This window comes from Filicampus tigris, chromosome 1 (genome assembly GCF_054856515.1).
Source record: "Filicampus tigris isolate MCC_2025a chromosome 1, RoL_Ftig_1.0, whole genome shotgun sequence".
NCBI classification, from domain to species: domain Eukaryota; kingdom Metazoa; phylum Chordata; class Actinopteri; order Syngnathiformes; family Syngnathidae; genus Filicampus; species Filicampus tigris.
In genome coordinates, this window is record NC_141217.1 from 24929989 (window position 1) to 25218346 (window position 288358).

The following is a 288358-nucleotide window of genomic DNA, read 5'->3' on the forward strand; positions in this document are numbered from 1 at the left end:
TTTTATCCAGTGGAACATAAAGTCAAAAACAGTCGATTCCAGGAGGCCGGTGGATTTCGCAATATGTTCCTGGGACACCATCATTGTCTCAAGTATCATTTTAACATTCTTAACTGCCATTCACTGTTAAGGCCTAGATAGACAAATCCGACATTGGTCAACTGTGACCGACGCTCACCCCCTGTGGCGTCCGGCCGGCTGTCGGCACGTCACGCTGGAAAAATACACCGCAATGACAGACAGTGACGCTGGCCACTAAAAGTACTTTCTGTGCATGCCTAAGATGTAATACCCTTCTATACCATCGGCGGCGGTAATCACTATTCCTAATGGTTGGAAAAAGCCAACCGGAAAGCTATTGTCCGGGGGCGGATTATAAAAACGTAAACAATGCATTCAGCTATATTTTTCACTCACAATGAACTCCCACGCAAAGTAAACCCTCACGTTCTTGACACAGTATCGTGAAATACTTACATTGTCAACCCTCGCTCTTGTACTTGTAAGAAGATCAAGGCACCAAAGGCGTGCTAACTGTTTATCCGCATTTGTCACTTCCCGTTCGTACACCTTGCGCTGACTCGCTAGCTAACAGCTAATCAGAGCGAACGAATGTCACGACTCACAACGCCGATTCGACATGCTGAAACGCCCACCAGACGCTTCCTGACAAGGTTGGATGTTACGACGGTGTTCGCTACATCAATCAGATGTAATCAGACAATCAGACGCCCTGACGCTTCCAACATCTGACGTCTTTTTTATTTGTATTTTTTTATTTGGCCCTCCGTCCATTTGACTTTGACACCCCTGCTGTAAAATGTCTGTGAAATTCTATTTATGTGTTTTATGATATCATGGTTTGAGGGCATAGTTTGATATCATAGTTTGAGACCGTGGATGCACCTTTGAGACATTCAGCTCACAAACATGACAGGTATTTGCGGAAGACAACAGGGGGCAGCCTTGCACTCAATTTCACCTCTGAAATGGACACACTGATGAGCAAATTTGCATTCAAGGCAGCAGTATTCCAGATTTCATGTAACAGTCCAACGTAAATACTAGAAAGAAAAAAAAAAAAACAGTGGAGTGGACCCTGAGCCCTTTAACCAGTTAACCACTAATGGCCCTTTGATTGGCAGGAAAGCCATTGCTATGACTCAACCTGTGTGTTTGTGTGTGTTGGGGGAGGGGTGTGTGCGTGTGTGTGTAGGTGTGCGTCCACGTACGGGTTGAATATGTGTGTGTGTCTGTGTATCCACAAAACCACTACCTGTCAGTCTGTGGCAACAGGTGGAGAGGGAACAGAATAAGAACTGGCAGACAAACTGGATAAATGGGGTTGTGCGTTATACTAACACTACGGTGTGGTACACTTCTGTGATAATTACATGTGCTGTACTTATTCAAAAGAAGCTGCAATGAAAAACAACGGCTCTATTTATAGCCATTTGATGGCAGGAAAATAGCGACTAATTTGTCAAAGCATACACCCTACATACATAGATTGATTGATAGATACTGTATATTACACTATATGAAGCTCAAAACTGTGTGGCAGTGCTAATCACTCGCTCACCATGCTGTCCAGTTTATATTCAATAAAGAGTTGCAATTTATTGCGTCGGTGATTTATTCTGTGCATTTTATATGTATATAATTATTTTCTGCCCCTGCATATACATATCATTATGTTATATTGTATTCTGTATTGCTTCCACTCCCTAGTGTTGGCCAATCAGCTCCTTATCAAGACCTTGTGTCTTGTCCAGGTGTTTCTCGTTGTCTCGTCAGTGTGCTTGTATTTAAGTTGCTAGTTTTTGTTCAGTCCTTGTCGGGTCATTGTCGTGTTCTCCTAGTTGTTGGTTTAGTTCTTGCTGTCGCTGTCATGTTGTTTTGTTTCTGAGTATTTCTTTGTTACTTTGAGTTTTGGATTTTTCAAGATTTGTGTTGTTTTTGTTTTCGTTAAAAAATAATCTCTATAGTACGCCCTGCTTCTCCTGCCTCCCTGCATTTGGGTCCTCCTTCCACGTCAAACCCTGACACGGTTAAAATGGTTATTACTTTATTGACAGTGGAGGGGGATTCACCGAACACTAAGCTAACGCCGCCGTGCTAACTTTCAGCTTTCTAACATACTTGATCCTCACCTCGCATGGTTAAAACTGTGTGGACAAACAAAAAACTCACAGTGTAAGTTTTGTGGTGTTTTGGCTGCCGTTGTATGGCGCAGCGCGTGGGTGAGGATGTGTGTGTCATGGCAGTTGTAAGAGTTGACTACGATTTACGTGTCTTCGAAGTTTGAGTTTACAACGAACGATTCGGTGAACAAATCTTTTGAATGGTTCTTTTTGATGAACTGATTCTAATGATTCAGTTTACTGAAAAGAACTGTCATTCGCATCACTACATTGGATTATTGTTTTTCGGTCTTTATAAGAAGTTGAGTGATTAACCGATTTCTCTGCCAGACATTATCAGACCCTCTTTTACCCTAACGTTTGAAAAAAGTTGAAAGAAATATAAAAAAAGTTCCTTGGATTGAATGGCTGGACTGTGAAAAGATTTGTCAATGGCAGTGAATGAGTTAAAAAGTGCAGTCCACGTTTACATCATGTTTCATGAAAGAAAATTATATGTAGGAAGGGGCAAAGCTACTGATTTGTTTTCATTATTGTTGTAATCTGGACTTGAGTTTGTGCCTTTACTGTATAGTCTAAACTTATGTTGTTAACACCTGTGTTGCACACTTATGTTGTTATGTTACCAAACATCAAAATATTTAGTAAGTTTATACCTGTAATTGTGGTAGATAAACTGTCTTTTATATGAATTATTGCTTCATTTTGCCTTTAGATCAATATTCTATAATGCATAACAGATCTGATACTGTTTGTTGTAATAAAGATTAATTGTTGGAAAATACATTCGAATAGGACCATAAAAAAAAATCGCAATCCCAATTTTTAGGGAAAAAAAATGCAATTAGATTATTTTCCATAATCGTTCAACCCTAGTACAGACAGGTTCTATAATCTTTTGTTGAACATTTTCAGACTGAGCCAAATGACTGTTTTAACAGAAAACACTAGGTAAAATGTGCAGGTCTTCATACATACATGGACTGACAGAAATTATTCTGAAGTTGGATAGTTTTATGTGTATTTACTTTTAATTTGATTGTAAATATATATTTTAGTACTGTAGTTGGTACTTTCCAGAGTTTATTCTATACTGTATAGATGTGTTACTAACAATTATACAGATTCCTTCCTTCCATCTTTTCCCCCGTTTCTCATTTCCTCTAATTTATTCATTTTTAATCGGTGATCCACATACACGTTTTAATGAAGGGGGCAACAAAGTCTGCACCAAATCCTCACATTGTGATGTCACCGCCCCTGCCGAGTAAACACACGCCCACTTTTTCCAGAAGCCAGCAGTTACTGTTTGGTGGGTGGTTCGCGCTGCCGACATTGGGAGGACGTCATGAAAGAGGCGTGGCAGCCACAACGGGGAGAGGCGGGGTTTTGGTGAAACAGGTGTCTTAACTACTGTTAGAAAAATAACCACCAAAATTCCCAACTCCCATTTCATAAGAAATTTGATCACCATTATGGTAAGCTAATACATCATCATGTATTTGCCTATTGTTAACTGTAGAAATCTTAAAATAGCATGACACATATAAAGGTCACTTTGAAGCTCCCGCTCCCGATGACGTCACAACAGGTGAAAGGAGGGAAAAAGTTGTTTTAGCCACAGGAAACAGACTGGCTGCCTTTTGGATCACTGCTGATTCACCAGGTGACATTTAAACCGAAGTTGACTGGAAGGAAAACAAGGAGATTCGTCATGCATTGAACCCTAGAAAGGTCAGCAAAAAGAAGCGGCATGTTGCTCATAAGAGAGGGATTGCAGATGCTATCTTGTAATTGTTCACAACATTTCTTTTCACTGACGACAATGATAAACTCCACTGGGGGAACTGACATGTTCTGCTTAAAGTAAGTTACAGGGCAGGATGGTGGTTTTCATTCAGCTTGTTTTTTTTCTGTTCAGTTTGGTGGACTGCTAAAGTTGAGTACACGTTCATCCTGTTTTGCTTTTACTGGCATACTTCTGTGACATTACAAGGAAAAAACAATTCCCCCCCCCCAAAAAAAAATGCCACAGACAAAGCAAAGCACAAGGTGTCATGAGATTTGCTAAAGTCTCATGTGCTTTCTTTGGCTGGCTTATTTTTATTTATTTTTTGGTCCTCCCCTGCTCCTGGTTTCCTGCACAAGGTGGAGCATCACTCTGTTCCAAAATGAAGGCATTGTTCCAGAAAGAGAAAGCTGGCTTTGCGAAGAGGATTACATCTTAGTGTTGAGCTGTGGGATTCTGTTCCTTCTGGCTTATGGGCTGGTCACCGAGATGCATCACTACGCTTTTATGATTGAACTTCACAGTGGGAAAGTAAGTTAAATAGAAGGAAGTAGGAATATAAAAGGAAGAGTTTGACACAAGCAGAAATGAAATATAACTTCAAGTAACAAACTCAGTAGGAAATGATGACGTGATGCGATGGTAAAAACAATTCAACCTTGATTGCCAGTACGTAAAATAAGAATCAATGAATTAATTAACGATGGTTGTTGTTTTTTTAATGCTATTTAAATGGATGTGAGAGTCTTTCTGTACAAACCTATTTCCAGTGTTTGACAATAATTATGATTCTTGGAGGAGTTGTGGCATACGAGAGGTTTGAATGGATGTAGGCTCAAACTGACGTTATCGTCTTCTTTCGAGAATATGTACAAAAATATGCACAAATGCTTGTGTCAAGCAATAGCTTGACTCAATGTGAACAGTAGAGTGGGCTGTTTACCTCAAATACTTGATGAAATATTGCAAAATCACGCTGCCAAATGATACTGAAGCAAATGACGGGCATTTGACTCGCTCACCGGTCGGCCACAGTGCTGCTTTATTCATCCTCTTCCCTCTCTAACCTGTCAACGGTTTGACTGGGGCTGCTTCAGGTACTGTACTCTGCTGACACTGATGGCCACTCAGCCTGAAAACACAACCTGGCATTTTCCTGGAGCTGGATGGGAGACAGGGGAGACGGAGCTCTTCCCCTTTTCGACAGGACGCCTCACTGCCTTACTTTGCACACAAGCAGTGGCCGTAAAGATTGTGAGGGACTAACAGTGCTTGGAAATCGTTCGAGAAAAATGTCCAGACTAGTGTTGCCTTCAATGTCCTTTGCGTAAGAGGGCGGCTTGGTTTTGAGTCCCATTTGGCATTTCGCTAACACCTGCTCGCCTTAGTTACTGTTTTTTAAATCCGACAAGCTTTTGGAACCAACACTTTAACTGTCCATAACTGGAGAAATAACGACACATTTCACAATTTCCGAACGGAATCAGGCAAAAGGGGATTTCAGTATGCCCTTCAAGACTCTTTAGTTATTATTACAATCATTCAAAGTAATAGACTTGGACTACTTGTGAAAATGTGGCAGCCCAGAATGTAAAGAAAAAAAAAGAGTATTTTCGGCCAATCTATTCCTGCTGCAATACACCTGATTCAAATGATCATTTAATCAGCAAGGTCTGCAGAAGCTGGATAATGATCCTGATCCTTTGAATCAGGTGGGTTGCACCAGGGTGACATATAAAACATGCAGCATACCGGCCCTAAAGGGCCAGAATTGCCAATTGCAAATATATTATCAAACCTATGAGCTTGAATTATCCACAAGAGGACCTCAGAAAAATACAATACAATATTGCATCTTATAGCATGCTACTTAACGCCCAATGTGCCAAGTGTGCAAATAAAAAGAAAAATTGTGCTCAATGTGGGCATTAAAGATATTTCATTTCATTGGAATACTTACCCGATTCTGACTGCAGTGCGGTCTGTACCACTGTGGTACCACTTGGATGAGGGTCGGACTTGAAACTGATGACCCCACCTCACTATCGCCATCGTGAGCATGCGTACGCATGCAAGCACATTCAGCATTGGTAAGAGTCCTTAGAACATTTCGACGGGGAGGAAGGAATTTCAGAACACCAGTAGGTTGACGCAGAGAGTCAAAGACCGAACACTCTAACAATTCTACCCGGTACCCCGGTGCCCAACCCTAATTGTTGCCGAAGATGATTTGATATTGGCCTTCAAATCGTCTGCATTTCGGGGTTTCTGTTCACTCATCTTCCTCTTGGCAATACCCCATACATTTTCAATGATTCAAATCAGGAACATTTGCTGGCCAATCAAGTACTCTTGTTCCATGGCTATTTAAACAGGTATTGGTATTTTTGGCTTTGTGGGCAGGTTCCAAATCCTACTGGATCGGCAGCGGTGCTCTAAAATTTCCTGGTAGACAGCTGGGTTGACTGTAGACTTGATAAAAGACAATGGACCCACACCAGCAAATGACATGGCTCCCCAAACCATTACTGACTGTGGAAATTTCACACTGGTCTTTAAGCAGCTTGACTTTGGTGATTCTCTAAATTTCTGCCATAATCTCAGACCTTGATTTACCAATGGTTGACTTTCACCTTCTAAACAGAGGACTTGGGACAACAGACCTCAGTCCACTCCTTATGAAGCTACCCCAGATTTTGAAATTGTCATTGATCGACAATCCTCTCTGATTGACGATCCCGCTGCGATCATAACTGTTACTTGTGCACCTTTTCCGTTGTGCCACGTTTCCCCTTTCCTCTTAACACTCTATTCGTGTACTTTAAAACAGCGCTCTGTGAGCATCCAGCTTCTTTTGCAACGTTCTCTTTGAGACCTTTTCCCCGTATGGAGAGTGTCAATGATGGTTTTCTGCACAACCATCAAGTCTTCCCCGTGATTCTGAAGCCTACTAAACCAGACTGATATGATTGGAAGGCTGAGGAAAGGCTGTGAAGGTGTTTTGCGTTAATTAGCTGACTAGATTGGCAAACGGGGAGCCCAATGGTGAACTTTGTCATGATATTATAATTTTGTGAAATACTGTTCTTTTTTTCTTTTGTGTGTCTTTCTGTCATAATCATCAAAATTGAAACAAAAGGACCAAAGACTTGAGATATTTCATTTTGTGTGTGGTGAACTAATAAAACAAATGTTTCTTTTTGAAACAATTATTGAAATAAATGGACTTTCCATGGACATCCTAATCTCCATTGGTGAAGCTAATGCAAATGCTTTTGCTTGTGAAAATCTCAAATGCAAAGAATGGAGCAAGTGGCCACTGGTTGTTGGTCGATCACATTCGCTCTGAACTGGAAAATGTTGATGCCAAACTCATTGAGTCATTTCCTTTGTGGATCCAAATTTCAGGATTGTGATACTTGATGCAGCGGCACGGCGGTCGATTGGTTAGCACGTCTGCCTCACAGTTCAGAGGTTGTGGGTTCGATTCTGGCCCCGGCCTTCCTGTATGGAGTTTGCATGTTCTCCCCGTGCCTGCGTGGGTTTTCTCCAGGTATTCCGGTTTCCTCCCACATTCCAAAAACATGCATGGTAGGTTGATTGATCACTCTAAATTGACCCCAGGTGTGATTGTGAGTGCGGTTGTTTGTTTGTCTCTGTGTGCCCTGCGATTGGTTGGCAACCGGTTCAGGGTGTACCCCGCCTACTGCCCGAAGACAGCTGGGATAAGCTCCAGCATGTCCCCGACCCTTGTGAGGATAAGCGGTATAGAAAATGGATGGATGGATGGATACTTGATGCCATTTTAAGTAAAGTTCAACAGTGACTTTCCAGGATCAAAGCAACAGAGAAAAAGGGCACATACCTCCCGCAAGGAAATCACCACCCACATCGAACAAGGCGTGAGATAAAGCTTTGAGCGCTTTGCTATATGTGAACAGGAAAAACCTTAATCCCTGATACCGAGTCTGATTCTTTGTCATTGAAAGACTTCTATGAAAAAATGATCAATGTCAGCATGCTTGTATTGTATCCTCTGGACTCACTCAATCTTCAAACAAGTTATTTAGCTCACCACCAAACTCTCTTTTCTGCCACCTTAATGTTCATCTCCTCTCCAGCCAAATGTCCTCACTTCACCCCCGAGTTTTCTCAATCTTTCCACTTCCTGTCGTCTCTCCTACATTTCTGCTCTGGGAGCGCACTCTCTCTCGTGTTAATCGCGGATTCTCCTTCGTGCCATGGGGGAAATCTCCATCATAACTCCTCTCTTCATCTGGAATTAATGCGGAGTGTCGCTGAAGGATTGGAAGAGTGGAAGAATGGTGGGTGTAATACTGAGTGGCCACAGAGAGGACAAATGCTACCTGTGTATTGCATTGTTGAAAAGTGAGGGATTTGGTTTGAGAACGCATTACTAGGGTTGTCTCTTGTAAGACAGGTGCCAAAGTATTAGATTAAAATCTTCCACAACAGACTGAAGAGGTGAATAATACTATGCAATATTTTTAGAAGTGAAAAGTGTGGTTAAGGTACATGAAAGCAGAATATCACAATTTCAGCGTCTCAGCAACAGCCTTTGCTTTAATTTCTCAATTGTACTTGTTGTACGGGACCCGATTTCTAGAGCTGGGCGATAAACGATAGACATAAAACTTGAAAAAATAGACGGACTAAGCATAGTCGGAAGCGCATTGTGTCCGTCTATGTAATCGTCGATCATCTATTTTCGCGGTGAGGCTTCAATGGCCATTTCCCGTTGGCCGTGGCTGAGGTTTTCTGACAGCTTCTGGGTCCTAAGAGGTTAGTCCGGCCGCGGTGAGGCTTCCATGTCACGGTGAGTCTTTCGTTTCAAACTTCCAACAGCGGAAGGATTGGGAGGTCGAGGATGAAGTTGATCGCTGGAAACACTTAACGGAAGCCCGTTTAAAATGATAGTCTAGACATGTCCAGCTCTGGTCCTCAAGGGCCCCTTTCTTGCCTGTTTTACAGCTCTCCTTGCGGCAACACACCTGATTTAAATGATCAGCTCATCAGCAAGCTCTGAAGAAGCTTTTGATCTTCTGATCTTTTGAATCTAGTGCGTTACAGCAGGGATAGATGGAAAACAGGCAGGAGTCCGGCCCTTGAGGACCCAGTTTCAGATATTACTATTTCGTCCAGCCTGACAAAAAGGTGGACAGACGGACAGCGGAAGGGTACCCAGGCTGTAGATGGAAGGCAATAAATGGACTGGGAAATTTTAGTAAAATGCCCAGCTCTGCCAATTTCGTTGTTGACTGTGACAATTAAGATTCTAACGCTAAGATGAGGAGTTGCATTCTCTGAAAGAGCCTATGAAGCAAAAATAAATGTATTTTAAATTTGACACAGCACAGAGATGAGCTGCCATTTTTTAAAATATAATTTTGATAAATTTTAAATCAGGTTTAAGTCTAAATAATTTGAAATGAGCAGGATGCCCTTTTTGCAAGCTATTTTCGTTGGTCAGAAATAACAGGGAATTATTAACTGCGCATTTTCTCATTAATATCCTACATCACGATGGCGCCAAATTAAAATCCGTTCGTTTGTACATGCTTTTGATTTTCAAAGGCTATTGCGTGCCAATGACAAACCACATAGATGTAACCTTAAACCATGTTACAGACTCATTTTGACAAATTTTATACAATAAACTGGAAACAATTGGATTATGATGGAAGGGCCCTTATAAAAAAAATCACCAAGTAGGCTATAGTGTAAAGCAGAATAAGTATATAGGAGGCTTCAAAAGAAAGTGTCTGGTCACCGAGTCCGAGGAGACACACATGAAGTCAGTGCTACAGCTGAAGCTGGTCCACAAAGGAGCCAGCGCTGGACGTGGACATCAACTACGACAGATGACTGGGAGGAAGTGAAAGGGATCAACCACCGGATGGCCGAGCAATATGTCAGCGCGTCCACCACATTGAATAAGGCATATAATAAGGCATAAGATACTGTATATTTGCCATAAAATCAGCAAATGGTATTCATAAAATTGAGGTAGAATCCCAACACAATCGAAAGCAATGGTTCAGTACTGACAGGTGGGCAATTTACCAAATTGTGTCGGTCCATGCAATTTGATTAAAATGGTAAATGGAGTGCACTATATATAAGTGTATCTACTGTATATCATACGGTGCCTCCCCAAAGATCTTTGCACATACATACACTCACGTATATTTCACATACACTTATTTGCCAATCTATTGACCTGTTCATTACAGTGGTAGCACGCTAGTGGCTGCCTGCATCTTTTTTAACTGCTGAAACGCCAAGTTTTAAAGTTTTTAACTAAACTAGAATCCTGCTCTGCATTATGGCCAAGGGTAAAATCCAATCCGAGTAGCTCACACTCCTACTCCTGTCTATAAACGCTCGTCATTGTCATCGTTGTCTTTTTCTTCTCACTCTTCTTCCTCTTGGTTTACTTTCGGATTACAGCTCTTTGGTGCATACCGCCACCGACAGAAGTGGGTATTCCGTCAAGCTGACGGACCGGTCCGTCAGTCCGTCACTGATGTATGCCTGTAGACGAGACACTTAAAAAAAAAAAATATACGGACTAAGCACTGACGGCAGTGGGTTTTTGTAATCGTCCCTAACAGTGCCCATCCGTGATGTTCTTTCAGTCCGTCACTGACAGACGCCCATTTTGCTGACGTTTTTTAGGGGTGGGGGTGGGAGGACCGACTGACGGATCGACTGACAGACTGACGGACTTTTGACGGACTTAACTGACGAACTGACCAAAAGACGAATACAATTCGGTTGAATACCGAATGACGGATGAGTACCCAGGACGCTGATCAATGACGAATGATGGACCAGCAAAATTTAGTAAAATGCCCACCTCTGGAACAGGAAACACAAAGTGTTTCCAAAAATATGCAATGAAAGAAACCCTTCTTGTATTCAGCCTCGCTTGAACACACACAAACAGACGAACGTGTTTCTGTCAGTCGTTAGTAAATCCGGCGTCCACTTCGATGGAGAGGAAGTTTGAAGAGATGGAGGAGAAGGGGGGAGAGGATCCTTCGTTTGTGGTGAAAGCCTAAAAGCCCAAAAAGGAACCAATAGCAGCAGCAGAGGAAGAAGGCGAAACGTCCACAGCTGCCACTGAAGAGTCCCCCAAGAAAAAGAAGAAAGATAGTGCAGAGGAGCCAAAAGTGGAGGAAGAGGGCAGAGCCAACAGAAAAAAAAGAAAAAAGATCAAAGAGGGTAAAGACTGAAAAGAACAATGTATATTTTAATTTCTACACTGACGGACGAAAACCCATCAATGCTAGTCCATCATTTTTTTTTTTTTTTTAGTTTTCCCATCATTTCCCATTCATTAGAAAAAACAGGTGTGATGGACTGAGGGAACTTTTGTCAGTACTGATGGATGCCCACTTCTCAGTATTAAACCAATGAGCAAGTAAACAGGGCATCTTCACAAATTGCTCCTCTTTGCCACATCCAATGTGGCTGCGGCGTCAATGTACTCAAGGTGGTGTCTATGTGCATGCACTGTAAATGTAAAGGTGTCATTTAAGACTATTGACTGGAAGAGGCAGTTCTGCATGAATAGGATACAGTAGCATCAAAAATATGGAGCAAAGTAAGTACCGCCTTACAGCTGAGGTCTGGGGGTGGTTCTGCACATTACACTGGGATATTCTTTTACTTAGTCTTCCACTTACACTGCTAGTTGAGGCTGATCTTCCTTGTTTGAGTGGCAGTAGGACTAGTGGTGGTTTCAACTTGCAATAATACAGGTATGTTTTTCCTGCAGATTTAGAATTGTACAACTTCAGACGTTCCACTGTACTACTTGGTTCATTTCCTCAGGTCCCAATCTTCATTTGCGTCCGTCATGGTCCCTCCCCAGTCACCACCAGTCATGCACCCACCGAGCATACTTCCATCCTCCCCTCATCTTCCTCATGTGTAAAAAGGGCAAGCCTGTCACTGTGCTTTAGCCACAATGCATTTTTTCTCTGAGGCACAGACTAGGTCAGCTGACCCTGACGGTGCACTCACTGTCAGGAGGAAAAGTCCTTCAATAAAAGTCTAACAGTGGACGACAGGACAGTGTTGGAAAGTTCGGAATGTTTGTGTTAATATTTTCATACGCAAAGTCAGTCAGGAAAAGGTATAGAGACACATAGTTCAATGAGTGCTGAATAGTTTATGTAAACATATTTGATAACTGGGCGTTCAAAATCCTCACCTAACCGTCACAAAGTTCCCGTCTGCATATTTAACCGACCCACGTGGTCCCAGTCAGTCCGAGTCAGCCAAACGGTGTTTTGAACGGACTTAACCGGTACCACATCTTTTTTTTAAACTGCGTTGTATACCTTTCGGTTCCGCAGACGCGATGAGCGGCCCCATATTGTTTTTATTACACCAATCACCACGCTGTGCGTGTGTCTGTTGTTTTTATTTGATATTTTTCTTTATTTGGCAGCGTGTCTGCTTGTCCGGCACTGCGAGTGACGTGTACATTAAGGTCTTCACGCCGATTGGCTGTCGCCGACGCTCGACGGACTGGGACCACGTGGGTCGGCTAAATATACAGACGGGAACTTTGTGACGATTAGGCGATGCCCAGCTCTGGTCATTATGATGCTAGCAAGAGGGCTAAGAGACAACAGAAAGTGTTGTCAAGAAAAGTTTGAGAAACTAAATATAACGAGATATATTTTACTAAACCTGTAAGAGAAATTAAGGCAATACTGTATAATTATTTTATTTCATTTTCTTTTTAGAAATATTTTTTCCCAGCGGCGGAAAAAAAAAAAGAATCATTAGCCACATTGTGTTCAACTACATTTTCACAAAAACCTTTTATTTGTGTTTGAACTATAGATATTTCACACATTTACATCAAATCTGTGAAATGTAGCATGACAACAACAACGTGGATGTGATTTGTTAAATGGTTGTGTGCATTGTGGATTTTGGGCTTTCGGGTGAAATTTCAGGATGACCCTGAAATGAACTATAAGCTTCATAGATAAACTTAACTTTCACTTTCTCCAAATTTCTGAATGCACGTGAAACTGTTCAATGTTTTGGTAGCCTACTTTCGGCACAATTGCTGTTCTCTAACATTGATTTGAATGGCGAAATTCACAACAGATGTTTGATCCAAGAATCGGCTTTCCAAGGACGTCAACTACAATGCCTTCCTGAGACTCTTCCAGGCCACTCTATTTCTGTTGAAAACTCAGATGATCAATGATGATCAATCTTTGGCACTCGAAGCTCAGTCGCCACATCCCTCTGACAACATCATATTTGAAGCCTTGCAATGTGAGGTACTCTTGATCAATTGTTAGGTGTAAATATCATTTCTAATTGAACCATGACATTTACCGGTTTATGCAACAAACAACTGTTGTGAATTTTGCCCTTAGATCCATGTTTTGAGAAGAGCAGTTGTGCAAGAAGCACAAAAAGACGTGCATTCAAAAGTTCAGAGAGGGACAAGTTTACCTTTCAAGGTTACAGTGCATTTCAGGTGCATCCTAAAATTCCACCCAAAAGCCGAATATCCATAACTTTTTGTGAGTAGTGCACATCGTAACTTTGTGACATAATGAAGAATACATCTGTGATGAGAAAGAAGACCGCAAGTGTAACTGTAAAGTTTGCAGCTGATTCAGTGCAGCGGGCCACACTGTGGCGCGAGCCAGAGCTCAAATCAAGCTTGTCCTTGTTAAATTGCATAAGAAGCTGAACTGCCTTTTGGCTAAATTAAGTCCCTCTGTCGCTCTGCAGCTGACTGACCCAATCCTTTCCCGCCTTGTTCACACTCAATCCTCTGACTCTCTTTCTGCGCCCTCCTTAAGGCACTTTCTAGTCCAAATGCCGTCTTTTCCTCCCTTCTGGAACAATATGCACTCGCAACGAGCCAAGCAGGGGCTGTCTTGGCCCGCCTGCTTGCTGTGATAGTAAGGGCTTTAATGAAAACACAGTTTGAGGAATGAGAATTGAATTTCATACTTGGACGCGTCGACACTACATGTGGTTCCCTTTAATAAAGGCAAGAGAGAGAGCGAGAGAGCGGAGCCACTCGGGCAGTGGAAGATATGCTGAGGCTTTTCTCATTGCTGCTTCCATTCTTGCTTCCTTAAGCTCGGCTGTGTGCTTGTTGTTCCATGGACGTAGGCGGGGCTTGTCAATGATGGGCAATTCCACACCTTTACAAGATAACACTGACTGTTCATCCGATTCCAAACATGCCTCTCTCATTTATTTCCTCTGTCACTGTCTGATATCCTTGCAGTCATCTTACAATGACTACAGCTTTTACAATCACACTTTGCAAAGTTTGCTCCATTTTAGAGTGATACAAAGCTTTAGTACAGTTTAAGAGCTCTACAACGTAGGCAAAATTGACTAAGCCCATTTTATTTGTGGCTCATTTGCGCGTTGCCATATGTTTATTGTAATGAAGGATACAGAATAAATTGTACCAATACATGTAAACCAAAATGAATTTACCTCCTTGTCAGCTGCATTTTTGTTATCTATTGAAAGAAATACATACTTTTCATTCAGTCGAATAAGCAGACTCACTGTATTCTTACCTAGTTAATTGTACTAACTTACAAATATAAACCTTTGACAGGGTACTGTATATTGATAGATAGATAGATAGATGGTAAATTTGGTAAACAAAAAAGTTAATCAAAACACAGAATGTTTTATGATTTAGATTCTAAAAAGTAGGCACCCTTTCCATATACAGTGGCACCTCTACTTACGAAATTAATTGGTTCTGCAAGAAATTTCTTAAGTAGAACATTTTGTAAGGAGAGACGCATTTTCCATGTAAATGCCCTAATCCGTTCCAAGCCCCCCAATATTCAGACGTAAATGTTTTATAAAGCATAAAAATGCATCAAAACATGTAACAAATACAAACATGTTACAATTAGATTATTGCACAATAAATGAGAGTTGTGCATAATGTAAAAAAAACAAGAATAGAGTAAAGAATAAAAATGATGGTCGTTTACCTTTTAATTGCTGTCCTCATCGCTTTTTGCCCTCTTTGGTTCATGTTCTCTCTCAGAAGTGTTTTTTGCCTGGCGTTTTGTAAACGAACTGATTTAATAACGTGGCGAATGTCGATACATTACGGTCATATTTTTGGGCGAGATCAACCAAACGCATCCCTTTTTCATACTTTCCTATTATATCTTGCTTTGTTTGTATGGACAAAAAACCCGATTTTCTTCTTTTTTCCTTTTCCTCGTTTCTAATTCACGTAAAACTATCGGAACACCTCATGGGGGCACCTGTCTATCTACACACATAGACACATACGTTAGACGTCCCTCTTAGCCAATGGGATGCCAGGAAGATGCTCGGTAGCCAATGGTAGAGCAGCTATGAGTATGTTGCGATCAGGAAACTCTGGAGCTGCGACTAGCAGCCCATACTGTATTTTCACCTTTCGTATCTTGAAATTTCTTTCGTAACAAGAGGCGATATTTTCCTGTTATGGCGTTTCGTAACTTGAACATTTCGTATGAAGAGACGTTCGTAAGTAGAGGTACCGCTGTACGGTATTGTGCAGCCCTAGACAGAAGGCCACATTTTTATTTGATAATGCCCATGTTAAAAAAAAGCACATCGAGATGATTGCTGTATTGAAAATGGATAGGTTTTAATTACATCAATCATTAATTGAATATTTTTTCTTTTATTTTGCAGTTATCGCTGATGATCATGCAGTAAAAAAAGGAAAATTGTGAAATTTGCTGTGAACAAAATACGAAAACTCATCTGATCTTTGAAAATGATGATGTTATTGTGATCTAGTTCATTAATCAGCACTTGTCCTTCTACACAGCAAGCAATTCATTTAGTTTGACTGCTTATAAAATAGGGAGTGAATGTTGTCAAATGAACTTGAGCATTTTCCCTTCCTCACGCCGGAGAGAGACTAAAAGAAATTTTGAAAAAGACAGCTAGCAGCAAAAGAGGTAGGTGTCGACAAATTGCAAATGCTCCCTCGCAGCTTTGACTGACAGAGCAATCATCTTGCAGGCGCATCTTGAGGCGACGCCTGGCTGACTGTTGTTAATTGAAATGTAATTGGAGGAGAGTGTGTTGGTGGGATGGCCGTGATCCGCACATCTTATCCACGTCAGAGCAATTAATAACACACTCACTCCTCTACTTGTCTCTCCAGTTCCATCTACATTGATATTTCCAATGGGCATGAGGAGTTAGAATGAAGGAAGAACAAATGGAAAAGGGATTATTCCAAAAAAGGAAGCCTTGGGCAAAGTGTGGAAATGGACGAAAAATGATTAATTCCTGTGGGGTGATTTTGTTTAATTGTATTGGTAGAAATCGAACGGGGGTGGTTTGTTTTTCATTTAGTGCACAAGGAAGAGATAAGCTTTAATATTCCATTTTAAATATAGGAATAGAAAAATACCTGTTAGCTCATAAGAAAGCAGTAGGATGTCTCACAAAAGTTAATATCCTATTGACAAGGATGCCAGTAAGGCATCAGAAAGTAAGACTTTACCCTAATATATTCATCTTTTACAGTAACGACTAATCTAATGTGCTGATTACAGTTGTTTTGTAAAGTCACAATTTATTACTATATAGCAATTAACAATGATGACAATTAGATCACAGAAGGCTAATTACCATTCACCATTCATTATCAAGTAGTAGTGCAATTAACTGCCAATTAGTGCAGCAGTGAGTGACATTTGATAATACTTGAATAGGAATCACTTGTTTTTCGATGACATTCCATTAAAACCAAAAAGGACATGGAATAGAGCACATTCATGCTTAAGACCCACATGGCTGTGTGACTGTATGAGGTCTCCAAATTTAATGTACATTATACATTTTAAGTTTGCCATGACAATATTAACAGTTAAATATGTCAGTCCAAAACAGACTGCCTTAAAATATTTATGTTAAGTGAAGTCTTTTTTTTAATAGAAATTATTACGGTAGGTGTTTGTTTTAAGTGAAACCTATAAAGGCCTTTTTTTCCCCCAGATAAAATAATTACTACTCAATTACTACTATTTTATGTTTGGTTAAGCAAAAAACTTTATTCGTTAATGTCACACTTATTTAATCGATCTACAACCGTTTTGGTGAGTTTAAAGTTATCTTACAGTAACTTTCTTGTATGGTACGTGTGAATGTGAGCTAAATGTTACCATCGTAGCTCGGTGGAAATGATATGTACTAAGCGCTTAATTTCCTCCCAAAATGCGACTTATACTCCAGTGCGACTTATATATATATATTTTTTCCCCTTTATTATGCATTTTATGGTTGGTGCGACTTGTAGTCCGGAAAATACGGTATGTATTATGTATGTACGTATGTATAAACGTGTGTACTATTTTGTGTTTATGTTTGTGAGATTCTTTCCTTTGTGACCGTAAAACAAAACTACAGTTTGTTTGGGGTTTTCTTGAGTGGTGGGGGGTGACCATTCGCCTGCTCATTCTGATAGTAAGATAGATATCTGGAAATTCTGCTGCTATGTAATGAAAGGTATATATTGCTTATTTCAAACCACCACTGTCAAGTGTCAAGCTAATTATCAGACATTATTAAGCGTCAATGTCTCATAGTGGAACATTGCTGCAGGCGTAAACTTGCAATTACAAATTCACAGCAGGGTGAATGACTGAGATTAATCATTGTGAATGACTGAAGCAAATCAATGACTTTGAGTCTTGGCACAGACAAACACGCACACATGCATGCGGACACAAAACACACAATATGATAAATCCTAGCATTCCTCAAAACAGAGGAAGACGTTCTTTGTATTGTTTTTATTTGCAAAAAAATATATTTCTGGCCACAGACTTTGTGGCTTGAATATTGTCACTCCCCAATGACAGCATCTTACATGTTTTAAGATCCAATAAAACAGGATACAATAAGCTTTGTTAGCCCCACAATTGGGAGATTTGCCACATTTGTTTTTCCAATGTATATCCCACTATTGTTAATGTGAAGTAAGGAAACTAGCTTGTGAGTGATGGCAAGCCAGCCCAACTCATTAAGTGTGTATGCATGTGGCAGGCTCCAGATTATCTTATTTTGTGAAACCACCTGACGAAATATAATTGAGTAAATTCAACCATCAATTTTTTTCAGTGTACCCCCATGAGATAATGCAGAGGTCTTAACTGTTTGAACAATGTTTTAATATTTCATCAGCTGATAAGTGTGCTTCTCCCCTGTGAGATTGCACCTAAATGAAATAAATGAATAGGCAGAAGCAAGCAGTTTTTTTGCCGGTCCGTCCTTCGTCCGCAACCTGCCTGCTATTCCGTCCTCGTCCCTCTGTCCTTATTCATAAAAAAATATCGTCTTTCGACCCCGCCCATCCTCGTTCTTTTAAAGTGGTTCTGTCCTTACATCCTCACATACATAATGTAACAAGAGGCAATATTTTCCTGTTGAGGCGTTTCGTAATTTCGAAAATTTCGTATGAAGAGACGTTCGTAAGCAGAGGTACCACTGTACCCACTTCTGGGTTAACGGTTTGACAAACCGCTTCCCACCACGCATTTACAGTATGTGTGTAAGGAGACGAAGTGAGCGAGTCGAGAGTTATAATGTAGCAGCTTTATTTAACAGTGGACGTAAGAAAGGTTAGTCTCTGAACGGATGGGCCGAGACGCCCGGTCCAGGGAGCGCTTCCATTGGTCGGCCCAGAAGTGGAGAAACAAATCGCGCAGAAGCAGTTTCGGTGCTTCTACATGAGAATGTTCAATTGAATCTGGCGGCGCGATTCAATTGAAGTCAATGTAGTTAGCGCGGGCGGGCGCGGTTGTGTGCGGGGCAGCACCGATGATGCATTTGGAGTGATGGCTAAAACAAATAAACCTTTTTCCCTCTTCGCCTCGCGGCAGTCAATCGGCATCCTGGAGTACTACGTCACACACAGCGTCCTGTACACTTGGCGGGTCTTGTGCGGAGAGTGCAAAATGAGGGAAAAGATTATCGTTATGGTTTTTGGACATCCTGAACTATATGACCTGGCCAGCTACCACTATCGTGACAAGAAAAAAATAGACCAGGCTTGGAGAATCGTGAGGAGCTTGTTATAGCTGGTATGATTTTACTTTTTTTCTTTCTTTTTTTTTTACATCTGTTGACCAAGACGGCAATCTTACCAAGCAAAGCCCCTCCCCTCTACAAAGAGCGCGAATGAAGCGGCTGTGGCTTTCAGGTTTCAAATTTCTCACAGCCAAACGCTAGCGCTCCTTTTTTGTCTGTCTCGTTCTTCTTCTCCTTCTTCCTTTTCTTCTCCCCTCCGTGCAGACCGAACGTGTGCACAGGGCTCCCGCCGAGGCGTTCCCAACTAATAACTAGTAACTAGTAGCGCATTTGAAGCGTTCAGAGGCAATTTTTGTCGTTTGCCCATTTCGCAGAGTAGGTTGAGATGAACTTCGGCCACCTCGCGACCACATCACACGCATGAGGGACGATTAGTGGGATGGATTAAAATCCACCTCCGCCCCTTGCTTAGTCCATCCCTTTTTTAAAACTTGTCGTCCCCCATCCTCCGCCTCCAAAATGGGCGTTCGTCCAGGACAGAGGGACGGACCTTTCCGCTCCCAGGATGGAATGCCCAGCTCTGCAAATCAGCCATTCTGGAATCGGAAACTGAAGAGTTTCCTATCTCATAGTAGATCAACTCAAACTTCAGGATTAGACTCAGAGTTTGATGAACCTGCTTTGAGAAAGGGACCCCTGGTCTGAATCAACCAACACAGTCCATCATTGCTGGACGACCGTTTTTCTGACGAGACAGAATCAAGACCAAGACTGCATTGACTATATATGTACAGCAGGTGGAACCTGCACCAAAGAAAGGATCATTAGACATATCACCCAACCCGACTAAGCACATTATGTTTAAAACAGAGTTTATTTAATCTTTATACTGACCAGTTTATTTGACTCTTTCATAGTTTACGTTGACCTCTTATTAAAGATTAAGTATTACGGTATGTTAAAATAGAATAACCTCAATTCAATTTTCTCCGGGTCATTATTTTCAATAGTTAAAAAAGAACAAAAATAAGTATATATATCAATATCAACCAATATGAAACACTTATATTGCGATGTACTATTCTGTCATATCGGCCAGCCCTAGTCGATATTATAAGATGTACTTGTAATTTTTATGAAAAATGTATAATACAGACAAAACGTCTGTCGGAATACCCACTGTAGTTCATTTAAGAGTTTAACAGGGAGAATGTGAGGCTTTGAGTTTCTGTTCATGTACCTGCCTGACCGTGTCGTAGTGTCCTTGAGCAAGATACTGAACCCCCTTGTTGCTCCTGTTGCTGTGTCATCATTGGATGAATGAGGGCATTGTTAAATTGCGTTCAGTACCTTGAAAATACAAAAGTGCGATCCAAGTGAAAACCCATTTTAAATTTCTAAAGAGGAATGGCACATTTCTAAGGCGAATTAGTAACGTGTGTTAAAAGCACAACATAATGAGACTTATCGTCATTTGTTGTTTAGCTAGATACTTTTTACAGGGCATGCCGGGAACACATCATTATATGTCAGTGGCTATGCGAGATTGTCATCAGACAGCAATGGTTGGTTTGTTAGCACTAAAAAAAAAACACTAAACTAATCTCCATAACTCCTCTGGTAGCCTGTGTAGTCACAGGCTGGTCACTTGAATATGTTGATTTGAGAGAGTTTGAAAACAATAGACCAGAATGATGTACCTGGACCATCATGTTATCAATGGTTTTAACTGCACATTTGTTTGAATTCACTTTCCATGATTTCCCTAGCGAACCAGTTAATTTCTTATGCTGTATGCTTTCCTCCGTTCCTCTGCCACTCTTGAAGTCTTTGCCCCCACCTCCATCACATCTCCTGTCTTTCACCCTCCTTCCTCTTTGATACTGTTTACCTGCCATTTTGCCTTCATTCCTTTCCACCCCTCCCTCTTTCTTTCTTTCTTTCTTTCTTTCTTTCTTTCTTTCTTTCTTTCTTTCTTTCTTTCTTTCTTTCTTTCTTTCTTTCGATCATCTCTGCATTTCATAAAAGCCCAATCTTCCCTTTCTCTGTGTGTACATGTATTCTATCTCCGTCACCAGAGACCCCTCGCAACTCCAAATCACCCTCCATCCTTCCCTCCATCTCTGGGTCTTGCCAGGCATTTATACCTCCTCAGTGCATGCTATTACAGCATCCCTATTACAGCATCACTTTGCATTTAGATAACCATCGCCTTTGCCACCCCAAATTGGTCCAGAGCAAGAGAGGGGGGAATGAGGGGGAGGTTAGGTAAAAAAAGAAAGATGGAGGGAGATGAGGAGAAGGAGGAGGCGGATGTGATATCAAAGTTCATTCGAATCCTTTCCAGAGAAATAATTGCAGATGCTGAGCCTTGACATGCAAGGAAATTTCAGTTGAAATACACACCAACAAATGTCACTACAGGCAATTATGATCAACAGCAGTGGTGTTGTATTCCACAGGGGTTTTGAGGTCAAAGGGGTCCAGCCGGCATTGCACTCGCAAACAGAAGACAGAAAAAAGCCCAAAAAGTAAGGACTAAGTAAGCCAGAAATAGACCATGACAGTGATTAGAGTTGCAATAGCTGCCTTGTTTTATTAAGAGAGATGCTGTTTTTGCAGCCACACTTTCATTGAACTCCTCCATAGCCCCACCACCCCCAATTGCCCAGCTCTTGTATATAGTTCACGGGTTCTGTTGTTTCCTTTCGTCTGGTGGGAGGGTGAAGGCAACAGGAGGGCGGATGTCAGAGGGTGGCAGAAAAGGGAGGTAGAGGAAGGCAGACTGTTGAGCACCGGTTAGCGTTGTATTGTTGCCTTGGCGTGGTTACGGCCAACAGTAACCTTTCTGTTATTCATTAAAACTAGTTGTTGCTAGCTCATCACTTGGCCTGATAAATTCTGCAACGCTACAGTATGTTAATTGCACTGCAGTTACGCTAATGATAGCCTCTCGTAGGTGATTGTGTAGTGCTGCTGCCTTTCTATTGTAACTCGCATTTCCTAATGCACGGCTAAAGTTGTATTTGCCTGCTTATAAGGCTTCTCATTTATGTTTTTTTTCGTGCTGTAGCTCTAACGGTGTGTCCACAATGGAAACAAAGCATCTGTAAGGAATAAAAACCTTTGTGGAAGTATGCTTTACCATTGTCTGGCTGGGTTAGCTACAACAATGCATACCTTTTAGAGAGAGATAGAGAGTGACCCCACACACTTGCTTTTCGGCACTCGTGCGTTCAACTAATCGCAGATTTTTTTTCAATAACCTTTCATTTTAGTTTTATTGGGGGGCAGGGTTAGGAGCAAACTCCTCGTGTTTGTGTACCCTTTGTCAGAGTTTATTTTCTAGCTTTCTTAATGTAAGTCTTAATGCACCGCTGTTTTTGTCAGTATAAAAACATCACACCGACAAACATACACACATACGCTGAAACACACAGGCACATTCATTGGCCGAAAGCCCACAGCTTGCTGTAGAATTAGGAGCTTCTCCCTGTGGATGATTAGGGTCCGAGCTGTAATTACGGATGCATCCCGAGACCCGAGCGGAGATCTTGAAAGAAGCCATGTCTTTCATCCGTGTGTGTGCATTTGTGTGCGTGTGTGTGCGCACGTGCGCACATGCGCTTTTGTTAGATGTGTGACAGAGATCAAGCAGGGACAAAACAAGAGCTCAGACAACTGGTTGTCCTTTAAGCTGCGGCATGAAAAAAATACATAGTTGGCTGTCTTGGTTCACTTCCAATCGTCTGCTCCTGCTTTTTCTCTCTTGCCATCATCGCTGCTTGTATCAGTAATCGTGGGCGGGTGCAGTTTCTGTCATAGTAGGCTTCAATGCCACAAAGATCCCTCTGATTTTGTCACTGAGTCCCTAAAAAGCTAGTTGGAACTTTCCGTTTCATGATAAAGGCATAATAATGGCTTAACACAAGAATTAATTGGGTTTCTGAAATAATTTTAGGAGTAAATAAATTACCTTTTAAAAAAAAAAAAAAAGTCCCTTTGGCATCTTGGAGATTTTTAATTACGATTTGGCATCATCAGGCATTTGTGGGATAGAATGAATGCAGATTCTGCCACAGGTTGGTCGTTAGGTACTGTACATGTGACTAGAAATTAAACCATGTGAAGCTTTTAAATAACGACCAAAATAATTATTTCTATATCACGATAGGTTACCAAAAGAAAAAAAGAAAAAAAAAATACATAAACAAAAAAAAAACAATAATCAAAGATACATACTCCAAAAACATAGCAATTTATTTTGATTCTCAAAAATATTAAATCACCAGCCCCAGACTATATTTTGTTTTTAAATAAAATTGGGTTTGCATAACTTGTTCTGTCTCTTTCAGACTGGTTTGGTCAACATTTCAGTATTTCACCTGCTGTGTCTGTAATTGATCCTCTGCTGGTCGACTTTTCATAATACGTTCGAGGGCAGCTCAGAAAAACATGTTGTGGCATTTTAAAAAGAAATTGAATAATTTAAATTGCTTTTAGTGTGTGGGGAAAGATTTCGAAAGTGGAGGGCCTATACTACCGTATATATGCCCCACTAGCTACATCCCTGCAATCCTTACTTTAGCAGCCCTCAGACTCTCTCTTTCTTACTCACTTACACTTTTTGTCGCTCAATTACATGGAGTTGATGATTATGAAAAATGTAAATAGCAATACAATTCACTATTAACCTTTGAAATTTTATCACAGGTTTATGATATTCCAATAAAATGTATAAACCAATAAACTCAGCTTGTGAAAATCACATGACCAAGCTTTGAAACAGGTAAGCCGTGATGGTTGTTACCTGAGCCCTCAAAAACTGTAATGTCACTTTCAGTCGACAGCAAAATGGCTGCCCCCTAAGATGGATAAATATGGGTGGATTTTTCTGCTCATTTCAAATTACACAAACACAATATTAATCAGAATGCTGTGTTAAGACTAGTGAGGCTGCACAGAACATATTCTTGTAAAGAACATTTTTGAGTTGACTTTATTTAATTAAGTTTTTCAACCCCCATATTAAAAGATCATAAATAGCTTACATATGTGATGCTAGCAGGCCTGATTTTGCATCAAGCCACAAATAAAGTCATAAAATACCAAACAAAAGCATTTATTGTTTAACTCAAAATTGTAACAATACAATATATAATAAGATAACATCATGCAATAATTATTTGAAGTATGGATGCTTTTGTCTCTTCATTAAATAGATTTGGCTCATAATCAAAGAGAAAATAAATTATTTATATTGAAAATCTTGTCTTGTGATGCCCGCAGTTAATATTACAACACAATGTTGTACCGTATTGCCTGTAGAACATACAGTATTAACAAGCCGTTATTGTACTGGGACTTCCCTTAAGGAATGTGCATGATAGAGAGTGAGCAGCAGGGCCCTAAGACTCTGACTTACTGGAACAAGCTCGTCTCTGTGTATTTTATTCTTTATTATTTTTAGAGGGAGGCAAGGTTGGCAGATATGAGATTTCCTGCAGTGTCAAGTGACTGTCACAAGAAAAATCCTTGTCTTCCCTTCTGTTAATAATGAAGATGACGCAACCGCAAATGGCCCATTACTCACGATAAAGATTTTAAATGAATTATTAGTAGTATTGTCGTTTCAAGATGCAGCGTGTAATTAATAAAACAGAGCACATCTCCTGGAGATGTTTTCAAAGGGTCGGGTCACATGCTCAGTAATGTGAGAAGCAGGGTATCATCCCACTTACCACATCCTCTGTCTCCCTCCCAAAGTGGAGGAAAAGTGCACAGTCATCACTAAGTCGGGCTTGGATATCAACATGATAGCCACTTGAGGCCTCAAAGGTCATTGCAGCATCACAGGATGGGTGAATCTTTCATAAAATCAACACAAATACAACATGAAATTATTGTCGCCATTTGAATAACGTGCTGTGATGATTTGATTGATGGGTTTAATTGTTTCCGTAAACACCCTCGTAACGCAAAACACTAGAGTCTCAAATCATCTTTCCACACTGAAATAAATTGAGATGCCATTAATCTGTCCTATCCCTTGTACTTCTTCCGGTGTGCGCACCTTGGCGATCGGGGGGCAGCGGATACAGAAGCACCGACACAAAATCTCGTGTCTTGACAAAGTTGGATCGCTATTTCTTAAATCATAATTCAAATAGAAATAATCTGCTCAAACAGTTGCCGCCGTAAAACCTCAATTGAAGGAGTATTTTTCAAGGAATTTTATTGTCATACCAACACAGGCCCAAGGTTAGCCCAGTAAATCCCAAGACATTTGAAAATAGAAATAGAACAACAAAGGAAGATCAAATACATTGCAATAAAATGATAAGGGAGATGGCTATTCACGCTATGAACGTGTGCTTGTGGGAAGGCTGTTCCCCACAATCTTCTGAGCAGCCTCTACAGTCCTTTGAAGATCCTTCCTTTCTACAGCTGAGCAGCCGCTGTGCCATACCGTTGGTGCAAAGGGAGCTCTTCACTACACGTGCACTGGTTGCTCCTCAAGACACAGCAGCTGAGTCCAGCACATTGAAGCTCCCAGAGGACGTACAGATGTTGGTGACCCTTCTTCAGCAGACAGGAAGCCTTTTGAGTCCAGGAGAGCTCCTCGGAAAGCTGGACCACATTGCACTTGTAACTGGAGACCATTTCCAATGTTGATCCTCCAATGTGTTTGGTGGCAAATTGGCATCGTTTCTCTTGAAGTCCACCACCATCTCCTCGATCTTCATATTTTTGCAGGAGTCAACCAGATGTTCTACTGCCTTTCTGTACTCGGACTCATCTTTGTTCGTGATGCAAAAACTGCAAAAACAACCCAAAAAATCGGTAGTTTTATATAAAACAATCAGAAAAATTGGACTGTTTTGTACAAAACAACACAAAAATATGGGTCAAATTGACCCAATTAGTGGGTCGGTCTATTTTTTACACAAAATTGTGGTATTTTTAACCCAACTGTTATTAGAGTCTGGCAAGGGTCCATTGTGAAGTTGATGGAGTTTTTCATCTGTATCATGATCAACTTCTCAAAGGACTCCATATCTATCGGTGTGAGGGCTACTGGCCAATAGTCATTCAGGCAGCTCACAGTGGAGTTCTTGGAGGTAATGGAGGGACTAATGGATCTGCAACTTTGCGTGATTAGTCCTTTGCAGGGTTCTCCTCACGTCTACTGCGTGTCATCGGGTGGTGGTGTGACTCTGACGAAGTTTGTGATACACTTAATGCCTTTCCACATGCTCCCGGGGTTAATGGAGGTGAAGTGGCCCTGGACTTTATGAACATAATTTAAGTGTATTTAGCCCTTCTGGTGCCTGCAGCAAGGTCTCTTCTTGCTGGCTTGAGTGCTGATGCTTCATATGCCTCGCAGGCTTCTGATTCAGGTAGATGGTGATGGTCTTGAGGGTGGAGACATCTGCACATTTTGAATTGAAGGCCAGGACAGATGAAGCGTATTCCTCCATGTCCATTTCTCCTTCCTGAGTAGCTGCTTCCCTGAACATTTACCAGTTTGTGCACTGATGACGGTCTTAAAGCACAGGTGACGCATTGTTGGGCCACACCAAGACAGTGCTGACTATGAACTCGGGCCATTTCCTCATTGGTTTCTACTCTGGGGGCAGTAGTATTGAGATGTGGTCGGAGAAGCCGAGGTGGGGGTGGGGGAGGTCTCCGGATCCACCGCATATGTCCGTGTGCAAACCGTCTAGCGTGTTTTCCCCCAGCGTTGGTATGGCGACATGCTGGTGAAAACTTGGCGAGTGTTTGTCAATTTTACGTGGTTAAAATCATCAATCAACAATTTCTGCCCTCGATAACAATCATCAATTTTGGGACTGATACATTTTAGGATACAGTTAGTAGTTGATGCACTGCACCGTGCTGAAAGGGGTTACCACAACCCTGCTTCTTATTGTGCTACGTAAGCTTGGCCAAACTGTGAGAATAATATTAGAAACAACTGCAGTACAGTTGTACACCACTGCAAACTACAACTACAAAAATGAACATAATGTTTCATTAATATTTTACTTCTGTTGTTTCCATATAACCTAAGGCACAGTCTTTTGTTTAAGATCTCATGAGAACATAGAATGATGTGAAGGAAAGCAGTTTTATTTTAAGTCTATGGTATGAGGCAATCCGTCCATTTTCTATAGGGCTTGTCCACATTCAGGTTGCAGGTGAGCTGGAGGCTGCCCCTGCTTTGAGGCAGGGCACTCTCTGGACTGGTTGACAGTCAATCCCTGAGCACACATACAGTATGACAAAAACAATTCACACTCAGATCCATGCCTATACTGAAAATGTAGTCTTCAATGAACCTAACATGCATGTTTTTGATATGTGGGAAGAAAGTATGCTTTCCATGCAAACCATGCTTTGCACATCAATGGTTGTATGGTAATAAATGCTGTATTCTAAAGCAGGGGTGTCAATCTCATTTTCGTTGTGCACCACCTCATAGTTTTGGTTTCCCTCAAAGGACTGTACTGACTGTGAAAAACAAATACATGTATTCCATTATCATATTATTACATATACACAATTTCCCAAGAAGTTGATGGTTATATTGTAATTGAATATAATTGGATTTGAAATCAGAATTCAAAGAAAATAGAGGCAACCAAATTTATATGAAGAAAGGATTTGGTAAAAAAAAAGAAGTGTTTTATTATTGTAATATCTGCTAAAAGTTCAAATTTTGTCTGGCAACCAATCTGAAGTGGACCTTGCTTCTCGTCCAAAAGATCAACTGCTGCCCATCTGCAACCCTAATGAGGACAAAGACAATATATTGATGGGTGAATTACACTAAAATCACACATTGATTTTAATGTGAAATATAAGTCTAAACCAGATCAGTGTTATTGCAATGGATTCCGTGGATCCAATGCTGCCACTCTCAGGCAACATGGAGAGGTGCTCCTAACCATGCGCTGTAACACAATTATGCCGCTAAGGGGCGCCCTTCTCTCTGTCTCGCTCTTTCTCTGTTCTCTCTTGTCTTTCTCTCTCTCTGGATTCTTGAATGTCTGAGCCTAACAGCCGCCCTCTCATTCATGTTGGCTGCTGCTCTCCTGTGCGCAGGAAGCCGCCGAGCTGAGCTTTCGGACTGGTGCTGTTTCTGCTGCCGCCTGCCATCTCGGCCGGGAATTTAAAGGACTGCACTTCTGTTGCCCCCCGTGACACCTTTTAAAAGAGTTTTTGCTAAGGCCGAAATTACAGTTAAGGACTGTTTGAACCAGTAAGTACTAAACTTTTTTTCCCCCACGCTTGTTCCATCCATGCGCCCATCCATGCATCTTAAGTGTACACGATGGTCATTCAGAATTCTCCGAACCTTTTCTCACTGTTGTGTTTCAGTAATGTTGTCCGTTTTACACAAATGGACCGTGTCTGTATGAGCCGTCCCTTCTTTTTTCATTGCCCACATCAAAATGTGTTCATTTGCGCGCACATGAGGACGCAAACGCTTGTGCAAATGGACCGACAGACACTCCTTTTCCTTACCCGAGGGTTCTGCTCAAGTTCTCCTCGGGCGGGAGTTGTCTTCTACACCAGTGCAAAGACTGCGTGGTTCCGTCTCTTGTCCGCGTCTTATGTGAACCATTTCCCAACCTTGCACTATTGTGAATTTAAGAATGGGGCTATAATTCAAGTGTCACTCCCACAACGATTTCCACAAAGGTTTCAGTCCGCACTGCAAAGTCTCATCTCTGCACGCATCCACCCACCGGCCACAGCATTAGGTACACCTGCACTGTCTCGTCATCCAATACAAACGCTGCATTTAAAAAATGCGTATACTTAAATAATAATGCTCACTTTTGATTGACACTGTGAGGAGGTACAGTAAATGATGTAACAACCTAGAAGATGTGTTTAATATCTCACAAGGTGGTCAAAATATTACACCTGTGACTCTCTGAGTGTGATGCAGTGCCGCAACTTTAACTGGCAAATATTGTTAATAGGGTACTTTAGCTCACAGGTGTCAAACTCAAGGCCTGCGGACCAGATCTGCCCTGACACGTCATTTGGCATGGCCCAACAACACGCTTGCCACAATTTTACCTTGACGTTAAAACTTTTACTCACCATGAAAAATATAATGATAAAATGCAGGAGCAATTATGTCATATGATTGGGCGATTATTAGGGCCATTGGTTCTGGGTTCATGTCAGCAAACAAACACACCACAGCTGAGCTTCTGACTAGCGGCCATCACAGATGTTTCATCCATTCAATTTGAAATATAATTAATTCTGTCTTTGGTCACATAAAAGATGAGCCCGTTTTTGTTCCATTACTGCACCAAATGTGAAGTGAACCTTACAACCAAGGTACATATTTAACTGTAATTGTTGGTGTGCTTTTATGTTGAACCCAGAGGGAAATTGTAACGAAGAGGTGGCTCATGATGAAAACAAGTTTAACACAGATAGTGCCGGGGTACGTAATGCATTGGCCTCTGCGCAGATGCAACGGTTGTGCACATGTGAAGGAACTAAATAGAAGTGTTTTTTTTTTTTTTAACTTGGAAAGTGAAGGTGAGTCAAGTTATTTGATCACTTTTCATGTGCCAAGCCTGCCTGAAGGTATGCGGGTGTGTGTAGGTGTGTGTGTGTGTGCTTCGGAAGCTCATTGCATTCGCTGTCATCTTGTTTCTCTCCGGAGTGAACTTGTGAGAATGTGTGATATCGGACCGTGGCTTCAGTGTATGAGGACAAGTGTTTGCAAATGTACACTGAACATCACTTTGACATGCGATGTTAAGTGTTGCATAGTGACATCGTGATGCTGCTGATACTCCGCTATTACACTTGCAGTAGTGAGCTCAAAGTGAGTCAGGATCTGACTCTGACGTTGCGTCTGCTTCTGGCAGCCTGTAACCTAATTACCTAATTTAGTCCCGCAGTCTTTATTATTAATTTGATCCCACTCCTTTCTAGTTGTCTCTGTGGTTGGTGTCTTCTTTAGTTCAAAAAAGGGGGATTTGAGAACGCAATCTGTGGTCCCTAAATCGCACAATTTAAGTTCTATCCTTTGGGGAAGCCTAATTAATGTGTTTTTGCAGCCATTTCTCATGAGAATTTTGTAAGATTTTGTACAAGAGCACAGCATGGTCTTTAGTAAAAAAAAAAATTGTAGTTTTTGTACCTTTTATTTTTGTCTTACTCCAAAAAAACTTTATTCTGTATTGCCTATACGGAGCGGGCAGTGTTTTCAGTGGTGTAAGTTTGTTATCAGTACTCACCAAAAAAGAACTGAATTTTACACAAAGGTTTATAGCTCTTCCGCTCCTTTACGAGAATGTAAAATTCACTCCCCTTTCTTGCTAATTACTTTTACAATCGGAATTCTCTGCTTTCTTTAATTCTATATTTTTAGTAATCATTGCACATGTAAAAAAAATATATATATATATATTTATTCGCAATAAGTAATGTGCCTGACTGCCTCCTACAGGACTGCAAAGGAAGTGTATGTACCCTAACCTTCATTAGTCAGAGATGACCGTTCGTTAATACAGAATGTGACAAAGGTTTAAGCTTTGGTGCTCTTATAAAAGAAGGCTGGTTGAAAGTTATTATCTCTAAGAATATCCAAACATATCTTTGTAATCATGGGAAAATTTGGGCATATTTGTGGCCAAATTGAACTGTTGCAGTGTGGCGTGTTTGTTGAATGTTGCAGTAGGTAAATAAATTCCATACTTATCCCACTGCAAGACTGAATCACTTTTTTTAAGGGGCTAGGCTTCATACTTGAAGGGCTTTCAGTGTGTTGGGCAGCAATGTCGCACCCCGATAAAGCCGTGCTGGCGGGTGCTCCTTGCAACATGTCGCACAAAGTCATATTTCCGTTTTCAGATTTGACAGTTTACTCACCACGCACTTCTGCTTGTGAGCTGAGGTGTAAACCTTCATGGAATTGCAAAGCAACAGTTAAGTTACAAATTAGAACACAATGTCAGGAAGACATTGTTTAAATCCAAACTTTAATCAGCCTGTCTGAGTTGGAAGTTTGATGCCACGGGTTGGCCTTTGATTGAGATGTCAATGATGGAGTTAAAATGTGGTAACCGTTGCAGACCTATCATTTTCGGGCACAATTTCACAACATGGTTTTCAAGTAAAATAGTAAATGAATTATTGTGAAATTTTTGGTGTGCTGTGAAAAATGATAATTTTGAATCAATTTAGCTTTGCTAAGGGACAAAGGCTTTTGTTAAATAGATTTCATTACATTCAAGAAAAGCAGACATGTTTACATGAAAATGGAAAATTTGAATGACAAGAAGCAGAAAGAAGAATTAATATGATGCTTTCTGACCCATTTAACAGGAAATATTTACATTATCACATTTAATACTGTAACCCAAACACAAATACCCACACTATGATTGTTACACCCACCATTGCTGAAAAGATTCAATTAATACCATGATATGAATTTGAGGACATGTTGCAGATCCCTCAGTCGCTGTTAAGTCTCTAGCAAAAATATGGGAAAATGTGGATACATAATCTTACCTTTATGTACAAAGAACATGTACATAGTACAAAATGTAAAACAATTTTGGGTGAAAAAACATTTATATACACGATTACACATAAATGCATATTTTTATTTGGCGGCAAGTAGTCCAGTTGGTTTTGCCTTACTTGAACCATTTTTAAAAACGGGAAAAAGGACTGCCTCACTCACAAAACTCTTTATTGTCCTTGCATTATTAGAGTACTACCTTTTAATGTTTTTAATGATATAATGGCATTTTCTGTCATGTTTGAAAATGTTACTGTACATTGTGAATATTGCACTGAAGCTTTATTTCAAGAAAATCGTAAATCAAATTGAAATTGCAATATCTGTCAGAAAAATCGCAATACAATTTTTTCCTAAAATCGTTCAGCCCTACTCTACACACAGACATGTCAGAAGATATTTAAAAAAAACTGTCATCACTGCCAATCTTATTAGGCCTAAAAATACTGCACATGGTGGAAGAGAACTACGACAGGATAAAATTGTCATTTCCACCCTACGGCGGAGGGTACTAAAGTCACATGGTTGCCCCCATGGACCACATAAGTAGCTCGCGGGACTGTTCTAGAAGCAGTTCACCAGTGATGTGACATTGTGATTTTCTAGGAATGTTGTAGAAGCGATAGCAGAGATGTGTAAAGATAGTGTTGGCTATTGATAATTATCTTTCCTAATTATTGTGAGAAATCATTAACACGATCAGTGCCTTCTCATAAATTTTCAATAATAACATATAATAGTATAGTATAATAATATAGTATAAGTTGAGCAAATTTGTTATTTCAGAATTGTGTATCAAACTGGTAGCACTTCACATTAATCAGTGCCCTAGAAGTGCTGTTGCTCTCACTTTCAAAAACGTTGGGTAACCTCTGTCCTATGGTATTGCAGGCACTTTTACTCCCGCTTCCTTGGTCATATATTTTTATTATTTTTTTTATGTTTCCCTGGTGACAGTAACTACAAATCTCTACTATAATGTGAAATAAACAGGAAGCAAGGATGAGGGTAAAATGAAGTAGAAAGAGAGTCTGAAGGAGCTTTTTAAAGTTCTTGCTATCATTTTGCTGAAAGGTCGAGCACATCAAACAGAGCGGCCGGATTGAAATAGTTCCTCTTGTAAGAGTCGATGTGTGCTCTGATGTGACGGCTAAGTGCAAGACCCTTTTACTCACTTCCAAAACACAAACACTTCCCAAGATGAAACCATCAAATTGTAGGGGAGCTTTTTGAGATGAACACCTGCTCTGTAGTCAGATGAATGGTGCGTAAACGGGTTGGTGCATGACCTGTCCTTGTGTGTGAGTGTGTTTGGATAATTTCTCTGTTGTTTAGTCAGCGGTTAAAATAATTTTAGAATGTTTTTTTTTTTCATCTGCAGAGCATACAGTTTGTGCTGTGTAGTCCCAAAGGAGCCATTTAGGCCTTATGCTCTGTGCAGTCAGAACAGTTGAGGCAGCAGAATAATCAGTGCAGTGCCTGTGTCGATGCATGTGTGTGTAATTGCTTGCGTAGACAACAGTACAGTAGAGCGGTGGTCCCCAGACTTTTTTCCGCCAGGGAGCAATTTATGGTAATACAGATTTTTTTGCGCAGAATGACAACCATTTGTCGGCAACGAGATTGGGGGACATGAGGCTCTGATGTATATATATGTAGCAGACATTAATTAGTCGGCAGTGATGATGACGTACTTTCCCAATTGAATTTCTTTTTGTCGTGTGTACCCCCAAACTATTTTGTCATACCATGAGTTAGGGCTGCTCGATTATGAAACAAATATGAATAATAATTGTTGTATAATTGTTAATAATTTAAATCACGATTGTTCAATCATTTATTTTTTTGGTACAAAACAAGAAAATGTTTAATATAAGTGACAGCCCATTTACCATTTACCATTTGGACCCAAAAAAATTTATGAAATTAGTTATTTTAAAATAAAAAAAAAAATGTAAATATAAATATAAATTTGTGTATGATTTCCTTGTATAAACAAGTATTGTGCTTTGGATATAAATGCATATTAAGAATCATTTTTTATGATTATACCAGTTTTCTAATCGTGGAGTGTAATGATCCTAATTGTAATTGAATTTCGGTTATTTGCACAACCCTACCATGAGTACCCCCTCATTATGTACAAATATGTATTGATAAGTATTATAAAATAAATAAGTATTGTAAATAAAAAAACACAAATCAAAATAAAGAATACACCTGCCTTTGTTATACATGTATATAAATATTTACAACAACAAAACTGAGCTCCTTTGAATGAATCCCTTTTAAACAGGCATCTAAACTTGAAATATCAGACCCACTAGCAGTTTTACTTTCTGTTCGTCACTCATTTGAGCTTTACTAAGACAATTTAGTTGTTGTTGTGATTTTTGGCAGGCTGTGCCAGGTTATTAATCTGGGAAATAAATCATAACATGTTTCCACGTACCCCCTGCCATGTACTCACGTACCCCCTTAGGGGCACACATAACTCTGGTTGGGAAACACTGCTTCACAGTACAAAGATAATAATGTTAATTTTAAGCGACGCTGATGTATTAACAGTATGTTCCGCTTTATGGTTATATAGTATTTTATAGAACCGTACTGCAGTCTACTGAGAGCTGGTTCTCTTTCCATAATGTTGTGGCTGTTTCAATTTCCATTTTACTTTTCTCTATCTAGGCAGCATTCCTACTGATATTAACTTGAGGTTAGGTTGAGATTTTATTGATCCCGAAGGAAATTCTGTAATGTTTAATGACGTCCGATCCAAGATAATGTCACTAGGGCTTATTTATCCGTGTCAGAGCAAGAACCCTACTTATTTTAAAGGATAGCTGATCCAGGATATTTGCAGTAGCTGAGGTCATACAGTAAAAAAAAATTGTTGGGGCTTGAAAGGTGTCCACTTTCAACGCATACTTCGTCTTAATTTCACAGCTATTTTTTTCCCGATAAAAACAGAACTCAAAGTAATAATCTTTTAAGATGTATTAATGCTTGTATTGCAATACATTACCTGTAAACAAAAATATTGGGACATCATTGCGTTTCACTTAGTATTACATACTTTTATACTGTATTGTAAACTAATATTAGGTGGAATGTTTTTAAAAAAAAGCGTCCACATTTCCAACTCGAGAATTTTTGGTAACATGTTCAGCAGTAACATTAACGCATCTAATTTCACGAACGCATAACTTCTGGAAATTGTGCATGTCATGTATTGCATGCTTCTCCCCTCTCTTCTTTTTCTTCAAGCACAGGCGTCTAAAGAAGTGACTGCAGAAAGCATCAGTTTGTCAAAGGAGCAACGTCCTTGAGGGAAACAAATGAGGCGAGAGATGAGGAAAAATGTGAGAAAGTGAAAGAAATGAGATGGGGGGGGGGCATCCATAAGCAGTGAGGCAAAGATGAGTGCGCTAAGAGGAGAGGATGGGAGCTCAGCGACAGTGAGTTTTGTTGAGTTAATACTGCATAAACCCGTACTTGTTCCTGTTCTTGTTGTGATCGGGAGCTCTCATAAATGAGGACAACAAGATGAGGTGCAATGGAAAAGTTGGCATTGGACGTGCATGTGTGATGACATCAAGTCAGCCAACACTGACAGGAACTTTTATGATTGTAATCAATCAAGCAATCAAATTTTATTTATATAGCACTTTTCACACCTAAAATGCAACTCAAAGTGCTGAACATTAAAAATGTCAAAAAAAGCTTAAAAAGAGAACTCGCTCCCGCCTTCCCTCCGTCCCTCGCAGAATACACAAAGACGGACATCCACAAGCACACCTGCACTCACTCACACACACATACACACACACACACACACACACACCCATACAGTATAATCTTAAAAAAGAGACGTGGCAAGGCACAGAGAAACCATATGAGGAAAGAGTACCCAAGGGGAGCTCGTCCACGCTGCCCAGCGCGGAGGCCACCCTTGAGGAAACACTGGAGGTAAAACCTGGATAAAGCTAAATGAAAATGACAACGAAGCTAAAAAGACAAAGCAATAAAAGAAGCTAAGAACTATAAAACAACAAGATTGAATAAAAATAGTAAGAGAGTACCGGAGATGGCCACCAGGTTTTTAAGTCTGTTTAATAAAATGCAGTGTGCAATAATGCAGGTGTCTTATGTGGTGTGCATTAAACATTTGCAATATTAAGATACTAAGATTTGTTTAGCATTAGCCTAGCAGTTTCATTAATGTTAACTTTGTTTCCAGAGCACCAAAATGATCACACAGGCAGTTGTTGGCATACAAATTACATACTTTTTTACTTTATATTTTATATTGCACTGTTGTGATTAAAAAAATCCAGGTAAACTAATTTTTGCTTCATTTTTTAATCGGATATGCAAGTAAAATCGTCCAGAATTTTCTTCAATTCCACCTGTTGTTAAATGTTCTAAAATGTTCTTAAATATCACAGCGATTAATTAGAACACCTAGAGTAAGTAAGGAGAAGTAAGTAAAGAAGTAAGTATATTTTTCAAATTAGCATCAAAAATACAATTAGGGACAAATAAAGACATCTCTGATTAAACGTTGCTGTTGACTAGTGTTAACTTTCACTATACAGTTGTGATTATTACCCCCAACAAGACTGTTGTGTTTTCATCACTTTATTATGTACTGCGTCTGTTAGCAAGCAGGAGCAAACAATAGTGACTCAACTGAAATGAGCCTTTGGGGTAGCACTAATTAGATGAGTTTTCGTTCAGTGTTATGCCATAATCAGTTTAAATCTCCCTGTGAATCATTCATGGCTCCTAAAGAAAAATATTTTATTCCTAGTAGGGCACGTAGACAAACAGGGACCGATAGTCACATTTGTACCATCACTGAGTGCGAGTCGAACCCATGCTAGCCGCAAAGAATCATTATAACATTAACGGCTGGGCAATACTCATTTTCACTCAATTTCAACCCAAAACAGCCTTGATCAGCACGAACAGAGCAAACAGGAGTTCTGTTCCTTATGTTGCCAGCCGACAGAAGCTCACTTTTCAGTCCGTGTTGTGCTTTAAACATCTGTGAAAAGCTTCCTGGCACGCGCCCACTTGGCTCAGTGTTGAGGATGAAATAAATGAAGGTATCATAACTGCTGAGTCAGAGAGAACAGCGACCCTCCCTCTGATCATCTCACACACAAATTGAGGCTCACCTCATTTTGTTGAGTGCTCAAACGTGTGTGTGTGAGAGCGAGAGAAAGAGAGAGAGAGAGAGAGAGGGAGAGAGAGAGAGGTGACTGTAAGGTTGTCTCTGACTTTGAGGAACAGGATTAGCGAACCGTGGGTTGCATCCTCTCATCGCTCATGAAAAGTGGAGCGTGTGGGTTCAGTGTATTGCACAAGGACACACAAGAAGGTATGCTCCCTGAAGCAGCTGACTTCAGCAAACAGGTTAGGTTCTTTTTGCATGTTTTGGACTTTTGTTCTGTGGTCAGAAATGGCGATGGCTCAGGAACTGATTTATTTCTCTTGAGAAAACAAGTCGTTTCACACAGGTAACCCTTCTTCAGCACATCTCTGACTTGTACATGTACAAAAGTTGCTCAAAACTGTACACCACTACACTAGTTGTAGGACACACCATGATAAAATGAGGACTAGCAAGCCTCATTATAAAATTAACTGATTGACTTCATAATGAGCAGGATGCACGCATGCGCGCATATACAGCACATATGTATGCATATGTTATATGTTTATGATATACTATATATTTGTCAATATCTTATCCTATAGGTTCCTGCCTCTGTTCCTCTTTCGGTATTGCGTGCAATTCTGTCACAAGTCAGAACAGTAAGCAAGGATAAAGTGAAGGATATGGATGATGGAGCACATAAGCGCTGTGCTGTTTATAGTAAAAGCTTCCATTTCCCCCCCGAAGCAAAGTGGAACAGTGCGGGGTCAGAAAAATGATGAAACATATCCGATGCACCTTGAGGTTTTCGGCTTGAAAGTATTGTGACTTGGACGTTGAAATTGTCCCATGTATCACTAACTTTACAAGATGGTGACGCATGGGGACCCTTGTGAGGCGACACGGACATGGCGCTTGCAAATGGATCAGAAATTGGACTGAATGTGTCGAGTTTTGTGGAAGTGGCAACAAAAGCTTTTTTTTCTAAGTGCGACAAATACATTCAATAAAGTCTGCCTAATGGGGCTTTCTGTGATTTCCTTTTCTGTTCTGTCCCTTTTTTGTCTTTATTCCTCCATTCTTCACACTTATGGAATTGAGTGCTATTATTTGGTGTGGGTTTTCCTCTTTTGTCTGTTTGTTCTCTGTCTTTGCATTTGTCCTTTACTCTCTATAACCACAAGAATAAAGGGTTTCAATTTTTACTTTAATTTTATTGTTCCCACTCGTGCGTCTTTCTTGAGCCCCTAAGGCAGGGGTGTCCAACCCCAGTCCTCGCGGGCCTCTATCCAGCATGTTTTAGATATTTCATGGTAACCCATGTTAAGTGATGGGCCTCAATATTGTTCCAGGTCAAAGCAAGCCACCTTTATTACACGTACAGACACGTTTAAAATAATGTTTTAGTGCCTTTACAAGTCAATCCGACCATCGATTTTCTATAGCGCTTATCTGGTTCAGAGTTGTGGGGAGCTGGAGCCTGTCCCAAAGACAGATTACACCCTGGCCTGGTCGCCAGTCAGTCACAAAGCACATAAAGAAGCAGACGAAGAATCACACTCACATTCTCACTCTCACTGAATAGGAACTGAAACTACGCTGCCTAAACCAAAGCCAGACGAGTGAACTTATGACACCAAAGTTAACCACTGTTAACAGTAAATCATAAACACAAACCCTTTTGAAGTAAGTCATAACAGTGGAAGTGAACCCAAACATATTTTTTCAAGAATATGTTCAATGCAGGCCCACTAGATGAAACAAGGCATTCTGATAAATATTGCGTTTGTGGAATAAGACTTAATCCACACATTTTTAGCCATTTCTGGGGGCGGCCATTTTGCGACTTGTCAACTGAAAATTACATCACAGTTGCTCAGGGCTCAGGTATCGACGAATCACAGCTCACCTTTTTTCTGAAGCTGAGCCATGATTGGTCGTTATCTGAGCCTAGAGCAGTTGTGATGTCATTTTCAGTCGACAGAAGTCACAAAATGGCCGCCCCCAGAGATGCAGAAAAACGGTTGGATTTTGCTGCTCAACTCATATTCCACAAATGCAATATTAATCAGAATGCCGTGTTTCAACTATTGGGCCTGCATACGACATTCTTGAAAACAAAATTGCTAGGGTTGACTTCCGATTCAAGGCGTAATGAAACTGCAGTCAAATTTATCAAACAATGCTTCACTGTCAAAGTGTGAAAATAAGTTTACCACCCAATAATAAAAACAACTTAATGTAAATTCTGGTGTATATTCATTACTCTCGTTTCTTTTGGGGTAAGTGTCACAAAAATACAAGAAAAGGCAAAAGTCAAATCAGCAGACATTTGACTCCGGTATCCTCGGTTACTTTTTTCAATTGAATTTCATAGGTTGTTGTTCCTTTGCCCTGTGATCATTCTTAAATGAAATCTGACACAGTATGGATAAGGTAACAACACTGTCAATCTTTCAATACTTATTTCCTAATGTCAGATCAAGCATCTTCTGATTTGGAATATTCAATACAATACAATACAATGCAACTTTACTTTTTCACAACAGCTGCAGCTGAAACAAAGCGCTTTACATTACAATAACAAAATAGCAGTAATATAACAAGTGAAAGCAATAAATTACAAAAAAAACTATACACAATAGACACTGCAAAACAACAGAAAACTGTCAGTCTCATATCGGATCAAATGCCAACGAATAGAAATGTGTCTTCAAACGGGTTTTAAAAATATGTGACTGACCCATCTCAGACCACTTTAGCATCCTGTGTTTATTTGTATATGTGCGATGCTTGTATGTGTGCAGAGCAGTATGCCGATGTGTGTATGTAACCTCGTGAAATTGTTGATGTGACTATAACGTTTTTGAGTCTGTGTTTTCATGTGTGGAGCCGGGACGGACCACTTGTTTGCTTTTAAACACATTCTTTCTTCTGATGAAATGGTGGAAAGGGAATTGTTTCAATGCATTTTATTTTTCCTAGTGGACTTGAGCGGCTCCTGCAGAAGTTCAAGCCATGCTTTTCCTCAGTAGTGCAGATATACTGTGGAATATCTAAAATTCCATTCATTTCTGTATTTCAAAGGGTCACTTTACGTGCCATGTGAGCAGTCTGGGTTCGGTTCCGGTGTGAATGTAAGTCGGAATGGTGAATCACAATGAAAAAAACATCTGTATTTGGCCATGGCGCCAACAGTGAAAATAAGATATTTCCTTAGTGCTAACCTACAAAAACAACTAACTGCTCTAAGATTCATAGAAGGCCAGTAGTTGGCCATTTCCTCCCGAGTTGGACACATTAGCAAAGTGGTAACTGAGTTAAAAGTCGTTTATTCATGCTAGCAACTGCTGCCTTGAGGTCCACAGGTGTTGTTTTGGTTGCGACCTACAAAAAATGTTGACATTGAGAAGAGAAAAAGTACAATCATGAGAAAAAGGGTTTCATGTTTTGAGAGTAGACTTGAAATATTTTGATCAAGAATAGGCGTATTTTGTTAAGAAAAAAAAGTCATAATCTTAATGTCTATATTCCCTGTCAAAGCCAAACCAGCCCCCCGTCACTCCAGAGACCTGCCATGTAGTAATCTAGTAATATGATTAATTATTTAGAAAACACTTCTGGTTACATGATTAAAGAACAAGAGAGATTTCAGTCTCTATAAGTGTAGTTCTTTTTCAGCAATAGACACAGATTTGGACACCCAATGTAATGATGTTGAGGGTGTCGATTATTTCATTGTTTGTCAGACCTACGGTGAAGTCTAACTTGAGTGTAGCATACTCATCAGTCCTCATTTTAAAACAGGTTTACATTTATCCTCGTAATATTGCGACTTCAGCTATGCAATCTTTTGCTGTCGTGCCAATTGTAGTAACATTTAGACTCCAATACTGCAACCGCATGAAACTATGGCACATGATGTATATCTTACCATGACCTATACATCAAACACATTGTCATGCGTGTCGACATGTGTACCTTTAAACCCAGGGATGCATACTCTGCATGTAATTGTGTATGAATGAGTGACCTATAACTACCACGGGGCAGGTGAGCAAGCAGTTCTGGGGGGATTTCTGATGTGATTCTGTCCGCATGCTGATGCTCAGAAGTGTGACAGAAAACGTTGTATTGGAGAAAGACGCAGAGTTTTGGAGAAAGACGCAGAGTTTAGGGAACGGCTGTGTAGATGGGATGGCAATGCAAGCATGTAAACGTGATGAGGTGCCGCTCATTTTGCGATTTAAGAGTGACTTATTGGCTGGTGTGGCTGTAACTTTGTGCACGAAGCATCATCTCTGATGTTGTGACATTGATATTTTATGCTCTGCGTAGAAAGAAAAATAAACCAAATGTACTGCTTGTTTTTATCAAGCTTTGGGTATAACTTTTATAGTGAACATTTGTACATTTGTATTCCCGTCTTCCTGACAGAAACACTGTCAGTAGTGTGTTTATCTTTTCAACTCAACATCTTATGAATCAAAGAAGTTGCAATTTTTCTTTTTTTTTTTACACAGGCTTGTGTCTAAGTGTCTAAATCGGTGTTTCTCAACTGTTGTCACCCAGGGACCCGCATCTTCTGATTGTTGCAAAGTCATGATCGTGACCCATTTTACTGAAGTTAAGAACGATAATGCTTTTTTTTGGTTTAAAAATAACTTTGGGATTTCAAACAGGTTCAATTGAGTTTGAAATACAGCATATTTCTCGCTATGACATCCGTTAGCCAAAGGCTTAGCTTCACTGTATTTGTTTACGGAGGAGCTAGTGACTAGACCACAAGTGAGTAACATTTCCTGACACTATCCCAATATTGTATGTTCAAGATGGGAACTTGGTACTGTTCTGGAAAAAAGAAAATCGAAATACAAATACTTTTTTCTAGCTTTTTGCTACCTACCCAAAATGGATCTGCAACCCACTTTTGGGTCTAGACCCACCAGTGTAACTAATCACTCGTCTAATTAACAAAAAATATTGAAAATTATCTGTTCATTTATCAATCCATCCATCCATCCATCCATCCATCCATCCATCCATCCATCCAATCCATTACAATTAGTAACACCCTTCTTTTATGCATGTATTTTGTTTGTTCAAAAATAGGAGGACTCTCCTGTTACATTTCTGTTTGACTTTGTCCAGCCAACTAGCCGGGCCTGAATTCATTTAGCAAGCATCAACATCCATGTTGATTGTCTGAGCTGGACTTTCAAGACAGACAGACTGTCGAACATCCAAACAGTCTTGTTTTTTGCACTCCGTTTGTACCCCGCATTCATTCTCAGTGACCCCGTTTGGGTTCTGGAAATGATTACTGTACCAGACGGACCAATCACATAAGGCAGCAGCGACTGCAATGGGTCATGGGCAAGGGTTAGGGGTCGAATTCCTTGCTCCCTGATTAAAACCACCCTTTGCAGTGTTACATGGTAAACTGTCACAGCTGTGTGGGATCGCACAAAACTGAAGTGTTGCATTTAAAGGATGACATCACAATGACTCATTTTCTGTGTTGTGTCCTTCACAATTGTTCAACAGAAACATTAAGAAGGGATGTTTTGGGGCGATCCTTTTTCTATCCCTCCGCCATTTACTGAATCACATAAAATTGGATGCGAGTTTTACAGATTTTCATCGTTGAGTGAATCTTAAAATACTACACGTGTTATTAAAAGAAAAAAGTGTGTAGAAGATATTTAGGCTGTAATTGCTTGCCAAAGCAACAGGTGGTGCTAAAACCCACAAACCAAAAGGCTATTTGAGCCAATCAGGTGACTGAAGACATTCATTTCTGTGAATAAGCGTACTGGCCACAATTATAATCAGAGGAAAGTCGGACTCATGCAGATCGTGAAGTATTCCTCATTCTGTCACTTGAATATCAAGTTCAGAAAAACAATAAACACGTACAAACAAAGGTTAGAAAAAAAGATGACAAAGGAAGCATGCTCTTCAAAACTGTTGTTTTTTTAATGCATTCAAAAGTCTGATATTTAGTTTTTACACCTGAATTTTTGTGTGGACATGCTCCCTTTGCCTAATATGCAGCTGCTGTGCTCTCATTGTCAAAAGTGACGTAGCTCAATTGTAGGCTAAGCCTGAACATTGTTGATGCCTATTTATGTAATTTCCTGTTTCAATGTTTCTTGCACTTTTCTTCGCACCGGGATCCATTGCTCATTTTTTCCACATTTTGTGGCCAGGAAGGAGCAGTTCTACATAGCCAGAACAAAGCTGGAGCACATGCCTCATTCATGTCTGGGCCTCCGGTTGACTTGTTACACCGTGTTACCATATACTGTATCAACTTCAGTGCTTATTATTCCTGCAGAAACATTTGTATGTTGATGATGTGTGGACTTTTAAACTCTGTTTAAAAGAAACGTGTCCATGGTGAAAAGGGCTACAGTGACACATTGAAGGGGATTACTTCTCAAACGCAATGAGTCTATCAACTCCACTTAAACATCTGGTTGTGTATGTGTGTGTAATTCCGAAAGATTGCCGCTACCCCACTCCAGAAGTCCTTTAGGGAAATGAATTGGGCTGATGCTGAGAGGGGCCAGATTAACTGATTTTATCACCACAAATGGGACTTGTTTTCAGAATCTTAGATTTCCCTCTCATTTCACTCACTCGCTCTCTCTTTTGCTCTCAAACACACACGGACGCACCATTAGCATGCATGAGTGTAATTCTTCCTGTTTACACTCTGCACCATTTAAGGAAGCATGCTTTCAGACAGATGTTGCTAAATCGGCGTCTAACATCTGTCATAGGCAGTGGAAGTCTCTTGGCTATTTTCCCGTCAGGCATGAGTCTGTTTCAGGTGGCAGGCGATCCATGAGTAGTGACATTGAGTATCCTTCTTAGGTCCCTAAAAGAAAGGATAGTCAGTGAGGCGATAGACAACATTGCCACGGTGACCTGAATTGCCTGACTGAACTTCAAATTGAAAGCATTGCCTATCATTCAAAATGAGATTGTTTAGGTTTGTGAGAATGCAGGTATGCAATCTCGCAGATCCATTTTGCACAATTGGGACTGCCACCCTTTATAGGGATTGTATTACTTATATATATATATATATATATATATATATATATATATATATATATATATATATATATATATATATATATATATCACACACATACGCGCACACACACAAATGCTTGAAACCAAAAATAACTGGTCTAGATGAACTTCTTGAGTGCTGTCAATCTTCCCATGTGAAGTGACGATCTCAGCATCCCGTGGGTTTTGTCTCCCGGGTTGAAGTTGACTACATGTTTACAGAGTTAGATTGCTGCCTCTGAGCAGACATGCTGAGAGACATTCTCAGTCTTTCTCTTGGCGTGAGGCCTTTGGATGATCTCACGGCCCCTCTGACCTTCAGGCCCAGGGGTGCTCCCTCCATATGCCTGACGGAAAACCGTTTAATGGCAGAACTTTTCCTCACACTGAAACCTTGTGTGGCTAAATATTTCTTCAGCAACAGCAGGTTTTCAACTGTAGATGGATGATATGACATATAATGATGGTTCACCACGGGGGGGTATTTATTTGTTTTCTCACTTGCCCTTGGCATGAACCACAGACGCCAGGAAACATCAGCAGCACCTTGGGTGTGTTGCTTTTCCCCATCTGTTCAGCATCAGTACTTTCCAAAATACAGATTTATGCTCAATTCCTACTGCTCACCTCATTGGTCTTGTTATTGTTTTTCTGGACTAGGATAGGATGACACAGAAGGGGCCAAAGGATTGAGACATGCCTTGCGATCCTTCATCTTCACAATTGTATGCTTACAGTTTTGTGGGAGCAGTTTTACGAAGGCACTGTTCTATTCCAGTATGACTATGTTCTCATGCAAAAAAGCAAAGTCCATCAAGGTGTGTTTGGATGAGTTTGGTGTGCAAGCACTTGAGAGCCCCAATCTAAACCCTACCAAGAAATATTCTGCCATTTACATTGACAACATTTGAACAGACACACTCTAAAATGTTGGCTAAAGTCTTGTGAAAGCTGTAAAGGTGAGGTTTTACTTTTTTTTTTCACTTCCCAAAGCTGTAATGACCAGATGTTCGAATGCTTTTGTGTCCAAAATGATTAACATTTCTGGGAGATCTCCTATATTTACTAGGACAGCTAAATCTCTGAGGTAGGGCTGGGCCGATAATTCCAGATTAATATATATCGCGATTGACACGTGATCGATACCAATAGAAAATGCCTTCGATAAAACGTTCGATAGGAAAAAAAAAAAAAGAATAACAAACCCGATCTCAGCATGGTGCGTCATGTAGGCAGCGCGCTTCCGCCTCCAAACATGTAGAAGAAGCGTTTAAACCAAAGAAGAAGCAGCTTTTAAACCAACAAGAAGAAGCTGGTAACTCAACGTAGCATGCTCGCGGGCTCGGCGGCCGTGCTTTATGCTTGCGGGCCCGGCGGCCGTGCGCCATAACTTTGCTCAAATAAAGAACCACTCGACTCAGTGCAACTCTTAAAATTAAATTATATTATGCATGAAAACCTTATTAAAAACCCGTGGATGTAGCCATGGTATTCAAGTAGAGGAGTTCTTGTCTTTGACATGCTAGCAGTAGTTAGCCTTATCCGACACGGGCATCGCACTAAAATCAAGTAAGTAATATATGAATGGACTATGGCAATAATGAGTCCGCTAAAAAGATAAATTAGTCCTAAGGCGGTTGGTCAACGATGATGTATGCACTGCAAGAGAGTATTTGTTCACTTACATTGGATGAACATTGAATGAAGGCTTATACATGTGTGTCAACAACTGCTTTGGGGTAGACCTAATGCAAATACGCATTTTCAATGCACTGATGGAAGACAAACTACACATTACACTACATAACGATGTACAAAAAACACTCAACTGTTTTTCAAAGAAAAGTTTTAAAACAAAATCAATAATTATCAATATTGACTGATATGAAATGCTTAGATTGTGACAGTTTTTCAAACATTTCTCAGTCCTTCTAAGAACATTATCTTTAAAATGGAGTTTATTTAATCGTTATATCGACCAGTTTATTTCACTCTTTCATAGTTACATTGACCTCTTATTAAAGGTTAAGTATTATGTTAAAATAAAATAAATTAAATGATTTTTTCTTCGGGTCATTATTTTCAATAGTTAAAAAAAAAAAATTCAATATATACCGATATCGACAAATATGAAACACTTATATCGTGATATACTTTTAAGTCATATCGCCCAGCCCTACTCTGAGGTCATAATTTCTGAAATCCTTATAGCCTGCCAAATTCTGGTCCGCGTTCCTACCCCCACCTATCTGAATTATTGCTTTTAAGGATTTGTTGGCTAACAGCAGTTTATGAATATATGTGACAAAAAAAGATGAGATGAATAACTTTACAAATTAACATAACTGAAATCGGCTTATAATGATATAATAATTCTGTCCTGTTCTTATTAATTTACTTTGATTGGCTTTGGAAATTAAATACATCGTAATTTACCTATATCTTTGTTCATTTATCAGTTTCGGTGTTTGGAGGAGTGACACCAACTAGGAAAGGTGCCAAAAGCAACGACGGGATAAGAATGTGCTGCGTTTGTTAACTGCAGTGGACCAAAGTTGAACTCTTGACGATTTATTGCCTCAACCCCTCCCTGATATCTTCTTTAACTCTAACCTCACCTTGGCATTTAGAGTCTTGAATATCCATTTTTTCAAAGTATTTCATCACACAAAATACACCACATTACAGTGGTGGATTTATCTTTGTTGTCAAAAATATTTAATAGTAAAAAAAAAATCAAAATTATGCAAATCTGAATCTGAATATATTTCGAGTAGGTTTCGAATCTGGCCCCGACCTTCCTGTGTGTAGTTTAGTTTGCATGTTTGTGCCTGCGTGGGTTTTCTCGGGTACACTGGTTTCCTCACACTCTCCAAAAACATACATGGTAGGTTAATTGATCACTCTGTATTGCCCCTAAGTGTGATTGTGAGCGTGTACGTGTGTGTGTGTGTGTGTGTGTGTTTGTGTCTGTGTGCCCTGCGATTGGCTGGGATCCAGTTCAGGGTGTACCCCGCCTACTGCCCAAAGACAGCTGGGATAGGCGATAGGCTCCAGCATGCCCGTGACGCTCGTGAGGATAAGTGGATCGGATAGTGGATGGGTGGATGGATGAAAAATGAATACTGAACAGTTTCTCTCTTGATCTTTTCCTAAATGTGCATATCGTCGCTTTTTTTCGTCGCGTTTTAATGTTTATGTTAATGGGGTTTCCACATTACAGACATGCCATTAACGTGAAAATTGAAAAATTGACAACATTGGACATACTTGTTTTCACAGGACGGCGACAATAGGCAAGTGGAGTACGTTCAAATAAAGTGAATCAAATGTTAGCAATTAACAAAAGGAATAATTCAAGCTCAGGGTTACATAATTGTGATTTTTCTCATTATTTGCTGATTGCACTGCGGTGACACTGTCGTCATAGTTTTTCATTCCTCATAGGGAAATTATCTTTGCGTTTTTACTGGTCCATAAAGAGGTCAGAGGTCAGGTTCAACTGCGGGACGCCTGCACACACAAGACCTTCTCTCCCCCCAAGGCAATGGCCTTGTACGCTGTCAGTGATAACAAATAACAACACTTGTTAATCAGAACCAGAGTCAGCAAGCCCCATCATCCCTTCCACTTGCAAATGTTAGGGCCATAACACTCCGCCCTCTTCCTCGATGACTCCAGCTTGTTTTCACATTCCAAGTATGTGGGTCCAGCTTTTATTAGCAGTGGAATTATAGCATAGGACCGAGGCATGTTGTTCATTGAGTGTTATGTGGCATTTCTATTGTATGTTTGTAGTGAAGATGAGAGGTTGTTTGTGGTACGACACATGGTGAGAAACAACCGCATCAGAAACATTGCAACCAACTTGAATTATGAAGAATGACATGCTTTTTAACTGAACTGCCAAGTCAACCAAATGTCATTTATTTTGCACCACAAAAAAATAGGAGCCTACATATGATGGTAATATTTATTAAATTAATGCCATATTACATGATTGTGATTTACATGCAGAGCAAAACAGTCAATGGTGGTTAAGCATATCACATTTTTTCACAGGAATTTTGTGGAACTATGTATGTATAAAAAGTGATATTCAGTGGGCATAGCCGATACCATGATTTGTATTGAGTTGCATCTGGATGATTGTATGCAGACTATTTGAGATCAAAATAATCATTTAGAGGACTTCCTCAATGGAGCATCATTAGATTGGGACAATATCGTTAAGATTTAGTTGGCATCCTCATGCACAGATCCAGGAAAAGCAAATACGGTTGGATTTAAGAGCTGCGAGGAAGAGGAGGAGGTGTGATAGGTTAAACACTTTGGATTTAGTCAATCTGATCTTAACATCAGCATGAACTTTAATAAGCGCTTTCATTTATATTAAAGATGCAAATGTAGCCTTTGCAAGGAGATTGATATGCATGAAGGAAAATCTGTGTGTGCACGTATGTGTGCGTGCGCGCGTGTGTGTCAGGGTCCTCTGTTCATTAGCCCAGTGTAATTGTGTTAGCAGTGTTGCTTGCAGGCCGGGAAGAAAATATCTGTGTTTAAAGGTCACATCAGAGTAGCTATGACATACGAATAGATGACACATGCATTCAAACCCGGAGACGTTGTGGCACATGCTCGTGCGCACACTGTCCCTCCCCGTGATGCACACGAAGACGGATTTGACCGAATTTGTGAGGGTGACTGTGTTGCCTCATCTTGCCTTAAGGTATGCATATTTATTTGTGTGCATGTGTAGGTGTGCGAGGGCCCGATTGTAGCGACACTGTTTAATCAAGTGTAATATGGTTTGGCATCTGTGTTAAGGCAGCTGAAAGAGCAGCTACATTATCTCCTGTGTGTGTGTGTCGACGTCATTGCCGTGCATGTGCTCAGCAGCATTTCGTTTTATAATCAGATGAATGCAGGATATGCTGAAGAAAGCTCTCTGTTGACATACAGGCTTTGAAGGGAGATTAGAAATAAATAGCAACATAAAGCACTGCAAAGGTACATAAATACCTAACCTTCAGTTAAAACTTCTGCCGCACTGGAGGCGTGCGAGCACCGAGCCACTTGTTTCTCATTGACAACGTAATTAAATAACATTCTGGTTTGTAAAACTGTTGACTTGATGCGGTAATAATCTGTGTCAACCTGTGCCTGTTGTTTTGGGTTAATGTAGGGTACTCATGATGAGGGCTGCTGACAATAGCTCCTATTATTTTATTGTTACAAATGATTGTGTCAATACTGCGATCCGTTATTCATCGTTTCCTCACAGGGAAATTAACTTTTCCGGTCAGAGTTTATGGTCAGCTACAGAGTAGGTGCTGGAGGAAGTTCAATTTCCTGCTTCAATAGAGTTCTTTGTGGCTGATAATTCATGATCTAAACAATATATGGGGATAGGAAACATCAGTCCATCCATTTTCTGTAGTGCTTGTCTTCATTTTGGTTGCATTTGAGCTGGAGCCTCTCCCGGACGGATTTGGGTGAGAGGCGCATCTAAACAAATAACTACTCACATTCAAATTTACATTTATGGGGAATTTACGAGTCATTAGTGAACCTTACATGCATGTTTTTGGAATGTGTGAAGCCAGAGTGCCTGCAGAAAGTGCACACATGCACGAAGAGAACAAGCAAACTCCTCGCAGGAATGTCGGAGCTGAGATCTGAAGCCCAAACGGCAGAACTGTGAGGGAGACATGCTGACCACTTGTCACATGAGTGTAACGTGGTACCGGCTAAGTCCGTTCTCGACGATGTTTGGCTGACTCGGAGGGACTGCCACCACGTGGGTCGTTTATATATGCAGACGGGAACTCTGTGACGGTTAGGCGATGACCAGCTCTGCAGATGGTTATTTCTGTTCATTCCATATTCCACAAACACAGTATTAATCAGAATACCGTGTTTAGACTGTAGTAGGTGCGCATTACACATAATTGTGGAGAACATTTTTTACTTTGATTACCCTTTAATCTTTTGGTGATATTGGGTTCTTTTAATGACTGTTTTTCAATGCCATCCAAGCAAGACTTCTGAGGGAGCTGAGGTCAAAGTGAGGTCAAGAATGTGTTTTTCAGTTTTTTTTAATAGCTTTATAACAATAGCGACAATAAGTCTCCTGGAGAGCTGATCACTAAATAGCTGTGCTACTTGTCTCTTCTTATGTAGTACATATCAGTACATCATCCATTTCATATCTGCGAGATTTTTATTGCTATTTATATCACAATATAACTTGTCCTCATCCTGCTCACGTGATTTAATCTGATGTCGTAAAATGAGAAAGCTATTGGTCGTTAAAAGCGGCTCGGCTCCAATGTCTTGCAGACCAGCCGTTGCCAAATTAGTGTGTTTACGTCTTCGCCCTCCTAATGGTGGCTGAACATTTGTACTGACAGCTCACTTTACAGCCAGCGCCGCCGCCACAATAAAACAGGCTTCTAACACAACTCCACTATAAAGATGGATGGGATACATCTCTAATGCCTTCACATAGCAGGCACTTGATTTTTGCACCATTTGGGAATTTTATTCAGCACTTGTGTCATTGTGTGGTCTTTTTTCTTTTGTTTTGTTTGCATTTACAAACATACAAACCCAAAGCAGAGGTTTTCTTCATGCTGACCTGAAATAATGGAGTGTGCCATTCCTTTCCCACCCCACATGATCATCCCCCTACCACCAATGCCCTCGCCATCTCCCCACTACCCCAGCCTTCATTATTCACTCCCTCTCGTTTTCTTAAACTGCGAAATTGCTGTTCTGTGGTTGGGAGCCAGCTTCGATTATCCACGCTAAATTCCCTGATAAAGAAGTGTGGTTTTGGCCTATTCAAGCACTTAAAGCCCCGCTAAATGGCTTTAGCTCCAGGGACCCTGCTTTGGAGACTCTACACACACACACGCACGCACGCACGCACACTCTTATGAGTATGGTTATGCACACATAGACGCACACAAACTCTTTCCCATACTCCTCGTGGGAGCTATTCCTGTTTTTATGTTTTTTCAGCACGTATTTAATATACAGAACTGTTCGTTTTACATGTGCAATGTGTCTAAAAAAGCAGCAGCAACAACAAAATTATTTCATTTTGTCTCAGGACTCCCTACAGCGGTGATGTGTTATTTACCTTTAAACCACTATCAAAGGTGCACATGGACAGCAGTAAGTGTTCAGGATTTTAAGCCCACTTGAAAGAAGAGCACAGGCCCAAATATCAAGCCCGTCCCTTGTTATTTGGAAAACGCATTTTTTTAAGAAACAAGTGGATGGGAAGCACTCTGTAGTACCAGTCGGTGGTTATAAACGTTTGTTTCAACAAAGGGGCAGAAGTACTACCATGGACAAAGTTGCTATTGACATTTAGATTAAGGACGCAAACAACACCATCAGCCACTCAACATCATGCACAACTCGGGAATTTAAAGTCATTAGATTGTTTGCTTTAGTGCTGCTATAATGACTGTATGCAGTTTATTGAAGAATGATTTATACCCTGGCCATATTTTTCGATAAAAGAGCTGGAAATCATCAAGAAAGTAGCAAAGGACCTGACAAAGAAGGCTGTGTCAAAATTATTTCTACTTTTTCTCAAGCCAGTCATAATATCCTGTTTTGTAAATGTGTAACTAGTTTTACCGATGTCAAGATCTCACGCATGGCCATATTGAAGGTTGATGCATCGTTTTGTTCCAGTGCTTACGTGTTTGGGATGAATACCTTTATTGCAAAACAAGAAACATAATCAACCCTTTATCTTCCATCAAACAACTCCAAACTTCTACAATATAATATCAGTTGGAGCAGTTCTTAAACGACTTTCATTGTATAACATGACAAAAACCTGAAAACTTAAAAAAATATACATCGTACTCACCAGAGCTGCTGATTATTTATAGATAAAATCCACCTTATTTCTTTGCTCCTGCCTTGAAGCAAGCTGTCTTCTATGGAAGTACCAAATAAATCCTTTTCTGGGTTGAAACAATTAGCCAATGCTAATAATGTGTCTGTGTCATGAGGCAGCACTCTTGGGTCTGCAGATTTCATTGACATGGCAACAAGCTGAAACCTGATTGGACAAATAAAGATCTACATGAATAGAAGCTGGGCAGACAAGAAAATAACTAGGAAATGAGGATAATAGACTGCTGAAAATATATTCAATTTCATTGAAATTGTTAATGTAGATATCACTGTGCTTGTGATAGTGTTTAGACTAGCAGAGAAGGCCTTTTACAGGCACCACTACATTTCACCATTTACTTGCATCAATTTTGATTTCGAAAAAGCCTTTTTGCAACATACTTTACAAACATAGTAAGTATAGTCGAACACAAACTTGCATTAAATTTGGTTTGGGCTATGGAGAGATAGGGTTATCGTAATTCTAAAAACAATAATTTTTCAAGTAAGCACAAAAAAATGGTGGGCTCTTTGAAAATGACTGTGATGTTTTTTTTTGTTTTTTTTACTGGTCAACATTCAAGTATTGTAATATTTCTTCATGTCCACGCATCAAGTGGCAAATGTCCCGCCTTTCATTAAGTGATGATGATAGTAGCATAGCTACGTAAGTAGTGTAGGTCGGTAGATAGCTTAGAAAGCTTAGTGTTCTTAAAGTGAAACCTTGGACATTGAAAGACTCCAAAATACTAAAAACTGCCGAAAGTAGACTATGCTAAAACTCTACTTCACTTGTCGACAGCTCTTGCACGTATAATTGCTGTTCGTGTGAGCTAGTCTTCACGGTGCGTGAACATAAGCATAATATCTGTCAGGAATCAACTGTATCTGTAAACTCCTTAAATCCCTGTGCTGATGGAGGTCTTGGCGATGGAATGAGCATATTGTTGAGGAGACTCGCTCAGATTACAAATGATTAGGGATCAACTACACAGCTCTCTGTGAATTAACGATGAGTGCACCTGTCGTCATGGGTGTAAGTGAACATTTTTATGGGTCTGGGAATGTTATGACGACTTACTCAGTGTAGGTATACAGTAACTTACAGTATACAGTATGTACTGTAAGCCTCTAAAGCACAGGTGTCAAACTCAAGGCCACGGAGGCTCGATCCGGCCCTACATTTAATTTAACATGGCCAGCAAAAGCTTTCCACAGTTTTTCCTTAACTTCTCTTCTAAACTACATATCATATACATGTCAAATGCAAGGCCAATTATGTAATATGATGGGGCGATAATTCTGGTTCTTACCAGAGCTGGGCAGTCTGTCTATTCGACAGACCGGTCCGTCTATCCGCCTATGATGGACGCCCATTTTGTATGTGATAAATGATAGACAGGAAACTTAAAAAAAATAGACGGACAAAGCATAGGCAGAAGTGCATTTTTTCCTTCTACTGTATGTAATCGTCTATCGTCCATGGCCGTGGTGAGGCTTCCATTTCCCGTTGGCCGTGGTGAGGCTCATTGACAGCTTCTGTGTTTTAAAAGGAGACGTGTTTAGTCCGGCCGCGCTGAGGCTTAGTCGACGGAAACGCTAAAGGAAGCCTGTTTAAAATGATAGTCGGATCGACCTATAGGCCATTACTATTTGGTCCGGCTTGACAAAAAGGCGAATAGACGGACGGCGGAAGGGCTGCCGACGGAAGGCAATAAATGGACTGGCAAATTTGAGTAAAATGCCCAGCTCTGGTTGTTACACAGATTATAGTCAGTAAGAGACAAAAAGTGTAAATTCCACATTCTCAAGCCTTGTCCGTAAACAAACACAGGCTAGGCCTTGGCTAGGGAAAATACCGTAATGGCTTTTTCATTTAAAATTAAATTACCTCTAATAGAAGGCATTTTTTCGTTGTTGTTTTTCACATTTTGGCCTGCTGTTACACTCCTAGCAATTATGCATTTTCACTCTTATAACAGATCCCCTGAGGACAACCATAACTAGGATGTGACCATGATGAAAACAAGTTTGACAGCCCTGTCATCACTTTTTCTCTTTTTGCCTACACACTGAGTTGCAACGAAAGTGGAGGCGTGTTTACAATAAATGTAAAAAGTTAAAAGCTGTGTGTTTGTGGGTCATAATGTTAAACCACTGGTGAATTTGCTTGCTCGTATGGTCCTGCAGCTGTCCAGAGGGTCAATGTGTCACTGGTGGAATGTTACCGTAAATGCACCGCTGTGTCGCAGCCGCATGGTCCACCGGCCCACGCCGACTCACACAGTCTATACCACATTCCCTTTATTACATAAGACAATGGCAGAGTTTGTTTTGTCCACAATTTTTTGTGGATGTAATGACAAAATTGCTTTGTAGCTTCACTATCATCGCAGGGTAAATTCCCATCAATTGGGTCTTAGTCCAGATACTTCATTCTGATTATGTTTGTGATACAGATCTTAACTTTTCCTCCATACTATGTACTGTATATTGATGAAATTTGGTGTTTCTTTGGTATGACTCAAAGATGATTGATTCACTTTTTGGACAGTTCTATTTCTCGAATCCTTACACTGATCCGAATTAGCATTTCTTTTTTTGTCCCAGGAAAAGGTCTGCATTCTCCTGAGTGCCAGTGCAATTTACTAAGCTTTCTTCCTAAGTGATGAAATTATGAGACAACGTAATTTCATCAGTTTTGAGACAACATAATTTCATCAGTCTCGGAGATTTTTGCATTAAGGAAGATCATGAAACAGCCATCATCATTTCTGCTGAAACAAGGAAAGACGTTTTGAAAGAAGATACATAACATTAAGGCAAATGTGACCCAGATCAGATTTTTTTGCCCATATGCGACCTGTATCAATTTTTTTTTTTTCATTTTGAACGACTTATTTCCGATTTTTTCAAATGCCACCTGGATCACTTTCATATGTGGTCCTAGATCAGATACTTATCTGATTTTGTGCAGTCTGAATGGCCAGGCCGCATACATCCGACAATGACGTCAGCCTCCACCCAAAATGCACTCCGTGTGGGCGGAGAGAGAGAGCTGGGAGCTGGGGGATGGAATCTTCAAAGCTGTTTTGAGTAACAGTGTCGACTTTATATTTGACGAATGACTATTGAAACATGAAGCATAAAGTGGACATTTATGGTGATTGTAGTAATTCAACCACGTAGATTGCTTAATGTTTTCGTGCGGTAGTGACCTAACATCATCCTTTTTTTTTCTTTTCTTCCTTTTTGATTTTTTTTATGATGGTGGTTCACATGGTCACACAAGAAAGTGGCAAAAATGAAGTGGAAGTGAAAAACCGAATTTTAAAAACAAGATATGGGGATACGTCACTGATGGTGTAGTGGTACACACGCCTGAGTTGTGTGCGGGCAGCGCGGGATCGGTTCCCGCTCAGTGACGGTGTCTGTGTGTGCCCTGCGACTGGCTGGCGACCAGTTCGGGGTGTAGTCTGCCTTTCGCCCATTGTCAGCTGGGATAGGCTCCAGCACCTGCCTGTGACCCTGTACAGGATAAGCGGTTGGGAAGATGACACATGATATGGGGATACGCGTCATTGAACTGCGACAATGCATCATCAAACTGCGACCACTATCCCCGCCCCCTTCTTTTCCCCTCGGTCATTCCAGGGAAGTATGCGTATTTGGCATGCACATGGAAACGCAAGTGGCATTGTTTAGAGAACTATCCACTCTGGGGACCGGTTATGAAAGTTACTGGTTTCAGGCTCCTAAACTCCCCCTACGCGTGGACGAAATGCCCAAACGGTAAATAACTTGGGCGGGCACAGTGAAACGCGTTTCAGTGTAAACGGGGCCTATACCTCTACTTAAAAAATGTATATATGGCTAAATAATTTCATTGAGTGCAACCACTTGACATAATAAAATTGGATAAATTCAACACACCATTTTTTTTTACTGTACAAAATGGTTAACCCCTTAATCATGCACTATATAGGGAATAGTGTGCACATTCGGACACAGACTATGTTTGCGTCTCCCCTGTGCTGAAATTAAAGGGAATGGCGGGAGCCACTTCCATTGGCCTGGAAGCAAGTTGACTGTGCTCACTCCCATAATGGCGCACATGTCCGTTTGTACCTGTGCGTGTCTACGAAAATACTAAAAGAAAGAAAACTCCATTCTTGCATACAGTGAGACCATGCTTTGCGCTAGACTTGTGCTGGGCATGAAAATAGGGGCCATTGTGTGTTTATAGAGTGGGGCTGGATTATCAATTTAATAACATTTCATTAGCAATATTAACTGAGTATATCAAAGATGTCATTTTTTTCTTTTTCTTTAAAGTTCTGGTTTGGGAGATCCAAGCATTCCTCCCGGCAGTCATTATTAGTGTTATCAGTCACATAGCTGATTTTGATGTCCGCTGTCAACTTTTCTAATCAATGTAGCTGGTTCAGGCTTCATTCCTGGTCAAGTCCCCAATGCTCTTGTGACTGTCTTCTGACAAGCCCGAGGTTTAGTGTGCATTTCCACTTAAGTGAGCTGGGACAAGATCCCGCTCCCTCAATGACTCTCAACAGGATAAACAGTGGAGAAAATGGATGGCTGTAGACTGAAAAAAATGTTGTGTATCATTTACTCAATTTTATTTGGTCAAGTGGTTGCACAAAATAAAATCGTCAGAATCCGGATAGATTTTTTAAGCAGACTATACTTCTGCATTAAAAATCTATCTGATTTTTTTGATAGATTTTTTAAGCATACTATACATGTACCGTACTTTAAAAATCTATCGAGATACAAATGATTTTAATTTGTGTGACCACTTGACGAAATAAAATTGGGTAAATTCAGCCATCATTTTTTCAGTGTACAGACAGGTGCATTATTTTTTAACAATACCCACATTTTCATGGGAACAGACTTGATCATCAAATGATCTTTATGTATAGACCATAAGCAGAATGACATAAAATATCAAGGTAACGTGTGCATTGGGAACTGAGGCCCCTCCTTTATGTAGCATGCATTCATAGCTGGCAATACAAGAATATTTCATCAGAAGAGGGTGTTGCATTGTTTTACAGCGGTTCGGTTGGTAAAACATATTTTTGCCTCTTCTATGACCATAAAAATAGCAGCTTGACTGTTAAGTGCAGGATAAGGTCACTGGCGATATAGTGGTTCACTCATCTGACTTCCAGTCAAGCAGCATGATCCGCTTTCCACTCAGTGATGGTGTGAATGTCATTGTTAATGGTTGTCTGTCTCTATATGTTCCTTGTGATAGACTGACCACCTGTCTAATGCGTATTCCACAATTTGCTCCACAGTCAGCTACTGTAGGTAAGACTTCTCTTCCCATGTGACCCTGAACAGTATAAGTGATACAGAAAATGGATGGATGGATCGGGAGTACATTTAACCACGTTGGACACATGTTGAAATTACGTTACTTGTTTTTGCTGGCAGCTTGTGTGACTGTGGATCTATTCAACAAATTCCCCATCCATTCCCTCTCTCATCAGAGAGCCAAAAGCGGAGGCTGTGAGTCGACTCCATCCAGCCGTATTAGCAGCTAGTCAAAACGCCTTTTCAAAAATGGATTCCAAATAAAAATCTCCTCACGTTCAAGTGTCTGTACGCATCCTGTGCCTGCTCGTGTATCCTCTTCATTATCCTCATCTGACCTGTACTGTGACTTTAACTTTGATACCATCTGTTGTAAGGTGCGTGGTGTTAAATAAGATAGATTAGACTCATATTGAGTGCATATGCCATTTTTTTACTGCATTAAAGTGAGAAGCTGTGAAAGTACTCCATGATGCATAAAATGAACAAAGACCGTTTCAAAGCAGAAGCACCAAGCAAGCATTGAGCCCCTCTTCTGTCTTTCGTGTCAACTATTTCTCATGCTGCTGATCATGTGTTGTGAGCTTAAGTGTACCTTCTTGTGATTCACATTCCGAATGACCCAAAACAGCAGTTGCTAAGAGGCAAATATAGTTCAATCCGAGTAGGAATTCCACATTTAAGCCACGACAAAATGAAAAAATACCAATCCATCGTCATTCATGCAGCTAATTTAACCACATACTTCAGTTCCAACTCTTGTTTCCATGTTTGCACTTGGTCAAGAGAAAGTCAAAAGGTTTGTAAATGTAAACAATTATGCATCGTGTGAAATTTTTACTTTAGAGTTTATGTTTAAAATGTCTTTGTGTTGATCAATGTCTATCGATGGACTGATACTAATATATGTGTGGTTGCATAGTAAACAATTGGAGTGTAACAAACCTAATTTCAACTGGAAAATTGTTTTTTATCTGACAAACCACATTGTATTCATTACCTGTTAAAATGGTTGCACCCATGAATCGTATCACAGCCCATGTATTGAGATACATATCGAATTACCTTTTTCTGAGAGATGTACACCAGATGCAAATCATGGATGATGCTGATGATTTGTTGTTTTATTTGAATTTAATCAACGAGGGTAGTTTGAGATTTGGAGAGATTTGACATGTTGGTGCATAATAATTAACATGACAAAAGCTACAGCCGTACCATATCGAGTCGAATCGTAATCCCATTGAATCGAACCGAATCAAATACATTTCAAAATCGTTACATCCTTCAATGTATCGAAAATCATATAGAATCATCCCATGTGGAGAGATGCATACCTCAAGTAAACAAGATTAGATGGAGGCAAGATGTGCACCAGCATGTTCAAAGTGATTGTTGTAGGCAAGGGATGTGAGTTTCATGCTCAAGAAGTGCTGTGTATAAATTAGTCTGTTTGGCTAAGGTCAGAGATTCGTTGTCAGCTATTAACCAACAATCAACAGACTTCAAGTGTTCCACAGCTTTATTGACTGTCAGGCTAGCTGCAACATGTCCTCACATGCACAGAAAGAATATTTCAAGGTTCAAGATCACAAAAAATTTGATTGATAATGACTTTAAGAAACTCTTCTATGATAACTTCAGCTCCAAGGAAAAATCAAAGAAGGATTTGTTTTTCTTTCCTCCATTTTGGAGCCAAACTCAGAACTCGTTATACATTACGTTAATTCTCTCACCTGGAATTTCATTCAGTTTTGCACGACAATTTTTTGTTCAAATTGTAAGATTCACACTAAAAGGGATAACCCAACATGAGGGGGTATACTAATATTGTCATTTATAAAGTAGGTGATCGGGAGTTGCCATGGCTACTATTCTATTCTCCTTGTTACAAGACAGTGGCAATCCAGTGTACCATTAAAGAGGAAAGTCAACCCAAACACATTTTTTTCCACTATATGTTCTATCCAGGCCCACTAGTTGAAACAAGGCATTCTGATTAATATTATGTTTGTGTAATATGAGAAATACACATGTTTTTAGCTAGCTCAGTAGGCTCAGCTATTTTCTGAAGATGAGCCATGCATGGTCATTATCCGACCCCTGAGCATCTGTGATGTAATTTTCAGTCGACAGAAGTGACAAAATGGCCGCCCCCTGAGATGGCTAAAAGCGGGTGGATTTTGCTGCTTAACTAATTTTCCACAAACGCAATATTAATAAGAATGTTTCAGCTAGTGGGCCTGCATAGAACATATTCTGGAAAAAACATGTTTGGGTTGACTTTCATTTAAAATGATTTTAAAGCTACTGAAATGATGCTGGACTGTTTTAAACTATTCATATTAAGAGCCAAGACAATTTTTGTAATTGCTAAATAATATATGGGATTAAATTACATAGGCACGCACACACTCTATAAAGAAATATGCCTCTTTATTATTGATATAAATGAATTCATGCAATTGTTGTCCCCTATCTGGAGCTTGTCCCATTTTCTCTGCAACAGTCTTTATATAAGTACCGGTACATCTGTAAAGTCTGTCAACTTTTCTATTTGGTCTAATTTAGTCATTAAAGAACAACTTTTAAATTAAAAACTTGTTTTGTTCCACTTCATAGACATTTCAGTGTTCTCTTCATCTTCTTGTCCCAGTTTTGTCAAACGATTCTTCACATCATCTTCTGCACGTGCGCTCCGTTTTCACTTATTTATAGAATTTGTCAAGTACAAGATGATGAAAATAGCTGTCCTTTCGAATAATTTTTGAAACTATCCATTCCCTCGTGTTCAGTTTATGTGAATGCGCAAAGCCATGTGGGCAATTGTCACGCGTGAGTGAGTGAGTGAGTGAGTGAGTGAGTGTGTGTGTGTGTGTGTGTGGGTGTGCGTATGCGTGGGGGTGCATGCACGTGTGTGTGGGCCGTATTGTAATGTCCCATGTGCATATGATTGAGTTGGTTTGTGTCAGAGGACCGTGGAGTCAGTGGGATCAGTGCGTGATAGTGAAAAGATGCTCCCAACCACATACTGTAAGTATGTGTAGTCTGCTCACATTTTGTCTGGGTGTGTGTCAGGGTCTCTAAACAAGGTCTGTATTGTCCTGATAGGCTTGGCAACAGCGTGGTGATCTGGACCGCTGTAATCATGACTGGGCCCGGGATGAAAGAAACTATTGACAGACTGAAGTGTCTGAAGGGAAGAGAGAGAGAGGAATGTGTTGAATTAGAGAATGGGAAACAGCGAGTGAGAATAGAGATGTTCGACTTGAGAAGCGCTTGCACACTTTACGAAATTAACTGTGGGTAGCAGGTTCGAGATGATTTTCAGCCACGTTTCCATCAAGCGATATACAGTACAGGTCTCTTTAGCCCAGCATGGTACAGTTTGGAATGATACAACCTGATTTGGTAGCATTAGCTTCTTAAATTGTTTGACATTACAGCAACCTGACAGTGTAATTAATGAGTTTAACAACAGGGTCATAAATCACTTGATTAGTCATCTCCCCGGTATAATTGAAATAAGATTATTTTTTGTTGTTCCCATTCCAGTTTCAGAGATTGTTTTTACATGTCTGGTGCAATCTGTATGCCTCTGCACACGCCAGGTCATTTTATATAAACACAGCCAATCACACGGTAAGAAATTTAACAACAGTGTAAACAGTTAGACACCCCGTAAATATGCAGATTTCAAGATAATTAAATTGAAGGAGGTGAGGAGTTTATTGTCCCATTGCAGTGGGGGAAAAGCTGTTGTTAAAGCAGGCTGTCCCTGTGAAGGGAGCTATGTAGGCAGCAGTTGAAAGATATGCTGATCTGGGTGGGTGGAGTCTGAAGTCATTTCTTTCGTTTTTTTGTTTTTTTTGTATAGACTTAGTTCATTGATGCAATGTTTTTTTGAGGATCGGGTGATGAGTCGGTGGTCGTTTTTGTGCATGGTGGTAAAAACTTTTATACCAAATGGTTATGGGGCTCGTGATAGTGCTTTCTATAATGTACAGAGGAGATGCAGTTTTATATAGAATAGTTTGAGTTGAGTGTCCTTTTCCAGCACAAGAAAATGAATGGATGAATTGAATATCCATTCCTTTTGAGATATAACTATTCTCTGTCAATCGATCAATAGATGCCAATGTCTCGAATGACTTCCCCACAAATAACCTCACATAACCACAACATACTTTGATTGGCACTCAAACGGAAGAAAAATGAAGAGAATTCTATGGTATGGATTGTTTTGTTGCAAAAGTGGGGTTACTTTGGGTCAAAACTAGGTTTTATAAAGCAGGGTTATTCATTATGTTGTTTTCTTTGATGCCAAAAAAATGTATCAGTTTATTTTGAGTTGTATGAGAAGTGCGTCTCATGATATTCTTTGACAAAAGTTGTGCTTATTTTTTTTCTCAGAGCTGGAGGCGGTCAAAATGGAAGAACAGGCCATGAAGTTGTAAAAACAAGAGCCACAAAAGAAGAAGAGCAGGTCAGCTCCAGTTCTAAGACGCCTGGGAGCAGATTAAACACCTGAAAGAGGCCAGACGAGACTCTAAAGCCCCGTTTCCCATTACAGTCATGCCCTCAGCTCACATCGCGCCCATTTTCTTCCTGCTCCTCCCCCTGTCCATGACCTCCTCCTCTTCGCCCTTATCCCATCTCCTGTCCTTCTCCCCACCAGAAGGGGGGCTTACACATTTGGTGGTCCATAATAAATCAGGGGAGATTTACCTGGGCGCTGTCAACTGGATCTACAAACTGTCGAGCAACCTCACCAAGCTACGAAGCCACGTGACTGGTCCTGTGACGGACAATCCTCGCTGTTACCCTCCGCCAGGTGTCCAGTCGTGCCCCCATGAGCTCGTGCAGACTCCCAATATCAATAAACTTCTGCTGCTTGATGATGCCCACAACCGCTTAATTGCCTGCGGGAGTACTTCCCAGGGAATTTGCCAGTTCCTTCGTCTGGATGATTTGTTCAAACTCGGCGAGCCCCACCACCGTAAGGAGCATTATCTATCCAGTGTTGCTGAGGCAAGCACCATGTCGGGGGTGGTGATCTCCCCGGATGCTTTTGGCGGGGGCGGGAAACTTTTTGTCGGCACTCCCATTGATGGAAAGTCGGAGTACTTTCCAACACTGTCCAGCCGCAAATTAATGTCCAACGAGGAGAATGCGGACATGTTCAGCTTTGTCTACCAGGATGAGTTTGTATCGTCGCAGCTGAAGATTCCATCAGACACGCTCTCCAAATTCCCGGCCTTTGACATCTACTACATCTACGGCTTCAACAGTGAGCAGTTTGTCTATTATCTCACTCTACAGCTTGACACCAAACTCACTTCACCTGATGCCGGCAGCGAGCAGTTTTTCACCTCGAAGATTGTACGGCTTTGCGTGGACGATCCCAAGTTCTACTCCTACATTGAGTTCCCCGTCGGCTGCACCAAGGATGGAGTGGAGTATCGCTTGATCCAGGATGCTTATTTGGCTCGACCGGGGTCCCGTTTGGCTCAGTCGCTTGGTATTCAAGAGCATGAGGAGGTTCTTTTTGCTGTATTTGCCCAGGGCCAAAAGAACAGGGCCAAGCCACCCAAGGAGACAGCTTTGTGTCTGTTCACAATGAGACAGATAAAGGAGAAGATTAAAATAAGGATTCAGTCGTGCTACAGTGGAGTGGGCATACTCTCCCTGCCCTGGTTGCTCAACAAGGAGCTGTCCTGCATCAACTCGGTAAGTGTGTGATCAGCGACTCGTTTGCAGCTGCGTCCACATGTGTCTGTTTGATCATGCCGTTTCTTAGTTCCTGTGTCAGCTCAGTAGAGGTCGTACAACACCACTGAAGTGGTCACGGTTCTAAGCATGGTGTTTGAAATACTGTTTTAATGTCTTCATGCACTTCAAGTGAAAGATAAATCATAGAAACCTTCAGGATTTGCATAAAGTAGATATAACAAGATAGAACCTGTTCGAATGACATTTCTTTTATATTTATATTACAAAAAGTTAGACCAAGATAGATCAAAACGTTTTCCACCATTTATGCGAACTATAACCTGCACAGCTCAATGAAAATACAGGTTTGAACTCTTGGCCATAATTGCAGAAGTTATCACAAATACGACACTGCTCTTCATTAAAAATGTAGTAAAGACATGATTACGCTGCCAGGCGCTAGACCGCAACGGCACACAAATTAGATAATTTCCCACGGCACCCCTGACAATATCTCGTGGCACACTGGTCGCGGGGAGTTGCTGGAGCCTATCCCAGCCGACAATGGGCGAAAGGCAAACTACACCCTGAACTGGTCGCCAGCCAGTCGCAGGGCACACACAAACACTGTTACAGTACTGAGCGGCAACCGATCCCACGCTGCCCGCACACAACTCAGGCGTGTGTACCACTATACCATCAGCGACCTAACTAGAAACACATTGTTCCTAAATTGTGTTGGATAAACACACAAACTGAAAAGAGTTTAACCAAAATCCCGACCCCAAACAACATGACTTTTTGTGTACATACAGTATAGTAGTAGTGTATAACAGACTACTTCCATTATTCGAAATCCTGACAAATGTTCAGCAGCCATCTTGAGCAGATTGTTTGAATTCCCAGCGTGGAGTGTAGGCCTACTATAGGACATCAAGTAAATAAAACAACAACAAAAAAAACTCTCCTCTGTAATCACTGCTAGAAATATTTCACACAATCTACAATTTGGCGATGGCTTGTCTTCCCCTTTCCTCATAGATGAGCATTATGAGTGCCCTGTATCCTCATGAATTATTCAACTAGTCTCACCTCCTGTTATTCAGTCGATTCTCTGTAACAGCCTGCTATAAATCTCTGAACTACTCTCCACCTCTCTGTCCCCATCCTATCTTTCCTCCTCTGCTCTTCCTGCTCTCTCATTCTCTTTAGTGTCTTCCAATCCAGTCTCATTATTTGCACCAAGATTTCTTTCATTTCAACCCTTGCCTGTTTTTGACCTCCCCAATTCATCCCTTGACCTCCTCTATCTTGAATATTGTAAACTTCAGCGTCATTCATATCGCCTTTTGCTCCTTTTGTACCCTCCTTCCTAGTGCCACTACCACTGCATCACCTCACTTTTTCACCAACTCGCTCTGACCTCGTCTTGACTTTCCACTGAGTGATGAGGTAAAGAGTGACTTAGTGTGTAAGCCAGCGCGCAAATGTGATCTGAAAACACAATGCAGAGAGAACAGCTGATGCAATGAAAGAGGGGAGTGGATTGATAGAGACTGATGGAGACTGAAAAGAAGTTGATAGAGAGGGATATCGAAGGGGAAGAGGGTACAACTGCTGAATTATTGTTGAGATGGTGCGTAGAGCACAGCGTGAGGGATTGAATGCAAAATAGGTGCATGAGCATGTAAAGACTTCACAAGAGAAACGGCAGGACTCATATTATGCCATCTTCCACAAATTTGAAGAGTTCCCAGGTGTCTTTTGAGGGGCTCTCTTGTGTCATGCAAATGAGCCACTGCTCACCCTGCCCTCCTCTACTGCGGGTGTGCCAATGTTTAGTTTTGCACTACTATATTGACTATAAGGCAGGAATCCTGGAAAAAAGACATTGAAGAGTCACATATATAAAAATAATGTTACTGAATGTTTATTTTGTTGTTGTTGGTGTGTAGGTAAAATAGTAATGCTTTTCTGGAAAGAAAAAAAATCACAGCCGCCATATTTTTATATTGTTGCACTTGCACGCTACACTTAATTCAAATCATATATCGCTGGTATCAGGCGGAATCCTTGTACCTCCAAAATAACCTTTGAGGAGAGCCCAACCATTAACAGTGCAACATCAAAGAGCGCTAGCCATTTTGAACATTTTACATTGATCAATAATTTGTAAAAAAAAAAAAATAGCACCCTTGTGTGTGAACTGACCAATCGAGCTGTGAAAAAAATATTAAATTTACCAAATTGTGACATGAGAGGTTTCGGCTCGACACCAGCAATATGGGCTGTATAGCATTTGTGATTGTTTTATAAGTTACGCATTTCTGTTGTTCTGCGCGTTTCTACTTAAATTCAAAAGCAACCTTTATTTAAAAGTGTTTTTTAAATTTGTTGAGAAAGCACATTTGCTTTATCTGTTCAGGATATTCTCGCTGATTCCATTCACATTTGAAGAGTGTCATGGCTGACATAGGGCAATACACACTTTACATCTCTGTCACAAGCCCATTGGTGATGTGTGAGCACCATGCGGCCTTGTAGTCTGAAGCCTACGTGTGTGCTTGCAATTATGCAAATGAGCTTACAGTTACATGATTGTCCTTTATGACCATCTGTCGTTTTGCCTGCAATCGATCAAGGTCATGTCAGACACACTCGCTCAGGGACACGACTCTGACAAATTTATCATCTTAAAGACATGTTCAATGTTTCCTGAAGAGTGTGCTAGCCTGACAGCTCGTTGGCTCTGTCGTTGTGTCAGGTGGAAACTTTCAAACGGGCCTTTTTCGAGAGACAAGGTCGTGCTCAGTCAGACAAAACTCCTCCCTCTTCTCTACCTGGCAGCCATCAAATGCAATGTGCTGTACTTTAAGACATTTACTACAAAGTGTCCTTTATTATATTATCTTTTTTCAGTTGGTACTACAAAGTGGTTGGACTTCCAGTTCAGGTATGAGAGACATTTAGACTGCGCGATATGTCCTAAATTTCATATGGAAGTATACTGTCAACTAAACCCCTTCACTGTAACGGTATGGGCTGAGATATACATGAGGTTAAACATTTGCATTGATTGTTTGTCAATATATTATATAATCCCCCAGCAAAGCCAAGTGATAGCAATAAAAATATATATTTATACAGTATATATAATGTAATTTTGCAAACATTTATTGTGCTGACCTCAGAAGTCAAAATTAAAATTCAGCAGTCTATGGTGCCATAGTGCAAACGCCATTGCTGATATGTTCAATAAAAACAGTTGAACAAAGGTCTATCGTGGTTTCAAAGTACTTTATTTCATGGCGGTCTTTTTCCATTCTGCATTGGGGCTGGCCATACAGATTAGGCATTTCTGTCTCATTAAATTACTTACGGTACTACATATGGATCAAGGGTTTCAATCATTGTCTTGAAAGCCACCATGTTCCTCTGGTTGGAAAGGGACCATGCCTTTGCAGAAGTGTATCATAATGGATTTTCTATGCTTACACTTCCTTCTGTGTTCGGAGATTTGAGAACTGTTTTCGTTATTTGCAGGCACTTCTACTCAGCACTATCAAGCGAGACCTCGGTCACTGGTTAGATTTACAGTATTTAACCTCTCAGCAAATCAAAACATGCACATAAGGCCGTGACACTGTCAGGATTTCTACCAACAAAGTAAACTTAGCTCTCCCCCAAAATCAGAGATCTTAGAACAATGCACGCCATACTTGCTTTATAGACACATCTTGCAAATGGCATTTTTCCACACACCATCCAACTTTTTAAATCGAAACCAAGGCCAAATCACTGACGCAGCAGCTGCTGGCAGCACGGTCAGATGTGCTTGAAGCCATTTTCACACTGAGGCAGAGACCACAACGTCATCAACCATCATTATCATAATTGGTCGGTAGAGTCCAAATCCCTCATGTAGGCCTAATTTAAACCGTGTACCGTATATAAATTAAGAATTGTTGCGTACATGCATTTGGAAGATAAATGTTCTTGATAATATAACAATGTGTTTCAGCTTTACATAAAGGTATATTTTACTTCGTTAAGGAATACTGAGAATTTTCCCCACTTTTAAAGTCACAATATGGCAAAATTAAGAATGCTCATATTTTGGGCATATTGCTCATATTATTGCTCATATTGCTCATATTTTGGGCAAATCACAAAAGATTTACTTGTTTGTGTAATTTCACACTTGATGGGTAGGCAGGCACTCCAGAGACCCAGCTATTTTCTTAAAGTACAAGCAATTAAAAAGTACATCATGGTGGTATACCAAGGGACTGTGGATGTAAATGATCACTACACAATTAAACAACAAACACAATACAAATTTCCATATAACCTTTGAACTCAATTTGAAGCAACACTTGATACGTTTTTGACCTTAATTAAACATTTTCATAACTCTTCTGATGAAGCATCGACTTACAACTGGTTGAATGGTACATTTGTCATGGCCTGAGAGGGTCTGTATCGCTTTTACTGGCACTAAGCAACTTTGACGACAGTGGTAGGACCCCTGCCACACAAAAAAAAGACAATTGTGGTGACTGCTTTACGCCATGCGTCACTTTACGTACGTCTTTCCCCATTTGTTACAAAGACAGTAGTAGATTTTCACGTCTACCTGCAATTACTGATGTCATGGCAGAAGCTGCAAAACAACCAATGAAACAAAAAGTTTTGACTGAAGAGAAAAAAAAAAGAAAAAGAAAAAGGGAGTTCACCCAGATAAAAGAACGTTCAAGGATCAACATTGGCCCCACTTTCACTCGCTGGCGTGAGTTCAAAGACGAGGAGGGATTTCTGACCGACGCTGCATTAGCTCTGTTCCTGCTGGACCAGTAAGTAGCTTTCCATGTTCATATCAAAATGATAAGGCTAATATTAGCTATCGGAAATTTGCATACCAGCAATGAATAGCCATCAGCTTGATAATTCGCCATTTCACACTGATACGACCAGCCACGCAACAAACTCAACAGTACTGTATAAAGACAAAAACAAAGCGATGATTGCAAACCGCAAATACACAGTTGAGTAAAATATACAGGGAACTCCTGTGGAAAGATCAGCCATATTGCAGTGTTTCTCCCAGAAAACTTGCTTAGCTTGGTGGTAGAGAAGCTACCCGGCGTCATAATAGACATTTCATTATGGTCAGTGTGTAGCCGCAGCGGTCCACCCATCCGACCACACTGCGTACAGGTGTAAAATATTTAATAGATATTTAGTGCTAATGGTCAATTGCATGTCAAAACATGTTCAATGACCAAATAAGGCAATGATTCAAAATGTCACTTGACACTTACAATACAGTAGCTGCACTTCAACGAGCCATGGCCGTTTGTATTCCAACAAGTATTAATTATGACAATAACTACAGCGCAGTGTCATAGTGTTTGCTATCCACCCATTCATCCATTTTCTGAACCATTTATCCTCAGCAGGGTCGCATGTGTGCAATAAAGTTGTCGCTAGTTAGCACATCTCGGCAGGCTGGCTTTTATTTATGTTGCCTCCACCGCCTGCGGTGGCTGCCAGAAGAGACAACAATGCTGGTCCTGCTATCTCGTCCGGCATGTTGAAAGTGCAGTAAAAAGACGCTCGAACTCACTTCGTACTGTCTCTCTCTCTTGCATATGTCTGTCATCAGATCCACAGCTCGGTAGTAGCGAGCCATTCCAGCGTCACGTTGTCCAAGTTTATCAGGTCGAGGTCACCATTTGGTGGCTGTTGTTGAGGGCAATTGGTCAAAACCTGGTCCACAGTCTGTCAAGGGTCTCCGTACTCACACTGGGCGCTGTCCTCAAGGCCCCACCTCGTACAATCCAGCCTGGCAGGCAGTGGAGGAAGGCCTCTCAGAGGACATGAACATCTTGTCTTCGTATCTCAAGAGCTGGTGCCTCACACTCAGCGGGCGAGGGGGTTGGCGGATACAGTACAAAAACAAAGTTAAACGTTCATTTTCAACATCGTTATATCATATTGTTTGGACACAGTTCGATTCACTACATAATCACCATTCATCCTAAACACAGCCACTGTAAACTGTAACGTAAGAGCTACGGATTTCACGACACTATGAGCTGCACCGCTGGCGCTCATGGGAAATGTCGCTAAACACTACCGCTTTTGTCCATAATCAAAAACTGAGATCATATCTAGTGGTTTAATTTTGGCTGTCAATCCAGATAATGTTGCAGACCAGTGATCCTCTACTTTAGCGGTCTAAAAATATTGATAGAACACCTACAACTTACTCTACCGTTCATAACACACAAATGATCAAACATGAGGTTAGTGACTGTGTTTTGCTCTTCAATATCGTTTGTCTTTTTCGCTCATTAAATGCATGCTCAACTCTTTCTTATTCATTTACCACACCGAACCTACAAGTGAATCACATTCCACAACTGTAGGGGGAGACAAAACAACCCACCGTTACCCTTACCCTTGGTCTCGAAGGACCTTTTTTTTAAAAATCTATTTCAAAAAGCTATAAGGCTGTATCTTTCAATTTTCAAGGACAAATAAAGCCACCCGCATCACAACGCTGTGAGAAGTAATGATGCTTGTGATGCATTCATATTACTACGCTTCTGAGATTGAAACGTCTCAGCGTCGCATTGTCTCCATTTTGAAGGGCGTCCTGCTCTTGGAACTCCTTGCAGACTGCTCACTGAACATGTATTTGAAAAGTCATTCATATAAACACCTTTCCCTTTGTTTTACCATAAGATGGCAATGATTATTTCCCCTGACATGTCCTCTAGTGAGTTGTAACACTTTGATTATACACAGGGGATCTCCATTTAATTAATTGTGTCCATTCCATGTTTGTGACCTCTCAAATTTAATTAGTTTTACCAGTTATGAATTATGTTCGTCTCTCTTAAACTAGGCCTACGCTTTTGCATTTTTATATGACGTCACTTACACCGCGTTTCCACAGAATTAGAGTTCATTGATGGACACTGTACTTATACTTTCTTAATGATTACTTTATGATCCATACTAGTAACATACGTGTAACAATGCGTCTGCAAGCTCAGTAAATAAATTATGCTCCACATAAATGATTCAACCCAAACAAATTTGTTGGGAAATTTTGAGTTTCCTTTCAAAATCATGGCATACTATACTACAAAATACTCTGTACAAACTGATTGAAAGGGGCGTTGTATTAGTACACATTAAGATATTTTTTCAAAATTAAAATATAGAAACAAATCTGAACGATTTATGACAAAAAAAAAAGTACCGGTATATATTTTTTACACAAACCAACAATAATAAATTACCCATTTTCTACAAATTAGAATGCATTGTTTTTCATCCAAAATTCAACTAAATTATAGCTTTCAATTAGGATTGCCATTGAGAGCATGTCAACAAGTATGTTTCTCAAGAAGTAGGTACACCAATAACCTGAATGTACAGTGTTAAAGCCACATCGTTCTGGCAGATTTTTCCTAAACGTTGAATTGCGGATTGTTTGACATCAGGGCATTTGACTTCAGATGTTCCGTGAAGTCGTGCCCTCATAGGTGTGGCTCAAATGGCAGGTCTGTCCCTTTTGCCTCCTCGTGTTGCCTCGTTATTGCAAAGAGGCCAGTGTTGCTCTGCTGGGAGTTAAAGTGCTGGGTGACCTTCGCCGGCTGTGGGCTGCCATCCAGCTCTACAGCTCTTTAAGCGAGCAGACACGGCTGCAGCGTTACCCACTCAGAATGTCAAATGAGACTTATTCAGAGACGGCGAAACTATCCTTTGTGTATATGTGTATTTGTTAAGGGTTCTTTTTATCTGTCCTTTGTGTGACTACAAAAAGGACCACGTGGATGTCAGAGAGAAAAGCAAGAAAACCTTTATTGGCCACTTTCTTACAACATATTTGCTCTGGCTTATGTTGTTTCTCTTCTACTCTTGCTCTTAATATTTATTATTGTTAATCACTGTTGGCCAGGATTGCAGTCTATTTTTTCGTGGCATTTTTTGTACTTCCTGGCAGCTGACAAGTGTTTATGTGTACGAAAGTGCACATCGGTGTATGTTTCCATCTGTTTGTTGCTTCATTCTTTCCCTGTAGTTCTTATTTTATCTTCAGTCTCATTAGAGTCGTCTTGTGCTGCAAAGGATGGATCACCCACGTTGCATCATGCTTTGGGCCTCCTGGGTGGGGAATATCATGACTCCAATGGCTGAGTTTACATCATGCAGACTCCTTTTACATTTGATATTACCCACAGCGATGTCTTTATGAAGGGATGTTTACCTCACAATGACAATCCAGCGAGTAAAAATGTAAATATAACAGTGGAACACCTATGGCTGAAATCCGGTCGACCTCAGACCAAGTTTGATTTTTGAGTTTGAACCAATTTTTTCCATATGAAATAATGCAGGCGTCGTGAAAACCTGTATGGACATTCTTAAAAGCAATATCTTGGATTCCTTGAAAGGCGTTACAGCAATTGAAGTCATTATTATTATTATTATTATTATTGTTATTGTTATTGTTGTTGTTGTTGTTGTTGTTATTATTACTATGACGATGAGGATTATTATTATTATTAATCATCGCAATCGTTTTGAATTTCCGAACTGCTACAAGGTAGTGTAAAATATAGTCAGCCACTGTCAATGGCAAACACAGTTTATAACTTTCCTCATGAATCGAAAGATTGTAAAGCACACATAGATCTTGTCATAGATTTGCCTTGCACATGTCATTTTTTTAAGCACTCAAAGTGTAAAAATAATTTTAGTAAAATAACCAAATGGTAAAATGCAATGCTTTGATTTCTTGGCCAACATCCGCCTGAACAAAATGTCTAAATTTTCAATGTTATTTTCCGTAGGATTTTTAGAAATATTACATGCTTGTTGGAAAGCCACACAACTAGGAGAAAGTAATACATTTGGATAGGTTTCCATCAGTATTGTTGCTTGCAGCCTTTGTTGTGTGAGATATGGTCATTATACATCGTTTAAATGACATTTACTTCCTTATGATGCTAAGAAGTGTCACTTCACACATTTGGATAAAGATGCCACCGAAGATTTCAATTAATTTACATTGGTCCAATATAATCCCGTTACATCTTTTTGTTTCATCTTGGTCAGAGCAGGGTTAAATTGGTTTTGTTGTCAAAGCATTTCTTTGGGGAAATACTTTGTAATGAGGTGTTGTTTTCGCTTCATTGTCTTTAGGGATATCACACTATGACACAGCACAATGCTACGCACCGCTAGACATTGTAATGATTTCCACGGTGACATATGTGTTTGTCTTGTGATATTTCTGGCCTCAAGCTGGATTTGCATGCCTGTGAAATCTTCCCAATTTGTAGGTAACTCTCAATAGGAGGATTTATGAATAGTGCCTGTGAAGCAATTGTATTGCACAGGGCTGTTCATTGTTAACTTGAGCACATGACAGGATGGATTAATGGCCACTATTGGCTTACAAAAGCATCAGCTTGTTAGGGATTTTGAGTATTTCAGACCTATGGGCCACAGAGACTAAAATGTTTTTCTTTGGAAACTTACCACAAATTCTAAATATCTCACTTGAAAGTTAACTTGGTAAACAAAAAGATGACATTTTTTTAATTTCTTAATTGTTTAAATGCTAATGTGTGGTGACTAATAAAGTTCCTGAGTATTTATTGAAGGTAATGCAAGGCAGCTTTATTTACATGGCGCACAAACAACATTTAGGTGAAAAATCATTTAAGACATTTAAAAAAAAACGAAGAATTAAAGGAATTTGACAGCCAAATGTAGAAATAAAAACTAGTTTACAAAAATTACTAAAGGACCATACAGCGCTCGATTTTGTTTTAAAAGATACGAGTGCATCAAATCTAACCAAATCAAATCATTCCACTTTAAAATATATTGCGGTATGTATGGAATTGGCTTTAACTGGAGCTCTATCTCTTTGAAGGAAATGACATATTTTAAGCACTGACAAATTCATTCATGTGTACTATATGTAAAATGACAAGAAACTCAATACATCATACCCTCTCAAACTGAGCCATACCAAATCGAATTGAATCATAATCCCACTGAATCAAACCAAAACAAATTGTGCCACTTTAAAATCCAACCGTCCTTGAATCGTACTACACCCCATGTATACGTATCAAATCGAAATGCACAACCCTGTGTTTCATAAAGGGGCCATATTTCCATGGTATCTTCTAATTGTGATGTTGTACTGTGTTGTATTGAAGAAAATTCATTTCTGATTAAAAAACAAGAAAAACATTTCCATTTATCATTTGAAAATGTAATAAATGTACTAATTGTTTTATTGCTTATTAAATTGTGGTCCTAATATGGGAATAAATACACTACTACGAATACAAATTGCCTCGTGGGTCGTGTGCTTATAGTTGCAAATGTCCAAAGCTGCAATGCTGCATCTGTGTGTTAAAATTTGCTGTGGAAACTCCTCTGTGATGGCAGATTTGAGACTCACACTTTTGGGTGAGCTCCCATAGTGGTCCGTTGTAATTGGATTACGGCTGTCAGGACTGGCTTTAGTTGCGATTACAGAGATTACACTCTGCTGTGCTCGGATGGGCAGCGCAACTTTAAGAGCATCATCTGGTTTGTGTTACAGTGCATAGAAAGAGCAATTTGGCTTAAGTGAAGCTGTAATGCAAGATGTTATGAACTGTCATTTCTGTTTCTACTCTTTGCATGAGAAGAGGGTTCGGCTCAATTTTTTTCTCAAAGGTGTTTGATGGGCTGGAGGTCAAGTCTTTTCCCACCACACGCATTCAAGCATGCCTTGATTAGTGCACAGGGTCAAAGTCATATGCTGGAACAGAAAAAGACCTTCCATGACCTGTTTTTCACAAAGTTGGAAGCTTACAATATATCGTCCAATGGGACCATTTTCTTGATAGAATAGTGATTGATTATGTTATTCTGTATGATTTCCGATTACCTCTGTCCATATGATTCATTTTTAAATCGTCGCAACTCCAGTGATGATTGCCGCGCCTGTTCCCAATCACGAGAATGAAGGAATTCAAACAAAAGCAAGGATTTGAAGAGAATGAAAGGGTGTGAAACAATGAAACAAGTTAAATATGTAAACACTTACAGCGTAATAGCAAGAAAACCATGGAATACAAAGCTGCAAAGTAAATTCTGAAATGCTCTCTCGCATTTTTGCCTGCAGCTTTTTATTTTCCAGCATTTCCACAAATCTCTTGCTGCCAGGCTCCCCCCTCCTTTTCCAACTAAACTCTCCCTATTTCACTCAAACCAAACCAACCAAAACAACTTGCTGAAATGTCAACGTGCTTTCCTTTTAGTCTTCAGCTAATATGAATAAATGAATAAGTTCTTTCCCAAATTGGATGGTGCCACTAAAGAACCTGCATGTTTACATATTGATGAAGCTCTAGAAAAAGGGGAAAGTACAGGAATGTATAATTACCTTTTGAGTCAGTATGAAATGAATGGACATGTTCATCCCCCATATCATAATGCCTCAGCCCATCTGTTCATCATCCTCCACGAACCAGGTTTTTGTTAACTGTTTGAATAGCACTCTACTGGGTGACATTCACATTATGCATTTTTTTAATACAGCAAATCTAGTGGTGGCCTAAGGCTTTTTCACAGTACTGTATGTTGCTTACTTAGCAAATTAACTGCTGAAAATCATGTGCTTTGCATGCCCTGTTTGCATTAAAAAGTCAAGCAATTCACCTAATTTACACAGAACAATCTTATGTTAATATTAATTGTTCGGAAAGTCACTGTGCACTTTCTGCGTGTATTTTTTTTTTTTTAACGGATACCTCTGTTTCAGTTTAGAGCATACTGTACAGTGTGTACCTCAGTGCGTATTCTACATTGGCACACATCGGTTAGCAAAGAGTGCACATGGACTTTCCGAATTTGACTTCCCCTTTTTTTCCGTAAGCTAATACGATTGGCTTCAGTATGGTATGATCTCATATTTCTTTGTTCTTTCATTTATTTGTTTGAGAAGTTTGTCAAATCAACCACTGTATAGTATATCACCTGCAGATACGAGATTATCTGCTCCTTGTATGTGCTAGCATGTATTGTGTAATGTAGCCTAGCTGTAAGTTGCAGACAACCTCTTGATATTAAGACAGACTTGGCTGCCAGATGCACATCCGGTCTCTGGTTATATGGATGTGGATGTCGAGTTGAAAGACTACACTTTAGTCTATTTGTCTCAACCCACTTATCTTGGACACACATGATGCACATACAAACATAAATACAAAAAAGCGTGCTTGCGTGTATGTGTGTGTTTAAGCAGCTCAAAGCCTCAAGTGCCCCCCATCTGTTAGACAGATGTTTAACATCCCTGCTGCACCCCTGCCACACATGTGCAAACATAGACTGCCTTTACACACACACACACGCACGCCCGCACACTCACAAGCACACGCACGCACACTGCCCTCATTAGCAACCAATTAAAGAGCCGATATTGGCTCTTTGGGGAGAACCAAAGACCAACCAGCTCTGTTCTGCGCCTGCCGTGCCAGGTCACAGCAAATAGCTGGACACAAGCCAGTGTATTGTGTGCGTATGTGTGTGTGAGTATGCATGTGTGCGCGTTTAAGGGCATGTGTGTCTGTTGTTGACTTATTTATCCAGAGTTTGGCAGGCCACTCTCTTCTCCAGTCTATATTAGAAAGGACACACAAACACATAATTGCGTTATTCAACTCGACAAGTACTGTTGCATCAGCTAGCCAGTGTCAATGCAGCTCCCTTCAAGCTCCCGTTTAACATAAGAGTAATGTGTTTTATGTCATGTTTTAGATGAGGTGAGTTGTAAGAAATTACGGTAGGATGCACACGAAAGTAATACACTATAATTAATGCACATTTGTTTAGGCTTATGCTTACTGACGCCCGGTTTTGCAAAGTACACAAGTTCCAAATGTTTTGTGTTGGATCGTGTAAATGTGATGGTGCACAATAAAGGCCATAATAGAATTGATGTGTTTTGCCCAGAAAACTACAGCAATGTCAGTGCTGCAGGCGAGTTTTAGGATTAAATCGAAACTCTCTTTCTCCATTGAATCTAATTAGCGACGACAAGCACACTGTTGACCCTTCGTCTTATTCCATGTTTCTCCTCCTTATTTGCCGTCCTCACCCGCTCTCAGTCTATATCTCAACACACATTCATCATTCAAGACTTTGGCAAAGGTTTTGAGTGTGTTTGTGGTTGTGTGCGTACATGCAGCATGTGTGTGCGACAGATGCCAGAGGCTACACCGTGACTATGTACAGCAGAGTTCTTGGGCAAGGACAACACAGGGGACTATGTCCTTGTATCAACCCCCCCACAAAGGTGTTCGTGGTTGTAATGATGCTGTGAATGGCCAGAGCTAGAAATAATAATGGCAGTGTCAGCCCATGGGGACAAGTGACATAATATTGGTGGACACTCAAGTTTTAATGTCCTTCCACTCTGGGCGAAGTTGATGGTCAAATCAGTTCGCATACAACATGAGTAAATACGAACATCGTTATTTGTAGAAATAAAGATCACCTAAAATCTGTTAAAATCTTCTTTCTGATTTACCGACAAGCTATAACATCATGACTATTTGTACAATCTAATGAGATACAATAAAATTGGTTACATCATATTTGACTCAGTTTACAGCAATGGTTCTCAACCTGTGCTCTTCTAATACTGGGCAGGCACAAAAATAGTTAATAAATAATAATTAATGATTATGTCGTATCATTTAAATAAGTGCATTATCTATGTATGGTACAGTCTGCGTCAGTACTACTACTGTCAATCTGACATCCCGACACGTGCAAAACATTTGTAGCTCGTAATGATGGATAAACATTTCATACAATTCAAATGAATTTGAATCATTTCTTTTAAACATGAATATTTAGGTTGAAATGTATAAATAAAGAATTAAAATAATTCCCATTCATTTCATTCCTCAGTCATTTTTCAAAAGCAAGACGAAAATAAACTACATTGTAAAGTAATTCGGGGGATTTTTTTAAGAAGAGGCATATTATTACATTTTTTTAGAGCAAAATGTGTTTTTTTTTTCTCTTTCGTCTTTTAAGGATATGACTTTGTATCCTGATAAAATACATATTTATTTTGGAAACAGTAAAAATGTTTTTATTGTTGAAAGAATACATTATTCACATAACATAACATGATTACATTGACTTTTTTCACCAGAAGTACATTTCTTTTTTTTTTTGTAACTTTATTTTTTTTTTTCACAAGAATAGGCAACTTTTTATGGTGTTTTGGGCCACACATGATAGTTATATTTAAGTTTTGTTACAATGATGAGTTAGGCCCGGGAAAAAGTTCTCCCCTGTAAGAGATCTCTGGATCAAAAACTTTGAGAACCGATGGCTGAGTGTGTACAGTATGAAGTGCACTTCTAGACCAGTGGAAAGTGCACCCGCAATTATGAACGTATTGTTAAATGTGTGCAGTTAATCATAACAGAAGACAATTACGGCTCTGTATTATTATTCTCTTTAGACGTGTACAAGCGGTTATGACGTTGTGGTGACCGGTGTATGCAAACCTTGGTTGTAAAATATATTTTGCCCTTTCTACGTTGGATAGATTATCAACCTATTCCCTAAGAAATATTCACTGATTTGCAATTAATGGTTAAGAAATACCCTGAAAAAGGTTTTTTGTTGAATTTACTCAATTTTATTTCTTCAAGTGGTTGCATGACATATAATCATATTATGATGACATATAATCATCTGGATCCAGATGATTATATGTCATGCAACCACTTGATGAAATTAAAGTGATTAAATTCATCACCCCATTTTTTTCGGAGTATTTAATCTTCCCTTGTCATCTCCGGATGTTTTTGTTTTTCTGATTCCAATCCAGTCTCATGACCAAGCCTGCTTGATTACCATGAAATTCTGACAATGGCCTGCTGTATTCACACATGGGCTCAGTAGGACATTACATAGATGTTGAGCTATGAAGCTGGCAGGGTAAAGTCTGTTTTATGCCTGGTCCTTCCAGTTCTCTTTACCGCTTCGAAGTACAGGCTGATTCTTATCCGTCATCTCATTTCACAACATCAGGGAGGCGTTTTACCATTGCAAATTCATTCTGGAGCATGACAATGACCCCAACAAAGCTGCCAGAGTCCTACAGTACGATAATCGGTGAGAAAAAGAACAAGGGGTCCTGCAGCAGATGGTGCGAACCCCCCCTGAGCCTTGATCTCAACATTGTCCTGCCTGCCAGATTATAAAAGGACTTTTGGCAAATGGATGTTTTTTTGTGTGTTTTTGCACTCTGTGGAACAAGCATTGATAAACTAGGTGGAAGGATTCTCACACTGCAGCCATACTTCATTCTATTGAGTCAAAAGGTTTATGCAGATGTCTTCATAATCTTTTGGTCAGGCCTTTTCCTTTTATATTTAGGTTCAAGCAAACATTTTATTTTTTATTGCTGTTAGTATTCTGAAAGCGTGTTCCAGTAGAAACTGTCAGCAAGGGTGGATCACAGGGTTGTGCATTCGTTGAATCTATAGATAGTTTCCAACTGTGTCTCTGCTGGCACCGACACAGCTCATGAGATGAAACATGAAAAACAAACAAACACACAGAAACATTTGACATTTCATGCCACTTTTTTCAACATGCTTGAACAAGCATTTTGACGTTCAAGGTTTATAGTCTCCCTTCGGACACATTTGTCTTGGAACAAGGGACAGCTCTATACATGAATACAAAAAAAAAAGCATACATCAACATAACATATAAACACCCCATCCACATTTAATTAGTAGAAGCACACCTCCCCGTGCAATCTCAGTACACACGCCACCCTATTGGTCGTTCATGTTAATCAATTTAATAATTAAAATAGTTTTTATATATTCTCACCTTTCTAAAATAATCCCACATCATTTTCATTTTTTTCAGAAAACAAGAACAACTGAACAAAATACCTGTTCTAATATATTTATCAATAATTTAATTTCAGGGGTGTTTAATTAAGGCTGTAGTCGATTTTAGCAAAGGTGCCCAGCATCCTGGAAAGGAATTTTAGGCAAAAAGAGAAAGATTTTTGTGAAAATGCATCATACCTATTTTAAGAGAGCGACAATGTTATATTTGCATGGTGGTACCTTGTATCTTCCGCCAGATTTCAACAGTTCGTACTCAGAGTTCAGTACATGCAGGGGCATTGACAAGATTTTTAGGGGGCTTCTTTCACTGTCTGTTGTTCAAATAATACTCGAGGATTGTTCAGCGGTGTGGACTCAACCATAACCTTCCTGGGTATTATTAATGATCTAAATATCAGATTTAAAAAATGTCAACATTTAGGTTTGGTGATCCCATACATCATAACAGATTATATACTTGCTTGCAAAAAATTAAATAAATCAACATGATAGTTTGGCATAATCAAAGATCAGAAAAGGAAAAAGGTTACAGTTGGGGTGGTGTCGGGTAAGAGAATCTGCTCTTAGCCGTTATCTTAATTAGTGATTCTGCACTCAGTGGTTGTCTGTATATTTTTCTTGATTAGATTTGTTTTGTGAATCAAATGATTGGGTGACAAGTATTGGAATGCAGATGTCCACTTTACTCTCAACGTTAACAACGTCCCGTTTATGTGCAATTCAAAAGCTTTTATGTTGGAGGAACGTACACAGAGAATGTATATATTTGTTTTATCAGCTTGAACTTAACATTACTCCTGAGCAAGCTGAAAGTGAATTGAAGACAGTAAAAATAAACGGTAAAAGAGAAGCAGTGTAGCAAATGAACAGATATTGCTTTAGCTCAAGTAGTGCAAGTGCCTTCCCATTTCATTTCGTTTCCACACAAATGCTTTTTTAAAGGTTGGCCAGAAGACTCACAACCCCTTTCAAAGCTGGCTTCTTTTTCACAACTTCTTCCTTGTTCGTTGGCCTGGTGTAAGGTATTGGTCCGGGTTGGGGGTTGAAGTCGACCCACAGATTTTCACGGTTGCTGTTTAGTATCTTAGTCTCGAGAAACAGCGACAGATAGTGGGAAAGTCCACTTTGTAATAAAAGCAATTGTTATATGTGCACTATCCGGACACGACACTGTCCCACTTCAGCGAGTTCAATCCGAAAGACTCGGGGACATAAATGCTTTACTGCAGCAGTTGCTACAAGGTTAGCTTGTACATTATTTGCAGTCCCGTGATACCGTGCAAAAATGACGTCAAGTGACTGAGAGCAGTCGGCTGCATTGCTTTTCGGTCGATGGTCTCACCAGTCAGAATCATAATTTAGTTTTTGAAATCATAAAATTAAAAGGCACACATTTGCTAGAACTTGAGACTAAATTTTAAGTTTGAATCTAGTACATGATGGTGCTCCAATTAAGTTCGCTAAACATGTAAATTAATAACAGAAATGTGACATTTCATTCAATACCAACTGGCAATGTGACAAAGGTGTAATAAAATGTTGTGACACATGACATGCATCACATGTAGAATCAGATTTAAAATAATGAAATTGGCCCCGGTGACTGAAAGTGATGCAGCATGCCCTCTGTGAGTTACTGAAGGGCTAATGATGGAGCGGGCTGGCTGCAGGAATCACATGTCTACACGGCCCACAACTGTGAGCAGATGTCAGGTCTGTGTGAGGCCACATTTGTCTGCAGACACGATGCCTGAATGCTCCGCTGTGCCTCAGTCTGAGCTGTTGACTCTATGGTAATGATGCAAGTCAGTCTAAACATAACAAACCATTAGCATCCTCAGCATGCCGGCCAAAGTGCCGGGAAGATGGCGATCGCACTCCTGTGTCTGTGTGCGCGGCTGTGTGAGTGAGCACGACAGACACCGGGAATGCAGATTAGTATGTCTGGCTCCCTGCATAAATAAGTGCAGGGGAAAGTGATTTTATATACTGTATGTACAGGCATAATAGTTTATCTTCGTCAGTTGTGACGTTTGGAAAAAGAAGGCCTGTGTTTAGAGCTGCGGACTCTTTTTGTGTGCATGTAGGGAAACTTTCACGACATCTAACAATGTTTATTATTGTCACTGGCAGAGTGGTGTACACTGCCACATAATGACCAATATATGGTTTAGGGCTTCACGGTGTCAGTGTCAATACTGTTTGTCTGTAGAGTGGGTTTGGCCGACTCATAAATAGCAAAAAGACGCTTTTAATTGACGGCCATGGAAATGCAGAGGAGGAATTTTTTTTTTTTTCTCCGAATCCCCAAAATTCTTCAAAAAACACAGATAAACTTTGAAAATATGTTTCCGGGAGAAATGGGGGGAAATTGAGATAAAAAAACCCTGAACCCCTACCCCAAAAATATATTAAAAAACAATATTTTAAATAAATCAATTAAAATCTGTGAATATGAAAATCCGTTTATAACTTCGGACGATGGTATGACCTCAGTACAATACCTTAAAGTTTAAGGTATACCAATTACGGTATGCCATGGAGGCTTGCCGCCCTCCAAGTTGCAGTGGCGGGCCATCCGGCAAGCACCAAGTTTTTTGAGCCTTGTCGCTGGCTTCGCTCCGCACGGACTTATGATATTCTCAAAAAGCGGTCTATTTTTCTTTTTTATTTTATTGGAGAGTTTATACACATGGCAGCCGCATTCTCTGTATTCAGGCTTTCAGCCGATACTGTAGGTGCATTAATTGTTTTCTGTCAATGATCTCTGAATTAAAAAGTCAAATATTTTGGAACCAATAAGTGGTTGGAATGCAGAAAAAAAGCAGTAGCCCTACCATGACAATTCTTTTTTGACACACAACAGCTGTAATATGAATGCACACAGTACCTGTTCTTATGTACCAGTTTAACCCTTATATTGTGTTGGGGTCAAAATTGACCCGTTTTGAACTTTAGTTACGTAAAAAGTACCCTTTGCTAATTTGTACCTGAACGAGGCTTCTTCTAATCCTCAGACACAACTAGTTTAATGCAACAAAATTAATTTCCACCATTTTAACAAATTCTAAAGGTCTAAAAAAAAAAAAAAAAAAAGTGACATTTGTGGTGTTATCGGTCAAATTTGACCCATCAGTGAATACTGGCTGTTTAAAAGCTGTGGGTTGCTCTGTGGATCAAATATGGCTCATCATGCTCCACAATAGACAGACAGACGGAGACACACACGCACACACACGCACAACTCCCCCACCCCCACACACACACTAACATGCGCACACGCATTCTCGTAAATTATTGTTACACGCGCACTCACACATACACAAAGGCCATCTTCACTCCACGTGAACTCAAGCTTTCTTGCAGCATATTGATACATTTTGAATAATAAAAAAAAAAACATTGGCATATATAAGCAGGATTTGGGTGAGATATTATCAATTGCGTTCCGTTGGAGCTGTAGTCTACATGAGCAAGAGGTGTACAGTTTATGAGGGGCTGGATCATAACTTTGGTCTTGACAGTCAGTGATACTGAAGACAGAGAGGAAAGCCAAGCTGAGGAGGATGTGGATGAGGACGGGGTTCGGTATGACCCTGAACAAGACCACACATCTGATGAGGAGGAAGCAGATTTCACAGAGACTGATAGAGAGGTCTTCCAATCAAGGAAATATGACATTTCATGGTCATCAAGCCCTCTGGACACCCAATACAGGGCACTAGAAGAGAAAAACCTCAAAATGACTACTACAGGGCCTACTAGAAACGCTGTTGCATGCCCAAGACATCAAGTCCATGTTTGCTGTTGGTTTCCACAACCTCTTCAGAAGATCCTGCTTGAGCTGACCAACATGGAATGGGGAAGAGTGTTTGGTGATAGCTGGATGGCATAGGAACTGGGCAGGGGATTCCAGGGGGAACAAGAGAAATAGGTGACAGTCCTGCCCCTCTAACAAGGACAGGAAAACCTTTGCCACTTGCCACACATGCAAGAAATGCATTTGAGTGAAATGCAAGGAGCACACGTCTATAACCATCACATAGGTACTCTGATTCATGCATGTAAGCAACCCCCCCCCCCCCCCCCCCCACACACACACACACGTTTTCAGTTTATGGTTTCATTTTCATTTGCATTTGCAATTCTGTTTGAAATGAAGTTGTTTTTATGAGAAAGAAATGACTTTTTGTCTTTATCCTACCATAAATCTATACGGGTCAGTTTTGACCCCCCAAACCACAGATGCCACTATTGTTAATTATTCAAAACATAAACATAGATAAGTAAAATATTTTTGGGAGTAGGATTACTCTAATATTAGTTTAAGATGTGGATAATATAATTACTCATTTTATCACTACAGGAAACATAATTAGTGAATTTAAACAGTTTTGCTAATTGAACAGGAGCGGTACATTCATCCATCCATTATCTGTACCGCTTCTCCTCACAAGGGTCGCGGGGCGTGCTGGAGCCTATCCCAGCTGTCTTTGGGCAGTAGGCGGGGGACACCCTGAACTGGTTGCCAGCCAATCGCAGGGGAGCGGTACATTGTAAAATACAATTTCTGTGGCGCCAAAAAATACAATTTTAAAACATTGTTTCCATTGATCTGAATACATACTAAGTTAGCTATAAGTTGAAAAACAATATTGAATGATAACTAGTGTTTTTATGAATTTTCAGGCTGAGTTAAATCATGGGTCAAATTTGACCCGCAAACACTAAATACGTGGGCAGCTTTCTAACACATTACAAAGGTTAAACTCAGCATTAAATACTATATTGAGATTCTGCTTGAGTAGTTAATTCTGTGCCAGACAACCGTAGTCCGAAATAGCATCCATCTAACCGTGATCTTTACTGCTTGTCTGTATTTGCACCGTGGGTGAGCTAAAACCTATTTCAGCTGACTGGTTGTAAGTCAATTCCAGAGCACATATTGACAAATGAAAATTCACACTCAGATTCACATGTATAGGCAATTTGGACTCTTTAATGAATCTAGCATGCTTGATTTTGGAATATGGGTAGAAGACTCAGTAGCTATTGGACCGAAACAAAACAACCACTGTGGACTACATACAAATGCCACACAAGAAGGCCGGAAATGAGCTTCATACCTGACTCCTCACAACTGGGAGACAGCTGTGCTAACCATTACCTCAATATACCACCCAGTCCAAATAGCAGCATCATATATATTTTTGTTAATTATTCACGTCTTGCTACTTTGACTTTGCAGTGGTTGATGTGGATGTGTGTGCGTAAGTGTGCGTGTCCCTATCCACTAGAAGCCCAGAGTAAATCTAATTATCATAGTATCACTGTTACGTTTGTGTCTTCATAAAAATACTGATACCGTTGATTGTCAGGTGCTCATGTCGGAGTTAAGCGAACATCAAGCTATCACCTGCCTCAAATGATATGCCTATTTTACACATGCCCACATGTCTAGGTACACACCCACACACACACACACACATGCGCACCCAGACACACACGCTTTCAAGTAAATCAACTGTGACATACCATTGCACCTCCCTGTCAATGCACATATACATGTCACACTGTGATTATAATATGCCAATTTGACCTACAATTTACTTCCTGTCATTTGCCATGTCTTGATTGTGTGCTCACAGTTGCCCTGTTGTTCCATGCGCTGCTGAATTGGCTTGTTTCTTATTAGAAACTACATTGCCAATCCAGTATACAAAGAAATCAATACAACATAAGAATGTAATTTCTTGCTAATGGGCCATTTGGTGTTTTGACATTTATACATCACTGACTGCTAACATACTCAAAGGAAAGATGGCTGGACTTTTTTCACCACACAATACTCACATATATGATTTTCTTAACATCTCTGTCAAAACTTTTTGAGTTTAATTAGGTTAATTTTACAGATGACGCCTATTAATTTCAGATCGCTCAGTTCCCCAGTTCCATAAAATGCCTACTAAGTGCCGGCGAGACTGAAAGGCTCCTGCATCTTTAACAATGAATGCCATTTTAACGAGGAAAGGGTGTTAAACGTGTTAATGGAGTCATTCATGGTTTTCTGTCTTTCTATCCCACCTAGCCATTGCAGATTGACGATAATTTCTGCGGCCATGACTTCAACCAGCCTCTAGGGGGCACCACCACCATCGAGGGAGTCCCTCTGTACGTGGATAAGGATGATGGCATGACCTCAGTGGCGGCCTACGACTACCGTGGACACACCGTGGCATTCATGGGCACTCGTGGGGGGCGTATCAAAAAGGTAGGCCCATGATACAGTACATTTAATCATCGTTTCAAAAAAAAAAAAAAAAAATACTTGGGGTCAGTACCCAAAATGTTTCTCATGTCAGTTTTTATTGGATCATCAATTGTTGTATGCTTGAAGCAGTTATAATGCTGATCAAGCAAACACACATTTTATATATGTTTGATGTATTAAATGAGCATTGGTTTGTACAGTGTACAGTATGTCAGTGTTATGGCATTTCAATACATTACTTATTGTATTTCAATCGTAACTTGTCATGCCGGACATGCACTAAATGTGTTATTACCTTTTTGACACGACTTTGAATGATGATTTAACAATAGCAGTTGGTGGAACAAGTGACAATAAGGAAGCTTTGTGTAAAGTTATGTTGTGAAATTGTGGCGCTTGGACGTGTGAGAATATAAGTACTCTTTGATAGTGTTCCGAGATTGTTACCATGAAGTGTTTTTCGAACACCACAGGTAAGTAGACCTATTTAATGTGTTTGCGCATGTGTGTGATTTGTGTCTCTTAAGCTCTCCTCAATTCCAGGCAAGCAATGACTTTCCATTATATTCGGCATGCGCACAGCGTGGTGCCTCAAAGTTTGTGTGTGTGTTGTTCAAATAGCTCTCTTGAGTTAGACGTCACATTGTGAGTGCCAATCAGCTGTTTTTTCATCTTACATCCAGCTGAGCTGCCGCTGTATTATCACATTCCTTGGCAGAACTCATCTATTTTTGCTGTCACAATACCATGGAAAATATGTTGAATCAAATAGTTGCCTGCGACTTAAAATAATTGGAGTGATTAGACACGTTTTGTTTTTCCAACATGGAGTTGCTGCTATCTGTTAACATGTGCCCTCAAAAGAATTCGGCAGCAAGTATATGAAAAGTTGAGTGCTTTGTGTATAGCTGGGATGTTTTTGAGAGTCATGCACACCCTCCTTTTGCTGCAATGCACTAGAAAAATAATAGTTAGTCATACCTCAACAAAATCTGGTTGGTTTGCGCTGTACTGAAACTACTATGCCCAAAAGAGCTTTAACGTCGACGTAGGCATGTAATGTCTACTGATTGTTCCTATCTGTCATAATGATGGTAAAGCCACTCGGTTCCCAGAATGCATTGCAATACTTGCAGTTAATTAAGTTATAAGGACGTAGGTCCTTGTCATATTTGTGTTACTAGCAGTTGAATTTGTGTCATATTTAACTGTCACATTTGTTTGCTTAATGTTGCAATATGTTTTTTTTTTTAACAAACCATGACTTTAGGTTGTGGGCAAAATCGTGACATCCAGGTCAATTCCTGCTAAACCATGATATAAACCTTCAGCATACATATACTTGGAGAAATTGTTTCCCAAGCGCAATGAGCGTCTGAGAGGATTGACAAGGAAGCAGTTCACTTAGGCTAAGTTCACACCGCAGGCAAATGCGACCCAGATCAGATTTTTTTGCCCATATGCGTCCTGCATCTGTTTTTTTAAGACAGTCTGAATGGCTCAATTCCATCCACCCATCCATTATCGATACCGCTTATCCTCAGAAGGGTCGCGGGGCGCGCTGGACCCTATCCCAGCTGACTTCGGGCAGTAGGCAGGGGACACCCTGAATTAGTTGCCAGCCAATCGCAGGGCACACAGAGACAAACATCCGCACTCACAATCACACCTAGGGGCAATTTAGAGAGTCCATTCAAAAGTCTCAAAAATTAATAAATCAAACTGTCAGTGACTCAGCAGCCTTGAACTTCACCACCACATATTAATGTACGTCCATTGTCCGAACTGCTGTCCTCACCAGGGTCGCGAGCGTGCTGTAATATATTCCAGCTGTCTCTGAGCAATAGGGGGGGTGCAGTCTGAACATATAGAACATTAAATCGACCAAAACATGCCAATTTACCACTTGTTACATTGTATTGTTTATAGTCACTATTCTGAGACGCATGATAATTTAGCCCACTGTGAGCTACACTCTAACACTTTACACAAGCTATTTATCAGCTCTGCACAACACAAACTAAATCGCTCACACACACTCCACTACAAACATGTATCCTTACAGTGTTTCCTGTCTCTCTGGGTTTTGCTAAGTCGACTGAAACCTTGCCCACTAGTCCTTGTGCTTGACCCCTTGGTATGCGTCTATGTGTCTTTGTGTATATATACTGTATGTATGTGTGTGTTTGTGTGCAGACAGACGATTTGTGTGTCTATGAAGAGTGAGAAGGCCAATAGATCTTGGATGATATCCCATTCCTTGGCTATATATCCTATTTCCTCTCATATGGTGCATTTCTCTGCTTGGCGATAGAGGAATGCAGGATATGGTTGCTGCCAATGTCTTCATGCACATCAATGCAGCTGGATGCACTGGCATGCTGTCATCTATAAGAGCACAGAGCTGGCGAGACGGGACACCAATTACAATAAATCAACGGGGATTCAACCAATACAAGCTCACTAAGCTTAACAATAAATAAGGAAAATACCCCTTAGGCAGAAGAAACGAATAGCCTTGGCTTAAGTCTCAATACATTGGAGTATCGCCATCAATAGTAGAACTAGGAAATAAAAGTAAGAGGCAATATGCTGGAGACTCGATGGGATCACAGAGAAAGCGAGATCTACTGAGTTGGAGGCAGATGGAGTGCATGGGCTGAGTAGCGTATACTTTAATTGCCATTCACGGGGGTTAACCTGTGCTGCTTGGCTAGTGTTCTGCAGAGCTGCAGTGTATCGATGTCCGTGCATACGCTCGAATTCCTCCTGTGAATTACAGTGTGTCTGAGTCCATTTATTGATCAATCTGTGAATATATAATCACTCAAGTTAATCTTAAACCAGGCAGCCCCTTGGAGGCAGTAATTGTGTGTTTCTGAGTGAACGTGTGTGAGGAATAAATGGCCAGAGGAGAATCATGCTACATTACACCATACGGCTGATCAAATGTCTATTACAAGACTGCACATACTCTATGGATATAAATTATTTGTAAAACACACAATTCTATCTGCTGTATTAGCCATTGCTGTTCCACTTGATACATGTTTCTTCTCAATTTGTAATAATTTTCCAACAGCATAGCACACCACTTAACATGGAGGCAAGATTTTGGAAGCGTTCCGATAGCTGTTTGCCAGAAACATCTTTGGGGGAGAAAAAGTCCTCAGATCTTAGTAAACCCTGAAAATCCCATCATTCGCCTCATTTCATCTACTCTTTGGTCTACCTGAGAAAGCAAGACACTCATAGCACATCAGGAAAAATGAAACGGAACACTCAACTTGAAGTATTTCCCAGATTTGAAAAAAAAACCCACACAAAGAGACAAGTAAGAAAGAGTAAAATAGACGAGCGAGTGCACTTAAGGTATGTAATGGGTGAGGCGTGAATGGTTTCACACCATTTCATCATTTGCCTGCGAGCAGTAACCGAAGTTACTTGTGTTTTTTTTTTCTTTCTATCTTGGAAGATAGTCTGAGTGACAGGACAGGCTGGATTACATTGATGGTGAGGTAACCATGGCAATCAGATGATTGACCCCATGCTGGTACTCCACCACTCAGCGGCAAGGACACTATTTAGACATTGGGGGCATCAGAGGTGGATGTTCTCCCGTTCGGACCATGACATGTATACCGTTGTTTGACTGGGGCGAGATCTAGTTCAAACTTGATCAAAGTTGCTCTCCTCCTTTTATCATCTCGTTCCTTTTTGAAAGTGCAATGCCTTATTCATGATGTCAACCCTTTTGCAATATACCTCTCAACCTCTCAAAGTGTCAGTTTCCCATTTCGAATCTCTCTCTTACTAATCTCTTCTGATAGACTCTGAGCTAGTGGGCAATCTTAGCTATAAAACTGGCTGTCAGAATGATTAAGCCTAATCAGGGAACACGGGATGGGAGGTAATTTAGCATGGGAATGCTAATTAGCACTAGCATTTAGACTGGCAGATGATGATTGAAGCAGTGTAACGGCAGCTCAGTCTGCTTAAATGGCAAAAACGCCAGCCGGGCAAAGATGATTGATCATTACGAATTGAAACTCTGCTGTTTTCCATGTTGGTGTCTTGAGTGGAAGCGACCCATAGTGTGTCTTCCCACTGCAAACTTGTAATGAGCAGATCTGCGCAACACCTGAGCACGCTAATTCTACCTTGAGTCCAAAAGTGGGATAGGTAGTGGTTAGTGGGATAATATCCTATTACTTTCTTGTTTTCAGTATCCATGTCCATTTTTCATCAGTATTCATATAATCAGTAGGTATTTTCTCAGGGAGTTTCACAATAAATGTTATTTCCATCATGCTATTTGAATACAAGAGCTAATTCAAAGGGAAATTAAGTAATAACTTTAGTCATAAATATTATTTAGCCATGATACAGTGATTCCAATTTCAAAAGCAGGAAACCTTCGCAACCTCGGGGACAAAGGCTAATTGGACGCAGCCACTGTGCCATTGCAGTTGTGGGTTTAACTCCCAAGTGGGCTATCACTTCATATGTATTACCCCCTGTGTCCTTGAACGAAGCATTATCTCGGATGTCCCAGTGGAAGAATATGGAGCAGTGTTAATGGGGGGTACTGATGTGCATGGAGAGCTGGATGGGTGTGTTGGGGAACTAATGAATCTTTGATAAGTTGGAAGACATCCTGGTGTGTTGAGAGACAAAAGGAGTTGCCAGTTTAACCTATCCAATGTGAGTTGGTGGTAATTCACGCTTCAAACATGAAGCCTCTTCACCTTCACTATTTGTTTACCATTTAATCAGTGAGTCCCGACTCAACTCAAATGGCTTACTAATTGGACTGATCCTAAAAAGCACACCATAGTCCAAAACCATGAAAAACCAAATTTGATCATAACTGTAGATGGAGTGCAGTGACACTATATCTACACCATATGTTTTCCAAAGCGCTTTACCGAGCCTCATATTCAGTTATTTGAAAGCTTATCGGAGTGTACACTGACACGCTAAAGCAAAGACATCATCTTATGGAAAGGCTATCATCTTTAGTTTAAAATAATTTACTTTAATCTCAAGGATCCCATACACTGGCCAACAACAAAACCCAGGGTGTTCTATTTGGACCTACTTTAAATCCATACACTTGCATCGTACCATTTGCTAGCTAGGGTTGCCACAAACCAGTATTTTACTGGTGGACTAGTAATCACTAACTGTAATCGCATTAGTCGACTAATTGGATCGCGGCATATTGTCCCAGCAAGCATCTGCTCTTATATGACCATCATTATCTTACAGCTTGAATTCATTAAGGCGGGTCCCAAACTACGGCCCGAGGGCCAGATAGGCCTGCCTTCACCTTTGGCCCAGCCCCCTGAAGAATACCAGAGAAGGATTCTGATTCTTTTCTTTCAGTCTGACAACGCGATCGAGACTAAAACATGCATTCGAATGTGATATTCTATTCCAATTGAAGCTTGAGAGCTGCAGCCGAGGGGGAAGCAGCTTCTGGCAGCTACCGGAGCTCTTGGACGCCGAAGTGTGAAGCCGTGCATTTTCCTTTTTAAGTGTAATATATTATCTTTGCTGCTGGATACTATAATCGTGTGGATTTAATCTTCATTGGATTACAGTACAAATGGACGAGTTTGAGCGACTTTTAAATGCACTTAGATAGTGGGACCTGTGTGGCTTGCTGTCGGCTCTGTCAGGCGTCGTAGGTGGCGGAGACAACATAAACAAAAGCGGGGCTGCCTAGATGGATTATGCGGGTAGGCTAAGGTAAATGCTAACCACTCAAACTGCCAAGGCGCCTCTTTACCTCCGACGCCAGATCTGTAACACACACGGACAGGTGATCTGGAAGAACAATGAGCGGGAACTTGCTAAAACCGGAACTGTTGCATTTGTTAATCACGGAAAAACTGGTTACACGCTCAGATTCCCCACGCTTCAGTACAACTGTACTTCAGGCTAACCACGGCACAAAGTGAAGTTTCATTGCCAGATTATGATTTCCGAATGCACAGACTACACCTAACAACAACTTTATTGCACACTTGCGGCCCTGGTAAAGATATAGGTAAGTGGTTCAGAAAATGGATGGATGGATAGCAAACGCTATGACATTGCACTGTGTAGTTTCTGTCATAATAGTAAATAGTAAATAATACTTGTTGGAATACAAACGGCCACGGCTCATTGAAGCGCAACTATATGGCAAGTGATATTTTTAATCATCTGTTTTATTTGGTCATTGAACATGTTTTCACATGAAAGTGACCATTTGCACTAAAATGATTGGGGGCCTGCATTTATTTTAAAATATATGTGTGCGCATGTATGTGTGCAATGTGCATTGTTGAACAGACACTGCTAAGTAAATAATTATGTGAGTTGTCATGGCCTGTTAGTGCTGACTTGTATTTATGATGTTTAACCAACAAGCCATGACATGAGTGATTTATTCTTTGAAGCATTGATATTTAATAGTTATATACATTAAACATGCACAGTCTTGGAATGTTCCTGACAGAATTTAAAAAATAGGAAAATTAATATCAATTGTTCAGGAAGGAAGGAAATAAAAGACATCATTTACCTCTGCCCCTCCAGATAGTACAGTATGTGGTGTATGTGTTAATATTTGTTGATTGTTGTTGTTGATGAAAAAAATAACACAGCCTGAGTCTTTTTTATTTTATTTAATTTGTATTTATTTATCCAAGATATTTTGTTGTTCTGCATTTCAATGCAAATGTTCCATATGCTTGAGAATTGAAAGATAATTACACTTTAAAGGGATGTTCACTTTACTACTACTACTAACATCAGTATATCAGTGTAAACAAATGATGCTATTTTTTATTGCGATAGTTTCTGGGTAGAGGACAGGAAGGAAGTGGAAGGCAGAAAAGGCAGTGGCGGTGGCTGACTCACGCCTACGGCAAAAGGCGTTGGTTGGTGTCGCGGCAACAAGGACAACGGGCTTGGGCTACTTCCCAAAGACCCAAGTCAGCCAGGCCCGGGGGAAAGAGAAAAAACATCTACTCCAGGAGGAGGTCCGAGCAAGCGAGGAGGAAGAGCGAGTGGGCAGGGTGGTGGGACTCCGGCAACAGCGGGCATGGACAAGATGGGAGAGCGCCTTACAGCGCAAAGTTACCTGGTCAAACATCATGCAGGGAGACTTCCACCGCGTCCGCTTCCTTGTGGCGGCAGTCTACGACGCCCTCCCTAGCCCAGCAAACCTCCACGTGTGGGGCAAGAGCGAGACACCCAAATGCTACCTTTGATCCGGAAGAGGCTCCTTGGAACATCTCCTCAGCAGTTGCTCAAAGTCCCTGGCCGACGGTCGCTATCGTTTGGCGCCATGATCAGGTACTCAAAGCAGTTGCTGACAGCATAGCCTTGGCCATCTGCACCACCAAACACCACATGCTCCAAAGAAGGCAATCTCCTTCATCACACCTGATCATGCTGGAACTTACTCTACCCTGGGAAGAGCGGATTGAGGAAGCCAACGAAAGGAAACGTGCCAAGTATCAGGAACTGGTCGAGGAGTGCGGGGGCTGGAGGACCTTCTATGAGCCACTAGAAGTTGGCTGTAGAGGCTTAGCAGGACGCTCCCTCTGCAAAGTCCTTGGCCAATTGGGAGTCACAGGGGCGGCCAAGAAGTGGGCCATTCAAACCGCAAGCAAAGCTGCAGAGGAAGCCACGAGGTGGCTGTGTCAGATCCGTGGGTTGCTACTGGGACACAAGCCGGGACTTGATCACCCTGGCTGGGTCGCCTGGGTGTATGATGTTGCGAGACCCGAAACACCCCATGAACCCAGGATACATCACTGATGATGTGTCCCAGTGCATCCAGGAGATGTATCTTTCAAGAAAGGTAAATGTGCCATCCACAAAAATGCTTTATTGTGACCGGCCTACCAATAAATAATTATGTTTCGGCAGCCCTGCGATCGTCAAACTTTTTCTGTTACAAACTGACAGTGGCTCCCCATCAGAGAAGGGAAACAAGATGTGGCTCTCACAGGAAAAAGTTTGGGGACCCCTGCTGTACAGTGAAACCCCCTCCATCACGGGTCCCAGGTTTACTGTTGCATCTCTCTTAATATATTATTCTTGTTTAAATGTGTTTGTATTGTTTATAAGTGTGTTTAAATACCTTATTTTTTCAAGTGCTGCAAATGCTCTAATAGCATGCCTGCGTGTTTCATCTCACAGATGTCACGTATTGCGGGAGTGTTCCGGAACGTAAACCCTGCCATAGAGGGGGATTTACAGTAGTTTATTATTAGTTATTTAGTTTTAATATGCAATTTGCATTTTTCAGTTGTTTTTTCCACTCCAGGGAAAACATAAATTGAGGACATGCATCTTATTGTATTATTATTACTATTATTATAAGGCATAAAATGCATTCAAACCATTTAAAGTACATAGAAATACTGGAGTCGTTTCTGAGGCACAGTCCATCCTTCCATCCATCCATCCATCCATCCATCAATTTTCTATACCGCTTATTCTCATTAGTCTTACGGGTGAGTTGGACCCTGTTGTCCCGTCCCAGCTAATGTCAGATGAGACTCAGGCCACACCCTGGACTGGTCACCAGCAAGGCACATATTTGACATACAACCATTCACGCTTACACCCACCCCTAACAAATTTGGGAGTGGGACTGAAGAGCCTTAAATACACCCTGAAAAGATGAATTGAACATGAGGAAATATGACAACAAAGGCATTTGACAAGATTAGGTTTGACAGGAATAAGAGAACGATATCACAGTGACATAACTACATCAATCAGGAAGTCCAAAGAAGAAAGTCTAAGATAACTTTGTTGCTGGGTCATATGCGGACACACAGCAGACACGCACATGGGTAGACATTCAACAACACCCAGCAGATTAGTCAGACAACTGTTGCCTTGTTGACCAGTGTCAGGTGTGATGGGCTTGATCCAAATTTGCTGGACCACCCCACATCACATTGTTTGTCTGTACATATACAGGAATTGATGGGTGGATATGAGACACATGGAGGACAAGTAGCACGTGAGATGTATGTGTGTGTTTGTTTGTATTTGTGTTGCTTAAACTGTTATGGCTCTTGGGGGTTTGACTCACATGATACAGAGTAGCATTCAGGATGAGATTACTGTCCAGACAAAGAATATCACTCTTTTGCTTTTTACTAAACTAAACTGTTTATTAGTTCTCCTGAATTGCTTTGTGGATCTACTAGCATTTTTTTTTTTTTATTGGGTTTTGTAACCCAACATTACTTTGCTTTATTAATGCAGTGTAGTTTTTTGGTAACGTCTTACTAAATCAATTCTACTGTGACCAAAATGGTAATAAATAAAATAAAGTTAAAAACTCATAATTGACCATATTCCTTTCAGGGGTTGCCATTTTTGCATATGAATTATGTATATGAGTGCCCTATTAATTTAAGGGTTTATTACTTACTGAAACTGTCCTTGGTGATAATAATACAGTTGAAAAAAGGCTGATGGAATATAGTTTAATCTGACATTTTATGAAGCGTCGTTGTACAGTAGATCCTCCCACGAATCTCCTAAATCACAGTGACCATGATAGAAAAAAAGATAAATTATATTCTGTATGTTGCCGTAAAGAAAGTCTTGCTATAATTTGAAAGCATTTGTAATTCAGGGGGTTAGAGTAGGGAACGGTTCAAATGAAGAAAATCAAGCATCCAGGAATACTGCTCATTACAGCGCATAATGTTTGTATGAAATCTCATTGAACCATTGAGAAGAGATGTGTGCGGCAATGCTGTGTGTGTTTTTAAAATCCAAACAACTGTGCTCTCCTCATGTAGAGTGGGAACTGTCCATCTGATGCTAATGCTGCACACGCGTGCATTGACAGACACACATTTACAAATAAACATGGTGCCAATGTAGGTTTTGGTGTGCCTTAATGTGATTGCTGCAGAGGAAAAAAGAAAGGGGCAGCTGCAGTGTAAAGCCTTCCTCAACTGTTCCTCTAGACTGCCCCATCTGCCTACCCATTTATTCCTGCACATACAGTACACAGGGTCCGTCTGTTAACTTTCAGACACACATGGAGTGCTTCACAGTCTATGACAAGTGCATGGTGCCATTGATTTCTCATCTGTAGAAAACTGTTTGATAATAATAATAATAACACATGAAAATTGAGGTGCTAAAGGTGGAAAAACTACTTTGTTTATATCAACCAGTTTGTCAGGCAATCAATTGATTGTATGATGACTCAGCTGTTCAGTCAGTTATAATAAAATATAAACTGAAGTTGGGAGTCAGACAGAGTCAGTGCAATGCCCTTGATTATATTGTTGTTTATATTATTGATTAGTTCCTCTCCAGAACAGCTCTACTTTGGACACTTGTGAGAACTGTTATTGCACCAGAGAACATCGAATATCTTGAGTGGCCACTGCAATCAAAGACAACAACACTCAGCGCCTTATAGAATTCCAGTTTCACACACATTTATTTGTTGGCATAAAATTATGGTCTGCAGGATCATTTTTTTTGTCTCGCTTTTAAAAGACCACCATATGAACATGACCCGTCTTAACCGGCTTTAGTTCGGGTGAGGAGAAATGTGAGGAGAAGTACAGGGTGGAGGCCGTGGGGTCCAGCGGGGCACTGGAGCATTTTGACATTCAGCTGCTCCTCAAAGGTTGAGTATCTCTTGTTTTGATTTGGATACATTTTAAATTTAAATTTAAATTAAAAAAAAAAAAAAAAAAAAAGAAATCTGTTCAAGAGTCAAAAGGTTTCTGTCGCAAAAACTTATAGTAACTTAACAAGGATTTTTCAAGTTTCAACTTCAAAGCATTTTCATATTCTTATCTATAATATGAGTGTGAAAAGAGGTTAACCATGGTAAATGGCATATCGAAAAAGCAAGACGGTCGCTCTTTAACCACTTTTACTTTAACACTTGATTTTTTCTTGTATTTTAATGTCACAAGTATAAATGTAATGTTAACCACTGTCAATAGACGAGTGTAGAGCAATAATACACTCTACGTCAGGGGTCATCAATCCTTTAGAAAATTACAGCTACTTCATGGGTCCTGAATAATGTAAAGGGCAACCATTAAGGCTGGACCGATAATTTAATGTCAATATTGACACATGATCGATATCAATAGAAAATGCCTTTGATAAAATGTTTGATAGAAAAAAAAATAGAAAACAAACCTGATCACGGCATGGTGCGTAGGCAGTGCGCATCCGCCTCCAAACACAAAGAAGTAAAACCAACGAAGAAGAAGACGCTAAACCAACGAAGAAGAAGCATTTAAACCAACGAATAAGAAGCAGCTAACCCAACGGAGCATGCATGCGGGCCGAGCGAGCGACATAACTTTGTTCAAATAAATGACCAGTTGACTCTGTACTACTCTTACAATAAAACAATATTATCAGACCTGGGCATTGTACTACAAATTGAGCTTCCGTTATTCGTCATCCATCTGCAGCGTGGGTACCCTTCCCTCGTCATTCACCTTTCTTTCCGGGGGTAAAAAAATAGTATCTACTATATGCTGGTCCGCCTCTAATTTTAAACGGGTGTCCATCTGCGATTCCGGCTAAACTTTCAGTAGCTCGCCTCCTAACTGGATCTCGGAAGACGGAGCACATAAACACCAATTCTGGCCTCCCTTCACCGGCTCCCATTGCATTTTAGGGTTCATTTTAAGATGCTTCTATGTGTTTACAAGTCTTTAAATGGCCTTGCCCCGCTCTACCTGTCCGAACTCCTCCACTCCTACGCACCTTCCTGCACCCTCAAGTCTGCGGACCAGGCGCAGATAAATATCAATAGTCAACACTTTATTTCTGTTAATTTCTGCAAGTGCTCATACAGGCGGTCTTGCACGAGTACGGTACGAACGAGTTCTGTTACTACGCTGGCGAATTATCCCGAATTTCCGCACAAGTTAGTATTAATGCATTGATACGCCCTAAATCTCTAAATAAATGCCCGATGTTCTTCGGCTCCTCGTCTTTCTCCGACCTTTTAATGATATCCAGCTTCGTTTCCATCGCAATGGCTTTTTTCTTGGCTGGACCATCATCCCAAGAAGATCCTGCTTTCTTTTTTACACACACACACTATGGGGCTGGAGACAAAACATCGGACAAAACCCGGGCGTTATGAAGTTGAAACGGGGTAGGTCGAGTACCGCGTAACCCGAGGACTGCCTGTATTTTCAAATGAGCACACTACAACTTTCTTAGGAAACCACAATGTCCCATCAATTGTGATCTATTTTTAGAGCAGACCACAGGATACTCATGGGGTGCTTAGGTGCTACCTGGTGGACCATTTTGGTGACCCCTATCCTACATTGTATGGTGCCCTCACGGTGTATGTTATTTTCTTTTTCTTCTTTTCTTCTCTTTTCCTCTTATTTGCTTGTCCTCCCCAATTCTATTCTCATCCCCTCTGTTCTTTTCCCTTCTTTTGCCTCCACTGAATTACAGTATATCGGTGTTTGACTCTTCATGATATAATTGTACGTCATCCCTGATATTAGGTCCCTTCTCTTGTGTTGTGTTTACTTACTCCTTTGACATGTTGTCTCTTTTAAACTATTCAACTCTTTCTTTCCTCCGGGTCCGCTTTCCCCCACCTTTGACTGATTGGGCAGACAAGGAAATTCCTGATTATAGTTTGAGAAATTGCTTGGCTGCATGCCCGGTGGGCAGCTATCACAGCAAGTGTGCGTTTTTGAAAGTGACTTTTTCAGTACTACCCAGACAAAACAAAAAAACACACAAAAACAATATACACATATATAAACATGCATTAAGACAAGTGGAGTCTAGAGACTGGCAAACTGCAGAGAAAATATATGCATATTGATAGTTTTAGAGTGAATGGGGCCAAGCGCTCTGCTGAAGCTGGAGGATCTGCTGTATGTGAAAGACTTAAGTTACCAAGCGTTATATCCAAGTTTCACTTAAGGACAGGCTTCATTCTCAGGCCTGCATGCACAAGAGCCGTCCGTCTGCGCGGTGTTTGATGCGTTAAGTCAAAAGACAGGCAAACATGTGTGGTGAGATCTTTACTGTAAATGAAACGTGCTCCCAATTGTCAGTCTGCCCGATGTTTAGAATCACATACGGGGACAATAGACGACATTGGAGATGAAATTGTGAAACAAAGGAAATAGTTCAATGAGTTGCAGAAGCTAATGATGATGGGACACTGCAGAGAAAAGAAAGGTGAAGGTGTGTTGGGTTTGGACGTGTTGGAGATGGAGGAGAAAGTGGATATGCTGGTGATGGACAAAAATTAGACAAGAACTAATGAAGTTAGATCTCCCCAGTGGATCATACATTTAGCACAGTTACATGTATTCATATGTCGGGATATTACATTTCCAAATTCCTCAAATATATGTTGGCTGTTTTAATTCCTGCTTTCATTGTGTCTCACTTGCATGTCTGACCACAATCCAAAAAGCATAGCCGGATGGCTAACATTTAGTTTATTATAATAATCGAATATTTGATATATCTGTAGTATATATGTATCTGTAATTTATTTGCTAAATACATCACAAACTGTCTGTCATGATCCTAAGTAGAAAAGTGACATTCAAACTTTGGAATGTAGCATAAATAGAGAGATTTATTCATCAAGGAACACTTTTTGCTAATGTAAGTGGGTGTTTCCACAGAGAAAATGAGACATGATTTATAGCCCAACCAATCAGTGAAGGGAACATACATACTACCATGCACTGTTAATGAGAAGTGTATAACGAAATACATCGATCTACAGTGAATGCCCAATAAAGGGAGCATCTTGTAGTGCATCTTGCAGGCTTTTGTTGTGCTCCCGATCAGAGCCAAGCAGGAGTTATTCAGCTCTCACAGTTATGATCATAATGGCAAGAAACTAAAGGGCTAATTGTCCTGCAGAGGGAAGGTGGGCCTGACTTCCAAGAAGGCCAGCGGGGGAGCACTAATGTCAGAGCATTGCAAATGGAACACCAATATTTAAAGACCAGAAAGATGGCTTCAAAAGTTAGGAACCAGTAAAAGATGCCTGATTTCTGAAATTATATAGTTCAAATATTGGTTAAACAATGCCTGGTATTAAAGTTTTTACATATATTTCAACATATTGTATGTGGGTTAAAATGGGCTGTTTAACGTTTGAGAATAATGGATGCGGTTAATCCACTAAATTCCAACACAAAGGGGCCTCCATCTGAGTCAGTTATTCATTTCTGTAGGTAATTCTCTGAGTCAAACATGGTGATGTGATGAGAAATTAAGGACCCAAAGCAGAAAGGCTCTTCGGGGAGGATGTCAAGCCCATCCTTCCATCCATTCGTGGCCAATTTAATGTTGACAACAAATGAGCAGTTGACCAGTTGGAACACCAGTGGGAAAGTGTGTCTACCCATTTACTCAGAGTGGATTATGAACATTAGAAACACAGTTACCATTCAGATGGGTTTTCACTATCATGATCTCCATTGTTCGTTCATATCTTCAAGTATGATATAGTTATGTTCTTTCCTATGTTTATTTCCTAACATAAGATGTTGTACCTTAATAATATTTTCCCCTTTGTTAGGAATCTAGTTTATCTGTCGTTATATTGATTTTAAGTGGTATTCAAGTCAAGCTTTTTAGTAAACTGCACAGAATGTCATATCATTACTTGTTGGTTGCAGTTTAACACGTCATCACTTTGTCTTCAAGTTTGAATGTGACATTGAATAAATAAATACAAAACTTAATGCATGTCCTTTTTGCTGAATTGTGACAGATCATGTAAGTGAATGAGTTTGAGTAGTATGAACAGACTGATTCATGTGACTGTGGGGGTGGAGGATTAGGGATGTGAGGGCTCTCCACAGCCCCCTGTATCGGCTCAAGCAGCCTGTGCATGGCCGCCAAGAGTCTCACGTTCGCTCCTTTCCATCTCCTTCCTTCTCTTTCTTTGTCCGACTCTGCCAGACAGATGACAGAATGTGGAGAGAGGGATTATGGAGGAGAGTGAGAGACAGACGGACAACAGATTCTTGGACAGCATGCATCCGTGCTTGTGCCTACGAGCTGGTGCACTTTAGAACCAGAACTCTGTGGACACCCAAACATAACCGCCCACATTCAGTATATAAAATTTAATTTTAGACCTGCAGGCATTATTATACACAAGTGAAAGAGCTGATGAAATTTGGACTGCAGTCCACATTCCAGTTTCTCTCAAAGGTTTTGCTTTGGGGTTAGGTCAGCGCTCTCTGCTGTCCAAGTACTTCAAGAACCTGATGAATCATTTGTTTTTGGGCTTTGTGCAGAGATCTCAGAGTACTTTTTCAGGATGTTGTTTGTTACTTCAACTTACAATAAGTCTTGATTGTGTTGCAATCAACAGGGATAGTTGTTAAGAAACACCCGGAAATGTGAATTGAGTGACATTATTTTCCTGTGTGCTTACGTTGGAAAAGGTGTGCAGCTATGCACTTTTTGGGCTGCGCAGAACTTCCCATCGACTTAAGTGTGTCGCTTAAGTGTAACAGAGTTACCTTGGTACTAGAGTGATTCCACTTGTCTAGGCGGAATGGCTCAACAGCGCCTCTCTCTGTTATGCGGTGGATATAAATTGCTGGGTGTGTCGCAGTTGCCGCCAGTTCATTTGTGTCACTGCTGAGGTGAGTTGGGTACCGCTGTGCCCTTGCTAGTAGACAATTAGCCACAAATGCTAATTTAACAAGTTACTCCTTAGCGTGCCTTCTGGGGCTGACCAGCGTACGTCGTGTGTTTGTACAGACGGAAGTAAACGAGTTGAGCAACCATCACGTCTCCTGTCACTAATTTCAACATAACACAACGCAGAGAGCAGAAGATTTGAGCTCCATCATCAACAAAAAGGGTTACATAAGCTCCTTCATGAAATGTACGCTCCCTGAGTAAAGCACCCCTGAAATGAGGGTGTCCCCTGTGAAATCTGTTGGAGTGTGCATTCTCCCGAAGACGTAAGCATCTATTGTCTTCCGCACTCTGAGAATGTGGTGAGTCTAGCGCCTCTTGAAGGTGAAGCATCATATTGCACATTTTGAGGGTGACAGCGCGGCTGCTGACTCATGCTGGCGGCTTAGAGTTTGACAGCTGCAGTCATTGTAATGGTGATGATGGATGATGGATTTATTTGATCTATGACATCTGTGGAATCCATAGAAGCTTCCGCGTGTGTAATGGGTAATGGTGCAACGCAAAAAAAAATAAATAAATACATGCCCCAAATGTTTGAGCTGTATAGCTGCACACAATACTCTAGATCAGGGGTGTCAAACTCATTTTTGTCGCAAGCCACATTATACTTACAGTTTCCCTCGTAGGGTGGTTTTTACTGTGAAGCCATAGAAATGTTTAATCTCCACCTCATTTTTGTTACATATACGACAGTACATATGACAGTTTGAATTTTGGTGCAGATTTTTGCAAGATCCTGGAAGTTGACATGGCTTGATTTGCTCTCGTGGCGGGCCAGATGTGGCCCCCGGACCTTAAATTTGACACCTTTGGTCTAGATTATGCCAGACAGTAACACTTTAAATTGAGGGTTTAATGTACCTTCTTACAATTATTTGATGCTTTGTAATATAATGTAAAAATTGAAAAAAAATCCTCTTATTCCCCAGCCTTTATTGTAACTTTAAGACGTATTCCATCTTGTGGTCAACATATGCTTTACTTTGCAGTGTTTGTTTTCACAAAATGTGAGTATCACTGTGTCTTTAATAATCAATTCAGGCAAAAAAAAAAAAAACTGAATATGTTAAGCAACATTCCTTATTCCTTGTAGTTACTAAGTTCATTCTTGGTGTTTGTATATCAACTTACTATGTTGTTACACTGCAGGGCCATTATAATTCCAGATTGCTTAAGGGGAACACATTTTACACCAAAGCGCAAATTGGTCGGCAAATCACGGAGTGGAGGAAATGTGACTTCGACTACTTGGCATCAAGCTCTATTAGAGCCCATGGGGGACAGCAGTGTGTTTGTATGTATAGCTTTCCCCCCCTCTGATTGTTTATTTGGATTGAACCTGCAATTTGCTGTGTCGCTCCCAGGTCGGTCATCATGAGTTGTTTGCCTCTGCAAAGAGAGAGAAAAAAAAGGGTTATATTTTTTATATTGTCAGTCAGCCTTGGGGAAAAAGATTTTACTCGGGTTTGAAAAGGGAAAACAAAATCAGCTTTGCCTCTTCTGAAGCTCCTGGAGAGCTGGGAACTGCGGGGTCATAGGGCAACAAAGAGGAAGTTTAATAAAGCAAGAAAGGGAGGGAAGAGGGGTCGAGTTTGATTGATTGTTTCCTGTCTTTGCCTCCCTTCTCGACACACTCCATTCCCTCATAACTGGTTGCGCTGCTCACTTAACTTGTCTTTTTGTCTTATTTATTACAAGCCGTACTGTCACAAAGCAAATAAGAAGCCATCATTTGTCCTTCATCACATACAAGTTCTAAGTGTGGATTTGGGGTCCATTGCCATAGAAAGTTGAAATAGAAAGGAGCTTTCTCTGTTGTTTTGTTATTCTTTCTTTAGTCAGGCTTCACTCTGCACTGCTGCGGAATGAAGTGATGACAGCTTATCGGATTAAGGATCACTGGATAATAAATAACCTTGTTCGATTTCAACACTTATAGTCCTTAAGATGATTACTGCTCACTAGTGCCGCCAAAAAGTCACATTACGGCACATTGCATCGCTCTGCAGTTATTTGCATAATGATGGCTGCCAAGGGGACAGAGACAGAGACGCATTGGCATGTCACTGTCTCCTCCAACTCACCACCGCCTTTAATTCTGTTTATGGAGATTCATGAAAATGTTTTGTAGTGATGTGCAAGCAAGTATCTGCCAATAAAAAAAAAAGATACAAATTTCATTTAATCCTGTTTCAAAAATACTTTTTCACCACATCCTATTTTTCGATGTAGCATCCATGTGTGTGTGTCTATGTGTGAAATCTGAAGTGCCTTTCCGGTTCTGAACTCTGAACCTTTTGTCGAGAGGTACAGTATGTACTGTATGTTGCACCATTCCAGCCAAAGGAGAAGTGGTGACCCACATGAATAAATGACAAAACATCATCCCCACTCAGACATCAAAACACATTCAGTGTGTTTGCTTGTCTGCGATATGTGCTATCATTGTTTCTGTGACCACAGTGACACTGAACAGATGCTCCAACTATCTGTGTCTGCGTGTGTGTGTTTGCATATGCGTGCATATGTCGAGTATATGTCAGCAAATGTACTGTATACTATCAGTGTGTGATAGTACTGCACATATCAGTGTAGAACACATGTGTGGCAGACACTTTCTGAACTCTTGACCTAGTGGTGAACTTAGGCCCATTGCCATTCAGCAAGCACCACTGCGAGCCTGCTAGCAGAGCGTTGGCTAATTACAACCGTGATGTTTGTTGCACCCAACACACACACACACACGCACACACATGCACGCACCCCCCCACCCCCACACACGTCCCACCCCAATCTCCTCAGAGCCCTTCTGCACATGCATGAGTGTGCGCCTGATGCCTTTAGCGCGACTCCAAGGCTCCAAGGAAACAAAGTCTAGACGGATGCCACCACAGATACTCTCGAATGCAAACTCTTTCTCAATGGAGAACTAAAACCTTGTCTGGCAAGCACAGGTGTCCTGCAAGTCATGCATGTACTCTCGAACCATGCCAGTTCAATTTCAAACACATATCGTGTGTGAGCAATATGCATTGTACGGACAAAATAATTTTAACCTAGAATGGAAGAAAAGTTGGATTTGATGAACAACTTCCTCTCTTCTTGCAAGACTTTATACACGATTTTGGAAATTGTCAGTCTTTTTTGTCCATTCATCCAGAAGAATTGTATTAGGACACTGACTCACAGTCTCTGTTCTACATTTGTAGATGTTTGACATAGATGGGAAAAGTACTGACATTCTGTACTTGAGTAAAACTACAATTACTTGTATAAAAATGACTTTGGTAAAAGTATTCATTTACTTAGTCAAGTAAAAGTAAAAAAGTACAGACTCTGAAATGTACTTTGTGAGTAAAAGTAGGAAGTATTTTTATCGGATGTTTCCTCCCCATGTCATATAATTTGAAGGCTATTAAATATGAAAGGTCGTCACTGAACACACCATACAGGTAGAACCAGTTCTTGAAATCACGTTTTTACTAATGAACTGCTGTTTCATTCAAACAGTATAAAACGAACATCATTAACCAGGTCATTTTACCAAGATACGTTTTCTCAGATTATCCCATGGCGGGGCGTCAGCCGCCTGCCGACTCGTTCTGAGTCGAGCCCATCTTGTTGACAGTTTCAACGTCGACACACTTGTCGTCGTCGATCATTTTACTTCTTCATCACCTTCCAATTTAATGATCCTTTTTAGTAGATAGCATAGCGTCTTCACGGGTGATGTCATAGCTCGAGATAGAGCTAGGAGTTGGGAAGTCCGAGACCGGGTGTAACCCTTCATATGATTGGCGGAGCCGCGAACATTGGTCTAATTTATTTCTTCATCAGCATGCATCATGTCAAACCAAAGTAACGACCCTGTTTTGAAAATGTATCGAGTGAAAAGTACAGATACCGGTGATAAAATGTTACGGATATGAGTAAAAAGTATTCTAAAAAATAGATACTCTGTGAATTACAAAGTACTGGAAAAAAACTACTCAAGTACAGTAACGAAGTATTTGTGCTTAATTACTTCCCATCTCTGGTGTTTGACATGGTTGAGCTCAGAGCTTTCAGGTTATTCCCTACCAGAGTGAAGCCTATCATGCTTTGTGCACTGGAACACAGTCATGTTGGAACAACATGAGCACAAAACATGAGAGAGAATAACTGATAGAAATTGGAAAAATGACAACAACACAGAGTAAATTACTAACTTCAACAATTATTTCACGATGTTTCCAGGAAGATTAAATTAAATTAAATATTTGAGAAAAAAAAAAAAAAAAAAAAGGTGACAAAAAAGGTTGACTGGTTAGCATGTCCACCTCACAGTTCAGAAGTCATGGGTTTGATTCCGGCCCCCGCCTTCCTGTGTGGAGTTTGCATGTTCTCCCCGTGCCTGTGTGGGTTTTCTCCGGGTACTCTGGTTTCCTCCCACATTCCAAAAACATGCATGGTAAGTTAATTGATAACTCTAAATTGCCCCTAGTTATGATTGTGAGTGCGGTTGTTTGTTTGTCTCTGTGTTCCCTGCGATTGGCTGGCAACCAGTTCAGGGTGTCCCCCGCCTACTGCCGGAGACAGCTGGGATAGGCTCCAGCACGCCCGTGACCCTTGTCAGGATAAGCAGTTAGGATAATGGATGGATTGATGGAATTAAAGAAAAAAATGCAATATAAAAAATGCATATAGAACAGCCCTTCTCAAATGCCAGGGGGCATGTAACTCCAGGAAACATACAATGTAATTGCACATCCATTACAGTAGGTGGCAGTGGCGCTCTCATGGTCAGAGTGTGCACAGGGAGTATAAACAATGTGAATAAAGTTATTCAGCAGACATACATTCCTTTTTTTTGTTTTTTCTTTAATGTTCTTAAGAATTTAATGTTATACAGAGGTGCACTTATAACAATTATATAGATAAACTATACTATCTATAGCTGCGGCTGCGACGGAGAGTTGGCAGGACACAAAATATTTTCTTCTTCCTAGCTAGGGGAGGAAAATAATTGAAAACCACTTATATAAAATGATTGTCAGAATTACTCGTCATTTCAGTATGATGCTGCAGGAATCTACCCAAACACGGAGCTGCTGATGTTGCCTACTAAATCCCAGAGGTAGTGTGTTGCATTTCTTAGGCTGTCACTGCAGTGAGTATTTTAAGCTTATTGTTATATTACTCATACAAATGCTACTGCATGCGCTAATGTGTATCATACTGTTCGCACTTTCAGCACTGAACAAAAAACATGTCTCTTCTTGGCATGTGATTGAGTCCAACATTATAGAATGTTGTCAAGTCTTTTTTCTTTTTCTTTGTCTTTGGCCCCTTACTGATAAATATTTTTGTGCCATTGCACTGGTGGACTGACTTCAGTTTGATGAATTTTAATTCACTACGCTGAAAGCACACTGACAGCATCGAATGCGTGGTAAACAACCTCGTTGGATTGGAGTGTAAAGCATACACAGTGAAAATGAAAGCTTCTTGTTGCAGTTGAAAAGGCCTCCATTAAAATCAGGACTAGGTTATTTGATTTACAGCATTTGTTTATCATATTCCCTTATGTTAATATTTTGCATGAGGACATGTTTTTAAAGGACCCCTCTAGCTGTGTCCTACTCCTGCTATGAAAATTGTTTATGTGTTTTTCCATTGTTTAATAATGAAGTGTACCTTCCTTTTCCACAACCTTTACTTGGAAGCAACATATACACGTATACATATATGGCGCAAATTGCTCAAAGTATTCATTACAACTCTCAGAATTGTTTGTGCATTAGTATTTGGGTGTGTTTGTTGGATTTGAACCTATCAACCCGTCTGCTAACATGATTACCCCCTAGCCATGTGGCTTAGGAGTTAACACGCATCACGCACACATGCCTGGCTCTACTGGCTGGGTGTCCCAGTTGGAAGACCCAACAGGAACAGACAACACCAGAACATCACTGCAGGGTTCCCATGTCAACACTAGCAGATGCAACATTAATTCAATCAGCCATGCAAAGTCACTAAGCGGAATGCCTGCGAGATGGCCAACATTGCAGAGCTGCAGTGACACTTTTTAGGACACTTGAGGGTCAGCTGACGTTTTTTTGGTAGGGCCGTATCCTAATAAGTGTGGTCATTTTGATAATTTGATTAAAGCAACAAAGTTACTGTGACCTCCATTTTGCTCCATGCAGGTTGTCATGGAGCACATTGTGATGGCGTTGCAACACTTTATATTTCTCCCACAGAGTGTCAAACTGATATCTTCTTGAACTTGAATAGATATATTATACTGTGATCTATGATCTTTGATCAAATTGTACAGTTGATGTGAGCAAGGGAAGAGCACTTGACAAAAGACCCCAAATGGGTCATTGCATAAATTAATATTGGTGCACAATTTTCTGTATTAACCGTTGTATTCCATCAAAAAATAATATCCCATCCGTCCTCATTGTGGATTATTTAAAATGAAACATTACACTGATAGTTCAGTGGTTAAAAATACTTTCTCCGAATGTGTGTTGTTTTTTTTTTCTACAGTACCCCAAACAGTCAACAGACTTTTGGACCTTCATTTAACTGATGAGGCGCTCCTACATTGCGCAATCAGTTTATGCCATTTGTTTCAATATCCTGAATGTTAGCCTCTGTACTGTCTTTTCTTTCAGTCATCACGTCCATTATACCAGATGTGAGATTTTAGTGGTAGTAGATTAGTGGGAAAAAGCAGTCGATCAAATTGGTGACTGAGCTGACACTGGAAACACCAAAACATGTCTCCTGTTTCTCCTCCTATTGTTACCCGTTATCTTGCCTTCTCTCAGTGAGTCAAGGGATTCTAAACCGGGTTTAATATTTGCACAGGGAGTATTTGATGACCTGTGACATGAAACAGGTTGTTCTGTGTTTGTCCCGCTAATCTGTGAAATGGATACCAACACAGTAGCAGACTAAACATGGCACAGGGTCTACTTGTCTTTCTTCTTGATGTATGAAATGCACATTGATGTTTTGTATGGCAAATTAAAAAACAAATTCGGCTATTGTAAGTTATTGATTTTATTTCTAAACAACTTTTCACAGTGAGGGCTCCAAAAGTGCTTTACATAGTTAAAATATAGAAACAAACATACAGTTAATGCAAGACAAAACACATCCAAACAATAAACTCTTACTGGATGCCTGTCTTAGCAGATGTGTTTTAAGTGCTTTTCAAAAATGCCCATAGAAGAAGTATCTCTTTGTTAAAATGGAGGTCTATCACCTTTAGTTTTTGATTTGTATGAGATTCTAAATTTCAACCCCCAAAACACCTGGCAAAGAGCATGATTCAGATTTTTCTTAAGAATACAAAACAGGATGTTGGTTGAGTGAAAGCATTCATTTTAGAAAAACGCCTCTGGACGCCTGTAACTCTTTTCAGGCATACAGTGTACTGTGCCGGTGTTCCTCTTCCTTTGTTTATCAGATCCGATTAAATAGTCTGTTTTTTGAAAACCTTTTTTAGTTTTTATATAATAGCTTTCATGCTTGGAATTCATTTGTGGCAAGACTTTATAATCAACGGACTGCAGCTATGCCTACATTTACCTTACAACCTTGGTAACACGTTTATTTCGCTACCGTCTTCCTCAATTGTCTGCACATGCGGAATAAGAAGATGGAATTGTCCATTGCATGAGAAGGGAGGGGGGAGCAGTCTAAAGACTTTTTTTTTTAAAGAAATTTGGGGTCCCCTGGATGTTTTGGGGCCCCTGGCAATTGCCTGAGTTTGCCTAATGGTAGGTCTGCCTTTGCGTTACAGAGTACTGTCTGTTTTTTAATCAATGGTTCAATGTGACCAGCAAAATTAGATTTGTAACACACCGGTATTAAATGCATTAGCCTATCTATGGAAAATGACATTAACGTACGTGTTAATAGTCCTGAAAACACAATGAAGAGCGACTGAAAGACACACACTTGCCAATTATAAACCTCCTCAAGTGAGGAATTGCGCAAGCTGAGGTGAGCTGAAGCTGTCCGTTGCTACACCTAATGTATCACCCTGTATTTGAATAGGGAATATGCAAATTCAGCAAAATCATCATCAAAGTCATTTTAAATGAAAATGTTTAAATGTAGAGAGGGGGCAAGGAACATACACTGATATGAATTTTGACGTTATTTACGTTACCTCAGTTATGCTTTGTTAAATATCACACAAAGCTAACAGAGTCCATATTTTACAACTTATCGTTGACATCATTGGTAAGGAAAATGTATTAAACCTCTGCTTTAACCGTCTTAGGTTGGATATCCCCGTCACAAATCCACAGAGCTCTTGCTTTGACATTGAGGAATAATCCTTCAAACTTTATGAAGGTGCAAACTTCATAAAATATCAGTAAAATCTATTGCACCCTGAAATATGCCTATACCTGAGTAGCTGATTTTGGTCAGTGGTTGGTTTTCATCAATGTGTGACACACTCTGCTGGCACAATTGAAACCTTGATGCTCAGTATCATGGAGCTTCACTCCACCCAGGGAGAGGCTTGTAATTCCAAGCTGCTGAGCTAAATGCTTACAACGTACAAGGTTGTGATAAGGATAAGTGTAAGAGGATGAGGTCAGAGGGATGAATGGTAAAGTGGAGTGAGAACGAGGAATTGAGTGGCAGTAAAAAGCTCGAGGGAAGATCGGGGGATAAAGGCACAGATTGAGAGATGAAGGGGGTGAAAGAAGCTGAGGGGAAAAGGGGATGAGGTTGGACCACTGAGCTGCAGTGGGATAAGGAAATGGGGGACCAAAAGGGATTCCTGGGAAAAAAAAAAAAAAAAAACTGATTATACAAATCCTCTTGGACCCCCCTTGTAGTAGATTTGCGCCAACACGAATGGACACGCACACACCTTCTGCTGTCCCAACTCATGTTGATTTGCCCTGCTCTTTGGCACCCCGTGGCCGTAACCAAATCCCTCACAGATTGGACAAAGTCACAGCCAAGACGGGAGGAGGCCGTGAATTCACAACTCTCTTCCATCCTCTTATTCACCTATACAACTTGTCAAAGACTGCTTTTCTTTTTAAAGGATCTCTGCCATCACTGCTTTTGAAATCAAGGTTCACATTGATGCCATAAAAGCACTGCTGTCAGTGAATATAGTTGCTTGTCATTTCTATTAGTCACAATATTCTCCACTGATTAAATTTGAAACCATCACAACAACAAAAAATGTGTGACCGTGAACATATTTGGATGAAATTTGGTGTGTCGCTACATTATGACCATGGTCATAGATTATGGTCTCGGCATGAGAATTTAAGATGAACGAATCTTTAACCATATGTTACATTTAAACTGGTCAATTCCCCAGTGCCATGACACAAAATGATCCAGACACAATACACTTCACTAACTGCAGACATGCTATGCACAAAATGTCATAGTTTGCCTCATAAACTCTAGATTGAGGTAGAGTTGAGTTTAAGGTGACTCAAAAGTCACCCTCAAAAAACACTTTTTGAAAAAAAAAACGTTTTACAGGTAACCATGAGATACAGGAATTGATGAGGTGTTTTCATTTAAGGAGGCATTTGTTTAGTTTGGTCTTCTTCTTTGTTCCAATCCAGCTCTATGCAGTATATCTTCTAAAATGATCCAATATATCCCACCCACTCATCCATTTATCTTACTCCCTCTGTCATCCTCCTCTTTACTTTAGACCTGGAGGCCTGACACTGTAATTCAACTCAAACCTTTTTAAACGTAATCACACAGACCGGCTGTTTTGCCCCATTTAAGTGAGGACACCTGAAAGAAGGACTCCCAACTTATAAAAAGGAAGCACAAACCATACACTCATACAAATACAGTGTTTGTAATTTGTACGCACGATGCTTACAAATCACATTAAAGGATCAGCTTACTACTGTAACTGATTTGTCAATTAATTGATTGATAATTTGGAGTGATTATGTGGAATTCCTTTTCATTAACCTTAAACAATTGAGACAAAATAGATGGAGTGCACCATTTGGCTGTAAGCAGCACAATCATTGTTGATTTAGTCCAAAATAGTTGTAGCAAAGAGGAACAACATGACTCTCAGGCCTACACCGTCCTCACTCAAACATCGGTTGGGACACAACTCTCCTGATCAGCAGTTTTCTGTCCAATTCAACACTTTCATGGAAACAAGATCTCTGACCATTCAGATGACAGAGACTTTCCCATAACCTTGATTGCAACCTGTTACACTGATGGACACGTTTTCACAAAGTCATATCTTTACATTACTAACACAAACCAATGCGGGAAAACACATTTTCCATAGTTTTTTTAATTAATATGAAATTATGTAAAGGTCACACTCACACTTGGGCAATTTGTACTGTTCAACTTTAAAAACAAGAAAGAAATAACAACCAAATAATCAATGGCATTTTTTTTTCTGTAGTCAACCAAGAAATGTAGTCTATTGCCCATTCCTGCTCACAACACAAACGGCCAAATTTGTTCTTTCTCCCTCTAGCACTAAGTGGCACAGTGCTGTCATTGTCTTCTATGCTGTAAACTTCTCCTGCTTGCACACATGAAGGGAGAAGAACAATCAGTAATAGATTCCTTGAAAATGTAGGTAATGGGAGTTTATGAAAAGGATGAAGAGGAGGAGGAATTGATAGAAGGATTGACAGCTCTTCCGGAAATAGAAACAGAATATGTTAAGAGGAAGAAAGAGCTGCTTTTGGTTTATTTTTTCCTTCTTACAATTCTCTTTGGATGTATTTTGGGAAGAAAACAGTTGAGGAGCATTTAGAGCATCATAAGAGAGACATTTAGTCGTGACACATAAAGCTAAGTTTGAATTCACAGAAGCGCAAATGGCAGAGTACATCGTTCAACTTTTCCTATGGGGTAAAAAAAGGAGTAATAGTTGTATTGTCTTGCAGTTGAGTGCCTATTATTTGTAGTCCTTGTGGTACTGGTATAAACGTATGTGAGTGCGTGTGTGTGTGTCAGTGCTGTGTGAAATTCATAGTTGAACTGAGAATGACCCCTAAATTCCAATTCAATTCTTGAACTTGAAGTTGAATTGAGGTGGCAAACAGGAAGCAGAATTGCAATTAAACTTCAAATTGCAGGAAGGACAATTGAAATTCAAAGAATATCCTGATGAAAAATTAATGTGCATTTAATAATGACACTTTACAGTAGATACAACTATTTATAGCATGAATTTCATACAAATAGTATTGTGAGGACTTTATGAATGAGTGGAATTACACAATACGTAATTCTGATTACTAAAATGTACTACTTGTTTTTATTAACATTGAAAGCCGACCGACTCAGATAAAACAGATCATTAAAATTGCAAGTACTCTATGTTGTTAGAACAGCACTTCCTCTCCCATAATACCTTGCTTTATGCAGGTCTTTAAAATGGCTGCCCAAACATTTTGGACATTTTGTTTGAGGCACACTGGTGAAATACACTGTCTCATTCTCACTGATACACTGATGCACTTCCTGTAAGTCAAATTCAATTTCAATTCTACATCCTGTGGGAGGAGTCAATTCAAATTCACCCATTAAAATGAATTGAATTGAATTTGGAATTTTACTCAGCCTTAGTGTGTGTGCGTGGATGTGTAGGTGTTAGTGTGGGGGTGTGTGCGTGTGTGTGTATACGCATATGCGTGTATGTATGTGTGTGTGTGGTTCATTGTGAGGGTCAAAGCATTGAATCATGTGTGTGTGAAGCCTTCATGTTTTTCACATGCAGATCAGCCACATAAGCCTCTTCACACAAGCATTGACGAGGACCTTCTATCTTCAGTCGCTCAACACAAGCCGTTGGCCCTGTACAGCTGGCTGACTGGCCACCAGTTCCTTTCAGTGGATGCAATGCTGGCGAGTGTGCTTGTCGACTCACCCGATAGCATTGTGTGTGCGGAGCTTCAAAGGTGTATTCAAACATTTCAAAAAGCCTGTTTTTGAAGCCAAGTGTTTTTGTAAGGACCAGTGCCTCCGAACTCCATCCGTCCGTCCATCCATCATTAGGTCAAAATAATTCCGACATTTCTTTCTTTTTTGTGAATGAGTGGTAGTCCCCACTAAATGACCACTATGCTTAATTTACAACATTTACAATATATGTACTTTTGATGCTGAGCTTATGAAGTTTTTCACCACTAATTTTCTCACTTTGATTTATACATTTATGATCAAGGTCTGTTGATACTGCATGAGGGCTTGCAAGGTTGAATGCATTGTGTCCACAATGTTTTTGAAAGCTCCTCATGTTCAGTGGCGTTGCCCAGACATTTTGGGGGGCAAGTGCTCCAGGAAAAAAAGGGGGCGCTTTTGCGCATATACGGAGGACCTCATAGAAGTGTAAATTTAAAAAAACAAAACAAAAAAAAAAACATTACACACAAATGTTGAATGCTCCTTTTCTTGTTAGCTTTTCAGCCTCTCCTTTCTAGGCATTATGCTACAATTGGTAAATAAATATACCAATTAATAACCAAACAGACCAAGGGTATGAAAATGAATAAGACTGACTGTTGTTATTACAAGAAAGCAAAAGGGTATTTTTCACAGGCAATTGACAATTCCTAACATCCGAGCATTTATGATATTTCCACAATGCATTTCTATGCAATTGCTTCCTCTACTGGGTGAAAACAAACGACTGATGACATATTGTATTGCTTTTGCCTGTGTCTAGCATACAAACCAGGCAGATTGTTATAGTAGTCAAATGAACTTTCATCACATTGTGAAGTCAAAATAATCTTCACAAATCAAATTACAAGGATGCAAAGTCCAATGCTTTTTAATGCACGGACCACTTAGAGCTTTGTTTCACCGTCATTAGATGGATGTGTTGGTCATCACGTTATCTATTATTGACTTGGGGTATAGTGTTAAACTCACTAATCAGGTGGCCAGTCGGCTAATTTATGCTCAGTTGTTTGTGCTGTACTTCCCAACAAAATAATTACAGGTAGGGAAAACAATACCATTTCACTGCATTCATGTGTTAGTTACACAAAGTTACCTGGCTGGTAGAGCTGTGTCAACATTGAACTCAACAAACTGTTTAAAAATTAAAAAAAAACTTTCCATAAGGCACTTTTTTGAGAGATGGCAGAGGCTGTGAATGGCAAGTGCTTCAGCACCACCCGAGGTCTATGTGTGCACGCCACTGCTCATGTTGGTGTGTGATAACTAATTAAACTGAACAAAATCAAGTCATTTACTTTCAGTTTAGGTTCCTATTAAATTTATACCTTAAAATTATGGCATATACAAGTATATGACTCCATCGCTTTGGGCGTTAATTGTTTCCCATTGCAGGGTTAAGTATAGACCAGGGGTATCCAAACGTTTTGCAAAGAGGGCCAGATTTGGTGAATTGAAAATGTGTGGGGGCCGATCATTTAGCTTCCAGTTGCTGTAATTTTTTAATGCCATTCATTACCAGACACCTTGTCGTAGTTTGCAAGATTCGTCTGGTAGTGACTCTTGATCTTGAATTCCTTGAAAACAACTACAGTCTCTCTGCGAACTAGGCAGACACAGATGTTTTGTATTTCGGTGGGAAAATATGTCAATTTCCACTAGCCCTGAACGCAACGGCCCTCTCGCTCAATTTTCTTTTTCTTCGTTACAATCTTTCTTTTAGAAATGAGCTGGAAAGGCACACAAAAGGGTCGTGCAGCGAGGGCTTCACTCTGACACCTAACCCGATGTTGAAAGTGGTGTGTTTGGAGAGGCAGAGCACGCTCTAAAGCAGCTTTCCGAAAACACCTGCGAGTGCGCCCGCAGCCCTGCTGCCATCTTCTGGTCAAATGTAAAATAGAATTGTGTACACGTGTATTTTCCACTGCGGTCAACAGTACTGAGGGGCCACACATTATTAATGTTATGCCAGACCCTGCGGGCCGGTGGGAATTTGAACTCGGGCCTCATTGGGCCCGAGGGCGGGACTTTGGACAAGCCTTGTATAGACAGTTCTGACTCCGTGTGAATGTGAGTGTGACTGTGAATGGTTGTTTGCATGTGTTTGACTTGCCATGTCGTCATGCCTTTTGCCTGTAGTCAGCTGGGATTGTCCTCAGCTCCCCGTGACACTGAACTGTGTAAGCAGTGTAACAAATTGATAGATGGGTCATTTTGAATTGATATTATCATTCTTTTCACTAAATGTTATTGGAACGTTTTGCTGCCATCATTCATATTGGACAGATAATACTGTATGTCGCCTCTAGCCACATGCTGCAGCCGACCATGTGAGGCTTGTGACATTCCACTGGTGAGCATGACCGTTTATTTTGGTTGGAACACATGACAAGGCTTTAGTTAAAATAAACTGTTGCGCCAGCTTTGGTTTGATAAAATCCAGGGAAATGTTGACGAACTTTGAAGCAGCCCCGAAGCGTAAGGGCTTTTGGTATTCGGTCAAACATCTTGGGATTATATTTTTTCTCCCCCTAACATAGTGTAAACATGTTGTAAAGCCTATATTTTACTGCCCATAGTTATGGTTAATAGTGACCAAGCAACACAAGGTTATTCATCATTCACTTAATGCACAAATGTGCTTGTTGTTATGCTGTCAACTGATCGGAACCTCATTAAATTCCTTCATAGGGACATGCTAGATATGATGGCTTTGACGAACAATAAGATGCAGTACAAAATGACTCAAATCGTTTTCAGCTAGAATCAATGGTAAACGACAAAGCTGGACTCCTGTGGTCTCCCTAGATTGAGGTCTCCCTCCTCTTCCTCTTCCTCTCATCTCATTAAGTCGCCATGCCCGAGCTGTCCTTCCAGAACTATAATTGAAAGCAGGGAGAAAGGCAAATGTTGCTTTAATCTCATTTGCAGGGGAACAATGGGCCGGGGACTATGCGAAATTCATAAAAGTGGCTTTAATGCAGTGGAATTTAATGAGGTAATTTGCGACAGAGCGAGGTGGTGTCCTGCTGCTTGTGAAGGCACACACAACTGTACGCACACACAAGTAGACACACACAGCCGCATGTAAATATCTGGTGCGCAGGAAAATTATTACAGCAGAATAAAGAATATTTAGCGAGTTATTGGTGTAAACTTCAATGACAGACTTGTTTTTGTTCTTGTCAGAATGGTGTCATGTCACGTCCGTATTATTAGCTTAATACATTTAATCCCCTTAATTACAGAAACCTAAAAGAAACAAAATGCGGATTCAGTCTTGAAACTTGTATTTTGCTGCAAACCATCCATCCAATTTCTGTACTGTTTAACTTTACTTGAACTCTTTGGGAGCTGAGCCTACCCGAAACGCAGACTACCACCTGGACTGGTTGCCAAGCAATCGCAGGGCACATATAGAGACAGACAACCATTCACACACACATTCTTACCATCACTGAGTGGGAACTGGACCCACACTGTCTGCACTAAACTCAGATTAGTGAACCACTATACTATCAGTGACTCGTCTTGCTTAATTCTTTATCTTCATTGCATCATAGCAATCACAATCGATGCTTTTATGACACATAACCCCTTTAGTTTCATTTGGATTGACAGATGTGAAGTTAACAAAATGCTTATTGTGATTTTAGTTTGCAGTGGTGTAGAACTGCACTCACATTATCAGATGATTATAAGTGTGTTTGTTATGATGATAGTGTAGTTCACCTTTCAAATCTTTCGTTTCAAAACAAATTCCCGTTTCAAATCCCAGTACTCTCCTCACGGTTTTGGAACAAATGCTAACTGTTAAATGTTAACAGTTAATGCTAAATGTTAACTAATATCCATCACGTGGCGGGCACAGTTGGTAAAAGCATGTGACTTAATTTTGATTGACTTCGTAGAAGAGCAAGACAATGGGTCACTTGTGTGGAGCATCCGCCCATCTCCATGAGGGTCAGGCCTAGTGACAAGGAATGCTGTTACTGCGGTTGTGTGTGTAGTCTCGCTACCAGGTGTCATGGTCACAAATACTTCAACCCTGACAGAAAAGGTTCAAATTGAGGTTATGGGTTCTCCTCCGCAACCTTTTGTGGCACAGCCACCAACAGAAACTGCTTTACAGTGGCGGTGCTGCTTTGCTTCCTGTGCAGAAGCCAATAAGAGTTTAACTGTGCTGTCACTCAGCCTTGGCCAGCTGGAGGGAGGGATAAAAGTGAACACTGACTGGGAGAGAACACAAGGAAAAGAGGGAGAGATTAAAAGCAGACGGATGGATGAGACTGTGGCAGCGAGGAGAGGCATATGAATGAAGCAGGTGAGAACACTGGAAGAGATATAGGTGTGTGTGTGTGTGTGTGCGTGTGTGTTTGAGAGAGACCCCTAGCTATGTAGCAGTGCTGCTTTACATTAACAGGTTTAGCTAGCCCTTGAAATGTGACAGTTCTCCATTGATTGCAAGTCACTGCTGGCTAAGTACCTCACATGAGGATACTCCAACTCCCAAAATCCACTTGGATGGTAGGAACTAATTTATGTAAAGTCATATATGCATCTTTCCAAGCATAACCAACCATTACAGGTATTTATTGAGGTATTGAATTAGGTCTAATGATAAAGAGGGATCTTCATCCTTAAGAGTTAATATCCAATCCTACATCAACCGGTGCCTCAAGGTTCCATTAGCCCAGAGTTGAGGTGACATTATCTTGACGAAGGTGACTCACATTTCCCGCCAGATCCACGGGGTTAACGATACTCCCGTTTTCCAATGACATGATTTAGATCATCTCAGTACACAGATATGATATTTGTGTGTTCATGCATGGTGTGCCATCAGTCGGAGTCACTCTGGGGAGCAACCGAGCAGTAATTGAAACCCCGTGCGGTAAATTGAGATCACACAGTGGGGCGTCATGTCAGTTTAACAAATGAGGATTTTATATTGTGTGATATGTGCAATTCTTCGGTTCATGTTATTATAAGATTTTAAATCCATCACTTTTGTAGAGATACAATTGACACAATTACAAGAAGATGATTTGCTTGATAAAATTATTCAATAAAACAAAAGAGAATCCAGTATACACATGCCTCGGTTAATAATTAAAAACATATAATACTGTATTATGTTTCCCATGGGTGCTTTGAATGCCTGCAAAATGTTTGAATTTTAAGTTAAATGAAGTGTGATCGCGGATAGTGTCAGAAAGGAAAATGAAGAAAGCCGGTACTTGGATGGGTGTAAATAGTCGACCCCTGCACATTCGCGGTTCGATGCCCACAGATTTGCAAATTTTTGGTATTTTATTTTAAAATATATTTGAGGTGTTTTCCATGTTTTCCGGGATTTTTTTTTTTTTACCAATTTCCCCCCGTTTAGAAAACATATTTAGTTTCATTTATAGTTTCATTTTTTGGGGTGGCCAGTTGCCCATCCGTGCTTTCAGTAATAGAAAAAAAATCATGTTTTTATTATAAACATGTAACCTATATCTTTCACTGTAAACTTGACTACTAGGTGAAATTTATGCCTTTGAACTGTAATTTCCTCTGCAACGTCTCCACTCAAAGTCCTTGCAGTCCTGCTCTGCGATCAGCTATGAGTCCCGGGTTGTTCCAGACACCTTTTTTCCATTTAATGGACTCCTCTTCTGATCTCACCCACTGATATAAAGTGAAGCTAATGGAGCGTTCCATAATCTGCTCCATCCATCCATCTATCAGTAATAAGCTGTGCTATCAATCCAGAGCAGTTGAGGGCAAATGATGGGAGAGTAGAGGGTGGGGCTGATGGGAGCACCTCAAGTCATTTTCCCTGCTCACAATTCCTCATAAGGATTGGTAATAACTATTGGCTTGAGTGTAATCTTTGCCGTGATGAGATAGCTCACAGGCAGCCTCGACCCCTGTGACACTGCCGCTGCTGATGATGTCATTTCCTCAAATAGGCCTTTTGTCTTTAAGTGGATGTGTGGGTTTTGTGAGTTGGAGGTCAGAGCTGTGATCTCATCTGTCTCTCAGTACACTGATTGAATCCAATGAATGAAGTGTGATACAAGCAGTCACCCAAAGTTGGGTGAGCGTTGAGCGTGTGTGTGTGTTAGCAGGAGGTTTCAGCTACTTCCAGGTTTTCGGTATTAATGAGCGTGCTCCTGCGGGGTGTGCCAGCACTGTTGGCCAGCTAGTTTTCGACTGCAGCTTTTTATCATCGGAAAAATACAGACGGCCTCCCTTCATCTCCTAGTGCACAAGATTGTGTCTGCTTGCTTCATTGGCAAATACAGTATGTGCCACAAGAGTATCTGCGTCAAAAATGAAAGTTGTCATTTTTAATCTTTGTCTTCATTTTCTGCAAACGAAGTACCACAAACTACATTACCCTAAATACATTAGTTATAGATGTACTGTATAAATGCTCGTTGTCCTGAGATGTTTCTAATGTATTTACGTAGATGAATAGAGCAAATAGTACAAGCAACACTCAGTATGATATAGTGCAGTTGTACAGTTTTGTTTAAGGATGCTGCTGCAGATATGTATGAATGTAAACATTGCTCAAGCGCTCTTACGGTTAGAAAGTAAAGTGACGGCGAAGATATTCCAAGTTCAAACTAAACAACTTCTTTAAAAATAAAGCATGAAAAAAAAGTATGAGACGCTCTATGAGCTCAGTTTAACATTCAGTAATGTTAAATCAGTAATAAAGTTGTTGATTGAAAGATGATGTATAATGACAGTTTTAATGTGCCCATTCTGGCTTTAAAGGATTTTCCGCCATGTGCGCATCTTATAAATCAAATGCAATCCACAATCCAAGATGAACTGTGATTTGGTCAAATATTGATATAACTTGTTAATCCTTCTAGCAAACTGTTGTAAATTAACATAACATACAACTAAAGCAAAACTACTCGCCCTTGGAGAACATGTGACCTGTTCACCTTTTATTATTGACGTTAAATTATTTTGTGTACATCTTAAACTGATTTTACATTGCAATAAATTCCATATCTGGTTGTATGGGTGCAGTCACAATGTTCCTCAATGTAGTCTCCCTTTTAGTGGAGTGGAGTATAACCCAAATATACAAAAAGCAATAAAAAACAAGCAAAAGCTACTTGAGACGCCATATGAGATTTGTTGAATGATGATGTGTTGTTGCAACATGCACTGTTTTCACCTTTTGGTCTTTTTCCGAATTGCACAGCCTTCGGGTCATTTGAATTTTTAGGCTCCACTACTATATACGTTTACCTCCTGCATATTGGACACACGCTCAAAGTGGAGGTACGAGTGACAATAAGCACATTGTTTCCTGCAGCAGCTGTGATTATTTAAAGCAGAGAAAGGGGTTTTTTGTTTATGTGTGCGTGCTTACCACTGGCGTCTGCATGGTGCCAGTGAGAGTGCTGGATGGTCGCACCTCACTAATCATGACATCATGGTTTCCACTGGGTCGTTTCCAACTCATCCTCGTTCTGGCTTCTGTCCTCTTCCCCCTGTCTCCACTTTGGTCCGCTTAACTTATGGTGACACTATGGTAAGATGGGGGAAAAACTAGATGCAGACTTTATTTCTTGTTTGTACTCTGTACTTTACTTAGCAAAAGGTGGAGAAAAGGTAAAGTAAAAGAGGGAAAAAAGGATGACGGAGAGATTACAGTAAAGTCCTGAGAGCAGGATTGGTGTCTGCAGCTGCCTTGCACAGCACATTCTATGGGGCCCACCCACAGCAACACACATTCACATTCCTTCTAAGCTTAACGCACAAATTAAAGATGTCATGTTATTGCAGTGTTTACAGTTAGGTGTGCACACGTACAGTATAACAAGCGTATTTGTTTGCGAGAAAGTCTCAAACATTCCGAATGTTAAGGTCCTATGGCCAGAAACAGATTTAGATAGTTTTACGAAATTGCTGGGACTGGTCATGTATAAGTCTTAAAGTTGTTTTCTACCAACCATCTTGCAAGTTAAATCCTCAGTTGCCCTGTGACCATGTATTGAGTAAATTGAAGGTAGAATAATGCCACACAAGTAAAGGCCATTTTATTTTTTCATTCATGCATTCCAGGTGGAATATTTGTGAACCTAATCGAATGCGAGCACGTTGCCAGAAGAGTGGGCATTTTTCACATACATACTGTTGCTTGGGGCACGGGTACAGCAGGCTCATTCACTGGAAAACAATCCTGTGTGAATGCAATACAGTGCATTTGTAGTTTCTAACTAAATTGTAGTTTTTGTGTTGAACTGCTCACTTGTACTGCATGAACAAATGGATTATCCCAAACTTTGTTTCCTGTTTGCTTCATCCTCTCAACGACTTTGCATTCCACCCACTAAATATCCTTTGCAGTTTTCTGCTTGCTTACGATCTGGCACATTAAATGCTGCAGCTTTAAGGCTCTTAGTACAGCTTGTCTTTAAAAGCAACCAAATGTATATGTTTCTGAGCTTTCCCCCCAAAATGTAACATTGGATTACAAATGTGAAGGAGCAAATGGGAGGGAGTTGACAGTGTGAGTTTTTGGAAGTCACACACATTTGATATTCATTGGATTTTCTTTCGAGTTGGATTATTTGACAAGAAATGTTGCAGTGAATATTTGTTTGTTTTTTAGTGGTCTCTATCCCTTCATTCAGTCAGTCCTCTTGTTGGCATTTCCTCTGGTAACATAACAGTAATAGTGTCCTTATCTGGGACTACATTCTGTTTAGATGCTCCAGTCAAACATTTTAGGAGCCGTAATGTCTAGTTCTATGAAAACATCATGTTGAAGCTAAAACTGTTTTGCTATTATGGAGTTTATGGTGCTTTTATTGTGTTTGAGGCCTATTAACAGTGCAGAGAACACATTTAACTGCACTGAAAGCGAGTGACCGTGAACATTCTGCAAAGCGGCACATGGAATAGGCAGCGACCAATAAAAAGCTGTCAAAAATGAGCAATGGTGTGTACTCATTTCAGATAACCGCACTGCATCTGGCATTTGTGCACAATTCACAACGGAGTGTGAGTTTATCTCATTTATAGAGCAAATATTCACTCCTTCATTTGGAATGACTCTTTAATTCCAGCAGTTTGCCTCCATTATGCATTTATTCTCATGTTTCATTAGTGTGCGAGGGGAAATTAAAAAGAAAGTAACACAGAATAGCAAAAGAACCAACCTAAATTTGTATGCATCACCACACTTAAATCAACCCAAGTCAACCCAAACATATTGTTTCCAAGAATATGTTCTATGCAGGCCCACTAGGTGAAACACGGCATTCTGATGAATCATGCGTTTGTGGAATTTGAGTTAATCCACTCCTTTTTAGCCATCTCTGGGTGCGGCCATTTTGTCACTTCTGTCGACTGAAAATGACATCACAGAGGCTCACATTGCTCAGGTGACGATCAATCACAGCTCACCTGTTTTCTGAATCTGAGCCCTGATTGGTCGTTACCTAAGCCCTGAGCAGTGGTGATGTCATTTTCAGTCGACAGAAGTGACAAAATGGCCACCCCATGAGATGACTAAAAAGCTTGCTGCTTAACTCATATTCCACAAACGCAATATTAATCAGAATGCCTTGTCTCAACTAGTGGGCATGCACATAATATATTCTGGGGAAAAATATGTTTGGGTTGACTCCTCTTTAAGCAGAAGCAGCCACTTGCTGGCTAAAGCTAAACACTTAAATGACTGTTTTTTTCCAGCTAAAATATACCCTTGAAATAAATAAAGACTCAGCTTGATTCCAAATGTGGCCAGAGGATGAGCAGTAATAGTACATTATATTAAAATAGTTACACAAATGTATGAGAGAAAATCAACAGAATACATTCAGAAATGGCATTACAGTATTACAATGATGGTACACCTTTAATAGCATCCCTTCATGTTCTTTCCCGCGGTTTAGAGTTAGCCATTATCTACAACGATGTTGCAGTGAATAAAAAAAGAGAATAAACTATTGCAGATGGCCGCAGTATAAACAGAAATCAATTTCCAAGGAAACATAGATTTTATGTTGCCCTTAAACAAATGTGTCCTCTAATAGCTTGCCTCGGCTTCTCCGTGAATTTGCTTCATAAAGATTTTTCGGTTGTTAAGGGTTGCTAACACCCGTGTGCATTAGTAAAATAAATAAAAAAGGAAGAAGTGGGCGCTTTGTCTGTAGGCTTAATGCTGTAGAAAACATTGTTGTGGCTAGAGTCTCTGGGCCCATAAAACTTTACAACAGAGTTGGAAAGTATTCTGGCTGTTAGTGTATTCACTATAGCTCAAGTGGAAACATTTGAACATGTGGGTGGGAAGTCAGTGGGTGATACTTTTGTGGAAGCTAAGAGACAAGCTTTTATAGTACCGTGGTGTGCCAAAATAATAGTTTTCATCTTACTATGAATTCTTGGGGACATTATGGCGATATGTTGTAACACGTCACTAACCTTTTCTTCTAAAAACAGAAATGTTTTATCTCTTGGGACCTAATAAATAAATGTGCATAATTTGGGGCTTAACTGGACATATACATTAAGGATAAGTACATTCATTACAACAAACATAGATCAATACATCTCTTAAGCAGTCACATGAATTTTGAACATGTTTATCGTGTGGATACCATTGGAAAATTAATTTTCTTATTTAACAAGGTTGTGTTATGAGGGCCTGAATTCCCGCTGACATTTCAGTTCATAATGTGGATTTTTATACTTTTTGCTCTCAGTCGAGGGCCTGAATTCCCACTGACATAACATAATGTAGATTTTTTTACTTTCTGTTCTCAGTCATAAGAGTTTTCCAGTATGCAAATGGTTTTGTTCTGGGTCTAACCAGGTGTTAGTTAAAGATGGAACTCGTGTCCTGTTACTTCTCTTGTTACTCACTTAAAATTGATGGAGCTAAGTCTATCCCACACTCTCGCCCACAGCCATATCCATCCATGAGGGTGTTTAATTAACACAAGTTCCGGGTTATGTATACCCAGAGGGAGCCTTTTCGGGGAACAGACTCAAAGTCAGGGGGAGACGAAAGATAAAGAACACACACAAACACACAACTCACAGACATAGTTAGGCTAAAGGGAGCAATTTTCCATTTAATTTGCTATTTTAAATCATATGTTTCTAATTACATGAAACCTGAAGAAATTGCGGGGTACTGGCTTTAAAAATAAACTGGTGCCGTAATGGAGATGATTTTAACATACTGTATGTACACACTTCTGACAATGTAACATTCCTTTTTATATCATAACTGTCTCATGGCAAGCCATCTTTGTTTTAGGGGAAAAGAGAGGACAATGGGCCCCCTCATTGGGTGTGTTTAAAGTTTAATTCCTGTGTGTGTTGGCAGCAACCGTTCTGTCAAAGCACATTCCACCACAGGCCACAAAATCGCTTCTTGTCCTTTCTCTAGCCTTTCCTTGGACTTTCTCTCATCATCTTCTTTTTGTCCTCACAAACATTTCTCTTTCGCAACTAACCAGTTTTCACTTCCCCGCATCAGTCATACTCTCTCCCATTGTCTTCTGTTTTAAAAGTAGAAAACATGTCTGACTGTCTATCAATAATTGTTTTCTTTAAGAAATATTCTGCTTTAACTGGCATTACGTTTGCAGAATAAATAAACACGGTTTTCATATACCTTTTCATGGATGTTTATTCACATTTTTTTCTGCTGGCTTAACCCATTAAATCCTAAAGCACCTGGATCAACAGATCAACAAAACCTAAGGTGGTCTTTGGAATTACCCTTGAAAACCTGAAGTTTTCCCAGAAATTAAACACTTACAAAATAATGATTATCTCAGCCCCCACTATATTTAATGTAAAAAATCGAGTGGTAATTACCATCCTCTATTCTGTTACAAGGACGTCGATATTGTCATTGTCTACAAACATATATCTTAACTATAGATCACGTTTGACTGGTTCTGCTGGTTCCAAGTCCACAATCACGTCGTCTATATCACTGCTGTTACTCATTTCAGAGCTCCCGCGATCGAAGGGCGACCACCATTATGACTCGCACGAATTCCGAAACATCCTCTGCAGGCGTACAACACCGCCACGTGTATATTCTGATGCATATTGGTTAAGAGACCGATAATTAAATGATAAAAAGAAAATGACGTGTACGGTCTCTCGGCTTTAAAGGTGGAAAGACGCAACAGCATTCCCGGCTCTAGTGGTTGAAACACGGTTATGCGCTCCCGTCCTTAATGGGTTAAGCACATTTTTATCTATCTATCTATCTATCTATCTATCTATCTATCTATCTATCTATCTATCTATCTATCTATCTATCTATCTATCTATCTATCTATCTATCTATCTATCTATCTATCTATCTATCTATCTATCTATCTATCTATCTATCTATCTATCTATCTATCTCTTTCTCTCTCACTCTCTCTCTCTCTCTCTCTCTCTCTATATATATATATATATATATATATATATATATATAGATATATAGATATATAGATAGATATATAGATATAAATCAAAATCAAAACATCTGAGTTGATGCCAAAACTTTTCACCATGACTGTAGTTGGGTGGATAGATAGATAGATATATTGACAACTTGTAAATATAGGGTATTATAGATGCAAACACACATGCGAATGTTTGTTCTTATGCCTCTTTCTAGTACTGTGAGATGTCTTTGCGGTCACACTTACTGCACAGCAATGACACCACCAAGGGAGTTTGTTATTGTCTTCCACCGTATGGCTGTTTAAATGGCAATTTGAAGCTCGGCTGACTCTATAATTAGCTGTGAGCTCCCACAGCATAGGAGTACAAAAAAAAGTCTTATCATATCCTACTTGTAATTACATATCCACAGTAGGATGGCAGGCTGCACAGACAAACTGTAGGATGTGTGTAAATGCCTTGGCATCTACATGTACTGCTGTAGTTATTTACCACCTGTGACTCCTGAGACAAATGTAGAAGATAAATGACAGCACAGCAGAAAAGAAAGTCTAAAATATGGGTTCTCGAATTTGTTCTCCCTCTGTGACCCATCCACGCTGCTGACATGAAGCTCCAATAAAGCAGCAGACTGATGTTAAGACGGAAACGGTGTGCGTTCGAGGGTGAGAGAGATTATAAATCTAACTGCCCACTCTTTGGTCTTTTTACACCAAACACAGCAGAATGTTGAGAGTGTGCCCTATTGTTCTTATCAATGGGAGGCTTTCTTAAAAGTGTTTCTTGATTCACGTTCTTTTGGTCCTGTGCAGCAGTATTGTAAAGTATAGCCATCCTGACTATTATGGCCACAAACTCTTGTTTTGTCTACTTTGGCTACTTAGCCAAACTAATATGGGCATTTGATGAAATTTACTTGCTCAATTTGGAAAATTAATTATTAATTGCTGATACATGTGGGAGTCGATGCACCACAATTCATATGTGATTGATTGTGTATTGATTATTACATTTAAATAATGTATTATTAAATAAAGTGGCATGTGTTATTTTTCACCATTTTGTATCCAGATTTTATATACTTGTTTTTTGGGGGGGGTCATATGTTAAAGCTGTCTATATGACCTGACGGTAGAGTGTTATTAAAAATGATCTTTACAAAATAAAATCACCCCTCTCCGGCCTCATCTAATGCCTCTAATTTATTTTCAAGAAGACACTAGAGGGACATAAGGCGTGACCCAGTAGTGTGTCAATCATTTCATCCCGTGTGCGCACATGCAGTCATGACCCCTCAGGAACAAGCAGTCTCTTGGTTACTGCCGCACACCCCAATTTTATTGGTTGAATTATTGAACATTAGCAGCAAAACCTAAAAGAAAAAAAGGAATTGGACAGACAAATCATGGGTAAAAATGTGTAATGGTGATTTTCTATGTGGACAGGATCACAACCCCTGGAAAACCACCAACAAAGTTGTCGTTCTTACTGTATTGTCATGTAAGTTGATCACCTGTCTTCAATTTTTAGTTTTGATTGTGCATTCCAAATAATACATCATCAAACTGGTCAGTGAGGCTATAGATTTAAACTTTGCTAGCAGCTTGAACAATATAAACTGCACTTCAAGTGATAAGGTATCGCAAAGTATTGACTGCCTTATCGTTTCAATTGTGATTTTACTGTGACCTTGCAAAATATGATAATAACATCATCATCTGCCCTTTTTCATTCTATCTCTGTCATAAGGCCAGCTGAGCAACATAATTATTTGATGACTTCACTCATACGTTTATTGTTAGGAGATGATTGAATAGAGTGTTGTTGATATCACAGCATAAATATTGTTTTTCTATGAGTGTATAATCTTGTGGCCTTTGACGCGAGGCTGTCCAAAATGCGTCCGACTCATCAGTCTCGTGCCCTCTCCTCTGCAGCCAAGAATTAATAACAGCGGCAATTCACCAGAGAAGTAGAACGAAAGGCAGAGACATTCATCATTCACTCAGTAAACGTTCGAACCGTCGGCCGTGCCAAGACATTGTTTTCTTGATCCGGGTCGTTCGGGTCAGGTAGTGATCATTCAGAAGCAGAGCATCTTTATTAACGGCTCGTCGTCCTCTCTTTACTGACACACACTTTCATTGGTGAGTCAACACTGAGGTCTAGACTTTATCAACACTCACACACACTGAAGTAGCATGATTAGATTCTCATAGTTTCTTTAATCAACTGCATCTAATGGGATAGTATTGACAGTGTGTGTGTGTGTGTGTGGATGTGTGAATTTCCTTTCTTTTCCTTTTAAACTGTCTCTTGTCGCCTTGTCGACAGCTGTCCACTAGCCCTCAAGGGCCGCACCTTTCTGCTCTTGACAAATTGAACTCGTTTAGTTGTACTTTCCCTACTCACTGCAGGGCGAAGAATGAGAACCACACACACACGTGCAGGAGGAGTACACAAGCTGCTATGCTGCGCTATACACAGCCAGTGTGTTCTGCTTGGCTGCTCATGTGTGTCAGCTGAGGTGGTGCATCAAGGGATGCAAAAGAGCAAGTGACAAGTAGAGGTGGATATAGTTGGCCAGCAAGAGAGAAAGGAAGTAGATTACACAAAAAGCATCAGAGAGATGACCATTTTCTCCTAATGGTCCTTCTCCCTCATCCCACCTGTCAGGATAAAGCCATTATGGCGACACTTTGAAAACAATAGCTCAGGGCTTTAGGGTGTATTTTGGTGCAGGTATGCATCATGTCATTCACTTTGCGTTATCCTTGAAGTTCTCTATGCTGTATGATTTTCTACATTGTTGAGTGTAGTTTGCAGAGGTGGACATTTTACAAAATTTTCCTGGTCCGCATTCGTCAGCGGCCAGGGAACCCGTCCGTCATTTATCAGTCCGTCATTTTTCAGGATGAATTGAATTGTACTCGTCGGTCAGTCCATCCATTAAGTCCGGTAGTTAGACTGTCAGAAGCCCGTTGGTCCGTTAGACCAGGGTTTTTCAAACTTTTTTGAGTCAAGGCACATTTATTTCATTGAAAAAATCCCGCGGCACACTAGCAGCTGAAATTGTGAAAAAAAAAAATGGATTTTTTAACATAAGTATAATATTGTTTATACAAGCATTTTTAACATTGAAGAATGACGTTATATTATAACGTCTTGAATAGGAATTAAGTAAACACAAAGAAAAAAGTATTTTATAATGTTTCATATTGATACTTACTCAGTGTGAAACATGGGCCTGTTTGGATAAAGATGCGTCACTAATTTGCTTGTCTCTAGACAAAGACAATTAGCTGCCTGCTGCTGCTGCCACCTGCTGGTATGAAAGAGTACTACAATGTCGTAAAGACATGATTACGCTGCCAGGCGCTAGACCGCACAGGCACACAAATTAGATAATTTCCCAACGGACACCTGACTATATCTCAAACTGTGCCGCGGCACAGTTTGAAAAACACTGCATTAGACGGTCCCCCACAAAATGTCAGAAAAATGGACTGACGGACTGTCACTGACGTTAGTGACGATTACACTGACGGATGAAAACCCATTTCTGTCATTGATAAGTCTGTCATTTTAAAGAGTTGTCCAGTCATTTGTTAATCATCAGCAAAATTGGCATCCATCGGTGACAGACGGAATGCCCACCTCTGGTATTTTGTGCCCTAGTGTGATAAAGTTGAATAATTACAATTAATTTTAGTGATCTATGCATAGTACACCATATAACGTACAGCACATGTTTGTGTGTAACTATGTTTAAATCTTTAAAAATCTTCCTTGTGAACACAAAGCTGTTATTATTGCTGAAATGATGATTGTTCGGGGTGGTATCTACTGCCTAGCACCCTAGCAGTAATCGTTTTTGTTTTTTTTCTTTCTGTATACATTTTGAAATGTATGCAAACACTACCCTGCAATGTATACACATAGAGACGTTTCTCTGAGGCATATCCTACATTTTCCCAGACGCTTTCTAGCCAACTTCTACACAATTACATGACATTTTGCGGAAGTGTATGGATGTCATTAGACTCACAGTGGCCTCACACCGCAGGATCTGCCTCGGGGAAGAATATAGAGCCGCTGTTTTAGCGCACAGTCTGCCCTACTTGTATCTCAGTGTGGCACTGTGGGGTGGAAGGAAGACAATCCTTAAAAAAGACTTAAATAGAAATGAGTCTTAAACTTCTAACGTGTGACAGTTCCACTTGATTTAGATGCAAATCTACTAAAGACAAGAGGTGAGTTCAATATTCTGCTTTGTCACTTGATTAAGTGGCCCGTTATGCAATTGTGGTCTCTTTGTAGGAGCCCCCAAGGACCCACTACTCAGTTGTAAATGGATACAAATTTTGAAATGATAATAAACTAATTAACATCTAGCAAAAGGATGTGGAAGTTTTGTAGTGCAAAACTGGGAACAATTAGGTGGAGGAAACGAAGGTCGTTTAGTAGTGTTGCACTAGCACAGACATCAAAGTAACTTTTCAATGTTTTTTTTTTGCAAACATCGCAAATTGCAAACATCACCCAGATTCCTACAGCATTAATGTACAGTACAAGGAGAAGACAAAATCATACATTCTTTTGGCCTCAGTTTCTAAATTTCCAGCTATGTTGTTACTTCCCCCCAGCATGAGTGACAGTACATGAGTTGCCTGTCACGTTGCTTCACCAGAACATCCTAAATGAACCTTCAGTTGGGATTTTTGTATGATTATCACTGTGCCCCTGAGTTGAATAGAAATGTATCCATTCTGTTAGTCTCCTCTTGTTGTAAAGTGTCATCCCATATGCATGATAGTTAAGGGAATATATAAGGGGATAATGACTTAAGATCCCTTAAGTTTAAGTGACAAACTTTAACAGCGCTAATAGTCTGAGTAAAACAATAATGTCAATGTAATTGTAGCTGCCGTCAAGTTTTGCTTATGAGAGTTATAAAGCATGATGGCCCAAGTTTTTATGGGGTCCTAAACAGCATTTGAGTTGCCCCCCACCTCCCATCATGTTTTTGTGTAATGCATTGAAAAATAAAAATCTTTATTCTTTTCCGGTGCTCTCTGGTGTCCAAGAAGCCGCTTAGTTCATTAATGCCTCGGGCCGGCTCTGGTTCTAAGTATATTGTTTCTAATACAAGACAGGGCTTGGACAGTGAAAAGGAGACAATGAGGTTTCATCACTTTAAAACTGAAGCTAAACATGTGCACTCATTTACAAATCAGTCACTGAGTAATGACAGAACCTTTTGCTGCTACAGTTTCCCTGTTTTCATTTTTCAAAATATTCTTGACCAAAAGCATAAAGCTTTGTTATTTTCAGCAAAGCCAAGTATTAACTGTTAATAATAATGCATTAATGGCATGTTGTCACGGGCCAGCTGTTTGCCAGTCACTCTTGTGAGTGGTGAAACGTGTGTGTCTGTGTGTGTGTGTCAACATGTAGTCGGCAGGTGTGCTGTGATACTTTGGATGCCCTCCAGTCAGGGTTAGACACACACTCACACACGCACACACTAGCCATACAGGTGACTTGTAGTGAAATTAATCATTGTTCCTCTGCTGCACCGCCACTCTCACAACAGGAAGATCGCCTACGGTGACACACACACACACACACACACACACACACACACACACACGCACACACTGTGTTCGGTCACACATCTCTTTCGCTTTCTTGATTCCTGCTTTCTTCATCCATCCATTTTCAGTAGCACTTGACTCGGTTGGACTGGAGCCTATCCCAGCAAACTTTGGGAGAGTGGCAGACCACAGCCCTGACTATTTGCCATTCAATTGCAGTTCACATACAAGCAAACAACTATTCACACAATGAAGAGCGGGAGTGTGAAACTCATTTTTGTTGCAGGCCACATTGTGGTTACGGTTTCCCTCAGAAGGCTGTTATGACTGTGAAACCAAATAAATGTTTAATTGCCATTATACACAACAAATTGATGGAACACTCATTTCAAAATTTGAAGTCAAGGATACTAGTTGTTCAAGTTACTGTAATAAGGAGTTTGGTAACTAAATATTGCTACAATATCTGAAGATTTGTATTTATGACATTTTATTTGTGACATAATTCATTTGATTTTAGCTTCAATCATGGAAGTTGATGCACAAGATTTTCATTCGCGGGCCACATAAAATGACATGGCGGGCCAGATCTGGCCTCTGGGCCTGAGTTTGACACAATTAATCTAACATGCATGTTTTTGGAATGCGGCAGGAATCTGTTGTACTTGGCTTGAATTGAGTTGTGAACCCTGAACCTTAGAACTTTTGGGCAGACTAGCTAACCATGATGCACACCATGCTGCAAATGTTTTTCTTTTGGGTTTTAGGTTCTGTTCACAGTATTCTAATAGGGCACCTGTGTATGTGTGTGTATGCGTGTGTGTCGGTGTTCGTGCATGTGCCGAATGCGTGCTCACTAATGCTTATAGACATGAGCATTTACCAAAACCCTCATCAATGGATAATACCAAAATCAATTTCAATAGAGACCACACACACGCTCATACACAATTGCACGCAAACATTGAGCAGATTTCATTAAGCAAATGCTTCCCTCTGTTCATTCCATCATCATAGAGCCACTTGAAGATTGTAGACTCTGGAGCATTACTCTTCCTCACCGGACAGTTTCTACATTATAGTTTCCATGAGAAATGCTAACAAGGTTAACAAGTACTGTTGGTCCAATATTACCCCTCCCACTTTTCCCTCCTCGCCATCATGATGCCTCCATTGCCCTTCCTTCTACTCGTCCAGCCACGTAATGAAGTGCATAGTAAACTGTTAAGGCCACTAACACATAAGCGGGACAATGTATGACTGCGGAAAAAAAACAACAATGAGATTTTCCAAATTAAATGGACACATGGGCTATAGATTGATGTTGAATATTGAATATGAGGAGGTAAATAATGAGCTATTTTAATTAAAGTTAGAAAATGGGAGACAGAAAGGAGAGAGATAAACAAAGGGAGCATGAGCATAATGGAGGTAAGTGCCATTAATCAAGAAATGTTTGCTACTATTATTTTCTTTTATTTAATTTACATACTCATATGTAGCATACTATTACATCTTACATTTAGTACCGACTAAATCTGTATTCCCTTCATTGGCCATGGACACAGCAATGCCACTCCAATACTTACATCTTGTATGCTTCCTTGTCTTCATCGTCACCAAGGTTGTAGGCGTGTGGGATTTTGGTAGGTCTGTATAATTTGTAGTTCTGTTTCATGAAGTGTCTATGTGAGTACTTTATCTGTAATTCCTCAGAATGGTGTGAAATAAATAGTGTTCTGGTAGGTTACAGTGTCCTTTGTAATATCAGTGATAAACCTCCGGGGAATTCGGGACACAGAGTGGTTTGAGTAAAGTTAAGGTGAGGAAAGAGGGTACTGATATACATTTTACATTTTAGCTCCAAAGTCAGTTTCTAAACCCTTTTTAAAAAATCACCATTACGTTTAGTTGTATGTAAAAGAGACCATTAATTGGTGTACTCATACGGTTTTCTCAAATGGCTATGGTAGGGTTTAATATACGTAGTATTGCACAGTCTTTAGTAGAAGCCGTTTGGGCATTGGACTTGTTTTCATGGACACAAACCCTAACCTCAAGGACTAGCCATTTTCAAGTGATGATTCAATATAAGATCATATAAAAATAATACTATTTTAATGATCCCCAGAGGGGTAATTCAGGTGTGTGTAAATCGCAAAAACAGCAGCATGCAGCAGATTGCTTAAAAAAAATAAGGGGGGAAAAAAAGAACAGAATAAAACTACATACCGGAAGTAAGAAACTGGTATATGCAGTGACTCACCACAAAGTTCTGAGGCTGGGGGTTCAAATATTGCCTCCAACTTTTCTGTGTGGAGTTTGCATGTTTTCCTTGTACTCCTGCTTCCTGCCGCACTCCAAACACGTGCATGTTAAGTTAATAGGAGACACTAAAATGCCATTAGGATTGAATGTGAATGCAAATGCTTGCTTGTCTTGTTGTTTGTCTCTCTGTGCCCCGTAGAGGAGTCAAATCCAGGTCCAAAAAGTAAAAACCCTCCCGCAGTTTGACTTTGGCCACAGGTGTAGGCGCTCCCAGAGAGCTTGTTTACCTGCCGGTTGAGTAGAAACACCTGTAGCTATAGCCAAGCTGTGGCAGGGTTTTTACTTTCTGTACCTGGATTTGACACCTCTGGTGCACCAAACTCAGTTTGGCTAGGCTCAAGAACACCCTAAGATGGATGGATGAAGTCCTTTTGTAACAAAATTGCAAACACAGTCATACTAATATTGCTGACAATAGTTCAAGTTCAATCATAGTGTAGTGTTTACTTTTTGCAATAGTTCGTCCTAAATTCTCACAGTCGCATTAATCAAACTCCTGCAGGTACTCCTGCCAGATTAAGAAATATGCTGCACGGCTCATGCCAACCCTGTCAGGCTGGATTTGGTTGCCTTTGATAATGGCCCCCAAAATAGAATGCTCGAAAGACCCACATATCATTTGTAGTCTCTTTTTGGCTCCAAGCAGAAAAATAAGCTCTTGATGACACGCAGCATGACTCGTATGTGAGTGGAGAGACTCTTCTCTCACAGAACCTTGAATGTGTTAACACAAATATGAAAAGAAAAAAAATCCATTGTGCACCGGTACCACACATGTAGGCAGTGTGTCTCACGCATTTGAACAGAGGTCGTCAAGACTTTTTACTGTGGACTTCTGGTACATTCTCTAATAATTTACTTTTTCCTTATCCGATATCATTACTGCAAACTTTATGTATTGTACCATGGTTGCAGCGGGTTAGGGTGATTAAGGTCGAAGATAGAAATGTGTTAACTGGTGTCAGTAGTGTGCTGGATAGATGGGAAGAATATTTTGAGGAATGGTGGCTGTCGAGTTTTTGACCAGGTTGTTTAATAGAATTCTAGATGGTGAGAAGATGCCTGAGGAATGGAGGAAATGTTTTCTGGTACCCATTTTCAAGAACAAAAGTGATGTGCAGAATTGCAGGAACTATCGAGGATTCCAGTTGATGAGCCACACAATGAAGTTATGGGAAGGAGTAGTGGAAGGTAGACTCAGGACAGGAGAGAGTTTGTGAACAACAGTATGGTTTCATGCCTAGGAAGAGTATTACGGATGCATTATTTGCCTGAGGGTGTTGATGGACAAGTACAGAGAAGGTCAGAAGAAACTCCGTTGTCTCTTTGTCAATCTAGCGAAAGCCTATGTCAGGGTACCCAGAAAGGAACCGCGGTACTGAATGAGGAAGTCTGGAGTGGCAGAGAAGTATGTTATAATCGTACATGACATGTACAATATGAGGTTAGCGGAACAGTGGCGAGGTGCGCTGTAGCTGTGACATAGGTTTAAGGTAGAGGTGGGACTGCATCAGGGATCAGCTCTACGCCCCTTTTCTTTTCAATAGTAAGGATAGGTTGACAGATGAGGTTAAACTGGAGTCCCCATGGACTATGATGTGATCTGTAGTGAAAGTAGGGAGCAGGTGGAGGAACGTTTAGAAAGGTGGAGGCATGCGCTGGAAAAGAGAGGAATGCATATAAGTAGAAGTAAGTAAGTAAGCATCTGTTTGGGTTTTATGCTGGTACTCCGGCTTCATCTCACATTCCGTATAACATGAACGTTAGGTTAGATGAAGATTCACAATTTTTAATCGGTGGGAATGTCAGTGTGAATGAAAATAGTTATTTTTTTCTCTGTGAGCCCTCTGATTGGGTGGCAACCGATTCCGGGTGTGTGCTACCTCTTGCCCAACGACAGCCATGGTCCAGCTCACCCGCAACGCAAAAAAAGTCTAGCATTATGGAAATGAGGCCTTCCATCTAGACTTTGTAGGTCGCAGGAGGGGAGCAGAAACCTGCAGGCTATTTGAAGAGATGTGAGTGTATACGCTCACCTGTGCCACTCTGCATCCCTTCCGTGCCAACTGACCTGAATCCCCCTCCAACTGCCCTCTGCCCCGAGCTGTAGGGCTACTCGCCTGTCGTTGATCACATTCCCACATAATTTTGGACTCTAATCTTCACAAATGCCTGCTTTGAATAACAATTTCCACCTCAGTGTGTGCGTGTGTGTGTGTGTGGGGGTGTGCGTGTGTGTGTGTGTGTAGGTGTGTGTCGGGTTGTGTGTGACAGTGTGCGTGATTGTGAGAGGACCTGCACTGTGAGCAGTATAACATGGAATGCAAAAGTGTTGTATTACCTTTTGTTAATTGTAGATGTTCTCAAATCATTTAAAATCACCTTCACAGCAATGGACAATTTAAAGTCTTCACTTTTCCTGAACGTTTCCATAGTGGTCATATTAAAATTGTCACAAAGTCAGGTAAACTTTTGTGAGCCTTGTTACCCCTGCTCTTTCAAGTTGATGTATTTATTTAAAGAACAAAAGTGAAGTGAGTAGCTTTCCTTGTTCAAGTTCCTCTTCACACAAAGCGTTTGATTCCATTCTGTTGTAAATTTAGAGGCAAATACCTGACATTTTGCTTTATAGAATAAAATCTTGGGATTATTTTTGATAAAACATCCCGCTGAGAAACTTCACAAAGCGGATTTATCAATGCACTTGCCTTTTATACAAAGTGGATTTCTGCTCTTAAGAAACAAGCGTACCCACTGTGTTGACAGGCCAAACCTTCTGTTAAAAAAAATATTAAGGCAACTCTGTTGGTGGTTTGACAGATACAAAACACCTGCACGCTTTGTTGAGACCAGAAGAGGAAAATACGGAAAGATGTGTGTGTGTGTGGGTGTGTGTGTGTATGGGTGTGTGCGGGTGTGTGTGTGTGTGTGGAGGAAAAGTATAAAGTTTTGGAAGGCTATGGCGAAAATTTAGACAATGAGAGGAGCGGGAGTTAAAATAATGTATTTAAAGCGGAAGTCAACGCAAACTTTTTTTTTTCAAAATATGTTCTATGCAAGCCCCCTAGTTGAAACAGGGCATTCTGATAAATATTGCGTGAAATAACGTTTAATCCACTCGTTTTCAGCCTTTTCTGGGGGCAGCCATTTTGTCTTCTGTCGACTGAAAATGACATCACAACTGCTCACAACGACCACTCACGGCTCAGATTCTGAAATCAGATCAGCCGTGATTAGTCGTTGTGAGCAGGTGTAATGTCATTTTCAGTCGACAGAACAAAAAAATGGCCGCACCCGGAGATGGCTATAAACGAGTGCATTTTGCTGCTTAACTTATATTCCACACACGCAAAATTAATCAGAATGCCGTGTTTCATCTAGTGGGCATGCTGGGAACATATTTTTGAAAAAAATGTGTTTGGGTTGACCTCCGCTTTAAGTATTGCTATGTTGGGCATATTTGACAATATGGATTTGGATTGGATTTTTGGAAAAGTATTAATTTTATCTGATTATTTATGAGCTTTGATCATTTTAGTGTGTTTAAAGATTGTTCAAGCCAACATTGAACAACCACAGTAATGTTAGTCCGGATTGCAACACGAACACATTGGTGTACTGGCTGGAGCACCATATTCTTTAGGCAGGGGATACATTAGCCACTAATAGATTAACACTATTTACACCAACACACGCTCAAAACTTTGTCTTTTAAACTTTATCACAGATTTTGATTGGATGTTAGTTTGTTTGTTATTTATTTGCTTATTTATTCCAAAATGAGGTATATACATTTCATGAGTGTGTGACACAATGACACATTTTTGCTCGTGTGAAATCTGATTTGGCAGTTTTGAATAAGCAATTATGCCACTTAGGGGCCTGGCACATTACGGTTTTTCAAACAAACGCACCAGATGGAAATCTTTGCTCAATAAACAATAGGGTGGCATTTTAAAATGAAAAATGACATTGTCTTTTTCTGCTTGATTTCTCCTAGATCCTTGTCAACTCAGTTTCCCAGCCGGCTTTGCTCTATGAAAACGTCCTTGTGCGTGACGGCAGCCCCATCCTGAAAGATTTGCTCTTCAGCCCAGATCACCAATACTTGTACACTCTCACTGATCAACAGGTAAAGTGTGAACATACTCACAGGACGGATATTTCCCACTGCTGTTATGACCTTAAAAATCTCAGATTCGATGGTATAGGCCTACATCTATCATCCATCCATTTTCCAAACCTGCAAAAAAAAGTGGAAAAAAAGCAGAAAAGAAATGTATTTAAAAATGTTCTGACAAATGCATCATTCAAATTAGTCAATGGAATCAGCGACTAGTGCTAGTCAGTGTTCAAGTCGTAGGGGCGCCACCCAGACAAAACGTCTCATCCCACTGTCCATCTGTGTCTGCAACTCAACCACATAAACATTTAATTTCTTGTCAATGCCACATGAAGCAGATTCTGCAGAGGCGGTTGTCATGAGGCTTTGCATCTTTGCCGTGGACAGACAACGTGTAGATGCTCATTTTAATTGAGTTCTTATTGATAAGCCAGCACTTTTGAGCCAAGCTACAGAGAAACAAAGACCTTTTTAAACCATCAGTTTGAAATAGTGGAACATCGCTGTCATAAAAAATTCCTGAATTTTCTGTGCAATAATGATATGTCATGCCACTCATGTCCAAGTCTGCAACAAAAAGTTTTCACATAAGAATGTGTGTCACTGAGCTCAAGCAGAAAGGCATTCAGAGCCGATAAGCGTGAGCACCCATTCAGATTGGCATATCCAGTGGTCATAACAAAACACGAAGCTTGCTAAGGGACACTAGATGTATGTAAATACTTTATGTTCTTGAATTTCACCATCAATGTTGAAATAATTAGAGCGATCATTGATAGAATCCATTTATTTTTCCTTTTTGACTTCTGCGATGTGGGAGCGAAGGGCTGGTGTTGATACACGCATTAACCCGAGCGTATCAGGGCACTATCATCGCTACGTAGCATATAAATTCATTTAGTATGACCCGTTGCATTGCTTTTCTTTTCATCCCCTTCTCATTCCTTACCTGCACGACTCTTATCTCATAACAGCTAATGACCGCGCTGTGATAACCTTCAGTGAGACATTCCCGGCACATAGACGGAACTGCCTCGTGAGTGCCGTGTAATTTACCAAAGATTAGACATAATTGACTTCCATGTGTCTGGATGAGCACAGTGAAGAAGTCTCGTGTAATTGATACAAATGGACAGTGTTGGTCTGACTGGGGAATTAAGCCTGTCCATCAAAGGAGGCAGAGCCAAGAGAGAGGCTTAGACCGTACCAAGGAGGAGCTGCATGAATACATACAGAGTATAAAGAGAAGGGTGCACACATGCAACTAATTTGATAACGTGGGCTTTCATAGATGTCTGATCGAGAGCACAACCCCAAAGGTGTTTTTATACGAAATATAACAACACCAACTAAACAATTGTTCTAAAAATCCCAAACTCGGAATGGACAGCCACACACACAGTTTTTCGACACTCTAATTTTCATAAGCACTAAAAACAAAGATGCGATGAAAACATTTTGCAAAAACTGTTATTAGAGATGATAAATTTCACCATTATCATTGCATTTGTTTCCAGTAAGCATCCTGTATTGTGAATCTAGCATTGCTCAGCAGTGTTTGAAGCTGTCAAGTCATTCGTGTTCTAAGTGTTCCCATAGGTTTCCTCTTATTTGCTATCTACATTATAGCAATTGGTTCTTGGCACCAGAAAAGTTATTTTCAATTATTAAAGCCTAGTGTTTCATTATTTGATGAGCAACAATATGTCTACTACATTTATGTGAGTGTTAGCGCTCCGACCGTGGGGAAGACAGGATAAAAGCCTTGTAAAAACCACAATGCTTGCATGGAAAGATGGACCACAGTGATACTCTCATGTAAGCGTCAATAAGCATAAGTGGGAAGTACTGTCTACATATATGCATGTATGATCCTCTTCGACCCTTCCTAGAAGAGACAGAGAAAAAAACGATCTCTGTTTGAATCACATAATTGCAGTTCCCCTCTAAAGCTAGAACACCGACAATATTCACAACCATTCTCTGAATCTGACAGAAAGCGTGGAGTGAGTGTGCGTGACATAGAGGTGGAATAATATAATTGGTTTGTTGGATTTGCCCTATTTCCTTCTGTAATTCTTCTTGTGTGATTTCTTTATTTTGTTTTGGATCCAAGATAGAGCTCAGGAGGAAGTGCTCTTCCGTTAGGGGCTTCAGACAGCATAAGGTCTCACTCCTACTTCATGCATTCAACATGAAAGGGAACCAGAAGCCTCCCTGGCCTGCTGATTTAGAGCATTGTCGGCCCCTGAGGCTTTTGGACTATGCGGTCGTGTTTAATAATATGTCCTAGTTTGACAGTGGTGACCAAGCTCATTGGTGTTGACAAAATTTCAGTTTCTGAAGGCATACACATCTGAAGACCAACAATTATTTACTCCGAACCTTGCAAAAAGGAACATCCTGTTGCTGTTTGAGGGTAGTTCAGATGACCTGACTGTGCTCATCTTACTTTAGTTCAACATTTATTTCAGTGGTTTTGGGCAAGTACCGATACTAGCCTTTTCGGTATCGGGTACTCCTGGAAGCTGCCAATATGAGTAACCGATATTGAGAGCTGGGCATTTCACCTATGTGACGGACAGGCCCATTTTGTAGGCGATAAACGATAGACGAGAACCTTAAACAAAATAGAAGGATTAATCCCATTTTCCCATCTATGTCATCCTCTATGGTCTATTTTCGTGTTGTAGCTTCAATGGGCGCGGCAAGGTTTCCGTTTCCCGTTGGCCGCGGCCGAAGCTTCTGGGTCCTAAAAGGAGACACTTTTAGTCTGGTCGCGGTGAGGCTTCCACGCCACGGTGAGGCTGCCATGCCACGGTGAATGTTTAATTCCAAATGTCGATCAGCCGTGTTTGGGGGCGGGGGTTGGTGTTGCGAGTGGAAATTGGTCGGCGTTTGTAGATGGAAACGCAAACGGTGGACCGGCCTATAGGCGATTACTATTTGTTCCAGCCAGACAAAAAGGCGGATAATCTAATACTTTACCATACACAAACATTGTGGATTTATTACGACTTTCAAAAAAGCTAAACTAAAGGTGCCTGAACTGTTGAATGCATATTCGCCAATATTATCTTGCCATCTTGACCATAGCAAAACACGCATATTTGGAAGAGATTAAACAGTGACTGTTGCCCTTAACGTTTCCCATTGTTGTTGAAGGAAAAAAAAATGGCTGTATTGAAATGCAGATTTCAATCATTCATACTCCACTGCGAAATTTGTATCTGGTCTGAGATCAAATAAATACAGCCAAGCCGGAATTGCAATGTCACTTGGACAGATGGCGATTTTGGCTTTACTTAAGCATACAAGGGACTATTTGATATTTGTCGCTCTTATCTCTCGCAACAAATCAGGGTGAATACACATGGACCATGCAAGTCTCTGCCAAAGACCTTTACTACTTCAATCTTGCTTTACTTCTCCCACTTTTTTACTGCTGTATTCTACCAAAAATCACCTAGACATTATGGCACTAACTGTACACTAACCCTATGTTCCACTTTAGTGATAGTTAAATGTTTAATACTGAACACAATTTCCTTGAGTTAGGTTAATGAATCAGTGTGTTATTCCACAAATTGTGCCATTTTTCAGGATTAATTAGTAAGATTAGTGATTGGACTCGGGTCCCTGATATACTGGAGAATACTACAGAAATAAGCAAATTTAGTGATAAAAACATAATCTCACTTAAAATAAGATCACTGCTGTGAATAAATCTTATGTCCATTCACCCTTTGGACCTTGGTTGTGAAGTAATGTCACCTCAGCCAAACAGTACAAGCAGCTCTTTTTTACATTGCATATTCAACGCTTCTTTTATTATTGTACATTATACTGATACTGAACATCCAAAACAGACACAGAAGATCCATTCCTGATTCTAGGGTAATAATCACTCGTTGTCATCCTTTATAAGATCATTCAGCTGAAATCTCACAAAACAGCATCTCAAAGTCTCTAATTTTGTGTGACTTTAAAGGATTTTATGTCCCCTTTAAAATGTTTTCGGTGTTGTATTATAGCAGCTCTACTGTGCTTCACTGTTGTGAGAACATATAGGAATGGCTCCTATCAATCCTACCACAAGAGTCAGTCTTGAATGTTTCAATGTGCACTTACTGAAGTGCTGTATATACAATCATCTTTTTTGTCTCCTCCGCCCTCCTTCTCCTGCTACTCCTCATTCTAGCCTGCCTCTCTCCGCGTTGAATAATAGAAATGCCAAGTGATGAGAGCTCAAACATAAAAAAGACCATTTCCCAGCTTGACAGAGCAATTTACCTTCCCCCATATTCATTCGCTCACGTAATTAAAAGTGTTGGATTGGACTATCTTTGTCCCAGAGGTGACCCTCCTCTCCTACACAGGCACGCATGCACATATACACACACACACACACACGCACACACGCACACACATTGGAAGTTAATATAAGAGTGCCTGCTTTGCGACGAAGTGACTTTTTGATTAGCTAATGCAAGATTTACACATGGCTATCCTTATCTCACACACATACATTTCCATCATTTACACAACACTCAAAGGTTGTTTATTCGTCACTTCCAGTAAATTCTGTGACATCACATATTTTTCACCTCATAAAAAATGAGCAAAGGCTTAAGTCAATTTAGCCACTACAGTAATTTTACCATTACATGTTCCAATCGTCCCTATCTAACAAAATACATTTTTCATCATGTCACCATCACCCTTAGTAGTTAATGTCACTGATGCAGGAATGTTTCCTCACACTCTCTGCATGTTCCCGTGAATGACATCATCCAATTCGTCATGAACTTCACAGCTTGCAATGTATTGATTTCCAGTGTAATTTACCCTCTTCTCATGTAATCACCAGCCATGATTCTACTCGATGTGTCCTCATGGATGAATTGGAAATTGTAAAAAAAAAAAAGACCATTTTCCATCAGTGTGAGTGCCACTGCCCCTGTGTGAGCATTTCACGTGTGGCATCATCCTCCAATGAAAATTCACAGTTGATGCAAAATACTCAACAAACATGCAGGCACAGACGTTCATATCACGTGTGAGGAAAACACTATTTGGTTACTATATTTTTATTTTTACGTTTTTTCCTAATATCTTGAATATTTGTCCCATGCAAATGCTATATTCATTTTTTTTCCCCCACGTCATTTTATCAAACAAAATGTTTCCCCTCATGAGGTTGTTGTTTTACATATTGTGTGTACAGTGTATACTGCGTCATTCTAAACACATAATATTACTATAATATTTTATTGGAAGGCTTTTAAAATATTAAATCTTTAATATATGTTTTAAAATTGAAAATTGTTTATTTACAATTAATAAATAGTTGTTTTTTTTTTTTAAAAGACTATGCAGGCAAAGTTAACTAATTAACACAAAGGGGAAGGTCATGCCTCTTTTCCTGTAAAACGGATTCATGAGGTGACCTCTTGGCAGCTAATGGTTTCACCTCTTCCTCCTTGGGGATGCTCAGACAGTGACATAACGAGCTGATGATGCAGCTCTGTCTATCGATTTGACTAGCCTTCAGAAACACGTGAAGATGTGAAATAGCGCACAATGGAGAAATGCTAAGCCTGGCAACACATTAAAGAAACTTAATTTTAAATTCACTCAGCATTAATGCACTTAAAGGTCAATGGGGAAAATACACCATATTTCTTTATAAAATCATCATCTTTGGTGTTTTGTTACCAAAGCTACCAAAGGCAGTGTACAGGCGGAATGGTGTGAAGACGTAGGAATTTTCACTAAGTGCCCTTTCGCCCATGTTTCACACCGAGTAAGTACCAATATGAAACATTATAAAATACTTTTTTCTTTGTGATTATTTAATGCCTATCCAAGATGTTATAATATAATGTCATTCTTCAATGTTAAAAGATGCTTATATAAACAATATAAGATTTTTTTTTAAATTTAATTTCAGCTGGTGGTGTGCCGCTGGATTTTTTTCAATGAAATAAATGTGCCTTGACTCAAAAGAGTTTATAAAAGCACTGGTCTAGAGGACCTTGATCATAGGTATGAGAAAAAAAGCAAACTTTTTATCCTGGGTTTAAAAGCATTTACATTCAGGGCTGACTTCACTTCTGTTGGCAGCTTACCCATTTGTGTGCGGCATAATTGCTAAATGCAGCTTCACCATGTTTACCTTGAACTCTCAGTTCCACTAATTGACCCAAGTCTGCAGATCTCAGATCCCCACAGGGTTTATATTCAATCAGCATTTCATTAATGTATTCAGGACCCAAAGCATTTAGTGATTTATAGACCAGTAGCAAAATTTTAAAATCTATTCTACAGTTAATCGGGAGCCAGTGTGAAGCCTTTGGGACTGGAGTAATATGTTCTGATCTTTTTGTTCTGATAAGAACCGGAGCTGCAGTGTTCTGAATGAGCTGCAGCTGTTTGATGCTCTTTTGAGGGAGACCAGTAAGAACTACGGGAATTACTAGAATTGCAGAAGAATTACTTGAATAATTATTTGAATGAGTACTTTTACTTTTACCAGAGTCATTTTTTATACATGTAATTGTACTTTTAGTCAAGTACAGAATGCCAGTACTTTTCCCATCCCTGTTAAGAACACACAACTCAATTTGTCTCAGGTAGCTTGAGCCACTCTAGTACTAGAAAAGCCACTATGAAAAAGAAAAAAAAGGAAAAACATGCATTGAGCATATAAACACTGGTGTAGAGAGTCATTGAGCAATTTAAGGGGACCAGTAGTGTAGTAATACTGCCACAATGACAAATGTGCAAATGATGCGGAGTCATCAAACACCTTAAAGTGGTGTGTCGTAGTGTGAAATTCTGATCAACAACAGTTATGCAAATAATGCAAAATAAGGCGGACTTCCATTGGCGCTTAGTGAAGTAGTGTGGAGGTTGCCAGCATTTAAAACAAGCGTGAGGAAGAGTCAGTCCAGGTCAACTAAACCATATGCAATGTTAGATATTGTACTATTATTTATTATTGTTTTCTTCCGTTTCTCTGTTTTGATATTTGTGCACATGCAGGTTTAAATGTTTATGATAGGCAAAATACTTTGCGTTTCAATCATTTTAATAACATTTTAGCATATATCATGGTGCATGCTTCACTTCTGTGTAAACTCTTGTAAACTCTGTGGTTGCTGTATGTCTGAAAAAATAGAGGGAGAGAGAGTGATGAGAGCTGATCAGGATTTGATTTGTGAAACCGTCAAAGAGACAGTCTCTGAGAGAGTACGATGTCTTCATAGAGTTGAGAGCAATGACGTGACCAGGATAGAAACACGAAAATGTGCTGAAGTGTGTAAGTGAAACAAGTAGAGCAAGAACAATGAGATGGAGTAATTGCGTTGCTTTTATATAATTAATACAGTAGAATTTATGTTATTTCTGGCAAGCAAAGCGGTTTATTGGATTTGGTCACAATCTGCTAAATCTGTCAAGGATTTGTTTTCAAAAACATTTCAGGTGGCGATTTTTCTTCAATATTTCTAGCACTACTGTTCTAAGGACCACACCACGTTAACATCTTATAGCTTAGTTCTATCTGGTTTTCGGCAAAAATAAAACTCCCAAACTTTTACCACTGTGGGCTAGATGGGCGGACATAACTAATACGGATTAGATGTCGGCCCAGGACGGATTAATGATGGAGAGATCCTCTTGTCACGAGACAGCCCTTTCTCGTTTGTCTACCTCCACCAAGGTTGTCTCTGCCTATGTCTCCTTTTGATCTATGGCTTCATTTGCCGTGTTTTTCTGTGTAACCGGACAAAAGACAGATGGTAGCTGAACATAAACACAAAGGAAGAGGGGATGAGGAGAAATTGCATGGAATAAAGGAAACATTAACATTTGGGGAAAGTCATTCAGATCTACGTATTATGTTACAGTATCCGAGGCTGGACTGGCCCTTGGGCATGGCGGGCGGATGCTCGGTGGGCGGCATCTTCAGAGGCTTTTTTCTTGAATCCAGCCCATCTTGTAGTTTCACTACTTTTTATCTATATAGCTATTTACACACATTGTGTCCAGCTTTACTTGGCACATGTTGTAATCAAACATCATTACTTGTGTAAAAATGTTTTTGAATAAACACCTTACCCTAGTTGACTAAATGACCATGCTTGCCACAAAGTACACACAATATAGCTAAATAACAACAGTCATTTTATGGCTTTTCTCGCACTCTCTTGCTTTTTTGCATTAGAAAAACTATTTGTTGTTCTTGTTTGTATGGAAGTGTTGGTGTTGTTGTTACCTCACAGAAGTCATTCATCAGTTTGTTGCGGCACAGATATCGAAATTATATTTCAGCCGATAGCTGAACGGCATGGACCGTGCTTGGCTCACATGCGGACTGAGCCATTAAACACAATAAGTTTTCTCTCGCGTCTCCGCCATCCATCCTCTGCTGCGATCGTTCTTTGACCCTTCCCTTCCTCCCATCTACCACTGAAACAATGAATCCCTCTATCATAACCCAAACAAGAGAGGCTCATATGAAGCTGTTTTGTATTTCAAATAATTATCACAGTTCTCAAACTGCTGCTGGATGTTTATCGCACCAGTGGCGTCCTTCTCTATATCCACGGCTACCTGATCTTCTAATCCTCATTTTCTTTCCTTTCCCCTTCTTCCGCTGTCCACAAATGAATGTCTTTGCTGTAGCAAATAGGGCTGGGATGGAAATGCCATATTTGATTCCACAATGGTGGTTCATATTTACTCCGTAAGACACAAGGCTCACACTTTCCCATCCTATTATGTGTTTTCTCAAACTCAATGAAAGAACCATTTCATCATCCACCACCCAGTCACTAAAATCTCATTGTATTCCATTCTCTTTCTTTTGCGACTGTGCTTGAATGTGACGTGTTTTTTTTTTTTTTTTCATTCTCTCTCCCCCCTCTATCAGACAGTAATACTAACATGTTATTTGTCCAGGAGCCAAGTAATGACAGTAATCTGGTGCCATTTGGTGTGCTGTGGAAAAGGACGTGTTGGTAATGGTTGTATTATAATAGTCATCAGGTGCAGGTCACTATGAATCTGCTGTAAGCTATTGTGTTCACAATGTTCAGTATGAGAATGAAGAGAAAGATGCATTAGTGGCATGTGTTGTTTGTGTAAAAGCTGTCAATGGCTGTTGTGTGAAATAGCATAATACAGTATTTGGAAAATGTACCATTTGTTTGTCACAAAAGGTTTTCTTTTTGTCTTCAGTTTATTTTTTAGATAAACGTAATGAAATTATGGTATAGGAGATCACATTAAAAAACTACAACCTCTTGCCTTTCACCGTTTGTAGTTGCACAATTCTAGACCTATTACATTTAAATCTACACACATACACATACATTTACTAAGCAATTTATTAGATTACCTTTCACAGTTTAATAAGATCCCAACCATGAGGTCTGTCAAAATACAAACAAAGTATGTGCATTAGGGCTGTTCGATTTTGCCTAATAAGAAATGTGTTTCTCTCAAACCCGATTTTACGATTACGATTTCTTTGTAAAATAAAAAAAATAATTAAAAATGAAGTATTTTGAATGTCTTTTATTTGAACTTAATTTTTCTTTCTTTGAACTCAAAATGCCAGTCAATTTAAGTTCAATGAAGGGGATCGGCTGGCTAAAATGCAGCCTCCTACCAGCCCGACCAGAGCAGGTATGATTCAGAATGGTTCAGTTCTATTCCAGGCAATTTCCAAGTTTCAATCCTGGGCTCCGAGCTCACCATCAACCTGGCCAATTCCGTCAGTTGAGCATACGCTCCACTTCACTTCCTCACTCACTCGGCAGTCGGCTTAGATAGTCGGCTCCTGCAGCAAACAATCCCCCACGTGTCACTTTCTCCTCGGCCAGCGGACAATCCCTTCCGCATCCCAGCAATTGGATTGAACGCGCTACTCACGTGACCGCATGACAAACACGGAAGTAACCACCGGAAAACAGAGATCTTAATACGAAGAGAAGAGTAACAGAAAGTACAAATACGAAGAGAATGTACAAACAGAACACAATGCAGAAAGTACAACTGGGCTACATTTAGATACACCAAAAATAACAAAATCGAACGTGCCGATTTGAACGTTTTTAACATCATTATATCCAGAAAATTCGGTTACTCATCTGGGTAATCACATTGGAGTGTGTGGTTGCATGACATGACCACCATTATTATAAATTGATAAAGTAAGAGAAATCTAGATTGAGGGTAGTATTTAAATGTGATCTTTTAATGACAAAATTGACCTTCCTTAGGTATTTTACGTCAGTTTTATTTTTTTATCCGAAAAAAATCCTCATATGTATTTCCAAATGAATTTTTTAATAATAAAGAAATGGAAGTCAAATTCCTTGTGGTGGCTTTAGTGTGTAGGGCTCAGATGTGGGACCATTGGTAGTGTAGTGGTTCACAATGCTGACCAATGCCAGTGTGCTGTTCATTATCACCTCATGACTGACTAGTGATTAACATTTTTATTCTACTGAGATAGAATAATAACTAAACCAGGATATGATCATTTCAATCAGGTGTGTTGTAGCGGGGAGAGATGGAAAACATGCAGGATGGGTGCCCTTGAGGACCAGACTTGGTCAGAAAGGTTCAGTGACTAATTCACACTTGGTTTAGACAACACAATAAGGCTCACTACAAGGCTTGCATTTGAATGGTGGGACAATCATGAGTCTTTAGAGTCACTGAAACACAAGAAATGAATACTGAAGCTACTTTGTGTCTACAAATTGACTGAGATAACCATGCACAGAATGTTTGCAGAGGCAGACAATGTCCTGTTGCTACATTATAATGCCTAATTCGTCCAGAGTATCCACGTTTGGCACAGCTTGTTTTTGAAAAATCATCGCTTCCCTATTTTTTGTTGTTTTTCGTCAACAAGTTACCTGATTATGTTCAGTAGTCATTCCTAAACCACAATATGACAATAAAATATTCCAACCTTTGAAAAACCAACCAGAAATATGTTACAAGTGAGGGGTAGGTTTAGAAAAATGTCCATCTTGCTGGGAACCCGACTTAAAGTGCATAATGCCTCTCCCCAAAAAGTTTTTAAGTGTTCTTTTGTGCTTAACACATGTATACCAAGTATAAGAGAAGGTTTGATGAGTTGATGTTCACTTCTAAGCAAATGTCTATATTTTAAAACAATCTAAAGTTAGTGTGCCAAACTTATACGGTGGCCATTAAAGGGCAAGTGATCAACATTTTACTCGACTGAGATGGAGCCTCTGATGTGACTCCAAACAGGATATGTGGCGTAGAAAATGGCTGGCTGGCAGGATGGTTCAAATGGTGCCAAGTCAGTGTTTGTTTTATCTGACTTTGCTCATAAAACAATCAGCTAACCAACAAAGGAATAGACACAGTTGAAAGCTCATAGAATTAAACAGAAGAAAAACCTGGATGCCACCAGTTTGATCCCCCCCAAAAAAATCATTCAAACTGCTTTATGCCACCAAAATCTCGATGCAGGTCCTGAGACTCTGGCACTCACTCACCCACCTACTGCCATCCAAAATAGGAGTTATTTAACTGCAACGGAACAAGATAGTTTTACATGCTCTAATGGACCTTCCTTTGTGCTTATTGGCAGAATGAATTTGGAACAAAAAAAAAGGCTTTCCCCACACTGTGCCCACAAAGTTGACAGTATCGAATTGTCCAAAAATTACTTGAAAGTGGAACAACTACCTCCACTATTGACTTGTATCTCGAAATGTATATCCAAATGTTGAAGGATTTAGTAAAAAACACGAAGTTGAAAGTAGGGCACGGTGGGCGACTGGTTAGCATGGCCGCCTCACAGTTCAGAGGTCGTGGGTTTGATTCCGGCTCCGGCCTTCCTGTGTGGAGTTTGCATGTTCTCGTGGCATGCCTGCGTGGGTTTTCTCCAGGTACTCCGGTTTCCTCCCACATCCCAAAAACATGCATGGTATGTTAATTGAACATTCTAAATTGCCCCTAGGTGTGATTGTGAGTGAAAATGTTTATTGGTCTCTGTGTGCCCTGCGATTGGCTGGCAACCAGTTCAGGGTGTAACCCCTCCTACTGCCCGAAGACAGCTGGGATAGGCTCCAGCACCCCCGCGACCCTCGTGAGGATAAAGCGGTATAGATAATGGATGGGTGGATGGAAATTGAAAGTAAAGCACACAAACACAGAAACAATGTTGAGGAAGTTTTAAGACTGCACCATGCGGACGTTTTTTAATGCACATCATTACAAGGTGAACTCCCAGATAACATGCTATAAGACAAAGACTACCTGAAGAAACAGACTTCCCCCAAAGCACTTTCTCCTTGTATCTCCTTTCGGGGACATTTATTTGGCTGCTGTTTGAGGGATGGGTCTATTTACACAGCTTTATATAATATCCGTGTTAATACCCAAGATCTCAGGGCTCCTGACAGAAATCATTCATCCGTCATCTTATCGTAGACTTGCAGACACACGGATGCCAGACAGTCAAGATCTGTTTGACGAAATGAGTAATCTGTGATGTCTATCTGAATGGTTTGGTGTGCAAGGGCATTGTTTTTTATGGCATCTGTGAGTATTGAGCAACATTTCTTTCTGTGTGTGTTGTGTTCAGATGATGGACTTATCGAAGTGCAGGATTCATTTAAATAACTGGCTGTGGGTCAAATGTTTGCCCGTTTTGCATTTGGACTTTGTAAATGGTTAGATATCTTGACTGCTGATCCATAGTTGGATCTAGGAGGAGTAGTCGTAGCAATGGCAGGAGTAGAAGATGATTACGACTACGAGAAATACTGCACCCTCAGCAGCCAGATTTCATGGTCAGCCCATGGTGGTAACAATATGGGCTCTATATTCGGGTCCCCGTGCAAGTGTGGTGTAAAGCGCCGATTAACTGCGCATGGACCGGCTACACCAAGTGTTGGTTATTTTGCAGATGCATGCACCTTGGCGCGGTTAGAAATGGGCAGTTTGCGCCATTGTGGGCGTGAATGCAGCTGACTGAATTGGCTGACTTGATAGGCTGTTGCTATATTGATGAATGAAATACAATGACATCCACCACACTTATAGGTGGAGCTCAGAATCTGTTTTTCTGAACCTTGACAAATTCACCAAACACACGTTACACTACCTGCACCAATACTTAGACATTTTTCTCCAGCAGGCATAAAGCTTAGTCTACTTTCAGGCGCCAAATTGTCAGGTGTGCTGGGGCTTGTCAAAAAATACCCTTGGTATGCCAGAATGCCCAGCATGGTGCAGAGCCTGCACTCTACCAAGTTTGTCAACAGCTTCATTGGTGTCACACTGTCTTTGAAAAACCAAACGTGTTCTTGGACCTGAAATATAATCATTAGTTGCAGCATACTACTGACAGATATCTGTGTAAGCATATGATTTTAATCAGTGAGTGTGGGGGTGTGGGGGTGGGTGGGGGTGGGTGTGTGTGTGTGTTTACATAAGTTGGAGTCAGCAGGTCTCCCCCTCTAGCTTACTTAACAAATATGCAGTGGTAAGATGTTGTAAGCAGCCGCCTCCGCAACCGTTTATCTCTGATAGTCACAGTGGACTTGTTCCTTTTTTCTCTGTTTTCAGGCAGAACCCCGTTGGGTACATCCTTTTTACACTTGATAAAAAAAACAAAAAGTTTTGTGATGTTTTACATCAGGAATTATTAACCATTGTGCATCTAACTCCCAGGTTACCCGAGTACCAGTGGAGAGCTGTGAGCAGTACACTTCCTGCGGAGCTTGTCTGGGATCAGGGGACCCTCATTGTGGCTGGTGCGTGCTGCACAACATGTAAGTGTATGCCACTACATTGAGTTTTTCTTTAATGGAATGTGCCATTTGATCAATCCTATTTTTATTCACAAATATGGCTTTAACCGCTTTATATCATTACTCATTAAAGTATCACCCATCTTGGTCATGCATGATTTATAGAGATGTACTGTGGATGTGCATTTTCTCTGAAGTTGTTTACCACACATGCCACACCAAAAGCAAAAAAGATGCTACTGAATTTGATTTTGTTTATGTTGTCGCAAACCCTGAAAAATTAAGCATGAAATGAATGTCAAAATATACATATCAGAGCAAGAATGCTAATCCTAACTAAGGTCATTGACTTGTATTTGATTGCTTTGAGAACATTTGTGGTCAACCATTTCCTCTGCTTCCTTGCAACGTAACCCCAAACAAATGGCCCTTAGATGTTGTGTTTTTATAAAGTATTTATTTTTATCTGAATCGCTCGCTATTATTGTATGATTAGCTTTCAGTTCATATGAAGAAGCACACGTTTGATTCTTCTCTCATAGATGTTCGAGAAAGGATCACTGTGAGCGTGCGGAGGAACCACAGCGTTTCACCGCGAGAGTGGATCAGTGTGTTCGACTTTCTGTCCAACCCGACACCATCTCGGTCACCATGTCAGAAGTGCAGGTATAATGTTGTGTCGCGGTATCTGCGGGGTTGTGAAAACTGGGACAAGGACATGTACTGCAGCTGCAGGCAACATGCTTTTATGTGATTATAATAAGAAAAAGTAAAAAAAATTGCTAAAATTTACGCTAATGCATGCAGTAGTGTACTCAAAAAGGGCCCTGCTTCAAACACCTCTCATATATGGTGACTTGCTTTGCTAAAAATGCAGTCTTTTGTCATGATTTCAGAAGGGTAGTTTTGGAGGCTAGGGTGAGATTGAAGTCATTCATTAATAAAATCTGTTGTCTTGAAATTTCAGTGTATTCATTTGTGGTACGTAATCTTACTAAACTCTTGTTAGGAATTGATATATGTTTGCGCCTTAAGGCCTAGATAGACCAATCCAACGTTGGCCGACTGTGACCGACGCTTACCCCCTATGACGTTGGGCCGACTGTCGACACGTCACGCTGGAAAATACACCACAACAACAGACAGCAACGCTGACCATTAAGTACCTTCTGCGCATGCGTGAGATGTAATACCCCTCCATACCATCTGCAGCGATAGTCACTATTCCTCATGGTTAGAAAAGCCAACCAAAAAGCGGGCGGAATTTAAAAACGTAAACAATGCATTCCGCTTTATTTTTCACTCACAATGAACTCCCACGCAAAGCAAACCATCACACTCTTGACACAGTATCATGAAATACTTACATTGTCAACCTTCGCTCTTGTACTTGTAAGAAGGTTAAGGCGGCAAAGATGGAATCCTCAAGGCTTTCCATCGCTTACTGTGTATCCGCATTTGTCACTTCCTGTCCTTGTGCCATGTGCGGATTCACTAGCTAACAGCCAATCAGAGTGACCAAATGTCACGACGAACGATGCCGACTCAACCTGCTGAAACGCCCACCAGACGCTTCCCAACGGGATCCGATGTTACGACGGTGTTCGCTACATCGATCAGATGTCCCGACGCTTATCGACGGCCGACGTCGGATTGGTCTATCTAGGCCTTTAGACTGTCCACGTTAACTTCTTTACTGCACATAATTAAAAATGTATTTTGTTAATAGTCATATTGTTAATGCAGGTGAAAACATTCAGTAAAAATGAATCATACATATCATTTATGAGGATAAATTGCAACTATGCCACTATTCAGTCGTCTTGCTCCCAGCAGTGTCAGGACCTCGGTTTTAATAGCTATGGCCATAATGGAGGCAAAATATGTTTGGTGCAATTGCAAGACTGCTCTTCAGTCAAGGTGGAGGGAATTGTGAACAGTTCCAAATACCAGTCAGTGTTAGTGGTAGTCCAGCACAGCGCCCGGCAACACGTGGTTCCAGAACCACATGTGAAGTTTTGATCCTTCCACTGTGGCTCTCAGTGAAATTGGACAATAAGCATTTAACTTTATTTAAGTTTATTTGTTTTCAAATGGGGCGGCACGGTGGTCGACTGGTTAGCACGTCCGCCTCACAGTTCAGAGGTCGTGGATTCGATCCCGGCTCCGGCCTCCCTGTGTGGAGTTTGCATGTTCTCCCCGTGCCTGCGTGGGTTTCCTCCGGGTACTCTGGTTTCCTCCCGCATTCCAAAAACATGCATGGTAAGTTGATTGGACACTCTAAATTGCCCCTAGGTGTGATTGTGAGTGCGGATGTTTGTTTGTCGCTATGTGCCCTGCGATTGGCAACCGGTTCAGGTTGTCCCCCACCTACTGCCCGATGACAGCTGGGATAGGCTCCAGCACGCCCCGCGACCCTTGTGAGGATAAGCGGTATCGATAACGGATGGATGGATAATACAAAAATTAATGAAGGCCATGTTTGGTATGACAACAGACATTGCCATATAAGTTTATCTTTTTTTTAAATACTTTTGTTTTTATTATATTTTGTAGAGGACAGTATTTTATTCAATTTTAACTATAATAGTGAATGATCCAATCAGTGCATTCAGAGTAATTATTCATCAACTGACCAAAATTTGAATTTTATTTGATGAATGGGTATCTTCCAGTTGGAAAAGCCTAAAGAAAGACTTCAAGAAATTGTGAATTGATATTAACTCATTCATTGCTGTGGACGTTTGTTTGTCAACCGCAATCCATCTGTTTACTGTCACAAAGGAAAATATTCATCAAGTACGTTTATCAACGGGTGGGCGTGGGAAGTGTCTCTCACCCAGATGAGCCAGTAGAGCAAATCCAAACCCAACTGACAACAAATAACTTCATAACCAAAAAGAGGGTGTGTCTGTCCAGAAACTCTACTGTATTTATTATTTTCCTAACCAAACATCAGTTTAGACAGCAGTTAGAACAACTAGGATAGGTGTAAACAGAACCTAACGGTTCATGGGTGTAAAGGCTTTAACTTGTCTGGGGTTTCTGGAAGTCTTCCATCTTAAAAGGTCATTTTGCTCAGTGCATGTTTAATTGTAATTTTTTCCCCTATCATTTCCTCCTCGCAGTTGGTACTTCAGACCCAAAATGTGCCCAGTCTGTCTGCCGGAGTTAACTGCTCTTTCGGAGACTACGTAGAAACAGAAGGACGCATCTACGGTGGTCGGATCTTCTGCTTGTCCCCCTCTGCAAAAGAGGTTGCTCCCATCACGCATAACCAAGGTAATATTCTATTTACAGTGGTGCAATAAAAGTTTCAAGGACCACAACTGTGCATTAGGTTTTAAGAAATAGTATTTTTGTAAATACTTTGGTTTGAATGTAGATAATCTTTAATGTTACTTGCCTCTCCCTTTTGTATCAGAAAACCATACAAATATAAACAGGTAAACTGAAAGCCTATCTATTCAGCTTGGAGTCTTTGGAGCAGAAACACGCTGTATGCGAAAATGTCAACTATGCAAAAGTGGAAACATACTGTGCAATGAGGCAATTAACATTTCTGAATATATTGACTTGGATTTGACATTAATGAAAGGTTCATGAAACAATTCACACACACTGAAGTGCAAATGTCAAATGTAATAAAAGAATATTGTTGATTGAACATGTCATAAAACGCATTGCTATTTCTCTAACTCTGACTCGTAGGTGACCGGCGTGTAATAAAACTGTATCTGAGGTCTAAGGAGACAGGCAAGACGTTTGCCAATGTGGACTTTATCTTCTACAACTGCAGTGTCCACCGATCGTAAGTTATAGTTTGATTTTTTTCTTTTTTTTTCTTCTTTTTTTTTTTTTAATGCACAATTCGGTCGGGTGCACAATAATCAACCTCAGGTTTAGACCAAAACTGCACATCGGGCTGGTCTTGGCACGTCTCCAATCATACTCAACTCGGTTCTGTTGTGGTGACAAAGCAAACCAACCTTGATCTGCTTCAAATGACAAATCTACCAGTTTGTATTCCAAATCACCAGTGGTACTCAACTGATTAAACTGTTTATTTTCCTCTACATGTCTTCGGTTTAGCAGGTTGTCATACGGCTCAAGCAGCGCATCTTATTTGGACCAAGATTCCAAACTCACTAGATAATTCAGAATACAAAATGTGGATGTGGATGTCACAGTTGGAGCAGGAATTGGACCCAAAAGCAGACATGAGACAAAAATGGAAAAGTAAAAGTCTTTATATGCAAAAATTCAGAGGAAGGCAGAGCAGGGCAAGGAAGGCAAAAAACGTTCTGACAATATGTGAGTGAGTAACTCCATTTTACATACAGAAAAAACACGGCCAACACTTTGTAACCAAATAAAGGACAAAGCGACCAGCAACATAAAGGAGGGAATGACCCAAACGAAGACAGTATCATAACAGCGGAAGTACCATCTGTGAAAAAATACAAATCTTAATGACAGATTTCAGGCATATGAGGGAGGTACAGTAGGTATCCATAAAGGTGTACAATGTGGTGCTGATTCAAACTAGGATTACTTGCCTAGGTGGAGGTCTGGTATCATTTGTGCAGTAAGAAGGTGAGTGGTGAATGGCATCGATCCAAGTCCATTGCAATTCTTTATGTAAAGCAATAGAGCCTGCAAATAATGGATAATGATAACGAGTGAAAAGAACAGTGTGTGACCTCTGCTTATTCATTATCGGTATTCAGGTCATTTCTACAAATCAATGAGTTAATTGCATTTCATGCAATGATAAGACTACTGATGGGTGAAGTGATAAATCAATCCCAAACCGTGCAAAACTAAGACGTGCGGTCCAGCTTGGGTAACTCATTCTTTGGCAATAAATGCTCCCTAATCTATATTTACTACTCCCATACAAATATGAATGCCTTTTTTTCTGCTATGACATTGCCAATTTGAGAGTGGCAGACTAGTACCGTAGGTTTAGATTAGGCCTCTTTGGCACACATAATTAGTAGATCTTGCTATGGCCTTCCTTATCTCTGGCACTTTTGTCACACTTAGTAGTGTTATCCTTTTAACTCCGTGGAGTCACATATTTTTACATGGGCTAGGCAGAATACACCCCTACGTGGGCGTGGCTAAGATAGTATAAGAATGAGCAACCATTTTGAATCGATTAGACCTTCTTCCGCATCTGCCGCTAAAAGGCTCCATGGCTGTGTACTTGATCATTTTCGCATCCATTCAATACTTGAACTGACAATAAACAGTCTTCTAAAAAGTTAATGTTAGTATAAGCAAGCATTAACGATAAACGGACCGGCAAAAGTTCCTGCTGAACTATTCAATTGGTTCCATGACCGGGGTGTTATGTCTGTCTTTTTATGTTGGTGGGTTTTATATTCTAAATTTAGCAACTCAACTTTGTGTGTTGTATCAAATGCCGGAAGGGTTGAATTTACTGGTATTTTAAGCGAACTGTTCCAGGATTCGTGTATCTGGTTGTTTAAGTGACTGGCAAATCAGAACAGAAAGTCGGAAAAACGCGTTATTGTATTTGGGAGTTAACTGTGAACTGGCCTCTTTACACAGAAGGTCCAAAGGATACGTCGGATTGAAGGGCAGCAATTGAAAAATAGTGAACATTAAAACCTGATGCAAATAAATAAATAAATAAATAAATACAATGAAAAATAGAACATTACAAAACGATTTATTTTGAAAAAAGTGTGTGTGGGAAATCTTGTGAGACGAGGTAAAACATACTCATATTTTACAAGTCCAAGTGCGAGGAGAAGTGAGAAAAATTGTGTGAGCGGCACCTTGGAATGCTTGGTCCACATTGAAATATTTAATAGATGCCAAAAAGATGGAGCGCACAGCTGTGGAGTCTTTTTCTGCCAGGTGTGGCAGAAGGTCTAATCCTGGGGTGCCCAACCTTTTTTGACGCAATATCTACTTTTCAAGCAGCCAACCTTCAGCGATCGACCATTTTTTTGTTGACGGAGGGGGGGTTTGGGCTGTGCCACGGATGCACATCAATCCCCTATTGGTGGTGGGTACATGCAAACGGTCGAGTTTTACTTTAGCGGCATCCAACCAATTCAGAGATCGAACCCATACCACCATCACATCTCCGTTTTAGGTGTGCAGAGTGCTAATCAGTGAGCTAAAATTCCGGGTCGCCGGTTTAGCTCAGCATCGTATTTGAGGGGCCAGGACTTACAAACGTGACCTACTAAAAAATAGTTCTAATACTTTTTTGGTGAATGTGAGAATGAAAAGGTCAACAAGTGTGCCATAGTGTGCCATAAGTGGCCAAGTTCAAGTCGCCTATCTAAAGTAATTATGCAAGCCAAAGAGGCCTAATCTATCAGTAGCAAGTATATGCAAACTAAAGAATTCTAATTCACATAAACTAAAAAGACAAGTTATTTACAATTATGTAACTTGATTTTATTGTGGTATGGAAGTTTGTGGAACCCTGACCTGAGTAACACCGCTGAGCGGAGACAGTTAGATAATAAATGTTCATGGCCTTAACTGAACTGACCTGGTACTTAAAGGTTGAATAAAAATTTGTAAAATTTCATGAAGCAATGACTCCAGCCTGTTCCAGTGTGTGACTTCCATTGTTGTGTAGTCGTTGCATCCTTCACTACGTAATGCATCAGTGCTGGAATTAAATATGTGCAGCTCATTTTGGTTTCCATGTTGAGAAAGAAAGAAAAGAATAGAACCTTCATTCACCTCCTTGAAACACTTGAACAATTAAAAAAACAAAACAAACAAAAAAGGTTATAGGTTAATACCAACCATGCATGTATTAATCTTATGTCAGGTAGTATCCTACCCATCCACAATACAGCGTACTCTTGTCTGGCTCCCAGACAGCTAGTGAAATGTGTCCTGCTCTCTTTCTTCTCCTTCCCTCCATTGCTTCCCAGCCATTATTTAATTCCTGCCTTTTCCACCTTTCCCTCATCTCATCCCTCCTTTTCCTGACCACGACCCCTCTTAGCCATCCTCTCCATCCTCCCCACGCTTCACTTTTCCTGTCCCGCTCTCGTTCATCAAACCTATTTCATTGCCTGCACTCTGCTCTTGGCCCTGCATATATCTGCATAGTAATTGGCCGTTAATTAGCTTGAGCTGGTCTGTCTGTGCAGCATAATGGAGTGATCTTGGTGAGAGGGCTCACCTGGGCCTCTTGGCCGGGCCTCTAGGCAAGCCGAGCTGAATTTTTGATCCATTTTGTCAGAGTTTTTTTTGTTGTTTGTTGTAGCTATACTGTATATGCATTTATTTTTTTTTTTACTCCTTTGACGCTTCCCCCTTAGGACTCCCGTGGCATCGTTAACCTACAGTGAAGTCACTACCGCAGCAGCAGTAACATAAAACCACATATTATACACAACGCCAGCCGCTCCCCTCCCTCTAGTATCTGCTTGCTACTTTTAATCTTTGACCTCGCCTGTAGGAAGCCTGGCACAGAGGCCGCAGCACTCAGTGGTAGATAATGGAGTTCCCCCCCCCATGGGCATGTTGGAGGATGAGAGCGCACAGGCTCACAAGAGCAGACGCACAACAGCTGACGTGCAACGGCAGGCGCACACGTGCATCGGGCTCAGATGCGGAGCAGCCCGCGGGCAAGCAACCCGGTGGGGCTCGTGCGTGGACTCACACAAGGCAAACTTGAGCTACACACTTGCCGGTGTGTGATGCATTTCACAATGCACACAAACAGGTGCGCGCTTAGTCAGAAGGCCCTCAAAGAGACAGAAGGCACCAAGTTGGCACAGCAAAGGATGCTGCTGCTGGCTATTTACACAGTCTTTTAAAATATTAGCCATTTGTATTAACAAGAGGCTTTGTGTAGTTTAATTTAGCATGCGGGAAGAAGAATATTGCATGTTTTAAAAAGAGGCAAGAAAAAACAATAGCGAATGCTGAAGGGGAAAGAGAAGCAGGAAAGTTCCCTTTCGAGAAACAGAGTCTAGAAAATAGCATGCAAAACAAACTATATATATATATATATATATATACATTTTTTTTAATTATTCATTGTCATACAAGTGTAAAAAGAAGTTACCAGTGTTTATATTAAAAGAGGAAAACAAATCACTACTTTCAAACAAATGATGATAGTGTAGTGCATGGGGGAGTCACATTGCCGATACACGCATGATCACGCATCACAGTCACATCAGCCTCTCAGCCTCCAATGGTAATAGGTGTTCAGAATTGTCAAAAAAAAAAATGTTAACCACAGTAGTCACATTTAAAAACAATAAAACACACTTAAATTCGACAACCAGTAAGGCATATGGCACGTGGTGTCACTGAAGTACTTTAAATGCAAGTTCTCTGAACAGTTGTTGTTCATCTTCCTACTTCATGGTACAAAAGAACACATCAAAAATGTTTGGTTCCACTGTATTAGATTATGAAACGGCTGAAAAGTGAAAAGAGTCTAAAAAGAGGGGGCCCACACTCAACAACCACCCATCTTGGCCTTGTCTGTCAAGTAAAGCCGAATTGTGTCTCCTCCCTTTATAACAATACAAGCTTCTGTATACTTACAGTATGTTTTACATTGGCTTCTTTGGGAGCTGTTTATGGAGTTTCCTGTAGTAACAGGCATCAAGTCATTCCTTCTTGCTAGCGCTCCGATTTCCAATATCTGTGACCTGGTTTAATTAAACTGGGGTTTGAGACCAACATAGTCGCTGCTTTTGGACTTCACCGTGACAAGATGCAATAATATCTTATAATGAGTCTCAGTCCCCTGCTGAGAATCTTCTCATTTACTTCTATAGCTGAAGACCTGAAAGCTAAATGCAACATTTCATGACTGTATTGGATCCTCATTAGACAATGTCTACTTTTACTGTGCATCACACCTATTTGCCTGTCTTTCTCATGTGACTTTTAGAGATTCCTTCATAAAGAAATGAGTCAAAGAAATTGGCCGTTTTGACCTCTACCAATCAAGTCACATTTTATAATGGTGGACTTATTCATTTAATGCTTATGTTTGTGTCTTAACTTCCTAACCTTTCAGCCTATAATGGGCGACAAAGTGTATTTGTATCTTAACTCATCAGCATTGACAACACAAGCATCATAATGAAACAAACCAGGATGACTCAATCTGCTTTGCAAATCCATACATGGTAGTTCTAACCCAATCAGATAAGACAGTACATGTATCATCTCAGAACAAAGTACCCTGCTCCAGTTACCTCCAAAGGGCCTTTCAAATCAATGTTGTTGGAGTGTGGTACTTGTGTGCAGAACTAAACCTGTAAGTGAATTTTTTTAAGAAGTGTTTCAATTAGAAGAATATAAGAAAGATGCCTCTAAAGATGAGTCAGTTGCTTTGTTCACCATTTTAAGAAGAATTGCATTCAAGAATCAAACAAAGCTATTAAGAAATTATTTTGAATGTCAAATCTAATAGTTCTATTTGGTGATTTTACTTTAATTCAAATAAACACCTGTTCCAAGCTTTGTAGGAAATCACAGAAGTAGAATTGGGAAAATGCTATTGCGATAAATTATGGAAAATGATGCCCTTAATTGGATTAAAATGTTGACTCTAACTTGTTTTGTTGAAAACCCTTTGTAGCCCATATGCAAGCTCATATATAATCATATGCAATAATTGACTACACTGATTTTGCTACCAATTTATGCTAAGGAATTACATCCTCATGACTCTATTCATATACCGTAGCTGTGCAACCAATTATATTATTGATTCTCACCGCAGATTATTATCTCAGAGAGGATGAAAATGTGTTTGACTTGATTCTATTGCTTAGGCCTTGTACATAACGGTGGTGATGATGGGGCTGGGGGTTATTGACTCTAGTGGAGCAGTACACTTATCCAGGCCAGTTGTCCAAATCATTGACAGCTCCAGGACTCCAATATTCAGGTGACCCAGAGGAATTCTGCTAAGTCAATGCAGGTGACACGTTGTGCATCGAATTGTGTACCAATCTGTGTATTTATCTGGCTTGCATCCAAGTGCCTCACACATTACGTACATGCATACACACACCGGTGCAGGGAGAGATCGATAAACCCCAGGGTTAATAGTGAGAAGGTTCTGATTCACCAGCTCTCCTATCAAACCGAATGTTAGCATAACCTCAGTGCACCTCTCAGCCACCCTATGGTAATCCTCTACCATCGATTGTGTATCTCATGCTGCAGCTCTGTCAGGCTTCAAGAGCTTATTGCTGCCTGTGAGTATGTTCCTAGAGCTGCAATTTCTTTTCAACTCCAGTTGTCAATCCTCCAAATGTAGACTCTAAATTCTCAAAACTCTAGGTGTGAATTTCAGTATGAGTAGTTGTCTACATGTGCCCTGTAGTTGGCTGGAAAGGATAGGTGGTATAAAAGATGGATGAGTGAAATTGTATATTTTATCCGGCCCTGAAAAGGAAATATGCTCAACTAGCAAATAGTTTGCTGTCATTTCACTTTGGTTTCACCCCATAGCACGTGTTACATCGTACAGTTTGCAATCACCCAATCCTCATGGTTTTGCACAGATTTCTCTCACATTGTCAATTGATGGCAGCAATAATCTTGTTTTCGTCAACTAATCAGCTTCTGAATATATGTTTTTATACACTGTCCTTCCTGATTTTTGAGAAAGAAAGACAACGGGCATTCCGGGGAAAACGGCTTATCTTCGACTGCCAGCTTATTGCACTTAAAGCCTCCAAGAATGGAGCATAAGGAGAGAAGAGTGGATTCCTCTGGTTTTTCTCTCTCTATGATGTTTTCATCCCCCACTCTGGTCTTGCTGACAGCCTGGATAAAGTCTTAATACGCAAGACCACAGTTACACTTGTCAGTTCAATGTCAGCGCTACTTTTGCAATGATGCACATCCACATTCACCACTAAATGTTTTTTTGTGGTTGTTGATTTTAAAGAAAAGATTTGATTGGTGTTTGCACTCTTTTTCCACTTGGCGGATACTCTGGCCAAACAGATGTGATCTATATTTGAATTAAAAAAGAAAACGGAGTTGCCCTTGCCAGAAAAAAATACGCTTTACACAATCAGGATTCACCGATCAGCGAGTTAAAAAAAACGAATGAAAGGGCTTCCATTGGCCGGGAAGTTGTGTTCACACCCACGATGGTGTAAACACCTGTTTCTAGCTGCCTTCTGCCAAAATACCAAAAGAAAGAGAATTCCACCCATGCGCAGTTAGACCATGCTTTGCGCTAGACCAGGGGTGGGCAATTGAGGGAGACCTCAAGGTCCTTTCTATGTCTCCCTACTGCAACACACCTGATTCAAATGATCATATAATCAGCAAGTTATGCCCAAGCTGGATAACGATCCTGATCATTAGAATCAGGTGGGTTGCAGCAGGGTGACTTATAAAACATGCAGGAAACCGGCCCTTGAGAACCAGAATTGCCCATCCCTGCGCTAGATTTTGCGCTGGGCAAAAGGGAAAAGTCAACCATTTGTACAGCAGTTATTGCAAATGCTTGTTTTGCAAAAGTGTCCAATGTTTATCATAAGGTATTTATAACATATGTATTTCATTATCATCATGTATACATTTTCATTGTTGCAATGCTGATCGGCTAAGAAGGATCTCTTCTGCCTTAATTCTTCCGCAAACATTGCAGACCTTTTTGTGTCGATCACATTTTTATTCAGACCACATTTTGTATTCATGAATTTTGGATCCCAACATTGGCATGTATTTTAACATCTTCCCTAATTGGTAGAGCAGCTAGACTCGACCATCTCTGTATTGGAATGCAAGTGCAAAAGAACCCATCTGCAATTTGCTTTAGTCATTTGAATAACATGTATTAAAAATGAGAGCCAAAAACATATGACAATTTGTACTTGATGGCTATTGGTTTATTATGGGCTCTTATGTGTTGGATTTAAGTATTTATTTCATCATGCAGGTGCCTGTCCTGTGTGGATGGAAAGTTCCCCTGTCACTGGTGCAAATATCGCCACATGTGCACTCAGGATGCTAGCGACTGCTCATTCCAGGAGGGACGTGTCAACACCTCACAGGTTGGCTTATCACACGCAAACAAACAACACAATAGCACCATCTATCCATCTATCTATCTGTATTTATCACTGTCTACCTTTATTTGTGATTACTCATGGAAGTTAGTACAGAAGTGTATGGTGGCATATGCAAATTTAACTCTGCGAGTGCTTGGTACTGTTCAGAATGGTACAATTGGTAGGGCATTTTCACACAAACACCAGTTAAGGATTTCTAAAAAAATTAATATAGTTGTTCTGCTTTTTGTTTGTATGCACAGTGCCAGTCAAAATTACATATACTATAGATTGAGAAAGTGTGCCCAAAATGTTAATTGCTCCTGTGTGTTTGTTACCATTGTAATTTCAACAAAACCTTATGATGAGGACAAAAGGGTTGCATTTTTTTAAATTTCTTGTTTAATTTAACATTAATACAGTAGATAAAACTTGAACTGCCACCTTGGGGGCCCAAGCGTAGGTCTACTGTAATGTTCTATGTATTTTAATGTATCTTCCAAATGAAAAATGCATTCTCAGTCACAAGCAATTGTCAAAAACAACAACTGCAATATTCATGGGATATTTTCAAGTAGCTTACCGTCTGTCTATGTGAATGATTCTCCTGTTTCCCTGGATTCATCATTGTTGTCGCTGTGCCTTTTCTTGACAGCCTGATTGGCCAAATTGGCGAGGGGTTAAAATGCCACCTGTTGCTTGTCTTGATGCCGGTGTTGCCATGGCTACCAAGCCACTTGAAATCTCACTTGGTACACATGTACACAACATGAATCTACAGTGATCTACATAGCTACATATTACTAGAATTCTGTTTATATACTTGGCACAGAAGGAAAGAGAAACATGCAGCTTGAGTGTGTCAAATTGTGAATTTTTTTGGGTTACACTTTTTGTTTCGTGGTGTTGGAGGCAAAGCACACACTAATAATCAGGAATAGAACTGTCGCAATATGGTATTTTAAGATTTAAGTGGTTAAAATAAGATCTAAAAATAAACAAATGACTTTTTGAACAAAATCCATATGCCACATATTGTGTTAGCATACTGGTACATTATCTCCCATAACATTGTGCAAATACGCCTCTGCTGAAAGCTACATACAGTCTACACATATTGCCTGTAAAAGTTTCCCCATGCGTCATTAACAGTCACATGCCAGAGTGATTGAAGTCACACTACACTGCTTGTCCTCCCAAAGGCATTTGTTGATGTTTCTCAGACTTACTTCAAATCATAGTTGAAAGAAAAAAAAATGCATGTAACTAAGCCACAGGAAATTAGTACTTGTACTGTGAGATCCTCACAGATGTGTTTGGCCCCTTAAATTTAATTTTTACATGTCTCTTCCTGAATCTGTAAATATATATAAATCCACAGTGTTGTGACAGCCGATAAAGAGCGAAGCACATGAGAGGCGACCAGGCAGAAAATTGCTAGTTGGAGAAACACTCGAGCAGGCCATCAACAACAAATGTGCATAAACACAAACAGCGAGACACAAACACCAGAAGGACAAACAAACACAGAAACAAACAAATTGTCTTTGCTCCACTGATTCCAACATTTAGTTGGTGGATCCGACTGGGCCTGGGGGTTGTTTCCTATGACTGCATTCCCATTCTGGAATATTAGAGCAATAGAAAAATTATATGAAAAAAAAACATACATACCATTTCCATTCTTGGTGGGGTTGGCATGGATGGCTCGATGCTTCCATCATAGCTCCAATCGCAAATGAAAAAGAAATTCCTCTATTAGCATTTTTATACATGTCGGCTTGCCCCAATATTGGAAATCAAATCAAATCCAGTTTATGCTGAAACCAGCTCCCAAAAAAAAAAGAACCAACTCACAAACTGTATTTTATACACTTGGCAAGGATAATTATTACTTAACAGGGTTCACGTTAAAATGTTAGATACCCCGCACATGACAAAAACTTAAATAACTCTTCTCATTATTTTTATAGTCAAACCATCCATCCATCCACAATCAGGAAACCAAAAGACTTGCGCAATATAACATGACCTGCTGTTGTAAAAAACTGACCTGTGAGGAAAAAAAAAAAAAAAAAAGATAGAATTTGCTGTTCGCTTACCTGGTAACTCCACTGTGGCCACAATTTCTTACCAACCCTTCTCTTTGCCATCTCGTTTGTGGTCAGATTTGGAGGACAAAGAAATATTCTAGTTAACTAGTTGTTCCTTAATTTCTGAAACCTATATCTCACTTCATGGTGTTGCCGATGACCTTTATTTGTTTTTACACTTCAACCAAAGCAACAGGATTTGTGTTTCCTATTGGTCGATATCCATATATATAGATTTTTTTTCTTTGTCTAACTATTGAAAATAATGACCCGGAGAAAAATGAATTCAAGTTATTTTATTTTAACATAATCCTAAAAGGGACACTTGGGTGATTTTAACATTGGCACTTATATGATAGGTTTGCATGGAAAAATGACATCAGTACTAAAATGCCCCCGCAAAAGACTCTGTAGTGATTTAAGGGCTTTTTTTTGTGATTAAATTTACGACAAATTGGCCCGCCCCCTTTTGGAGCTCGTCTTGTTATTTTCTTAAATTCTCAGCGGTCTACGTCATGGGAGGGAGGCAAGCGTGGTAATATTGCTGCTTTATCAGTTCTGTTGTCTAAAACGGCGACCGATCGTCACCAAAATGCAAATGCACATTACTACTCTTGTCCACTTCAACCTGCGAAAGTATAAAAGTGTTCTGCACAATAGTTTGGTTTTATTGACATAAAACGTGATCTCATCATGATCACCTCCACAAAATCAAAAATACTGCGGCGATCGTTTCTCCACTTACACAGGCTGAAGCGGACAAGAGCTTGAATGCGCACACGAACCCCGACTGGTTATATTTCGGACATTTAGCGACGCTAAACTCGTGTCAACTCTCAGGAGGCAGACGGCGACTGGCAGCTGGTTAAAAAATGAGTCAAAATGGTCAAAAATGGCTGGCACCGGCAAGTGCAATTTTTTAACATAGTCGGGCATTGAATGAGTTAATCGGGTTATCATGCATAATATCATTCTACTGTAAGAGGTGTACTGAGTGGACTGGTCATTTATTTGAATGAGGTTACGCCGCTTGGTCGCTCGATGCAAGTGCGGCGCACAGCCGCCGGGCCCGCATGCATGCTCCGTTAGCTGCTTCTTCTTTGTTGGTTTAAATGTTTCATCTTCATTGGTTTAGTGGCTTCTTCTTTGTTGGTTTAACTTCTTCGTGTTTGGGGGCGGATGCGCGCTGCCTACATCACATATCATGCCGCAATCGGTTTTGTTTTCTATTTTTTTCCATCAAACGTTTTATCGATGGCATTTTGTATTGATATCAATCACGTGTCAATCGCGATACATATCGATATTGAATTACCGGTCCAGCCCTATGTTCTTGGTCCAATTTGTCCAATTTGTATTCCGTCTCTTGCCCAAAGTCATCTGGGATTAGCTCTGACTGTAATGAGGACAAACCCTATAGAAAATAAATGATGGATTTTTCACTGTCACACCATTAAAAGAAAAAAAAAAGTTAACTGTAAATTTTACATATTACTGGGACAATCTACTTTGCTTCCTCTGTAATTTGTGTAAGGATGCTGTTGAGTGAAAGAACCGTACACTGATGGTGTACAGTACACTTTCTTTTTGTAAATTGCGTAAATGTAATTTAAGAATAAGATCTTCCCTCACTACAGGCATTGGTGTATGAGGCACATCCCATGAGTCTGACCTAATATTATATATCATAGATAGAATACAAATCAGTCTAAAATGCATACTGTAGCAGCTCCATGGGGAGTTGAACTGTGGCCTCATTGATAATCAGAAGAAGGCTATGTTGGACTCCAGATGAACAGCAGGTGAACACAAAATAGGTGTGCCAGTGCTGCTCTCCGTGTTAATTACAGAATATATCAGTATGATGAGTGAGCTGACTCTGTGTTCATATTTTTGCATCACCTCACTGGTGCAGTCAACACAAATGTGTGTGTGTGTGTGTGTGTGTACGAATGTATGCGTGTGTATTTTATGGCTCATAGTGCACCATGCCGGCACTCCGTTTTGATCCCTCCGTATCTTCTTCTCCTTTATCCTCTTGTTCCCGCCATTAGCCACAACATGTCAATTAGAAAGAGGCAGACGTCCTCTTTTTCTGACAATTAGCTTCACAGCTTTTTTTTCATTGTGTGTGTCTGTTGGAACACGGACTGCCACATTGCAATGGGCAGCCCAGCTCAGAGGCTCTGTGTCTGAGGCTGGCATCGAGTGAGCTTCCCTTCTCCCTCTGGGTCCGTCTGCCACTGATAGACTCACTCTGTGTGCATCCTGTGTGTGTGCGTGCATATGCGTGTGCAAGTGTGTGTGTCTGTTAATTATTCAAAGTGTATTAAAGCTTAAAGATGCATCTCCAGATGCTTGTCTGATCGCCGTCGTGTTTAATGGAGAGAGACAGATGAGATGAGAAGCGAAAGGTGGAGCATCCGCAGTAAAACATACGGGGGAGGAGTTGTGACGGTGGCCTAGTTGCAAGCTCGCACACACCGCCAGGGGACTGCTTTATGAAAGTGTGGAGGAATTCTCTCTGCAAATTAATAAAAACATGACTCCGATTTGCACTATGCAAAACTCCCTGAACAATCAACTGTCACAAATTTTAGGCCAACGTACAAATGGCTATGGTCTGTTTTCTCACAGCATAGAAAATTAATTTGGAGTCAAATATAATGTTACATAATCTGTAAAAAGATTCTCCCCATGCCTTTGTGGGTTTTCTGCGGGTACTCCGGTTTCCTTCCACATTCCAAAACCATGCATGGTAGGTTGGTTGGACACTCTAAAGGCCCCTTGGTGTGATTGTGAGTGCGGATGTTTGTTTGTGTGCCCTGCGGTTGGCTGGCAACCAATTCAGGGTGTCCCCCGCCTACTGCCCAAAGACAGCTGAGATTGGCTCCAGCACTCCGCGCCACCCTCGTGAGGATAAGCGGATTGGATAATGGATGGAGGGATGGGTGGATTTTCACTAAAATTATCCTTAGCTTTACTTGGTTTTATAAACGTAACATGTAGTTTCAGTTAGTTAAAAATAAAATTAAGCAGTTTTTATCTTATTTCTTAAGTGGAAATATTTTTCAGTTTTAGTTTTGTCATTTCGTTAGTTTCTTTTCACTAACTATATAACACTGGTTGCTAGTCAAAACATGTGGAACATTTTAAGCCTAGATTATTCACTCTCACATTTACACTGAGTGGGATCCAAACTCACACTTCCTGAACAAAGTCGGACGAGTAAACCACCACAGTGACACAAATTGCAATAACGCTCCAAAAAAGCCTCACAAGGACATGTTGATCTTATATCAATAGCTAAATAAGCATCCATGGTGTAGGTGTTCACTTTTGGAAGACACATTTTCAGGTTTGGAGAGAATATATGAATAAGCAGTATGGAGGCAGTAGCAGGTGGTGGAAGACAGCTGTGACAATGGACTAGATAAGTTAAAACGAATATGAGAAAGAATACCTAAAAATGGTGGGAGCAACATTAATTCCAAAGAGAGCCTGTGAAGGGATACATGAGTGGGAGGAGGATGTGAGGCATGTTTAACCATTCAGGAGTTGAAACCTTACTTGAGGATCGTGACACAACCTGCGACTAGGCTTCCTCAATAACTGCTTAATAATTCTCTGTCATTCACCTTACTTACTTTCTTCCTTCAAGGCTCACAGTGAATCATTTAATTCAGATTACTGTATCTGCCGAGACAGGACTGATTCATTCCTACATTCTTACTGATTCAATAATGAAGTTGCTTCTTTGCTAAGTGTGTTCGGGAAGGCACCTGTAAGTCTGTTGGAATTGGTGGATTCCATCACGACGTCTAATTACCCACACATTTTAAAGTGTCAGTCTCTCAGACTCCAATGGTATGAACTTTTTATGTTTTATCTTGGCTTCTTTACTGCCTTTTCCACCTCTCTCTCTCTATCCCCCATAGTCAGGGACTGAGATGAGTGGGTGGACTCTGCAAAAGAGTTCTTACAGTTCAAAGTGTCTTTCATTGAATGCAAGTGCTGTTCATCTGGTGCGATGGGGCCTGGCCTCCTTACACCTGACACCAGTCGAGGGAATCGCTTCATTTCAGCAAAGTAGATGAAAACTTTTCTTATTGAAATGGAGCATAGGGGTGAGTCTCAGAGCTAGAATGAAAGGGATCCAATAACTTTGTGACATTCCCTGGTTAATATTCCTATTAGATACAACCATTCTTTTTCCGGTCGCTGCGAAGCACTGGGATTATTAAGATTTTGCTTGTGGTCTGTGACAAACTCCAATAGGTCGTGGCTTAAGTAATCAATTAGCCGTCATGAGACTTTTTGGAAATTATCTTACATAAGAGAACTGAGGTAGTAGCTCTTTGGTTTTTTATATAGATTCTTGTGGGTTCTTTGTGGCTTTTCTGCGGGTACTCCGAAATGAATGCCAAAGTTGATACTGTCAGATACTGTCGGGTACTCTGAAATGAATGCCAAAGTTGATACTGTCAGAACCATATAGGAAGAAATCAAGGCCAAAGTGTTCTTCTATTTTCTCTTGAAGTGATTGTGGTGTGTTCAGAGAACAATATTTTAGACCTATATCTAACACAAGATGGAGGTGGTCTAATTGACGATGCTTTTAACACATTCATATTTATCAATTTCAAAGCAAAATTTACACATGGATCCTTGCAAGTTAACATTTTATGGGACAAAATACTGTTCAACGAAGATCGAGTTTTTGGGTGTTTTTTTTTTTTTTTTTTTTTTTTTTTAATGTTATTGTTGGTTTAATTTGCCTCTGACTTATTTCTCACAGCCCCGTGAAAGTGTAAACATAAACAAATACACAATGCTGTAATTCATTTCCTCCTATTGTTTATTTGGATTCTGCATACTTCAAATTTTGGACCATATTTTTCTTATTGCAAGGACATATGAGATGGGCAAAATGGTTATACCAAAGGTCAAAGTAGAGCAGTTATGCAGCCATTTTCCTTCACTTTCACCTAATTGTTGTTGGGTTTTTTTTCTCCAGAGGCACCTAACCTCAGCTATCCACTGAAAAATTTAACTATTCTCATCTATCTGTGTATTTTTGCATTCTTCTGAAACAATAATAATGGCGATAATAACAAGTTATACATTTTATTTATAGGTGCCTTTCAGGGCACTAAAATTCCTCGTACAGACATACAGTAGTTAATTAAAGAAAAAAACAGTGCAATATAAATAACAATGAAATCAAATATTTTGTTAACCATTCATTTTTAATGGTAATGTTGAAAAATAAGCTTAAATTCAATCAAAACATTTTGGGATAATTTTTGGGGGGAGACATAAAAAGTCAACGCACCACTGTTCAAATACCAATGTGTTCCAATACAAAAAAAGGAGACCACTAGATCAGATGTATTTTTATTTTTATTTTTTTTAAGCTGACTCCTATTTAACATAAATTTGAATTTGGTTGGTTAATTGTGAACATAGCCATATCCAAGTTATGAGGGTGTCCACACTTCAGCAACCACATCGTTTGAGCTGTTTATTTTAAATGTCCCCTCACAAAATACTTTTTTTAATAGAGTTGCACAGGTTTTAAGTTATTGGTGGAAAGCATTTTGATTTGATTCATCTTGGTCTCATTTGGCATTTGAACAAGGATGTGCGTACATGTTTTATATCCACTGTGTTTGGGCTTCAAACTATTTGTGTACCCAGTTATAACATTGTACAACACTTCACTTCGTCATTTTCACATGTTCTATGTCAGCACTCAATGTGGCCCAAACAATTGTCTTCAGACAGCTAAGGATTGTTTACATTCATGTAGCATGTTGAGGCAAACGTTTACATTGACTTTAATATAATATATAATAATATATCACTTTCTTGGATAATAGTTCAAATAAGTAGAGTAAAAAATAAAAAGGTACATTTTCTTAGCACACTTACTGGTTTACCCACTGCATCTTTTTTGTGGCTCCTATTGATCCCCTAGCTGATGGCAATCAGCAACATCCTCTTCTTTATCTGGCCTTTGGTAGCCTCCAGATTGACATGCAGTCATGCTTGGTCATCAGAGATAACACACAGAACTACAGTACTCTAATGGAGATGTGTGTGAAGAGGTCTGTACAGTCAGTGGAGTAGAGGTCAGATGCATTATCTTTTCTCCATCCTTTTTGTGATCTACCCGGTCCGGAGACCACCACGTTAGAGATAATGGATCAGTATCTCTGAACCCAGAACACCCAAATGTTTCAGCAACCAATAGGTGTTACACAGTCGTAATTACCATAAAATAATACATGCAAAAATAAATAAATAAATGTGAAATATGGATAGTGGCATAGTGGAGTTGTTAGCACTGAGAAATCAAAATACAAAGGTTCCCAGTTGAATTCCATCATGGACCGCTTGAACCAACTCGATTTTGGGGTCTGACCGAGTGAGGTTTGCATGTTCTCCCCATACTTGTATGGGTTTCATCCAGATTTCGTCCACTAACAAAAGCCTATGGTTCAGTTCCCAGTGGTTCGCTTTACAAAGGCACTTACATACTGCTCTCTACTCTATGTGTCCACCGTCCGTCTGGCAGAGTTGCAAATCAGATTAATAAATCACTTGTGCTGTGTAAATTGGCATTTGGAATGATTAATCAACTGAAATGAATGCCGTAGTTGATACTGTCAGAACCATATAGGAAGAAATCGAGGGCAATTTTCAAAGGATACATTTTGATGGTCCCCAAAAAGTAAAGCTGTCAGGAGGAAAAAAGAATGTCTGGTCACGGTTGTTGAATGCAATAACATAGAAACACTCAGAATGCTACTTTTCTTGCACAGATGTCTTTCCTGTAATGAAACTCCTGTAATGCAGGATGCATTTTTGTGAAACTAAACGACACTTCAGCACACATTCAGTAACAAATGCAGCATATGCCTTGGTTTATATCAGGGATGGAAAAAGGGATACTCACTAAAATGAGAGCTCACGATGGCAGAATGTTTGAGGGGATCTGTGGAGATACAGCCCTGAACTCTTCTGTTGATTAAACGGATAAATCTACAGCGATTAGAGACATGCACTGTAGCACTTTATTGAGATATTGTGTGTGTTGAGCGTATCTGTAGCACCTAGTCTCTAATGGTACACCCATACTAATGTGTGGAACTGAGACATTGCTCAACAGATGTCTCGTTCTCACTCTTGGGAGATGCGGTCATCATATTGCTACCTTTTCCTTTCCGTGTGTGTGTGTGTGTGGAAAATAAAAGAACTGGTCGATGGGGTCTTGTCCCCTCCTTCTGAAATGGTTCATTGGACTGTAACGCTAATCCGTGGGGACCCTCTTCACTGTGGTGACCCCTTGACACACACACACACACACACACACATGCACATGCACGCATACATCCTCATCCATCATACTCACAGAGTGTCAGCGCTGCAGGAAGGTGGCCTCCTGGGTGACAGCCAGTAGCCAATCAGTGCTCTTGCCTCATCTCTGACATCATCATGGTTAGGACATCTTCTTGCTGATAGGAAGTAATTGTAAGTTGAAAAGACAGCAAGCAGATGATCTGATGACTTTAGGTTTGCCACAGTTATACATAAATGAAGTGACTTGTTTTTGTTTTTTTCCCTCCTCATTCCCCCACTTAGTATTTCTTTGTGTGCTGGTTTAAACTCCACTGTTTCATACGTTCATTAACATGTGTCTTTTGCATTCTAAAGTATACTTAGTGACATTTATCGTGATCATGATTAGTATACAGTACACTATACAGTGGTACCTTGTCTTACGAGTGGCCCAACTTATCAGTTTTTTGCATAATGAGCTATTGCAAAAAATAAAAAATAAGAAAAAATAAGAGCAGCCGTTTCCAATTCACTTTCAGTCAATTTTTGGATGGGAGGAACAGTCAAACACACAAATACAAAATGAAAACCCCCACAATGAGCATGGAGGAGACGCTAATGCTCAAGTAAGCACAAGTTAAACTGCAAGGCCAAGCTGCTGATGTCATTCACTAGGCCATGCCCCTTAAAGGCCCACCTCAACACACAAATGGACTACAGTTTGCGTGTGTGTGCATGTGGGCATGTGTCTACATGCGTGTGTATGTGTGAGTGTGACAAGGGGTCACCACAGTCAAGAGGGTCCCCATGGATTAGCGTTGCAGGGCAGTGAACCATTTCAGAAAGGAGGTGATAAGACCCCATTGACCATTTTTTTAATTTTACACACACACGCACACACACACCCCTACACACAGACACACGTACTTAATTACACTAAAATCAGAACAGATCAATGGCATTTCAATTAATTCAAAGAGGAAAAATAATTTTATGTACAAGTACATTAAATTCATACTCATAAGTTGAGGCACCACTGTATAACAAGAAAGTCGGTGCCATTTGTGTCATTTTGTCAATTTAGTAGTTTGGATTTTTTTTTTTGCCCAGCGCAAGTTTAGCGCAAAGTGCGGTCTAATTCTGGGAATGGGTGGAGTTTTCTCTCTTTTGGTATTTTCATAGACACACACTGTTAAAAACCAGCCGTTGCGCCGTTGTGGGAATGAACACAGTTGACTTGCTTCCCGACCAATGAAAGTGGCCTCTCTCATTCCCTTTGTATTCAGCGCAGGAGAGGCACACGGTCGTCATGGCTGAAGTCCATGCAGGAGATCGAAGCACGAATAGTAAGAATACATTTAGAAGGAACTGCAAGAAGATCTCCACTTGCAAATCATGTTAAGTTGGCCAGGGAGATCACAGATCACCGCTGTGAAGGGGGCACTTGAATGCCGCCTTCCGCCCCGATCATTCATGTCCGTGCGTGAAGCAAAACCGCCCGCCCCTGCCTCCCAATAGCTGTGCCGCAGTCAGGGGTTGAATTTAAAAATGTATTAATAATGCGTTCAATTGATTGATTTCTACTTCGATTCAGAGGGTCTGCTGTTGTTATATTTATGAATGAAATATGATGTCAGTCATCCACAACATATGCCTGGAGTGCAGAATTTGTCTGCCTGCATCTCAATCAAATTCACCAATATCATGTTACACCACCTGCACCAAAACGCTTTCAGCAGGTGTAAAATGTGGTCTACTTTGAGCCCAAAAATTGTCAGGTGCAATTTATATTCCAATAAAGTAATCGTTACTGTAAGTTAATGTGGTTCTTACTCTGCTCTTAAATATAGAGGAAAAAAAGGCTTAAATAATGATCCATAAAATAAAAGTTACATTTCTTTTTTTTTCTGCAAATGCATTCTACTTAAAAGTTAATTAAAACCAAACTGAACTTAAAAAATGGACATATTTGAAAAGTAAATAATGTACTGTATATGAAAGTAAACATGTACTGCACTGGAATAAGATAACATTTTAAACTTTACAGTTAAAAGCTTCATTTGAATATTTTGATTATATATTTCATGTAGCGACACAGGAGTCAGTGTGGTTTTGAATGTGGAGTGGTAGACAAACTTAATTCCGATAAGGGTTCACCTTCACAACTTGGATCAGAGTGTCGGTGTTTTGCCCTGTGGCGAATTCGCCACAACTAAGAGTGTGCTAACTGACTTCACAGTGCTAGAGGGCAAGATTAATAGAAGTGGGTGTATTGAGATGAACATTTGTGCGTGTGTGCGTGTGGTTGTGCATGTTGACCATGTGAGAATTAGTTTAGCTCAAAGCGATGCGGATGACTCCCATGTAGCAGCGCTCCAACTTGCCCTCCTCAGGTCTCATCTCCCACTTTAATAAATGAGTGAATTGCTCCCATGAAGACAACCTTGCTTCTTCTCCTCTTCTCCCCCCTTGCTTCACCTCTCCTCACATTCTGCTCACCCACTGGTTTAGCTCTACACTCCCGTAGTCCACTTTTTATGTTTACTATTCAATGAGATGATACTATTTTTCCAGGATCTTCCAAGTAGCCCATTGCAGGTCAAGGAGCCATCTTTGGTAACTACTATGACAGAGTAGGACTATGTGAGTTTTCATTGTTTGTAAAGTGTCTTTGGTGACTTGAAGAATTATTGTTACTATTATTAGTAGTAGTAATAGGAGGAGGAGGAGGAGGAGGAGGAGCGGTAGTTGTACAAGCAGTGTTAGTATTAGCAGCAGAAGCTGGAATCTAATTGTTGTTAATATTAATGTTGATATCAATATTAATGTTAATATTAATATTAATATTAATGTTGATATCAATATTAATATTACTAATGCGATTACTATTCATATCAATATCAATATTGATGTTAATATTATCTACAGTTTGCTTGTAACAGTTTTCAAAACCAAACGTGAACCGAAACGATTGTCACCCCCCACCCCTGTAAAAAAAGGTGATATGTCGTCTGTTGCACTTTTATGGTGCAGTAAGGCAAAGGGCATCGTCATCCAGGCAGAGAAAAAGTAAAACGCTCGAGATCACTTTGGGCCAAGAGCGAAAGGAACAAGTGCAGAGGGGGAGCCGCGAAAGAACTGAGAATTCCCCCATGAGGGTCCCCCAGTCAGAGGAGATTGTTGTGCGTCTCGTTTTGTAGCAGTGCTCCACTATCTGATGCAGAGTCAGCTTTGACACCTGTCACCACTCCTAATGAAACAGCCCCCACAATCCTCTGCTGCCAGCACTTTTTTGTTTGTGTATAAATGTGTGTTGGTGCGTGTGTGTATCGACCATGCAGGATTTCCGTGTCGTAATTGGAACAGATGCTTGAACATGCTCCTTCGACGTTAACAATAGCTGCTACTTCAGACTAGAGACTTCACCAGCGAGCCCACGTATTTGGTCACTCACACTCACAGTAACCACACGCACAACAAACCATGCACACGCGCGAACACGCACACACACATACGCCGTCCTTTTTTTCATTCTATTAGAGCCTTGAGGCATAGCGGCAGTCCATCACTGTTCTATCACCACCTGTGAATACTTCAGACTTGAAGTATTCCATTCTTGTTGACAATCTGCTTCACTTCAGCAACCACATCGATTTGTTCCCTTCTTTCTGTTTTTTTTTTCTTCCTCTACTCTCCATCAAATATGAACTATCAGATGGGATAAACCTCTCATAAAAGTTACAATAAGCAATAAAGCAATTAAATTTGTATTTAGCTATTTTGAAGATAGTTATTATTTAGCAGAGTGGAAAAGGCCAATCCGGTATTATATATGTAAGATGAATCTCACCGAGCGGCAAAAGCTTGTGAATGTAGTGAATTTGGGGGTTTTGTCAGGGTGGGCAAAATGTTGCAAAAATGTTCGCAGACAGTTTTTACTCGTCCCAAACGGTGTTGCTTGTTGCCAAGAAATGGTTAACATGTTATATCAAAATGTAATATTACAGAGTACCGATTATAGAACAGTGTCTTAGAGAACAGATAATTGGGAAAAGATTTCACATTTTAACTGATGCATAAAAGTCCTTGCGAGGTATATTATGTATCGATCAGCTCTGAATTTCAATGTAGCACATTAACTAAGCACCATGTCCAGAAGACTTTGTCCATCCAGATCTGTATCTTCACTGAGTGGCCCGCTTACTTTTCCGGTTACATCTCAAGCTCTTTCTCCGTAATTTTCTTATCTCCAGGAGTGTCCTCAAATCCTGCCTTCCACTCAGATCTATATCCCTGCTGGAGTTATGAGGCCCATCACGCTCCTGGCACAGAACTTGCCCCAGCCGCAGTCCGGACAGAGGAACTACGAGTGTATTTTTCACATTCAAGGCAACACGCTCAGTGTCCCAGCCCTGAGGTTCAACAGCACAAGCATCCAGTGTCAGAAGAGCACAGTAAGGCACCACACACACCTGTTCACGTGGACAAGACAAAATCCACAAAGCTATCCACTTTAATGGAGAGAGTTTTCAAAGTATGTAGCCCTGATTAATGTCAGCTTCTATATTGGCTGTCGAGTTTGGGGACAGTGTTATTCAGGTGATGGAGTGATAGTTTTTAGAAATCAGGGTCACACACTTGATAGCTTGTTTCCCCATTATTAAGTGTCCTTCGGGAAGTTACTAAAACCACAGTTGCCCTTGATGATGTGACAGATGCATTGTAAAATCCCTCAGATTTTGGATATGAATGGATTGGAGTGATAGTCATCCATTTTGCCATGTTTGAAAGGTGTTTGTGGACCACTATTTGGGACATTTACCGTACATATTTTCTGGTTTGAACTGTGTGAATATTGAGTATTGCTAGATCCTATCTCTCCGAATCCTATTAAGGTTTAACACAGTATTTGTATATTCTGTAACCTGGTCAAACAAATGCTTCAAAGCTCTACATCTGAAGCGGATCAAGCCCAGCGCCTAGTCATTTGGCAGCAGAAACTTGTTTAACCACTTTGCAGTGTTACAGTTGTAAAATGTGTGTAAGTGTGTGTGGTTTCATGTTCAAATGCCACTCTCTTTCTCTTCATTCCTACTTCGCCATCCTTGCTTTCAGTCAACTGTCGGGGTTAACAAGCAATAGGAGCAGATCCCTTTAAGTTTCAAGTTGATTTCCGGTGCTTCAATTGGGGTGAGGCAGACGTGACACCAATTATGACATAACGCCAAGGCACTGAATAGCGGGTAGCGAGACCTCGCATTAAGCCCTGTATGTGGCAGCTGTCTTTTCTTGTGCTTGTCAGACTCTTTTCCCCCTGCTAACTGTACTCCCGCTGCGATGTGTCCAATTTTACAACTACTTTGTATCACCTACAATCTTACTTTATAGCAAGGATGTTTACTTTTCTGAATCAGCAAATGAAATCAAGGCTCTCTTAGGTCTCTTCAGTTTTGTCGAGGTGCATATCTTTTGTGATCAAACAGTCTCTGTTACTACAGGTGCTTGTTGAATTAAGAGGTGGGTGGTATGTGCAATCCGTTTTGGTATGTTACAGACTGCAATCACATCCAACAGAACTACAAGTGACCTTTGACTCCTTTTCACCAACCAGAGCCAGGCAGTTACATGTCCGCACACAAAGAAGAAACGTTTTTCAAAGTGACTCATTTACATCATCTGTGTCTGCCATAATGCTGAACCTTTAGAGTACAAGAACACCACTTCAAAATTGAGAAACACACAGGAGGTAGCCTGTAATGCAAAATAAAACCGGCGGGTCAACCACAGCATGCATGGAACGCAAATTGCAATTTGTCCAACCCACTCAGACCCGTTGGAGTTCTTTGATCCTCGCTAGAGGAAAGGTTGTGCACAAAAGGAACAGAGAGAAAAAGCAGTCAGAAATGTTTGCCCAGCACTGAAGATAAAGATGCACAGCTATGTGTAGGCAAGGCCTTCGGCAGCAAAATAGTAGTTGCTAGCCCTTCATAGGTTGCTACAAAGATGTGATATTCTTAACACCTTGCGTTGCTTCGACATGTAGCACAATCGCTAGAATCAAAGTATTTATTTATTCTTCAGCGTCATATCACTGCAAAAATGTTTTGAGAGGATTCAGACTAAAACCAAGTGAAATTATCTGCCAGTGCAGTAAGATGATTGATTACACTTAGTAAGATTTCTTGAAATAAGAAAAATGATCTTGGCTTTTGAAAAGAGAGGAATACCTTAAAATAACTGGTGAAACACTAATATCAAGCACTATATTAGATAAAATAACGTTGAAAGTAACCTATTAAGCATGTTTTTGGAAGGGGGGTGCAGAGTACCTGGAGAAAACGCACACAGGTACAGGGAGAACATGCAAACTCCACACCGGAAGGCCGGGGCGAGATTTGAACCCACAATCTCTGCGCTGTGACGCGAACGTGCTAAATAGTCAACTACCGCGCCGCCCTGGAGTAAAACAAAACGTGTGAATTTTTAGTGTGTGTGAATATTGGTACACCAGTTATTAGGAGGTTCTTTGAACAAGTTTTTATTGCTAAAAATTCTCTGAAAACACAAACTATAGCATCAAACTGAGACTTTGACAGTAATTTAGCTTATTTTGTATGTAAATGAGCCGATTTTAGGATCTACACACTAAGTAAGAAATAAAAGACAAATCATCTTCAAACAATATGAATAATCTTACAAATTCTGCTCTTGCATCGTATATTATTCTCAGAGATCAAAAATACTTTTGGCTCTAAGTCTAGGTTAGATAGCTGATTTTTTGCGGTGAACAGAAATTCTTTCATTGTAGGATGTAAGAAAATGAAAATACAACATATAAAGACGGGGTCAAATAGTCTTATCGTTCATGTGCTTGTGTGTGCTTGTATGTGTGCAAGCCACATGAGCACAGCAATGTGGTTTTATGAGCCTCCTCGTCAGGTGGGACTAGTCTGTGATAGCATCCAATTAAGGGAGCTGTAGATGAAATGATGATGAATTGCAGTGCTGTTGTTGACTGACGGAAACACGCATACACACAAGGCAGAGAAGCAACGAGATGGAGCAAACGATGACGAAGCAACGAGGAGTGTGATGGAGGAGGTTGAACAGAGTACTTTGAGACAGAATTTTTTTTAAATCAACAAAAGGATTGACCTCAGCCAGAAGATGTGCGGAATCAAACAAATGAGGCAGGAACATATTGCACGGTTGGGCGCGTTCAGTTAAATATAAAAGATGTGCACATGTCAGAAAGTAATGCTGAAGGAACAAGGAATCATGATTGGTGCAAAAAATGAATGAGCTGATATTTTCTATATTAATATATATATTGGGGGATGGCAAGTTGTTCCACCATCAAATGTTGGTTTTCACAGATGCTGGAATTTACTGTTGACTGTGTTATGCAAAACATTTGTCCTTGTTTTTACCTGTTGTGACCGTATACAATACACTATAGTCGTTTCTCAACCAAGTAGAATACACCTTGTAGGCACATACTACTACTACTACTACTACTACTACTAGTAGTAGTACTCAGTCCAGTATCTGATATCGTCACTATAACCAAATATTTGCGGTTGTGCATTTTCCATGTGATGCAAATCCCATGTATTTTCAGCAGTATTACTTTATTTTTATCAACCAAGTGTCGACAACGTTGGTTAATGAACACACTGTTTACAGCAGATGCTTGATTATTTAAAAAAAGCAGTGAATATATATATTTTTTTGCTCTTCAAAAAGGTTCATATTCCTTGGCGTCGGGCGGAATCCTCGTTCCTCCGAACTCATCACTTTTCAAAAACAGCACGTTTGTTCAACCATTAACATTGCAGCGTCAAAGACAGCAAGCCTTTTTCAACACTTTGGATTGGTCAATAATTTGCATAAATAACACCCAGACATAATTGACGGACTGCCACCGAGTTCCCGTCAGCATATTTAAACGACCCATGTGGTCGCAGTTGGTCCGAGTCAGCCAATCGGCGTCAAGAACGGACTTAAGCTGTACCACGTCACACGCAAGTGCTACACTCCTGACGCGCGGCCGACTAAAAAATTCAAAATAAGACAGCGTTGTGTACCTTGCGGTCCCACAGACCTAATGACGTGCGCCATATTGTTTTTATTTCACCGATCACCATGCTCTGCGTGTGTATCAGTTATTTTTGTTTGACATTTTTTCTTTGTTTGGTGGCATGTCTGCTCTTGCAGCGCCCGCGTGTGACGTGAAGATAGCCTTCTCGATGCCGATTGGCTTTCGCCGACGAGGGACGGACTGGGTCGTTTAAATATGCAGACGGGAACTTGGTGGCGGTTAGGCAATGCCCAGCACTGAAATTTACCATGTTTTGTCATATGAGGTTTTGGCCCAACAGCAGCGATAAATGATAGTCTTCCAAAGGAAAATGGAAAACAGGAAACCTTTATCCGTCTAATAAACATCGATTAATTTAATATGTCTTAGAGCAATAACTGATGGATATTTCAGCTAAAGTTAACTGAAACATTTATCTATCATTTTTTTTTCCATGTCATGTTGCAATTAGGTTCTTTTGGAGTGAAATCTAAAAATGTTGCCAATGGTCTTTTAAGGCATCACAATAATGCAAATATTATGACGCGCTTTAATTATAATAACGATAGCAAATTCGTATTGAACTAATGCAAATCAAATTAATGTGTGTGTGCTCTGAGAGTTGGTGTGTCTACATTCTAATTCCACTTGTGTGTGTGAGTATTAAACGGCAAAACTTATTGAAACTGAAAGATTTGTTATGGAGAGCGCCAAGCTCTATATAACATCCATTATGATTGATAACCTGCTCACTGTTACCATTGTGTTCAGTATTCTCGTGAGGAAAGCGCATGTATATGTATCACAGCAGGTTGTGTCTGGGGGAGTCACGTGCAATAAATCATTGCAAAAATTAGCTGGCAGTGGATGTTCCCCTGTCCATTCAATCTTTGTCTCATTGTGCATTACTTAACGCCTCTCCAGCACTCAAACATCCAACCTGCACATACGCTAGGGATCCAGAGTATGCATGAATGTTCACAGGGAAATCATGTGCACACTCGTTGGTTAGCTATTTCAACATAACGCAGACGCCCAGCATAATGTATAAAGCATATGGCTGATTCTCCACACGATCCCCTTCCTAACCATGCAAAGTGGATCGAGACTGTAGTATCGGTAACAACTAGTGACCTGCTTTACATGATTTATTATACTGTATGTGCGTGTGTGAGTGAGAGACAAAGAGAGACTGTTAATATCACCATGAAGTGCCGATGGTGTCCTCACCAGAATCGCTCAGTCATCATGTAGCACAATAATAAAACTTAGATGTCTTATTTTAAGTGGCCAAACATTTACACAAGTCAGTGCAATGATAAGTCGTTTTATATGTGTTTCCTTCATTTCATCTGTTTCTTTTTTTTGTTTATCTCATGATTTGAATGTAATTTTGGCAAATCCGACATCCGCCTGCCTTGCTAAATACAGTGTGTAATAGGTGGTAAATGATACAAAATCAAAAATTGCTGACTTGGTTGTATTATCCACAACAAGTTCTTCATTAAAGTCTGTCATTTTGGTCATGCTATTTTCATTATCATATTGAGTATTTTACATGTGTCCCTGAAATTGTTGTCCACCATGTCATTATGGGGTCGCCACCCCTTGCAGAAACCCTATGGTATTTCCGATGCTGTTACTAACAGAATTTTGTTTTACTTTAATGGACGCTGAAACAATCGCTGTTTCAGGGTCAATATTTATGCATATGTTTCATAATTTTCATCATATTATATGGATATTTGTATGTTGCAAATTTAACATGTCCACTCTGTCATAGTGAAATGCGGTGTCAATGATTTAGAAACCTTTGAGCAATTTGAAATATGTTTGCTAAACAGTCCAAAGCCAGCAACTAAATCATGTTGCGATGTCAAGGTCCATCATGTGCTCATAAATTGCTAACATTATCCAAAAATCTCCACCCTGTCATTGTCTACTCTGTCAGCAAGTTCACATACTGTGTTTTGCTGTTTTCATCTACATTGTCTGCTTGCAGTTAATTAATTGATTTATTTTTTTTAAGTGTGTAAGCTTGACCAAAATGCATTTCTAAAGGCATAACATCTACATAATGCAATTATTATGAGCTCAGATTTGTTTAGGTGAAATGAGAATATCTAAAAGGTACTTTATGGTAACATTGACTCCAACATATTATTGCACTACAGTGAGTGTTTGCACAAAAAATAAGTCAGTAAATATGTTACAGGATCAAACTGTTATGATCATAAAATCTTTATTAACCGTAGAGGCATTTTTAAAGTAATGTTTTAACACCCTCAACTACTTAACAAGTGTAAAATAGGTTAAATAATTGTAAAAACGACGGAATAATAACAACATTTGTCTTAATTTGAATGACACTAGAGTCCCCCTTTTTCGTTTAGGTTGGTCCTGCTTTTTTGAATAATTGGTGCAAAAAAGCCACAAAAGCCCTCATCCTCCAAAATAAATTAAACGCCAAACCCACCAAGAATTAATCCTTTCAAATATACTTAACTCTTTGAACATGAAACAAAGAATATTCAATCTGCAAATGCAGGCATCATCTTTGAATGTGATATATTAATCATATATTTTGAATAACTCTTGTCATTGCACTAAAACTCCAACCAGGATTTGTATGCAAAGCTAAATGATGTAATCGTTTGAAAGAAAAACTATAGCAATCACATCAACTACATTTGTAGTCTGTAGAGCTGGCATGAGTGCAGATGTATTGCATGTGTATAACAAAATCTTAGTAATCTTGAAAAATCAAATCAAAGAGGCAAAAGGTCCCTCTGAAGTAAAGAGAAACAGACTACTTGAAGTCTATTTCGAACTCACTCTCAAGGTATCTGCCAAGATGACTAATTACATGAGGGCAACCCGTGCATGCACACAAACTCAGCTTTTTACCCCCCTCATCACACAGCTGCTCTGCTTTGGTGAAAGTCGGCAGTCCTCTGTACTCGATAGGATATACAAATACATGCACACACACACACACACACACACACATAATATCTCTCCCCACATTCTGCAGGGACAGGCAATCCATAGAGACGATTCATGTAGCGGGAGAGTAAACGAGTGCAGGAGCAGATAACGAATGAACCTCAGCCAACTTGCAGTGTTACCAAAATGAGGCCGGCCAGTGAATGCTTTTCTGCTCACCTTGTACATTATGTGTCCCAACGCAACCTCTCCTGCCCCTCTCCTTTCCACCCCTCTTGTCACCTCTCAATAACTACCTACCTCTTTACTTTTCTTCCTCAGCCTTTTCAACACTTAACACATTTTTGGGACAGCCCTGGTGGCCGTTGTTCGCTGTTCTTCTTCGTTGTACTCTATTTCAGTTCTTTGTCCTTTGTTGCTGTCCTCGTCATTGTAATGCCCTCTCTGCCTAATTCGTATTTCCCACTAATTTGCTCTGTAGCTGTCCCTGATCTTGCCTTGCCTGAATTTGCCACATTTCTTTCTCACCAGCCTGCTCTCCTCTCGTCTTTTCCCTCAGGGGCCTCACTACTGTATGTGTTGGCTCAGGTAGATTAATTACATGCAGTGACATGCAGGCGCTGGCCAGAGGCTCCAGTAATGAGTTTGATTACTCATCTCCAGCAGCTCTGGGTGCTCAAGGGAGGGGAGGAAGGACACAGAGCCGGGCAGAGGGGCCTCTCATTTGGGAGGAACGGGCTTCAGAACTGCAACGTTTCCCTCACTGGGTTCCGCCACTAGAAAACTTTAAACAGAATTGACACCCGCACTCTAGATCAAAGCTTAACCACAAGTCAAGTCAGTGACCTGCTGATAGCCAAGAGCGGAGTCTGAGGCTAACTTGATAAGTGGAAACAGGGGCGCAAGGGACACACACATTTTAGAGGGATGAATCCTGACCTGACTACAAATAGTTTACGTGGTGGGCCAACATGCCAAACCATATCAATGCGTCATCACGATTGTTGACTGTGATAGCTCAAATAATAATCATTTGGAAAGCTGTCACATAATTGTGTATAAATACTTTTGATTCGGCTTGTGCAGTATACCTTAAAGGGTTTTCACTGCTGAATCATTTTGCAATTGTATGTCCTAATCTTGGTCTTTTAAAATGGTACCAGCACATTTTAAAATTTGCCCAAAGCATTTAAACAGATACAGTCACCTCGTCATATGCAAACATAAACCCTAAAAAAAGGAGAGAAAAAAACCCCACCCTATTCCCTTTTTTAAACTGAAATGTGATGTATTTTTCTATTAAAAGCTTATAAAAGTTTACTAAGCGAAGCAATTAGCTATTTTCTGTCCAATTTATTTTCTAAACATTGAAAACTTCAGTTTGATCAATACTGTGTTTTTAAAGTGGAAGTCAACCCAAACATATTTTTTGTCAAGAATATGTTCTATGCAGGCCAACAAGTTGAAACAGGGCATTCTGATTAATATTGCATTTGTGGAATATGAGTTAAAGCACCCCCCCCCCTTTTTTTTTTAGCCATCTCAGGGGGCGGCCATTTACTGAAAATGACATCACAGTTGCTCAGGGCTCAGGTAACGGCCAATCATAGCTCAGCTTCAGAAAACAGGTGAGTTGTGATTGGTCGATACCTGAGCCCTGAGCAACTCTGATTTCATTTTTAGTCAACTCAAGTCACAAAACGGCCGCCCCCAAAGATGGCTAAAAATGGGTGGATTAACTCTTATTCTACAAACGCAATATTTATCAGAATGCCTTGTTTTAACTATTGGGCCTGCACAGAGCATATTCTTGAAAAAAAATATGTTTGGATTGACTTTCCCTTTAGGATGTAGGAACATAAGAAACATAAACATAAAATAAGAAACATGCATGTATCAGATTGCTACCTAGCTTTAAAGTACATACACACTGGAGCCTCAGTACTTGTTTTTGAACTTATTTATTGACAACAGTTACAACTTATTTCTCCTATTACATGACAATTACCTGTACTTAAAAATGTCCTCCACCATATTTCAATATTTGAGAATTGTTCATGGTTACACCCATAGATTAATTAATTAATAATTACACAATTAATTTGAAAGGGATGAAGGTTAAGAGCCACTTTGAACCGATTGTGGTCAAGTTTAAACAGTCCATTGTTCTTCCGCATTAGTTATCATCAGCTCTAGTGCAAAATTGCATGTCTAAATCTTGCTTTTAATGCCTTGACTGCCTTTTTTCTTCATGAGTAGCCCCCAGAAAGCCGATTAGACCGTGGGTGACAGGGTGTCACGGTGTGGTCTGTGTTGGCATTTTAAAGCATGTGACCGTATGAATAAAGCATGATGTGGCGGGCCGCCGGGGTGGGCAGGAGCCGACTGGAGAACAAGTCCACCCTGTGTTTTGGTGACGGCAGACAAGTGAAAACCCTTAAAGTTTAATGGGGGCCCGGCCTCTGAGGGTCCTATTGTTTCACTGCTGGCTGCCAGTATTTAAGCAAGTATTTAACCCGTGGGACATTGTGACAATGCTAATAAAAGCATCCCACCTCGTGTGAGTGTCCTGGATGAGGATTCCCCATTGGCTAAGGATAAAGGGGATACGAACACAAAGACAGATAGTGTGTACTGGAGAAGAGACACTTTTAGTCAGCATCACAAAAGTGTGTGTATGCGCTACAAGCCCCATTGCACATTTGGGGTGGTCAAGTTCAGTCTACCAAATCAAGTGTGTCAGTGAGCAAATGGAAAATGCCAATTTCACTTTACTATTTCCCTCCCTATCGCTTCTCTCACTCCTCTCTCATGCAGCTGCTATATCATGTGTGAGTGAATATCTTCTCACGTTTACCACTGTTTGATTCTTGTCTTCACTCTTTTCTCTCTTCTTTCATTTTGCTGTTGTATTTGCCTCTTTCCTCCCATTCTCATGACATCCTCACAGTGCCCATCCAACTACAGCCATTCTGACGTTTCTGACGTTGCGTATGTGTGCGTGCGTGTTCATGAAATGTCGCTATTTTGGTCACTCTGCATGGCCATGCTGGGTAACTCGCTTTCTGCCGCCAACAAGCCAGAATCACAATGCAATTCGTTTTAGGATTCACCTGTGCATGGGACTGTCTGTGTCTGTCTTTTGTATTAATCAGTATGACTACGAGGGCAGTGACATCAGTGACCTCCCAGTTGACCTATCCGTGCTGTGGAATGGAAACTTTGTCATCGACAATCCCTTCAACATCCAAGGTAAGAAAAAAAAAAACACTGACTCGGAATTTTCATTTTATTTTATAATGGTTAGTATACGTGTCAATGTGTACACTTTCGGCGCACATCGCTGATTTCCGTTCAAGTGACAGCAGCCATTCAAAAATAATGTGTAATGTGTAAGATTATATACAGATATGTAAAGTCAAAATACAACTTTCGTAAGATTTAGTACACCCCGGGACAGGTGTGTGTTATGTAACCCACCAGGGATGTAAAAATGTATCGAAAATCGATATAAAATCGATATAAAATGCTTAAAATATGCATTGATGTAAAAAAAATAAAATAATCGATTTGCAACACCATGTTAACAATAGCCACTCTCTCATGTCTTGCAGTAGGCAAGACAGGGTAGGGCTTGGTTCAGGGGTTTAAATTGGACTTTAGGATTAGGATTAAGGTTCGGAGTTTGTGGTCAAGGTGCATTACGGTTCAATGGTTAAGGTTTGTATTTTTATCTGAATATTATCCAGAGTTGATTTTATTTTTTATTATTTGGTTATTTAGATTTTAATATAACATGGACCATGTTTTAGACAGCTACCTTTATTACATGTTGCATCCTTAGTTTAAAATGAAAAAAGCAGACATTTTCACAATGATCTCGTCCTCCTTTTGGGTTTTAAATATTAAAAAAAATGAAGAAAAATGTAAGCTTTGGCAGAGGAATGCACCCACTTAAATGCTTTTCTTTGTAAGGCTTAAAGATGCCATAAAAAATCAAGCTCATCTTGATCCTTGAATTTGTAAAAACACTGTTGTACTCTCAGTTCTGAAAAGGGGTGGGAAAGCATGAGATTAATGGTTGGGATTGGTTAGATGCAAACATCCATCACAACAAAATTAACTAGATGGATGTGAGATAGACAGATATATAAATGAAGAAACCTGTGAGCAGTAGAACAAACGATGGTTGAGAATGATGGGTGGACAACAGCTTGATAAATATGCTGTGCATTGGCAGACGGGGAAAATGAGAATGAAGGAGTTGAGAAAGAAAAACCAAAAGTGGATGAAGGATGACATTTATTATTTTAATGACTCTTTGCGCATGAAGTGGAAAACAATTACGCATTCAGAATTCTTTCTCAAGTGTAATATATTGAGCTGGGGAGGCTAATGAATTCCGACGTCCCATTACACAAGACAACGTAAGTCGAGCTCTCAAGTGTGTCGCACAGATATTTGCTGAAAATCTGCATACAGATTCGGATTTACAAATATTTCTGTTTCTTGTTCCTGGCTGTTCCAACTTTTAGTCATATTCAATTTCTACTTTAAGATGAAAATGTGCCCATTTTAATATTGCGCCCAATGCGTTCTGTCTGACCCACTTCTGACAGAAGTCAGACATGCAGTTCATCTTGCAAATGAGTTGCTTATAGGTCATAACCTAATTATTCTGCCTTCACTATTTCATTGAAAGCATGCTCCTCTGAGGTTTGTGTTCTGTTTGCTTCTGTTGTCAAATCTTAATTGGTTTAAAGTCTTGAATTGGACATGTGCTCATCAATAATTACCGTAGGCCTTGAAAGTTAATCATATTACCTTGCTCCATTACTTCAACTGTACAGTTTTGGAATGTAACTAACTAAATACTGACAATTTGTTCAGTATCAGCCACATGTTAAACTTGGCAAGCCTTTTCTGTCAAGAGATTAGTTGAACTGTCACGTCCTATGACACTAACAAAATTGTCATACAGTTTTTATGGAGTAGACTTCTTGAAAATCAAAATCCTTTATAAGCGTTAAACCCCCTAGTTGTGATGGCAGTGCTGATAACAATCAATATACACTTTCCACGAAAATCGGGAAAATTAGGAAAAATCCAGGAAACAACAAAAATATTTTAAAATCTTAAAAAAAAAACGGCAAAGAAACGTAAAAAAAGACGATGAATATGTTCCTGGATGGTGGGGAGAGGGCAGTTTGGATATTCTCCAAAAAGAACTTAAGGTAACACATTTGTTTAATGACACCACTTTGCTAATCAGCTTCTGGCTTTCCAGCTAGCAAACGTAGCATGAGTTGAAATGCTACATATACTTTCCAACATTTGCCCACAGTCCGTTCCTTTTTTCAGCAAGTCCAATTATTTTTTGATTGTTTGTATGTGCACGCTAAGTTCAGTATTTCGTCATAAGTAGGAGGGCACTGTCTTCCTATTGGTCAATGCCAAAGAACCAATTGAAGGACGATGTAGGACATGTCACACTATGCAGCAAGAAGAACAAAAATTCTGACATGCCAGGCTTTCGTCGTGATGGTCGTGAAGAGTCCCAGATGCCAAACGGCCACTCGTTGAATGTGTCACACTACGCAGGCTACGATGCGTCAAGACAACTCAAAATCGGCTACGAGACACTACGTGACACATGTCTGTCGGCCCAAAACCGGGCTACATTTGTGTAGCCTGACGTCGGCATAATTGAAAAGCGGCTAAAATGCTAAATGATAAAAAAAAAATAAAAAAAAACATGCATTAAATAATCGGCCTTGCTCACACACTGCACAAAGACATTCTCCTCCTTTTCTCCTCCTTTTTTCTACCCATCCTCCAATAATCCCTCACCACTCCATCCCCTCTCTTTCTCTTTCAACATCCAACCCGTATTACTGAATTATCCGTTTGAGGAGGAGCATTATAGCGCTTGCCCAGCTTTGCCCTAGTGTGAAGTAGAGATGTTAATTAAATCATTCATTTACTTCAGATTAATTAGCGTTATGCTACTTTTAAGATAAACCATTGCTAATCAGATTAGGGTGTGCGAAGGCCAAGGCTGAGGCAGATGGATTCGAAAGGAGCTCACTTTGAAATCTTGCACTATGTGCGAGGAAGAGAAGGGAAAGCAAGGATGACTTTCTTCCATGCTCTGGTCCATTTTTTTCCTCTTAAATGTCTCTGTTATTTTAACGACCACAAAATGTTCAATTTAATGGTGTGTTTGCATCCAGTATAATACACTGACACAGAAACAGACACGCACGCACACACACACACATTTAGTTCCTTTCATCAGCCGCTTCTTCTCAGGTGTTAAAGGTTATTTGTGTTCATTTTTACTTCTAATGACTTTTTCCACTCCGAGGAGTTAACAGAATGCATTTATACACAGCGAAAGATCAATTTACCTTTGGCGTTAAAAGACATTACCGGTTGAAATATTTTTTCTATTTATTTTTCTTATTTTGCATTTTACTTTCATCATCACAAATGCTTTAGGCGTGATTAACATTAAATATATTTATTTATACCATTTTGTGTTCAACAGTGTTGCACAGAATTATAGGATTTAAATGTCCTTTTCCATTCACTTCTGCAACTAGATTATTCAGAAATGTTCTTACCACAAAAAGTTTTAACCGAAACGTAAACATTCAACAACCCAAAAAATGTTAAAATAAACCCTACATCAACCAGTATCTTACGAATAAAACAAGCAGGGGAAAAGTCTCATGATGACATGTTGCCTTAGTACAAGATGATTTCCTGATGGGCATAACAAATCAATTCAATTTAGAGTCCAACTAAGAATCAATCACAAAGTGTTTGATTATCTGTCAACACTTTGATCATTGAAGTTAAGTTGTGTCTTGATACAATTGAGGCACAATGAATTTGACCACTTAGCCTCAACTTGCAGAACGCACTGTCAATTCAAGCCCAATTAGTTTGCTTTATCCCAAATGGAGTGGCATTCAGTAACATTTGAAATGAAGGGGAAAAAAAGATAAGAAAAGATCCGAAAGAGAGCAAAATTTGGGTCTGTACCATTCAGAATAAATCAAATCAAATATCTACATTTTTTTGTCATTTTAACTTTAAAATTTCCGTTACAAGTTAATCCATGCAATTACTATTACTGACCACCATTCGAAGAACTCTAATGTTGGTGTCAGTGGCAGTGAGTGTCACTCATAAGAACCATACACCTCCTGGCCAACGATCTGAAACCAGGGGCGGAGCCATGGGTGAGCCTGGGTGTGCACAGGTTCACCCCAGATTGACAGACTGCCCACCCAGTGAGATTCATGAAAAAATACATATTTTTACAATTTTAGTAAATTATTTTTTAATTTGCGTTTCATTGTTTTTTATTTTTATTGAATATTAAGAATGGCAGAATTGTGGTTCTCTAAGGAAGAGCTGAACTTCATATTATTCATTTTCTCATTTTTTATAATATACAATGTGTCGGAATAGGAGGATTGTGCTTAGTTAGAGAAATATTCAGGCCCACCCTTTGGTCACATTCTGGCTCCGCCACTGTCTAAAAAAGAACAATTTTTCTATTGAATCAGATGATTCTAGTGTTTTTAGAGCATGATTTACAGTACATGACCGTATAATGTAAATGCATCTGTTAATAACGGTATTGTTTTTAATGTTTGTCTTTCACTCTGTTTTGCTCTGCAGCCCACCTGTATAAGTGCAGGGCGCTGCGGGATAGCTGTGGCATGTGTCTAAAGGCAGACCCCCGGTTCGAGTGTGGCTGGTGTGTCCAGGAAAAGAAGTGCTCTCTCAGGCAGGAATGTACTATTGGCTTCAATTCCCACCTCCCGCTGCAGTTGGTTGATGGGGGAGGATGGATGCATGCTGCATCTGGAAACAGCCGATGCACCCACCCCAAGATCACTAAGGTAAAATTAAAATAAATTATATGACTACAAACCCAAAACCTTAAAAAGAGATGCACTTTTTGCACAATTTCTTACCTTACCTAACCCTAGTACTATGACTAGTTTTGCAGTTCCAGCACCCTCTGGTGCTTCGTATATTAGTGCAGTTTAATTTGATACCACCTATTTTTAAGACCCACGCTAATTGCCAATCGGAGACCATGACTGGCCAAGCCTATTTCTTTGTGAATGCTGTTATGCACAAAAACAGAATATTGTGATGTTTTCTTTATAAGGGCTTTTTTGTCTTTTTTTTACAATATCATGAGCTTTTATACGGTATCATGAGCTTTTTATAAACCCCCCCAATATTGTGATAAATATCATACCGTGAGGTTCATATCATGATAATATCGTATCGTGACATTGGATCCCGTGACATTTTTTTTCTGTAGCTTTTTATGATGTCATTAATTGTGTCACAACAATGGTTTTATTTTGGGCCCGACCAATTAATTGGCTTGATCGGTCAAATGTTTCCCGATTGTTTTTACTTTTATGTACCATTTACAGATGCTGTACTCAAGTAACACTGATTTGATTATTTATTACACATACTGTAAATCTGTATCATAACCTTGTATCCTTAAATATATAGCGGTATAATGAAATTGATGATAAGGTCATTCTATGGACCTGTCATTCAAAACACATTTTTACAAGCAATGATTGGATTAGTAATGCAAGTTGTGCAAGCAATTGACCTGGATGCCACTATTTTACCACAACCTAAAGTCACAGGTTGGCTTTCAAAACTACAAGTCAATATGTTCATTTTATTGTCAGAATTGTGTTAACTCTCACTGCAAGACACAAATAATAACCAAAGTAATGTGGTCTCATTCAGTGCCACATCTTAATCCCATCATCATCATCATCATCGTTTGAAAGGTCTATAGTTACCTGCAGAGATCCAATGCTGGGCAACTTTGATAGGCCATTGCGTCAGCTCTCTTTGGTGAAGCCCCCTGAGGTCACAAAAACCCTTCTTGATGTCCTTCATAGAGAATGAAACCTGCTCTATTTTAATGTGTTGCCATTAAAACAAGTACATGTTGGCTCCTTAGCTTTGCCCTTGGCACAGAAGCTTTATCATTACTCAGTATTACATCAAACTGGCACTGCGGAGGGAAAGACTGATTGATGTTTATTTGATTGTGATTTCCTTTATAAACCTTACTTTTTGGAATGGTATGCATTTTTTGGTGGTATTTCTGTAATTCCATGGCATACCAGTCGCAGTACAACATTAAGGTGGCACTAAAAACAGTCCTGTTGTTGATTTGTTAAATGATCTGAGCTTTAACAAACTGGAAAAAATGGAATCGGAAGAAAAGTACATGTCATAGAAGAGAGAGGAATTTAAGCTGTTTGTGTCATACTGTGGATTTTAAAAAAAAGCATACAGCATTATCCACTTGTTGTGCTGTGTTGCTACAATCAAACTATTTCCCAAGATGACTTTGGTGAATTGAATGAAACTATCCTGCATCGTGCAAACACGTTTTTTTCCCCCAATGTGCGACGTACCAATTAGATCTGCATACCTTTTACTAAGCTTGGTACGCCCATGGGAAAGAAATGACAATAGGCTTATTTGTTTCTGATTTATGTTAGGTAGGTAGATTGGTGGGGTAGGTATAGATACGGTGCCGTATGTAGGTACTGTACGTAAGCGTAGGTGTGCTACCAGGCTTTATTATTGGGCTTGCTGTCCTGCCATTCATCCAAAGCCATCACCTCATTCTGCACCGTCATAAAGACCGTATACAGTATTAGGGTCTGTTAATTGAATAAGGACTGCCTCCTCACCATAAAGGCTGCATATTGATGACGACTTTGGATTTTTGAGTAAAAATGTGTGAAGAGTGGCCCATGATTCCATGAAGAAAGAGTAATGTGTTTTTATTTGCTCGTAATAGCTCAAGCAGAGTGAAACTCGGTGCAATAAATGCCTTGAAGAGTTATGACAGCAAAAAGTAACAGAGCTTTTGAGGATAGATAATAGTAAATATTTCTTGACGTATAGTTTCTTGTGGAAAGTTTTGTTCAAGAAGTACCGGTAATTGTGTAGAGTTCAAATACTGTACATGGTCTTCCACCGTCTTTATATCAAGGATGAATGTCAGTCAGTCATCTAATGAAGACAGGTATACTTTCCAAATTGTTTACATATTATATAAAACTCGAATACCGGTATGCAAATCAAACAGTCAGTCACATGTTTTTATAATAAATTGTCTTTTTCATGGTATTATGTGATCCTTTCATTTCTTTCTCAGAGATTATGTGAACAGTTACATAACGCTAGCCCTTCAAAGGTAATTTTTTTTTTTTTTTAATTATCAGAAAGTTTGATGTCAGGTCATACGAGACAAACATAATTCACAATTAATTTAACTAACGACTGAGCTGCAATTGCATATTGTTAACAGCATTTTCAAAAAGTATTGTGTTTTGGAACCAGCCCAAACATTTCTGATTTGCTAGGGGGCAATTTAGAGTGTCCAATTAACCTACCAAGCATGTTTTTGGAATGTGGGAGGAAACCGGAGTACTCGGAGAAAACCCACGCCGGCACGGGGAGATCATGCAAACTCCACACAGGGAGGCCGGATCCGGGATCAAACCCACAACCTCTGAACTGTGAGGCGGACGTGCTAACCAGTCGACCACCGTGCCGCTTACGTTAAAATACTTAGTATAAAAAAAAAATTTAAAAAAAGGAAAATACATTAAAATAAAAACATAAGATGCTGTAATTACCATTATTGCTGAGAGGTGGATAGAGAAGAAGGAAAGGGGGGCGAAAAAGGCAAAGATAATGCCGGCGTGCGAACAGACACGATCGAGACACCCTGCGCATGCTCAGCCGCAAGCAATGCTGGTCTTTGTAGTATAGGAAGTGCTTGTATGCCGAAGTGCGGTGTTTGGCGTTTTGGGCGAAAAAGCAAATACACAAGCAGAGGTAAATAAGCTCAGGGACGCAGCAGAAAAGCACACTTTTGGAGCGAGGAGGAAACCGGCTGCTTCATTCCTGTGGTGAGTGACATGAGTATCAAGTGTTTTATTGACAGTTGAAAGTAACAAGCAGAAATGACGTCCTTTGAGTCAGGATGCCGTGCATGGCACTTCACAGTGGGTTATTTAAATGCTGGAGCAACTCTGTCTCTTCATTCATGTAAGCGGTTATTCAGAATGTTTCAGAAATTGGAATGTTGACCTTAAACCGAATATTGACTGCATGTAAACGTAGTCACTATGGTGATGGGGACAAAATGGCGGAAGAGGCACGAGCGTCGCAAAACCGAAACGTTGTAGGTCCCGTACGTCGTAATTTGAAGACTTCCTGTACTGACATAGCTGATTATTGAAACAGACTACACATGAGTGCCAATATGTCTTTTGATTTGATTTGGTATGTACTGCATATTTGCACTTTATTTGACATGACATAATGCAATGTAAACTTACTGCCATTTATGATGTGCCAAAATTAGCATACCCTCTGTAGTCTTTCTGCCAAGCAGTGGTGGAGCACAGGGCAATGGACAGATTACAAATAATTACCTTGTGATGCTTGTTAAAGGATGCGGCATGTCTAAACATGTTCCTGGTTCAAAGTGTGTATGTGTTGGTGGTAACCACCATCCATCCGTCACTATATTTGTTTTGTCATGCCACACCTGTCCCCGTTACGCATCATAATCTGGCGTGATAAATCACATTATGGTTTCAGGAAGCACCAACGAGCGTTACCCCACCACAGCCCAGTATGTAGACCAAGCCTTTGTAAAAGCTTTCAATAAAGCTCGGAGATGTCACTTTGGTTTTGATTTGCTTTTGTATGTCATCGACTTCTTTCTTCTCCCTCTATTTTGCATCGAGAGCGATTATTTAACAAATAGCAGCACATGTCTTGATTACATCGTGAATTACCGGGTGTTTCCAATTATTTTTAGTGTGTGCTTCTTGTGGATCGATGGGTCTGTCTGGAGTGTGTTTAAGAAGTGTGGCCATGGGTGTATTAATGTGACGCATCCTTGAAAGGTCAGGTCACAGGCATCATTGGGGACCAAACTGGACTATTTTTAACACAGAATTAAGAGTTAAGAGTGAAATACATTGAATGAATTGAACTCTCTCTCTTTCTGCAGTTGTTTCCTGACACAGGACCCCGCCAAGGGGGAACCAGGGTGACCATCCTCGGTGAAAACCTGGGTCTACACTTCAGAGACATCCAGATGGGCGTCAGGTTAGGCAAGGTGCCCTGCGTCCCTATCGAGACAGACTACCTGAGTGCAGAGAGGTAAATTGGAGGACAGAGTCCTACGATGTATGTATTCAGGTACAATCACTTAAGGTGTGTTTGTCAAGGCTTAATTTAGAATTGGTCATGAGTCATTGCATTTTCACAATGATCTTAGAGAAGAGGGAATCATCTGTAGATTAATGCAGAGCGGGAGTTCTGTTCTCAGCTACCTACGGCTGGTCGCCGTGCATCACAGGGCAAAGATAGACGAACAAACATTCACATTCGCATTAGCAGCTATTAGCAATTTAGAGTTTTCAGTTTTTCTGAATGTGTAAGTTAACCCAGAGTTGGAGAAAATCCATGCAATCATGGGGAGGCAAACTCCACATTGAAGGGCCTCAAACCCAAACACCATGAGGTAGATGTGCTCAACACTACTGTATCTAACTGCGCTTCCATGAACATTTATTTCGAATGATCTCATTTTTAAAACATACCTAATGTGAAATAGACCAAAATAAATCCCGCATTCCCCATTCAATTCATAACAATTTATTAGTTGACAAGACTGCGACACACACTATACGATACATCAGATTTTTGTGCGGGACCATAATAGGATTCCATCTGTTGTTCCCCTCCATTACTCCCTACATATGTGCTCCCCCTTACTTTGCCATCCCTTTATCCTGACATTTAGTCCTCTGCAGGGTCCTGCGCGGTTGAGGAATTGAGTTCGGGCAAATCAAACCATCTCTCGCTGGTACAGTTAGTCAGGAAAGGATGCTTGTGGTGATAGCAGAACGCATTTCAATTCAAATAGAACCCACACTTCAATTAAACTTCATATCTTGGCATGCCGCCATCTCTTCACATACAATGCATATGTTTCTGTATTTGTCACCCTTTTGTCGCACAGTTTGATTTTTATTTTGCACACACGCTCATACATTGAAATACTAATTTAATATACCTGCTGTAGTGTTTTGGTACAGTGACAACATACTCTCCATGGATGAGGTGACTGAGTGTTTATTCTAGATTGTGGAGACTTTCAAAGCGCACATGGTGGGGAAAAATGCTGTGGTAACTGGATGTGGTGTATGCATGTGGGTGACAGGTTTTTTTAAGATCCACCAAGGAGGTTATGATTGTATTGTTATTATCTGTAGTATTTTGGCTTCTTTGTGTTTAGAATTTTTATGATTTCATAGACAAAAACAAATGATATATTTGTATTATGAAATATATTGATAAAACTACCGGTACATACAGTAGCTGTCAAATTAGTATGCAGAAGCTTTATTTTCAAACAAAACAAGTAAAATTCCATTTAACATATTCAAATGTGAATGCCGCTGTCAAGTCTTGGCAGATCAGGTTGTATTTTTGTTTATGTAGCATCCTATTTGAGCTTTTGAAAGTTTGAACTGTTACTTCCCTCCCAAGTAGTGCCTTGCCTTTGTGACTTGGTGGAAGTTTGCCATCTGGCTTGGTTAATATAGTTTTGTTGTTAAACCTTTTAGACCGTTTTGATGTGATTAGCTTTGCTTTGTCAATCTCTGATTATTTGGGGCAATGAAAATATCCATGCTAACTGTTGGTCCTTATTGATATCATGTGATCAACTCTTTACGTAGACAAACTTGTAAGCTTTCACTATTTATTACACTCTGAGCTCTTTCTCCCTCTTGCTGTCATCCCACCGCCAACAGAATAGTGTGTCTGCTGAATGATGCAACAGGATACAGAGTACAAGAGGCTCAGGTGGAGGTGTGTGTGAGGAACTGCGTTAATGACTACAGGGCCCTTTCCCCTCGGCCATTCACGTTTGTGGTAAGGTCCGCACAATAATAACATCCAATAGTGACACCGAGGTGGTTTTACCATGCAGACCTTCATTATTTGCATGCATAGGAGGTGCTATAGCCCAGTCAGAAATACAAATGTATTTGCAAAGTACGTTCAAACACATTGATAAAATGTAGGCCAAATGCTACAAACATTGCATTTTTCCCCATAATTATGGATGCGTGTGTCAGTATGGAGAAAAAAAAATGCTGAATGGAAATAATGCACTGTAAAATTAACTAATAAACAATGTTTACTTACTTAATTTTCAAATGTATTGGTATAATGTAGGCCAAATTCTAAAAACTATGTTTTTTTTTTTTTTTTTTACTTGTGCAACAAGAGAACCTCTAAAGTAAGTGAAGTAATGAAAATCTGTTTTTCTCAGCTCCCCCACATATCGGTCAAACTAAGGGCTAATTCGTGTTGGCAATAGAGTCCGAAAGGTACGGCGCATTTCACCAAATATACTCAATACAATGCAAACCTGCCTTTCATGGCAGCACGATGGGGATGCCCAATCATTTAAAAAAAAGGAAGCAAGTTATGGCTTATGCCTGATTTCATATCTGACATAGGCACAGTTGTGTCTAGAAGCTAGCTGCAGTTAGCATACACACATTACGGTGTGTTTGATGTAACGCTCCTATTTGGTACGCTAACACGTCGTCGCATCTTCTATGGATTAAGCAGTCATTATTCCGTAAGCTCGCGTTGATTAACACCCAAAAACTCTCTGTGTTTATGCCTGTAGTGGACATCGAAGCAGGAAGCACACGCTTGCTCTCTCTCTCTTTTTCTCACTTGCGAACGGAGTGATGCGTTCACGAACTGGGAAATATCAGCACTGAACACAAAAACGACATATGTGCCACTCATCGGCATCACATAACAATAAAATCCACAATTAAGTTTGTTGTAATATGCTATGTTATAATGCAAAAAAAAGGTCTTCATTTTTTTTGTTACAGGTGCATACCACATTTTGATTATGTAGATCAATTTACTACTTTTAAATTATGCGTACTAGTGAAAAGAATAACAAAACTTTTTTGATAAAGTGTAAATCAACACATAATTAAAAACCAATACAAGTGTTTATTTTAGTTTATACAGCACAGAGCATTTGCACAATTTGCTCCTCTGATTTCAATACCTTCCGTTAAAAAAAAAAAAAAAAAAGGTCTTGGTGCCCAAGAAGAGTGAAATATGTATATGTATTAGTACTTCTTTATGTATTCATAGATAATTTCACTGTATTAGTGCAACTCTGCATCGTGTATAGTTTTGGTTAAAATTTAAAACGCACTAAAGAATTACAGATAAAAATGTTAAGGCTGTCAATTTAAGTCGCTCCTTTGTTTATAAACATGTCAGGAATGATGGCTTGAGTTGCAAAGTTTAATACAAGTTGAATGTACTATCATCTTGTCTTCATGATTAGTTTGTACTGATGATTTCTGTGTGGCTTGATGCCAAATGACCTGCGATGCGGTACCGATCCGTGGCCCGTTGGTTGGGGACCCCCTGCTCTAGTGCAGTGATGATGTTTCCATTTTTTTTTTTAACTAATTCAGTGCCAAGGACATATCTATTTGTCTTTTCACAGTCCAGCCATTAAATCCCAGAAAAGTTTTTACATTTTTTTCTAATTTTTTTAAACGTTAGGGTAAAAGAGGGTGTGAAAATGTCTGGCAGTGAATGAGTTAATATAGTGCATACAGTAAAAATATTCAAAGAATGGCTATTGCTAAAAAAATCAATCTGATACATGTGTTTGTTTGTTACATGTGTCTCTTCTCCAGACACCATTCTTCACCGGCATCCAGCCTTCTCAGGGTCCGATATCTGGGGGCACTCGTGTCACTATAGAGGGGAGCTACCTCAATGCGGGCAGCTCTGTTTCTGTCAGCATTGGACCACAACCCTGCCATTTTAAAAAGTAACTCGCAACACAACTACAAATGTTCTTCTTTCTTAGTCATAAATGCTTGCCTGTTTGATGCTCGATGAAATTGCTTTCAATATTTGGTGAACCGATAAAAACTGACCGTGCACCATAGATTTGGAAAGCCTGGGAATGGATCAGAAAGAATCTAGCCCCCCAAAAAAAAAAAAATCAGTCTAAAGTAGTTGTTCATGTGTGATAAGACATGCTTGTACCCTTGCTGTCAGTGTTTGCAAGTGTATGTCATATGTGCACACACAAGTATTATTCACAGGCACACCGCAGCGCTTCGCCTGAACTCACGCAGGTTTTTCCTTAATCTCAGGCAAGAAAAACATTCCCGACTATCACAACAGCGGCATGCATGTCAAACGTAAGGATTAGCCCCTAGCTGCTAATCTGTGTTGAAGCAACTACTGTGTGCTAGCTTTGATGTTGCTGCAGTAATTTCTGTCGCAGCCCTCTCACAGTAAATCCAGTTGATTCCACTTCACTGCAACTCTGTCTTTATCTGTCAGACCTGAACTGTGCCACCGTGTTTGTAGCATCTTGTCAAGGTTGCTGGTGTACGCTTTTAAAAGGGGTTGCTATGGTGACAAGCCAACAAGGACATTGTATATTATTTAGCCTCTATGGTAAATCGGGGGATGGGTGGAGGGGGTGCATAGAACAACATTCAAATGGAATGCATACTCTGCAAAAGTTGAATCGCCTTCAACATCCAAGGCATGTACACTAACCTCAATTCAACTTCACCATGACCGGCGTGACTGAGAATCAAGTCAAACTAATTCAATGCATACATGCACAAAAGTATGTCTATACTGCATTACTGTTGTGTAGTCATGTCCCAGAAAAGCAGCCTATATATAGCTGAACCAAATGTATATTTGATTATGTAGCTTGACAGTACTGCACTCATGAATGCAATAGAAATAGCTATTAAGCATACACAGTAAGCACACACACACACACACACACTAGCTGTCTGCATCATCTGTGTGTGGCTAAGCAACCGTAATTGAATATGCGCCAGTAATAGAACAGATATACCCTATTCTATGCTCATTAGTACATTTTAGCAAATTCACATAATTTCAAGATTTTTGATGGCAAAGACATTGAATGTTCTTCTCAGTCCAATTGAGCGTGCTTTTCACCTGCTGTTGACAAAACTGAACTCAGTAAGACCCACAGAGAATCTCCTGAGATGGAACTCTGAGTTTGGTGTTGATGAGTATACTGTATGTGCAATCATGTAAATTGTTCAAATGTGTATTCTGCTGAAGTCCTAGAAGTAAAATTGCGCTTGTATTTTTTTTCTTTTTTAAATCTGACACTGTCGAACAATGTCTGGGACATACCCGTATGTCTGAGTCCAAACAAGCAATGTTGTCTGTTCATCCAGGAGGAATGCCCATGAGATAGTCTGCATAACGCCAGCTGGCCTAGCTCCAGGAAGTACACCTGTCTTGGTGGACATAGATGACGCTGAGCTCAGAAACCCAGAGGTCAAGTTTAATTATACTGAAGATCCCACTGTGCTGAGGATTGAACCGGATTGGAGCATTGCCAGGTAAACTTTAGTCTCATGGAACAACTGACTGCATTTTACTCAAATACATTTGTATTATATATGTATTTTGTTAGTGCGATCACAACCGCTCAAACGCATTACTCACTAGATTGTCATTTCATCAAATTGTTACGATAGGTTGACCACTAAATTTCATAGCAAAACACATTGTTCCTCTTTCTTATGCTCTGTCGCTCAGACAAGATTGAGCACAAACATAATCGAGGAGTTATTGCTTGCCCAGAACGCTTTCAAATGCATTGAAATACAAACTGCTAGACTGGTGACCAGCCCATCACTGGCTGACAGTTTGAAGCCTTTTCTATCAAGATGCTTGTTAATGGCAAAAGGTGCCTAGAGAGGACAGCTATTCAGACTTACATTCACACCTAGAAGCATTAAACGGTCTGAAATCAACAAAATGAGAATATTGGCCATTTTTTCAATCTTTGTTATTAATAATGACTGCGGGCTAGATTATCATCACTTTTGTATAGGCCATGTAGCTTGATGAATTTTCAAAGACAAGGAATATTTGCTGCCTGTTATATTTGGACAGGGGCAGATATAAATTCCAGATGAGAGCTGACACTGGCTTTAGACAGAGATAAATTGATGGTGTCTCTGGAGATTTTTCATCAGGGTAAAGCCAGTTTTTAGACCAAAGGAGATCAATGGCGTGTGAGGTTGTCATAGTCAATTGACCATTCATGCTTTGACTCTGAGTGTTAATTAAAGAGTCAGCTAATGACAATCAAGCTTCTAAGTTTTTGCCTCAGCTAATTCTTAATGCTCAGCTTTATATAGCTTTGTATAATGGAGCACAGCAGTGCATGTAAACTGATTAATAAATAAAGATACACATTGAGTACATCGACAACATGAGTAAAACATTACCAGAGGGCCCCAAATAACCCAAGGGTGGCTTAGCATGCACATATTATCATAGAGTATGATTGTTTTATGATATTTACAAAATTTAAAACCCCTGTCTTTATTTGTTTCTCATTGGAGCATATTTGGGGATTTTCATTTCACAAAGGGCTATTACAGTCACACCGTAAAGAAAATAAAAGGTTAAGAAAATCATTTACTAATCATTACTTAATTCTTACTAAATGATGAGAATAAAGTTCTAGTGTTAATGAGTCTCTCCTTCTAGTTACCTGCCATATTAATTGGGTAATATTAATGAATATAGTGATTAAGCTTCGGGTTGATGATCACTTAAAAACATCCAACAGGAGAGTCAATTTCAGCTTGTGTGTTGTTGTTTTGTTTTTTTTGGTTTTGTAAATTTTTTTCAGAAGAGATACAAGTATTGATAAAATTACATGAAACTACTTATGGTATTACCAAGGAAAAAGATTTCAAAATTACTTTATTGCTTATAAAACTTAAACAAGATAACAAGAAATAACACCTGTTACATTTACAGGAATGGAGAAAATTACAGAACACTTTCATTTGGCTCGCATGTTTCTGACAATGTCACCGTCACACCTCAGGTCAAACAGAAAGTATGACGAGACGATTAGACGTGAAATCACATTTGATCATCTCTGCCTCATTGTCTGCCTTTGCGTGCCAGCAGAGAATTGGCACTTTTGCTCAAGCGGTGATAAGTAAGGAAAAGCATTTAAGGGCATCGTCATTGTACAAGTCTGACGATGATCCATTTGGATGCAAGACAGAGCACTTAAAACCAGTCAATGACAAGTGCTCATATGGGATCCAAAAGAGAGACGGAGGTAACAGTCGAGATTTGAAACGTCTTTTTAAAATCTAATTATAGTTTTAACTATTGCTACACTTGTTGGAGAGAGCAAAAACAGATATCATATAACATATCCGAGAAAGCCCTCAATTACTTTGTACACTTGAATTAAATGCAGCTTCAGCATTTCTCACTATAAGATTGTATTTGATCGAGTCACCCGTAGTGGCAGTGCCAATAGCCCAGCTGAACGCATTATCAATTATAATTGAGTGCAGAAACATAAGTGATGGATGTAAGTGAGTGTATAGTTTGTACAGCAGATACATTACAGCCAAGGCAACCGCCAATGGAGGAGTGGATCATTTAGCAAAATTAATCAATAATGGGACTCCGTCCATGATTTCTACTCCAAAGCAATGTTGGTGGAAACAGTGTAGATTGGTAGTACATCACAACCTGTATGCAACAGTGTAGACAACAATATTCTCTATTTTTATTTATTTTTCACATTACTGCAGTAGCATGTAGTGCGGCATGCAGATCTCAAATAGAACTGAACCAAGAATGACAGTCAGTACAGTAAACAATCTGAATTTTGATTATCGCCAAATTGTACACCTGCACTTATCTGTACATGCTTGAATTTGATCAATAATATTCAATTATCTCTGTTCTCTTGTGGGCTTACTCTATTATCTTTTGTTAAACATGTTAAGACTGGGCCAATGGATTGCTTTACAAGCAATCAAGGCATTCTGATTAATATTGCTTTTGTGGAATAAGATTTAAGCAGCAAAATCCACCCATTTTTAGCAATCTGAGAGGGCGGCCATATTGTCAATTCTGTCGACTGAAAAATACATCACAGTTGCTCATGGCTCAGGTAACGACCAATCACAGCTCACCTGTTTTATACACACAAACACACACAAATATATATATCTATATATATATATATATATATATATATATATATATATATATATATATATATATATATCTATATATATAGATATATATATATATATATATTAATGGAAGTAAATTACAGCAGAATGAGATCTCAAAGTGCTAGAGTGGAAACTGTTCTAGCTGAACTGAAAAGAGGGGAACAACTCCATATTTTAATTTCTTATCGGTGTAATTACCTGTTTTATATATTCATCTGATGTACTTTGGGCTTTTCTTACGGCAAAGTATAAATCTCTTCTTTTATCTTTGCAGTGGTGGAACTATACTGACAGTGAGTGGGACCAACCTTGCAACAATTCGGGAACCAAAGATAAGGGCCAAGTATGGGCAGGCAGAGTCTTTTCATGTAAGTATTATTGTGACACATAAAAACTCTCACACACTAATTGTTTAAAAAGTTTAGCATCAATGGGTTTTTGACTGCTTTGCTGAATTACAAGGGAAACTACTTTAAATGCACTATAATTGTTGAATATGAACATGTCTTTGTGGTTTGCATTATTGACTTGATCCCACATCCTAACAAAAGTTTGAATTATGAACTAAAATCCACATTTTAGCCCAGGTAAGCACAGGCTTCCGCAAGATCAGATATCTGCTCAAATTCTATTCACGTACATTATTTACTTTCAAACAAGCATAATCTGTCAGATTCACATGGCACAGTCATTATTCTCCAGCGTCTTTTGCTTAAAGTGTCAGAAAAGTGTGTTGATCACTTGTCCTCGTCTGTTTCTACCTCAGACCACATTTCAAAGGTCAGGGTGCCACAAAATTCTCAACTCAAGTCATATTTATTTAAATACCACTTTCACAACAGCTACAGCTGTAACAATTCTGTCGCAACATGAAAGAAACAAGAATAATGATTTTGTGTAAAAAAAAAAAAAAAAATCGTTAAAACAAGAAAGTAAGTCAAATTCAAAGTCTTCAATGTCAAAAGAACGATGGAACACTTATATTTTTGTTGTTGTTGGCACTTTTACTTTCAAGCCACTCTGGTAAATACTAATGTGGCAGTGGTAATTGTGCCATTAATAAGTGACAAACAAATGGTTAGCAGCACAGCGATGTTAGCATCGTTCAACTAACGTCTTGTTTCCTCTTGTTCGCTCTCGTTTACAGAACTGTACAGTGTACAACAACTCGGTCATGGTCTGCCTCGCTCCATCTGTGGCAGACTCTGAGCTGGGCTTTTCTGAAACCGGCACCGGTCCTGATGAGATTGGCTTTTACATGGACAATGTGAACTCCTTGGTGGTGGTCAATGAGACTTTCAGCTACTACCCCGACCCCGTGTTTGAACCGCTCAGCTCATCTGGGATAATGGAGCTCAAACCAACATCTCCGCTGATACTTAAGGTCAGAATTGCAGTGGTTGGGCTTTTCCTTTTTTGACCAATTTTTCTGTTATATGCACTTGTAGGCCGGTGTCATTAATTTGACTCTAAGAGTTTGCTGGAAATTTGGTTTTACAGCAAATACACAGTGATAATATACAGGTTTTACTCCTAAAGTATATGTTCCTTTTAAATAAGGGACAAAACCATTATGCTATGTTTATACTACGTTCCTGGCGGCCACAACAGCACAATTTGCCTCAAACAGTGCGCTGTGGTCTTTTTATCCTTATTACCATTTTTATCCTCCCTATTCAAGTCTTTCAAAGTTTTGTCATGGTCCATCATGATCTCCGTGATGGGCCATGGGATTGAAGACGGAACTACTGATTCCTTGAGGCTCTCAGGTGCACTCCATTTCTCCCACGGTCTAACATGGGTGCCAGTACTTTCCCTCCCGGCACTTCACATTCTCATCTTCATTTCCTTTCCTATTGTTCACACCCTGATCAAGTTCTGATGTTTTTCACCTGTAAAGGCTTTCTACAAATGAAGCATGGCGCTGGACAGCTTGAAGCATGTTTGTGGCCCCGGCAGAGTAAAACTCTAATCCAAAGATTAAAGAGTGTGTTGGAGGCTGAAACAAAAATTGCCATTAATTTCATGTAATTGTGAGGGAAAATGCTATTTTGATATATAGGGGACCAAAAAGAAGTGTTATTGTTCAATTACGCATATGTTTAAATTAATCTTATTCTGTTATCTGTATTTTACTTATTTATTAATTTACTAAATAGCAGAATCAGCGCCTACATAAAAAAAAAAAAAAAAATCCATATCGGTCAGGCCCTAGTGAGAACCATGACAGAACGTGCAGTAAATGCAGCAGGACGTGACAAAACTAAACTTGAACCCTGAGATACTGTAAATATACTTCCTGTCCCACTACGGACCGCCGGCAAATGTTCTGACAGTTTAAAAATCTGGTTAGGCATCCACCGCGATCACAGCCTGTCACGTTTGCCGCCCACCCTGCCCCCCCATGTTGTCGCACATCCATCCTGTTTTGTCCACATTGGCCTAATATGTGATCGCTATGGCCACTGGGAACATAATGTAAAGATTAAATAGCATTACTTTCCAATTGGAGATTGTATGTACATGTAAATGACATTTTCATAATGTTACAAATACAGGTTGTCCTCACCTTAGAGCAGAGTTCTCTCCCCACGGGGGAATGTAAACTCGAGGTCATAATCTGTTGTAGTCTCTCATCACTGACCTATGCTAATGCAGTAGTAAAGTCAGAATTACAGCAAATATACGCATTTGAAAAGGTATTGGCTATAAAGACCAAACAATGAAGTGAAAAACGGTAAGTGTCGCGGTAACTGTGTTTTCGTCCTGCGCCACAAAATAGTTCATAGAGTGTGATTCATAAACTTAAATGTTACTGTGGTAAACTCCGTATTCACTAAAGGAGAATTGTTTTGTAATGTGTCATTAAAAAACATCGCGAGTCAACTGATGTACACATTTTTGGAGGGATCTGCAATTAATAAATAATTTGATGAATAAATAGAAACAACAAAATACTCACGAGCAGGAATGAAACAATGACTACGTTTTTGATGCGCATACTTAAATGTGTACGTGTTGCATTAAGTAGTAGTATAAATAGTTTTATTATAATAACGTGTATGCATGCATGAGTGTGTAGGTGTGCATGTGCGTGTTTTTCTAGGATGTTTACAAGGTTGTGGAGTGGGTTATCGTCTCCTGCAGAGACAATGGGATTACAAAGAGGAGTGTGTCTCTGTGTCCCACTGCTAAAGCAACAGGAGACACAAAAGCCATCACCTCTCACTCACTTCTCTCACGTCCCACATATTATTTCTTTTTTAAACTCTATTCACTTACTTTCCTGAAGTTACTTGCCAAGTTTCATGTTGTTTTGCATTTATATTCTTCTACTTTATCTGTTTGTTTCACATAGCTCACTTTCCGCCCTCCTTCACAGTGCAAATTTCAAATAAGAAATGTGCAAAAATGAAGTGAGGCTTCTCAGCCCAGTCATGATGTGTGAAAATAAAGCACTAATGTTTCTTTTGCATTTGTTATGATGGAAGCATGGAAATACTGGATAATGCATGTTAGGTTCATTGAAGACTCTAAATTGTGCCTACTGTATGCGAGTGTGAATGGATGTTGGTTTGATGTCCATGAATGCAAATGGCCGCCAGTCCATGGTGTGTTTTGCCCAAAATCAGCTGGTATCAGTTCCAGCTCACCCGTTGACCTGATTGAGAACAAGTTCTATCGAAAACGGATGCCTGGATGTTGTTCATGAATGAGTTTAAGTTTTTTTTTTTTTCCCTCATTGGATTTGTCCTTACCTTTGTTTAGGGTCGCAACCTGATCCCGGCAGTGCCAGGTAACAGTCGTCTGAACTATACAGTGCTCATCGGAGAAACTCCCTGCGTTCTCACCTTGTCTGAGAGTCAATTACTGTGCGAGTGGCCAAACCTCACCGGACAACATAAAGTCACGGTCAGTGCAATTTTCTGGGGCACAGTCAGTCAGTGTTTTAAGATTATAGTAATTATGCACCATTATGTGTCCAAAAAAAAAAAAAATGGAATGTGAATGTGAATGTGTTTTTTCCGTCCACTTTCCTCAACCCTTTTGGGTCAGATTTTAGAGCAACTCTGAAACTGTCGCTTTACAGAACCAGTAGATATTTTTAATTTTGTATACTGAAATAATGATGATATCATGTCAATTTAATCACTGAGTTTCTGACTCAGTAAAATCTTTATCTGTTTAACTGAACACAAAGCTGATGAACCTGAACTGATTCTGTTCTATTAATGACAAGAGGCAGATACACGGGTTTATTGTACCTTCTGACATTTAGTGGAAGGGCATTAAATAATTCTGCTGGTCACTATACATCTCTGGCATAGATGAATGAGCAAAGAACCATTTGGCACACTGGTTGGGAATATGCTGTGTCAGAACTGGACTTTTGCTGCATGTGACCATCATTTGTGCAAATCCTCAAGCGATCATGTTGGTTGTTACAAGCAGAATGCAATCTAGCTGTTTAAAGGGTTTCTTTCTTCCTTCCTTTTTTTTTAATTGGAGCCTATCCTGGCAAGTCCTATTTGGCTCAGACATAGTAAGAATACTTTTTTTTTTTAATTTGCATGTCTTGTAAATCAATAATAGAGTACTATTCTGTGTTATTTCACCATTTCAGGAGGTCTAACTGAGGACATGTTTTCACTCTTCAAAGAGATTTAACAATTCCTTTTAAAGTGTTTCACATCTAATGAGTCACTTCAGAAGGGGTTCATATCACAGGCTTCAAATTTAATATATTTTGTGCAAAATCTCTACACTGTGCCGTACATTTGATCCTTTGTGTCCTCTATTACTTCATCGCTGTTCCTCTCTGTAACACCTGCTGGGCTAAGGTATGTTCAAACTGACCTCATTCATGTTTATGCATTTAGAAATATTCCCATCTGACAATCTCAGCACATAATGTCACTCTAACCTTGCTGTTGAATTATGGGAAAGAAACCCTTGTGGCTTTCCACAACGATTTCCTCTGACAGATCTAGGTTACGCTTCACTGAGCTTGCACACCAAGGTGGCTGTTAAATATGTAATGCTTAATTAACATGTTTATCTTCACAAGTTCTCCCCTCGCCTGTTGCTGATCATCAGGTAGGCCTCGCAGAAGTCTTGTTTTTACACAGGCAAAGTAACTTTTCACATGGTTGAGAAAGAAGAAAAGTGCCACAGAGCCACGGTACGTTTTTAAAGTTGAGTTTAATCCGTTAGGGCTGAAGTGTGTGCCATGTCCAATTGAATGAACCTTCACACGTTTGCAGGTGAGAAAAAACAAAAACATTTCTTTGTATTCAGTGAAGCATACTCACATCATCAACTGTGCACGCATCAGCAGTTCTTTGCTGCAGGTGCCGCCTGTTGTTCAGTCCCGCGGTGCACTCTATTATTCCAACATTTGTATTGATTTAGTCTGTGTTAAATAGTATGGTCGAGGGAATATGAGCATAACCCCCTAGATTTTTTTTTTTTCCAAATTGGTCTGACACATACTGTAGCTTGTCTTTGTACCCAGACTGTGGCATTTTTGTCACATTTACAGACTTCAGCTAAGCGTCCCCTTTGCCGGCTCTCTCCTCACCCCCACAATGCACATTGCAGCATAACCTAGTTTATAATTTGTGATAATGGACCACATTTTTGTCCATTAGAATCTTAATGTTTAAAATGGAACTTAGTCCACTCAATTCCAGTCAACCTCTCAATAGTTCTTCAGTTTAAAAAATATATCACATTTTATCATCTGTACCGCGGTGAAATTGTCGCCATGATGAAACATTATTGTTATATGATTCCTGAAGGTCGATCAACTACTGTTGATAGTAAAACAGAAAAACAATAAACACTCGTGTTACTACCTATGACGAATGACCGACATAACACAAGTTTTGTTGCTGATCACACTTTTTAACATTATAAATTGTCATGCAATCTTAAAAATAAACCAACCATTGAAAAACAACAAAGCAATAAAACACTCCACACAAGTTCTGTGTCAAAAACCAATGCAACATGTTTTTTCCCATGCATCCACGGTGTTAATGATGTCAATATCGCTTTCGTCACATTAGTATCAGAAAGGCAACACAAGCAAACTTAGTAAGTGCAGCCCGTGGCAAGCGTTGAGCGGTACTTGTTTTAAACTGTCACCAGACTGCAGATGTGCATCTCAGATTTGCTCTGACTGCAGCAGACTTTTAAAATCACCACATCTTGCACTAGAGAAAGTCAACCTCAGGCAAACGACATGGCTCCCACTCTGAATATATTTGGATGTATGTCTGAATATTTGTTCCAGTGCACCCACACACTACCACCCCCCCCATGCCCCTTTTTAAACTTATAGCCAATGTCCTCTCACAATGGCCTCGCTTTATCTTTCTGACATTTGTTCCCTTCCAGCGACAGCCAATATGCCTCCAAATCCAATGACAGCACATCTATTTAATTCAGCATGATAGCTCTCAACGGCATCAACCAGCCAGCTCCAAAGTGGAACAACTTATGAAAAACCCTTACATGCAACGCTCTTGCATTAAACCAGAAAATGTCACGCTGAACATCAAAAACGATGCATCGTGTTGTAGTTTTGGTTGAGTTTGACCATCTTTTGACACTACCCTAACAAAAAATGATGTCCCATCACTTCTTTGTGCATAAGCGTCGACTTTTATGTGCGCTCATGAGTACTTTTGTATATGTGTGTTTAAGTGCACATTTATGCATGTGTTGCGTGTGATACTGCAAAGAGGGACGCAGCTGTTGCACAAAGATGTTCCCTATGTAGAATGACCTACATACAGGGGACCCCAATGGGTGTCCAGACATACACAGCTTGCGTGGGTGTGAGCCCTACAAATGTGTGTGTGTGTGTGTGTGTCAGCCAGCCTCTGCGTGTCCCTTCTGACGCTCAGCTGCGTGTTGGCAGCTGCACGCCTCCCTCGAGTTTTTCGAAGAAACTAGTTTGTTGTTTTGGCCTACAGCTTTTTAGTTCCTCCATCAGTCCTTCAGTCTGTCACAAGAGTAAAAATAGACACTCACTTTGAAAATGTGTCACCAACTTCTTTGAGTTGCCTGTGCTCACACGGCACTCGTATCATCTGATGATGTACAGTACCGTCAACCACTGTTGATAGCAAAACAATAAAACGTTCTCTCATAGCTTTGAGACGCTTTGTGAGCGGACGCATACTTCGACTTTCATTGTATATTCTTCTTTCCTTATTTCTCTTGTCTTAATAGACATTATTGAGGGTGCTCCTTTATTTGGCATATGTGTGGCAAAAAAGATAACCAAAGCTTAAATGCTCACTAAAATGCAGCGTCAAGAAATTTGAGTTGTGCTTTTCCCTGAAAAATTAGCCCAACTTTTGATAAAGCAACACGATTCTGCATGGCCAACATCCTGTTCATGACCATTGCGTGATATGTGTAAATTATTTTTATTGGGTTGTCATTATTTGTTGTTATTTTTGTGTTTTTAAATCCGGTGTGCTTATCTAAACTCCCAAAATGTGTTTTTCTCTTGGAATAAAAACATTGGATCCCTTAAAAATTTCAATGGGTTCCAATGGCTAAAAAGAGATGTCATTTTGTGCCCAAGAATAGTTTGGAGTTCAGTTCCTTCTTCCAGGGAATTTTAATACTGTGATAGTAGTAGTAGTCGTGAATCAAAAAACAATACAACCATTAAACCATCATTTGTACTGATACTTTACTGAACAATTTATTTGCCCAATAAATAACTGCTGTTTACAGAGCCTGTAAGTCTTGACGATAGCTGAAGGCACATTCGTTTGATCAGCTCTGTCAGGTATGCAGCATTTATTTATGGAATAAAAACAGCTCACTACAATAACAGAAATCAGTCAACCAGCATCAGACATGCATTTAAAATACGTCTATGCAGTTTGATTGGCAGAAACGTAAGTTGTGTGATAATGCCAGTGTCCTCTTTCTATTTTCTTTTCAACTCACTGATAACTGTCTGTGTATTCATATACGTACAAGATGTTGCAATTGTCTCTCCTTGCGCTAATTGGATCTCTACACGTACACAACATACATCGATATTGACGTTACACTTTATGCTTTGATTTTTTTACCGTCTAATTAGACATGAAAGTTCACTTACAAGAACTTCAAAGTGTATAATCATTATTCATTTGAGTCGGGTATCAACCCCCTAGTGGATCGCTTGATTTGATGGATTCCAGCGCTGTGTGTTACTTTATTTACTGAGATAAACTGCTCTTATGCAAATGCACTTACTTACCGAGTGCAAAAAAACAAACGTACATGTGTTTCACTTTTCTTAATTGCCATGGCTGCCTGGGGAATTATTTAAATGCAGCTAATTACTCTGTTTGATTACTTTTAATGTGGGTGAGTATGCTTCATGCGGCATCTGTTTTTTTTTTTTTTTTTTTACTTTGCCTCTCTCGAATAACTCCATGGCACTCTTTACTTTGACATCTAAATTCTTGCTGACCACATAGTTAGGAGTTTTGGCTTCATTTTCCATGGAATACGTGGCTGCAATATTTCTCTATGTAGCCATACTGTATGGAAAAAACAAATCAATAGCATATTTTATCAATTGTTTCTGAAACATTGATCTTTCATTCACAGTCAGCTGGTAGAGGATCTAGCTCACCTGTGACCTTCAACAACACAAATGAGAGAAAATGGAAAGATATTTCCACAGCAAATAACCTACATTTTCTCGACCCTTGTCATTGGGTTTTGACGTGCTCCATTGGATGAGCTGAGGTCATTTCCATCATCAACATTGTTCAACAGTTCACAATGGCGTCTTTATAATTATATACACCTCCAGACCAGAGATCGTGAACAAAGCTGAGAAAGTCATCATTGAGATCTTCATCTCCCACAGCCTGAAGCATCTCCCCTGCAGGCAAAAAAAAAAAAAAATCAAAACGTTCCTGGTAAAAGAATTCAGGAATTGAGGTGATGTAAGGCTCCCCAAGCATGCGCCTGTCAACGAAGGGCCACCATATTGACTACAGAGGAGATCAACATTTCATGATACTTGAGGTAGAAATTGGGTCAAACAACTTCGCTTTCATCAGACCACCAAGTTTCGATCTCCTTAGACCAACCACTATTATCCTCCAACCATCTGCTTTTGTCAGATGAACTCGTGCCTGATTCTGTGTTTATTTTAGTCTTGATTAAGTCGAATCCCAAGAGAAACAGAAAATACATTCATGGAAAAGTAAATAATTAGCCATATTCTTTTCCCTAATGATCCTTTGAGCAATGCCCTGAACGGTCAGCTCTGATAAAGAAACTTGCAGCGTTTGCTTGCAAAACATGAAACACTCGCTTGAACTTCTGAATACATTTTGATTGTTAGAAATGCTTTTTGTGTGCTTTCAGATCCGAGCTGGCGGGTTTGAGTACTCCCCAGGTACTCTTCACATCTACTCGGATAGCTTGCTGACGCTGCCTGCCATCATCGGGATCGGAGGTGGTGGTGGGATGCTGTTATTGGTCATCATCGCTGTGCTGATAGCCTATAAGAGAAAGTCAAGAGACGCCGACCGCACCCTGAAACGTCTTCAGCTACAGATGGACAACTTGGAGTCCAGAGTGGCCCTGGAATGTAAAGAAGGTAGAGGCAGCACACAATGCAGCTTTGCTAATAATTGAATTATCCTCATTTGCTGTTTCAAACAATTCATTACACCAGGGGTCCCTGACCACCGGGCCGCAGACCGGTACCAGGCCGCAGGCCACTTTGGACCGGGCCGCACAGATGAAAGAAAGAAACATAAAAAGTACTTCCGGTGTATTTATCATCCGAGGCTGAAAAACATTTTATTTTGAAAAGTGACCGGATTCTCTCCATTACATCCATCTATGACTGACTCTTAACACATGTCAAGTTGTCTCCGTCTCGTAACGCTAATATTAAATGCACAAGCTAGCAAATGAGTAAAATAAACAGATGTATTTGGAACGTTTCTCTTCCCCAGCTAACCCCCGGACGGGGAATAGTTACATGGCCGCAAAGGGTATAGACTTGTATGAACCGGTCCGTGGCAAAAAAAGAGTTGTCGACCACTGCATTACACCATAGAGTGACCCGTGCAATGCATTCCATTCTGGGAGGTTGGGTCGTATATCAGGGAAAAAGGAATCCACATACAAAATAACGGGGGAGAAAATCCCCCGGGGTCAAAATGTCACCATCATAAAAATCTTGAACTGTACAAGCAAATTTCGAAAGTAACATGCTTACATCCATGCTATTACATTAGTGGATAAAAACATGAACCACTGTCAATTTTAAAACATTAAAATAAACATTGAAGTTTGAACAACAAATGATGACTGTCGCAGTGCAAATTTGCCTCACGTCACTTGTTCTAAATGACAATGTGCATGGTCTTACTGTAGTTTTAAGCCCCTATCCCACTGAGGTGTGAACATTTCCGATTGTTGGCGAAGGTACAAAAATTCGCGTTCGCAAACGTTCGGCAGATGTTCGCCTGCACTTTTCTTGTCACAAGAGAATTTTGAGCATGTTCAAAATTTCTTTCCGTCAAGAAAAATCACTAAAGCGGTCGGCAAACGTCTGGCGAATGTTTTGAGAACATTTGCAACACTGAACAAATCCTGACGAAGTCTTAACGTGAACGCAACATTCGCAATTGATCCACCCTCAGTGGGATAGGGGCTTTACTGCTTCGAATATGGGTCTGCTTATTTCACATAACTTCTGATGTATATTCTTCTCATACATTTTTTTCTTCGTCTCTTCTCACACTTTTTCTTCTTCTCTTCTCACGTCCCTCTTTTAAAAAAAACAAAGTTGAAGCTGATCCATCTTCAGGAATAAGTGTTTCAAAACCACAAAAACATTTATATCAATGGGAAAACACATTCTGTGCACTTATTCCTAAATCCTAAAGAGCCTATGCTGCCTTCTGCTCTCCCAGCTGTCCTTTAGAAATGTAAAAGTGTGTGTGGGCGGAGACGCAGATGAAAGAGACCGACTTGGGGGGGGGGGGGGGGGGGGGGGGCGTGACAGGGGGCATGTAGTTCAATCATCAGCTAGCCATTATTAGAGGCAGACATCACAACATTGACCGCGTAAAAGTAGCAGATGAGCAGGCATGAATAAATAGTTACACATTAAAAATGACAAAGGCAGACCAACAATTACCATATTAAAGTATTGTAAAAGGTAATGCAGATGGCTGTTTAAAGTCTTTTGTCATCCATCAGATCCACCAAAGTACTGCACATTTAGTACATGACACAAAAAGCTATATGAGGCTTTTGAGATAATTGTATTGTACACACTACATTTTTACAGGTTAATCATTAGTTAAATTGAACAGTTATGACATTTAAAATGCATATAACCTGCTGAAACAGTTAACTGTATGTTTGGCTTGCTTTTTCCCTGAAGCTTTTGCCGAACTCCAGACAGATATTCATGAGCTAACACAAGAACTGGACGGCGCCGGAATTCCCTTCTTGGACTACCGGACGTATGCCATGAGGGTTTTGTTCCCAGGTATTGAAGACCACCCTGTGCTCAAGGAGATGGAGGTACGGGTCAGTACACCACCATCTCATCTTCAAACTAAACCATACTAACATGGGATGGAACCAATTTGTGGGCTGCTGCACTGATTAACTAACATTAGTTTGCATCTTTAGCAATATGCTCCCTCTATGCATGTAAGAGTACACTTTTTTTTTTTTTTAAATGAAAGTGATGTGCATAGCAGCTATTATCCAATAATAGTATATACCAGAGACGGACAAATCTGAGGTTTGATGCAGGATGAAAAGTCACACTTTGTTCATCTTAATCACATATCCTCTACTTCATGTTAATATATTCAGTTTCCTCTGTGAATGCAAATGAGTAATCTCATCATTAGTGGGATCTCATGGGACAGACACACACACCATATACTTTAAGTGCCGGGAGGAAGGGTTGCCAGCATCTGACAGAAAGGAAAAGTCATAAAACTGTTGAAAAAAAAGAGTATATGTTTATATGGTGTCCTTATTAATCAAGCTATAACATGCAGCACTCTTACTAGCTCTCTCAACATGGAAGGGTGCATACCAACATGTATTGCTTCATTTAACGTGGAAGTCGAGCCGAACATATCTATGCAGGCCCACTAGTTGAAACAAGGCATTCTGATAAATATTGCGTTTGTGGAATGAATTGAGTTAATCCACCCGTTTTTAGCCATCCGTAGGGGCGCCCATTTTGTCACTTCTGTTGACTTCGTCAGAAGATAGAAGTGACTTCATTGCCGCCCCCTGAGATGGCTAAAAAGGAGGGATTTTTCTGCTCAACTCATATTCCACAAACGCAATATTAATCAGAATGCCGTGTTTGGGTTGTTCCTCTTTAAGGATTGATTTGTGAATAGACTACAATTTGTAATCAGTTGCATGATGAAGAGTTAGACTCTTGTGCTGATTCATCAACACTTCCACAATATATTACACTTTTCCAATCAACTGTGAATGAAATGGGTATGTTTGGTTTTAGCAGAGAGAACAACAAAAAATGTTCAACAGTTTTGAGCAGGCAAACATATGTGGAACCACAGAATGTACGCAAGTATGCCAACTGTGACCACGAGCTGAAGCCTGACAAGGGTTTGGACAGACATAATGACTTTGACTTCGATTTCAATTGATTTCCTAGTGTATTTATGTATATCATGAACAGACTAAAGCTCTTGGCAGAATTAATTTTCTCCAAACTGCTCTCATAGTGAAAAAGATTGTAGAACTCTGGTTTATCTCATACATTCATTGAGTTGACTTCATCGTCCTACCATTTCATCGCTCCAAAAAGAGAACTTTTATTGAATAATCAACCAATGTGGGCTTCTTAATTATTGAATGAAACATGAATATGCAACATAAAAAAAAAAAAAAACATTGTGCCTCATAATGTATTGCATTGTTTTCACTTTGAAGAGTGCTTTACACAGGCCAGGAAAGAATTTAATAGCTCGCAAAGCATCTTTTTCTTGAGCAAATGCAGTATCTGTCCATTATCTAACAATAATAAGCACAGGCCACTGTGGAAATTGTGGCCGGATAAAACCGGATAGTGAATGTTTAGCGACTATTTTAAACTTTTTTTTTTTTTTTCGAGAAACAGACCGTGCCAGAATCAGACTATTTGGCAACTTGTTTCGCTTTTTAAAAAAATGCAGTCAGTTTGTAAAATTAAACTGTGGTTAATTGTAGTTTATAGTGTCCCACGCAAGTGCTGTAGCTTGCCATCTATTGGCTATTGAGGGGTAAATTTTAATGCATAACTGTAGAGAGAGGTCTGCAGCAAATTACACTTGCAATCTTTAATGTGCAAATTTGATGTGTTGGTGTGTCAGTGAGTCTTTATAACCAAAGCTCATCGTGTTTTTCAAATTTAAAAAAACCTGACAACAGTTAAAAAAAAGATACATCTGTCTTAGATACAGTATATCATTTCATTACTTGTGCTGTGCTGTTGTGAATTGCTGCCACGGTGTATAAATCAAATTCATTCCATGAGACTCTCCATTTATGAAACTAAAGTAGAATTTTGCACAAAAAGTAATCATAATTACGAATCACAGTGATGCTTGAGTTGCTGGAAAATAGCCTTAAAGTGGAAGTCAACCCAAACTTATTTTTGTCAAGAATATGTTCTATGCAGGCCCACTAGTTGAAACAAGGCATTCTGATTAATATTGCGTTTGTGGAATATGAGTTAAGCAGCAAAATCCCCCCGTTTTTATCCATCTCAGGGGCCGGCCATTTTGTCACTTCTGTCGACTGAAAATGACATCCAGTTGCTCAGGGCTCGGATAACGACCAATCATGGCTGAGCTTCAGAAAACAGGTGAGATGTGATTGGTCTTAACCTGAGCAACTTTGATGTCAGTCGACCGAAGTGACAAAATGGCCACACCCTGAGATAGCTAAAAAGAGGTGTATTTTGCTGCTTCACTTATATTCCACAAATTTAATAATCAGAATGCCATGTTTCAACTTGTGGGCCTACATAGAACATAAAAAAATGTTTGGGTTGACTTCCGCTTTATCTGTAAAATGTTGCTTGTGTTTTGGTTTTACTTCCTCCAAAGTGCACGTAAGACCACCTCGCTCGTACCAATATCCACCCAAATAACAACTTTGGGCAAATGATACCAATTTTAAGTAACGTCAAACGTGAGCAATGTGGTTGAGTTGACGGCTGCTAGAAGTGAAGGTGACTGAATTGCTAAGAAATATGGCAAAACATTTTGCACAAGCAGAGCCTGGAACGGTCAGGAGTGAACAACTGTCAGCACTTTTGTACACAGCTTGACAGGTGCGAAATCCCTCGATCCAAACGTGAAAGTAGACATGTACCTATTAAGTTGAAGTATAAAGGAATGCTACGTGCTTTGCACTTATGTCGAGCCTTCTTTTCCTCTGTATTTCCCAATGGGGTACGTGTGTAATCCGTTGGCCTGTGGAAAGTAATGCCACAGGCTTTATTGCTCTGTGTGACGTACCTCTCCCCAAAGACATACAGCTATGCTACTTACAGACGTACTGTACATTGCATACACACAAACGGACTCACAGATAAGCACAAACCTTTTCTCACTTAAGGTTTTGTTGTTGTTGCTAAAACACACAACACATTAGGGCTGCTCGATTATGAAAAAAGTATTAATCACGATTATTGTGGTAATAATTGAAATCACGATTATTCAAACGATTATTTATTTTTTGCTACAAAACAAGAACAGGTTTATACATGTAAAAAATATTAAGACAAAATTATTTGAAACGCTATAATAATTTAAGTTCGTTTTGGACCCAACAACATTTATTAAATTATTTCTTTCCTTTTTGATTTAAAGTGCAAATGTATAAATTAAAGTATGGTTTCCTTGTATAAACAAACGAGTTAATTTGCTATGCACTTATAAATTGCCAAAATAGTAAACTGCTTGGAGTAAAATGCCAATTTTGACAGAATAACAGACATGCAATTCATCTATACATTTAGACCTTTGTCTGGGGCCTTTTTTGTTTTGTTTTTAAAGTAATATTTACACATAGTAAACAAAGTTAAAGTAATTTGCTTCTGATAAATTATAAATTTAATCTGCTGATTGGGTCAACCTAATTTAAATGTTGACTGTTACATACTAGTACGTAATCCATACAATACGTCTAAATTGCAGAAGGCCATATATAAACTGCATTACAATATAATGACCAATAATATGTTTGCACATTGCATTTGAATTTGAAACAAAAATGAACACAAAAAATGTGACTTCATATTATAGACTACACAAGAAATGTAACTTAAGTCACAGTAATAATGTTTAGCATGGTTGCTATTGTTGTGCTAGTAAAAGTAGTGTATATTTGCATAAGTTATGTTATTTAAGATAAATCCCTCGTGCCGATTGCGAAGTGGAGTCTGTGCTCTAAACATTTGGAAGCCTTGTCCGGGCATTAGATTCTGTTATCTTTTTGTGTCTCTCCGATGTTGATGGCTGCATACAGTGTTTCAACGACTGAGATTTGCGTTGCGGACGACACCAAATCTAACTCGGTGTTTTCTTGCTTTGGTGTATCATAACATCATCGTAAACCAAACGATGGTTGAATAGATTCGTTGTGTTGCCGGTGGATGCAGCAACAACTTGCACTTTATACGTCTTTGCTCGTCGTCTTCCACGGCAAACCCAAAATGTAACTAAATAAGCGATTTCGACTTGCCTTGCTTGTTTACAAGTCGTTCCTGTGGCGGGTCTTGTGCCATTTTTAGGTCTGTTACTCTGTTAAAACGTTGAGTAGGAGCGTGTGCAGTGTAGGAGCGTGTGCAGTGTTACTTGCGGGGTGCGGGCTGGCTGGCTAGCTAGCTTGGAGAGGGCGGCGCGGCGGAGTAACTCATGTGCGCATGCCTCTAAACAACTCAAAAATAGTATTAATAATGTTTATTTACGATTATGCCAATTTTGTAATTGTGGAGTGTAATAATTGAAATCCTAATTGAATTTCGATTAATTGCACAGCCCTATATCACATCGCAGTCAATACTTACAATATGTACTTTCAAGGGACAGGAATCTCATTTAGCGCTCTAGAGACGGGCCTTGACACTTCATTATAGCACTTTGCGGGAGAGAGTGCGGTGTCAAAAGAATGGCACTAGAGCTACAAACGGTGTGTTCATGTGTGTGAAAGCGAAAAAACACGAAAAAAGAGTGAGAAATTAAAACGGATGACCAAAGAGACCAGCGGTGAGGGAGGTGGGACCAGTGGCTGATTGGCAGGCGTCTTTGGGGCATTTAGAGTGTTGTGCATGAGTGGTGACAGGTGCAGGCCAGTGGGACGAGTGAGCGTGTCACCATCTCTGACACAAACACGTACAATTGCGTTACGCTTCGATGCCTTTTCACTCCTTTTCCTGTCTTTTTGCTTTCCTTCCCAGAAAGTTGTTGATGCATTATCAATTTTTTTCAACATTTTTCAGAGTAATTCCACTATTTCAGGAAAAAAAAAAGATTGTTCATCCATCGTTTATACATTTTAGCACAGAAGTTTTATTTCTCTTTTGGCTTGACCTTAATGTATTTAGAGGTCTCCACAGTGACCTTTCATTTCATTTTAGTTTTTGCTCTTTTGAAACATCATCCTTGACACTTTTCATCCACCTGCTCCATCCTCCAATTTGCTTTGAACGGATGATCCCAAGTACTGTATTTGATACTACTCTGTAGTCCAACAGTGTTAACGAAAAAAAAAATGTCCACAGAAATTGACACCTTTGTAAGCTTTCATATTTTTTTTCTGATTTTGAAAAGAAAACATTTTGGAGACTTTCCAGATCTCTGTTGACGTTGATATTTATTTTGTCTTGTTTCTATCATGTAATTGTGCACACTATTACCTTCTAAAAGAAAATGTATTAAATATGCCTTCTTATTTTTGTAAGTTTGATTAAATTGTATTATGAGTAACTTCGCTATATTAACAGTTACTATGCATGAATCTCATTTATCTTGCTATAATCAATACCTTTCCAGTGTGCCATTACAAGATGCTGATTAGACACCATGATTAGTGCACAGGTGTGCCTTAGACTGCCCACAATAAAAGGCCACTCTGAAAGGTGCATTTTGATCACACAGCACAATGCCACAGATGTCGCAAGAGCGATTGGCATGCTGACAGTAACAATGTCAACCAAAGCTATTGATCGTGTATTGAATGTTCATTTCTCTACCATAAGCCCTATAGAAATTTCATTGTTGCAGGTTATGTTGAAGTTGCGTTGCTCAAGGGCATTTAGCAGGATCCAGCAAGTAAATTCTCATTCCTCCAGCAACCTCTTAATCTGAGTCTCACTGTCAACGTGTGTCCAGGTTTCTCGACAGTGGTGACAACCATTCTTTTCCTGTCGATTTTCTAACAGAAGCCATCCACCCTGCGATGCCAGAAAGGCAATTATGTCAAATTGTCTTCTAAAATCATTTCTCTGGTGGACAAAAAACAGCAGCACAGCAAGAGATTTACCATCACTCTGTGCTTGGAAAAAAACATTTCTTCAAAAATGGTTATTCTGTGTTCAATGTTCACTGCCCTTTTGAATTGTCTTTTCTTTGTATGTGTTTGTCCATATTTCATTCATTGACTTTGACACACCTCAAGCATTTAGGTTTAAGTAGATGATGAATTAACGGTCAAAAATGGGATTTGTTTTGTCTGTTGCCGTCCAACAGAGGGGAGATAAATGACAGGAATATTTGTGTGTTCAAGTTGCTCTTTTCTGCTCTTTGAATCAGCTTATGCCGTGTGCCTTTTTTCTTCAGGTCCAGGCAAATGTTGAAAAGGCTCTGACTTTGTTTGGCCAGCTGCTCACAAAGAAGCACTTCCTGTTGACATTCATAAGAACACTGGAGGCACAGAGGTCTGTTTACTTGTTTTTACTATTTATTTACTAATTTATTTCATTTGAAGGAGTACTCTGGTGTGTGAAGATAAAGACTGTTGAGGATGTTATCTAGTTGACTTTAATATAGTCAAGTACATAGTCAATGTTTTTGCACATCAATACTATCATCGCAATACTACTACGCACTTTTTTGTTTAGTTTCTGAACCTTATTACTTTTTGTATTACCATTTTTCTCTTGCAAATATGAAATACCAAACTCTAGATAAGGACTTTTTGTCATTGTGGTCATGCTACTCCTTCAAATTTTTAAGCTACAGACTTGAGATGTTATAAGCATAATTAGGTTACTGTTGCAGTAATGGCCTGCTTTCAAGTACAGGAAAAGAAAGATCAAGTGAAAGGTTTAAAATGACACTGGATATACATTCCTATTTGAATAAAGTGTGAATTGGAAGCTTAATGTGTGTTGAAAAAACAAATTAACATGATAGGCAAAACCATGTGTTAAATGTTGTATACACTATTAAGCACACTAAGTTACCCTGTGTACGTGCTATCTAAATAAAGTTGCCTTGCCTTAAGACTCCAAATGTATTTCTAGGTCCTTTTCAATGCGGGACCGAGGGAATGTGGCGTCCTTGATCATGACGGCCCTGCAGGGTGAAATGGAGTATGCAACGGGAGTCCTGAAGCAGCTTTTGTCCGACCTGATTGACAGAAACCTGGAGAGTAAAAACCATCCCAAGCTGCTTCTCAGGAGGTGAGGAAGACAAACAGAAATTCCTCCAAAGCTCCATGAACTGGATAGGTGGTGAGAATGGAAGGACAAAAATAAGAATCTCCCTAAGTAAGGCCCGTGCAAAAAAAAAAAACGGATCTTGTGACTCAAAAAAGACTTCTGTCTGTTCCCCTTGAGGAAATCTCCTACCAATTGGATGTGTATTTTTTTTTCCAACCCGGCCGGACAAGTGACAGGTGTCAAAACTCTGCATCATCAGATAAATAATCGTTATTAATGTTCCACGTGCAGATGAACTGAATTTGTCTTCCATTTGCAGCTGCAGTTTTATATTTCTTAACACAGGCGATATACTGTTTGCCATTGTAGTGAACTTCATTTCTTCCTTTCACAGCCTTCTAAAAATAAGAAAGTAATGTATCTATTTCTTGCTTATGTAAATTGGGGTATTTATTTGGCTAATGTGTTGTGTTGGTTTTTTTTGTGACAGAACGGAGTCTGTTGCCGAAAAAATGCTGACCAATTGGTTTACATTCCTTTTGTATAAGTTCCTCAAGGTAAGGCCAACAACTTTAGTGTTTTTTTTGCAGTCTTAAAGATTGAAATTGTTGTACTTTTAGTTGTTTTCACTCTAATTTCACTCCAATAGCTTAAAGGCCATCATATTTTGCCGACTAGATCCGTAAAACATTCTCATATAATTTCGTTATTTTGTGCTCAGTGCCAATTGCAGTAAAAACTGTACGTTCATGAAGATTTCCTGCCTTGACTTTAGTTGGAATGAAAGTGTAATGTGTCCTCATGTGCCACTGTAATCCTAATCACATTATTGTGCCATAGTTCCCATGGATGCATAGTGAGCAAAAACAGCTTAATCCCTTTTGTGTGGAGAAACTCTGCATACAATTGCATGAAATAGAACAAGATACATTATTAAGAATATTTCAATTGTATGTAAACTGCATCCAAAATGTGCAGTGTGACCAAAATGGTACAATATGTATTGGTGCTGATGAATTACTGCAACCGGTTGTTAGCAACATCAGGGAACCGCTTTCACGCTTGAACTTGATAGAGCTGCAACCGTCATTAGATCCCCAAATCGTAAATGTCAGCGTACAACTTAATGAGGGCAGCATGTGCAGCAAAGGCAAATCATGTGACGGTGCATGCACGTGTTGCAAGGGGAAAGATGAAGGGACAACATTACAGTGATATGTGCACTTGCTTCTTCTCGTTAGCAGCTGCACTCATAATTGGCCAAGATGTTAACGAGGTTCTTTAAGCACATGACAGGAGGTAGTTAGGGAGTTGAGAGGTGACTGGCCAAAGAACAAGAAAGGAAGAGACAGAGACCTTTACATGTCCATCGCAGCTGGCGAACAGAAGGAGGCGTGACACTTAGGATGTCTTTTTTTAACCTTGTTTTTTGCACTAAGGCCCAGCCGCAAAGTTGTACTCATAAAATTTTTCAAAAGATCTCCGAAAGATGACGTTTTAAGAGGCAATTCAATGAATCAAACAGTTTTGTTTGCTACTAGTTATGTCTTAAATTCTATGGTGTTTCTCGTCTTCACTTGGAACTTTGTGTGTCCCCATGGTGGCTTACTTAATTAACAGTTGCACTCAATAAAGAAGCACTCAACGTATCTAAAATGCTTCCAATTAATGCGCAGGTGGCATTGACTCCGCAAAACACTCGGTGTAGTTGTGAATGCATATGGAATTCTTTGTGTGGTGCTGGATTCTAGGAAATGGGTCGCCGAGTCACACAGACAGATCATTGAGTTTGGTTTGGACAATTTTCAAATGTACAAAAATCAAGCGGATAGAGCTGGGTCAAAATTGTGTCGCAAAAACACAGCAAGAAAACAAACAAGAGGCAAGATGTTTTCAAAAACAGTTTGTAAAATAAATTGTTTGCGCACCAGGCCATTCGTGACCAGAGGTTCCAGCGTGTCTATTAGGAATCTAGGTCAGAACAGTCAAAAGGATTTGTTAGCACACACACAAAAAAGGTTCTGTGACCATGATATATACTCTCCTTGCTTGTGCTTTTGCATGTTTTTATTCCAAATAATTGATGACTAACGACAGAGTTGTTGAGTAATTTTGGATCATTAAAAGAAAGTGGGACTAAACCTAGATTTTTTAAATGATGGGGAAGAACTATTTACCTTTTTCAGTTCATGCTTGCAGTATACTCTTTAGCTTTAGCCGTATAAATCTGTCTATGGTCACTGTTTGAATAAAACGATAACAGCCCAGTTGCCATTTTTTCACGAGAATAAATAAAAACTGTTTCTAAAATTATATTATTAGACAGTTTTAGTATTCCACATTTTAAAGTGGTTACGAATGTTGACAGGAATGTCCGCACTCTGAAAGGGTGCATATGGGTTACATTAATAATGGCTGGCCTCTAATGAACAAACATCATCGATATTTGCAACGATGGAAAGTAAGCCACACTATTTCATCAAAGCATTGCACTGATATCTGAGGTTGAAATGAGCAGTGTTTAGTTCAATAGCTAACATAGCCAACTGATTTTGACCTGCATGCATCAATCAGGCATGTTTATAAAACAAAGTAACAATTTTCGTCACTTGATCGCTATTTGTAGATGTAGTCGTGTGTGTTTGATTTACACGCGGTTACAGTGCGTGGTAAAATTTGATAAGTCATCCTAATCGCGTAGCTACACTTCGAGGACAGAACATCCCTTAATGATCATATACTGTACATGATTTTCAAAAGACAGTGATGATACAGCGCTTTTCAAAGGGGAAGTCAACCCCCCCAAATTATTTGCAATAATATGTTCTGTGCGCCTTCATTAGTCTAACCACGTACGTCTGACTAATAGCGCATTTATGGAATATGAGTTAATCAGCAAAATCCACACAGAAGGGTACCCAGGTCACGGACGGAGGACGGACCAGCAAAAAAGGCTCAAGTGCCCAGCTCTGCAACTGTGATATCTTTTTCAGCCGACAGCAAGGGGCAAAATGGCCACGCCCTGAGATGGACAAAAATGAGTGGATTTTACTGCTTAACTCATATTCCACAAAGGCAATATTAATCAGAATGCCATGTTTTCATTCACCATGCACACACAAGTTATATGCGCAAAATGCTAACTAATTTCTCTCCGTTTGTTTGGATGTCACAGGCTTTTTTAACATACCATCTCTTCACCCATAACTGCACACTAATAACATGTAAAACAAATTCTGATGTGTGCCTTCACAGAATTGGTCACACATTTAGACCCACATTAAAATAACAAATGTGACTGTTATTCACAGCCAACAGCCAGCGTAAAATAGAAAGAGTTTTGATGGAACTCAAACTCACGGGATATTGAGGTCTGCTAAATGACATTGAGGTCACGTGATGCAGCCAGAAGACGGTTTGGTACCACACATGTAGAAAATTTAATTCCAAGCTTCTGGTGAAGAGAATCTTCCATTCGTGGTAATTGAAAGCAGATTTTTTGTTAAGCCAACAATGTGAAAGTCAAAGGTCAAACAACTTGTGATTCAGTAGTAATCAATGTACTTTACTTGCTGAAGGTTGCTTCCCTAACAAACTATGTTTTTTTTCCCTGACTATTGCTTTTGCAAGTTTAATTGTGCTATATATGAGGTACTCTCTTTATCTGTGTCCTCCCCTTGACCAGGAGTGTGCAGGCGAGCCTCTTTTCATGCTTCACTGTGCCATCAAGCAACAGATGGAGAAAGGACCGATAGACGCCATCACAGGAGAGGCTCGTTATTCTCTTAGCGAGGACAAGCTCATCAGGCAACAGATTGACTACAAAACGCTGGTCAGTAAACTTAATGTGCCTGTCTACTTTTGGCTTGAAACACCACCATTGGCGTAAAAATGGACAAATCAACAGCAGCAACATGGGAACAATCATTTCTTTATTTGACCGTTCATTTATAGTGGGGATAATTTGTTTTCTGTAATCTGGAGTCTTAAATGAAAATCTTATTCATCAAGTTTAATTTCACCTTCTTTTTTTAAATGTGTATTAAGAAAATATCTTTATTTGAGTTTTGTTCGCAAATAAACCAATGCAAAATGTAATTGTTTAAATTAACAATTCCATTTCTCATGAACGCCAGTGTCCTCGCTGGTCCACGAATGTTAGCACATGCTAAATTGAGTAATCCAAGGTTCACTTAGCGACCAAGACAATGTTGTCTCGCTCGCCCTCAAATCAAGCGATTGATTTTGAAGCTGTTATTTTATACACGTGACCGTTTCCACCCTCCTTTGTTTCATCTGCCAGACGTTGCACTGTGTGAACCCAGAGAACGAGAACGCCTCGGAGGTGACCGTTAAGTGTCTAAATTGCGACACCGTCACTCAGGTCAAAGAAAAGCTGCTCGATGCCGTCTATAAGGGCAGCCCCTACTCTCTCAGGCCCAAGGCTTCGGATATGGACTTGGGTAAGACACAAGAGCAAATTATGCACTTATTAATTGTACGAGCTGTGCACTGCTCATTGTTTTTCTCAAAAAGATCCCAAAGGTGATGCTGTGGATTTGTAATGATATGAAATCCAAGCAAGAAAATTGTCTCCTCTTCAATCTAATATCATGGCTTGGCCAAAGTCTGCTGATAATGCTTACTTACAGGGAACCCACTTTTCCCTTTGGATATAATAATGTAATAATTGAAACTTTGCTCTCAGAACCAATACAAACTGTTTATGCTGTATATTATATCTTTCCATTGCATGCATTTTGTGTATTTACTGTATATACCTGAAATATTCAGTTGTCTGTTAATGCACTTTTGCAGTTTTATTGTCAAATTTAAAATGTAAGCATTTATTACTTGTTCAATTCAAAGGGAACTTTAAATCGTTACAGCCTCGATGCACCATTTATGACATAATTGGCCTTGGAAATGCTAACTAAAGTTATTGTAATTGTCTTGAAAGATCCATAAAAACTTTGTCCTAACTCCATATTTTCTTCCATTTCCGCTGCAAAAAAACCCGTTATCCCCTCCATCTGAAGAATGGCGTCAAGGTCGGATTGCCCGAATTATTCTGCAGGATGAAGACGTCACAACAAAAATAGACAATGACTGGAAAAGACTCAACACTTTGGCTCACTATCAGGTACACCAGCATAAATATGGGCACAAAAATGCATAAATGCAGGTTTGCACTGAGGAGTAATAACATTTTGGTGGTTCCAATTTAATGTGTAGGTTACAGATGGCTCAGTGATCGCACTGGTGCCAAAGCAGAACTCAGCCTATAACATCTCCAACTCATCCACCTTCACCAAGAGCCTCAGCAGATACGGTAGTCGCCCTCTTATTGACTTGATCCCCATCTCTCCCTCCAACCCATCTCTCTTTGGCTGCCTCTGTTTATGATAGCTGCAATCATAGCCTCCATTCGTCTTTTTCCTCTCAGTCAATGGCAATCCTTTTTATCCAGCGCCATCACCTCAGGCCAAGGCTGTTTAATGGCTATTTCCAAGCAGTCTGTAAATGGGAGGCATAAAAGAAGACACCTCAATACCTGGCTGACAAAGAAGTGAAGGCGAGTGAGGATGAGTGGCAGGCACTGATGGACAGAAGCTCCACATCAATATGGTGTGAAAATGAAACTATTTAAAAGACACATAAAGGGCGAGATTACTATCTGGTAAAACTGAAAGCAAAGTTAAGTAGAGTAAGTACAGTTGATATTTAAGATCGGACTAGCACCCAAAATCCCGATCCGTTGTTCGTGTTTGTTGGCATTGGCGATTTGTGAATCAATTTGTATCTTTGCACTTTTCCGAAAAGCAGTGCTATGAGATTCAGTCTGACCCGAGTGCAAAAATTGAGATTCTATGCTCACTTTTCCGATCCCAATTCGAATCGCCAACGATTTGTGCACAGCCTTAGTAGCTATGATTCCTTATGTTCACATATGTTGCTGTGCCTTATATTTTTTCCGCCTAGTGAACTACAACTTAGTAGAAAACTCATCATTGTGCCGTGCAAGTCATATTTCTATCAGGAACATATTAAATTCAGTGAAAGCAGATTCTCTGGACAGTTGCGCTATCAGGATTGAGAGCGGCACTTTCTGCTGCAATCATTTTAACAGACAAGAACGTTGTGAGAAAAATAGGTCAATTATCTATTTTCATAATTTCATACCTTATCTCATTAGAGGGGAGGTTAATGATGATGTGTGAATAAGGGCAAGGCTGTTTTTCCCTGTATACAAAGACAACTCATCAGAATGACCTCCATAGTAGAAGTATGAACCATTCATGCAAATAATTAAGATCAATATGTCCCCCTATTTGGACTTCTTTATTACTCATGTAGTTCAGAACATAGTATCCCAGGGTTCACAGCGAGTCAAAATTTTCAACAATTTGTTAACCCCCAAAAAACACTGTTCAAAATATACCCTGACTGGCAGGCGTAATAATGTACACGTCTTGAGTATTTTCTATTTAATGGTGATGATGTGGAGGAGTTTATTTTATGTTCTGGATGTGTGTGAAGGGAGCGTTGGATAAATGTGTCTCGTGATGGGTTTGGAATTAAAGTCTGCTGACAGAAAGAACAACAGACACCACTCCAGCAAGCATCTATCTCTTTTTGAGCCTGTGCCCTGCTATTACTCTGTTTCGCCCCCCCGCCCCCCCCTACCCCTCTAACATAGATTTCTTTCTCATCTCCAGCATTCCCATTCATCCATCCCCATCCTTTTTCTCAGATACAGGGGCAGCAGCATCCTCTGCAGATCGTCATCTCTCCTGTGTGCACCTCACCTCTCCATTTCCGTCTCCCTCGCTATCTCTCTAAACAGAACAGTCGCAGATACGCATCTCCTTGCTTAGCGCTAATCAACTTTGACACCCTTGCCATGAATAATAAAACACACACAGAGGACAGACAATGAGGGAGGGAGAGTGCCATACTATAAAAAGAAGATGAAACGAAACCACTACGCTTTTTGGGTGGAGTTCAAGCTACCCATCAGGGAATAGTCATCTATTCTCTTTAAAACCTTTTATGAATAATGTGGGAAGTAGAATAATGAACTGGAATGAATGAAAGGTCCCTAATGTCCTTTGTACTTGCATTTGTGGTTCTAGAGAGCATGCTGAGAACAGCCAGCAGTCCAGACAGCCTTCGATCCCGAACACCCATGATCACGCCTGATCTGGAGAGTGGAACTAAATTGTGGCATCTGGTGAAGAACCACGATCATTCGGACCAAAGGGAGGGCGACCGGGGCAGCAAGATGGTGTCCGAAATCTACTTGACCAGGCTCTTGGCTACAAAAGTAAGAGACAGCAGAGCAAAGCAGGATTTTTGCAAACTTCATTTTGTTTTGGTTGTCTTCAAACAAACTCTGGTGCGATTCCTTTGCTCAAGTGAAACTGTGGGATTTGGCCCAGCTGTGGAAAAAGGAGGCTTCTGATTTATAGTATCCCCTGATGTATAGCTTATTTGGTGTTCATAAAAATAACATGAAAAACTGCAGCTTTACCGAAAAAATTACCCAGAGCCAAGACATAGCGTGCACGAACTGGCAAAAAACAACCACTTACCTCGCCTTAGCTGAGCACATGCTTTAGCTTAACACATGGTCAAAAGGTACAGGGCAATTCCATCTCATGCACCCACTTTCTTCACAACTGAGTATCTGAGCTGGTCTACCCAGTTTTCGGCTGATGTACAGTACAGCCTTTGAGGTCACCTGATTGCTTCTGTGACTATGTTTGGAATGAATTGTCATCGGAAGTCAGGGCTCCTCGGAACTGGCCGTGCCCTCAAGTAGCTTTTAGAATTGTTTAGCGGCATCTTAGCTTGCAAAAATACCACCAATAATTGCATGCATCATTATACAATATGTTGAAAACACCGTCCACTTCTGGTTGTGACTTATGAGAACCCTTTTTATAGGGAATCTTGTGATCGAGGTAGGAAAATCCAAAAAAGTGATCAAGGAGCAAACATATTCAAAACTTGACGAAAAAAGAAATGAAGGTTTTGTCCAGGACAAAGGACCAAACTATGTGTGTGACTGTATCCTATATATAGCCTAGAGCTAAATTTACAAATCAAGTGGCCCATATTTACTATCATGTGTACTTGCATTTACTGAGCACCCGAAACAAGCCCAATATAAAAACACATTACATTTCATGCTGTTTAGTTTACACTGGACTGCCGCTTCCCTCAGTGGGCTCAAAAGACAGTTAGCCTCAACAATAAATATGTAGCGGTCGGTACTGCTGCTAGTTTTTGCTGTGGTTTCGATCTAGCACAAATGTGTTTATGGGGAAAACTGTGTTTTGATGTTGTTGATCTGTAATCTGCTTAAATGCCCTGTCACATCTGGTTGTCATCATCAAAAACAGTATGATCTGAAAATATCCAATTATGCAATGTTTTTCATCGTACACTGCCATAAGAGATTGGGAACAAATTGGGCACCACAGGAGTAAAAATGGACTCGTGTCACTGGAACCATGTTGTGTAAATGCAGCCCAAAACACCACCAGTTAAAAGGCTTACTGATCAAATTACTTCCATCGTTGAAAAGTAGTATGATCTGCCTGAGCTAGTTAAAGGTTGAGGAAAAATGTCTCTGATCTTTTATATCATATCCTCAAAATTCTCATATTTTTATAGAATCACTTACCAATGTCTTTATTGTTTTCATGTTCAGATCAAATCTGCTGCATACAGCATGCATTAAAATGGCTTACATGTTACTGTGGTGCCCTTCAAGAGAAACAAAAAGTTGTGTTTAGGATGCTGCTACCAAAAATTTCACGAGATGTGATTTGTTGAGAGACTGAGGATTTGGTCATGGGCAATAAAACTTTATGACTCAGGCTCATCTCATCTTTATGCATTTATGGTTTTCATAGCTTATCAGAATTTTGACTCTTCTTCCTATTCAGGGGACATTACAGAAGTTTGTGGATGACCTTTTTGAAACCATCTTCAGCACGGCCCACAGAGGCAGCGCCTTGCCGCTGGCCATCAAGTACATGTTTGACTTCCTGGATGAGCAGGCAGATAAACACTCCATCACAGACTACGATGTACGACACACCTGGAAGAGCAACTGGTAAACATGTTGTTTACCACCCTTATTGCTTTTTTGCTTGCCCTATTCCTAAACCAGCAGCCATTTTCTGTCACGTGAAGTATACAAACAATATATATATAGAGAAAGAGAGAGAGAGAGAGAGAGAGAGAGAGAGAGAGAGAGAGAGAGAGAGAGAGAGAGAGAGAGAGAGAGAGAGAGAGAGAGATATGATTCAACTAAATGTTTTTTCTTGCTTTCTTGCAGCCTTCCTCTGAGGTTCTGGGTGAATGTGATCAAGAACCCCCAATTTGTATTTGACATCCAAAAGAACAGCATCACAGATGCCTGTCTGTCTGTGGTGGCCCAGACCTTCATGGACTCCTGTTCAACATCCGAACACAAACTGGGGAAAGACTCGCCATCCAACAAGCTCCTCTACGCTAAAGACATCCCCAATTACAAGAATTGGGTAGAGAGGTAAATCTTTAGTCGCATTCAGTCATGAAAGCTGCAATGTAAAAACCATATGCCGCCTGGTGACCAAATGCAGTTTTAGATATGGAGTTAAAGGTTGTGTGTGAGCTGTTGGACGGGAGAAAAATATTCCCCAAAGAGCTGGACTTGTTTGTTTGTGGAAGTGCAAACAGGTAGCTTGAAGTCAAAGCACAATGTCGGCAAGAATAAATGCAAAACAATTTTCTGCTTTCTTGCATCTTTTCAAATCAGCATCTTGCATCCTGGCTCATTAATATACAATATGCAAAGGGCCAATTCCCTCCGAATTTTTTTTTCTTGATCCTCCTCATCAAGCGGCGATGGAAACAACACAGGTGATAGGAGGATTTGTTGCAACTGTGACATTATTTACTGCTCACTGAAAACAGCCCCTGGTTCACCCTTCATCTTTTATTCAGCACCGAAATGTTACTCAGCTCCAGATAAGTTATGCACCACTGATGCTTGCTGTAGTTGCCTTTCATGGGTGAGTCTATTAATCTCTAAGTAGCTTTTCAAGGCTGCTTCCTCCTTAACTCCAGGCGAAACAGTGTGAAGCATTGTGCTGCTGGTTCCATTTTTTTAACACTACCAAGCCAACCAACTGATGCCCAGCTAGCATATTAACACTGTCTCTGGTTATAGATTTGAGGTGAATTACAGAATTATAATTTATAAGAGCATAAAACCATAAACACGCAGCCAAGGCATGCAGAAATGTGGTAAGATTTTACTGGCGAGGGTTAATTGGCTGTAGTTGAATTGTTTCTATCGCTGCAGTTAACCTCCGCCTGGACATGGTTGAAACACTCATTCCGCAAACAGCTATTGGTCCTAAGTCAGTATTTGGGTGTATTTTTAATGATGAGAATTAAAAAAAAAATTGTTTTTTTTTTAATCGTTGATATGGTCAGAATTGGACTAGTTGGTTCGAAAACAATGTTTTTCTCAATTGATCTCAAAAAGCTGCACGTCCCCTGTAAGCATCCAATCGCACTTCGACAACTAAAACATGACAAAGTTATTATTTTTTTCTTAAGCTCTCATGTCTTGAGCAAAACTAATACAAATGACCAAAACGAGTTCCTGACTGTGCTGAATACCCTCCCTTCAGGTATTACTCGGATATCTCCCGCATGCCAGCCATCAGCGATCAGGACATGAGTGCCTACCTAGCGGAGCAGTCCCGCCTGCACCTCAGCCAGTTCAACAGCATGTCCGCACTACACGAGATCTACTCTTACATCATCAAATACAAAGACGAGGTGAGGTTCCACTGTATTCAATTTTGATTAAAGACATTTGAATTTAATTTCTACATGGGCAAACTGTCTACTTAATTGTGCAATGCCTGTGAAAACAACACTTTACTAAACCTGCAGAGCTTCAGACACCGCATTTATCAGGTGAAAGGGACAATATTGAGACGCTCAAGGCTACATTTGACAGTACCGTTTTGCCAAGCGGTCCACAGTAGTTTTCCATGGTAAAGATTTTGTGTTTTTTTTAACGTTGCTTGAATCTCTCATGTGCTCTTTTGATTATCACTGTGTCGTTATTTCCTCTCCCGTGAGTCACCGCAGTTTGAGCACTCCACTTTTACTCGCCCCTCGCGGCTCGTGACGGACAGCTATATATATTCTCATCAACCTTTGATTTCCCCCACTTTATCGCCGTTTTGTGATGAAAAATGAGAAGTTGCAGCTTCCTCTTTATCTCCTTCCTTCCTCTTCATCCCCCTATTGAGGCCGTACACTGTAGTTGTGTTGGCTGCTTGCAGCTGGCTCCATTCAAACCATTTGCTCCCCTTCATTACAGTTTATTATCAAGATGAAGGTAGCTGCAAATCCCTAGTTATTAAGATGTGTTTAAGAGTATGTTACACACAATAGCTTGAATGTAGATGCAAAATGACGCGTATGCATCCCAAATCACCCTTATTCATCACACAAGCTGTTAGCATCAGTTTTAAATGGAATCTATAATCGGGAGCCTAAAATTAGCATGAGCTCATGACTTTATTTTGAGTATATATTCTATATTCTCTGAGCAAGTGGTGCTTTTAAATGGAGAAAAAGTAGCTGGGCAAAAGTATAGAAAAATGTGAAAGAAAACCTTTTCTCACGACGGCCCCATCTTCTGTGTCTAGTAGGGTAATACGACACTTCGTAGTACTGCATGTGTGATTCCTGTAGAAGAACACAACAAACCGATGAAGGTCAGATGATGACAATATTTTGTCTCTCGTCATCGTTTGGGTGCAGATCCTGTCAGCGTTGCAGAAAGATGAGCAGTCGCGAAGACAGCGGCTACGCGGCAAGTTGGAGCAGGTCATTGACACCATGGCATTGGCTAGCTGAGGGTTAAAGCGGCCACTCGGCTTGGGTCGCTGGGCAAGAAAGAAGCCTTCCTCTAGACAGCATTGTGCCCCCCGGACATGTGAAATCTGAGCTGGTCACTGTTTTCAACAGCAAAAGACAGGCAAAGGAAAACGACAAGGTCGTGAAGAGACAGCAAAGGCTGGAAATAATTGATTATGTTTTTATTTTATTTTATTTTTTACTGAGCTGCAAACCAAGCCTGGAACAACCAAATTGAGCTGATACTCCCAGAGGGCAGTGTTTGACTTTTATGGACTCAATCAGGACCAGGACCGAGGTGCAAATTCAACAGGCTTAAACTGTAAGACAAAAGTAACCAGGATACTTGATCCCAATTTGGGATTTTCCTTTCCTGTTGCCATTTTCCAGTGGGAGGTCATGCAGATCCAGTGTGACTCCTCATCAGGGTGGAAACTGAGGAGGAAGAACTTTTGTTGTGGGAAAACTTCCTCTGGCACTGATAAAAACTTCAAACCTACCAACAAGGACTCATTATAGTCAAAGTGTTTTATTTTTAAGTCTTAAAACCCTGCTTTTGGTTCATATGTCGCATTTGATTCCATCCCTACCGAACTGCCTCCTCTCCTTTAGTGCTGTGCCACTCGTGTTTCTGCTGAATTTGCACAACAAAGCTAAATCAAAACAGAGCAAAGGATATATGAACACATCTAAAGCTATATACGTGAATACAGACATTGTTGTTTGAATTGACGGAGATGTTTTGCATTTAATGTACAAATGATAGGTTTACAGGATTTGATATTTCAAAGTAGAAAATGTGAAGAAAAAAAAAAAAAACAATGAAAATTTGTTATGTGCCATGTTTTACTTTGAATGTTGTTTAGTGCAAAGAGATTTCTTTTCTTTAGATAAAATGTGTTATGAAATGTTGTCATGATAGTGAGACTTATAAAAATAGGTACCGGGAAAAATAGATATATGAATTGCAGAATTGTTCTATATTTCATTAGGTTTTCCATCCAAAAGCCAAATATGGTATTTTTGAGCCAACCAACTCTGAAAGAATCTAATTTGTTTTACTCAAGGATCCTGAAAAATAGTCGACAGAGCGCTCAAGCAGAAGGTCGTGATATAAGCTGTATTTGCTTTTTACACAGAACACAGCAAAGGCGGGATATTACACAGTGAGCCAACATCTCAGGTTTCCTCACTGAGATGCATCTGGTGTGATGTATATTAGAGCTCCGATATTGACAGTTGCTTTCAATACAACAGCAGCGGGACAAGTTAGAAACTCTACACATCTATTATTATCCCACATTCACTGTTTACACAGGCATCTGTTACTGCTTCCCAAGTCAGAATATTGGCGGAATGACTTGGATCCCCATTCTGTGTCCATGCCATTTAAACAGAATAGTGACAAAGAAATAGGTGGATGACACTCGACTTGAACAGGTTCTGTTAAAAGGAGCCATTGAATTTGGTGAAATGCTTGTCATAATGCAAACTACTGGACTAGTGTCACGGTCATTTAGGGTGAACTTTGGTGATTTTGGCCACGCCGTCTAAAGCTTCTGTGGTACATTTCAATTCAGTTCCTTATGGTATGCCTTTTATTGTGTTTACATTGTAATGGGTCTTACTCAAACCAGCCCAGATTTCAGTAAATCCTTTTATTTCTATTCCAATCTCCATGTGCTTTGTACATTCTAAATTTTATTTGATTTTATTTATTTTTGTATTTTTTGTCCATAATGAAGGCTTTGCTCTTACATCATTTTTGTGGTTTTATGAGGGTTAAAAAAAATTGGTTTTCTACTGTATTTCCCAATGAATTATCTGCTTGAGGCCTCTTCTCTGTAGAATTTAGTGGGATTTAAATCGAAAAATACGTGAATAGTGTAATTACTAGACAAGTGTTACTTTAAATGTTTTGAAAACCTGTTTCACTTGAAATATAGCTTTTCGTATCAAAATGTAGTGCAGCAGGTTGCTGAAAATTGTCCGGCTCAAACGTGATATACTTGTGTCCTACTAAATTTTGCTGAGAACGCATCTAGTTATTTCTTCTCAGAGAAATGTTTGCAAAAAAAGATAAAAGGGTAATCATTTATGTAAAGTCAGTCAATGTAAATCCTATGATTGTTTTGCTAAATAGAGCACAAGACCAGGCTGCATCAAAAACCATGTCCGATGAATTTTTGAACTAATGGAGAAATCCTCAGAATGTTTAACTTGATCAAAGGCACAGTTCTTAAAATGACTTTGAAGAAAATGAGAAATGCTGCAATGGATTTCTGTCCTTATTTCACAGTGCTTCTCCACATGTTTTTTTTTTTCCATCACTATGGCAAAGAAAAAAAGTCTCTATACAAAACAATGTTTGCAGATGAACCAGGAACCTCAAGCAAAGGGCTAGCCTACAAAATGTGGCGGTTCTCGTTCAAACTGTATTTTATTGTATCAGTTAACTTTTCTCCTGTTCAAAACCCCAGACTGTCAGAGATTGAGGTAGAAGAGATAAAACTGGGACTTTTCTATCTTTGTAAACGTGCATTATTGGGAGATAGGTGCCTTTGGAGTACATTGGTGAACATAAGAACCCTTTAGATTTTCCAATCACACTTTTCTCATTTACTCATTAGGGTTATGGAAAACACAAAAAGCTAGACTCATCTTTGGGGTTGTCCAATCATCTCATGTTCATAAATCAGGCTGGTCACAAGTTTTTGTCCTTACTCTAACTTTTGGAGTTTTAACATTAGGAGTACGAGAGCAGTCATTTTGACTGTTTTCAAACTTTGATTTGTTATTATACTCTGCGTATATAGATATAAGATGCTCCTGGCCTCTTGACTTAATTCGGTGTATATTTCATTCCCATGGTGCAATTTCATGGTATTAAACAGTATAAAAATAGTTACGAGTAGGGATGTAACGATTAATCGAAAATCGAGTTGATTAATTTCGTCTAGAAAATGATGTCTTGAAAGTTTTTTTCATTCCAGGTGCATAGCACATTTTGAATGTGTAGATCAAATTGTGTTTTTACGCTAAACATCACTGTGTTTTGCGTTTGTGGATGGCTGCAGAAACACACTATTGCATAGAGACAACCAAGATTGCAATTTTTAAAAAAAATCGATTTGAATCGAAAATCGGGAACTGAAAATTGAAAATAGAATCGGAGCTTGAGTGAATCTTTACATCCGTAGTTATGAGCCGTTACTCCTTTAATTACGGCGTCCCAGTCAATTTGACGCTCTACTCAATCCCGCGCTGGGGCGGTGCTGCCGGGTTTCTATAGCTACCAACGGTTGCATCGAAAAAAACTGCTGCTCACCATAATTGATAAAAAAAAAAACCATAACATCTTATAGAGTAGAGGAGGTGTTACATCTGCTTCAAAATATTGACGAATCTGAGGATGAATTGCTCGACTAACACACAGCGAGTCCAAGTAAAAAAGTCTCCTTGGCTCGGAGGAGGAGGAGCCGTGTCGCGTGTGGTAAAATAGGCTATTAGATGTGATAGTCATGACGTTGTAGGTAGCGCATATTATAAAATAATGACCCTATGCGGTGCTTTTTTACATAATTCATTCCCTCATGGAAGAAAAGAGAGTAGGACATTATTTACATTAAAAGATAATCACAACAGAAGTGTAATGAACAAAATACCTTTATTAGACACTTGAGCGGCGAGTAATAATTTTACTTGATGACAGGAATTGTAATGAATTGTAATTCAGAAGAAGGGACATTCCCTTGAAGACAATAATGTCCACATTCTGGACAGAGAGGACCACTGGTTGAGGTATCAAAGAAGCTAGAAAGGCCCTCCCTCAGACGAGGAGGTTTCCACGGTCAGTTTGTATCAATGTTCTAAGATCTCGCCCCCAAAGATGACTCCATGGATAATGTGGCCACTGACAAACCGTTTTTCCACCCGCAAGTTGGTGTGCAAAAGGGTCATTCATCAGTCACATCTGGCAACAACAACCCCCACGTGACCAGTCCCAGTAGACATGTTCACGAGAGATTATAAAATGGAAACTCCAAAAGTACGTTTTAGAATGAAAGAAGCCTTTTGCATTAAAGATAAAATGTTTTCATCACTAAATGCCTGTATAGTTACCTCAATTCAATTTTTGCAGATTACCATGACAATGACGAAACGAGAATCAACACAGATTTATTATTTCTGCTACCTTGATGAAATATATTGGATGATCTGCCCAATTCAATTTACCTTAATAGGATGATTCTGGTGATTCTTCTAAAGACATGTAATAATGCTCACATCTTAGAAATGTAATAGCACAATAGGGTACAGTTAACACCAGCTGAACCTGGTATGGTTTGAATGGTAAACCCTGATTTGGTTTGTGTTTCAAGCACAGCGTGTAAAAGTTGTGATGGTAATATCAGTGACATAAATAGTGAGAAGAAGACGCCATTCAGTAAAGGACAGGGCTGAAAGGCATCCAGCATGCGTATTCTCTCTTTTCTTCCAGGTTGGCCCAGTGATCCAGTGGTAAGCACATCGGCCTCACAGTTCTCTGCTGGGAGGTTCAAAGCCGGGCTCTGGCCTTCCTGTGTAGAATTTGGAGGTTCTCCCCAATGCTTGCGTGTTTTTGGGTTTTTTTTCCCTGGGTACTCTGGCTTTGTCACATTCCAAAAACATGCTTCTTAGGTTAACTGACTCAAAATTGTCTTTAGCTGTGAGTGTGAATGGTATTCGTCGTTGTTGTTATTTTTACATGTGCCCAGAGGAACTACTTTGGAGGCCACAGTGACTTTTAATTTTCCATTCAGTTGCATCTATGATGTGAGCTCGTTCGCACGGACAAAAGATATGATGAATGGAGAAAGAATATTTGGAGTGTACGGTCAACCTACAGCAGGTACGTAGAACCATGTGCTGTGCCTCTGAGCCTCAGCCTATATTGACCATACCAAGGGTAGTTCTGGAGGATTACTTCTAGAAGAAATATTTGTCAAATTTATTGTAAAATCTGATTCTTAGGAAGGAAAGACCAGAGTATTTTATTGAAGCCGATAAGCTTTCCGATAACAGACTTAACTCAGTTGCTTTTTAGTGTCTATAAAACCTTTAACACATCCTTCATTCAGTGCATAGACAAAGTGGAATCTCATTTTTCTGAGAGATATTGGTCAACCCCCCGATGTATCTTGCCTTCTTAATTTTAATACAAGTGTAACAATGATATTTTAAAAGAATTTGAAACGCTTCTAGACGATTACATTCCCACTCTGAGATTGCACCCTCACTTGTGTGGAGAGACATTTCACCTTTTCTTCATCTGCTGCCTTCATTTTGATTCAATAACATTATTGAGATGGAACAAAGGATTTGACTGATGTCACTTTAAGACAAAAAAAAAAGAAGAGATGCACAGAAACATAAAGATTCTAATATCTGATCAAATATGATACCTTTTCAGGAGTTTCCGACTCAATAAGCTGCTGTTTCGCACCCGTGTAAATACCCACATCTGGTTCTATTATGCAGATTTATTATGTCTAAATACACATTCATCAAGGAGAGATTAGATGTGTTTTGGTAAATATTAACTCATCTGGATGTTTTTATCTCCATCCTCCCATCCCTGCTGTGCACTTCCGTCAGAGGCTGTGGCTTTTTTTGAAAAGCTATGAAAAAGTTGAAGGTTTCTCAAGTGCATTTCGTTCCAAAAACGGCACACAATGTGAGACTTTTATCATGTGCTGTAATATATTCTGGCGCAGGAAGGTACTGCTTTGCGTTTGATTTCTCGCCTGTTTTGCCCACAGTGATGTTAATGTGGTCACTGAAGAAGATTAGACCGAAGATGATAACTTTGATGTGTCCACACTTTGCTGTCAAAAATTCCTCCCTGCAGTGTGTTTAGCTCCGTTTTAAGAGCCGAGTTCTCAATTTGGTGTCAGTTTACTTTACATCACTGTCAAATAGTCTTCTGACCTGTCGCACTAACAAACGCACAAGTCCCACAACAAGAGTGCCATGAGGCAGTAATGATGATGCAATGTGAAAACCGGCTTTACATTTGTGCGTAGTCTTAAGGCTAATTAAAAATATGCAAAACACAAGTAGATGCTCCTTTCCTACCATTAAAATGTATTCAGTTTTCCTGAAATCCTGCAGGGCTTTTTGTTCTAAGTCCAAATAATATTGATTCTGATGTCTTAACTTTATGTTAGCCTGGGGTCAAAGTCCCTACCAGTGCATTATATTTTTAAATTAATCATTTTGTCGGTGTTCTTTCTGGCTGAAATTGGATGTGGTTTTCTTAAATGTACTAGCAGTTACTTTTAAAGTGAGCCCTTTCTGTTTAATCAAGTTAACCACGTGTAATAGAAACTGTCAAATGTTATGAATGTGACATTAAATTCACAGCAAATGTTTTACTTTATTAAATATTTGAAGAAATAGCATAGAATAGAACCGAGGCAGTATCTCTTTCAACCTCGGATCCTCTACCAGAGGCCGCGGATCTTGAGAGTTCTCCGCAGGATCTTAGCAGTTCCCAGCAGTTCGCTATTCTGCATGGAGATGTCAGATGTTGTTCCTGGTATCTGCAGGAGCCAACCACTCCACTTGAGGGTTACTCCTCCCGGTGCTCCGATCACTAGTGGCATCAATTGCCTTTCCTCCACATTTTCTCGAGTTCTTCCTCCAGCCCTTGGTATCTCTCTAGCTTTAAGTGTTCCTTTTTCTGGATGTTGCTGTCACTATGTTACATCTATTACGAATGCTGTCTTCTAATGTTTAACAAGATGAACTCTACTATGTCAAGCTGTTTGGCTAACACCAGTTTCTCAGTCTGGATCTCAACCACCTTCAGGGGCCATCACGATTCTGGGACCTCTCGTCAGTATCTAAGTGGATTTAAGGAAATCAACCAAGAACTCAATTTAAGTAGTGGTTTGATATGAATTAATGCATGCTATCGTAAAATTTTGATGAACACTATGACTATCAGTATTTTGAAACTATTAGAACTGCGAGAGCAGTCATTTTGACGGATTGCACTCTGTTGCGTTCTGACAATGATTTCATCGACTGAAATCATTTTTACTCGCTGCTCGAGTGTCTAATCAAGGTATTTTGATCATTAAAACTCTTTTGTGCGCATATATTTTAATGTAAATTATGTGATATAAATGAATGAGAAACCGTTAGTGGAGCGCCGTGCGGCTCTTGCGCTGCATGCCTGTCAGCTGTTAGAAAATGTATTAGTTTTGCGCCAGGAAAGGAGACATGTGTCACCAAAGACGTTACTGCACTTCACTTTAAAGAATAGAAAGTAAATCGGAAGTACGGTGCACAAAACAACTCTGTCCCGAACGTACCAAGGAGCTCTTTCTTTTTTTTTTCTTTTTTTTTCTTTCTATGGGGGAATTATGTCAGCAAGCACCACATAAACTCGTTATTTTATTTATTTGGACTGTCTGGCATGTACTACACACAACGTCATGACCATCACATCTAACAGCCTATTTTACCACACGCGACAGCTCCTCTTGGCTGGGGTAGGGGGCCTTTTTTTTTTTACTCTGACTCACTGTGTTTCAGCCAAGCAATTCATCCTCACATTTGTCAATATTTTGAAGCAGATGCCTCCTCTAACTCTGTAAGATTTTTTTTTATTGATCATGGTGACCAGCAGCGTTTTTTCAATACAACCGCTGGTTGCTATAGGACCCCGGCGGCGCCATCCCATCGCAACGTGCATGAAATTAGGTAGAGCCGTCAAATTGACTGGCAGTAATGACTCGCACCTTTTTCATGTTGTTTGACGTCATAAAATTGCACCATGGGAATGAAATATATACAGGATTAGGAAAAGTCAAGGGGCCAGAAGCATCGTATAACAGAGGAGTAATAACACATCAAAGTTTGAAAGCAGTCAAAATGACTGCTCTCGTTGTCTGTGAGTTAAACAAACTTTATACTGTTTGGAAATCATAAGAGGAATTAGAATTTAAGAATTATGATAGAGGGTGTTGATGTGGAGAGAGTTGAAGACATTCAGTTTTTGGGTGTGATTATTGATCAAAAGATCTGCTGGAACCCCCACATAAAATGTTCAAGCATGTTCAAGCCAAAATAGACAGAAATATTTCAGTCTTCAGCCAAGCAAAATATTTATTGATTTACCAAGCTCTACATATTTTATATTATTCACTTTCACATTTTGCCATGTTTGTATTACTGTGTAGATCCTTACTCCGACCGATATGCACATAAGAAAGAGCTATCCGAATGGTTCATCAAGCATGTTTCTAGAATCATACTAATGCTTTATTAATAAATACCTGCCTTTTAAAAGGTTTTGATTTGGTATGATTTCAAGCATCCTCGTTAATGTATAAAGCCAGACATAAACTGACTGGTTTTCTGACCCCCCCAGTCCCCCACAATAACGTAAAACTGCACATTTCAGAGTGGCCTTTTATTGTGGCCGGCCTAATGCACACCTGTGCAATAATCACGCTGTCTAATCAGCATCTTGATTTTCCACACCGGAGAGGTGGGATGGATTTATCCCGACGAAAAGCTCTCTTTTCATGCCCAGACACAGTGTAGTGCAGCAAATTGTTGAACTCTGCGTGGAGGTGGAGTCAGTGGAGTTTTGATATGTTTGCAGACGTACGCTGCTTGTTTGAAACGGGTGGTTTGCGCCGTTGTGGGCAAGATCTCAGCCAACTTGATTTGCTGCCAATCAAATCGGCTCCTCTAATTTGCTTTAAAATCTGTGAGGAGGTCAAAGCGTGCACAGGTTTACAAGGAACTGCAAGCAGACCTCCGCGGGCGGATGTTGTAAAGTTGGCCAAGAAGATCACAAATCTGTGAATTGAGCATTTGGAGTCCGCCTTTGACCCCAATCATACATTTCTGTGTGTGTGCATTTTATCCAATTATGTCCTTAGCCATCAGTAAAAATGAACAATCACTATCTTTGGTCCTGTTATTACGCTCGCCTGAAATGATTCCAATAAATAAAGATGGACTCTCATCACATTCAAATGAAGTCGCATTCTCCTGCCCTCTTAAAGTCTGTCCATTACTAGTTGGAAAATGTAACATTGAAATGCCCTTAACCTCTTGGGAACAAGTTGATTTGACAGGCAAGGCATCAATCAAAATTAAAAATCCCATTATGAAAATATTAAGGAGAGAGGAGGAGACATTCAGACCTCCGGAGAGAATCTGACCTGGATATCACAGACACCTCGTCTGTATTCTGAATAGAACTGACCTGTCTTCATAATCCTCTATTCTTGTGCTTAAGGACCAGTTTAGAATCAGTCTGCCATTTTCATGTTCTATTCTGAAAAGTTTCTAAAAGATTAAAAGATTATCACGTGTGCAGTTACTATTTGCTTTTTTTTTTTTTTCCAAAAAGGCTTCTACTGTCTAACTTGGCGCACCTGATGTGAAAGAGATGAGAGAAAGTGATCGCCCGTTTGACTCAACGAACTGTGTTACTTGTCTGTTACGTACACTGAAAAGCTGGTTGAAGTAATTTTTTTTTAAAAAGGTGTAAGAATTATTGTATTACAAATTCAGTACACAGTATATTCCTTTGGACAACTGTGAAATATTTCCCATTGTGAAAAACATTCATTGCTCTATTTTCATGAATGGTGTAACATTTGGAAACGGTCTTGGTAATTTTGCAGACGAACACAAGTCGACGGAGAGGGAGGTCTGCGCCGCTGTGGGAGTAATCACAGCTGAATTCAATCATGGCCAATCAAACGGCTCCTCTCATTTACCTTAAATGCGGCACGCTAGTCGCTCATTGACTGTCTGAACAATGACAGGCACATGGGGGTCCAAAACATCTGCGGCATGAAGTGGAGACCGCCACACACACCCAATCGTTTGTGTGCCCCCTAAGCCCCCATTATCGCTATGCTGCCAACTGGGATGATTAAAAAAAATCAATACATAATGCATTCATGAGTTGATTCTTACAATTTTTCAGATTGATGCCTGCTGTTCACGTATTTATGAATGAAACATGTCTGACAGCTACAACATGTATGTGGAGCTTGGTATATCTCTAATTGCACGACGATCAATTTTACCAAAGTTGCATGAGACCAACGGTCACTCCCTCTGCTGTTTGCCAAATCATCAAATGTGCAGCAAGCCTTTCCCTCGCATGAATGTCAGGACCCCACGGCATTTGCGCCTCGCCACAGTCTAAGAAAATGAAGCCGTCTGTGTTATTATTTGCGCCTTTTTAGTAAATAAATGCAAGTTCGAACTGCTTTATGTTTGGGGGGGGGGGGCAACGGGTTTTCAATAATAACCATGTTCCGCCTTAGTCTCCTAACGGCCTTTGTCCTCACTCCTTTTGCCCGGAAACTTGGCAACGTAATTGATTGACTGACTTAAATATATATTTCAAACATCAGAAGTGGGACATCAGGCAAACAGGGAAAACAGATAAGTAAAAAAGCAAAAATAACGTACAAATCAAGTTAATCACATATACGCGGAAAGGAGTTGGATGGAGTAAAAACAGATTCACTCCTACCTTCTATCGACTGGGCATAGGATATCAAAACCTATATTCTTAAGAGTCGGCCTCAGAATACCTTCCTGTGTATGTTATTCTCAGGTGGGAGAGATGTTTGTGTGTTCCAGTAAAGTTCAGAGATCCTCATCTACCTTATAAACAGACTGTGAGATATAACCTTTAGCACTTCTTTGGGCTGAAAGCAAGCCCGTATGAGTCTCCTTGAAGTCTTCCTTTTTTCCCAAAACTATTCTACGCTTAAAGGTCAGGTTGTTAGAAGCAGTTTTTCTACTTGGTGGGCAGATGATGGACGTATTGTAAATAGGAATTGAAAGTATTATATTAGCAGATTAGCATTTTACTCACCTTTTGGACTTTTAATGACCAGCCATCATCATATAACCAACTCGCTTTTTTGTCCAGCCGGAACAAATAGTCATCGCCTATAGGCCGGTCAACCGATCATTTTAAAGGGGTTTCCGTTTGCGTTTCCGTCTACAAACTTCCACCAACTTCCACTCGCATCCCCGCCACTCCGCTGAGCGATATTTGAAACGAAAGACTCACCGCAGCCGGACTAAATACGCCTCCTTTTAGGACCCAAAAGCTTCGGGGAAACGGAAACCTCGCTGCGGCCAATGAAGCCGCACCGCCAAATTAGACGATAACATAGACGGAAAAAATGGGCTTTCAACTATGCTTAATCCGTTGATTTTTTTTACGGGTCCCATCTATCGTTGATCACCTACAAAACGGGCATCCGTCATAGACGGACCGGTCCGTCACATAGGCGGAATGGCCAGCTCTGCCTCCCGTTTTCCTTCTCCCTCTTCATTTAAATGTGTCTGATTGTCGGGAGCGCAGCAGCTTTCCACCGTCTCCCATCGCCTGGAGATGTGGCTAGGCCTTCAAATATCTCAAGGCATCAGATTACCCCGTTCATCTTGCACTCGTTGTGAAAAACCACTCTCCCTCTCTTTTATTTTCCTCTTCTCTTTTCTGCGCCTGAGGGCTTTTCTGGCAGTTCAATCAACCTGATCGCGCTCAACACAAACACTCACTCTGTCCTCCGCTATGCCCCGTGTTAGAATAAACGACAGTCAGGCTGGATTTGGCTCCGATGCTGCTAGCTCTCAGCTAGAGATTAAACTGTGCTAAGACACCCTCTGTTCCTCCAGAGAGACGGGGAGACGATGACATGGGGGAAGAAGAGGGAAAAGATGAGAGATAATGAGAAAAAAAGAGGGAGAGGCTGTGAGATAAGCCAAATGCAGGAAAGCAAGTTGGCCATTGCTCATTCTGTCTTCATGCAGCCTCAATAAATGATGACCAGCAGGGGAAATAAGATGGCACTCACTTTCAGCCTGCCTGTTTCCTCACCGTCAGCTGCATCAGGTGCTGCAATGCTAAATAGCTACTGATAAAAACTGCTGCTGTCCAGGAGGTCTTTCGGTTTCCAAGGAAGTTGTCCAAATTATCAGTGATTAAAACATGTCCACGTGAAATTGAGAAGCATGAATCTGTTGTATAAATCAAATTTATTTTGGTACTTCAAGAACTGGCCAAATTTAAGTTAGTTATTTTTTTTAATTTCCAAAGTGGGTGTCTTTTTGATGGAAATGAGAATTTGCCATACAATAGTCAAGAGCAGTGGTGTCCAAAGTTCAGACCGGGGGCCACTTAAGGCCCGCCGTCTATTTGCTAATCTCTGTCTATAGGTGTTCTGAAATTTACCTGGGACCACTTTGGGGTGTATCTTCTTAAAGCATTGAAAAATTAATTTGTATTTTTTTTAACAAATTACCAATTTGAAAACTATATCAAATTGCTAATATCCCCCCCAAAAAAGGTTACACATGCTGGCTTTTGTTAGTTTGAGTCCAAATGAGGTAGATTTACTACTCTTTCACAAAGCATGCAACTGTTGCCTAGCAACCTCAACAGCTGCAGTTGACAGTCTTGCTTTTTGAAAAGTGCAAACCCTCTCTCACTGTTCATATTTTTCTCATTAGCTGAAGTATGAGTAGATCTACACTGAGTTTCCAGTTCCAGAACAACTGATTTGAATCAGTTAACTCAACTCGGAGAATCTTCACCTGGAGTTAAGTGCACGCACCACAACTATGAAGAGACAGCATCAATAGAGCCCCAATTTGTCGAGTCACCATGGTAATGGAGAAGAGGCATGGGAGAACATTGCTGTTCTGCTCGGGTCAATGTGGAAGTTTCAATATAGTCCTTTGCAGGCAGAATACTATAACATAGGAAAACTGCTTCAATGGAAGCCTATTCAATTTATGTAATTTAGGTGCAATATCACTTAACAGCATATGAAATATAAAAACATTGTTCAAACAGTTAAGACCTTGGCATAATCCCATACCCCAAGTGATGGTTGAATTTACTCAATGAAATTTCGTCAGGTGGTTGCACAAAATTAAATAATCTGGAGCCAGACAGATTTTTTAAGTAGATGTATAGTCTGAATCTAGGTTCAGATTATTATATTATATAAATATATGTATATATATATATATTTCAAATATATGTTTCAAACTAAGGTTAGGGTTTCAAACTACCGTTAGGATTTCCAGCTAGGGTTTCAAACTAAGGTTAGGGTTTCAAACTACAGTTAGGATTTCCAGCTAGGGTTTCACACTAGGGTTAGGGTCCCAGATAGGGTTTCAAATTAGGGTTAGGGTTTCAAACTAGGGTTAGGGTTTCCAGCTAGGGTTTCAAGCTAGGGTTAGGGTCCCAGCTAGGGTTTCAAATTAGGGTTAGGGTTCCCAGCTAGGGTTTAAAACAAGGGTTAGGGTTTCAAATAGGGTTAGGGTTTCTAGCTAGGGTTTCAAACTAGGGTTAGGGTTTCCAGCTAAGGTTTCAAGCTAGGGTTAGGGTTTCTAGCAAGGGTTTCAAACTAGGGTTTCAAACTAGGGTTAGGGTTTCAAACTAAGGTTTTAAACTAGGATTAGGGTTTCAAACTAGGGTTAGGGTTTCCAGCTAGGGTTTCAAACCAGGGTTAGGGTTTCAAACCAGGATTTCAAACTAGGGTTAGAGTTTCAAATTAGGGTTAGGGTTTATAGCTAGGGTTTCAAACTAGGGTTAGGGTTTCAAACTAAGGTTTTAAACTAGGATTAGGGTTTCAAACTAGGGTTAGGGTTTCCAGCTAGGGTTTCAAACCAGGGTTAGGGTTTGAAACTAGGGTTTCAAACGAGGGTTAGGGTTTCAAACTAGGGTTTCAAACTAGGGTTAGGGTTTCAAACTAGGGTTAGGGTTTATAGCTAGGGTTTCAAACTAGGGTTAGGGTTTCCAGCTAGGGTTTCAAACTAGGGTTTATAGCTAGGGTTTCAAACTACGGTTAGGGTTTCCAGCTAGGGTTTCAAACTAGGGTTTCAAACTAGGGTTAGGGTTTCAAACTAGGGTTAGGGTTTCAAACTAAGGTTTTAAACTAGGATTAGGGTTTCAAACTAGGGTTAGGGTTTCCAGCTAGGGTTTCAAACTAGGGTTAGGGTTTCAAACTAGGGTTTCAAACTAGGGTTAGGGTTTCAAACTAGGGTTGGGTTTATAGCTAGGGTTTCAAACTAGGGTTAGGGTTTCCAGCTAGGGTTTCAAACTAGGGTTTCAAACTAGGGTTAGGGATTCCAGCTAGGGTTTCAAACTAGGGTTTATAGCTAGGGTTTCAAACTAGGGTTAGGGTTTCAAACTAGGGTTAGGGTTTATAGCTAGAGTTTCAAACTAGGGTTAGGGTTTCAAACTAAGGTTTTAAACTAGGATTAGGGTTTCAAACTAGGGTTAGGGTTTCCAGCTAGGGTTTCAAACCAGGGTTAGGGTTTCCAGCTAGGGTTTCAAACCAGGGTTAGGGTTTCAAACTAGGGTTTCAAACTAGGGTTAGGGTTTCCAGCTAGGGTTTCAAACCAGGGTTAGGGTTTGAAACTAGGGTTTCAAACGAGGGTTAGGGTTTCAAACTAGGGTTTCAAACTAGGGTTAGGGTTTCCAGCTAGGGTTTCAAACCAGGGTTAGGGTTTCGAACTAGGGTTTCAAACTAGGGTTAGGGTTTCAAACTAGGGTTAGGGTTTCCAGCTAGGGTTTCAAACTAGGGTTTACAGCTAGGGTTTCAAACTAGGGTTAGAGTTTCCAGCTAGGGTTTCAAATTAGGGTTTCAAACTAGGGTTTCAAACTAGGGTTAGGGTTTCAAACTAGGGTTATGGTTTCAAACTAGGGTTATGGTTTCAAACTAGGGTTTCAAACTAGGGTTAGGGTTTCAAACTAGGGTTATGGTTTCAAACTAGGGTTAGGGTTTCAAACTAGGGTTTGAAAGTAGGGTTAGGGTTTCAAACTAGCGTTTGAAACTAAGGTTAGGGTTTCAAACTAGGGTTAGGGTTTCAAACTAGGGTTAGGGTTTCAAAATAGGGTTTGAAACTAGGGTTAGGGTTTGAAACAAGGGTTAGGGTTTCCAGCTAGGGTTTCAAACTAGGGTTTATAGCTAGGGTTTCAAACTAGGGTTAGGGTTTCCAGCTAGGGTTTCAAACTAGGGTTTCAAACTAGGGTTAGGGTTTCAAACTAGGGTTAGGGTTTCAAACTAGGGTTATGGTTTCAAACTAGGGTTTCAAACTAGGGTTAGGGTTTCAAACTAGGGTTATGGTTTCAAACTAGGGTTAGGGTTTCAAACTAGGGTTTGAAAGTAGGGTTAGGGTTTCAAACTAGCGTTTGAAACTAAGGTTAGGGTTTCAAACTAGGGTTAGGGTTTCAAAATAGGGTTTGAAACTAGGGTTAGGGTTTGAAACTAGGGTTAGGGTTTCCAGCTAGGGTTTCAAACTAGGGTTATGGTTTCAAACTAGGGTTAGGGTTTCAAATTAGGGTTTGAAAATAGGGTTAGGGTTTCAAACTAAGGTTAGGGTTTCAAACTAGGGTTGGGGTTTCAAACAAGGGTTTGAAACTATGGTTCGGGTTTCAAACTAAGGTTAGGGTTTCCAGCTAGGGTTTCAAACAAGGGTTAGGCTTTCAAACTAGGGTTTGAAACTAGGGTTAGGGTTTCAACCTAGGGTTAGGGTTTCAAACTAGGGTTGGGGTTTCAAACTAGGGTTTGAAACTAGGGTTAGGGTTTCTAGCTAGGGTTTCAAACTAGGGTTAGTGTTTCAAACTAGGGTTAGGGTTTCTAGCTAGGGTTTCAAACTAGGGTTAGGGTTTCTAACTAGGGTTTCAAACTAGGGTTAGGGTTTCAAACTGGGGTTTCAAACTAGGGTTTGAAACTAGGGTTAGTGTTTCAAACTAGGGTTTCAAACTAGGGTTAGGGTTTCAAACTAGGGTTAGGGTTTCAAACTAGGGTTAGGGTTTCTAGCTAGGGTTTCAAACTAGGGTTAGGGTTTCAAATTAGGTTTAGGGTTTCTAGCTAGGGTTTCAAACTAGGGTTAGGGTTTCCAGCTAGGGTTTCAAACTAGGGTTTCAAACTAGGGTTTCAAACTAGGGTTAGGGTTTCAAACTAGGGTTAGGGTTTCAAACCAGGGTTATGGTTTCAAACTAGGGTTTCAAACTAGGGTTAGGGTTTCAAACTAGGGTTATGGTTTCAAACTAGGGTTAGGGTTTCAAACTAGGGTTTGAAAGTAGGGTTAGGGTTTCAAACTAGCGTTTGAAACTAAGGTTAGGGTTTCAAACTAGGGTTAGGGTTTCAAAATAGGGTTTGAAACTAGGGTTAGGGTTTGAAACTAGGGTTAGGGTTTCCAGCTAGGGTTTGAAACTAGGGTTAGGGTTTCAAACTAAGGTTAGGGTTTCAAACTAGGGTTATGGTTTCAAACTAGGGTTAGGGTTTCAAATTAGGGTTTGAAAATAGGGTTAGGGTTTCAAACCAGGGTTAGGGTTTCAAACTAGGGTTGGGGTTTCAAACAAGGGTTTGAAACTATGGTTCGGGTTTCAAACTAAGGTTAGGGTTTCCAGCTAGGGTTTCAAACAAGGGTTAGGCTTTCAAACTAGGGTTTGAAACTAGGGTTAGGGTTTCAACCTAGGGTTAGGGTTTCAAACTAGGGTTGGGGTTTCAAACTAGGGTTTGAAACTAGGGTTAGGGTTTCAAACTAGGGTTAGGGTTTCAAACTACGGTTAGGGTTTCGAACTAGGGTTAGGGTTTCAAACTAGGGTTAGGGTTTCCAGCTAGCGTTTCAAACTAGGGTTAGGGTTTCAAACTACGGTTAGGGTTTCGAACTAGGGTTAGGGTTTCAAACTAGGGTTAGGGTTTCAAACTAGGGTTAGGGTTTCCCGCTAGCGTTTCAAACTAGGGTTAGGGTTTCAAACTACGGTTAGGGTTTCGAACTAGGGTTAGGGTTTCAAACTAGGGTTAGGGTTTCCAGCTAGGGTAAGGGTTTCAAACTAGGGTTAGGGTTTCAAACTCGGGTTAAGGACTCTAGCTAGGGTTACAAACTAGGGTTAGGGTTTCTAGCTAGAGTTTCAAACTAGGGTTAGGGTTTCAAACTCGGGTTTGAAACTAGGGTTAGGCTTTCAAACTAGGGTTTGAAATTAGGGTTAGGGTTTCAAACTAGGGATAGGGTTTCTAGCTAGGGTTTGAAACTAGGGTTAGGGTTTGAAACTAGGGTTTGAAACTAGGGTTAGGGTTTCAAACTAGGGTTAGGGTTTCTAGCTAGGGTTTGAAACTAGGGTTAGGGTTTGAAACTAGGGTTTGAAACTAGGGTTAGGGTTTCAAACTAGGGTTAGGGTTTCTAGCTAGGGTTTGAAACTAGGGTTAGGGTTTCAAACTAGGGTTTGAAATTAGGGTTAGGGTTTCAAACTAGGGTTAGGGTTTCTAGCTGGGGGTTTGAAACTAGGGTTAGGGTTTCAAACTAGGGTTAGGGTTTCCAGCGAGGGTTTCAAACTAGGCTTGGGGTTTCAAACTAGGGTTTTTAACTCGGGTTGGGGTTTCAAACTAAGGCTTCAAACTAGGGTTGGGGTTTCAAACTAGGATTTCAAACTAGGGTTGGGGTTTCAAACTAAGGCTTCAAACAAGGGTTAGGGTTTCAAACTATGGTTAGGGTTTCAAACTAGGGTTAGGGTTTCCAGCTAAGGCTTCAAACGAGGGTTTGGGTTTCAAATTAGGGTTGGGGTTTCCAGCTAAGGCTTTAAACTAGGTTTAGGGTTTCCAGCTAGGGTTTCAGACTAGGGTTAGGGTTTGAAACTATGGTTAGGGTTTCAAACTAGGGTTAGGGTTTCCAGCTAAGGCTTCAAACTAGGGTTAGGGTTTCAAACTATGGTTAGGGTTTCAAACTAGGGTTAGGGTTTCCAGCTAAGGCTTCAAACTAAGGTTTGGGTTTCAAATTAGGGTTGGGGTTTCCAGCTAAGGCTTTAAACTAGGTTTAGGGTTTCCAGCTAGGGTTTCAGACTAGGGTTAAGGTTTCAAACTATGGTTAGGGTTTCAAACTAGGGTTAGGGTTTCCAGCTAAGGCTTCAAACTAGGGTTTGGGTTTCAAACTAAGGTTAGTGTTTCCAGCTAGGGTTTTAAACTATGTTTAGGGTTTCGAACTAGGGTTAGGGTTTCCAGCTAGGGTTTCAAACTAGGGTTAGGGTTTCAAACTAGGGTTAGGGTTTCAAACTAGGTGAGGGTTTCAAATTAGGGTTAGGGTTTCCAGCTAAGGCTTCAAACTAGGGTTAGGGTTTCAAACTAGGGTTAGTGTATCCAGCTAGGGTTTGAAACTAGGGTTAGGGTTTGAAACTGGGGTTAGGGTTTCAAACAAGGGTTAGGGTTTCAAACTAGGGTTAGGGTTTCAAATTAGGGTTAGTGTATCCAGCTAGGGTTTGAAACTAGGGTTAGGGTTTCAAACTAGGGTTAGGGTTTCAAACTAGGATTGGGGTTTCAAACTAGGGTTAGGGTTTCAAACTATGGTTAGGGTTTCAAACAAGGGTTAGGGTTTCAAACTAGGGTTAGGGTTTCTAGCTAGGATTTCAAATTAGGGTTAGGGTTTAAAACTAGGGTAAGGGTTTACAGCTATGGTTTCAAACTAGGGTTAGGGTTTCAAACTCGGGTTAAGGACTCTAGCTAGGGTTACAAACTAGGGTTAGGGTTTCTAGCTAGAGTTTCAAACTAGGGTTAGGGTTTCAAACTCGGGTTTGAAACTAGGGTTAGGCTTTCAAACTAGGGTTTGAAATTAGGGTTAGGGTTTCAAACTAGGGTTAGGGTTTCTAGCTAGGGTTTGAAACTAGGGTTAGGGTTTGAAACTAGGGTTTGAAACTAGGGTTAGGGTTTCAAACTAGGGTTAGGGTTTCTAGCTAGGGTTTGAAACTAGGGTTAGGGTTTCAAACTAGGGTTTGAAACTAGGGTTAGGATTTCAAACTAGGGTTAGGGTTTCTAGCTGGGGGTTTGAAACTAGGGTTAGGGTTTCAAACTAGGGTTAGGGTTTCCAGCGAGGGTTTCAAACTAGGGTTGGGGTTTCAAACTAGGGTTTCAAACTAAGGCTTCAAACTAGGGTTGGGGTTTCAAACTAGGGTTTCAAACTAGGGTTGGGGTTTCAAACTAAGGCTTCAAACTAGGGTTAGGGTTTCAAACTATGGTTAGGGTTTCAAACTAGGGTTAGGGTTTCCAGCTAAGGCTTCAAACGAGGGTTTGGGTTTCAAATTAGGGTTGGGGTTTCCAGCTAAGGCTTTAAACTAGGTTTAGGGTTTCCAGCTAGGATTTCAGACTAGGGTTAGGGTTTCAAACTAGGGTTAGGGTTTTAAACTAGGGTTAGGGTTTCCAGCTAAGGCTTCAAACTAGGGTTAGGGTTTCAAACTATGGTTAGGGTTTCAAACTAGGGTTAGGGTTTCCAGCCAAGGCTTCAAACTAAGGTTTGGGTTTCAAATTAGGGTTGGGGTTTCCAGCTAAGGCTTTAAACTAGGTTTAGGGTTTCCAGCTAGGGTTTCAGACTAGGGTTAAGGTTTCAAACTATGGTTAGGGTTTCAAACTAGGGTTAGATTTCCAGCTAAGGCTTCAAACTATGGTTAGGGTTTCAAACTAGGGTTAGGGTTTCCAGCTAAGGCTTCAAACTAGGGTTTGGGTTTCAATCTAAGGTTAGTGTTTCCAGCTAGGGTTTTAAACTATGTTTAGGGTTTCGAACTAGGGTTAGGGTTTCCAGCTAGGGTTTCAAACTAGGGTTAGGGTTTCAAACTAGGGTTAGGGTTTCAAACTAGGTGAGGGTTTCAAATTAGGGTTAGGGTTTCAAACTAGGGTTAGGGTTTCTAGCTAGGATTTCAAATTAGGGTTAGGGTTTAAAACTAGGGTTAGTGTATCCAGCTAGGGTTTGAAACTAGGGTTAGGGTTTCAAACTAGGGTTAGGGTTTCCAGCTAAGGCTTCAAACTATGGTTAGGGTTTCAAACTAGGGTTAGGGTTTCCAGCTAAGGCTTCAAACTAGGGTTTGGGTTTCAAACTAAGGTTAGTGTTTCCAGCTAGGGTTTCAAACTATGGTTAGGGTTTCGAACTAGGGTTAGGGTTTCCAGCTAGGGTTTCAAACTAGGGTTAGGGTTTCAAACTAGGGTTAGGGTTTCAAACTAGAGTTAGGGTTTCAAACTAGGTGAGGGTTTCAAATTAGGGTTAGGGTTTCCAGCTAAGGCTTCAAACTAGGGTTAGGGTTTCAAACTAGGGTTAGTGTATCCAGCTAGGGTTTGAAACTAGGGTTAGGGTTTGAAACTGGGGTTAGGGTTTCAAACAAGGGTTAGGGTTTCAAACTAGGGTTAGGGTTTCAAATTAGGGTTAGTGTATCCAGCCAGGGTTTGAAACTAGGGTTAGGGTTTGAAACTAGGGTTAGGGTTTGAAACTAGGATTGGGGTTTCAAACTAGGGTTAGGGTTTCAAACTATGGTTAAGGTTTCAAACTAGGGTTAGGGTTTCAAACTAGGGTTAGGGTTTCTAGCTAGGAATTCAAATTAGGGTTAGGGTTTAAAACTAGGGTAAGGGTTTACAGCTATGGTTTCAAACTAGGGTTAGGGTTTCAAACTCGGGTTAAGGACTCTAGCTAGGGTTACAAACTAGGGTTAGGGTTTCTAGCTAGAGTTTCAAACTAGGGTTAGGGTTTCAAACTCGGGTTTGACACTAGGGTTAGGCTTTCAAACTAGGGTTTGAAATTAGGGTTAGGGTTTCAAACTAGGGTTAGGGTTTCTAGCTAGGGTTTGAAACTAGGGTTAGGGTTTGAAACTAGGGTTTGAAACTAGGGTTAGGGTTTCAAACTAGGGTTAGGGTTTCTAGCTAGGGTTTGAAACTAGGGTTAGGGTTTGAAACTAGGGTTTGAAACTAGGGTTAGGGTTTCAAACTAGGGTTAGGGTTTCTAGCTAGGGTTTGAAACTAGGGTTAGGGTTTTAAACTAGGGTTTGAAACTAGGGTTAGGGTTTCAAACTAGGGTTAGGGTTTCTAGCTGGGGGTTTGAAACTAGGGTTAGGGTTTCAAATTAGGGTTAGGGTTTCCAGTGAGGGTTTCAAACTAGGGTTGGGGTTTCAAACTAGGGTTTCAAACTAGGGTTAGGGTTTCCAACTAGGGTTTCAAACTAGGGTTGGGGTTTCAAACTAGGGTTTCAAACTAGGGTTAGGGTTTCAAACTAGGGTTTCAAACTAGGGTTAGGGTTTTAGCTAGGGTTTGAAACTAGGGTTAGGGTTTGAAACTAGGGTTTCAAACTAGAGTTAGGGTTTCAAACTAAGGGTTAGGGTTTCAAACAAGAGTTTCAAATTAGGGTTAGGGTTTCAAACTAGGGTTTCAAACTAGGGTTAGGGTTTCCAGCTAGGGTTTCAAACTAGGGTTAGGGTTTCAAACTAGGGTTTCAAACTAGGGTTAGGGTTTGAAACTAGGGTTTCAAACTAGAGTTAGGGTTTCAAACTAAGGGTTAGGGTTTCAAACTAGGCTTTGAAACTAGGGTTAGGGTTTCAAACTAGGGTTAGGGTTTCAAACTAGGGTTAGGGTTTCTAGCTAGGGTTTCAAACTAGGGTTAGGGTTTCTAACTAGGGTTTCAAACTAGGGTTTGGGTTTCTAGCTAGGGTTTGAAACTAGGGTTAGGGTTTCAAACTAGGGTTTCAAACTAGGGTTAGGGTTTCAAACTAGGGTTAGGGTTTCAAACTAAGGTTTTAAACTAGGATTAGGGTTTCAAACTAGGGTTAGGGTTTCCAGCTAGGGTTTCAAACTAGGGTTAGGGTTTTAGCTAGGGTTTGAAACTAGGGTTAGGGTTTGAAACTAGGGTTTAAAACTAGAGTTAGGGTTTCCAGCTAGGGTTTCAAACTAAGGGTTAGGGTTTCAAACAAGTGTTTCAAACTAGGGTTAGGGTTTCAAACTAGGGTTTCAAACCAGGGTTAGGGTTTCCAGCTAGGGTTTCAAACTAGGGTTGGGGTTTCAAACTAGGGTTTCAAACTAGGTTTAGGGTTTCAAACTAGGGTTTCAAACGAAGGGTTAGGGTTTCAAACTAGGGTTTCAAACTAGGGATAGGGTTTCAAACTAGGGTTGGGGTTTCAAACTAGGGTTTCAAACTAGGGTTAGGGTTTCAAACTAGGGTTTCAAACTAGGGTTAGGGTTTCTAGCTAGGGTTTCAAACTAGGGTTAGGGTTTCAAACTAGGGTTTCAAACAAGGGTTAGGGTTTCAAACTAGGGTTTCAAACTAGGGTTAGGGTTTTAGCTAGGGTTTGAAACTAGGGTTAGGGTTTGAAACTAGGGTTTCAAACTAGAGTTAGGGTTTCCAGCTAGGGTTTCAAACTAAGGGTTAGGGTTTCAAACAAGTGTTTCAAACTAGGGTTAGGGTTTCAAACTAGGGTTTCAAACTAGGGTTAGGGTTTCCAGCTAGGGTTTCAAACTAGGGTTGGGGTTTCAAACTAGGGTTTCAAACTAGGGTTAGGGTTTCAAACTAGGGTTTCAAACGAAGGGTTAGGGTTTCAAACTAGGGTTTCAAACTAGGGATAGGGTTTCAAACTAGGGTTGGGGTTTCAAACTAGGGTTTCAAACTAGGGTTAGGGTTTCAAACTAGGGTTTCAAACTAGGGTTAGTGTTTCAAACTAGGGTTAGGGTTTCTAGCTAGGGTTTCAAACTAGGGTTAGGGTTTCAAACTAGGGTTTCAAACTAGGGTTAGGGTTTCAAACTAGGGTTAGGGTTTATAGCTAGGGTTTCAAACTAGGGTTAGGGTTTCCAGCTAGGGTTTCAAACTAGGGTTTCAAACTAGGGTTAGGGTTTCTAGCTAGGGTTTTAAACTAGGGTTAGTGTTTCAAACTAGGGTTAGGGTTTCTAACTAGGGTTTCAAACTAGGGTTTGGGTTTCTAGCTAGGGTTTGAAACTAGGGTTAGGATTTCTAGCTAAGGTGTTTAAACTAGGGTTAGGGTTTCTAGCTAGGGTTGGAAACTAGTTTTAGGGTTTCTACCTAGGGTTTCAAACTTGGGTTTGAAACTAGGGTTAGGGTTTCAAACTAGAGTTAGGGTTTGCTGCTATGGTTTCAAACTAGGGTTAGGGTTTCAAATTAGTGTTAGGGTTTCTAGCTAGGGTTTTCAACTAGAGTTAGGGTTTCTAGTTAGGGTTTGAAACTAGCGTTAGGGTTTCTACCTAGGGTTTCAAACTAGGGCTAGGGTTTAAAACTAGGGTTTGAAACAAGGTTTAGGGTTTCAAGCTAGGGTTTGAAACTAGGGTTAGGGTTTCAAACTAGGGTTAGGGTTTCCAGCTAGGGTTTCAAGCTGGGGTTAGGGTTTGAAACTAGGGTTTCAAACTACAGTTAGGGTTTCAAACTAAGGGTTAGGGTTTCAAACAAGGGTTTCAAACTAGGGTTAGGGTTTCAAACTTGGGTTTCAAACTAGGGTTAGGGTTTCCAGCTAGGGTTTCAAACTAGGGTTGGGGTTTCAAACTAGGGTTTCAAACTAGGGTTAGGGTTTCCAACTAGGGTTTCAAACTAGGGTTGGGGTTTCAAACTAGGGTTTCAAACTAGGGTTAGGGTTTCAAACTAGGGTTTCAAACTAGGGTTTCAAACTAGGGTTAAGGTTTCTAGCTAGGGTTTCAAACTAGGGTTAGTGTTTCAAACTAGGGTTAGGGTTTCTAGCTAGGGTTTCAAACTAGGGTTAGGGTTTCTAACTAGGGTTTCAAACTAGGGTTTGGGTTTCTAGCTAGGGTTTGAAACTAGGGTTAGGGTTTCTACTTAGGGTTTCAAACTAGGGTTAGGGTTTCCAGCTAGGGTTTCAAACTAGGGTTAGGGTTTTAGCTAGGGTTTGAAACTAGGGTTAGGGTTTGAAACTAGGGTTTCAAACTAGAGTTAGGGTTTCCAGCTAGGGTTTCAAACTAAGGGTTAGGGTTTCAAACAAGTGTTTCAAACTAGGGTTAGGGTTTCAAACTAGGGTTTCAAACTAGGGTTAGGGTTTCCAGCTAGGGTTTCAAACTAGGGTTGGGGTTTCAAACTAGGGTTTCAAACTAGGGTTAGGGTTTCTAGCTAAGGTTTTTAAACTAGGGTTAGGGTTTCTAGCTAGGGTTGGAAACTAGTTTTAGGGTTTCTACCTAGGGTTTCAAACTTGGGTTTGAAACTAGGGTTAGGGTTTCAAACTAGAGTTAGGGTTTGCTGCTATGGTTTCAAACTAGGGTTAGGGTTTCAAATTAGTGTTAGGGTTTCTAGCTAGGGTTTTCAACTAGAGTTAGGGTTTCTAGTTAGGGTTTGAAACTAGGGTTAGGGTTTCTACCTAGGGTTTCAAACTAGGGCTAGGGTTTAAAACTAGGGTTTGAAACAAGGTTTAGGGTTTCAAACTAGGGTTTGAAACTAGGGTTAGGGTTTCAAACTAGGGTTAGGGTTTCCAGCTAGGGTTTCAAGCTGGGGTTAGGGTTTGAAACTAGGGTTTCAAACTACAGTTAGGGTTTCAAACTAAGGGTTAGGGTTTCAAACAAGGGTTTCAAACTAGGGTTAGGGTTTCAAACTTGGGTTTCAAACTAGGGTTAGGGTTTCCAGCTAGGGTTTCAAACTAGGGTTGGGGTTTCAAACTAGGGTTTCAAACTAGGGTTAGGGTTTCCAACTAGGGTTTCAAACTAGGGTTGGGGTTTCAAACTAGGGTTTCAAACTAGGGTTAGGGTTTCAAACTAGGGTTTCAAACTAGGGTTTCAAACTAGGGTTAAGGTTTCTAGCTAGGGTTTCAAACTAGGGTTAGTGTTTCAAACTAGGGTTAGGGTTTCTAGCTAGGGTTTCAAACTAGGGTTAGGGTTTCTAACTAGGGTTTCAAACTAGGGTTTGGGTTTCTAGCTAGGGTTTGAAACTAGGGTTAGGGTTTCTACTTAGGGTTTCAAACTAGGGTTAGGGTTTCCAGCTAGGGTTTCAAACTAGGGTTAGGGTTTTAGCTAGGATTTGAAACTAGGGTTAGGGTTTGAAACTAGGGTTTCAAACTAGAGTTAGGGTTTCCAGCTAGGGTTTCAAACTAAGGGTTAGGGTTTCAAACAAGTGTTTCAAACTAGGGTTAGGGTTTCAAACTAGGGTTTCAAACTAGGGTTAGGGTTTCCAGCTAGGGTTTCAAACTAGGGTTGGGGTTTCAAACTAGGGTTTCAAACTAGGGTTAGGGTTTCTAGCTAAGGTTTTTAAACTAGGGTTAGGGTTTCTAGCTAGGGTTGGAAACTAGTTTTAGGGTTTCTACCTAGGGTTTCAAACTTGGGTTTGAAACTAGGGTTAGGGTTTCAAACTAGAGTTAGGGTTTGCTGCTATGGTTTCAAACTAGGGTTAGGGTTTCAAATTAGTGTTAGGGTTTCTAGCTAGGGTTTTCAACTAGAGTTAGGGTTTCTAGTTAGGGTTTAAAACTAGGGTTAGGGTTTCTACCTAGGGTTTCAAACTAGGGCTAGGGTTTAAAACTAGGGTTTGAAACAAGGTTTAGGGTTTGAAACTAGGGTTTGAAACTAGGGTTAGGGTTTCAAACTAGGGTTAGGGTTTCCAGCTAGGGTTTCAAGCTGGGGTTAGGGTTTGAAACTAGGGTTTCAAACTAAGGGTTAGGGTTTCAAACAAGGGTTTCAAACTAGGGTTAGGGTTTCAAACTTGGGTTTTAAACTAGGGTTAGGGTTTCCAGCTAGGGTTTCAAACTAGGGTTGGGGTTTCAAACTAGGGTTTCAAACTAGGGTTAGGGTTTCCAACTAGGGTTTCAAACTAGGGTTGGGGTTTCAAACTAGGGTTTCAAACTAGGGTTAGGGTTTCAAACTAGGGTTTCAAACTAGGGTTAAGGTTTCTAGCTAGGGTTTCAAACTAGGGTTAGTGTTTCAAACTAGGGTTAGGGTTTCTAGCTAGGGTTTCAAACTAGGGTTAGGGTTTCTAACTAGGGTTTCAAACTAGGGTTTGGGTTTCTAGCTAGGGTTTGAAACTAGGGTTAGGGTTTCTACTTAGGGTTTCAAACTAGGGTTAGGGTTTCCAGCTAGGGTTTCAAACTAGGGTTAGGGTTTTAGCTAGGGTTTGAAACTAGGGTTAGGGTTTGAAACTAGGGTTTCAAACTAGAGTTAGGGTTTCCAGCTAGGGTTTCAAACTAAGGGTTAGGGTTTCAAACAAGTGTTTCAAACTAGGGTTAGGGTTTCAAACTAGGGTTTCAAACTAGGGTTAGGGTTTCCAGCTAGGGTTTCAAACTAGGGTTGGGGTTTCAAACTAGGGTTTCAAACTAGGGTTAGGGTTTCAAACTAGGGTTTCACACGAAGGGTTAGGGTTTCAAACTAGGGTTTCAAACTAGGGTTAGTGTTTCAAACTAGGGTTAGGGTTTCTAGCTAGGGTTTCAAACTAGGGTTAGGGTTTCAAACTAGGGTTTCAAACTAGGGTTAGTGTTTCAAACTAGGGTTAGGGTTTATAGCTAGGGTTTCAAAGTAGGGTTAGGGTTTCAAACTAGGGTTTCAAACTAGGGTTAGGGTTTCCAGCTAGGGTTTCAAACTAGGGTTTCAAACTAGGGTTAGGGTTTCTAGCTAGGGTTTTAAACTAGGGTTAGTGTTTCAAACTAGGGTTAGGGTTTCTAGCTAGGGTTTCAAACTAGGGTTAGGGTTTCTAACTAGGGTTTCAAACTAGGGTTAGGGTTTCTAACTAGGGTTTCAAACTAGGGTTTGGGTTTCTAGCTAGGGTTTGAAACTAGGGTTAGGGTTTCTACTTAGGGTTTCAAACTAGGGTTAGGGTTTCCAGCTAGGGTTTCAAACTAGGGTTAGGGTTTTAGCTAGGGTTTGAAACTAGGGTTAGGGTTTGAAACTAGGGTTTCAAACTAGAGTTAGGGTTTCCAGCTAGGGTTTCAAACTAAGGGTTAGGGTTTCAAACAAGTGTTTCAAACTAGGGTTAGGGTTTCAAACTAGGGTTTTAAACTAGGGTTAGGGTTTCCAGCTAGGGTTTCAAACTAGGGTTGGGGTTTCAAACTAGGGTTTCAAACTAGGGTTAGGGTTTCAAACTAGGGTTTCACACGAAGGGTTAGGGTTTCAAACTAGGGTTTCAAACTAGGGTTAGTGTTTCAAACTAGGGTTAGGGTTTCTAGCTAGGGTTTCAAACTAGGGTTAGGGTTTCAAACTAGGGTTTCAAACTAGGGTTAGTGTTTCAAACTAGGGTTAGGGTTTATAGCTAGGGTTTCAAAGTAGGGTTAGGGTTTCAAACTAGGGTTTCAAACTAGGGTTAGGGTTTCCAGCTAGGGTTTCAAACTAGGGTTTCAAACTAGGGTTAGGGTTTCTAGCTAGGGTTTTAAACTAGGGTTAGTGTTTCAAACTAGGGTTAGGGTTTCTAGCTAGGGTTTCAAACTAGGGTTAGGGTTTCTAACTAGGGTTTCAAACTAGGGTTAGGGTTTCTAACTAGGGTTTCAAACTTGGGTTTGGGTTTCTAGCTAGGGTTTGAAACTAGGGTTAGGGTTTCTAGCTAAGGTTTTTAAACTAGGGTTAGGGTTTCTAGCTAGGGTTGGAAACTAGTTTTAGGGTTTCTACCTAGGGTTTCAAACTAGGGTTAGGGTTTCAAACTAGGGTTTCAAACTTGGGTTTGAAACTAGGGTTAGGGTTTCAAACTAGGGTTAGGGTTTGCTGCTATGGTTTCAAACTAGGGTTAGGGTTTCAAATTAGTGTTAGGGTTTCTAGCTAGGGTTTTAAACTAGAGTTAGGGTTTCTAGTTAGGGTTTGAAACTAGGGTTAGGGTTTCTACCTAGGGTTTAAAACTAGGGCTAGGGTTTCAAACTAGGGTTTGAAACAAGGTTTAGGGTTTCAAACTAGGGTTTGAAACTAGGGTTAGGGTTTTAGCTAGGGTTTGAAACTAGGGTTAGGGTTTGAAACTAGGGTTTCAAACTACAGTTAGGGTTTCAAACTAAGGGTTAGGGTTTCAAACAAGGGTTTCAAACTAGGGTTAGGGTTTCAAACTAGGGTTTCAAACTAGGGTTAGGGTTTCCAGCTAGGGTTTCAAACTAGGGTTGGGGTTTCAAACTAGGGTTTCAAACTAGGGTTAGGGTTTTCAGCTAGGGTTTCAAACTAGGGTTAGGGTTTCAAACTAGGGTTAGGGTTTCCAACTAGGGTTTCAAACAAAGGGTTGGGGTTTCAAACTAGGGTTTCAAACTAGGGTTAGGGTTTCAAACTAGGGTTTCAAACTAGGGTTAGGGTTTCAAACTAGGGTTTGAAACTAGGGTTAGGGTTTCTAACTAGGGTTTGAAACTAGGGTTTGGGTTTCTAGCTAGGGTTTGAAACTAGGGTTAGGGTTTCTACCTAGGGTTTCAAACTAGGGTTAGGGTTTAAAACTAGGGTTTCAAGCTAGGGTTTGAAACTAGGGTTAGGGTTTCAAACTAGGGTTAGGGTTTTCGGCTATGGTTTCAAACTAGGGTTAGGGTTTCAAATTAGGGTTAGGGTTTCTAGCTAGGGTTTTAAACTAGAGTTAGGGTTTCTAGTTAGGGTTTGAAACTAGGGTTAGGGTTTCTACCTAGGGTTTCAAACTAGGGCTAGGGTTTCAAACTAGGGTTTGAAACAAGGTTTAGGGTTTCAAACTAGGGTTTGAAACTAGGGTTAGGGTTTCAAACTAAGGTTAGGGTTTTAGCTAGGGTTTGAAACTAGGGTTAGGGTTTGAAACTAGGGTTTCAAACTAGAGTTAGGGTTTCCAGCTAGGGTTTCAAACTAAGGGTTAGGGTTTCAAACAAGTGTTTCAAACTAGGGTTAGGGTTTCAAACTAGGGTTTCAAACTAGGGTTAGGGTTTCCAGCTAGGGTTTCAAACTAGGGTTGGGGTTTCAAACTAGGGTTTGAAACTAGGGTTAGGGTTTCTAGCTAGGGTTTCAAACTAGGGTTAGTGTTTCAAACTAGGGTTAGGGTTTCTAGCTAGGGTTTCAAACTAGGGTTAGGGTTTCTAGCTAGGGTTTCAAACTAGGGTTAGGGTTTCTAACTAGGGTTTCAAACTAGGGTTTGAAACTAGGGTTAGGGTTTCTAGCTAGGGTTTCAAACTAGGGTTAGTGTTTCAAACTAGGGTTAGGGTTTCTAGCTAGGGTTTCAAACTAGGGTTAGGGTTTCTTACTAGGGTTTCAAACTAGGGTTTGGGTTTCTAGCTAGGGTTTGAAACTAGGGTTAGGGTTTCAAACTAGGGTTAGGGTTTTCGGCTATGGTTTCAAACTAGGGTTAGGGTTTCAAATTAGGGTTAGGGTTTCTAGCTAGGGTTTGAAACTAGGGTTAGGGTTTCTAGCTAAGGTTTTTAAACTAGGGTTAGGGTTTCTAGCTAGGGTTGGAAACTAGTTTTAGGGTTTCTACCTAGGGTTTCAAACTAGGGTTAGGGTTTAAAACTAGGGTTTCAAGCTAGGGTTTGAAACTAGGGTTAGGGTTTCAAACTAGGGTTAGGGTTTTCGGCTATGGTTTCAAACTAGGGTTAGGGTTTCAAATTAGGGTTAGGGTTTCTAGCTAGGGTTTTAAACTAGAGTTAGGGTTTCTAGTTAGGGTTTGAAACTAGGGTTAGGGTTTCTACCTAGGGTTTCAAACTAGGGCTAGGGTTTCAAACTAGGGTTTGAAACAAGGTTTAGGGTTTCAAACTAGGGTTTGAAACTAGGGTTAGGGTTTCAAACTAAGGTTAGGGTTTTAGCTAGGGTTTGAAACTAGGGTTAGGGTTTGAAACTAGGGTTTCAAACTAGAGTTAGGGTTTCCAGCTAGGGTTTCAAACTAAGGGTTAGGGTTTCAAACAAGTGTTTCAAACTAGGGTTAGGGTTTCAAACTAGGGTTTCAAACTAGGGTTAGGGTTTCCAGCTAGGGTTTCAAACTAGGGTTGGGGTTTCAAACTAGGGTTTGAAACTAGGGTTAGGGTTTCTAGCTAGGGTTTCAAACTAGGGTTAGTGTTTCAAACTAGGGTTAGGGTTTCTAGCTAGGGTTTCAAACTAGGGTTAGGGTTTCTAGCTAGGGTTTTAAACTAGGGTTAGGGTTTCTAACTAGGGTTTCAAACTAGGGTTTGAAACTAGGGTTAGGGTTTCTAGCTAGGGTTTCAAACTAGGGTTAGTGTTTCAAACTAGGGTTAGGGTTTCTAGCTAGGGTTTTAAACTAGGGTTAGGGTTTCTTACTAGGGTTTCAAACTAGGGTTTGGGTTTCTAGCTAGGGTTTGAAACTAGGGTTAGGGTTTCTACTTAGGGTTTCAAACTAGGGTTAGGGTTTCAAACTAGGGTTTGAAACTAGGGTTAGTGTATCAAACTAGGGTTAGGGTTTCTACCTAGGGTTTCAAACTAGGGTTAGGGTTTCAAACTAGGGTTTCAAACTAGGGTTTCAAACTAGGGTTTCAAACTAGGGTTAGGGTTTCAAACTAGGGTTAGGGTTTCAAACTAGGGTTAGGGTTTCAAACTAGGGTTTCAAATTAGGTTTAGGGTTTCAAACTAGGTTTTGAAACTAGGGTTAGGGTTTCAAACTAGGGTTGGAAACTAGGGTTCGAGTTTCAAACTAGGGTTTCAAACTAGGGATTCAAACTAAGGGTTAGGGTTTCTACCTAGGGTTTCAAACTAGGGATTCAAACCAAGGGTTAGGGTTCCAAACTAGGGTTTCAAACTAGGGTTAGGGTTTCAAACTAGGGTAACAAACTAGGGTTTGAAACTATGGTTAGGGTTTCAAACTAGGGTTTGAAACCATGGTTAGCGTTTCAAACTAGGGTTACGGTTTTAAACTAGGGTTACAAACTAGGGTTTGAAACTATGGTCAGGGTTTCAAACTAGGGTTAGGGTTTCAAACTAGGGTTAGGGTTCCAGCTATGGTTTCAACTAGGGTTAGGGTTTCAAACTAGGGTTAGGGCTTCTAGTTAGGGTTTCAAACTAGGGATAGGGTTTCAAACTAGGGTTTCAAATTAGGGTTAGGGTTTCTACCTAGGGTTTGAAACTAGGGTTAGGGTTTCAAACTAGGGTTTCAAACTAGGGTTAGGGTTTCCAACTAGGGTTTCAAACTAGGGTTAGGGTTTCCAACTAGGGTTTCAAACTAGGGTTGGGGTTTCGAACTAGGGTTTCAAACTAGGGTTAGGGTTTCAAACTAGGGTTTCAAACTAGGGTTAGGGTTTCAAACTAGGGTTTCAAACTAGGGTTTGAAACTAGGGTTAAGGTTTCTAGCTAGGGTTTCAAACTAGGGTTAGTGTTTCAAACTAGGGTTAGTGTTTCTAGCTAGGGTTTCAAACTAGGGTTAGGGTTTCTAACTAGGGTTTCAAACTAGGGTTTGGGTTTCTAGCTAGGGTTTGAAACTAGGGTTAGGGTTTCTACTTAGGGTTTCAAACTAGGGTTAGGGTTTCAAACTAGGGTTAGGGTTTCAAACTAGGGTTAGGGTTTCTACCTAGGGTTTCAAACTAGGGTTAGGGTTTCAAACTAGGGTTTCAAACTAGGGTTTCAAACTAGGGTTAGGGTTTCAAACTAGGGTTAGGGTTTCAAACTAGGGTTTCAAATTAGTGTTAGGGTTTCAAACTAGGGTTTGAAACTAGGGTTAGGGTTTCAAACTAGGGTTTGAAACTAGGGTTAGAGTTTCAAACTAGGGTTTCAAACTAGGGAATCAAACTAAGGGTTAGGGTTCCAAACTAGGGTTTCAAACTAGGGTTAGGGTTTCAAACTAGGGTTACAAACTAGGGTTTGAAACTATGGTTAGGGTTTCTAACTAGGGTTTGAAACTATGGTTAGGGTTTCAAACTAGGGTTACGGTTTCAAACTAGGGTTACAAACTAGGGTTTGAAACTATGGTCAGGGTTTCAAACTAGGGTTAGGATTTCAAACTAGGGTTAGGGTTCCAGCTATGGTTTCAACTAGGGTTAGGGTTTTAAACTAGGGTTAGGGCTTCTAGCTAGTGTTTCAAACTAGGGTTAGGGTTTCAAACTAGGGCTTCAAATTAGGGTTAGGGTTTCTACCTAGGGTTTCAAACTAGGGTTAGGGTTTCAAACTAGGGTTTCTAACTTGGGTTAGGGTTTCAAACTAGGGTTTGGGTTCCAGCTAAGGCTTTAAACTAGGGTTAGTGTTTTAAACTAGGGTTAGGGTTTCAAACTAGGGCTTCAAACTAGGGTTAGGGTTTCAAACTAGGGTTAGGGTTTCCAGCTATTGTTTCAAACTAGGGTTAGGGTTTCAAACTAGGGTTTTAAAATTAGGGTTAGGGTTTCCAGCTAGGGTTTCAAACTAGGGTTAGGGTTTCTAGCTAAAGTTAGGGTTTCCAGCTAAGGTTTCAAACCAGGGTTAGGGTTTCAAATTAGGGTTAGGGGTTCCAGCTTAGGCTTCAAACTAGGTTTAGGTTTTCAAATTAGGGTTAGGGTTTCAAACTAGGGTTTGAAACTAGGGTTAGGGTTTTAAACTAGGGTTAGGGTTTCTAGCTAGGGTTTCAAACTAGGGTTAGGGTTTCAAACTAGGGTTAGGGTTTCCAACTAGGGTTAGGGTTTTCGGCTAGGGTTTCAAACTAGAGTTAGGGTTTCAAACTGCGGTTAGGGTTTCTAGCTAGGTTTTCAAACTAGGGTTAGGGTTTCAAACTAGGGTTAGGGTTTACAGCTAAGTCTTCAAACTAGGGTTAGGGTTTCAAAGTAGGGTTAGGGTTTATAACTAGGGTTAGGGTTTCAAACTAGGGTTAGGGTTTCCAGCTAGGATTTCAAATTAGGGTTAGGGTTTCTAGCTAGGGTTTCATACTAGGGTTAGTGTTTCAAACTACGTTAGGGTTTCCAGCTAGGGTTACAAACTAAGGCTAGGGTTTCAAACTAGGGTTAGGGTTTCAAACTAGGGTTTGGGTTTCCAGCTTGTGTTTCAAACTAGGGTCAGGGTTTCAAACTAGGGTTGTTGTCTATAAAGTTGAGTAAATATTCAAAAGAAATTCATATCGGTGTATGTAGATGATGGACTGTCACATGAAAAGGTACCATTAAAAAAGATAATTTTCTGGAAATGCTAAAATATCACTGTGCGGTCTGATCTCCCGATGAATATTTAATTCTCTGCACCTAAATGAAAAAAAAAAAAATAGGCTAAGCAAGCAGTTTTCCTCTGTAATATTATTGTCATTGCAAAGGACTTCCACATATATTGACCCGAACAGCAACGTTCTCCCACGCCCCTCCCTCGTTGCCATGGTGATTCATAGTTCATAGCCTTTAACTCCAAGTGAAGATACTCTGACTTGAGTAAACTGATTCAAATCAGCTGTTCTGGAATCTCAACTCAGACTTCATGATCAGTAAAGGGTCATATGAAGTATGTAACAGCCCGGCAGAGCATATGAGAAGGAATCAAGGGGTCATAATAAATTCCGCTTAGGGATAAGCAGAGGCCTCTTTCACCAACTCTGACCCCACCCATTTCAAACACCAGGAGTACCTGCTCTGCATCCCATCGCCTCTGCAAGAGCTCACCTCTCATTTCTCTGCATAGTTGCCACACTTTCATCTCTCCCTGTGGCTCAGCAAGATGGAGGGATGCATTGGAAAGCTGGCAGATGAGCACAAACCTGAGGAGATATACCGAAGAGTACTTGTCATCTTTGAGCTGTGAATCTTCAACACACACACACACACACGCGCACACCCCCCCCCCACACACACAAACACACACACACTCATCCATCCCCTTTTTTTGCTCCTACTACTCCCGCTGTCATTCTTTCTCTTCGGACCTCTCATCGTCACCCTTCCTCTTGCTCCATCTTGCCTCTCCCCGTGCTCCTGCTTGCTCTCTGTATCACTTCTGGCTTGGCTGCAGGCAACACTGACGTATTGAAAGCAGCATGGTGCTGAAGGAGTCATCTGGTGCTAAGTGGAAGCTGCTCCGAGCTTTGGAAAGGGAACTTAACATTTGGTCCGAAGAGGCTGACAAAGACAATCAGGTAATAGAGCAATCAAGCTGAGCTCTGGGCCTTGAACGCCTCCCGGTCAAAGATGGGGAGATAACCAAGCAAACCTGAATCTAATGCAAGAGGATTTGAAGCTGTTCGGCAGCAGCCATATGATCTTAAGTTAAGACAGAACTTTTTTTCTTCTGGATCCTCATGAACCTGTGATTGTAACGCTATTGTACAATTTGTAATTCAACCACATTTCTGAGCTTGAATATGCCATTAAAATGGAACTAAACTTCTGCAACGTCATGCACGTCACACAGGGTGTCATCTCAGAAACTTAGATTCTCCAAGTAGTTAAATGCTTCTCATCTTGAAAGCAGATGACGACGCTTCAATTGGACTTCTGCACACTAAAGGTTTTCTGCAGAAATAATATTGGAAGGAGAGTTAATGAGTTGCCTTGTACTTTCACTTGCCACCATTTGCATTTAAAAAGCATTTGATTTCAGACTGGAGGGCAGCATCCCATCTGTTGTAAAAGTTCTCAATAGAGTATCCACACAATTTCATCGAGTGAAACTTTTTACTTTTTTAAAACCAAATACTCCTGAAATGACACTGCACCTAAAAACTGGAAGATTAATACAACAATATAGCCACCTGAAATATTTACTGGAGGTTTAGTCTGTCCAAATAGCTTTCTTTACTTGGGTAAAGTAGTTAAATGATTTGTATACATATTTTAATGATGTCCAGCTCACAATGAGAATATATTTTAGTCCACATTTGTTGCTGTGTCACTGACTGATTTCCGATTCGCATCGGAGGTTTACTTTTATTTTTTTTGGAAACTGTACACATGCTCTTTCCGCAGTCATGACCCATATTGTAAGAGGGCCGGGTAGAAGGAAAAAAAAAGAATTGTGTCACTTGAACCATGCATTGTAAATCCCATTAATGAACAGGGAAGATGATGGGACTTCTCTCCTCTATATAGGTCAAAGAATGTTTTTTGCTAATCTTGTGCATTTTTAAAAACCAAACATACAAAACAAGGTCTTAGAGCAGTGAGTCTCAAACCAGGGTGCTGTAGCACATTAGTGTGTTGTGAGAGATCATCAGGTGTGCCGCGGAAAGTTATCCACTGTCAATTATTTTGCGCCCAAAATTATTTTCTAATGAAAAAAAAAAAAGTGTTTGATTATTTACCTATACTAACCACATATAGTCACGGGCAAACAATCAAACATTCTTTGACTAGATGACAGGAGGTACTTAATTAACCTGTATATCCTCATTTTGTGCATTATTTTGCTAAGTGGTGTCCCGTGAGATTTTTTTCACATGAGAAATATGTGCCTTCGTTGGCTCAATAAAGGTTGGGAAACACTGTTTTTTGAGTTTTCCAACATAATTTGTCATAGGGAATAAATAATATTCAACAAATATGTTTACACTAAAATCATGGAGAATTGGGCAACATGGTGAAACATCCAGGTCACAATTCAGAGGTTCGGCATTCAAATCTGCGCTCTGACCTTTCTGTGTAATGTTTGAATGTCCACCCTGTGCTTATGTGGTTTTTCTCCGGGTTCTCTGGCTTCTTTCCACATTTCAATGCATGTTAGTTTCATTGAAGACTCTAGATCAGTGATTCCCAACCTTTATTGAGCCTATAGGCACATATTCGAAGTTCGAAAAATCTTGCGGCACATAACCCCCCCCATATATATACATATATATATATATATATATATATATATATATGTGTATATGTGTGTGTGTATACACATTCCAAATAGAGCTTATAGGACAAGAACTCTAATTATTTTCAAAAGGATTTTTTTCATTTAACATATTCACATTAGAAGCCGAAGCGGGTAAGGCAGGGCAAAATGCTGATGGAGATGACGTTAGTGCAGCAGACAAGGTCAAGACTTTGAGGGCCTGCATGTGTCATGATGATTATCAGTAAGCAGATGCAGATACGGCATCAGGGCTGACAAGAAAACCAACCAGCTGACAACCAACATGAATGGATAAGGATTTAGTCCATACAAATTGATATATATATATATATATATATATATATATATATATATATATATATATATATAGAGAGAGAGAGAGAGAGAGAGAGAGAGAGAGAGAGAGAGAGAGAGAGAGAGAGAGAGAGAGAGAGAGTTAAAGAATAGCTGGCACTGATTGAATTGCCTTGATCAGGAAAAAGTAAGATAGATTAAGGTGTATAAAGTGTAAGATGACATTTCCCACTGCGAACAGTTTGACATTTTGGTCTAAATGAAAAAAGTTTGTTTTGAACTTTTGCCTAAATTGAAATTACTCCTTGAAAAGATTAAATAATGACGACATGTTATGATCATATTGACAATGCAAATTGTGTATAAGCGAGCATGAGGCTACTGGAAAAGCCAAACTATGAACATAAGATACAACATTCAGAGCAAAACAGTTACTCACTTAATGTAAGTGGAATATTACCTTTATAAGTCATGGCAAATATACTTTCAGGTAATTTTTCTTTTGACATAATTGGATTTATTACATTTGGATGAGTGGAGACACACATGTTTTTATGCCAAAGATTTGTCTTTCATCTTATAACTATAACAGTAGGTTTGCAAACAATGTGCCAAATATTGTATTTATTTTTGCAGTGCTAACCCCCCAGTGACACCAAAATGGAATATAAAGTAGATAAAGATATTCCCTTGGAGAAATTTGCAATCAACATGTCAGAAGAAGTGAACAGGCCTTGGCACCAAAGTACAGGTTGGGATAAGGACAGCCAGATTAATAAAGTTAGCTGTATCTTTACAAAAGGCAGCGGCTCGTTGAGTGAGTGAGGGTGCAGACAGCAAGCGCTCCGAAAAACCTCATCTGTGGTCTTTCGCTGCAGCAAACTGACACCACAACCTCCATGCATTTTTCATGACCCATGTTGGCTGACAAGGCTCTCCCGCACTCTCTTTGCCTTCAATAATAGCACTCACACAATCATACAAGCACCATCTCCACATTCTACTACTCTCCACCTAGCTGTCTCCTAAATAGGCATCAGCCTATCTAATTTACTCGCTAATGCAAAATTACTTTTCAGAACGACTAGACAGTGAGGTCAGATGACACACTGAATCAAAAGTAAATACTGGAGGCGACAAGACGTCAACTAGTAATGCATTCATCATGAAGCTTTTCAGAGTAAAAATAGTGCTAGGATACTATTTGAAATGATTGAGTAACACTGTATAACGGAGTTTACAATGTGAGTATGAATCCTACTAGTTTTCAAGTAGAGAGGCACTTGGTAGATCTCAGACCTGGCTAATTTTTGTATTTTCTGAAAATTCAATGTTTCTGGGGAAAAGGTCAATGTTTGGGTTGGGTTAAAATGCATTTTTGCACATTACGACAATGTTTAGGGAAATAGAGGGTATTCCTCTCAATGCTGTCTATATCACAAATACAAAAATCAGTTAAATGAATCATTCCACAATTGAACACAAAACACAAACACAAAATTTAAATTTGTGCTCCCTTTAAACCACTCACACATCACATTACTTTCACCGCATGTTGTTTGCGTACAACCCCCTTCCCTTGTCTGCCCACTGCTCTCTGCTGACCCGAGGTCAGCCACAACTGTCTCTGATAGTCGCGCCTCAATACATCCCAGCTCCTATCTCTGATCCAGAGTCAGCAAAGTGCCAAGCCACTGCTCGTGGTGTTTAGGTCACAATCATATTCTTGCCGAGATGTGAGTCTTTATTTGCAGTTGATTCAAATTATTAAATAAAAAAAAACCAACACCACTATAATTGAAATTACTATAAACTCAAATGAAATTAGAGTAAAAGTAGATTGAGGCAAGACAAAAAGGAGCAGTCAGAAAGCCCAAATAAAATTCTCATCCAAAGTTTAATTCCAAACTGTCTGGCAGGAATCGGATAAATACAAAGACCAGACTCCCCCAGGAAGAGGGCGGAGTGGATTACACCTGGTGAAACAAACAATCACAAGAGTGTGCAAATAGCACTTGGAACAAATTTCATAACTGGGATCTCTGAAAAAAAAAATATGGCACCAACATCATTTTGAAAAAAATCCAACACACAAAAGGACAAGAGAAAATCCATTAAAAATTAACATTGTTTAGTCTTTTCATTAAAAGGCCTCTAAATACCAGAGCTGGGTCCATCCATCCATTATCCAATCCGCTTATCCGCACAAGGGTCGCGGGGAGCGCTGGAGCCTATACCAGCTGTCCTCGGGCAGTAGGCAGGGGACACCCCAAATTGGTTGCCAGCCAATCACAGGGCACACAAACATCCGCAGTCGCAATCACAATAGGGGAAATTTAGAGTGTCCAATCAACTTACCGTGCATGTTTTTGGAATGTGGGAGGAAACCGGAGTACATGCAAACTCCACACAGGGAGGCCAGAGCCGGAATCGAGCCAACAACCTCTAAACCGTGAGGCGGACGTGCTAACCAGTCGACCACCGTTCCGCCTACCAGAGCTGGGTATTTTACAAAAAATGTGCGGTCTGTTTATTGCCTTCCGCCGTCCGTTTATCCGCCATTTTGTCCGGCCGTACCAAATAATAATCGCCTATCCTAAAGGCCGGTCCTACTATCATTTTAAACGGGCTTCTGTTAGCGTTTCCGACTACGAACTTCGACAAACTACCACTGGCTGAGCTTTCTGTCGATACCACAAACATTACGGTAGCTGACATATTTTTCATGTGCGGGGGCAGGAAAAGCTTCATAGCTTCATAGTGGAAAGTGACGCAGATGACATGTTTTTCATATCACCGTAACTCATGAACCATTTGTGCTACCAATGTAATTCCAACAGATTCTAGAAGGCTTTTAAAAGAAGGTTTTATTTTTAGTTTTACATGTGTGGCTTGATTGGTAGTAATGAATTAGTTTAGCCTGGAACAATGCGTAAGAGCTGAAAAATACAACAATAGTGATATATATTTATGGCAACATTTTCAACACAAGGGTACGTCCATGTTGGGTTCAATGAGATGCAACGTGTGTAATTTACTGCTTGACAATAGACACCATTGGACAACATGGAGAAAAGGAGAAATACAATGTCATAATGCATAGGAAACTAGACCGGCCGTTCGGGAACATCACGAAATTGCTGATGGCCACCACACCTCTGCTGACAGCTTACCTGCGGTTTATTCATAGTACTCAGGCTGATTTCAAAGTGAACTAATTTTCTAAAATAGAACATTTTCTCCTGTGACAGTGTTGCCAGACAGTTGGCAGAATAGTACAAATAATAGCCATAATTGTGTATAGTTTTGCAAGAAGTGTGTTGATCATTTGGAAATTGACTGTAAAGCAGTGAATTGTATTTACAGTTCTGGAAAAGTGTGCTGGGCAGTGGGCACTCAAACTCAGTAAAAAGGAGGGTTTGTGCTTCTAGTTTTGCAAACTTTGCGAGTTGTTTTGAAAAAAATATGAATAGTTTTAGAAATTGTGCTACAACAATCACTGTTAGAGTTTAAGCATTCAGGGAAAAAAAACAATTCGAACATTGTCCATACGTGTGTAGAGAGCGAAGATGTGGCAGACATGGTGCTGTCTGCTGCACTTACTGGTCTGCTCGTTCTCCAAAGTACACTTTTAGGGGGGTGCCAGAGGTGGTTGGTTTAAGTTGGTAGACGGAAACGCTAACGGAAGCCCTTTTAAAATGATAGGCGGACTGGGGTATAAGCTAATGCTATTTGGTCCGGCCGGACAAAAAGGCGGACAGACGGACAACGGAAGGGTAACCCCAGCTGTAGGTGATAAACGGACCGGAATTTTTAGTAAAATGCCCAGCTCTGGTATTTAATGAACACGGTGGCCAGGTATAATATCTGGTTCTTAAAGTTATTAAATGTACATGAAAAAATAATTAAGTTATCAAATTAATTATAGATAAAATATTACATTTTTACTGCAGCAAATAGCGTGCTTATGTGAAGTGTCCCTTTGACAAGTAAAATTCACCACAATGCATGTGCATGTGTTAGTCTTAGTTTTTTCCAGTGGTGTTCCTGTCTTATGACAAGTCCACAATATGATGCCAGTTAGTATGTCATTTTTCTTGAATACACTTTCTTGCAGAGATGGGCACTTTACCCTTTTTTGCTGGTCCGTCCTCCGTCCGCGGCCTGGGTACCCTTCTGTCCTCGTCCCTCCGTCCTTATTCATAAAAATAATCGTTCTCCGACCCGTCCTCAACCTTTTTTAGCGCTTCTGTCCTTACATTCCATCAGTACACCCCCCCCCCTCAGCTCCACCGACCCTCTACTAAAAAAAAAACCCCCAAAAAACGTCTGTGCACTCATAAACATTATTTAAAGCTTATTAGCTGCTAATTTCCTATGCACATCTACATGCTGGGAGTATCGTGAGTGGATCGAATTGTTTACAACTGTTTAACCAATATAGCATTGAGCTGACAACACAATACCGTCATGATGTGATGAAGATGATAATGATGATGATGCGGACTGTTGCAAGCCAGGGGACATCACGAGAATATTTAAGATTGCATAATATCGCCACATTTTTAAAGTCCCGAGATGTCCAAGACAAGGATATACTTTGCATGCAAAGTAGTAAGGTTTGTGCTCAATGTTAACAGCTAGTTAGTCAAGTCAAATCAAATTTCTTTATACAGTCTTAATCAGAAGAAAGTCTCAAAGGGCTTCACATGCCCACAGCTGACAACATATTAAAGACATCCCCTGATCTCAACAACCAGTTAACAAAACAAAATTGCTATCCACGTTCTTCCTCGTCAATTAAATGGACGTCCACTAGAGGGCAGACTTTGTCTGTGAGAACAATACTGCAGGCAGGGAATTAGCGCACGTGAAAAAGCACTGTACAGCGCTGTGCAGTTAAGTCATGGCTGCTCTATCGCAGAAGAGAACACAGGTCTTTGCTTTCTTATTGAAAGAACCCAGCGCAACACATCAGCCGGTATTTGACCCAGTTAGGGATGATTAGAGGGACAGACCAAAAAACACCTCTGTCCTTGCTCAGCCCGTCCTTTTTAAAAGAGTTCTCGTCCTACGTCCATCCACAAAATGGGACAGACTGCCCATCTCCGCTTTATTGATCGGTGAAACTGATCTTACAGCTAGGTACTTGTATTATCCAAATGGCTAAAAGTAAACAAAAAATATTAAAATCAAGACAAATATAAAAGTTATTGGACAAGTCTGTGTAGGCTTCTGGGCAAGGAAGGAATGGTGGCGGTTGGTGGATGAAAATTCGAATAAAAGCAAACAAGAGTGCTGGCAGGAATAACTTAACAAAGCATGCTATACTGCCAACAGAAAGGCACCCAAGGCAGGAAAAAAATATATAAAAAGGCTAAACCTCTTGAGCTCAACAAACAACTGACAGACCCACCAACAAGGACTGAACCAAACTAGGAAACTAAATACATGCATACTAATTACACAGAGGAACATGGGACGCAAAAGGAGTGAACAAGAAAACTGTCTGACACAGATGTATTGATTCTCAGCCTTTGTTAGGATTTCTTTCGTGCGGAATGTTAATTAAAAATAAATCATGAAACAGTTGGCCTTGATCAAAAGTGTAAGGTCGGCATAAACAAAGTTTCGTCCAAATTTCAATCTGGTGTTAGCAAAATAAAATAATACAACAGTTTTATCTGCTGTTAAATTTATTAGTGAATTTATTGAATGTCTGGACAGAAAATTGACTTAAAGGTATTTGATGCAGTTCATCATTAAATTCTTCAGCAAAATTGTTAAGGACAGCTCTGTCTAAAGGCCTAGATAGACCAAAACGACGTTGGCCAAACGTCACAGACGCTTACGCCCTTGTGGCGTCCGGCCGGCTGTCGACACGTCACGCTGGAAAAATACACCGCAACGCCAGACAGTGACGCTGACCATTAAAGTACCTTCTGCGCATGCATAAGATGTAATACCCTTCCATACCATCGGCAGCGGTAGTCACCATTTCTCATTGTTAGAAAAATCCAACTGGAAGGCTGTTCGCCGGGGGCGGATTATAAAAGTCTAAACAATGCATTCAGCTATATTCTTTGCTCAGTATCACGTTCTTGGCACGGTATTGTGAAATACTTACATTGTCAACCCTCGCTCTTATGCTTGTAAGAGGATTAAGGCAGTGAAGGCTTTCTCACTGTTTTTCTGCATTTGTCACTTCCTGTTGGTGCTCTGAGCGCTGATTTGCTAGCTAAAGACCGAGATAGACCAAACCGACGTCGGAGGTCGTGAAGCGTCGTAGCGTTTGAATGCGCCTCTGATTGGTGTAGTGACCACCGTCGTAGTGTCGTAACCCGTCAGGAAGCGTCTGGTGGGCGTTTACGCATGTTGAATCGGCGTCGCCAGCCGTGACATTTGGTCACTCTGATTGGCCGTTAGCTAGCAAATCAGCGCTCGGAGCACCAGCGGGAATAATCGTGACGCTTGAATAAATGTCAAATGCATGGCACTTACATTAAAACTTTGAAGACACATCCCTCAGTTTTTTGAATATATATTTTTATAATATTTAACTATCGCAATACGTATCGGATCACAACCCGAGTATTGGGATCCGTATAGTCCCAGCCCTAAGGGTTGTCCATTATGTTTTACAAGTTGTGAACACTTCTATCGATCACCACTCAGATTCTGTCAGGAAAGTGTCAAATCATCAGGTAGCAAAAATTGATTATCGTAGTGAGCACATGTTTTGTTGTTTTGTTGCTGGGCATTTGCATTGTGACAATGCTGCATCGCTTTGTCCTAGTGCATCAAACCGTGCAAATTTCTGCTTGAATGACTCCCATAAATTACTTCTGGACACTCATTAGACATCGTTCAACAACTGTCTTTCATTTATTGTGTTCAGATGTTTGATTGCTGTTTTGTGGTTTAGCTCCGCAGCATACATTGTCTTCTGTAAATGTGTTGGCATATTTGTGTCTGGCTTTCACAGACTTAATTATGATAACTTTGTATTAACCAGCTCCTCCTGGAAGCACCTGAGGTGTTTTGTTAATTGAGTAAACAAAATTTGCCACCACCAACCACGACATACTGTATCACATTTCTCATTTTTTTGTTTTGTATTCCAATCAAAGTTTGAAATACGCAGCCTCCTCATCCAGAGAGGGCTTTGTTTAAGCCTTCTCAAGTGCTGTGTAGCCCATGAGGCACAACAAAGTTAAAAAAAAAAAAAGTTAATCTAAAGGCATCTGAAGCTAACACTGAGTGTTTTCAGTTTCCCGATTCCAATCAATAGCACAACCTTGGTTCATTTGAATCATTCATAGTCTAATCTTGAAAGTAATGGTTGCTTCGGGGCGTGATATGCTGTTCACACTTTGTCTATAAATGATAGTGCGGCATTCATGTGTGACAGGGAATCAATGCAGAGGCCTCCGTCTCAGATGAAATAGGATATTTAACTGTTTCACTTTAAATTAATGAGAATATTAACACTTATGATGATATGACATGATGTATGAAGTTCCACTCCAAAGAGGAAACTTTCTTTTTAATTTAGGAAGAAATAACTGATATTATAAAACACTTTTTGACAAGCTTGAACCAACCACAGGATCTGTGTCATTTTGGTGCATTTTTCACAAATATAATGAAGATGCTACCTTAAAAACACAAACATATTGTATCTTTCGGCACAATGCTGATAAAGGGATCATGGCTAGGGTAGAGGATTCAAGTATATACCACAAATATATGTCAACACTAAACAAATATCAACATGCAGCATAGCATCGCTACTTGCTGTTGTATAGTGAGGTGAGAAGCGTCGACTCTGAACACCACTGAAGTCAAATGAAGGGGTTACGCCCAATAAAGGGTTCAATAAATATTGTTTCATGGGAAAAATGAAGTTGTTGAAATATCTAATGTGTTCATTTAAAAAAAATCAAGTTTGTTTAGTTTTTTTGGACAACATCACACTAAAATGTGGTGAGAAAAGATCCTGCATGGTACATATTCAGAAAAAGCATCTATCGTGTGGATCAGTAGAAGTCAAGCAGACACATCCACAGCGAAAGTGCCGCCTTGGAATAATCCCTCATCAGCTATTCTCCTCCTCTGTAATGTATAGTGCATGTGGAGAGAAGCTATGAAAGAGTTTCCATATATTATTGAACAAAACAGCTGCCACTGTGAATACGCTACAATTCAGTGGGAGTGTGTGTGTGCCCCCACTTGTGTTAACCTTCTGGACAACCAGCGCTCCTGACAGCTTGTGATGCCATGTTTTTTGTCTGAGCGCAAAGAGTGGGTTATTAAGTACAACTCCCAAGCAAACTCACACATTGGGGCACGCACATACATGCACACGCGCAGGCACACCTTTTAGACAGCTCATCTCGGTAATTAGTCTCTGGGTAGGTCCATAGTGCACAGAGAAAGAAATTCTAAGAGATAAATCAGTTTCACAGGGAAAATTGGGTAATGTAAAATATACTCCACAGTGAAAACAATGTTTGGATGTTGGACTTCTCTCTCCGTTTTGTTATTAGGCTCTGTTGATGCTGTGAAAAATTGTTTTAACTATCCTATTGAAACAACTTTCAAAAGAGGGTCTCCAAAATGATCGTCCGCAAGCATGAAAGTTTTACAAAAAGTGAAGCAAACACAAGGAAACATCCATCTATCCATTATCCAAACCGCTTATCCTCACAACTGTCGCGGGCATGCTGGAGATAATCCAAGCTGTCTTCGGACGGTAGGCGGGATAAAACACTGAATCGGTTGCGGCAAGAAAATATATCAATAAGAAATTCCTCTTCTCATACCTATGTTAAAAGAGAAAGTAAACCCCCCAAAATTATTTCTAATAGAATGTTCTATGCACCTCCAATAGTCTAAACACTGACCAATATTGTGTTTGTGGAACATGAGTTGAGCAGCAAAATCCACATGTTGTTCGCCATCTCAGGGGGCAGCCATTTTGCCACTTTCCGTCGACTCAAAATGACATCACAGTCCCTCAGGGCTCACGCAACGACCAATCACGGCTCACCTGTTATCCGAAGCTGCAGTGCAGATAGAACATGCAAACTCTGCATCGGTAAACCTGAACACTGTGAGATCGGCATTCTAACCACGATCATGTAAATACAGAAATGTTAATATTTTATATACAGTGTTTTGTAGTTGTATATCCTATAGAAATTAATATGTTCCAAAATTAACCCCCAAGTGCTTAAGAAAGATTGCATTTTGTTTAGCACTTTAACTTAACTGCATCAGCTATCATTGCAAACCAAATGTAAAAAAGAAAGCTAGCAGAACAATATTTCATATGTGTGTGTGTGCCCTCTCGACTCCTTTCTCTCTGGATAGTGCTTGTTTAGATTTTTAGACTCATTGTTTCTTTATGTGGCGCTGGCCAGGCCAGAGAATGAATGGGCTTGGGCTACACCACAACAATGCAATGATGGATGAGGGCGGCCATTGTAATTATATGAGGACCAACAGGTAACGCAGAAAATAGACAGAGAGCCGCAGCCTGCCAGGGCACGATAGCGCACATCGCTTCTACTCTTTTTTCTTTTGTTGAACTCAAACAGCAAAATGTTGACTCTCACAGGCAACATTTTTGAGGGATAAAAATGCATGGCCATGTCAAATAGTTTTTTTTTTATGATATATCAAACTAGGCATTTTGGTTTTAAATCACTGTAAACCTTTGGGGAAAAACTGAGAAAATTTCTCCAAGGTGTTTTTGGGGCATGCAGCTGTTTTGAGCATACCTAATTTAGATGACGTAAGTGCATATGTGTTTTCCATACTTGTGAATATTTTATTTTCTAAAAGTCCTAAATCGAGTCTACTTTTTGTCACCAAATTGCGAGATGAGATGGCTTGATTGCTGTTTGTTGGTTGGTTTGATTGAAGTCGTTGCAAGACTTAAATGTTAATTGCATAATCATCCGTGCAGGCTGTTGTGGAGCTACTAAGATTGCAATCTTTTACTAAAACCTCAAATGTTGGGCGTTACATTTTGTGTTTACCCACTATCAGATTGCGGGTTCTGTTGGAGACAGGTGAAAAAGTGGTGGAGAATGCCATACTTAAAAGAGAGTTGTTTTTTTTTTAATGTGTGAGAACACTACTAGTGCAAAATGAAGTTTGAAGTGATGGAATTGGAAGTGTCAGTGAAAGACGCAACTCAACTTTATTAAATAGCACTTTAACAACAAAGGCTGTGACAAAGTATTGTAAATAAATGACAATAATTACAATAATAATACTACAATCAGACATATCCAAACAAAATATGCTTTTCTAATTGAAATATACAAGGACACCCAGAGATACAGCCAAACAAACATTTACAGAAAATAAATCCCAGAAAAACTGTTTCAGGAGAAGCCAGCACCAATGGTCACAGTGTATTGAAATCAGAGTTGAAAGTCAGCTTAGTTAGGTGATATGGCATGATTCCTTCTTGTGACTGCCTCCAAGTCAGGCGCTGGATCGCTCACAAGCTCCAAAATTACATTGTTCAATCGATATTGTGTAATGCCTCATTTTTGAGTGTGGCATTTTGAAGACGTTGACATGAACAGAAAAGATTTCCTTGCTGCCTTTCAGATGCATTTTTTTTTTATTCAAAATCAGCCTTTGAAATTTGTCTGTTTTTAAATTTTTAAATCATATTTTACATGCTAAATTAATCTATTTGCATATGCTCCTCCCAGAACATAATAAATGAACTGCATGGCAATCACCGATGGCAGATGTAATTCTGGGTGCGGATGGTTTGTAAATTTCACATGATTTTGCATAAAACCTTTAGTAAGTCAGACACTTTGTTTGGTGATTGACCTTATCAGTCTCTATGTTTTGTAAACACTGCAATGCTAGGTAACTGCAAACATGTTTTACATGGTTACCTTTGATTACAAAGTGACAGAAAAATAAAGATACAAAAAGCAGAGAGTGAGAAAAAACTTTGGAGTCTTAAGTACTGACCTGTGCCACTTTGTGGTTCCTGCAAGCAAGGCTGTCCCTTTACATAGAGCAGTTAATCATCATGCTTATGATAATATACAAATGATGCAGCGCATTTATAAATGAGCTGGATTGCCTCCCCTTGTATCTCGTTGTGTGTTTGAAAATGGATTAGGCAAAGACAGAAATGGCAACAGGAACAGATGTAAAAGGGTGAATGGGCTCCTCATGCATCATATGGTAGCAGGGGGGTACACCCACCATTGGCCACACAATAAGGCCACCCCTGGGGAAGCAGTATGAGGCCAGCCACCACAACCCATCCTCCCTCAAACACCCAAAAGTCAACGGGACCCACGTACGCACAAATAAATACAAGTACGCATCAGACAACCGACAACAGCCCCTGGAGCGCGACCTACATTGTGTGTCCTCCTGCCTCAGATCAATTCATCACCACATGGCAGAGGCGCCCATGGCATTGGCTTGAAAAGCACCATGGGTGCTTTACACCTGGGGAAACAGGAGTTATATATATATATATATATATATATATATATATATATATATATATATATATATATATATATATATATATATATATATATATATATATACACACACCAAGCTGTGCATTTTACAAAAAATTCATGGTCCGTTTATCGCATCCGCCCGCAACCAGTGTACCCTTCTGCCATCGGTACACTGCCACCGGAACAATTCTGAATCGCGTATAGACCGGTCTGCCCACCATTTTAAAAGGGCTTCCATTTGCGTTTCCGTCTACCAACTTCGACCAACTGCCATCTTGATTCGGTCGGCTAAAGCTGATTTCCGATCACGTGACGGCAGCCATTCGAAAATAATGCGAGCGATTGTGGGAAAGATTGTAATTAGAATGCAGCAATGGCAGAACCAGCAGTTCTGTATGTCATGTTTTGTTGTTACTTTTTTCATCTATCGCACGCGCTACAAATACTGCATAAGATTACATACAGATCTATACGGGCAAATTACAACTTTTGTAAGATTCAGTACACCCCGGGGTTGACAGGTATGATTCACACACAACCTCTACACCATTGACTGCACCCCCAGTCACCTAAGTTATAGCATCATCAAGTTCGCTGATGATACCATTGAGGTGGGGCTCATCACCAGAAGGGGTGAATCTGCAGACCTGGGAATTTTACTAAAAATTGAGCGTCCGTTATTCGACATCTATCTGCAGCGTGGGTACCCTTACGTCATCTGTCATTTGCCTTTTTTTCTGGGGGTAGAAAAATAGTACCAGTCTATAGGCCGGTCCACCTCTCATTTTAAACGGCCATCCGTCGGCTAGTCCGACTAAACTTTCATTCGCAACCCTCCAGCCCCCCACCACCCCGCTGGATGATACAGGAACAGAAATAGAGACTCACTGTGCTTTGGAAGAATGCCTGATTGCTTTGACAGCCTGGTCCCTCACTCAGATCTGTCCCCCAAGTAAGAAAAATTCCCTATTTTCCTCCCCGCACTTGCGGCAGCCATTGAAGCCTCACCGCGAAAAATAGACTAATGACAGATTGCAGACGAATGGTGGACTAAATAAAGGGGTTTCCGTCTATGCTTAATCCGTCCATTGAAACATTTTTCCCATCATTCGTCAACCGTCAGCAAAACGGGCGTCTGTCAGTGACGGATAGACGGACCGGTCCATCACATTGACGAAATGTCCAACTCTGTAAATCTGCATATATGCAAGGAGAACAACCTGACTGGGAACACCTCTAAAAAGAAAAAGAAGCAATTACAGATGTGTGAAGGAAGCTTTCGCTGCCTAACAAAGGCAACTTACGTCCTCAGGGATCCGATCTATCTTGGACACTCGCCGTTTCAACTGTTACACACTAGCACAGGGTTCAGGGCATTAAATCCATCCATTATCTATACCGCTTGTCCTCACAAGGGTTGCGGGCGTGCTGGAGCCTATCCCAGCTTTCATCGGGCAGCAGGCAGGGGACACCCCGAACTGGTTGCCAGCCAATCGCAGGGCACACAGAGACAAACAAGCATTCACACTCACAATCACACCTAGTGGTAATTTAGAGTGTCCAATCAACTTACTATGCATGTTTTTGGAATGTGGGAGGAAACCGGAGTAGCCGGAGAAAACACACGCAGGCACGGGGAGAACATGCAAACTCCACACAGGGAGGCCGGAGCCGGGATCGAACCCACGACCTCTGAACTGTGAGGCGGACGTGCTAACCAGCTGACCATCGTGCCTCCCGGGGCATTAAATTACACAACCAAATTTTATGAGCTGTAATCGCACTGAACACTACCAAATTGCGATAACCGGCACCTTACCTCATTCTGAACACTTTATTTACAACTAGGATCCTCATTTGTCATTTTATTTGTTGTGTGGTATACTTTCATACTCTTTTTTCGTGGCACCTTAGAAGAATGAACCTTCAATTGCACCTGTTACAATTTGTACTAAAATGCTTATGTCTTGTCTCATATTCCTCTTTCAAAGTAAATGCAAATATTTTCTATCTACAGCAAAAATAAAGGGAATGGCCACACTGTTCCGGTACTTTTGGAGGGGAACGTGTTATTTTTCTTTTAGTGCCAGACACAATCCCTCTCCTCCTGCTCCCTCTGGATGTGAAGAGGAGAAAGGAGAGCAGAAGAGATTTTAATTGCTCTCCTCTCATCCACATCTGCCCTAGCTCATTCATCAGTTCAGCTCACGCTATATAGAAAAGGGCTGGGGATTTTTTTCTTCTATTTTAAGGGGGGGGGGGATTCTCTCATGGGATGGGGTATGAGGCTAGTGTATAAAGGGTTGAGGTAGAGGTATTGCCATCGTGTCTGTTTGAGCCTGCGTCTCCTCGTGGGGGGATGAATGGCCTCAAAGCCTTAGGGAGTCTGTGATTGGGAGGGAAATGGGAAATTGGGACTCTACGAATAATAAGAAGAGGGTGGGTAAAGGTGGGAGGATTCTAAGGCACAAAAGGCAGAGAAGGACAAAAAAGGAAAAAATTGGACCAATACAAGGACATGTTATTTTTCAAAGTTGGAAGAAACAAACAAGTAGCTGACTGCTCTAAAAAAGGTGGCAAGGCAAAGTTAGTCACATTAACTTTGAGACTGTTTGAACAAGACTTGATCAAATCATTTCTTGGAGACTTTTAAGCAAGCAAAATGATAAATGATGATGATACAAGATAATTCAAAGTGCTTTACAAAAAAAAACATTAAAATCACATATCATGCGATGATTGCTGGTCACGTACAATGGAAGCAATACAATAGTTTTTTTTTTTTGTTTTTTTTTTTAAGAATCTGAACCAATGAGATTTCAGATTCAATCTACAGGGCCTTCTCACAGGTGTCGGGGGACGTCAACGCTTTTCCGTGCTGTGATTGGTTTAGAAATACTCGAGTGGGATTCATTGCATGTTACCGGGAGCGGACGACTGTACATGATTGAAAATTCATTTAAAAAAAAAAAGAAAAGAAAACCTGGACATTGTAAGGATAAGTCGGACACGCTTGAAGCTAGCTGGCTTGTTTCAACCAGGTCAAGGATTTAATAGCCACTTTCACAGTGGCGACGACTACACTGATAGCAAAAGAGGATGGAGTTGGTCTATAAATAATTTATATAATAATCTCTGGTGAGTATGATTTGAGTATTTTTTTTCAGGTTTATAATATTATGACTCATTGGATAAATGAACTGTTGTACTGTAGTGAGGAGATTTGGAGTTGTACATTGTAATAGAGACACTGATAGTAAAGTGGTACACTCGCCTGACTTCAGTGACGGTGTGAAAGTGAGTGCGAATGGTTGCCAGTCTCAATGTGTGCCCTGCACTGACTCTCCACAAGTTCAGGGTGTAGTCCACCTTTTGCCTAAAATCAACTGGGATAGGCTCCAGTACCTGTGACCCTGAACAGGAAAAGGATGTAGAGAATGAATAGATGGATGTTTTAATGGAAGATAAACAGTTTAACCTTTTTCGTCACCAGGCACTTTGGCTACTGGTTTCCCCAGAATTACCACTTGGGGGTGGTGGGGGTGTTGATTGAAGGCCTACGTCAGATCAGATTTTTTTTTGGTGTGTGCAAGCGTTTATATTACATTATAAATGGGACGTCGGTCACTTTTCTTGTGTGAACATACTGTAATTGCGCTCCTAAAGTGAGCCGCATGCACAAAAGAAGAGACGTCAATCACGACATAGTGTTTACGAAAGTAAATGTGGTCCTGCGTGTCGGGGCATTTCGACAGTGGAGCGATTCGGTAGGAGGTAGAAATACAGTATTTGGGGGAAATGAGGAGGTGAGGCTTTTAGATCTCATTTCATGGAGACGTCACTAAAGATGATGTCACGTCATCACCGTGCGTAAAGAATGAGACGATCAAACCGTGGCTGAATTACTACTATCACCATAAATGTCCACGGTATGCTTCATGTTTAAAGTGGTAATAAATTAAAGTCAAATATAAAGTTAATACTGTTACTCAAAACAACTTTGCAGAGGCAATCTCCCCGCTGCCAACACTTTAGTCTCTCCGCCCACGCGGAGCGCATTTTGGGCTCCGAGTGACGTCAATGTTGGAGCTATGCGACCTGGCGCGGTTCAGACTGCGGTCGCATTGCAAAAATATCAGATCGGTATCCGATCTACCACATATGAAAGTGGTCAAAAACTTTGACTTAATAAGAAGACACGATACAGTGAAAGTTTTTGAGACAAATAACATACCCTTCAATCGGACACTTATAATTTATTTTCCCAAGCCACGCAGAGCCGCAACATAAGGACAAAGAGCCACGGGTTACCGGTGACTGGTGTAGTCACTCTATTCATTCATGTTGAGGAACTTCGCCATAACCATCTTCGATTTATTAATCAGTCAGTTCATTCGGGTGTTGCACCAACGCACTCGGGATTCAGGAGTGTTAACTCCCTTTTGTGGTACAGTGTCGTCGGTGTAGCTGACCCCCCTTGTAGTATTGTGTGGTGTGTGCGGTTTGTGTTCTGAACGCCAAACCCTTTGTTAGAGCACCATTTTATTTTAATCCGAGGCAACCCCCACACCTATGTTAGACCCTTCCTTCTTGCCGTCATGAGAAGTAGTTGTAACAACGGTCTCTGAGGTTTCATTTGTCTTTAAAATTCTAGGGTGAGCCAGTTCAAATTCCCTTGCACGTCATGCAGTATGTTCTCCACCGCTGCTTTAGCCCAACTAATATTAAGGTTTTTTATCTGAGTCTTTAATTGAGCAATACAAGACTGGACATAATTCAAATCAATAAATTTAAGGGAGATTTCATTTGCACTTCAGAAATATACTTGCCACATTAAAACTATCCATACAGATACAGAAATATGTGCTCAGAATCATCCAATATGTGGATCCACCTGACACTAACAAGAATTTCAAGGTCAAGTGGTGCCAACAATTGTTCAATGACAACAACGCATACATTATATATGATGTATGGTATAATGTACAAAGGAAGTCCATTGTATATACCAGGAGGAGGAGAGGAAAGAGAGAAGAGGGAAAGAAAAGGAGCCAGGGTCCCAGAGGTGGAGTCCCGGATGCGGAGAGGCCTCAGAGGGACCGTGGGATGATTGTCTGTGACCTCCCCCCACCCTGAGCACTGTTCAATGTCACAGTCTGTGCGCGACTGTGTGTGTTTTTAACCACTGCGTTGTTTCACTTTCCCATTTGTTGTCTATTTATTGGTGGGGTTCACTGCATAATTTGTATTTATTTAGTTTTACAATCAACAGCAGTTACTTGTACAACAACTATCACAACTGTTTTAATATTTTTACATGTTAAAAAAAATTACCTGTACACTATGTAACGGTTCTCTGCAAAAAGACATTTTTAAATCCATATTTAAACATTGATATTGATGGGCAGAAACCTCACATCAGAAACCCCAAAAATAATCTTTGTTGAGCAATTAACATTGTATCATCAAAGAGAGCACGTCATTTTAAACACTTAAGATTGGTTAATAAGTTGTAAGAATAATACCGACATTTGGCAACTGACCATTATCGATCTGTAAAAAAAATAATAATAATAATTTGACCAAATGTGTAGGCTACATATAAGAGGTTTCGGTTTACTATTTTTTTTTTTTTCTGTTGTAACTGTCATGTGAGTATCGGGATTTGGACCCATATGCCGACATGCCACGGATTTTGAAGAGTAAAAAGTCTTGATCAACGAAAATGCAAAGTAATAACAGAGATCAGGACTGGAAGAGAGTTTGCATCCTCACTCGAAAAAGGTTTGACGTACTGACGAACTTCAATATGGCCACCAGGTAGACATCGCTTATCCAGGCCGCTGTTGCATGTCTAGTCTTCTCTTCACTTACTACTACTAATAAACATATACAAAGATAATTGAATGATTGCAGGGCACATATAGAGACAGACAATCATTTGCTCTCACATTCACACACGGGACAGTGGGACTGAACCCACGACGAGTCCATTTTCACTTTTAATTTAATGCTTTTATGCGCCACAACAACTGATTCTCATGTCAAAATCATGAGTGCGTTAAAGCCTCCTCTGTTTACATGGCAGCAAGGCGAGTCCCCTCTCCCCACTTCAGAGTGACGATTCGGCGTTTTGATGAAAACGTTTTTCATTGAAATGCCAATGTTATAATGTAATATAAATAATGTAATGCTTGCATTACTCATTGATGTTCATGTGCTGCAAAAAGTGACACATCACTTCTGTCATGGACGAGCAGTCTGCTTACGTGGCAGAGTTCTAATACCACAAATTTACACTTTATGCTGTTTTAAGTGGGATGAAAATAAAATCAAACACTGTTCACCTTGCAGATGAAAGCTAGGAAGATTGTTTGTGGCCCATAATGGACGCAGCGCAAATTTGGAGTAACGTGTAAATATTGGACAGTATGTATAAATTGTTGTGTTCCTTATGCATTACGTAGAATTAAAAAAAACATTTAAAAAGTGTTGAACCATCAGCTCATTTTTATTTCAAATCATTTTTCGTTACACGGCCGGTATACCGTTGTATACTTTAGGTACAAACTTTAGATTGTCTTGGGAAAGATTGGA

The 288358-nt window shown here is 40.1% G+C and overlaps 1 protein-coding gene across 2 annotated transcripts; it reads left to right on the top strand.

The window, feature by feature from the left end:
• The first annotated feature begins 28124 nt into the window (after positions 1-28124).
• Positions 28125-236807, top strand: LOC147153372 (plexin-A1-like). 2 transcript variants are annotated; one of them, XM_086028906.1, is made up of 33 exons: positions 28125-28294; positions 61530-62846; positions 84903-85085; positions 137157-137288; positions 151017-151117; positions 151639-151762; positions 154225-154378; positions 154808-154907; positions 163044-163158; positions 176846-177046; positions 186774-186870; positions 191314-191537; positions 195734-195885; positions 197547-197667; positions 199488-199624; positions 201039-201206; positions 204151-204244; positions 205024-205260; positions 207645-207788; positions 213279-213513; positions 215320-215468; positions 221762-221859; positions 222448-222606; positions 223076-223142; positions 226271-226417; positions 226889-227048; positions 227625-227728; positions 227821-227917; positions 229722-229912; positions 231543-231712; positions 231938-232150; positions 233283-233433; positions 234433-236807. In XM_086028906.1, the coding sequence occupies exons 2-33, from the start codon at positions 61692-61694 to the stop codon at positions 234526-234528; spliced, it is 5676 nt and encodes a 1891-aa protein (XP_085885032.1). In that variant the 5' UTR covers positions 28125-28294; positions 61530-61691; the 3' UTR covers positions 234529-236807. The 2 variants fall into 2 exon arrangements, with proteins under 2 accessions (XP_085885032.1, XP_085885040.1); XM_086028914.1 differs by having other exon boundaries at positions 215320-215462.
• Positions 236808-288358: the final 51551 nt, after the last annotated feature.

Bases quoted from the DNA above. Each gene is read 5' to 3' on its own strand.
- LOC147153372 (XM_086028906.1), top strand. From the start codon at position 61,692: ATGCCCTCAGCTCACATCGCGCCCATTTTCTTCCTGCTCCTCCCCCTG. The intron at 151,763-154,224 runs GTATAATGTTGT...TCCTCCTCGCAG, and splicing joins TCACCATGTCAGAAGTGCAG to TTGGTACTTCAGACCCAAAA. The intron at 195,886-197,546 runs GTAAATTGGAGG...CACCGCCAACAG, and splicing joins GACTACCTGAGTGCAGAGAG to AATAGTGTGTCTGCTGAATG.